Here is a 288,358-nt window from a genome sequence, read left to right as displayed (position 1 = left end):
TTTAATAATGCTATAAAATTAAAAATTTTATTATACTGTGGGTATTGTTATTTTAACCAGAATATTCTACAGTATAATCTTTTAAATTTTATATCTGAAGATTTTCAAGTTATAATTCACTATAATATATATACATACCTAAATGTATTTTTTACTTTTTTGCTATATTGCCCTATTTGCGATTTTTACAGAAGAGTTTGGACTGTATAATGGAATTTTTTACACTTATGCATTATTTATGATTTCTGCTCAAAAGTTAAGAAAAGAGTAATACTGTGGGAAAAAAATACCAACCGCCTTAAAATTTACCATTAGCTGAAATTTGAAAAGTCCTCCATATACAGACAACAGAGTTCACAGGTTATAAATTCATAAAATTGCAAAATTTTTATGTTTAAAACTTTCATTTTTCAAGTCTGCCTTAATAACTCTATGATAAGTTACTGGATTGCATTCATTTTTTATTCAAATAGAATGTAATGCAGATGAACATTTTGGATATAGAGATTAAAAGGTTAAAGCTAAAACAATGTTCTTTTTGCTGAGAGACGGTGTAAAATGAACAAGTTTTTCAGGAAGATGATACTATGCATTGGGTTAGAAATCTGGACATATTTAAATATCATATAATTGGCAAAAAAGAGCTAAAGATTCTGATAATGATGATCTAGAGAATAATAAAAGACGTGTTATGAAGGAAGATATTTAAAATATTTAGAAAAATAAAGTTCAGGGCTAAAAATAATTTTATCAGGAAGTAATGATTGTATATAATTTGTTCAGAGGAAGATGTGACTCAAACTAAAATCTTAAAGTTTTAAAACATTACAAAACAGACTTGAAAAATACAGAAACTAATTTTTAAGTGCCTCTTTATATGCTTTTGTGTTTGTTTTGCTTTCTGAAAACACAAAAAGAAATTAATTGCTTTCATGTGTTTTCCACTATTTGATTTTACTTATTTTCAGTCTATAAAATTTTCTCATATTCTGAATTTAAAAATCAAATACAAAATTTTGAAATCTACACAACCCCTAGTTTTTAGTTGTCTGCTACAACATTTATTATATTTTGTGTACTTTTTTAATAGACCCAACAGATGGCAGCACTAATAAATGTTTAAACTGATTTTAAACTGAAAATAATCAATAGCATGAATTATTATTCTTGTCATGACATAAGACATGGCCTATGTCTTACCTAAACATCTAATGTAAACCTATACACAATGAAAAATTATTCACTAAGTAAATCATTTTGACTCAACCTCCTCCAACTCCTTCCAAATTATTAGGACTGTGGTTAAACTTCTAGCTAAACCTAGTCATGCCTGACAATGACTGAATTTCTAAATGTTGAACAATGTGTAATCAATGGTATTTTTTCTGTTATTGCTATTTAAAAATTTTATGCTTATCACAATAAAACATATTTGTATTAAAAATGATACCACTTTAATTATATTATATCCATACTGTTTAAATAATTAAAAAAGTAACACTTGCACATAATCAGGATATTTAACTTATTACCTTTATAAGGACATTCAGTTTATAAACACTAGACGGTCAAATCTTTACATATTTCAATTAAAAAATAAATAAAAAAAAAAAAAAAAAATGATAGTCCAAAAAATATCTCTCTGCAATTTGAATCATTTTTAGATCATATTTGTGGGAAAATAATATGAAGGAAACAGTGAATTGTACCCAAATATTATAACTTTATAGGAAAATTAGGTACTCTTCTGTTATAGGGACCGGATTCAGAAATGTATTTACGAATATATGTGTTCAAGTATGCATGTATATATCTAGGTACATATGTATAATGTACAATAAATGTATACACACACATATACATACAAATAAACATAAACACATGCGTATGTACATACATTTCTGAATCCAATCTTGATAACAGAAGAGTACCGAAAATGATTAAATACATTGTGCTTAAAATGTCAAATGATCAGGAATTCAAAGCATTGTGTAATTTACACATACAAACCTGAATAACTTGCAAATCAAACACAAAAAGAAACAAATTTGAATTCTTAACTTTATAGATTAAGTAATGTTATTTGATGTAGTAAAGCATACTTGGATTATCTGATAATAGGATTGATTAATTCCTTCTGTGAGGCACTTCTAGACTTTGTAGGAAAACTGGTAAATATTTTGGGAACACATGATGAAAACCACAGAAGTATCATGTAGTCATGAGCTGAACTGTTGCAAATGAACTATGACTGTTTTGCAGCTTTAACCACTGGCTGCTCCAGGCATTTATTATAATTTATCTTTCATTACAACTCATTATGTTTTGTGCTTATTTCCTTAAAAATATGTTTCATTAAAAAATATAAAAGTAGGTAGTACTTTTTTCCCTTTTTCTCTGCATGTGTGTGTGCAAAGAGAAGTACATTAATGATATTTATTTAAATCATCGGGCAAATTTTTAAATATTGGAAACAGCTAGCATTTGTTGCAGATGATATAATATTTAAAATAAAAGATATTTGCAGCAAATGCAACACTGTAGAGAACATTAATTCTCTTTACTTTAAGATATATATGCTTTGTTGCATGTTCAAGAATATTAAAATTACAGCAACCAAACACTGAGCTATATTAAAAAATGTATTATTGAATTAATTTTCCTTCCCCTCCATAATTGTTTTACTTTTCAATGCTATCAAAAGAGTAAAAATACAGAAGTGACTCACATAGTCTAAAACTAAATTCATATGGTGGTCTACCCCACCAAGTTCAGAAACTGAAAGATAGTAATATTTTACTGGATTCTTTTCAGAAGTATATTTAGGAGGTAACCAGCGCAGCACAGCTTCAGATGTAATTGGATACCAATCAGCAGTAAAGTTTCGAGGAAAACCAGGTGCTAAAAGAAAAAAATACTTTTCAATCTTTTTGTAATATATATTTATTAAATTTGAAAAACTGCATTAAAAATGGATACATTCGATGGAAATTCTATGAAATCACAATTGTATTTTCAAAAAAATATGAAAAAGCATAATTACTACACCACTTTCTCTAAAGAATTACATGAATTTTCATGTCAAAAATAAAATTTTAGCAAAAGGAAACTAATCACTGAAGTGAAATAATTTTGCAACAAAATCACCTAGTATTTTAATGTAAAAACGTAACTAGATGAAAATGTTCTGTTTTTAAATATATACTAAGTTACATCAATAAATCTTATTATGATCTTATTTGATTTAGATTGGTTTATTTTATTATGGCAAGGAATGTGAGGGGTATCTGCTTAAGGGCAGGAATGCCTTTGTGGTGGATTTTCTAAGGGAAACTGGCTTTATCCATGTTATGTGCAGAGAAAACCATGAAAGTGTCGATGCAGTCAACCCGTTTCACCTGCATTTGAACCAGATCAAATTATCAGTGTTCAGTAACTTTGTTACTCAAGCCACTAGTGAGCCAAAATCTGATTCTGAAGTTCATATCTTCTTATAATAAAATTATTTCCTAGATAATAATAAGATAATGTATTGCCTACATAAAAGAAAGATTTTTAACAGTTGTAGAAAAGGCATAATGATGATTTATGTTTACATCCTTTGCTATTTATTTCATGGAGCACTTTCTAACTGTTGAAAACTTCCTTAAAAACTGATATCCAGCTACAGCTTGCTAAAAGGAAAGAAAAGAGGGGCAAAAGAGAAAAACCTCATTTTTTCTGTTTTATATTCTTCAAAACAGTAAAGAAAATTTATAGGCTTCATAATTAATAATTGAAAGAAATCATCTCCTAAAACTTCTGAAATTGAAAACAATAAATGGTAATGAGCTATCATTATCTTTTATATTTGTTGACACTTGGTAACAACTAAGTTATTAAACTTTTAGCCATAGTCATAATGAGTTTGGCTGAAAATTATTGTATTCTGTGACTTTTAAATATTGGACTGAAGCCTTGCCAACCTCAACCCAGTCCGAGGTAGGTAGCTTTTCAACAAACTGTGCAGAGTTTGGAGATATATGAACTCATTTTGAAGGTGATGGGCCCATCATTCTACCCACATGAAGGGACTAAGATAGGAAATTGGTTTGTGCATGTTGTGCCCACAGAATGAAGACTGTCAGATGATAATAAGTAATTCAGTAAGAGGTTCTAACAACTTAAAAATCTTTTGTCCTTATCTGCTAAACCTAAATACCTACAGCTGCAGAATGAATTAAAATGTAGTGCAAAATCACTATAATAAGCACTGATAGATATTTAAAAATAATATGATCCAAGAGAAATACCTATTAAATTGTAGCGTGCGTATGAGTTCGAAATAGATTGAATGCACACTGGTTACATGTGTCTTATTTTATCAAAAGAAATATTTTAGAGCTCTGGAATTTTCCCAAGAAATACTCCTACAGGTGTTCACAGAGTACAATCAGTAGTTACACTTGAAACCACTAAGCAAGTTATACACTATGCAGCTAAAGAACGAAGCTTACTCCGAACTCATGCTGAACTAACAGCTAACAATAACAACTGAGAGCAGAGGCTCTCTCTGACCTTATGTAGTTTTCACCCGGCAACCAAAATTTTCTGGCACTTTATGCTTCTTGAAATTACTGGAAGACAATATGAGGGTAGAATTATGGTTACAGCTAGTGATCAATTAATTACATTTATTCAGTTACAATACCTATTACGGTAATATAGGTACCCAAATGGTCGGGAAAACTGTTGCCAGTTTTGACAACTATTTGGTGACATTCTGGTCATCAAAACTGTTGTCAGGTTTGACGATATCTCGCATAATTACCAAGATACCCAGTTACTCAATGTTAAACAGACTTTCTCTATATTCTTACTTTTCCTGCATAGCTTGTCTCTCTAGATTTTTCATGTTACATTACACAGAATAATACAACTATTTCACATAAAACTGCTCTAAAAACATCTATTTATGTACAAAATTTGTAACAATGTTAAATGATTTCTCTATCCTAAGCTAATGCATTTTCTCAAAATCATTACTAAAAAATTATATACTAAATTGTGAATTTATACACTGGAAATCATGATATGAAATTGAATTATGATGATAGGTAGTCAAAAAATATAAATATGAAATATTCAGCATTACAAATATGATCTTCATTAGTAGAAACCATTATGGATTTCCATGCCTTATATTTTGTCTCTTTCAAATTAGATGTTAAGTAACTTCATACATATTTGAATTTTAATCCATTTTTCAAACAAATAACTTTGGATATCAAATCAATCAACACCAAGTCTTCAGTATACTTAAAATTTAAAATGTGCAACTGATTATTCATAAGAAATATATGTATTCATCCCACAAAATAACACAGAACAACATTTATAAAATTTGTACTGAAACATACAACTTTAGTAATATGCAGCGAAAAATATTAAAAGACTTTTTTCAGATTTAAAGCCCTAATCATCAGAATTTAATTAATTTGCATATTACACATTAAGTCACTTAATTACATTCAATGATGGTGTTGAAAGATGTTTTATTACTATTTTAAATTATTTAACAAAAAATTTTAATTCTACATTGAGCATTTTACTTCCAATTTAATTTAACCTAAAATTGAAAAAATTTGCCATTTGGCTGTGTAATATTTAACTGGAAATAAAGATACAACTTTCCTTTCCTCTAAAGAAATACTTTAACCAAACTCCTCTAACTTATCATAGCTTATAAAAGTTAATCATTGTTAAAACAGTAGTAATGAAAGGGAAAATTATTGATTTTCTGCAGTTCTTGGTACAAATCTTTAAGAAAGAACTTTTGACTCTTAAATAATAAAGGTTTAAAATCTTAAACACAAAAATTTAAATGTTATTATAAGTGGATTATAATGACTAAGAAGTTCAGTTTATTAAACTGATATGATAAATACTAATTTAATCAGCTAATGATAAGATAGGAAAAATGGACTTTAATAAGTATTATATTTTACCACAAAGGCTGAAGTTCCCTTCAGTCAGCTTAAGGCATGATGGTGTAGCAAACCACCTCTCATTTTTCGCAGCTCCTCGCATGCCACTCATTTCCAATCCAGTTACTACAAGTGTATAGTTTGTCTCAAATAGCAAACTAACCAAATCTGCAGTCAAGTTATCTTTAGGCTGAAATTTCAATAATAATAATAATAATAAAAGTAGCGGTCAAAAGATCATACATGTAAATATTCAAAAGGGAGAAAAAAAATTAATGTATTATATTACCAAGTATATTGTTTTTTTATCATAATCTTCATGATTATTTGAAGGTAACAAATGCAGTCTGTATACACAAGGCAATTCTGCAATACAAAAGAAAGTATTAGAAAATTAAAATAATTGAAAATATTTTCTAGTAAAATGCAGATAGTAGGAACCTATTGGCTAACCTTTAGATGGTTTCCATTCCACAAAAGCATTAACACGTTTATCTACCAGAGAAAACCTAGATATATGTACATTTACAGGTGCACTTATGGTGGATCCTATAGCTGGGAAGGGGGGAGAAAATAAACTTAATAAAATAATCAACTACAAGAGATACATAGAATAACGTAAATAAATTAGAATTAGAAGAAAATAAAGTTAATAAAGCAAACCAACTACAAGTGTTACATGAAAATTTAAATACATTTCTGAGAGAATTTGAACTAATTTTGTGTATATAACTATTTGCAGGTTTTCTAAGAAATAGTTTTAAACCTTAAAAATAAATAAATTTTTAAAGTTCTTGAACATTAAAGTATTGAGTATTAAAGCCTATATTTGATTTTCTGCAGTAAGGAGAGCATTTATCTTTCTGATTCCAAAGAATAGCAATATTTCAGTATTAAGATATACACTCGTTTTTGTGCAAATAAGCTTAAAATATTAATCCCATTTATTTATTTATTTTTTTTTTTTAATTTACATTATGTTTAAAGCAATATATTTGAAATTGACTTTACTGAAATTGAATTTTTCAGTCTTCCTTTATATGTTAAAAGACATTTATTTTTATCGAAACAAAATGTATACTCATTTCTGAATTTTGCAAAAACATTTTCAAAAAATCATTTAAAATATTATTTCAAATGAAGAACAATTATTAAAATTTATGAAAAGAGAATAAACAACTGAAATATTACATTATACAATTTTTTGAAACAAACCATTTTAAAGTGCAATTAAAATATAATGCTTTTTCAAAAATGGCATGAAAAAAGTAAGGATTATTAACAAAAATGTTTGATTTGAGAAGCAAAAATATCAGAATAAGGGAACATAGAAAATATTTTCAGAACCTTCTCTTGCTCCATTTAAGGATGAGAATCATCAAATATATTTTATAAGCAGATGGATAATTGATTACGATAAAACATATGAGTTATCTACCTATCTGTTGTTGCATTTCACTAACTTATTTATTAGCTGCAGCTTTTGTTACATTTCAATAATTAACTGTAGCTTTATTTTCTAAATTAATTATAACAGTTAAAAATAAAAATTACATAGGGTACTTAAATATACACATTTTTTAATGGGTAAATAATTATACATTTTCATTTGCATAACATCAGTTATTGGCTTTAATACATCTGTATCTAAAAAAAGCAGTCAAAATGACTTATTTTTTTAAAAAGTTTACAATTAAAAAGAAAGAAAGAATATTTTTAATATTTTAATTTCATTTATGAATTTACAATAGAACCATTTAATAAATACCTAATTTTACAAAATGTAATATTTTGACAGGTTGATACTACTAATGTTAAATAAGACCTCAAAATACTTAAGCTTTCTTAAAATAAAATTGTGATTATGATTAGAGCAAGAATTTCAGCTAGTATAAATGTGTAATTATCTTACAAAGGTGGAGGTGGCTGATTATTACATCAAAGTAAAATGGAGTTCTTATACCAAAAAGTAAACAAAAGGGATAAATTCACAGCTTTCTTTACAAATATTCTTGAATTTTTATGCTGCACAACAACGTGATTTTAAAAGGATTCCATTGATAAACTTGATTTAAATTTATATTGCTAAAGGCTGTTAAATTAACTATAATTTTGATCTAAAATGTGTTATTTTGATATTTAGTTCATTATTCTAAGCCTCATTTTATGTTTTTGACTAAATGAATTTGATATTTAAATTTTCTTATAAATTTATATTGCATAAAAACTTAAGCAGGGGAAAAAAGCTTTTATTTATCAAAGATCTTTTAAATGCAATGAAAATGAACTTAGTAGTTCATTTTGATTGTGTTCTAAGGTACTATGAAGTACCTTACCTTAGGTTAAGTACTTCATAGTACCTAACCTAAGGTACTTTATAGGACCATCATAGTACTTCATAGTATCTAAGAATACAATCAAAATGTAGGTACTTCATAGTACCTAAGAAGAATATGTTCAATTCATAAATTCTCAAAGAAGAATATGTTCATTCTTAGGTACTTCTTAGTACCTAAGAAACATTAGTTACCCCTTCTTAAAATATACTGGCAGTTTCTATAATGGGTAAACATTGTTTAGATCAAATAAAAATCAGAAAAAATATGCTGAAAAATCACTTGGGAAAGAATAAATTTGTGCAATATACATTTCACTAGAAATGACAATGATACTGCTTGAACTATTTTTTAAAAATCTAAAGCTCGGATATTTTAAAGCATTTCTTTTTGCTTCAAAACTTAGTAATCAACACCTTCTTTATAGAATTTTTTTAAAAAAGATTAATTGATTAAGACAAATCAAAACCATAATATCTGGCGATTTTCTGAAAGATCTGGAGATGTGCTAAAATACTGGGTGTCTCCCAGCTTAACTGGGTGAGTTGGAAATCCAATTATGCAATGTGAATAAAATTCTGATCATTTGTTTTAGCCTTAGAGCTTAAATTGCAACTTTGTAATAATGAAGATCTGAAGCTAAGTTCTAGACATTGCATCAAAATTAAATACAAATTATATTTTGATAATGGAATCTAAACAAAGGGAAATATTTTAAGATCTGGCATTAGATTTTGATTGTGTGCAACATAGAATTCAAAGAATGATTTAGTACAAAAAGAGGTAAATTTAATTTAATTTATTAAAGGAATATAATAATAAGTTGTTTATCTATCACCTGCATTTCATAGAGAAAAAAAGTAGAATACCAGGTATTGTAAACCATTCTGACTTTACAGGTTGTAATATGAAATCACTGAACATAAGGGGAGTCACTTGAAATTGGTATTTTTCTCCAAGAGTGAGGTTTCTTATCTCTGCTACTGTTTCATTGGCCTAAAAAAAAAAGATAAAATTAGATTGATTTCCCAAATAATGAGATTGAGCTATTAAATAAGCAAAAAATATACCATTCCAATCAAATGCCAGTTGTCATCATTTGTATGCCTTGACTCTACTGCAAAAATTGGAGATGTTTCCGTCACTTTAAGCACAGACCAAGCGAGCACTATGTGTCCAGTCACAGTCCTTTGTCTCCTTTCCAGAGTCTGACAGATCAAATGAGGCTTTGTAATTTGAAAGATATTTTCATCTGGAATTAAGATAATAAAATTTCAGATTATGTATTGGAAAACATTTGTGTAAAATCTTATGTTTTTCCAATAAAAGTGCTTTTAAAACAATTAAAATAAATAATCTAAATTAATACCATAAATAAGAAATAAATAATTATGGTACTTGCATATTAACACAACCACAGCTGCAGATTTGGCGGATTTTAAGATCTGCTAATCTGCACTTAACATTTTTGCAACAAATCATAAATTAAAACCCTTTATTTAAAATCAAAGTAGTCAATCAGATTTCGGTGAAAAATGGGCTGATATAGAGTTTAACATAGAAACAAAACAGTCTCTATTTTCTTTGATCTGATGATGTCACCATATGAACTCTGCTAAATAAGATTCTAAATGATGTCTCGCTGTCTCCCTATGTCTCTTGTTCCTCCATTTAGCACTGTCACACATTCTCTCAACTGTTTGTGTATGAACTCCTGTATCAAAATCAATAAAATTGTATTTATGATTAACTTTAGCATGCAAGAATTCTTCTTTTTCTATTCTATTTGTTTGGTAACCTTTCCAACTGTCAGAATAAATTGTGCTACCATCTGTAATATTTTCAATAATTTTATTAAGAAGAGCTATTTCTATTAGGAAGAGTGACAACAAACAAATCTTTTGTCTCTCTACATACACCACTAAACACTCACTGTTCAGGTAATACTCAACCATAATTATTTTATGCTTAGTAAACAAACTTTCCACAATGCAATCTTGCCCACCTACCTTCTTGTTTGGTTTATTCGCCATATCCAAGACACATAATTCACACATGTAATTGTTCCAATCTAAAGCAGTTTTATCCGATTAATCAAGTTGCTTTTCACAAAATTTAATTGACATCAACTCCTTGCACCAGCAGTATATGAATCTCAAAGCTGAACGAAATGGAATTCTGCTTCCTTCAAACCAGTTGTCTTTTCTAAGTCCAACTTGCTGATCACACTGTCTTAAATTACATTTCCAAAGCGTACGTTTACCAAAATAAAGTTTCATATCATGCAAATTGGTACATTTTCATTTTTTTGGTAAAATATTTCACTCCTGAAAAAATAAAATTGCATCTTCTGTGTTTGGCAAATTCCAAAGACACATTTTCTTAGCACTAACAAAATGACATTAAAAATCAGCAAACAACAAAGCAAAAAGGAATTCAAAAGATAACTGTGTGCGAACAACAGGATTGCTCTTTATTGGCGCATTAGCGCAACTTCTGCTGAGGTGGCATTAATACGTAAGTACCATAATATCCGAGGTATTTATCTACATGTCTCATATCTCTGATATTTCTGGGCTAATTTAACAGTGGAAAATACAGCTTGCAAAATGTGAATGAACAATGTCCTGACAGCTTAAATTAGAAAAACTAGATGCAGCATAAGTTTACCCATGTTTTTACAATAGAACATCAACAGATCTTGGGTGGTTTGTTAACTTTTTCATAAAATATCAGCTTAAATTTTGTACACAAATTTTAAAAAATACATATTTCAATAATATAAATAATTACTGTTCAGTTTCTTCAATTAGAAAAGATGCTTTTAAAATAATTTTCATAAAAAAATTATATTCCCCCCCTTTTTTTAGGTCTCATAAGGAAGTTTACTAAGTGTTATTTGCCCCTATACATTCTTATAGTTTTGGAGATATGCTGCATACATTGGGGGAAAAAATTAAACACTGTCTAGCACATTTGTCTTGTCATTAATTTCAAAAATTTAGTGCTAAACACAAGATTAAAATTATACCTAAACTACAGTACGAGAAGCTAAACTGTTGCTTTACTTGACAAGCTAATAGTTGCTGAAGTAGCTGTAACATCGTTACATTATAAACAGTCTATTAGGCATTGCCTCAAGAAATGTTTCTAGTGATAAAGACTTCTTCCCCCCGATAAGCCAGAATCAAAACACCTGTAGGGTGAGAAATTAAGAGTTCAACACTATTACTACAACTGCCAGCTTTGAAAGATGGAAGGTTCTCAAATAAAAAAGAGGAAATTTTGAAAGGTTTCTAAACTGTGCAGTGATCCTGTATCCAGTTTCAAAAGAACTGAAATGCAACTTAAATCTCTTTTATAATGCATGTTTCAGGCTTAATGTAATTTTGATGCAAAATATATGAATATTTAATTATATATTCTAAATTTTTATATTTTTTGGCTAATTTTATTTTGTAATTTTTTTAACACTTTCATACCGAGAAAATTCTGAGTAAGAAAGTTTCTAGTATTCTTTACTTTAAAAGTACTTTTAATAAAATGAAAATAAAGTTAATAATTAATGTAAATGCTATTGTGTGGATAAACTTAGTAATAAATACAAAGGTAAAATAACACTGAACTCAAGTATTAATTCATTAAACATGGGTTGAATCTTCATAAAAAAAGTATTACAAATATCTACAGCACATTAAAACAGTACAGATCAAATAAAATTTAATAGAAAAAATTATGCTGAAAATTGCTATGGAAGGGAGAATGGAATTTGCATAATTTAAGTTTCATTTTTTGTGGCAAAGCATTTTCTTTAGTAAAAGCCAAAAATTAAAATCTGAAAGATTCAGTGATCTGTCAAGAAATGCAGAAATGTCAGGAATATCCCAACAAAGCCAAGAGGGATGGTAAGCTGTATATTACCCAATGGACTAATATGCAGACAAACTGCAATATCACTATTTGAATGCAATAAATACTGATGTTGTTTACTAAAAAGAAATGCTGTCAATGATTAAAAGTAGCCATTAAATTATATTTGTAAGCAAGCTTTGGTGAATGTGTTGAAATAATTTTACAAAAACAAAGAAAAAATTTACATGTACGTATGTATATACATATACTGCATTACGTTTCTTACGTACAGACGTCATGAAAAAATATGTTCTAAATCCAATTTGAATCCATTTTGGGAAAAAAAGTCAGCTAATCTTTAGAATATGGCAACAGGTAGTTTGGCAACATTTTGGTAAGGTGATAAAGGTTACTAGCTAGGACTTTAGCAATAATCTGAGAAGTACACAGTTTGAATCTCAGATTATTTTGTCTCAGAGAAATGAGAGATTATAAGACATGTAATGTTACATTTTCCGGAAAATTATGATTGTGATTTTAGCTAGTAAGCACTTAGAAACAATTTTGCTACTAAAGTGCAGAATCGCCCACTTATTTGTTTGGCGTGTTTTACAAGAGTAAGAAGAATTGGATTTTTGTCAATTTTTTTTTTGGCTTTTTAAGTGAAAATAGGTCGATCTGTACATAGATAAAGTCAAGAGTGCACAATGCCATTTTTGTGCAACTTTGGGATGTTTTTTTAAGTGAAAATTGGTCGAAGTGTACATGGATACCGTGTATGTGCAATTCTTAAAAACATGGCAAGCAGCTTGCGATTCTGCACTTTCTCCCAATTTCGCACCTAATCTTCGTCATGATTAAGCATTTTTGTTCCATAAAAGTTCTAGTATAAGCGTAATTCGGTTAGCAGATTGTTGGAAAAAATGTTGAGTAAAAAAAAAAAAAAAAAAAAAATGCCTTTACTTCGTGAAAACAAAATGGCATCCAAAACAAAATTAGCAGGTTGCTGTAGCAGGGTTGGTCCCCAAATTTTCGCCAAAAAATCGCCAAGTTACAATAATGTAATTCACGAAAAAGTCCTTTATTCTGTCTGTACATGATTTTATTAATACAGTCCAAAGTACTTGCTGAAAGAACATCAAGATACTAGGTATTTTTCCTACGTTTCTTGAAGTTTCGTTTAGTATTTTGAATAAATGAGGATTCAAATGAATTACACTGTCTTAAGCAAAAATTAAACTGCTAAAAATTTATACATTCTTGTTCAGATTAAATCATTTTTAAGGAACTCTTTTCTTTTATCATCACAAAAGCTATTCAGAAAACATATATGCATACTGGCTTTAAAAGAGATTTCTATTTTCAGAATGAAAAAAACTGGTATTTAAGTCCATGATATTATTTCAAAAATTTTATGGATTTCAGATTTATAAGCATAGGGAATGGGAGAAATAAGGAGGAAAAATCAAAATAATATTTTTATTTTTTTATCCTAATGTACTAATGCAAAGGAATGCTCTTTTCTTTCCTCAGTTTCATTCTTATTCAAAACTTATGCTTAAAACATTCATCTTAATATCCCAACTTCTCTAATTCATAAGGGTTTTTTTAAAAAATTTAATTTCAGTTAAAAAAATATTGCAAATCACAATTAAAAAAATATCAAATGTAAGTTTTAAAAAAGTATTTTTCATTGAAAGCATATAAAAAATATTTATTAAAAATAGAGTAATATTAAACTCACATGTATCTGTGTTATTTTTACTCATTTTTTTACCTGAACCTTCACAACATTTAGATCCAGGATCTTCCTGAAATTAAATATAAATACACAAAATAATTAGGAAACTATTTCAGAAATATATATATAAGACCAACATATTAAGTAACTGAAATTATTTGAAGCGTGGTAGATATGCAGAGTGATAGTTAATCAATCAAAGGCATAGCTTAGACACATCTTACAAGATATGCAAACTTATTACAGAAATTCAATAGTAAGACAGAATTTCTTTTTAGAGGAATTTAAGAGTATGCTCAAAAACATCATAAAAATTAATACTTTTATTAAAGAAATTAAAATAAAGTCTCAGAATTCTTTTAATATAATACTAAGTTTAAACTCTTACAATTCATCAATATGCTATCATAATTAGTTATTAGTTAAAACAAATATTCCTTTTTTACATTTTACTGTATGTGATCTAGTATTTTAATGTGCCTGGTTTTATGTAAGCAGGGAAACTTTTTTAATGTTTTACTTAGCATATATTTATAGTTATGTAATTTTTTTTACATTTATGAGAAACTATTATGAGCACATTCAATTTTACTAAATTATTATTAAAAAAGGAAAAAGATTAAAATTCAGCCTACAAAGTCTGTTATATACGAAAACTGTGAAGAAGAAAGTACACATAATTTTCACATAATAAAGAAAATAAATTATAATTGAAATTCACGGGTTTTAACAGAACAGTAAGTGACCGAATTTTATACCTTTAATGATCAATATTTGAGCAATTTCATTCATAAAGTGTTTTGAAAGTTTCCATAGTGTGCAATTAGACAAATAAGATAAAAATCTAATTGTACACTTTCGACTTTCAAACTTAGTATTATATTAAAAGAATTCTGAGACTTTATTTTCATTTAACAAATAATTGATTATAGAATGCATAGAAATTATTATACTGACTTATAATGAAGGCTCAAATAATAAAAAAATTTTAATATTTTAAAACTGAACCAGCTATTTAACATAAATCTATTTCATTACAAATTAAACAAAAGTTGAGATAATTTTAAATGGATATTTTCTATTAAGTAACTGTTATATAAACATAATGTTAAGCAAAGAATAAATATGTGAATGATCATTCTTTTACATACTTTTCTATATCTACAAATGAATAAATTACATTCTAGCATCGCAAAAAAGTCTGTATATTCATATGGCTGTTGACAACAGTAGGGCGTTGCGTAACAAATAGGGCATATGATGAGTAACAAATGAACTAAACTCATTTTCTGTCTGAATTCAAACATCGTCTAAAGAAGAAAGAAAAAAAAAATTAGCATGTAAATAGAATAAAAACTTAATATGGTAACTAGCATATAATATTAACAGCTGTAAGCAAGCAGAACCATGAAGGTTTCCAACCCCTAAAATAATTTATTTTCGTAGGCCGCAAAAATGTGTATGTGAATTTTAAATAATTAAGTAATGCTTTTATTTTTATTAGTGGTTATTGTCATCTAAAATTATGAGAATAAATCAATTTTTATGGTGTAAAATTTTAACAAGATAATATATTGTTAATGCTTTTTTAACAATAACCTTTCAGAGGATGGCAGGGGTGACATAAATAGATGATTAAATTGATAAATTGAAATAAAAAATATTATTGAATATCTAAGATGACAGAATAGTTTGATGCATCCCCATGGTCATCAAAATTATCAAACCAGTGTTGGTGTAAGGAATGTATTGTTTTCTGTGCTAATTGGAATTTAAGACAATTTTTTTTTTCGTATATCACGTTTAACCGATTAATTTTAGTATATTAATACTAATTTTTATTTCTGTTATAAATGCTTATGCTTAATAAATTCTTTTCTGGGCTAATTTGAATTTAAAACAAATTTATTTTCATATATCACGTTTAACCGGTTAGTTTTACATCTACATGCTTATTATCTGCGAATTTTTACTACCCATATGCTTAATATATATATTGTTTTGTCTGCTAACTTGAATTTACATACACTAAAAATCACGTTTACGGCTCGGCTCGAGCTTGGCGAGTAAAAATGCAACGGCGCCAACGGGTTCTCTGCGAATGAAAACCCAAACGCAGTCGTAAATATGCATAATTTTCTTAATGAACTCAGAATTTTTGTTCTTACTTCGCTAGAAGATCTGCATCAAAGGCAGCCGACAGTATCCATTCTAACCTCTCCTTATTTAAGCGAAAATTCAACCAAAGAGCTTACCTTGATTCTCAATTGCTTTTATTCAACTATTCAAACAGCGCGCCAGCAACGAAAAAAAAAAAAAAAAAAAAAAAGGCGCCTATATGAGCCAAATGGAAGACTGTTGAAGCCGAGTGTTTACTAATGAATAAAATTCCATTATAAAGTTATGAAAGCTCTGCTTCCGCGGCTAGCAAATTACGACGGTAAACGTGCGATTGGAGGCGCAACTATCGCTTTCTGTATAACCGATAAAATAGCATTTTCTCACGCAAATACAGAAACTGGTCACTTATTTGGAAAAAAAAGAGGGGATTATTTGGAACGGCAGTGTGGCGACTTGCCTACTAACTCAACGCTGCCAGTCTGGTAACTCATAGCAACGAAAAACAAAATAATGTTTATTGTTAATATTATTAGCGATCTGTTTTTGTTATCATAGTTGCTTGTCCAGCTATTCTTTATTTATTATTGTTCAACGCGGCTAAATTACACAAATTAAATTATTTTATTAAAAGCAGCGTGTATTTGTGTACCTGTCTCAGAAATTGTACTACCATACCATAGGCAGCATAAATACTATAACATTTGTCATAGACGTGAAAACCTTTTGTGGTTTTGGCGACAAATTTCGGGAAGAACAACGCATGGTATAAGTAAAATATTCTTGATTAAAAATAGTAAAATAATTTAAATAGTAAATAATCAATGAAATTAATACAAAATAATAAAAATTAGATTTAAAAATGAAGCTAAAAATAAGTGTAGGTAAAGTTATTCAAAATGTGATGTACAATTCGTACAATAGTTTATGACAGGAGTTCCCAGCTGGGTATTTATTGCCCCTCCCGGGAGTAGATGAAATTTTAAGGAAGGTCAATTATGATTAGGGGGTCGACTGAGAGTCTCTAATCAAATATGCACCAGCAGTTGATTGGCATAATGAGTATGTCACTAATTACAAAAAAAACTATTAATATTATTAAACTTATAATTATATATTATATATACTGATATATTAAACATTATACAATAATAGTATAATTATATATTATACATTGCTATAAAGCTATGTCATATAGAAAGGAAGAAATCATATAAAATAAATAAGAGAAATATAAACAAAAAAATTCAAAAAGTATTTAATATACTTATTAATATAAGTATATTAAATACTTTTTGAATCAATAATATTTTTAATAATATATCATTTTTTATGGAAAAAGTGTAATATAAAAAAAGTCAAAATCAGAAGCGCAAAAAACACAATCAGAAAATTACGAAGAACATAAAACTTTCTCAGAAGATATGTTGTTATATATGAATCACCTTGTAAAATTTAAAAGACAAAGCACTGAATATTTCAATGCACCAGCATGGCTAACTGAATACTGAACTCCGCTTCGGTACTTAATCTTGATGTCATCATGCAAGAAGAGTTGATTACATTGAAGGAAGCTGATTATGTACAAGTCTTAGTTGAAATAAAATAAAAGTTTTTACAAAGCCAATTATTGACTTTCCGGTCTTCTTACCTAATAGAAAAAAGTCAATAATTCATTACGGAAAACAAGAAAAAAGCTCAATATTTGTGAACGATGTAATTTAAAATTAAGCAGTATTATGCAAAATATTTTTTAAAAATGTATTAATGCATTAAATTAATTAAAATAGAACTTTTATGAAATTAGAATCTGTAATTTTATTTCTGAGAATTTGTTTATATTTGTAAAATTATAAAATAATAATAATGCAAAATATAATTAAACATAAATTAACTCATTTTTCAAAACTTTTGTTCATATTTTTAATCTACCTGTTATCTTTATACAGTCAAAAGTCGTTAATCCGGACTCGTCGGGACTTCGGCGATTCCGGATTATAGATCATCAGTTTAAATCTCGTAAGATGGCATGCAGAAATTAAAAAATTAAAAATATGAAACCGTAATTTATGAAATAAAGAACAATTATGATATAAAAGACATCAAAATTTACAAAAAAAAAAAAAAAAAAAAAACTTAATATTTATTTGTTTACTTTATTAAACATTTCTTTCAATGTAAGTTGTTTAAGTTGCTTCGTTTTATGTGATAATACTTTCTCTTTAATTCTATAAACAGACATAATTTCTTGTTCAGTTACAAAGTTCCGCTGTTCAAATCCCGTAATTGCTGTGCCGAGAATACCGACTAACTTGTCAATCGAAATTTTTTCGTTTTCACTAACCTCTCTGTCACCTTCTTCATGTCTTTATCCATTTTTTGCAGCAATTCCACTTTTTGTTAGACGGACATCGAAACATACTTTTGTTTTCCCAAAGGATCTCCTTTGGGAGCTCCAGCATCAGAAATTCTATTTGACATAATTGAAAGTTCAAGTTTACTTTTATAAAATTGCTCTTACAGTCTGCAAAAAATAATAAGCCGCATCCAATTCGAAGATCAAGAAACAACGCAATCATCAACATTAACTGAAATAGATAATTAGATAATTTTAGCTTATACAGTCCGTTATACATTAAACGCGCACGCGAAAACGTATTCTGCGCTTGCGCACACGCAAATGCGCAGTCGTAAAGGTCTTACGCGCACGCGCAAACGCCTATGCGCATGTGTCAAAGCGGCGCATACGCAGAAAGTTTTTAGCTTTGAGGTCCGGATTATAGATCATTCCGGATTATGGGTGTCCGAATTAACGACTTTTGACTGTATTATTTATAAGCAAGCAATTGTATTATAATTATGTTATAGGCTGTATATTATAGAGAAAAATGTAAGTTAGGTCTATGATGAAAACCATTCTTTTAAAAGGGGTGGATACAAAAAAAGGGGGCTGGGAATCCTTACTTTATAATATAATGCTTGTGATAACATTTTAAAGACTTTGTACTTAATATAAGTTAAGATATTTAGTACTCAGAATTATAACATTTCAGAGAGAATTTCAAAATTTTCATCTGTCATTTTTGAAACCTTTAAAGATTTGTAAATCCAAGGTTCCCAACTATCAAAAAAGTCCATTTGGTAGAAGAATCAAAAACTGGTGTCAAGGTTTAATCCAAACAGAGAAGCCAAATAAAATATAACTTTGCAAAAAAAAAAAAAAAAAAAAAAAAAAATCGTGAACATGAAATAGAACACTTGGATACGATTTGTTAGCTGTTTCTCTCATCTGGAACCAGACTTAATTTCTTCATATGTTTGAATCTCCAAGTAACAGAACAGATAAGATAAAATTTTAGGTTACTTAAACCGTTAGTTACGAAGCACACGTGCACTTATGGCAAAGAATATGTATTGTTGTATATATATGTATTGAATATGTATCCAAACCTATGGATTTCGATGAGAATCCTACTAACCATGCCAGTTTCTATTGCCAGTCGCCCAAGAAATGTTTCCAAATTAAAATCGATCAAAACGTTTTTAACGTCAACTGTAGGTAGAATAAAGTAATTTTATCACAGTTTCCACTATATTAATAAAAAAAGAAGTAGTTGTAGTAGAGATTTTTCAAAATGCTTGAAAAATCAGCAGGGGCGTAGCTAGAAGGGGGGGCAAGAGGGGCATCTGTCCCCGGGCGTAGAATCCAAGGGGCGCCAAAGTGATGTTACGACATTTTAGAATTAAATGTTTTCCATCCTTCGCAAGCAGTAGGGGGCGCGAAATCTTCAGTTGTCCCTGGGCGGTGAAAACCCTAGCTACAACTCTGAAAATCAGCATGTGAGAAAGCAAGATGAGTACACATCTCTTAAATTAAGGTTGCATTTCGATTGAATAGTGGCAAATGTAATTCATTGAAATATAATGTTTCCTAATGCGTAAACCAATGTGAAATAAAGCAGTATTGTGATCAGATTGTCTTCATATCCCAGTCAAATGTAAAAAAATTAAAACAAAAAGTTATATATGTGCAAATATATTCTTTACAATTTTTTTTGCACGAAATCGCTTGTGACATGAAACAACAGTGTGCTTGTGTGCCATCTACCATTTTTACCCACATATGATTTTTTAACCTTCTGCTGCATTTTAAACATCATTACATTACATCATTACAAACAAACATCGTATAAAAATGCTTGTGTACGTTGATTTTGAACCTATTGAGGGTTACGCATATTTACCAATATATGATATATACAAGGGTGGGCGACGAAATAATTTCGCACAAGTAAACGAATACTCTAAAGCTAGCCCTGATTTCTAATCGAAACTGCCTAATATTCTTCTCACACGGATATTTGCAAAAAATCTTTAAAATTTTGATACAGCTAGCCAGTTTGCCGCGATTCAAACCCATGGACCGGATTATTTGTGTTTGGTTGTCTTTTCATTCGATGACTGGCGGGTGTATTCCGCTCCAATTGAATTTCTTAATCTAAAGTCTTTTGTACCTCCTTTCCTGGCTCGGATTCTGATTACGCCTATGGTTAAATTCGTAAATTAAAAGTACCAGAAAAATACACATGGTTAAAAGAAATAAATTTGTAATAATTAAAAAGAATAAATAAAAAACATTTATAAATTAACATAAAGTATTAATAATATGAAGAATAAATTAAATTATACTAATGAGCTTTAAAAATGAAATTAAAATTAGTTTGGTTCACTGCAGTCTGCATTCAAAATAGAAACGTCGGAATTCTTGTGTCAGTCTAGATTCAGTAGCAAAGATTCGGGCATTTTTATGCCAACCCACCATTTTTCATCAAGGTATGGACATCATTATACTTTTTTTTCATAAGGTACCGAAGATTTACTTCATATCCTACTATTAATCAGTAATGCAAACGAAAATCGGACCCAACATAAGGGTGATCTCACCCTTATGAAGCTTTATTTATGTTAAAAACTGATTTTGGTCCTTACGGAAAGTCCCGTCGACCACCAGAGACAGCGCCAATCGCTCAAAATAATAATTAAAAAGAATTACTAAATACAATAAAAAAGTTATTTTTCTTTCAAATTAATTATATTGTCATTTATTTATATCTAATTTTTCATTAAAAATTTCCATTACTTTTTATTAAGGATGTATACTGTAAAAGCAATCATTTTTCACTAGGCGCCATTTCGTGGCCATTAACACATTTTCTTTTTAGGCCCGAAAGATTCCATAACTTATTCAACAGCATGCTCTTCTGTAGTAGGCAGGTCCCAAATTTTAATTGTTTTTTCCCCGAAAATACGTGATAGAGGGAAAAAAAAAAGAGTCTTTACTCAAGAATAATAACTAACACGTGTAATCAAGGCTACACCAAACCCAGCTCGTTTGAAAACGTTTCCATTTTTGGCGAAAAATCGCGTACTTTGCCGTCTTTTCTTTAATAGGCAAAAATGGTCGACGGAATTTTTCGTAAGTACCCTGATTTTCATATGGAAGCACTCACCCTTATGAAGATTTTTGTCTTTTTTGAATAGCATTCGAACTGCTTAAGAGTGCGGCGTGCGGCCACTCTTATGAAGACGTTCTTAAAAATCGAGCATATCGCATAGAAACTCTACATGAGGGAATGGCCAATTCGTCGCTCTCAAAATACCTGTAATCGAGCTGATGGCGTGCGTTTCAGAGGATCTCGAGTTATATACAATATTTAGATTATTTAAGTTGTACTTTTCCTACTCACTGATAGATTGTAACGTGGTTTTTAGGAAAACAACTAGAGCTCTCTCACATAAAGGCTAGGCAACTCACTTAAATTAGGAAGCAGTTTTACTCTATATACACTAAATACAACACGCAAATAAATTTGAATTCCAGCTTTACTTGAAAGAAATCTTGAAATTACCTGGGATCAGCATATCTGGTGCAGAAACTATGAAAAGAAAAATTTCGTATCTTTCCACTTATCAGATGAGTTAAGAAGCCACAAATATACACAGATTACTCTAAAGACGAGTAAATAGCAAGTGACATATCTTGTATTTATTAGAGCAGTTTATCTGTCACACCGGGAGAGGCAGACTTAGGAAGCATAACTCAGTATTCTGGTCTGAACCTTTCATCAAGCACTTCCTGCAAAATCTACAGGAAAGAGTTGCATTGCTGACAATGAACAAAGCCTTGAAGATCTTAGGAGAAATAATAACGAACTGTTCCTTGGTGATCCTTCCTTTTCCCACTATTGCCGTGTGTAGCTTGCTGATAGCAAGCTGTATACCGGCTGTCATGAATTAAAAAGTACATTGCAGGTATAGCAAATGCATGAGTGTGTCCGGAGGACAGGATGCAAAATGAAAGAAGGTGTGACTACTTTGTCACGTGAGGCTATAGCGGTGTCTGGTAGGCTGGAGAGATGCTGGTCCAAGTTTCAGGTACAGTGTGCATTTTTACAAATATTCAGTGCATAAACTCATCAAAGTGCATTTTTCTCACAACTAGAAAGACTATATACAAAAGTAAAATTCCGCAGGGAGTCCAGCAGAAGCAGTCAAAGATATCTCTTAGTAGAGGTCTTTTGATTGGCTGTTGAGATGTGTATGCGAAAATCATGAGAATTTGCTATTTACAAAATATTCAATTGCAGAGACATAAAAACATACTTTCCAGTAAACTAAAAGTTAAATTAAATAAAATAAAAGAAATTTGAAACCAATAGGAGCAGTGAGAGATCTACAGTAAGCAGTAGAAGACTTTACTTCGTAGTCCCGTGGGAGGTCACCCTCCCGTGCCTTGACCCCGATAGTGGCTGCTTAACTTTAAGCATTTCAGTTTTCCAAGTAAACACAGGGTAAAAACTTAGGTTGGGAAGTTCTGATTTTCATTGAGAATAAATGCAGTAAATGGTCTAAGGTGCCTGTCTTCGTGCAATATTTCATATTCAAAGAGGTTAACTTGACACATATGATTGCAGTCCTGGGCTTCTCTGAAGAAATTCCGATTTTGCTTTGCGATGAACTTATCTAAGGGGTCGATCTTGAGGTCATCTTGTAGACACTTATTTGTCACGAAATAATGAGCATTCGTAATAATCCTGAGATAGCGGTTCTGCACAACACATAATTTATTGAGGTCAGTTTTGGTCAGGGCGGCCCACGCTGGGGAGGCGTAAGTCATGATCGGTCTGATCGCAGACGTGTAGATGAGCCGCTTTTTTCCCAGGTCGAGAGTGGAGTATTTACCAATAATTGGGAAGAGACATTTGATAATTTGTAAGGCCTTATCCCTGACGTAATTTATATGGTTAGTCCACGTTAAGCGATCATTTATAATCACTCCGAGGTACTTGGCATGGGGAACAATTGGAACAATTTCGTTAAATAGATAAAGTCCTCTTTTGACAGGTGTGTTCCTTTTATTTCTGCGTATGAGGAGAAGTTGAGATTTGGCTGCGTTTATTTGGACTTTCCATTGCGCGCACCATCGTTCAATGCTAGGAATGACATCTTGTAGTTTTTTGATGGCGTGATTCATATTAACAGACTTTACTGCCAGGGCAGTGTCGTCTGCATAACAGGCCAAAATAGCGTTATTTTGAGATGCTTGAGGAAAGTCAGCAGCATAAAATAGATACGTATAAGGTCCTAGAACTGACCCTTGCGGAATACCGCTATGGATATTTCTAGACGAGGAGATAGCACCGTTCACACAAACACAAAAAGTCCGGTTTGTAATGAAGGATTGAATTGTCAAGATCTTTTCTCGGTCCACGTTAGCAGTAATTAATTTGGATATGAGCCCCTCATGCCAGGCGCGGTCGAAGGCTTTCGCCACGTCCAACATGAGGAGAGCAACACTTTGTTTGTTAATTCCTTGGTGAGTGTATTAGGTAAAGTTTTATAAGCGGGGGATAGCTAGTTACGGTTGTCGCGGGGGGGGGCTAGTACAGCTCACTGCGGGAGCCTATTGTGGGTATCGTGGGAAATGAACTCGCAGAAACCTCTTTCTAATTAATGGCTTCCCACACAGGGCTTTCAGTCGAAAGTAAAACCGCTTTCCTTTCAGATGTCTTCACATGCAGTGTCTCACAAAAGTGATGGGACAATTGTGCTTTGCAAAAGGAAAGTGTAGTAAAATAAATTTAAAAAACGTGTAAAAATTTTTTTGTGGGTGTGTTTCATACTTAAATTTAGTAACAATTATTACATAACATACATTTTCTCAAAATATAAAAATATTAATTTAATAAAAATACAATTGTTTAGAACGGAGCAAAAAATGGCTCATATAAGTGATGGGACACTTACTTTTTCATCAAATATTTATCCAAAAATTTTACTTTTTTAAAAGGTTTTAATATTTTGTTGGATATCCTTTTACTTTTAAAATATGATTTAATCTTCTTGGGATGGATTCGACTCATTTTTTTTGTGATTTCTGGAGTGATTTTACCCCATTCTTCTTGAATCACCGATTTTAATTGTTGTTTTGAAGAAATGGTGTGTTTGCGAATTCTTGATTCCAATTCTTTCCAAATATTCTCTATGGTATTTAAGTCTGGAGATTGTGGTGGTGTTTTTATTATTTCAGGATAGTCATACAACAGCCAGAGTCTAACGTTCAAAACAGTGTGCTTGGGGTCATTGTCCTGGTAGAATTTAAAATCGTTATGAAGGTACAATTTTCGTGCTGAAGATTTCAAATTTTGATTTAAAATTTCAATATACTTGTACTGAACGATTATACTGTCAATAAAAACAAGATTACCAATTCCAGCGGACGACATACACCCCCATACCATAAATCCTCCTCCATCATGTTTTACTGTTGGCACCAAGTTCTGTTTGCGAAATTCTTCCCTGGGTTTTCTCCACACCAAGATTCTACCGTCAAAACCAAATACATTAAATTTACTCTCATCAGCAAATATAACTTCATTCCAGTAATCAGAATTCTTATTTATGTTGGATTTTGCGAAAGCCAGTCTGAGTTTTCTATTCTTTTCACTTACGAAGAATATTTTCCTGGCTGTTCTACCGTGATATCCAGCAGATCGAATTACTCTTCTTATAGTCTCAGGATTAACAATTACTCCATATAATGCTTGTAAATCAGCAGCAACTTTAGGAGCACTAATTCTTGGATTTTTTTTAATATTTCGAACGATAATTCGCTTTATTCCATTGGATAGCTTTGATGGTCGGCCAGGTCTTCTTTTATCCTGAATCATATGATTCTTTTTATATCGTTTAATGATATCGAAAACTGTTGAATGACTCAAGTTAATTGTTTCAGCAGTTTCTCTAATCGATTTTCCACGTTCAATATGCAAATTAATAACTAATTTTCGAATTTCAGGCAAAGTTTCTTTTCGTTTAGCATTCCTGGCTGCACAGAGGTAAAAACACAAAATTTCCAAAACAAACTGGATAGAAATATTGAAGACGATTTTATAAATTATTGCCAATTGCTTTTGAGTAAAAATAAAAACCCAAAAAAATATTTTTATTGTAGTACGTAGTAGTATCTAATGGTGTCCCATCACTTATGTGAGCGAGTTTTTGCTCCGTTCTAAACAATTGTATTTTTATTAAATTAATATTTTGAGAAAATGTGTGTAGTGTAATTATTGTTACTAAATTTAAGTATGAAACACGCCCAAAAAAATTTTTACATGTTTTTTTAATTTATTTTATTACAGTTTCCTTTTGTAAAGCACAAGTATCCCATCACTTTTGTGAGACAGTGTAGAGATGGTTTCCTTACTTCTACCGGCTAATGTACTTTTGTGAATCCGACTGCAGCCTTCAGGCATTTTGGAACAGAATACAGATCCTTTCATTGTTTACTAACACTTTGGTCCGCCGCACGGCCAATTTAAGTAATCATCTTGTGTTATGTACATTTCTTTGAATGAAATCATAGTTCTGCGTTACCGTATGTAAATAATTTTCACCCTCTGAATATCTTTCCTTATGTATTGGTGTCTATGCTTTTAATTTAAATATTATTAATTATGTATATTGTGAATTTCCACTGAAGTGGTTCTTCTTGCTCTTGCGTATTTATATATCTGCGTTCTTAAATTGTGTTTATTTGGACCCATTTTATAATTAGTAACAATAATCGGTTTCGATGGTGTTTGAACTCCAAATCCGAGACCTTCGGTGGTGCGCCATTTTACTTAGTATCTACTCCTCCAAAAAGAGAAGTTTGCACTTGTGATCTAATTGGAGAAGTTTCTCGCACTGGACGTGCACGAGTAGTATGATCGCTTCTGTTACATTCGGGAACGGCAATGCTCTGCTCTTACAATTCATTACACTTCCATCAGATAAAAGTTTCGGCCTTCTCCAGGGAAAAAGTTTTGATTCCAAGAAGGCATACATTAAGAAGTTGGAATCAATTTTTAAACTTTACTTATAATTAAAATAAAATATTGGGGATTCAAAGAATGTTCTGAAACTGCGATTCATTTACATTTAAGAAGAGCCGGAGCCCTCTTATTTAAGGCTCCGCTGCGCTCCGGCTAAAATTACAATTTACGACAAAAAGTGAGAAGTACCGAAGCCGAACTCCGTTGGGCTTCGGCGCAATTTAAGCTCTTTTGGGATTACTACAGAAGTGTCATCAGCCTCTTAGTGGAATGATGCACTACCGGAGTTATCAGATACGGAGTCCAACCTCCACTGAAACCGACTGATTCTGTTTTACTAAGACAGAAAATACAAATAATTGCGCATAGAAAATATTTTAAAAGGAGGGGGACTCGAAAATTTAAAAAATTAAAAAAATTACTTAAGTAACGAATAAATTTAGTTACGCGACACTATTTATACCAAAAGCTGATACACATTATTTTCTTCTTAATTCATCTTTCGGGGGAATATAGAGTCAAGAAAGTTGGATGATGATTGATGGTAGAAGGTTTAGGACTAAATTCTCTAAAAGATTTCCCACTCAAAGAGATTGTTACTGAATCTAAAACATGTTGTATAGTCAAATATTTTCACGTATGTTTCTTCTTTTAATGGAAAACTAAACAGCAGTACTTCAGCCCACTGTCCTGAGGTTAAATAATCTAATACTCAAACAAAAATATACTCAAAACAAATGGAATTTTCAAACGTTTTATTTAAATTTTAAGCTATATGCAATGCGTCTGAATGAAGCGAAATCAGATAACACCAGAATTCTCAGCAAAAGAAAGAATAACGTGTAATTATGACATGCAAATTATGCGCCTTTCTTAGCATAAATAAACAAGCAAGCAGAATAAACAATAGGCACGCAAATTAAACATAAATTTAACAATGGGTTCGCGAGAGTCGCATACACTGGGCTTGTGTAGATTAAATTTCGGAAATTTGACAAGCAGTCGTCAAAAAATTTTCCTAATGGAAAGCAAACATGCAAAGTAATTCACCCCTGTTATATAAAATATGTAAAAAAAGATGACTGCGAACTTTATTCCCTTAAATTTTGATCTTTCAGACACAAAGATTTTTTTAAATGGAGAAGTTCATCCCCATTAAAAAAAAAAGTTTCAATACTCTAAGATGTTAGATATTTACAAAACTGTAACTTTTTGTGTGGTTCTCTTACAATGAAATATTTTAATTAGCAAAATATTCATTGTATTTTAATGAGTTTAAAGGTTCTGTACGTTTATGTGAAAAATTAGTAATGGTATTCGGTATGTGTTTACCTACTCATTATATTTCCATTCCTATCACCGACAAATTTTAATACTACAACACCTGTACCATATATAATATGATCCAAGACATACTGCGAATAGCAGCGGAGTATTAATATCACACATATGTATGTAATTTTAACTGATATGTTAACGCGTAGCGAACAATTTAAAATAATTATCAAATGTCCTCTTGCTGCTTAAGTACTGAAAGTATACTTTCGGTTCTCTCTCATCAGAATGAATGAAAAGAATTTTGACTTTTTAGCCTAATCTGAAGAACGGACAGAGGAATGAAAAAAATACTGATGGAATGAATTATTTGTTGATTACGGTAAAGTATGCGAAAACTGTTTGCTTGAGGTAGAACTCCTTTTGGAAGACTTAACGAAAAGAAAGTGTTCACGTACTCACGTACACCGGGGAAAACTACGAAAATTTCATTGCCTAACCAGTGAACCAGAGTGACCAAGATTGCTGAATACTGGTTGTGTAACCTGCATTGAAATCCAGGCGAAAGGAGATGATTTTGTATGAGCATTTTCGTGATTTTTCGCATATGCAACATAATTCGCGCTACTTTTCTTCAGGAAGCTCTAACAAAGCCCTACCTATACTTAGGCCGATAGCTGTGTATGTTGCCTTATCCAAATAAGCAAATAAACGAAACTCCCATGCAATCAACCGGTTCATCAGGATCCAAGCCGAACTACTAACATTCAGCGGCCTTATCTGCTTGTCTACCGGTAACCCCCCCCCAATTACCGATTGCTAAAGTCTCGTAACAAAGTACTCTTTTAAATAAAAAAAGTAATTGTAAGATATATAAAAATATCTTGATTAAAAGAAACAGGTAGATTGTTTGGTTTGGTTTAGTTGATTACGGCGAAGTCTTGAGAGCTATCTGCCTAAAGGGAGGGATGCCTTTAGGAGGACTTTCTAAGGGAAACTGGCTCGTATGCACGTTACACATGGGGAAAAACCATGTAAACGCCCATGCAGCCAGCCCGTTCGCGGGATTCGAGCCTCGGATCGAATTAACAATGTTCAGCGACTTTACCGCTCAGCCGCTGGTGAACCAAACAGGTAGATAGAGAACAGCAGATTAAATTGGTTATTTCCCTTTATTATACTCAATGGATATTTTCGATTAATCATGTAATACATAAGTTTGTAAGAAATTTGTAAATAGAAATTTACTTTATGGGATAGTTTGAAAACGATACTTTTTAACTATCAGTTTAACATATATATTAAATATGAATTTTAGATGGTGTGTTACACAATAATTACTCATTTGCGCAATATATTTAATTTTGTTCGTTATTAAGTTAAAAAACAAACAAAAAGAAAACTCTTTTATTTGTTTGGCTCTGTTTGTCTTTGGAAAAGAGCTTAGAAAACCTTTAACACCTTTTCATCCAAACGTTAAAAGGACAGAGATTTTTTCATTTCAAAAAACAGGGTCTTTTCTACCCACTCAAAAGCATGTTCAGTTTCCCAAGAAAAATATCAAATCAGGCAAAGATTGATATAACCATTTCATTTCTGAAATCATTGGGCAGCTAAAGAACGTGAACCAAAGTCCTCCATTCACGTTCTTTGTCTCCACTACAATAGAAGATTGAGCTTTTGCTATTTCCGTCACTAATTATAAAAGATAAGGTAAAAACCAGTATCAGCTTATCTTGTTATCTCGAGAAATGTTTCAGTGAAAAAGAGCGGAAAGGTTAATTGGGAAAAGGAAATTGCATCTAATTTAATTAGTAGAAATCCGGGAAATATCCAAATTCAACAATTCAAAGTCATAAATATTTATTAAGTGTGGGAACGGAGTACTTTGCTTGTTGATATTTTGTAAACAAAGATTAGTAAGCCATTTTTATGAGAACATAGCAAAAGGTGGTGTCTTTTAACATACGATTCTGGAGAAATACATTATAACTGCGTTTCATTCAGGAGTACACACGAAAATAATTTGTAATGAGATTGTAATTAATAAGAAGGGAATTTAATAGACAGATTTAACAAGCAATTATAATTTTAGCAAGATATTATAATTCATAAGTAACTTAAGTATCAGTATTAAAATATGATACTGCTTTCCTAGCCAGCTCTTTCAATATTATATTTAATTTTCTTTAATTATTGATTTATTTTATTTTCATTCAGTGCATAAAATCCTTCTTAAACTGTAGGTTTATTTCTTTATATTTTGATTGCATTCGGGGGGGGGAAAGAAAATATGAAAGGTTTCAGATTTTAAATTATGTCCAAAGAGGCGTTTTTTTTTTTTAACATTTTGTGTGTTACCTTTATTTATTAAATATCAAGTTCTTCGCACTGAAAACCATAAAATTCAGTTCAACAGCGATATCGCAAAACAATTTTAAACTGAGTTGGAATTTCCGATACGCAGTCTCACGCATTGGAGATAAAAATGTTTTTTCCTGTACAATGTTGCCATCGCTCGCTTTGAAATCCTTGAGTTTGTTAATCAAAATTTTTTTTTTAAGTTTATCGATAATAAAACAAATTCCAAATTTCAAATTTGGGCTTTCAGATGCCCATATTCGCAGTAGGATTACGTCATTCAAAATTGGATGGCTCTAGATACCATTGTTTTATCACAATGCGAGAAACATACTTGTATGCAGATTCTTCATTATTCAATTTCTTCAAGTATAATACAGGGCGATAGTATTTGGTGGCAACGATTTGAAAAGTGACTTTTAAAGTTTTCAGCACAAAATCGCACCCTTTCCCTGTCGTATACATCTTCGAGTCTTTTTGAGAAGTCGCAGCTCCAACTTTTAAGTACAGATCTAGTTACATTGCATATTAGCAAAGAAGAATAGATCCCACAATTCTTGAACTGACCTCGTTACTGAGATCTCTTAGCAACGTCTAGAAGACTTAATACTTTCTTGTAGAACGAATGAAAGTTAAGTAAAATGTTAAATTTTTGACTTCCATATATCCATTCAAACAAAAACCCGGTGATTTAGAATGTTATACTACTTGATACAAATACAAATGTTTTAAATTTAGATAGTAAAACATCAGTTCATTAATTTGCTCCAAAATTTTAATAATTGGCTGACAAAGAGAATGTTGCGGAGTGAGCTGTGTAATGAGGTAGTTAGCCACTGTTTAAATTACAGATATTTTACAACCCTTTTTTTACGATTGAAGGAAAAAATGGCGATAATAAAACACAGTTTTAAACAGATATATTGAAAAAAAAAATTAATAAATGCCTAATGAAAAAAGCCAGATCTGCTAGGAAAATAGATAATTTTTTTTTTTTTTTTTTTTTTTTAACTTCGTACCATTCTTGCTTTTTGCACGATTTAAACTACTGAAATTTGTAATATGCCTTGCAAATAAATTTTGCCATTATTTTTCTAAAAATATCCTTCATTTGTAATGAAAATTTCTTCTATTTAAAAAATTATTTTTGGTAGCCCAACATTCATATCCTTTCGCTTCTTCTCCACAAGAGTCAACTGCGATAAAATAATAAAATAAGAGATGGCTAGTAATATAATTCACCAATAAGCAAAACTAATAAAAAATGAAGCATAGCTAATCCAATAATAAGCATTCTTCAATCAAAAGGTACTACCTCTTTTAAGCATTCGCAATAACTGCTTTTATCATTTCGAAAATTTTATGCTAAGCATTTCTTTCCATAAAGTCTCCACCACTGTCCGGTGATGTGATTCATGCCCACATGGGCAGTTACGCATAAGTGACATTTGCGCACGTCACCCCTGCCAAAGAATCTCTTTAGAGATTCTTTGGCAGGGGTATTCATTATTCATTCCGCAGGGCAGGGGCATTCATTTCCGCAGGGGCAAAGAATCTCCTTAGAGATTCTTTGCCCCTGCGGAAACATGAAATTTTCTAACAGGTATAACCAACTTAGGACAACAATTTGACACTTCCGCACAACCTGTCAGAATTAATTAACTAGCCTTATGATTTATTGATATAATTTTTCCTGTTCTGAGTGTTTCTAGTATATTATTAGTTTTTTTTTTTTTTTTTTTTTTTTTTACGAATTATTCATTGTAGGGCATTTAATTTACGTAAAATGAACTTCACACCTGTATTGAAACATTGAAACATCTACAGACAAACCATCACAATATATTACCAATACCGCTATGTGTGCAATATTGTTTAAATATATAATTTTATATATTTGCCAATTTTAATTTATAGGTACGATGTTTATTTCTTTGTTAAGAAAATAACATGCATTTATATGATTTGAAGGTAATTATATCTTTAAGATTTCTCATAACTATAATTCTCTTGCTTCCGTGCCAGTTTCTCCGAAACCATTGGCCAGAATTTAAAAAAAAAAAAAAAAAAAAAAAAAAAAAATACTAACTGTATAAACCCTAAGTGAGCTTAAAATGAATAACTACTGTCTCTCGCCTAAAAAACTTAACAAATTATCTTTAATCACGATAAAAAATAATTGATTTCAGAGTTTCGAAAATAATTAAAAAAAGTTATTTTTTAGAAAAATATAATTTTGTTATTTTAAAGGTTCGGTTAGGTTTATTTAGCTGTTGCAGAGCCTTCAAGGGCTACCTACCTAAGAAAAGTGATGCCTTCGTGGAGAACATGCTAAGAAAAACTGGCTCGTACACACATTACACAGGGGGAAATCTACGAAAATGTTCATGCAGCCAACCAGTTCGCAGAAACTCGAACCGCGAACCGAACTACCACTGTTCAGCGATTTTACCGCTCGGCCGCTAGTGGTTTGTATTATTTTTAAAGTAGGTCATTTTAACTGTACTGTATTTTTCTACATTGGGGGAAAAAAAAAAAAAAAAAAAAAAAAAAGAAGTTTGTTTTTATAATGATGTGTGCAATACATATTACTATATTGATGGTAAAAAATATATTTAAAAAAATAATATTTCGAATATAAATAAAGGCAGCAAATACATTAAAGATATCGAAATAAATATACAAAATTTCAAGCTCATTAATCAGTTATAAAAAATAAAAATGTGTTATATTTTGGGAATATTTTTAAAGGTAATTGACTCCTTAAGGTATTTATCATTCTTTACACGTTAACACACACATAATACAATAAAATCCCTTGAAGCGGCAACCGCACCTTTTTTTTTTTTTTTTTTACTTATTACATGCTTCGTTTTTAGGCACTACACGGAAAGGGACAGATGCCCCGTTCTTTTTAAAGGAAACTGGTTCGTATCTACGTTACAAATGGGGAAAATCACGAAATCGCCATGCAGCCAGCCTGTTTGCCAGGACTCGAATCCTGGACCGAACTACCAGTGTTTAGTGGCTTTTACCGCTCGGCATAACCACACCATTGAAATCTAAATTTAAATCCAAAATTTAGTCCTATGAGTTAAAGCGAAATGTATAACGGGCTAAAAATCTAGATTTTAATGTAGAAAACAAATGTAACAAGCTTTATCCAGCCAATGGATCAAGTAATTATCTGGAATATAAAAATGAATTATTGATTCCTTTTTTGTGCGTCCATGGGTAAACTTTGAAGGTAGAGTTCATGATAATTTTCAAAAACAATATACATTGAAAGACGTCATATTTACCATATTTACTTTCTGTCTTGCTTGGTAAGATACACAGAATACCGTATTCTCGCGTATACAAGCCACACTCTTGATTTTTACCTCTGATGTTAAAAACAAAAATCTCGAATATAAGCCGAGAATAGTCCTTTCGTAGTATTTTTCAGGAAATGTTCATCTATGTCAGTAGATGATGTTGTGAAACTTTATTGTACACAGAGTGACCTTTTAAAAGTACAGCGAGAATTTTCAAGCAGACAAACATTCAAAGTTATATGTCATTTCATACTAAGAATTTAGCACTTTTTATGTGTTAATAAATATAGTGATGTTTTCAAAATTAGTTTTTTTTTTTTTTTTTTTTCGAAATATAAGATCGTATGTAAGTGTTTTAATTTTAAATAGTCTGTACGATTTTAAACCTTAGTTATTTAATTGAGGTAGACAGATCAAAAGCGATGACCGAAGCGCTGTGCAATATCTACGGATAGCATAGCAAAACATAAACAAAATATAGAAATATACGTTTGTTTATTCGGAAAAAATTTCTTATGTGGAATCATCGAGGTCCCGTAGCTGCTGCTTAAAGAGGCTTCAACTACATAAACATTTAGTTAAAATCTGTATTTGTCAGAGCCATATTTAGACTTGATAAGGCCCTAAGCTATGTGAGATATGGGAACAAATCTGTTCTACTATATTTTGGGGCCTTAAACTATAGCTTGTGTAGCTTATACGAAATCCGGCACTGATATTAATGCAGTCCAGTGCAAGCAAATTAATAATCCAAGTCGCTGTTCAAAATTATCGAAAGATCATCTTGAAAATGTGTTTTTGTGCGGAACTGCTGCTAAATAGATTTCGCTATTTTTCTGCATCCTGTTACTCACTTTTCATTCAGGCGATTCTGTTATTTCCAAAAAATTACTTCTTCGCAACTGATGTAAAATTTTCACTCGTATATTGAAATCGTAAACAATATATATACTCAGCAAATTTTTTTCAACATGAGAACCTTTAAATATTTTTATGTCAGGAATCTTAAAAAAAGCTCGTTTAATCCTTCCAATATTAAACTAGAGTATTTGACAGATAGTTATACTGTTGTTTAAAAAATAAAGTTACATAAAACATAATTTAAATGTATGTGATATTTAAAAATTTCTTCACTTGAAGTCAGTATATAAAATTCAAAGAAATAATTTTTCATCTCGTCTGGGAACCAGATCTGAGGCTATTATATAAATATCTAAGCTCTACTAGATAAAATAATTCTTAAATATAAAACATCAAAGTAATATAACTGAATAAAGCACTTACCGGAATTACTAATAACCTTAATTAGGCCCATTATATAGAAATTGTACTATATTATTTCTGCGTTAACTGGTAAAGAATGATAAATACCTTAAACTATTAATAAATGATTTTTCAATCATGTGCGATCTGGAAATGTAGATATAAAATACTGAAAAAGTCTCTGAATATAAAAATAAAATTTTTATTTTTCAAGTAAAATGTTCAAAAATATACATATATTAAACATGTGTTCAAACTGTGCACATCAAATATGCAGTTATCTTTGCAAGAGTATTTTTAAAAGGTGAACAAAACAGAACCGACAACCTGAAAACTATCACTCAGATTTTTATGATATAATGTTATTTTCATTGCTCAAACTGCAGTTTAAAATGTGTGTGAAATGGAAATGAATCAGTCTTGAAAAAACAATCTTTTAAAATTGAATACAAAGAAATCAACTCTTCAAATGATAATTTTATAACTCCTGAAATAGAAATGAAAGCAACAAAATTTTTCTCTTTCTTAACATTGTTCAATAGGAATTCAATAACATTCTAATGTTATTTTAATCAGATGACTGTGCTCTAAAAATTTGAATTAATCAAAAATATCACTCATTGAGGTCTTTAATAATCTTAGACTACTGGCAGTGTGTATGGGTCAGGGCAGAATTATCATTTTAGAAGATGGCATCACCTTTTGAAAACAGCATTTATACTGTAGTATGAATATAATCACCGGAATGCTGACAGAGTCACAAACAGTGACTGTTTGAAACGGAATATTATATTTAATCTGCATTTAATAAAGTATATTTAATACGTATTAATTTAAGATTATTTAATGAATAGTAGCATATTGTTATCCCAATCCATTATTATCACGATTTTTAAACGCACTAAGATACTTACCACCGTCTTTAAGTACAAGAATAATACGATCTACATGAAATACTTCTTTTATCTTCGCTAGACATAAAACTAAGTTAACGTGGCAAGAAATGTTAAAACATTTTTCCATAGTCACTGTTTCTTAATAGATTCTCTATTTCACACATCATTCTGCCACCCCTTTGTTTTAATTATCAACTGTGATGAATAACTTCGCAAAGACAACTCACTTATTTAGAGTTATCAGATTTGATTTATTAGAGTTATCAGATTTGAGCAATTTATGTCTTTCAGTTCAGCAAAAACATGACTCAGTAAAAGAGTATAAGCTCTCCAGTTAATTTTGTCATTGTGATTTTATGAAAACTGGGTACAGTTTTTCATTACCCATGCCCATCAGCGGGCGAGCGTAAAGTCGCTAAACACTGGTAGTTCGGTCCGGTGTTCGAATTCCGGCGAATATGCTGGCTGCATGGGGGCCTTCGAGGTTTTCTCCATGTATAAAGTATATACGAGTTCGTTTGTCCTAGAAAGCCGTTCACGAAGGCATCCCTCCTCTTAGGCAGATAGCCCTTGTGTGCTTTGCCATATTCAAATCAGCCTAAAGTAATATAAAATAAAGCACGTTACATTTATAGCTTCAGTGCTTTCAAAAGTTTTGAAGTATTTTTTTAATCTCCTGTAAATACGAGTATTTTAACACTTTGACTGCAGCGTTTCCCATATTCGGGTGACATTTCTTTGAGTACTTGCGAGGTAAAGGACGTATTTGAAAATATAATTGTTGATTGTTAAAAGAAAGAAACGAAAACAATTGCTGTCGACAGCTAAATTCATTCTATTCACTAAACTGAATTATGTTTCTTTCTTCCTAAACAATCAATTCTTGTGAAAAACGATCAGTAGTATGTACACCATATTTATTATCACTGTATTTATCAATATTCGAATCAGAATCTGAGGATGTAATTTTGTTTAGAATTATCTTCCTGAAAAATCTCGACCGTTCCTGATTGCTATCATTTGAATTTTTGTAAGCTTCGCAACAAGTTTCTTCTTCACTGCTATCTGATCCACTTAAAAATTATTTTCTTTTAGCCATTGCAAAAAGTTGGAGCAAACATTTTAGCACAAAGAATTTCAATCATTTGTCGCTACAGAAAAAATAACTTTCGAATCTCACACCCTTTCTTAGCTTCTCATCACCTTTTCTTCGATTTCCTTCGTTCTTGAGGAAAGATTTTAAACTGAATGCATGCCCCAAATGTTTCGTTCTAGCCATTCCAAACTCTCACGATTGGAAACAATTGACGCATAGCATAGCAGCGCTCGTGGCCTAAAGGAGATTTTATACAAACTCGCGTGGCAATCAACGTGTTAATAATAAATTCATTTATAATTTTTAAAAGAAAACTAAAAACAAATACTTGGCCCCCCCCAAAAAAAAACAATCGGAACTTGTGCTTTGTCATTAATTCTGCATTCAATTTGTTTTCAATACTAAAATGGCAGAATTTATTGAAAACTAGAATACCATGACCAACATTGTTACAATTACACACTCTTCAGTTTATTATACAATTCTTATAGAAGAATTTGCAAATATACTAGAATACTAGACAACATACTAGAATTTGCAAAAATTACAATGTTCAAAGTCATCAGAAGTAAATGAATACATTAATAAAATCAGCATGCAACTTTTCGTTTTCGCTGAAATTATTTATACGTAATTTAAACTTAATCACTTATGATACATAATTAAACCAGTCTTGTATCACAATATATTTTTGAACTAAATGATAATAAATAAACAATATTTAGCTCTAACAAATAAATAAATTCCTATTTTTTAAAAGTGTTTTGAAGCCATTTGACCACTACCATTATTATTGCAGTTTTAAACTTTCAAACAATTAAATGCTCATTGGAAGAAACCTCTTTGTCTCATATATATTAAATAACTAGTTTTACCCATTAAATAGCAATGCTATCCACTTCTTCCTAAACAGCCGCGATGGTTTTATTTCCAGTTCAGTCCGAACAGGAAATATATTTTGACATTCTCATTTTCAGCTTTCGTTTTGCAATCCCTTTTGTATAAACCAGAGCGAGTTTATGACTTTTTATCCTCCGTTGGTTGTCAGAATATCAGGTGATTCTTCATCTTGAAGACAACTTTCACTAATAATTTTACTGTAGCACTATATCAAAGACCGTGCTCTTTGACAAAGCATGTCCTTTGTCTATACAGCATTAGTTCCGTCAGGACTTCTTTTGAGAAACTATTGCAAGAGCTATGGAGTATACTGAAACTCAGAAGAGTGAAAAAGGTTTACTTTATTATGATGGCAGGTCTTTCAAATTAAACCATATCTATGAATGTGGGTATTAGCAACATATTTGCCAATCTCAGTGTTGCAATGGAAATGTTCTTACTTTATTTATACTTATAAATGGAAAATAGGAAAGTGACATATCCAGAAGGGTTTCAAATGGCCATATACACCCACCCGAGATTTTTTTTTCTTATATTAAAAAATTGGTAAAATAGATGGCATTATTTTGTTAATGTTCTTATTGCCATTTTGATTTGCCTTATCCACTAATTTCGTAAACTCTGCGACTAAATTCTGTCATCCAGTTCCTTCCTAAATTTTAAAAATATTTGCCTTTCCTAAATCCTGCATGATCGCACCGGTTGCACCCGCTCTAATGCCGGCCCAACGCGCTATATTGTGTTTATATTAGGTTTCCTCTACAGAAGTAGTACTTACTTGAAATCTTAATGAATTCCACTATGGCCATAGTGAGGAGAGGTGCATAATGGCACTAAAAAGAGTGCTGGCTGCAGATGTTTGTTAATGCTTATTCGTATTATTCAATAAACAATTAAATGAACATGTATTGTAGTAGTCCAACTAATGAATGCTTGAAGGTAGTCGAATGTGGGTAAAGAAGTTTATTGCTATGTAAACCTCTTTACTGTTACGTAAACTTCTTATTGGGGCACGTTATGTTAAAAACGTGCTCCAGTAAGTTATGGAATGTAAATGTCAATCAAACGATCCAAATTTAAAAGAACATAGAAAAGTCGTGGAGAGTCAAGTGTCCTATTTCTAATCTCCGAGTCGAGTTCCAGGCTCCAAATGAGATCGCATTTGCTGAAATAGCTCTTTAAAACCAAAAGATTGAAAACGATCCGTTGGCTTTCTTCAGGACTCCAGGCCCCCATTGTTTCAACAGTGCTTCCATTTCTCTTTTTCCCTATGTTATTGATGAGATTTTCTTACTCTGCTATCCTCAGTTAAACGGTATTAACTATTACTTTAGCTTTATTTCTTGCCATTCATTTTACAGCATTCTGAATATCAAGAGGGATTTGTTGAAACGAGCGCATTCCTTTAAACTACTTACTCGAAATATTCTTAATTTGTAGCGGTAGTGAAGAATAAAATGATTCTAAAATATTGCTAATTATAAATTTTATATGATCAGACAACTCAAACAGATTGGCAACAATTAGAAAATCTGTGTTGATCCGCTAATTTCAAAACATGTAAACACTCACTCTACTTATCCCCCCTTTAATTTATTTGTCTTTTTAGCTTTATCATTAAGCTTCGGTTTCTTTGCACTTGCGCCATATATAGTTCAACAGCAAAATCACAAACATTTTGAAAGTAGCATAGCAGCATTTGTTTAAATTTCGATGCAGTATTTCAATTTGTTTAAATTTCGATGCTGGCATATATTTTCCCATTTTTTTCAGTATTTTTTGATTTTTTTGTTCGGTTTTTTCTCAGTTCATCATATCAATGTTCAGTTTTCTTAGTAACGTGGCTTACAAAACATTTTTTTTATGTTTTTATAATTAACATTTTGTGTGTTAACTTTATTTTTTAAATATCACGTTCTTCGCAGTTGCGCCATATAAAATTCAGTTCAACAACAGAATCACGAAATATTTATAAACAAGCATATCGTGAGAATATCTGATACACAGTATCGCGCGCTAGAGATATAAATGTTTTATTCCGTACAGTGCTGCCAGTGTAAGAACTGCATCTATTCCTTTCAAATAGTTTAGTTTTTATCTACAACAGACAGATTCAGTTTGGAAAGATAAATATCTAACATTTTGGTGAATGGCAACAGGCTCGAATGAAAAGGGAAAGGACACATTTTTAGTCATTCGACACAGAATTCGATTTCGACAATAACAGCCCCTTTTGGACTAAAAAAATTAACATTAATATATGATTTGGTATGAATTAAAAATTGCTTTTGAGGAAATATTTTTGATCTTTTCAATAATATAGGTATTTTTGTATTACTGACTGGTACGTTATAAAAACTTCATCATTAATAAGATAATAATACAAATAAATTAATGCTACATAGTGTACTTAAATAACATATATAATTGCAGAAAAATGATTTTGCGAATAAATTCACTTTTTAAATGGTGAAATTCTGTATAGAAAATTGCGCAAAGGTAGTTTTGACAGTAAGATGATTATTGCACCCTCTAAAATTAAATTCTCGATACGCCACTGATAAAGAATGTCTTAAAATAAAATGAAATAATAAAATATTTTCCAGTCGGCTTGAATTGAAAATAAAGTTACTCACATTTTCCCTCTAGAGGCCCGTTTACACAGCGGAACTTTGAATCCAAGATAAGTGTGAGAACTTAAAAGCTCTGCTAAAGGGGTAGGGTAAAACTTTTTTTTTTTTAGGCAAAATTGAGTATCTATGCAATTATTGCCTTTAAAAAAAGCAAAGCGATAATATTATTTAAAATTTCAAAAGTGAAACATTTCTTTAGTCCTTTAAACTAGTTCTATTAAAAAGACGTTAAGTTTACGCGCTTTCCTTGGGCTCAAAGTTCCGTTAGTATAAACGGGTTTTAAGACTGAAATGGGAACACAACTATTATAGTTTTGGTTTAGTTGATTATATGGCAAAGCACACTAGGGCTATCTGCCTAAGGGAAGCAATGTCTTCGTGGAGGACTTTTATGGGAAACTGGCTCGTATACATGTTGCACACGAGGAAAATCACGAAAACGTTCATGTAACCAGCCAGTTCGCCCTCGAACCCACGTTGGTAAATCGAACCCAGGCTGGAACTAGCAGTGTTCAGAGCTTTTACCGGGTGGCTACTGGTAGGCCTCAAAAACAGTCATGTTTGAATTGGGGACGGATTGAATCTGCACTAAGCCTCTGACAGGTGTCTTTTAGAAAACATAAATAATTTTTTAGAAGTAAACGAAATGCTGCCATCAGGATGGCCAAGATGGAGCCAAAAAATTGATATCCAAGTTGTGCTGTCTAGCCCAAGGAAGCAGGAATCGTCTTTCGACTATCGTAGGCAAATGAGAAATCGGTGCCACACCTTTGTTCGACGTGAAGCTTGCATCTACTCCATTCTGGCACAGAACTGAAGATGAATTCTCCCAATATAAACTTGGTTTAGAAACATTTAAACTCCTCCTGAAAAGAAATATATAAATGAGGCTAAAACTAAAATAAGAAACGATATTTACATAATGAACGACATGTAGAGAAGAATATCAGACCTTAAAGAACTCTGATTGGTGCTGTTATTGAAATATTTTCAACACTACTTTTAATATTGTTAACATGTTTGCAAATTAGATAAGATTTAGTATAAGCAGAAATAAAATATGTAGTCAGTCAACCTAAAAATAAGATACTTTTCAAATCTTTTTCTGTATTTCTGTATAAAGCATTATTCCAATGTAATTCCATTTGATTAACCCGAAAAGATGTGAATCAATCAGCATAGTAAATATAATTTAAATAATATGATATTTCTGTTATAAAGGGAAAACTGTGTCCATATTTAAAGCGCAGTTTTCTAAACATAATACGCTATGATTCTACGTTTAATCGTACTAAATAAATTTTGTATTAAACAGCATATTTCTTTAGAAGAAACTGTAAAGTAAGCTTCAGATATAACACACAATTCATTAGTTGCTGCATGCAAGTTTATGATTTTAACTTGAATACAATCTGAAGCAGTATTTTGCATGGAAAATTGGTCGGAAGATTTAACTGTATATAAATGACTTTTAATTTGACATACCAAACTTTTGAATCCTTGTTTGTTTCAGTATCAGGTTTTTACTTGTTTATTTACTCTTAAAAGCTTTTCCTTTCCCTAACCCTTTACGCGAAGGCGAAAATAGCCATCAGTACGCCCCGTACGCTGTCTTGAATTTGATTGGTTCGCACTTTATACGTTAACATCATCAGTTTCTTGAAATACTTATCAGTACATCATTATATTTAATTGTCTTTTCCTCCGATATGTTTATACATTATTTATTATCACCACAAACTTCCGAAATATTCTCGTTTTCCAGTTGCCGTACTTTCATATTTCTTATACTTTATCTTAAAGAAAACAAAGCTAAACTACGCAGTAATATTTGAAACGGTTAGGTAGAATTAAAGATCTTCAGCACGTAACAAACTTGGTTCAGTTATTTTTCTGCATTTAAGTGATGTTGCTCAATACTTCCTAATCTTTAAACTATAATACTCCGCAGAAAGTTTAAACACAAATACACTTTCCTCGAATCAAATTGTAATTAAACACGTGGCGTCTAATTCACGTAACGTTACTGCAAATGTGACGCATTTAGTGGACTTTGAAAGTAACCGACTGTAGCCAGGTAAGAATGTGTTTGCATAACTGCTTTTATGTTATAAGGTATTTCTCCCCCCTTCGTAGTGTAGTGGTCAGCACGCTCGACGCGTATTCGAGAGGTCCGTGGTTCGAGTCCCGGCGAGGGCATTGCTCATTTTTCCTATCTCCTATTTCAAAAATACCTAATGTCTCTACACTGGCGCCCGAACTAAAACGTGGTGAATGATGATTCTTCACCCCAGGATTTGGCGATTGGGTCCCTTAATTCCCAGTCGCCCTTTAAAAGGGGGAGTATATAAAGTATTTCTCTCGCCTTCTTAGCATGCCTTCGTGATGTAATGGTCAGCACGCTCGACGCGTAATTGAGAGGTCCGTGGTTCGAGTCGCGGCGAGGGCATTGCTTCAAAAAAACCTAATGTCACTATAATGTAAATAACGGTAGTTATAAAAGGGTTAATTCTAGACTTCGCTCTGTGGGTTTTTTATTTTTATTTTTATTTATTATTTTTTTTAATTATTTTTATGTGGTTACTTTTTATGTGGTTCTGTGCTTCTATCTTCTTACATTACCTTTTTCCTTTTCTTACCAAAACTAATTAAAAGGAGTATTACTGCTGCTTTACTTGTATTTCATGTACCAGTTAACAGTTCATCTTCATGTGAGGGACTAACAATTACTTCTAAGACTCATTTCGGCAATAATCGCATTATCTCCAGAAAGAAAAATCTGAGGTAATGTTCATCCAGCTTGTTTTAATTCTTTCCCTTTATTTAATTTCATGAGTCTAATGTAATTGTCACTCTGTCAGAAAAAAAAAAAAAAAAAAATTAAGTATCTCACCGGAAAAAATCAACGTGACCCAAACAAACGAGCAGAAAAATTAAGCTAAATAAAGCGTGTAAAAATTATTCATCAGCATGGATTCTGCATGACTTACTGAATTGTTTTCTTTTTTTACGACTACAAATTAAAATTCCAGAATTTGTCAATAATAGAAATTTCTGCTACTAACTTGCAAATCTGAGGATCCGGTAATCCATATACATTCAACGATTTACATCCAGCATCTTCTAGAACTTTTAATGCAAACCACAGGGCAGATATCTCTCTTCCCCTAAAATAAAACTTTATTAAAATAATAAACATAGTTCGAAAGGAACAACGAATTTATCTAGATAGAAATAAAAAAGCAGATTTAAAGTAAGCAGATATCTTTCACGTGCGTAACTGCTGAAACAGATAGAACATTTTAACGCAAGTCGAAAAGATGTCATTTTCGACTTTCGAGCTGAAAGTGGAATATATCTCTCTTTACAGAAATTAGGAATGATAGTACTTTATAACGCTATCCAGAAAAAAAAAAAAATCCTTGATCATGGAAGAAGCTTTTACAGAGATTGTTTTCACACTTTTCAGACGATTTTGCTTTGTTGCAAAATAAAAATCTTCTACTTAAACTTTTTTTTTTTTTTTATTTAGTCCGAAGGGGCTTGTCCCTGAAGGATGATTGTTTTCGTTTTCCGATTTTGCGTTGAAACCTTTAAAAGTCTGTATCACTTTTCAAATCGTTGCCACAAAATACTATTGCCCTGTGTTGTATCTGAAGAAATTAAATAATGAAGAATCTGCATTAATGTATGTAAGTTTATCGCATTGTGATAAAACAACGGTACCTATTTTAGAGCCATCCAGTTTTAAATGTCGTAATCCTTCTGCTAATATGGGCATCTGAAAGCCGAAATTTGGAATTTGTTTTATTATTGATTTCATATTTTGTAAAACTTTAACGAATTTTTGATTAACAAACTCAACGATTTAAAAGCGAGCTATGGCAGCATTCTACTGGGTAAAAAAAAAAAAAAAAAAAAAAAAAAAAAACTTTTTATCTCCAGCACGCGGAACTGTGTATCGGAAATTCTAAAGATACGCTCATTTTAACATTTTTTTGCGACATTGCTGTTGAACTGAATTTTATGGTTTAAGTGCAAAGAGCATGATATTTAGTAAATAAAGGTAACACACAATGATTTAAAAAAGAAAAGAAAAAGAAAAAAAAGAAAAAGAAAAAAAAAAAAAAAAAAAACGCCCCTTTGGACGTAATTTAAAATCTGAATTTAACCTTTCAGATTTTATTTTTATTTTTATTTTATTTATTTATTTATTTTTTTACTGGATTCTATGTTTTTGAAAGTATAATTTATCGTTTGTTACTCGATAGTTTAGTTTTCATGCTAAATATCGCTTTTAACGAAGCAATATTTAAGCGCTTTTAAGGAAAAACTTATGTTTGTGTCCTTTCCGAAAAAAATTAATCTATCTAGTTGTTAAAAAACGATGTGAAAGGCGCGGTTTTTCGATATCTAAAGGTATTTATTGTATTTGCACGCATTCGATATCTATTGTTATTTGTACGTAAAAATGGTGACCAATGAATATCGTGCAAGTCGTGGCTAAAAGTTTTTCATCTACCGTCAAAGCTTTGCCTAACTAGGCCTCAGTTAGGTTGACGCCTAAACAGCTTACCGAGCCTTTTGTAATTTAAATCTAACTGAAAGTGAACTATCAGCTTAGCGTCTAAAACACAGAAACCTTTTAAGTGAGTATCGCCCTTTAGAAAATAAAAATTAAAACAGTGAAATAAGAACTATTTAAATGCCAGTACAAAACACAAGTCAAATTAAAATCCAAATAAAATTTATTAAGCTATCTGCCGATTTAAAACTGAAAATTACAACACATATTAAAACGATAGCTTGTTATATATAACTATCACAAAGATGATCTTGCTTAATCTACAGCTAAAAGTTCAAATCAGTCGAAAACAGAGTTTTAATTCATAGCTAAACACGTGGGCAATTTACGCTACAGCGAACCTTATTCCTAATTTCTGGCTTTCCGCAGATTCAGGATGAACTAGTTCTCATCGGCAATGCGACGAACGCACCAATAGGCCAGAGTTAAATTCCTGCCTTTAAAGTGTGCCGCAGGTTTTTTAATTTGCATAATTTTCCAGTCTTAGCAAAAACTGTGACGTAAGCTGAGAAAGATATGACAAACTCAATCTAAATATTTAGAAAAACATAAGAATAACTATCTCAAACTAACGGCCAGAACACGATGGATAACGCATCAGATTCCGCTAGATTCTTATACTTTTTCTTTTTCATCCTTTAATCAGATAACTAAATTATTTCAAACTTCCAAAATGAGACTTCTTCACAAAGACTGTCCTTCAGGCATTGAGAGGAAGAATGTCCTTTTGTACCGTGCATCCGGGAAAACCCTGCACATCTGCATTATCACAACAAGCGGTTTATTTCATCTGACCAGTCTCAGCTGAATTAGCAAACAATTAACGAGACATTAGCAAACAATCAACGAGACTGACATGTTCCAAATAATAAAGTTGGACCACAAAAAGAAGTATAATACATATATCTGTGAGACAGTCTCGCAATTGTCGATTTGAAGACAAGAACCGTCATGCAGGAAAAAAAAATGGAATTCTTCTTATGTGTTCAAACCGTCATATCAAAGCCAAATGTTGCGTTTCCACATGAGATGAACCAACTCTCAAGCGCACAAACGGATCATTTAAGCTACGAGAGTTCACATCACATCATATTGAAGTGCGATGGTTTTTGGCCTGTACATAACTAATTTAACTAGTGTGAAATAAGTTTTAGAAATTTTATTCTGATTTCAAACATAGACTGATTATTGTTCAGAAAAACTGCTGAATATTTTCTCCCTAAGAAATTAAAATAATTCTGGAATCCATATTCTTTTTTTTTTCCGTAACCCATTTCGAACACGTTAGACATTTCTTAAAAACACCAAATAAAGTGACTATTACGAAATTTCGCTGCCAAGCTAAAGAACCAGATCCACCAGCGGCTGAACGGCAGCAGAATACTGAAGGTTCGGATCGGGCTTTCAACGGAGTTCCGAGTTTCGATGACCAAGCTGGCTGCATAAGCGTTTTCGTGTTTTCGCCCCCGTGCGTAACGTGAATACAAGCCGGTTTCTCTTCAAAAGTCCTCCACGGAGCATGCCTCCCTTTCCGCGTAGTGCCTAATGGCGGAGCACGTAACAAATAAAAAAAATCTTATGTGGGCACCATATGACTTCCTTGTATGGCATATTAAATTATGCACATTCTTTGCTGTATAAACTTATTTCATCAAAGACATATTTCTCATTCAATTAAAAAATATTTCTGACAAAAATACATAAAAACTCAACATCTTCATTGAAAATTGTAAAATAGAGAAAAATAAACACAGTTAAAGAAAAGAATTTTTACTGTTAAAATTAGAGTTTGAAGGTAAAAAATAAGCAATTTGACCATCGGCCAAGAAGACAGATTTTTTTTCGGTGCACAAAACTGAAAGTTTGAACTGAAGGTGGTGCAGAAACTGCCTTTATTCACTATTCTACTAAGAGTTTCAGTATAAACAAATTGCAGCTTCTTCAAGCTTAGTAGCACTTAAACAACTTTTAAATTGTTGATAATTCTACAACTATTACATGCAGATTAAATAAAAGCATAAGCATAAGAACAACATAATTCAATCATTTCTAAAGCAAAAAAAATGCATAATTTGCCAACATATAAGAATAAAAAAACTGAGCTCACTGAGCCGGGTAAAAGAGTGGATATATATATGTACGCTTTGAGCGGCTGATTGCAACTGAAAGGGAAGGTGCACGACTACATGTTATAGCAATCCCATATACAAAATTTCAGCATTCTGAGGCTACTCGTTTTTGAGTTATGCGAGATACATACATACCTACGTACAGATGTCACGAAAAAAAAAAAAAAAAAGAAACCTTTCTTCTGAACCCATTTTAAGTCATTATAGAATCCCCTTTTTTTTATTATTATTTTTTTTTAAGTCCTTTGCTCTGTCTGTACATACCGATGTCATGCAAAAATCTCGCAGATTCGGAGAGGAGTCAAAATTGGTATTTTCGTTGAAATATGATACCCGAAATTTTTTGCGATTACAATACTTCCTTTACATCGTACAAGGAAGTAAAAAAAGCTGAAGCCGACTTTGAATATAGTACATTCTCTCATACTTTATTTCTGGAAGCAGTACCTGTAGTATCTTAAAAATGAATGGAACGATACTTTTCTGCATTCGATTTATAATTAAACTGTTTGCTAGCACTAGAACAAAAACAAATCATTCAAATCTCTATATAAATATATATAGAGATTTGAATATGTACGTATTATTTTAGCTTTCAGAATTAGGAAAATTGCTTATAAATTTGAATTTTACTTTTCATGCAGCCATGAAGCTTTATTTGAAAAAACTTCTTTCGATGAAGATGGACACCTTTCTGACCATAAGAAAATAACACAGTCTAATGTATATATATATATTTATCTGACTTCAATCTGATGATTAGATTAAAAATAATTTTGATATTTTTTATTAAATATTCAAAAGGGAATGTTAAATAGTTAAATTAATAAGCAGTTGGGAATTCAAAGTTATATGCTTAATATTATTATTTTTTTAAAACAATACCTTTTTTAGGCTTCTTAAAAGAAAATGCCTTTTAATATAACGTCAGGACCCGCCCTAGGCATTTTGCAGCCTGGTGCAATCTCTGCGAGTCCTAATTTCTCCTGCGCAGTTTTTTCTAATTTCCTGATTTCTGCTGCGCAGTTTAAATTCCGAAAATACTTCTATAAATTCTCCTGCTTATTGCGTCCATTAAATTCTAAGAAATCTCGCCATTCCTAAATTTTATTGCTGAGTGCTTCTCTAACGTCTAAAAATGTTGTTGCCTTAAATCTAAAATTGTTGTTGCCTTGAATTCTGCTGCACCGGTTCTGGCACCTGCCCTGTATAAAGTTAATATTTACAAGGTATTTCTCTTGCTTTCCTAGCGTGCCTTCGTGGTGTAGTGATTCTGTACGCTGGGCCAGTATTCTAGAGGTTCGTGGTTCGATTCCCGGCGAAGGCAGTTGCTAATTTTTCCTCTCTCCGGCTTCCAAAATTAACCTAACGTCTCTACATATTAATAAATGTAAATAACAGTTTTACTTTATCTATTAATGATATATGATAAATTTTCAATAACTAAAATGCATTGGAATGAAGTTTTTTTTTTTTTTTTGCTTAGTCTTGGTTACAAGTTACAGGAATTAAAAAGGAGTATCGAATAATAATTATTGATAAAAAAACCTATCTAGTCATTTCACCTATATCATAAACTCTTGTAACTTTGTAAAAAGAATAGAATGAAGGCCTCTTGGTCATTTACAGCGCTATAATTATGAAAAACAGTTAAGAGGCAGGTGTAAAACTAAGTCGCGTTTATATATTCAACTGATCCCTTTAACAAAGATCAACGGGCTAAATCAATGGCTGAGCGGTCAAAACCACTGAACACTGAAAGCTCAACCCAGGTTTGATCCCTGGGAACGGATTGTATGCATGAGCTTTTCTTGCAGTTTTTCCCTTGCACAACGTGAATGCGAATTAGTTTTGCATAGGAAATCCTCCATAAAGGCATCCTCTCATAATAATAATGTATCTCTGTTGTGATTTTCTTACCTACTATGAATAAGCAATTGGTAGCTCGCATCGAATAGAATAATCTCAAATTCGGTAAAGAACTCATCCGAACCTGTTTTCTGTTTCGCTCATTTTTCATCTAGTCTTAGGCCCGTAAGTGCTGACTGGATAAGAATGCTAAACACTGATTATTCCATCACAGCACGAAAATGGTTGCGTGCTTCGCATTACTCATGAGAAATGTATTTATTTATATTACTTCTCTCAAGATATTACTATTAGTTTATTATCGTACTATCATCAACATACCAAGCTCACATACGTAAGGTTTTCTAATGTGTAGGTCCAATATATCTTGAAGCTAGCAGCTAGCTTTATTCCAATATATCTTAAAGCTAGCAGAATTGTCTTATATTTTGAAAAATATTATAATTAGTTTTTACATAAACCAATATATTTTTTAGACATTGTTGACAAATTTTAATGATGACATAGTTGCAGGTTTCTGCTGTATCCGTAAGCTTACTTCAGTGTTCTGAAGATCCCACTAGAATGGAAGGCGAGTTATCGCTTTGATCTTTGCGCAAATGACAAAGTTGTATAAAGGTTAAAATAGCCTTTATATTTAACTCTTAAATGAAAAGAAGTCACTACTTGTGCTACAGATGAATCTCTGCTACTTGCTGGTATTTAACATGACATAAAAGGAAGTTAATTTCAATGTACAGGTAACACAATCTGAAACCACACATAAAATAAGCTACTTAAGCTAGCTGCCAATAGAAACGTAACTATAATGCAAGGCTGCCAAAAGCTCTTTCTAAAGCATTCAGACCCCCGGCTTAAGTAAACAACTAATCTGCATTCTAGTGAGGGCTATGGAAAGTTAAAATCATAATAAATGGGTTACAAAATACTGCATGATATTTTATAAAATGGGGGGGGGGAGAAAAGAAAAAAGTTCAAACAAGGCAAAATTACAATTTTTAATAATAGGCAAAGAAGCCTAAATTTATATTTGGAAAAGATATATGCATATAGAGGGTTGTGTATTATGCTCTTGAAACTCAATAAATTTCATTCAAACTCTACACCTATCTAAGGTTGCTTTTTACCGTAATTTTAATATTAATTTTAGTGGATATAGTATTAAATTGCTTTAAAATAACCTAACGCCTGAATAATAAATAACATTAAGAATAAGATTTGAAGCATATAAACAGAAAAATCAGATTTGTAAATAAACTGCAGAAAGATATTCCTGAAAAACACTATTTTTCAGTCATAGTGTAGTTAAATTATCTAATATTTAGTGTAACCCTAAGATTACACATCCTTAGGTATTAGAGCTGTGATGCAGTGTATTGTTGTCGGAATGCTGTATATAAATTTACAGAAACTGATACTTACCCCACGGTGCGATTCTTTTGAAACAGAGAATCCCTAACTTGCCGTTCAGCGGAACGACTCAGCCACAGGAAGTGAGAATCGTGCTTCCGAACCAGTGGTTCTAACCTTGGCCCATGAAGGTGACTAATGTCACCTGTTCTTCTGTCGAACAAGAACCAAAATTCAGAAGCAAAGGGTCCAGCAGCAAGTTTCAGAGGTCTTTTCAGAAACGGATAAAATCTAAAAAATATGTGAAAATTACGGACAGAAGTTAGTAAATTAAAATTTAACGTAACAAAATTCATTGTTAGATTAGTTTTAGTTTTATAGAGATGTCCAATACGTTCCGAAAAAGTATGACTTTTCTATACTTCAACAAGCATATTCCTTTTCAACCAAAGAAAGGTCTCTCTCGATATGTGTCACGTATTTCTCTAAAATGAAAGCCGATCTAAAATTGACTTTTGATAAATAAGTGAGCTTCATTTAGTGGGCTTTATTTTGATAAGTTAGTGGGCTTATTATTATTATGCTGTTATATATTTACAACTGATTTAAATAATGAATAATGTAAAATTTTGCAAGTATGGAGGTATAACGTTGTGTCATCAATCAACAACTTCTGTTACTGTAACCGATTTTAAAAAATACACAAAATGGTTTTTAAGTCTTCGAAATATTTATAAAGCTAACTCATGAATGTAAAAAGAAATCATTTTTACGTAAAAACATGCAGCAGCAAACGATACCTTCACGTCTTCTAGGACTTACTTGCCACTTGCAAACGTCTTCTTGCAAATGTCTTGAACTGCAGACGTCTTTTAGGACTTTTTGCCAGAAATTGCGATGGGCTGCATGACCCAGTATTATTCGAGGCTTTGATGCTGCGGAAGCAGGATTATTATTAATTTTGAAATATACACTTCGCTTATGGGCCAGCGAATGGGAAAAAGCGAGCTGTGATGCGACTGCCCCCTCAAGTTGTACTCTTCAACAATTCCCAGACAGATGCGCGCTCCATCGTCAAAAGTTGCGAAGGTGTGCTACGAATTGTAAGAAGCTGGAACATATTTGAGCATTTTCTGTGCAGTTTTAAATGTATGTATGCCTAACAAATATTTTGCATTACCTTACTTGTATTTTATTTTTCCAACTAGCACATTGTTGTACTTCTAAGCACATTGCTGTGGCGCTAGAACGTATATGTTCTTATATAAATATGTTTTATTTTTTGTATTCCTGACCCAATTTCGTTTAAGACCTTTTGAATCACTTTGTGTTTTTTGTCACAAGAGAAAAAATCAAACAAAATTAATGAATACTGAAATTTATACGGTTACAAGTTCTGGCACAACTGCTACAGTCAAAAGTCGTTAATTCGGACACCCATAATTCGGAATGATCTATAATCCGGACATCAAAACTAAAAACTTTCTGCGCATGCTCCACGTTGACACATGCGCAGAGGCGTTCACGCGTGCGCGTAAGACCTTTTACGACTGCGCATATGAGTGTGCGCAAGTGCAGAATACGTTTTCGCGTGCGCATTTTATGTATAATGGACGTATAAGCTAAAATTATCTAATTATCTATTTCAGTTAATGTTGATGATTGCGTTGTTCCTTAATTTTCGAATTGCATCCAGCTTATTATTTTTTGCAGACTGTAAGAGCAATTTTATAAAAGTAAGCTTAAACTTTCGATTATATCAAATAGAATTTCCGATATATATTTGTTAATATGTAAAGGATCTAAAGCGAAAGTATGTTTTGAAATCCAAAATCTGTTTATCAATTTCACGCTGCTCGGCGGCGGGCGCCTAATGAATTGGAAGTTGATTTGTCAGCACTATCCTTATCTTCAGCGCAGATGTTTTTATTTTATTTGGCTTATAATTCCTTACCAAATGTAGTATTTCATCTCGATATGCTCCGTCTTTGATATGATTTAAAACAAGTTCCTCGTCATTATAATTCGCTTTCGATAGCGAAGAAAAGTGACAGAGGTTATTGAAAACAAAAAAATTTCGATTGACAAATTAGTCGGTGTTCTTGACACAGCAATTATACGACTTGAACGGCGGAACTTTGTAACTGAACAAGAAATTATGTCTGTTTAATAGAATTAAAGAGAAAGTATTATCACATGAAACGAAGCAAAACTTAAACAACTTACATTGAAAGAAATGTTTAATAAAGTTAACAAATAAATATTAAGCTTTTTCTTTTTGCAAATTTTGATACCCTTTAGATCATAATTGTTCTTTATTTCATAAATTACGGTTTCATATTTTTAATTTTAGAATTTCTGCATGCCATCTTACGAGATTTAAACTGATGATCTATAATCCGGAAAAATCGATAATCCGGAATCGCCGAAGTCCCGACGAGTCCGGATTAACGACTTTCGACTGTATACAGCTACATTGGTACAGCCGAAAACATCGCGGAGAAAACAACGCAAGGCGAAAACGTCGTGCTGAAAAACATCGTGGGAGAAAACATCGCAAAGAGAAAACATTGCAGTTCTAAGACATCGTGGTACAAAATATGGTCGTCGAAAATAAAGCGGTTCAAAAACTTTGCAATTTAAAAACACCGTCGTCGAAAATATTGTGATAAAAAATAAAGTATCTACAAATCATCGCATGACGATAATTTCGCAGACATGCTTTTTTCAGGCTTTAGTAACTGTAAATAGATATTCCCATAATGATTTGTGAGCGCAAGATGGAAAGAAGGATAATTTTTACTTTCACATTTTTTTATTAACTAATAAATTTTTGCTGAAAAAGTAGGAAGGAAACTTAAGAATAGAAAATTAAATGCAACTTATAGATTATACTTTTCATGAAAAATTACCGGTTAAAAACTTTATAAAAATTATTTATTAATGGCCTTTGTTAGTGAACTATGTCGGTTTAAAATTCTATTAAGTGCTATAAGTTGCAATAATTTTCTATGCTTAAGTTTTCTTCTTATTTTATCAGCAGAAATTTATTAGTTAATAAAAAAATGTGAAAGTAAAAATTATCCTTCTTTCCTTCTTGCGCTCACAAATCATTATGGGGATATCCATTTACAGTTACTAAAGCCTGAAAAAAGCATGTCTGTGATGCTATCGTCATGCGATGGTTTATAGATACTTTATTTTTCACCACGATATTTTCGACGACGATGTTTTTAAATTGCGAAGTTTTTGAACTGCGTTATTTTCGACGACGACGTTTTGTACCACGATGTTTTCTCCCACGATGTTTTGTAGCGCAACGTTTTCGCGTTGCGTTGTTTTCTCCGCGACGTTTTCGTCCGCGATGTTTTTGCCACGATGTTATCGGCGGACACCGCTACATTCAGGTTCCAGAAAACCATTTTACTTCTATTACTAGGAAGACAAAAAAGAATCATTCAAATTGTGAATCAGTGAATTCGAGTAATTTCATTATTATGAATAATAAATTAAAAATATTAAATTTTAAAGCTGAATAATTAATACTGTAATTTTTATTTTATTCTTGGTTACCTGAAGATTTTATTTCAATTAGCTGTTTTTAAAATTTTCCCAGAATTATGAGAGAATATGATTGCCAACTTATTTTTATAATTTAAAGACATTTTAAAATATTTAGTTTATATTTATATAGCACTTGTGATTCAAATCTGTTATTACGCATTTAATTTGTACCCACATAATATAAACTAAAACATTCATTTCACTACGCAAAAAATATGGGATTATTGAATATTGATAAATTCGCTCCATGTCAGCGAGGTCGATAATGTAATTTTTACTGTGCCGGCCAGTAGTGCCTTCATAATGACGCTTTTACTAACAAATTAATTAACATTTCATTATGAAGCAAGCACAGTAATCGTTTACTTCGCTTAAAATAACCACCTATAAATGACTTTTGAAAGTTATAGATTAAATGATATTTTATTATTTTTTAGAGTTTACCTATTGCTGAAACAACTCCCGAATGGCAAGGGGAAGGATCAGCCACGTTTCGTCTAAAAAATAAAAAAAATTATCTGCGAAATTTCTGTATGTATGGAAGGGGGAAGCATGGTATAAGACAGCGACACTAAATGATGCTATAGAACAGTGGAACCTCGGATTACGAACGCCTCACACGGCGAACAAATTACTAAAACCAAAAATATTTCGGATGACGAAAGGTGTCTCGAGTTACGAACATTCAAGTCGGCAACATGTAATTTTCAAAGGAGGTTTGAAGTGACCTGAACCATGCAATTATCACTCAGGGTCCCTGAAAGAATATTTTAATATTTCCTGTTGTTTTAACTCTTATTAACGAAGAGTGGCAGCAGGTGGCTTAAAGCTCTATGAATGCTGTCTGGAAGAAGTTATGGCAGATTGGGTTGCAGGCGGAGATCTTGAACACTTTTTTTGTTATCAATACTATTGTATCTCTTAATACAGCGATGGCTAGGATGTTAACAGCGAAGACGTGGAGAAGTAGCTAGAGGATGACAAAAATGGGTTCAGCATGAAAGAACCTTAACTTCGGAAGCAACATTAAAGAGAGATTTTGGATGAAACGACTTCAGAAAGAAAGATGATACTAGTCCTCTGGTGCGCGAAATTTGTGCAAAATGGGGTAAGATGAATGTTTTCGCGTAAAGATTTCACTCTGATAAAGCACTACAATATATGCATTTCTAACGGCAATGCAACGCCTCACTTTAGAAACATTTCAAAACATAGGCAACAACAAATTACATCAAGTGAAACGGAGGCCCAGTTAATCTCAAGTAGGATCAACTGGTGTTTAGTTAAAAGAAAATGCTTCCTAAAGATTTTTTTACGGAAAAGAATTTCGAATCCAAACAATAATATCTCCTTCATCATTTTCTACTTATTCTACTCACTCTTTTGCAGAGATACAGTAAATAAAGTTTTGTTTATTTTATCTGTTTAATATTGTGTTTACCTTTTTTATATTTATTGATTTTCATTACGTTTGGACTATTAACTTGCACACAGAGTGATGTTGTAAAGTTTACATAAGCAAACAATCTGTGACCCAGGGACGAATTAATTGATTTTACAATAATTTCTATTGGAAAAATTGTATCGGTTGATGAACGGCCCTCAGAAACGAATCAAATTCTTAAACCGACGTTCACTGTGTGTTTATCCACAACAGAAGATAATTTAGTTGCACGTAAATCCGAAATATACTTGTATAAACATTGCTTACTAAAACAAAAACAAAACAAAACAAAAAAAAAAAAAATCTGAAATGTTTCAGATTTTAAATTACGTCCAAAGGGGCTTTTTTTTAACGTTTTGAGTGTTACCTTTATTTATTAAATATCATGTTCTTTGCACTTAAACCATAAAATTCAGTTCAAGAGCAATATCGCAAAATAATGTTAAATTAAGCATATCTTTAGAATTTCCGATATACACAGTCTCGCGAGCTGGAGATAAAAGTATTTTTTTTTTTTATATATAACGTTGCCATTTCTCGCTTTTAAAGCATTGAGTTTGTAAATCAAAAATTCGTTAAAGTTTTACAAAATATAAAATCTATAATAAAACAAATTCCAAATTTGGGATTTCAGATGCCCATATTCGCAGTAGGATTTCGTCATTCAAAATTCGATGGCTCTATGTACCATTGTTTTATCACTGTGCGAGAAATAGACAATCATTTATGCAGATTTTTCATTATTTAATTTCTTCAAATATAATGCAGGACTCTAACATTTTGTGGCAACAGTTTGAAAAGTGAACCGACGTTTATGAGTCCGACGCAAAATCGCAAAACGAAAACGAACTTCAGGGACCCCTTTGGACTAAAAAAAATTCTGATAAACATTCTGGCATTGTTCAGTTCTCTTCTAAATATTATTTTCTTTAATGATATGTTTAGCATAGTTGCTTCATTTCTAACGCTATTCATTCTTCCTTAATTATAGTGTATTCCTTTTGTTTCACATTTATTCTTTTTAGTTTGATTTACCTAACCAACTGATTTTATTTTCCATAAGCTGCTTGAAAACACAGGTTACATTACAGGTCACAAGTTTAATTTAGTATTTTTTACGGGTTACTCAAGGTCCACCAGCGGCCGAGCGGTAAATTCTCTGAACACTGGTAGTTCGGTCCGAGGTTCGAATCCCGCGAACGGGCTGGCTGCATTGCTGTTTTCGTGGTTTTCCCCATGTGTAACGTGTATACAAGCCAATTTTTCCTTAGAAAGTCCTCCACGAAGGCATCCCTCCTCTTAGGCAGATAGCCCTAGTGTGCTTTGCCATAATTAAATACACACACACACAAAATTTACGGGTTACTCCTCTTTCTTGTAATTTTTAACTGACTTCGGATTAAACACGATTTTGAGTTAATTGTAGACGACGTGCCCGATATTACCCTGGTGTGTACAGAGTTCACTGTACATCTAGGTAGAGATCCGAAGAAATTTAACCGTTTCTGAAGAAAAAAGGAACACCGTTACCATTTAACAACTTAATTCATTAAAAACTGTAACCTCACCTGAAGCTATCGACAACACGTGCAGTGGTGCGTGATCCCACATGTCTCTCCATTCCTCTTGTAGGACAGAAGCCCAAGCGAAAGATGCATGCATGATTTTCGTCAATCTCCTCTCCAAAGTCAGAATCTAGCAAATAACCTAAACCATTTAGGAACAGACAATCATTAACTACGTAGGTACACTTCCTACACATCAAGTACAAAAAGACTACAGACTACACTTTAGGATGATCTCTAATATAAATACTGAGTCGGAAACATCATAATTTTACTGAATTACATTTTTTACATGAATTCTGTCTATAGAATTATATGCATAATGTCCAAAAAATAGCATATTATGAAATAAAGGAAAATTATTAAATAAAAGAACCGAAGAACTAGAAACGTATCCAACTAACGTGATAAACGCTTAGGTAATGTTGATAAAAAACTTCAACTTGTAGCATCATTGGCAAAAGATATCTGCCTGTTGCTTTTTGAAAGAAATCCAAGCACGTAATGTGATAAACTGGTTGCTGATGAAGCTGATGAGGAATGAATTTTGAATGATGAATTTGAAGATGAGAAGGGAATTTTCTATGAATGTTGATATGCAGGATGCTCTGTGAGTATTAAGATTATGGATACAGCATCAAACAAATAATTTCCAGAAATATTATTACTATGAACATTTCATAAATGAACTTTTACGTTACAATTCCAAACAATCAACTATTGATAACTTTCTCCGTAATTAAAATGCTGTGAGAGTAAGTATTTTACAGTATGTTTCTGGTTCTATTTTTATTAAATTAGTTAAACTTTATCGATATTCTGAAAGATATTTTGTACCGCTTTATGTTAACATTCGGTTAATGTTATCAAAGTAGTCATGGTCAAACGAGACCATATTTAGCAGAGCCAGTTTATTTTGACTCGGATCTTTGAAAAACAAGGTATCTTACAGCAATCTAAATTATGAACACTTTCCAAGACGGTGACTAGAGCCGAGATCTTAAGAGTTCAGAATTATTCTTTTAAATTACCTATAATATCAAACGCAAATGAGACAACGAAAAAAACAGAGAAGTTATGTAGTATTCGAGAATTAATTTTATTATTATTACTGAGGCAATTTCTACAATTATTACTGTATGTCGAGTTCGGAAAAAGAAAAATGCATTCAGTAACGTTTGGTAAATCCCAACATCTTAAAATATAAACTAAGAATTCTTCTGTACTTAACATTAGATGGATAAAGTTTTTACATAACATTATGCAAAGAAAATTTCCGGTCTACAATTAGGATACGAAATAAATTAAATTTCTTAATAAATTCAACTTCCTAAATTTACCTCCAATATAAGCCTCCATAGTCAGTGTTTACTTCTATGGCTTTTGTGGGAACATAGTATTTGTGAGTTTTTAAGTATCTTAAGTTAAACTCATAAAACATTAAAATTATCAAAGTACATACTTCCCACGGCTATTTCTAAATATATACCGTATAATACAGGATATGTATTTTTTGTATTAACGCGCACTTTTAATACAAAAAATAAGATCTAAATTTACGGGTGAGCGTCATATACCGGATATAAACGATAGATTTTAAAATTAGAAAAAAATGAGCATACAAAAAGTAGATTTCTACATGTACCCAAGTGTTGTTTATTTAAAAGAAATGAACTTCAAAATTTTCATTATCGGATAATATGAAAAGTTCGCCATATCCGTCTCCCGTTGCATCTTCAGGCACATCATCGAATTCTGTTTCATCTTCACTATCACTGTTATTCTGATCTACAAATAATCATCATACGTTCCACCTAAGTTATTAGAGATACAAAATTTTTTTAAACGACTTTTAGATCGCGTCGGGTTTAATTTCATTCCATGCTTTTATTGTCCACTCAGACACTATTTCTAGATTGGCATTTGGCTCCCTTTGTAAATGTTTTTCTAACGTTTACGTATTCCACTGCAGTGTTAAACGTTGTTTGAACATTTTATTGATACGCACATCTAAATGAACTAATGCCTGGAATAACATCCATGTCTATATTACTCTGTTTCAGCAATTTCTTCATATTATCCCTTAGATGGGATTTGAACATGTTCCAAACTAAAGACTCAGGGTTCTTTAAGGCTACAGGCGCTTTTGCCAAACATGTCCTATCCACAATTTCGCTTAGTTTTCGTCCATCCATTTTTCTCGTGAACGTGAATGAAAACACCATTTGGGAAATTATATATCTCCATCGTCTTTCTTTTAAAAGTAACCATGGGCTTCAATTTTGCATTGGCCGCTAAGCGGAAAAGCACTACGGTGAGGTGAGATTTTTCATGACCTGTTGTTTTATGTTAACCGTTCTCGTGCCTTTCACATCAATCACACACGTATTTTTCCCTTATCGCTTATCAGTTCAGTATACCTTTGTTCGAAAGCCTGGGGGAAATCTTCGAATGAATGACTTGAAAAAATAAGAATATCTCACCTTTATTTATCTTTTCGTGTTTCTTTGTGTAAAGTTGCACGTTATACGGAGAATACACTTAAAATTTTTAAACATGTAATTTGAAATCATAGGTGCGCGTTATGTGTTGGAATATACGGTACTATACTATTAACATACCATCAAACTTTTATTATATCATCTATACTATCAACATACTTAACTGAAAAAATATCATTAAAACAGTTTATAAAGTATTTTCTCCCTCCTTCCACCATGCCTTCGTGGAGTGGTGGTAGCACACTACGAGCATCCAGGTTCGAATCCTGGCGAAGCATTGTTCCCTTTTTCATGTCTCCTGCTTCAAAATCTAATGACTCTACAGTGGCGCCCGAATTAAAATATATATATATATATATATATATATATATATATATTTTTTTTTTTAAAGGTGGCGGACGATAATTCGTCACCACCAGGATTTGACCATTGGGTACCCTCATCCCCAGTCGCCTTTTAAAGGGGTTAGTATACAGTAAAACCTCGCTTAAAGCTGTTTCGGTTTAGCGCTCTTTTATTTCAACCCGAGGATTCCCCGAACTTGTGCGCAGCGCTAGTTTCCAAATAACATATCCGAAACAGTGTACTTGTGTTTCTTGTTTGGTGCGGTGCTGTAAGGACGCATTTTTATCATCTGAAACATTTGTTGACATTATTGTAAGTATAAATTCATATAATACTATAACGATTAATACAGTGACAAATATTATGATCTTTAGTTTTTATCATGGGTGATAATAATAATAATAATAATAATAATAATAATAATAATAATAATAAAGCAACCAGAAAAGGCATTTCACTGGAAACTAAAATGCAAGTGATTAGAAGATTAGATTCTAGTGAGTGTCAATCTCAGATTAGTGCTGCATTGAATTTGGCAACTTCAACAATAAGGACAATTCTTAAGAATAAAGAAAAAATACTGTCATCGGCAACTGCAACTACGTCAAGCTCTGCAACTGGAATTACCCGTTCTAGAAATAACATTATAGAGGAAATGGAAAAACGACTGTCTATATGGATTGACGACGAAATTGAACGCAATATGCCATTAAGACAATCTATCATAATGCCTTCTCGACAAAAAGGCAGAAAATTGGAAACAGAATAGACTGAATGATCTGACTGAGAAATTTATTTGTTTTATGAGTATATTCGTTTATATTGTTTTTATTTTTGTAAGAAATAAATGTTTGGTTTTATTTTTATTAAAAAAAAACATTATTAAATTTAATACCTAACCAATTGTCTATCCATCTTCCCCTAACCCCATTATTTACATGTTAAGATAGCCTCGTTTAGCGTTGTTTCGCATTGCGCTCTACTTGATGGAGCGTATCCCCCGCGTTAAGCGGGGTCTTACTGTATAAAGTATTTTCTCCCTCCTTCCAGCACGTCTTCGTTGTGCAACGGGCCCACCAGCGGCCGAGCGGTAAAGTAGCTGAACACTGGTAGTTCGGTCTGAGGTTCGAATCCCGTGAACGGGTTGGTTGCATGGGCGTTTTCGTGGTTTTCCCCATGTGTAACGTGTATACGAGGCAGTTTCCCTTAGAAAGTCCTCCACGAAGGCATCCCTTTCCTTAGGCAAATAGCCCTCGTGTCCTTTGCCATAATTAAATACACCACCATCGTTGTGTAACGGCAGCACACTCGGCGCGTATTCGAAAGATCCGTATTCGAGTTTGGGCGAGAGCACTGCTCATTTTTCGTCTCCTGCTTCAGAATAACCTGATGATTTCAGAACGTTAACCTAAGCAGATATCTATTTCCGTATGTTTATTAAACGGGTAAAATTTTCATGCCACTGCACTTATAATAAAAACAACGTTAACAACATATCAGTATTTACGCCATGAATAGGAGTATCGGTATATGTATATAGCATAATGAATATATTCATTCATAAGGAAATAAACAAAAGAATAACGGAAAAGCTATATTATCTGATGGCATATTAATGACCTCACACCAAAAAAATTTCTTCCCATCAAAAATCACTAATGACCTAATTGCACTCAGAGCAAAGTAATGATAGCGAATATGCAGTAAGCAATTGTGAATGCTTCGATGACAGCTACGAAATGATGTAACTACATCTATTTCGTCGACGTATTCGAAGTGTTATGCAATTAGTTGCGATTAGTAAATGACTGAAAAAGAAAAAAATGGAAGTAGAAACATTTTGCTCACATCGTAAGAAATAAAAAGTGGTGATCATATATCGACAAAGTGTTCAAATTAAATGTCATTTTTTATATTATTCGAATGACCATTGAAGGAAGTTTCTCTCGATTCTCTTAAAGTGATTTTTTGAGCGCAAAAACAAATATGAAATATAACTTCACTTTTTATTATTTTGAAAAGCTTAGAATGATTATCAAAGATTACTAAAGTATATTATTCGTGAATTCAGTTATCGTTCAAGAAAATTTTAAATGGGTTGTTTTAAAAAACTGCAATTTTTTTAAAACTAGTTAAGAATTTTACTTCAAGTATAGCCTTTGTATTAAGAAATTATTTAATTAATTTTTAAATATTTTTTTATATTTAACGTTATAATTTTATTATATATATATTACTTTTTGATCTGCCCTCGTATGTTATTGGCCTACGAAGACAGAAACGTTATTTACTGTCACCTATTGGAAACACGGATGAAATGCCAGTAATGTTTGCTTTGATAGAAAATAAGACAATTGAAGTGAAAGGAACAAAAATGATTCACATAGAACAACAGGTCATGGAAAACCTCATTTCACCACTGTGCTTTCCTACTAGTGGACGGTAAAAAATAAAAACCTACGGTCATTTTTAAAAGAAAGACGATAACTTTCCACATAGTGTTTTAATTCATGTTCACGGATTCATGGACGAAAATGGTGTGAGACTGTGAATAAGAAATGTTTGGCAAAAGCGTTCTGTTGCTCTTAAAGAATTCACTAACTATTTTACTTAAAGTGTGTCATTTTTTTTAAAATAAACAGCACCTAGTACACTTAGAAATCTAATTTTTATATGCTCATCATTTCCTTCTTTTGAAATATATCATTTTTATAACCGGGGTATAACTTGCCCTCTTAAATTTAGATCCTGTTTTTTGGATTAAATTTGTGCGTTATGCGCTAGAATATATAGTAAATAATTTTTTATGAAATGAAGCACTGTGATAAAGACTTAAAATTCATGCAATTTTATGCTTCTCCTGGTCGTTTATGTTTATCCTTAAGTCGACATTTTATTTTTAAAAAAAATTAATGGAATTTAAGGATGATAAAACTTTTGATTTTCCTCTAAATATTCGTTTAAAATCTTTCTATTTTTTTATTTTTTTGACGACATCAAAATACATCTGAAGTTTTAAACAATCATCGTAACTTATTATAATGAAAATCAATTTAAGTGTTCAAGAAAATAATGTTCCTTATCAGTAAAAAACTTCATCTTTCGCATGCTTATTTGCCTTCACAACACAAGTCTGAAAAATATTCATGTTGAAATACATAGTAATGCATTGCAAAACTGTCTTGTCTTCCTCCATTGGAGTAGCCTTCAGATAGTTCTTTATCGTATACCTGTAAAATTTTACAAGAAAAATTGAACAGAACAACTGTAATAGGCGTTTATTAAAGCGTAATTGTCTCATGTTGTAGTGGAATACGAATATGCAATACAGGTCCTTCTCTTTGCGCCACACAAACTTGAATAAATGAAAATCTAAATACTGACAATTTTTAGGTCGCCATGTGACAAACTGCACGAAACAATGCGTAATAAACTATAGGCAAGCACACAGAAGTAAGCGTAAATAATATAAATCGAAAAGTAGGCAAATTTAATAATATAATATTAAACGTCATTAATAAGTAACTTACCACACTCTTGGTATATTAGTAGGAGAGCTGACTGTCAGTCTTAGGCTTCGAATCTCGAAGAAAGCATGGATATATTTAAAAATCAGTCCAACCGAAAGTTTTCTCAAGAGGTTAGTAATAGCAAAAGAGGGGTGTGAAACCCTCGGATTTGTACCCCAGGAAATTCTCTATAAAATTGAGATTTGTGGATCTGTTCTGGATGTAAGCTCAAATCAGGAGGATTAGAAAAATAACAATTACTAAGTAAATAATACTAAATGTTATATAATGTCATCATATTACTACGAATTGAAACTGTACATCATGCACAAGGTAAATGGACGTAACAAATTAAAAACAACATTATCAAAATTTACTATCCAAGTGTAATGACTTATTTCAGATGTAGAATAGAAGCGTGTGTAAGTTTGTAATGTAGTAACAAGTATCACGACCCAAATATAGTTGACTGTGCGGACAATAAGTGTAAGATGATAGAGCAGATCGCTGGGAAAAAAATACGTGAAGAATATGGTGTAATATATTGCATGTAATAAGTACCAAATAAAGATTTTGTATTAAATAAGAATGAACCTACCTATGGGAAGTTTTCAGGGCAGGGTTAAATAGGTATAAATAACCACCAAATCATATCATATGTAAAGCACATTTGAAAGCATTAAACTATATGTAGCATGAGAAGAGAAGAGCCAAGAGGCCCCAAAATTTGGTGTATTTAAAAAAACAGTAACCAGAAATTACTATAAAATAAAATCAGAATAGGGAATAAAGCATGTATAAATTTCCAAATTGCCAAATGCTCAGACACCTTGACGGAGGGTCGCTTAAGGCGCGACGGCTTTGTTTTCTCGGGATAGAAAGATGCAGGACAATCAGCGTGCCATTGATGACACTCAGTTTACATTTGCATTAATGCTTTCTCCTAAAGAGGTGAAAAGTAGGGATGATACCTGCTTACTAACTGTGTATATCAGGTGTCTTTCATTCTTTTTACCAATTATGTCCCAGTCCTGCTCAAATGAAGTTTTCAGGTGACGCGATACCACAATTTAGGAAATATTCTGCTAATTGTTCAGTAGAAGTTAGGCCCGAAATTTTAATGATTGTTCAACAAGCAAGAGGAAAATAAAAGTTTTAATGTAAACGTTGCTTTAAATGCTGCGTAACAGAAAGAAAAAGTTGCTTACTTTTAGGGTAACCAATATTTAAACTCTTCGCCGTCCGTAACGCGTCTAGCGCGTTCAAGTGAAACTTCCGCAGGGCGGCCGTAACGTGCCTGTTCTTCTACATTTTAAAACTTTTAAACGGTTAAAACGCTTTCTAAATGTTTACTTGCTTGAGTTCTCATTTTTATTTGTTCTAATACCTCCTAGAAGGTAGCACTAATCAGGCATTCTATTTCTAATTGAATTTGCCCCGGGTTTTATGAATATTCGCGCCATTTTACATAAGATACAAGACAGTGAGAGATGGCTTCAACGTCTACTCAGCAGAAAAAGAGAAAAAATGAGGTTGTGAATTGGAAAGACAAGAAGGATATACGTTTGATGAGTACAGTCCATAATAACTTGATGATTGATGTTGGAACATGGAAATGAACTGTAAAAAAACCTATAATTGTAAAAGATTACAACAAAATGGGAGGAGTGGACCGCCTGGATCAGATGTTATCAAATTATCCTGCTGTTAGAAATAAGCAGAGATATTATTTTTTTCCATTATGCTTTATTTCCTTATAATTCTATTTAATATTCATTGACATTCGTCCACTACGAAAGTCATGTATGGAAAGTTATGATGTACAGAGAAAACAACATTACACGCTACGAAAAACAGACGGCCGCTGGGGAGGGGGGAATTTTCGCGGACAGGAGAAGACGGCGAAAGGGTTGAAATACTTCCGTGGGAGTCACGCAATCTCCAATCAGTCCAATGTTTGAAGCAAACCTACAAATATGTGCCCTAACTTTCCTAGGTGATGATATAATAACAAAGTGACCATTTTTTTCTATATATTCATATATCGCAGTAAGACATTTTACTTTTGTTCACAGCTTGCAAATAATTAAATAGCTCTAAATGTTAAGATAATTAAGATAATGCACTATTTTCACAACTAACATACGATGCTTTTAACGTCATATGCTACATACTTCGATACAAAATAATTCTTTGATACATGTTGTCCTATAACGGAAAACAGTCCGAATTTTTCATTATTTTTATTATTGCCAGCTTACACAGATTTTGATTCGCCACTGAAATTAAATATAGTTTATTGCTCAAATTAATAAGTTTATGTTTAATTCTTTATTCCTTCATGCTGTACTGGCGACAAACATTATGCGCATACGTAATTCAAGAGAAATCATAATGTTGAATAAGTTATAAAATATTAAAATGCAAGCAAGAACTTGCACTGAAAAGAACAAGCAACGCTAGTAAATTCATTTTACATCCTGTGCCTAAGACTTTCGACCAAACCGTTCTCTTCCCTTTGTGAAATCAAGTACTGTACTCAAATATTTATTACCTACTGTGCTCATAAATCTGGCACCGTATCTTCTATCCACTGCATTCCTTGAGTATAAAATCCTCTTCGGAGATTCTTTGGCTCCGTCTTACTAACAATATAAAGAAACTAAAGTTCATTTTGGCCGGTAAATCGATAAATTAAATCCTACAGGCCTAGTCTGCCACACGTACAAAGGCCACTGATGGCCAAGTAAAACTTGGGCCACTTGGGCAAGTGATGACCACTGATGCCATGTAAGACTTGGGCCACTTGGACAAGTGATGGCCACTGATGGCCATGTAAGACTTGGGCCACTTGGGAAAGTGATGGCCACTGATGGCCACGTAAGACTTGGGCCACTTCGACAAGTGATGGCCCCTGATGGCCATGTAAGACTTGGGTCACTTGGACAAGTGATGGCCACTGATGGCCACGTAAGACTTGGGCCATTTGGACAAGTGATGGCCACTGATGGCCATGTAAGACTTGGGTTCGAATCTCGGAGAACGGGCTGAGTACATGAGGATTATTTTAGTCTTCCCTATGCGTAACATGAATAGAAGTCTGTCTACTTAAAAAAAAAATACCTTCTAAAAATATTCTCTCCTTTGTGCAGATGACCCTCATGTGCTTTGGTGTAATCCAGTAATCAACCAACCTAAGTTGTAAAAGATAAATAACATGCTGTATTGTAGAATTTTTCTTTACTTTTCTTATACTGCAACATAATTAATAGTTAATTTTTAATAACATTAATAAAATGCACTGTCAGGCAGAGTTTTCAAACTAATATGCAATCGAATTCTGGAACATTGATGAAGGATTGCAAAGATTATTATTATTGCTGTTTTTACTTTAACAGAAATGACATTTTATTCTTTGTTTTTGATTTTATTAAACGTTAGATTGTATCAAGTCTTGTTGAAGTCTTACCTGACATACCAACGAGAGCACAAGACTTGCAACGAAAAGGGAACTCCACTATTTCACCATCCAAACCAATATAATCTCCATATTTAAAAGATCGTACTTCATCTAAAATTGAAAAAAATAAAAAAACATTAAAATATTAAACATAAACAAATGCAAAAATAAAGTTTTTAGATACTAGTAAGCTTCTTGGAGCAGGATAACTAACTAACTAAATTTCTACCTGCCTCGCTAACTCAATAGCACTACAGGGACTGAAATATCAGTCAGAAACCACCCTAAAGATGGCTAGAACACTCCTGCTGGGCCCGGGGTCCCACATCCCCCAGACACCAACACTTTTAGCTTCCTCTGCTGAACGCTCAACGTTCAGCCGACCCACCGATAAACACGGACCAGTCAAGACCACCATCTCGGCCGGACCGAGACCACGGTGGAGTGGGCGATGACAACTTGGAGCGATGACCGGCCGTTGATTGAGGCTACCTGCCAGCACTACACGGGATGTCCCTCTCCTTAGGCTTTACATGGAATTCCAAGGACAGCAGTGACCAGACTCTCAATGTTCCAGTTTGCTATTTGGCTACCAATACCCTGGTGGAAAGGACTTACACCTCCCGGCCCATGAAGAGTAAGTATAAACTTACCCCATGGACCATCGGGAACCGCCAAGTTCATAAATTTTATACCCCCGTGGCCGAGACTGTCTAGGTACAAATCCTAGCCAGTACTGCGCAGAGACTCTACGTCGACCCCCGGGGGGATGGAGCAGGATAAGGGAAATCAGCTGCCTTCTCGTCAGAATTCATATCACGGATCTTTCAATTGCTAGTTAAGTATACTTAACACTTACGCTATGAGTGCACTCACAGAGGAATGTGATAATTCCATATATTCTATAACGGGGACTGAAGAAAAGCATGAAACTGGTGTCTAAATCCAGACGGTGAAGAAAAGACGAATTATCGTCTAAGATATTTTAGTTCAAATGCCACTGCACAGACATAAGAGTTTTCAGAACAAAAATCTGATATTTCGATGAGAACGAGCGACCTTTTCTCTCGGAACTGGGACGTTACGATTCTGGACATAGTTATTAGCGGATTTCTTCGGTCTCCGAAGAAGCTTTTTATATTCTTTCGTGATGCGAGTTTTGCGGTAAAATTCGCGTTTCTTCGGTGAGGCCATGTGATCCAACTTACGGTGAACACATAATGGCTTCTCTTCTTTAGGAAGAGTACACGTGTAGGTCAGGTGACCATCACTGCACTTCAGGCATATGGGCGGGTTATTAAAAAGGATGTGGTCGTATCAAATCTCTGGCATCAAAAGCAAATCATGCATTTTTTACCTTCTGTAGCGTCTAATTTTGGCATACAGATCCAAAATCGTCTTTTGCTGGTCTTTGCTTTTTTCGTACTTTGCTGAATGTTTGCTGTTCCCCTTTTAAAAAAAAAAACATAATGAAGTAGTGTGAAATTTGCATAATCTACCTGGATTGGGCAAATTTCCTAGTACGTACGTGAAAGCAGCGCCAAAATCTCTCCTATCAGTGATTTTTGATACTGTTTTTTTATTTCGTTTATGTAATTAATTCCCTATGCTATATATGAAATTTGTTTTTATTCCGGTCATTAGTTTTAGCTTTAAATGCCTTCAGACAGAGAAAGTTATTTTTATAACCACCCTGCATATAGGCATTAAATATACAATGATACACAGTGGGAGTGCAATGGCTTCCCCCCTCCCAGAATCTTTTCTTGTATCAAAAATTGGTAAACTTTAATTGTGGCATCATTTTACTAATTTTCTTATTGAAGGAGATCTTTCTGGTTTTCCTTAGACTATAGTTTCTTTGTTACTTGTTATTTGAAGATATCACATATGCCTGAGGACGTTAATTTAGAAGTCGCAGAAATTGCACAGGGCGTGAAAATTCTAAACATTTGTCGCCCTGCTCCACCATACTGGTTGCACCGACTCTAGTGCTGGTGCTGCATATGCCTATTTTGTTAATGCTTATCCGTATTATTCATTACACACTAAATGAACATACACTGTAGAGTACAACTAATGAATGTTGAAAGATGATCAAATGTGGGCAAAGTTAATACTCAGTGCAATTTATAAAGAATCGGCCACAGTTTTGAAGGAAATAAATAAAGAACAATTTAAATTTCTCTTCCGGGATTGGCAAGCAAAAAAGCATGTCGCTTTAATATTAAAATTGAGTCCATCGAATTTTATTTTCGAATATAAATTTTTAATCAGTTCTTGGAGGTGGGAACTTAAAATATTTTTTCAAGCGTAAAGAAATATTTAATTTTTTCAATATTTTAATTCCCTAAAATAATAAATTCCTCTTTGAATCTGAAAATTAAAGAAAACTCGATGCACTTTTAAATACAGAGTGCTTAATTAATTACTCGAAAGGGGCTCTGGGAAAAGTGTGATAAAAATCTTACAACAAGAGGAAATGAAACCAAATTTATACATGATATGCGTTTATGTTCGAGAAATGAAAGTACATCACAAGAGGCGCTGGAAGTGACCTTCCTCCATCTGTATACACAGTTCAACACGGCGCTCCATTTTTGTGTTTGTTGCTACCAGAGTACACGAGGTACAGTGACGAAGCTGCGTTCCACATTTCAGGATACGTGAACTAACAAAACATATATTTATGAAGTAGGGACAACAAGCATGCTATCGTCTAGAAACTCCTTCATTCAGAACATCCGCTGTGAAATCCAGACAGTCATGCCCAAAACTCTGGCAGCAACATACGCGCAAACATGCAGTGCTATCTTGGACTGTGTGTGTACAAGGTGAGAGAAGATCACTTCCAGTACCTCTTGTAATGTACTTTCATTTCTCAAACACAAAGGCATGTCATGTAAAAATTTAGTTTCATTTCCTCTTGTTATAAGATTTTTATGACACTTTCCCATGGGCCTCTTTTGAGTATCACATTCAGGATATAGTCTTCTGAAAGGTCGAATTGTAATATTAGAAATTTAAATGCTGAATAACAGTTTTAAAAAAGAAAACTGAATCGGCAGCAAAATAATTCATTTACAACAGAGTCTATAGAAACTTACAATAAAGAGAATTTTCATAATATTAACAAAGTTTTAAAAAATCTTGATAACATTTAAAAGTCTTTAAATGGATTATGTTTGTGTAGTACATGTAAAGATATACCTTAAAAGAAAAAAAAATTACACATTAAAGAGGGGGCAGTTCAGAATGTACATTAATATACGATTTGGCATAAATTAAAAACTTTCTTTAGGAAAATATCTCATCTGATTAAGTAATGTAAGTATTTTTGTTTTCCAGATCATGTTTTATAAAGCTTTCATTAGATGAAAATAATAATACAGTAAACGTACATGTGGGCTGGTAATGGATTGAATGCACGCAGAACCGATGAAACTTATTTGACGCCAAACACTTTACAGTTCTGGAACTTTTAATGAAAACGCATTTGTATACCTCTTCTCAATACGACAGAGCGTGTTGTTCGACAGGAGAAACTCTTTCTTCGATTTCTTCAACTTTATTCTCAATTGTGTCTATTCTGTCTTCCATAGCCTCGACTTTGTATTTCTGTTACGGCAGTAATTTCTCTTTTCATTTCCTCTTGACCTGCTTCAATCTTTTTTGAACCTACTCATGCTGACTTCTATCTCTTCTTGGCCCGCATGCATCTTTTCTTGAACTGCTTTCCTCTGCCCTTTAACAAACTTGACGACACTTTCCATCTTCTCTTAGCCTACATTCATCCCTTCTTTAATGGCCCTCTTTTCATGGAATGCAGCATAGGCCGTCACCAGCTGCCTTAGTTGCCCTTTCATCTCTCTTGTTACCAGCATTCAATCCCACTTCTGATACCAAAAATTGCTAAATTGCTACATTGCATATGGGTTCGTAATGAATTGAATTGGCGCAGAGTAGATGAAAGCTTAATTAAATTTATTCCCCCCAAACATTTTGTGTGAAAAGTTCTGAAACTTTTCACACAAAAGTAGTCGTACAACTCTCATCGGTGTAACAGAGCACGGTCAGTAATTACTCCCTTCAAACTACCAAAACCGTTGGACACAATGAAATGGAAAGCGCATCAAAAAGCAAAATCTCTCAGTACTCTGAGCTACCAAAACCGTTGGACACAATGAAATGGAAAGCGCATCAAAAAGCAAAATCTCTCAGTACTCTGAGCTCCCAATACTCTGAGCTAAACTAAAGGCGAGTTTACATTACTCCGAGGGACTTGCAGCGAGCTCCTCCCTACTAAAACTGGATACTGGATACATATTTATTGCCAGAACTATCGCGCAACCAACAACAAAAGCGCAACCTTGCTAGCTCGTTGAAAAGTAAGCCCTCGGGCATACGATGAAACTCTCTCCGATTTTATATTGTATTCCTTCATTTGCCAAGAAACTTCCAGTATCTTCAATTTCTCGAAGTTGTTCGAAGGCATACACTGACATAGGGTAAAATTACAGTTACATTATGCCGGATACAGTTAGAATTACATATAAATCTGACCATTTAAAGTTACACAATGCTCAGACTAAAATATCGCCATGGTTGGCGACTTTTAGCAATTTCCCGCCAAATTTGGGGACAAAAAATCTGTTTCCAAAAGCATTGGAAGCTCGGCGCTATTTCGGCGAAGAATTGACAAGATAACCATAATCTCAATGTTAAATGGCCTTACCCCTGTAATCCTTTTTTTCCGGCAACGCGTCGATTCTGAGGTCTTTCATGTAATATTTATACAAGAGATATTACAATTTATATGTGATTTCTTTAAAATTATTTTTATGTGTACAAAATTCATAACAATACAAATGCAGACGAATGAAGATTTTCTATTTTGCTTAAATAACCTAACATAATTGCAGATGAAGGATTTTTAGATTAAATTCAATTTGTAAATGGGAAAACTAAATATAAAAAATTGCGCAAGGTAGTTTTGACATTAAGATGGATATTGCACCCCCTAAAATGAAATTCTAGGTGCGTCACTGATGATACTGTAGATGTTTACAAAAGTATAAAAACGTGAAGTAGAGCAATATAAAGTAATTTATTATCAGAATAATCAGGGCATGAACGAATGTCACCATTGATTATTATATTCAATTCAAATAATTTTAATTTGATTAATTACCGCGTATTCAAGAAATACCAGTAACTGAAAAAAGCGGGTTGAAAGAGCAGATTATTGAAAAGCCTCGAAATTTTATATTAAATTTATGCAATGACAGCAAAATATATTTTACACTGAACTAATTCTGAATTTTACACTGAATACTGAAACAGTAGATTGAGCAATTAAAACTAAATAAAAATAATGATTAATTTATTTATGCTCTCTTACCTGAGGATTTATCTGAACTATAGAGATTTACTTCAGATGTTATTAAGAGAAAACGCAACATTAAGAAAACCAAAAGAAGCGCCACTCCAAACATCCAGCTGTTTACCTAAAGAAAATAAAAAGTTTTCAATAGAATATATATATATATATTTCGAAAAAAGCCGCATAATTCTTTAGTTATTTAATTTCGGATTTACACCGACAAATTCGATATTCAAAGAACCACAAAATTTTTAGCTGTCATACATTTATAAATATTTTTAATGGTAGGTGTCTGAAGCATTTGTAGGTAAATGTAGGAGCCATAAAAAATTATACTGCTAGAACATAGAACACTGTTTTAATTATCATTAGATTAGAAAACTATTCCTGACATAAAATATTTAGGAATGATATGATAAATATTTAATAATTAGCCATAAATTTTTATTGCAAAAACGTATAGTGTTAACTATTATCTGTTTATTTAAAAAGCACTAGAATAAAACTCCAACCCATAAATGCACAACGCCCAATATACAACATCAATCCATAAATAGTCATCGTGGGTTCTTGTAGCAAATACTCGTAGAAAACATGTTGGAAATTTTCCTAAACAGCTTCGGGTATTAATCAACATTTTCTAGTTTGTAAGCAGTAGCATATCCTTAAGATTATAGATATCAAGTTTGTAAATGCTTTTAGTTTGTGTCTTTCATTACTGCAGATAATTTTTGGTACGAAACTCTTTCGTCATTAAAAATATAAAGGATGTGTGAATGATTTTTGTCACCAAGCAACTGCGAGGTAGTTTTCATAATTCTTTATCATTCATTTCGAGAAAATGTTTCTAAGCACGGCCTTAAATTTTAATTCTTCATATACACGATTTCCTTAGAGAACATTAAAGAATTTGCAAACATCGGACTGCATATAATTGCCATATAAAATATGACCTAGGACAGGGAGGGGCATTACGGGTAGCGGACCTACTTCGGCCAGAATTTTAATTGGCCGGTCCTAGGCAAATTAAAAGAAATACACATTTATATATTATATATTCATCTCCCTTTCTACTTTGTTCAAATATTGCTTTTTTTCCTTCCTTTTTTTCAAAGGATTTCTACAAAACATAAATCGATGGAAATAGCAAGCACAGACAGCTTTTAATCGGTGAAGTGTTAAAAGCGGAAGTTCTATCTTAGTTATAGCTATAGATTGATGCCAACAAGCGTTATCTCTTTCTCAGGGAGCAGACATATGAGAATCCAATATAAGGTGAATTAGACCTCACATGCGGCAGACTGCGCATTTTTTAAGCTCCAGTCAGCGGCTTTTCGTTCTGGCGCGAGTTCTAATATTATTGATTGCCTATGGAAACATTGCGGACATATAGCATCATTGTGAAATTATTAAAAGTATAGCGTAGCTAGTGCTTGTTTGGGTTATTCGTAAAATATTCAACTCCAAAATGGTTAAAAAACGTAAAGTTGATTTAGAATGCAGTGCTTTTAATGATGAATGGACCTGGAAATATTTTTTTACAGTTGAAAAGATAAACCAGTGTGTCTCATCAGCAATGAAGCTGTAGCAGTCTTCAAACATTCAAAATAACATTTCCCGTCATTTCACATCTAAGCATAAGAATTCCAATTACGAAGCAATGTCCGAATATATTTTTAAAAAAATGCAGAAAGTCTTTGTAAAAAAATTATCAGGCCAACAAAATTTTTTCAAGAAGGTAAACAGTATCCAAGAAGCAGCTACACATGCAGGTTACATTGTAACATACAATATTGCTAAAAATAATAAAGCTCTCAATGATGGGGAGTTCGTTAAACAATGCACGCTCCAAGTTTGTGATGTTTTATGTCCAGACAAGAAAAAATAATTTTGAGACTGTAAACGTATCTCGAAAAACGGTAACTTCAAGAATCGAAGATATCGATAAAATTTTGACATTACAATTAGAGTCAAAGATTGGCCATTTTAAATTTTGCTCCATACCTACAGAGGAAAACACTAATCTAAATGATACTGCTCAATTAGTTGATGAGAACGTTGAAATTACAGAGGAACTGGCATGCATGCGTTCTTTACAGGGAACTGCAACGGGATGTGATATTCTTTTAGAATTTCAGGAAGGGTTTTTAACTTTGCCTATGGCAAATATATGTAATATTACGATCGATGGAGCACCAAATATGACAAGAAAAAAAAATCTGGATTTCTTGGACTCTAATCAGAACTATCCGGGGAACAATGTTGTTTTTCTACATTGCGTTATATATCAAGATGCTCTGCGCAAATCTGCATTGAATATGAAATCCGTGCTTGATGCAGTCGTGAAGCTTGTAAATATTATTCGATTTCGTTGGATTACTCCCAGGCAATTTCGAAATTTTCTTCAGTCCGTGCAATCTGAATACTCTGATGTACTGCATTATCCGAAAGAAAGGTCGCTTAGAGCAGGATGTGTTTTCGACAACATTGTGTCGTTCTTCTATGAGAAACAGTGTCTGCGGAGTGCGAAATGTTAGAAGATACAGAATGGCCTTCGGAGTTTGCATTTTTCACAGATTTTCTTTGTCATATGAGCAACTTGAATGTCAAGATGCAAGAGAAAAATCAATTTATCGATGATATCTGGGCCCATCTCAAAGCTTTTAAGCTAAAACTTAATCTGTTTGCTGGGCAGAACGATTTGCCTTATTTCCCAAGGTTAAATTCAATACATTTGTAGAGTCATTAGGATTTTTTTGGGGGGCAGAAAAAATGAAAAACAGCAAACGCCTTCACCGGGAATCGAACCACGGACCTCTGGAATACCGGCCCAGTGTGCAGAACCACTAAACCACGAAGGAACGCTAGGAAAGTGGAAGATATACCTTATATACTCTCCTTTTTAAAGGGCGACTAAAGTTTTAGGGGACCTAGTCGCGAAATCCTGGGTGTGGAGAGTCATCATCCACAACCCTTTTAGTTCAGGCGCCACTTTAGAGTCATTAGGTTAATTGGAAGCAGAAAAGGTGAAAAATATGCAACCGCCTTCGCCGGGAATCGAACCACGGACCTCTGAAATACCGGCTCAGTGTGCAGAACCACTATACCACGAAGGCACGCAAGGAAAGTGGGAGATATACCTTATACATTCAGTAAATGAAGAGAAGTTTAAGAATTATAAAGATGGCTTGAAAAAACTGCATTTTGAGTTCGAATGCAAATTTCAAGATTCAGTGCCATTCAAACAGAACTGGATATTTTTACCACACCTTTCAACGTAAATTGTGAAGCAGTGAAGTCAGATGTGCAGCTTGAATTAATTGAGTGGCAATCTAACAATCACTTTAAGCAGTTGTTTCTAAATATGCCAAAGTTAGAGTTTTACAAATCATTATCGAAAGTAGGTTTCCCAAATTTAATATCTCACGCCCAGATAATCAGTCCTATGTTTGCTTCATGTTATATATGTGAACAACTGTCTTCAACTATGAACCTTAGAAAGAATTACTTCAGAAGTAGACTGACAAATGAGCATTTAGCCTCGTTCTTTAGAATCAGTACATACATCTCACTTCGAACTCAATATAAGGAACTTTTAAAAATCAAATCGCAATTTCATTCATCTCATTAACATATTGAAATTGTAATACTTGTATATTGTTCTTAAAATTTTAGAAAAAATCTTGACCCATTAAACTTTTTTTTATTTTTGGCGCGCGACCGAAAAAGTTTGCCCATTCCTGATCTAGGACATACAGAGGCTTTTCGCACATTTTTAGACGGTTTTGATAAGCGGTAATAAAAAATCGTTTGCTGCAAAAGATTGCGTGTGTTGGTGTGTATTGAGAATACGACAAAGCAAACTAGCGCTATCTGCCTAAGGGAAAGGATGTCTTCGTGGAGGACTTTTTAAGAGAAACTGGCTCGTATACACGTTACACATGGGGAAAACCACGAAAACACCCATGCAGTCAGCCCGTTCGCGGGATTCAAACCTCGGACCGAACTACCAGTATTCAGCGATTTTACCGCTCGGCCGCTGGTGGGCCCTGCTGCAAAAGAAGTAACTGCAGTTGCACTATGTTTTTAAAAGTCAAAATTTTCGTCTATGGCTTGAAAGTTTTGTTTTCATTCAAAATGGCGAATTTAACAAAGCAGTGGTTCGAAGGCTACATTTACGCTCTTTCCGAAGAGAAATATGCATACTCCTTTATCAAAAAACGATGTGAGAGTCATGGTTTTGTGATATCTAAAGCGTCGATAGGTAATATTATCAACAAGAAAGGAAAAAAAAAAAAAAAAAAAAAACGTCAAATTGGAGCCTCAAGTGGGACAAAAATTCCAAACAAGTATCCAAGGAAAAAACGGACATCTTGGACTATTGCAAAGGTACGTTGTTGAATGTTAAACGAAAATCCCCCAAGTCAAAGGACAGTTGCAAAATCATTAAAATACTCGGTGTCCACTGTAAACAAAATGATAAACGTTGATTTAAATCTTAAGAAAGCGAAAAAACGCAATGTGCATCGTCTTCTTTCAAAGCATATCGCTCAACGCAGGACACGCTGCAGAATTCTATATGAGAAACACTTATCCAAAGAAAAATGGAAAACAATTGTCACAATAGATGAAGCATGGGTGTATTTAAATGATTGCAACAAAAAAAGAGCCATTTATTATCATAAAAGGGGAGAAAAAAAATTAAGTACATGGTTCAAAGAATCGAAAGAAAGTTTTTCTAAGGGATTCATGATTGTTGTTGGTTTTTCTTATAATGGCAAGTTAAAAATAAAGAGAGTGCAAAAAAATGTCAAGATTAACTCCAAATACTATCAGGAACATATTTTATCACCAATTTTTCTGAATGAAATACCATCGCTTCCACAGTGCCATCAATCTGTGAGACTCCATCAGGACAAAGCTAGCAGTCACACATCAAAATCCACTGTAAATTTCCTAAAAGAAATGGAACAAAAAACTGGTATCAAGGCCATACCCTTCACTGATAGCCCTACTAAATCTCCTGATGTGTCACCTATGGATTTTTGTGCTTTCGGACTTTTAAAAACTGCATTATCCAAACGTTGTCCCAAAACCCTAACAGGACTCTGGAAAGCTGTTCGGGAGGAATGGGATAGAATACCTCTTCTGCCACTTCAAAAGGCATTATTATACTGGAAATTGCGGTGTCGAAAGATAGTTTAGAATAAGGGATGTCAAATAGAACATTTAAAACACAAGAATTTTATGTAATTTAGTTTTGTGAATACAATATACATCGTCTAAAAAATGTGTGAACAGCCTCTATATAATGCATGTCAAGTCTAATGAGAATAATAAAATTTAGTACGTACCGCATATTGGCTCAATTATAAGAAGACGGTTTCATATATAAGACGTTAGTGCAATTTTAAAATTTGTTTTACAATACTAATTTAGGATATTCGTATTACGTATATGAAGAGTTATCAGCTTACGGGAAGGGGTACCACTGTGGAAGGCTTTTTAAAGTTAACTAACTCGTATTCACATTAAACGTAGGGTAAAAAAGGGTTTTGGATTTATTAGATTACGACAAAGCAAACTGCAGTTGTTTGAAATAAAAAAGAAGAGAGCCTTCATACAGGACTCCCTAGGGCCGGCCGCATATAAGCATTCTGTACCGCGCCTCGCGCATAGGAAAAAATCCGTACTTGTGATTGGACATTCTTTCCGATGACATCATTTTCTCTCGTGTAAATGACGTTTAGACATATTCTTACTGTTTTGTTTTCAATGAATGACACGGAAGCGTGAAAATTATCGTTTGTTTTCTTTGAATCGAAAAAAAATTAGCTGCAGTCTTCTGAAGGAACCATAAAATCTTAAGCGTTTATTTATCGCTCAAATATTATATATTATTATTAAAAGTATATATATATATATATATTCTAATGGCAGATTGTGAACAGTTACAGTGTAAGCCAGTCCATTAATCTATACAAGGCCAGATGTGGTAGTCTCTTTATTATGGAGGCACCTAATAGATGGGCCACCATCGCCTCCTATGAAAGGACGGACAGTTACAACCATGCCTTCTCCGGGATTCGAACCCAGACCCTTCGGTATCTCAGTCAGGCTTCCCTAACCACTATAACTTCTGGGCGGCTTAAAAGTATATTTATTATTGCAATTTTGTTACATTTTCTTCCTTTTACATTTTCTTCCTTTCACATTACAGAAAATATTTCCTTTGCAAATGTTATTTGTACGTTAATGTCTATGTCATTTCTAATATTCTGTTGCCTTAAATGAATGAAAAAAGGGCATTCAGTATCGTCGATGAATTTAATACACTTGTACAAGAAAAGAAACTTCCTTCTCTGACAAAACACTATTTTTGTGCAAAGGTACTATAAAAGGTGTTACACATTAAAAAATCGGCGATATTCATAAAGTAATATTCAATTCAAAATACGTATTTCTATTTCTCTTTTCCAAATTTATATTAGTCTGACTTCAAAAATAAATTTTGTGAATTTACTCTGTACTATATGTTAGCTCCCAATGTCATTTTTTCTATTTCCAAAAAGTGACTTGTCTTATGCTTTTGAAGATTGCATCTGCAGAGAATGGATATGTAATGAACATAAAATAATGAATTAATAATCACAACGCTTTTAAGATGAGGCGTTTTTAATTAATACATTAATTAAAAATCTCTGCACTTAATACACATGCACGGAGTTAGCACAAGAAAAAATAATACTTTTTCTCTCTAGGGAAAAAGCACTGCATTTTTTATATTAAATTCAAGTGTAATCTCATAGCAATATAGCAAATTATAAGCGTAATCTCATAGCAATAAAAATACAACGCACGTAATAATCTTTTCTGTACTGCTATCAAAATGTAAACAAACGAATCCCAAAGAAGGTATGGATGTAAAATTGTCTGTCCCTTCATAGGAGGTAACGGTGGCCGCCTATTAGCTGCCTCCACTTAGTATTGGCCAATGCCGTTACAGGCAAGTGGCCGCCTATTAGGTGCCTCCACTTAGTAGTGGTCAATGCCGTTAAAGGCAAGTAAGTGCCCGCCATTTAGAAAAAAAAAAAAAAAAAAAGGGACCGGCGGCTGAGCGGTAAAGTCGTTGAACACTGGTAGTTTCGTCCGAGGCACCTTCCTACATTAGAAACAACACAATTTATGAAGAACTTTGTATTTAAACTCAGAGCCTTTCATTATCACCTTGCCAACAAAATTTCACTGTAAAATGAGAACTCTCAGCAACACTGAGCTGAGAATTTATAATTATGACTAGAAACATGTACAACACAAATTTTCAGCTTAGTCTTCAAGTGAAAAAACACTGTATTAAATTACATTTGATTTTTATTCCAAAAGGGTTATTAGTTTCGAAACGAGACTTTTCGTCGCCCACTGTAAATGCATTATTCCACTTTTCATTCGAAACTGTTGCCATGCAGCAAAATGTAACATAGTTATTTTTCAAATTTAATCTATTACTGATTAACAAATTAAGCTATTTACAAGCAATAAACAAGGTACCTGAGAATATTATTTTTTTTAAACTTTTAAAATCTGATTGATTCACGGTACATCTAATTAAAAACATTAAATATTTTTATAGAATTATTTTTTTCACTTTTCAACTATACAGAAGATATATAACGTTCCTATGTTAATCATCTAGAATCTTATAAAATGTTTTACTATTCCACCAGAACCATCTGTATTAATAATTTCTACTGCTAAACCATATTAAACTTTAAAAGATCATTTTTAGACGACCGTTAAAATCTAAAACTCTTTCAGATTTTTCTGTTGTTTTCTTATTTCTCACACAAAAATGCATTAAAAAAATCATTTCAATTATCATAACAATATGATGCCGCTTTTTTAATTTCAGACGACTATGCTTACATTTATTATACTTTCCGTAATTTTTATATTAAGAATATCGATTAATCATTATTTTTAAGCAGTGATATAATTTTTTTATCAAAATGAAGTATACAACAGATAGAAAACTATATACCGCAAATATAAATACGTATTATCATACTTACTTTATGTCGTATCGCTCCCATTTTCACTATCAAACTGGAACTAGAAAACGAAAATGTTGACAGACGATGTAAACGTTGCGTCATTCTTTGGCGAACGAAATACGTCGCCAATTCATATTTACGAAAAACTGACCTGTAGTTATTTCGTACAGATTTAACGCCAAAACTGGATGAATTGTTTTGCAGAAGTCCGAGGTCAACGAAGCGGAAAAAGCGAAAGAAAATTCGGTGTTTACTGTTTACTTTCTTTTGATTAGAAAAGCACTTTTCGAATTACCACACATATGTCAGAGAAGAAAAATGAGAATTCTTTAGTTTGATTTAGTATAAGTTATTATCCGAAATGAAATTTCTAAACACTAATTTGAATTCAACGTCCATTTTATTTTCCTTTGAGGTGAGATTAAAAAGCTAAGGATAACAAATAAGTTGATATATACAGTGTTTCACAAAAGTAATGGGACACTTGTGCTTTACAAAAGGAAACTGTAGTAAAATAAATTAAAAAAACGTGTAAAAATTTTTTGTGGGTGTGTTTCATACTTAAATTTAGTAACAATTATTACATAACATACATTTTTTCAAAATATTAAAATATTAATTTAATAAAAATACAATTGTTTAGAACAGAGCAAAAAATGGCTCACATACGTGATGAGACACTTACTTTTCCATCAAATATTTATTCAAAAATTTTACTTTTTAAAAGATTTTAGGATTTCCTTTTACTTTTAAAATATGATTTAATCTTCTTGGGATGGATTCGACTGATTTTTTTGTGATTTCTGGAATGATTTTACCCCCATTCTTTTTGAAGCACCGATTTTAATTGTTGTTTTGAAGAAATGGTGTGTTTGCGAATTCTTGATTCCAATTCTTTCCAAATATTCTCTATGGGATTTAAGTCTGGAGATTGAGGTGGTGTTTTTATTATTTCAAGGCAGTTATACAGCAGCCAGAGTCTAACGTTCAAAGCAGTGTGCTTGGGGTCATTGCCCTGGTAGAATTCAAAATCTTTATGAAGGTTCAATTTTCGTGCAGAAGATTTCAAATTTTGATTTAAAATGTTAATATACTTGTACTGATCCATTATACTGTGAATAAAAACAAGATTACCAACTCCAACGGACGACATGCACCCCCAAACCATAACTTCTCCTCCACCATGTTTTAGTGTTGGCATCAAGTTCTGTTTGCGAAATTCTTCCCTGGGTTTTCTCCACACCAAGATTCTACCGTTAGAACCAAATATATTAAATTTACTCTCATCAGCAAATATAACTTCATTCCAGTAATCAGAATTCTTATTTATGTTGGATTTTGCGAAAGCCAGTCTGAGTTTTCTATTCTTTTCACTTACGAAGAATTTTTTCCTGGCTGCTCTACCGTGATATCCAGCAGATCGAATTACTCTTCTAATAGTCTCAGGATTAACAAATAAAATGCTTGTAAATCAGCAGTAACTTTAGGAGCATTAATTCTTGGATTTTTTTTAATATTTCGAACGATAATTCGCTTTATTCCATTGAATAGCTTTGATGGTCGGCAAGATCTTCTTTTATCCTGAATCATATGATTCTTTTTATATCGTTTAATGATACTGAAAACTGTTGAATGACTCAAGTTAACTGTTTCAGCAGTTTCTCTAATAGATTTTCCACGTTCAATATGCAAATTAATAACTAATTTTCGAATTTCAGGCAAAGCTTTTTTTCGTTTAGCATTCATGGCTGCACAGAGCTAAAAAAACAAAAATTCCAAAACAAACTGGAGAGAATTACAGCAGACGATTTTATAAATTATTGCCAATTGCTTTTGAGTAAAAATAAAAAAACTTCAAAAATATTTTTATTGTAGTATGAAGTAGTATCTAAAGGTGTTCCATCACTTATGTGAGCCATTTTTTGCTCCGTTCTAAACAACTGTATTTTTTTAAATTAATATTTTAATATTTTGAGAAAATGTATGTTATGTAATAATTGTTACTAAATTTAAGTATGAAACACACGCACAAAAAATTTTTATATGTTTTTTTAATTACTTTTATTACAGTTTCCTTTTGTAAAGCACAAGTGTCCCATCAATTTTGTGAGACACTGTATATACAGTGTCTATATACAGTGTCTACGAATTGCTTGCTGGACTGCCTCGAATTTCATGGCGTACACTAGAGCGCTTTTCAAATCTTTAACATCCGCCATTCGCAGATCTTTCTGTATTTCAGGATCCTGGATGCTGTCGATGAGGTAGTGCAGCGACAGGATTTCCCTTGTTTCTGTCGGGCACTCCGAGAAGGCGAGGTGAGATAGCCTTTCAACATCCGGTGGTGAGCTCCTGGTGTGCTTCGGATAACTTCTGTTATCCGAAGCACACCAGGAGCTGTTGAAAGGATTTTAATTGAGGTATGATACAGTCTTTTAATTGAGAAGTGATACAGCTTTTTAAAGGTTTCAACGCAAAATGCCAAAACAAAATTAATAGTCCTTCAGGGCAGATTGCTCTTTTGGACTAAAAAAAATTATTAAAAAAAATAACGAAAAAATAAAAGAAAAAATAATCTGAAAGGTTTCAGATTTTAAATTAAAGGCGTTCAATGGGGCTTTTTTTTTTTAACATTTTGTGTGTTACCTTTATTTATTAAATATCATCTTCTACGTACTCAAACCATAAAATTCAGTTCAACAGCAATACCGCAAAATAATTTTAAAATGAGCCTATCTTTAAAATTTCCGATTCACAGTCTCGCGCGCTAGAAATATTTTTTTTCCCCTCCGTACAGTGTTGCCATTGCTCGTTTTGAAATCGTGAAATCTGTTAATAAAAAATTCCTTAAAAATATGAAATCGATAATAAAACAAATTTCAAATTCAAACTAGGGCTTCCGCATGCCCATATTCTATGGAAGATTACGTTATTCAAATTTTGATGGCTCTAGGTACTGTTGTTTTATCACAATGCGAGTAACATACATACATTAATGCAGATTCTTCATTATTTAATTTCTTTAAATATAATACAGGGCTCAAATATTTGGTGTCAACAATTTGAAAAGTGATTCGCCGCTTATAGTTTTCAACGTAAAATGCCAAAACGAAAATAATAGTCCCTTAAGTCAAATTGCTCCTTTAGACTAAAAAATCATTAAAAAAGACAAAAATTCTGAAAGCTTTCAGATTTTCCATTACGCCCAAAGGGATGTTTTTTTAACATTTTATGTGTTACCTTTATTTATTAAATATCATGTTCTTCGCACTTAAACGTAAAATTTAATTCAACTGCAGTATCAGAAAATAATTTTTAAATGAACATATCTTTAGAATTTCTGATACACAGTCTAGCGCCTTGGAGATAATATTTTTTCCCCCGTACAGTGTTGCCATTGATCACTTTGAAATCGTTGAGTTTGTTAATCAAAAATTCGTTAAAATGTTACCAAAATATGAAATCGATAATAAAACAAATTCCAAATTAGGGCTTCCAGATGCCAATATTCGATGGAACATTGCGTTATTCAAAATTTGATGGCTCTAGGTGCCGTTGTTTTACCACAATGTGAAAAACATACATATAGTATTTATGCAGATTCTTCATTATTTAATTTCTTTAAATATAACACCGGGCGATAGTATTTGGTGGCAACGAACTGAAAAGTGGACGGACATTTAAAGTTTTCAACGCAAAATTCCAAAACGAAATTAATAGCCCATCTGGGGTAACGACCTTTAGACTAAAAAAAATCGGAGAACTCATTGACACATATCGATAGCAAAAAGAAAATATTTTTGTGTGTCTAAAAGATTTCCAGAATCTGCCTTTCAAAACGCCTGTGAGGGTCTTAGTGTAATTTTGTAGAGCATCAAAAATGTTTAAATCTTCTGTTCGCAAAGGGAGCATCCATCAGCGATTAAGCGGTAAAGTCACTGAACACTGGTAGTTCCAATATGGGTTCTATTCTAGGTGAATGGGCTGGCTGCGTGCACGTGTTCATGGTTTTTCGATTGAGTACCGAGCCAGTTTCTTTCCATAATAAAATAAATCAAATCAAATCAAATTAAGAAGTGAACAAGCTTTTAGAAAATATTTTTGTTTTTTTTTTTACTTCCTTGTACGAAGTAAAAAGGAAGTATTGTAATCGCGAAAAGTTTCAGGCAGCATATTTAAAAAAAAATATCCATTTTGACCGCTATCGAATGCAACTTAACGATCTTTTTGCGTGATATCTGTACGTAAGGACAGAATAAAACACTCCTTTCCTTCAAAAAAATTATAAAACTGCTTTAAAATTAATTCTGAAGAGAATTTTTCGTGGCGTCTGTACGAACGTATGTACGTACGTACGTACGTACATATCTCGCATAACTCAAAAACGAGTAGCCTCAGAACGTTGAAATTTTGTATATAGTACTGTTATAACATGTAGATGTGCACCTCGTATTTTGGTTGCAATCGACCGCACAAAACGTATATAAATATATTTATATATATCCACTCTGTTACCCGGCTCAGTGATCTCAGTTTCTTTACTCTTATACGTTTGTAAATTGTACATTTTTTGCTTTAAAAGTTATTGAATTATGTTGTTCTTATCTTCCGGTTAAGGTTTTTATGCCTTTAGTAAATCTGTATGCAATATTTTTAGAATTATCAACAATCTAAAAGCTGTTTAACTGCGGTTAAGTTTTAAATAACATGGCGGATATATTTGTTTACATTTGAAACTGCATAATAGTAGATTTATTGCCAATCTAGAGAGGTTAAGCTTTGCAACAACAAAGATAACGCCTTCATTTATTATTTAAATCATGCTTAATCCTTTCTGGAATTTTTTCGAGGAAATAAGCGTTTAAGATTTACTTCGTAATTTTTACTACAGATATTTTGAGTTTTTATGTATTTTTGCCTTGTCGCGAAGGGAGAACTGAATTAATTGAATGAGAAATATTCAATCGTCTGTGAAAATCTGTTTCTTTTTTGTTTTGTTTGCTTAATTTCTTTTATACATCGTTCTAGCTTTATTATAGTATTTGAATAGAACATGTGGCAACGATTAGATAATTCTTTAAATGATATAAATTTTGTGTGTATTTCCGTGATATATGTACGTAAGGACAGAATAAAACACTCTTTTCCTCCAAAAAAATTATAAAACTGCTTTAAAATGAATTCTGAAGAGAATTTTTCGTGGCGTCTGTACGAACGTATGTACGTATATACGTACGTACGCACGTACGTATAACTCAAAAACGAGTAGCCTCAGAACGTTGAAATTTTGTATATAGGACTGCTATAACACGTAGATGTGCACCTCGTATTTTGGTTGCAATCGGCCGCACAAAACGTATATAAATATATTTCTATATATATCCACTCTGTTACCCGGCTCAGTGATCTCAGTTTCTTTACTCTTATATGTTTGTAAATTGTACATTTTTTGCTTTAAAAATGATTGTATTATGTTGTTTTTATCTTCCGGTTAAGGTTTTTATGCCTTTAGTAAATCGTTAGTAAATCTGTATGCAATATTTTTAGAATTATCAACAATTTTAAAGTTGCTTAAGTGCCGCTAAGCCTTTTTTTTTATAGCGGCAATTGATTGTTTACATTTGAAACAGGAGACTAGTGGATTTATTGCTAATCTAGAGAAACTTACCTTCGCAACAAGAAAGATAACGCATTCATTTATTATTGCCAATTAAATCATGCTTAATTCTTTCTGGAATTTTTTCGAGGAAATAAGCGTTTGACATTTACTTCGTAATTTTTAATATAGATATTTTGAGTTTTTATGTATTTTTGCCTTCTCGCGAAGTGAGAACTGAATTAATGGAATGAGAAATACTCAATCGTCTGTGAAAAACTGTTTCTTTTTTTTTTGTTTTGTTTGCTTAATTTCTTTTATACATAGTTCTAGCTTTATTATAGTATTTGAATAGAACATGTGGCAACGATCAGATAATACTTTAAATGATATACATTTTGTGCATTCTGAGTTAGAATATGAATGAAATATAATACTGTTAAGTAAACCTAGCGCCAGAGTGTCGCTATGGTAAACAACGTGAATTTTAAAGAATGCATTTACTTATTGTGGTTTATGCGGTGTCGGCGAAGTAGATTTAATTCAATCTAATAAGTTTAAATAAAATGCAAGAAAAAATCCGTATAATTTAATATTCCGTACAAGGAAGTCATGTGGTGTACACATCAAATTTTGTTTACATTAATTATGGCATTTGTAGAGAAAATTTTCTGTACTGAGCATATGTGACATACGAAATGCGACGGAAAACGAAAATTTGTAATCATTTTAGTATTTGTCAAGGACACAAATTTCATAGCTAAGGAAATGGTTTGACTATTAACCAAAACTACAGCTAAGTACATAAAAAAATTGTCTTGATCCTAAATTACAAATATTTTCTCTTGAGAAAAATGTAGCTAGGGTCTTTTTAATTAGTCATGAAACATTCAGTTTAGTATTTACAATTTCACTAGAAATGCACTAAAAATTTCTTTGCGCTATCAAAATACTCTTTATACTAACGCAGATAGAGAAAAAGGTGACTTTTTTAAAATATTCATGTGGCTATAAAAAATTAAAACATTACTTTTATCTCTCATTACAGTGCAAAGTAATTATATAGCTACCATATATTCCTGCGTATAACGTGCACCTATATTTTCAAGCTATATTTAAAAATTTTTAGATATATCCGCCATATAACGAGCACCCTTTAAGTAGAAACCAGATGCCCTTATCTTTTAAAGTCTTTCATTCGAAGATTTTTCCCAGACTTTGGAATAATCGTATACTGAATTGACAAGCGATAAGTGCAACAATATGTGTTTGTGTGTGGGATGCTTGATGGAGTAAATATATAGATATATAGATATATTTGTGTATAGATATATTTGTGTGTATGTGTGTGTATGTATGTATATAATTACAAAACATTTCTTTTAAAAACAAATATAAACATTAAGCACATTAAATATCGCACATTAAGCTGCAGAAAAATTATCATAAAAGACATAAAGTAAGAAATTTAGAACTAATATTTTACAAAGACCAAAAATTGAAATTCATAATTAATAAATTTCAAATCATTTCAAAAAAGAATTTAAAAATGTTAAAACCAAAAAATTTCAAACAATCAAAACCCCATTGCAAAAAATTAATGAAATTTTAAGAAATGAACAAAAACAGAAGAGGAATTCAATCAACTTCAATGATGCTTGAAGTACGCTTAAAATGCTTCAATGATGCTTAAAATTGGTAGAATAATGCTGCCGTTAGAATATACCATTATACCCAAGCAGATGCATATAAAGGTGTGAAATGTATATTTTACAAGTTCCATACTGTCCAAGCATGACTCAAACTCCTTTCTGGCTTTCATTTCAAAGATATCGGTCATTTTCTACACAAAGTAAACTATGCGTTTTGGAAAGATCGAGAAGTAACAATCTGTCCTATCAATAAAATTTCTGTTCTGTCATGCACGTGGGTGTGAATTTGATTTCTATTGGCGCCTCTCTTAATAAATAAACCTTGAAATCCATTAATGAAAGAAGTTATTGTCATCGTAATTAAACATATGATCACGTATGATCAATTATATAGTTAATTACTTAGAAAATATAATCCTATATTCAATACAATCAAATATTCAATTAAGAATTATAAAGAAAAATATTTCCGGAGCATATAAGATTATGTCATCCTCCTCAAATCCGCATCATGAAAAATCGTCATTGCCAGTAACAAAAACGAAACTTTGAAAAATATGCTGCGTAATTCAATACAGGAAATGTGCCTTTTTCCCATGGTCACGTAATTCTAGAAAGCTCCAGTGACGTCATAGGTCATACCCCTTTTCTGTTAAGTCTCTTCCGCCGCACGAGTTTCTCAGCTTACTACTGACGTTGACATTTATATACGCAATTTTATTTCCAAATTTTTTGTGCTCATTATATTTCGTATGCTGGGGTAAGCTACGTTTTAGTTGGGCACCCGATTACAACAATCATGCATCATATTTCAACGAAAATATCCATTTTGACCGCTGTCGAATGCAATTTAACGATGTTTTTGCGTGATATCTGTACGTAAGGACAGAATAAAATACTCTTTTCCTTCAAAAAAATTATAAAACTGCTTTAAAATTAATTCTGAAGAGAATTTTTCGTGGCGTCTCTACGAACGTATGTACGTACGTATCTCGCATAACTCAAAAAAGAGTAGCCTCAGAACGTTGAAATTTTGTATATAAGACTGCTATAACACGTAGATGTGCACCTCGTATTTTGGTTGCAATCGGCCGCACCAAACGTATATAAATATATTTCTATATATATCCACTCTGTTACCCGGCTCGGTGATCTCAGTTTCTTTACTCTTATATGTTTGTAAATTGTACATTTTTTGCTTTAGAAATGATTGTATTATGTTGTTTTTATCTTCCGGTTAAGGTTTTTATGCCTTTAGTAAATCTGTATGCAATATTTTTGGAATTATCAACAATTTTAAAGTTGTCTAAGTGCCGCTAAGCCTTTTTTTAATGACGGCCATTGATGTTTACATTTGAAACAGGAGACTAGTGGATTTGTTGCCAATCTAGAGAAACTTAGCTTCCCTACAACAAAGAAAACGCATTCATTTATTATTGCCAATTAAATCATGCTTAATTCTTTCTGGAATTTTTTCGAGGAAATAAGTGTTTGAGATTTACTTCGTAATTTTTAATATAGATATTTTGAGTTATTATATGTTTTTGCCTTCTCGCAAAGTGAGAACTGAATTAATTAAATGAGAAATACACAATCGTCTTTGAAAAACTGTTTCTTTTTTGTTTTGTTTGCTTAATTTCTTTTATACATCTTTCCAGCTTTATTATAGTATTTGAATAGAATATGTGGCAACGATTAGATAATTCTATTCTTTAAATGATATAAATCTTGTGCATTATGGGTTATAATATTAACGAAATATATAAGTTAACTGTTATATAATTATTGGATTATATAACAGTTAACTTAGTTTCCGTTATGTAATTATTATATAAGTTAACTGCTATATAATTATTAATACTGTTAAGTGAATCTAGCGCCAGAGTGTCGCTATGGTAAACAAATACTAGAGTGAATTTTAAAGAATGCATTTAGTCTATTGTGGTTTATGCGCTGTCTACAAAGTAGATTTAATTCAATCCAATAAGTTTAAATGAAATGCAAGAAAAAATGCGTATAATTTAATATTCCGTACAAGGAAGTCATGTGGTGTACACATCAGATTTTTTTTTTAAAAACTAAATTAAAAATCATAGAATTTCTTTGAGATGAATAAGTTGTTAACAGTTATCTCTCATAGAATTTGATAATTCTGAAATTGCTTAATAATTATTATTTAAATGGTTTTCCTTGTAGATAATTTTCTACGTTTCTAAAAGTTCAAGAAATTTTATGCTATCTTATAAGCATTTATTTGCATTCTTTATCTTTTCATAGCTTTTGAAAACAAGTTTGCGAAGCAAATGCAATGTATTGTAAATCTACTTGTAAATCAATCTACTTGTAAATATCCATTGGATGGATTTAATCTAAAGGTCAATGCATAACCATGATTGTACTATTAACCGGGTTGATTTTTGTGAATAATCATGTAGTTTAGTAGCAGTGATTTTCCAAGGGGAAGGCGGGGACGGGAGGAGCCCTGATCACTGTAAAACCTAAAGTAAAGTTCTTAAGTACGCATGTGTAGATTTGTGTAGGAACATAAAAATGGACGATGTTAAGAGACGGGTTGCATTGAAAATGTTTAAATTTATTGGGGAAACGGACTTCCAAGAATCAGTCCTCAATTTGCATTTACCACTAAAGACTTTTTGATTGTGTGCGTTTCATGTCCTTCTTGGGAGAGAAACATTTCAAAGCTTAACTTAATTAAACATCTATCTTCGATCAACAGTGAGCCGTGTAAGACTTAACGGTTTGGCAATTCTTTCCAGTAAAAATGCAGTAGCTGAAAACATTAATTTTGGTGAGAGCATAAAAAAAAAAAAAAAAAAAATTCAGATGCCAAAGGTTGCAAGTAAATAGTTTAAGCTTTTTACATTGACAGAAGGCGTAAGGAAACTTCTTTAAATATAAAAAATTGCAGATTAATAAGGTTTTTGAAATATATGTATTTTCCTTTGCTAGATGAAAGATGCTTTCTACTTCCTTGTATGAAATAAAGGAAGTACTGTAATCCTGAAAAATTTCGGGTATAATATTCCAACGAAAATATCCACTTTGACCGCTCTCGAATCCATTTGAACGATGTTTTCGCATGACATCTATCCATACATCTCTACGTATGGACAGAATAAATGACTCCCCCCCCCGAAACGGACAATAAAATGATTTGAAAGGCATTCAGAAGAGATTTTTCTTGACATCTGTGCGTATGTATGTATCTTGCATAACTCAAAAATGAATATCCGTATAACGTTGAAATTTTGGTTGTTTGCGACATGTAGTTATGCAGCCCCTTTTTCGTCGCTATCGTCCGCACCAAACGTATACATATCTTGGCACTTTGTTACCCGACTTAGTGTTTTAATTCTTATATGTTAATATGCCCATTTTTTGCTGTGAAAGTGATTCAATTATGTTTTTCTTATGTTCCGATTAAGGTTTTTATATCTTGTGATGCTTTGATGCTTAGTCGGTATACTGGCCTGCAGCAGGTAATAGTGATCCCTACGCTTGCCAGTTATTGAAAGAATCCCATTAGGGCTTGACTTGTGATACAACCGTAAAGAATATTCTCCAAAAGAGATAAGTACCTGACGGTATGCCTTCTGTTAATCGTCATGCAATATTTATAGAGTTATCAACAATTTAAAATTTCAAGTGGACTTAAGCCTAACGAGGCCGCCATTTGTTTGCATTTGAAACTCCGAGTAAAATAGTGAATTAAGTCTGTTGGTGCACCAATTTCAATGACTCTTTGCCCAGTGTGACCAAAAGTTAACTTACTTAATTTAGCGCATCGAAATTTTCCTTCTTCTCCGCTAGCCGAATTGCTTGTTTTTGCGTAGGAACTTTAATTTTAACTGTAAATACTTTTTGAAATGTTTTTATCTGTATCTGATGTTTTAGTTTTTTTGTATTTTATAATTTTTAATGAAGCTAAAGTTTTTATGCATTTTCGCCTTGCTGCGAAGGGAGAATTGAATGGATAGAATTAAAAATATATCTCTAATGAAATTCGGGGAAATATGTTTAAATGAAGTGCAGTAAAAACATGTTTAATTTAATAGGCCGTACAAGGAAGTCATCTCTTGTTCACATCAGATATATTCTTCAGTCTTCCGAATCATTTTAACTGTTTAATTAAATAAATGTTAATTGCATATTGTGTTGTCACTTTGTATGCAGACAATAAATAGGACCCCAGAGAGATATCCGCCCGTGTCCTTGATAGCTGTACGCCCGTGGTTTGCAGCTAGTTTACTCAGAATAATATTGCCACCAGTGGGGAGTAAATAAGACCCACTGAACGTTTTGTTAGCTCGTCTGTATTCATTTCCCGCCGAAAGCGCAACCGTTCCAAAGAATAGGTATTAGTTGCTTGGTTGATTTCCTATATTTTCCTATGTGTGGCATGAGTACGACCTAGATTCCATTAGAAATTATTCCAGAGGACCGTTCTAGCTGACACAGACAGCCCTTATATGTTTTACCGTATTCCGTTAAACATAACAACTATTGTTAGATAATCATCTATTTAATTAGATAGTAGCATAATAAAGAGTATTTCTTTTATTAATCTATTATTATCATTTTACTTTCACAGAGCGAATAATAAGCGAATTTCGAAAACCACTTAAAATCTAATTTTAATACAACAGCGCAACGTTGCAGCAAGCTTTTTGCAATTATTTAGCTTCCCTCATATCACACATTTTTAAAACGTCCGTTGCAGTAAAAATCGGTTTATAGCTCAGCCAAAACCGAAATAACATATCAAAAGGGCGAATCGTTGAGATTAGTAAATAGTTTGTGACGTCGCCAAGGAGAATGGGCAGTTGTGTCAACATTAAGAACGGAGATAATTTTTAAGGTTCGAGAACGATTCAAACTGCAAAGATGTCTTGCGAAAAGAGCTCTGTTATATTAGATGAAAAGACTCCTTTTCATAATGAATACCCGAAAAAGAAAGGTAAATTTACCTACTTTTATATGCTTGAAAATTTTTAAAGAATATTTATCAGTTTGAAATTATCAGATTTATTTTATGAACAAAATATTTTTTCTTCCTGAAGAAAAGGGATTTACATCAGATTCCCTCGAAATGCTTTCCAAAGTTAAGGCGGCGTGCTTCTCTGCCTTTATTGAAATAATTACTGTTCTCGAGTAAAAATCATTATGAATTTGAAAGAAAAATCAATATAAATCTGTTAATATTTACTAACTTTTCAAATTCAACAGTAATATATATATACATAATATTCACTTGACAGTAATATACATATAATATTCAGTTAACAGTTATATAAACATTGAGTAATTTAAAAATGATTATTCTGATTTTCCTTCTATGACTTTTAAATTCTAATTTAATTACTGATGATGGTTTAGTTAAACTTAATTTATTCTTAAATGTCATTTCTATTATCGATTATTTAATGATCAGATAAAATAAAAACTCAAATTAAAAATTTCAGAGAAATATTCTCTAACTATCCCGAAATTATGTATTAGATGAAAAAAAAAAAATCTTTCACTACAATGTAAAACATCACAGAAAATATCTGTTATCTACGCATTTTAAAAGTGGATGTAGAAATATGTAAGAAATTAATTTCTATTGAAAATCTAAAAAATCTGATGTGTACACCACATGACTTCCTTGTACGGAATATTAAATTATATGCATTTTTTTCTTGCATTTCATTTAAACTTATTGGATTGAATTAAATCTACTTCGCTGACAGCGCATAAACCACAATAGAATAAATGCATTCTTTAAAATTCACTCTAGTATTTGTTTACCATAGTGCTAGATTCTGACGCTAGATTTACTCTAGCGCTAGATTCACTTAACAGTATTATATTTCGTTCATATTATAACTCATAATGTACAAAATTTATATCATTTAAAGAATAGAATTTTCTAATCGTTGCCACATGTTCTATTCAAATATTATAATAAAGCCAGAATGATGTATAAAAGAAATTAAGCAAACAAAACAAAAAAGAAACAGTTTTTCACAGACGATAGAGTATTTCTCATTCAATTAATTCAGTTCTCACTTCGCGACAAGGCAAAAATACATAAAAACTCAAAATATCTATACTAAAAATTACGAAGTAAATCTTAAACACTTATTTCCTCGAAAAAATTCCAGAAAGGATTAAGCATGATTTAATTGGCAATAATAAATGAAGGCAACAATAATCATTGTTATTGCGAAGCTAAGTTTCTCTACATTGGCAACAAATCCACTAGTCTGCTGTTTCAAATGTAAACAATCAATGGCCGCCATAAAAAAAAGGCTTAGCGGCACTTTAAAAATTTTTTAAATTGGTGATAATTCTAAAAATATTGCATACAGATTTACTAAAGGCATAAAAACCGTAACCGGAAGATAAAAACAACATAATTCAATCATTTTTAAAGCAAAAAATGTACAATTTACAAACATATACGAGTAAAGAAACTGAGATTACTGAGCCGGTAACAGAGTGGATATATATATAAATATATTTATATACGTTTGGTGCGGCCGATTGCAACCAAAATACGAGGTGCACATCTACGTGTTATAGCAGTCCTATGTACAAAATTTCAACGTTCTGAGGCTACTCTTTTTTGAGTTATGCGAGATACGTACGTACATACGTTCATAGAGACGCCACGAAAAATTCTCTTCAGAATTAATTTTAAAGCAGTTTTATAATTTTTTTGAAGGAAAAGAGTATTTTATTCTGTCCTTACGTACAGATATCACGCAAAAACATCGTTAAATTGCATTCGATAGCGGTCAAAATGGATATTTTCGTTGAAATATGCTGCCTGAAACTTTTCGCGATTACAATACTTCCTTTTTACTTCGTACAAGGAAGTAAAAAGAAGCTGACTCAAAGAGTGTTGAATTGATAAAATACCATAATCAGTTATTTTATTATTATTCTGTTCCATTCTGTTATTTTTTCGTAATTAGTTTATGAGACTGGAGATTTAATAATTGTGTGATTTTAAAGATAGATAATTAATTTTCATCAATGTAAATTTTGAGAAGTCTATTTAAATTTATATCTAATTGCGTTTATGAGAAAATGTAAAATGATTGTAAGTGTATAAGTTATTTCTGACACATTCAAATCACGAATTCCACTGCGTTTTTTCCAATTTATCTTGAAAAACATTCAAGCAATTTAATTTGCAACCGTAAGAGACATCGGAATGAAAGAAGTAAAGTATTTTGATGTAAATTTCAATCATACTTATGATTATGCCTTGAATATGGTAATTTGACTTATTTATATGGAAACGATTAAGAGGTATAATTCTATGGGTTTTAACAGCAAATTACTACCCTATACTCAGATTTCTTTTTAGAATACCCTTTAAAAATTTACTTTGATTTAATAATCCAAAGAGGCTTTGTCCCCAAGGAACTATTGTCTTCGTTTTGCAATTTTACGACGAATCACTCTGAATGTCCGTTTCACTTTTCAAACTGTTGCCACCAAATGTTGTCCCCCTGTATTATGTTTGAAGAAATTAAATAATGAAGAATCTGCATAAATGTAGGTATGTTCCTTGCACTGTGATAAAACTACGGTACTTAGCGCCATCAAATTTTGAATGATGAATGACGTAATCCTCCTGTGAATATGGGCGTTTGGAAGCCCAAATTTGAAATTTATTTTATTACCGATTTCATATTTTGTAAAACTTTAACAAATTTTTAATTAACAAACTCAAGGATTTCAAAGCGAGCAATGGCAACGTTGTACAGAAAAAACATTTTTATCTCCAGCGCGTGAGATTGTGTATCGGAAATTCTAAAGATATGCTCACTTTAAAATTATTTTGCGGTATTGCTGTTGAACTGAATTTTATGGTTTAAGTGCTAAGAACAAGATATTTAATAAATAAAGGTAACACACAAAATGTTTAAAAAAAAAAAGCTCCTTTGGACGTAGTTTAAAATCTGAAACCTTTCAGATTTAAAATTCGAAACTCTAACTTGTTACCTTATATCATGAGCAAGGCCTAATTTTTACCCAAATCTGAAGGCTAGGGAGAGGGTTTCAAGTAAGTGGGTAATTCCAAAATAATCCTGTAAGTTCTCGTAGGCTTCTCTCTTATGAAAACAAGTAAAGCGAGCACTGTGAAAATGGGAACAAAATGCTTTGATGCTTAAATCTTTAGATAGTATATTTAATTTTTTAGATATTAATAGGGCTTTATATTAATCTATTATTTATAATTATTATCTTTAGATAGTCTTAATAGGGTCTTAATAGGGAGCATAAGAATATTCTCTTCAATCGGCAGAAATCATCATATTATAAAGCGAACAAGAAACAACTCCTTCCCCCGGACAAAAAAAAAAAAAAAAAAAAAAAAAAAAACCCTTCAGTGATTCTTAAATTACACCTGAGTCTGGCACTATAGTTAGCATAATATTAATAACATCCTTCTGCGAATAATAACGCTTCATGCGCAATCTAGCAGATAATTTGTCACAATAACATGGCTTTCTTTTCAATTCCATCTGTCAATAAAATTCCATCTGTTGTCAACACGAATTTCCACTAGTACGTTTGAATTTTCTTTATTTTCACAAACAGTATGTCATAACCACAGACAGAAGCTGAAATCAGTCGTTACAAGCTCACATTACAGGATATTTCAAAATATTGCTGGACTAAATACATGTTGAATGACTGGTCATAAGACTGAAAGAAATTCATCAAATATGATGGTTTTTCATGCAGACGATGGGATGTATGAAATGATACACTGACTACCAATAAGTATTTGGACACCTGTGATAGAAAAGAAAAACTAACTTGATTCAAAATCAATAGTTGATAGAGCCTCCACGAGAGGTAATTACAGCGTGGACCCTCCGGGGCATACTATCCACAAGTGTTTGTATGACAGCTAGTGGTATTTTCTTCCACTCGGCGTGAAGAAGACATAGAAGTTCCTTCACTGATTTTGCACGGGTAGTGCACTCCTGAATTCGGTGATGCCACTCGTCCCAGAGGTTCTCGATAGGGTTCAGGTCTGGACTCTGGGCAGACCAGTCCATTCGATGAACTCCATTGGCACCATACCAAGCCTTGGTTAACGTCGAAACAAGACAACTGGCATTGTCGTTACTGAGTCCAACCTGTAAAACTGCCACAATGTAGGAAGCATATTGTCATCCAAAATAGTGCAGTAGGCATCAGAGTTGAGCTTACCATGAATGGGGACCAAGGATCCCAGCCCATACCAGGAGCAACACCCCCAGATCATAATTCCACCTCCGTCGAACTTGACTGTTGGCACAATGCATTCTGGCAGGAGACGTTCTCCAGGTAGACGCCAGACCCAGACCCTGCCATTCGAACGGTAAAGGGTGAACCTTGATTCGTCATTCCAAAGAACCCGTTTCCACTGATCTACGGTCCAATTTCGATGTGCTTTGCACCACATTAACCGAGCAGCGCGGTTGGACTTTGTGATCAAAGGCTTATGGGCAACAGCACGACCATGAAAACCAAGCAGATGTGCTTCCTTATGGATGGTATTCATTGAAACAATACTCCTGGATGCCTGTTGAAACTCCTCGCGGATGAGGGCCATCGGTTGGGTGCGGTTCTTTCGAATTTCTCTGGACAGCAGTCGTCGGTCTCTATCTCCCAGTTTCGTTGGTCTGCCGACTCGGGGTACTTTCCGACAATCACCCCTCATCTTCCACTTCTTAATCACATAGGCCACTGTCGATTTTGGGTACTTCAGATCGCTAGATATGTCCCTTAAGGATCGGCCACATTTGTGCTACCCGATAATTATACTTTTCTCGAAATCAGAGAGCTCCAAACTGCGAGGCATCTTGCATGAGACTAAAGCCGATGCTGTTTCCTACACGATATATACCGGCGGAGTCCGTGACGTACCTTAGGACCGCAGATATTGTCACTTGCATAGGTGTCCAAATACTTATTGGTAGTCAGTGTAGAACCTATGTAGTCGGAAAACCTCTAACGCATTTTATTTCTTAAGAATTGAATCAAATAAGATATATTTCAGTCTACTACAATTTGGGTCACATGATACGTTTTAGTAAAATATGAAATTAAAATTTTGTAAAATCCCTTGAAAGAAGGAAAATATTTTTTAAAAAATGGTGTTTCGTAATTAATTTTCCCAAATTACCGGAGATACAAATTTTGATTTTTAATAGATAACTAGTAGTCATTTTCTTATGTTGCAAGATAAAACAAGTAAACGTAGAGTTTCGAATGCAAATTCACAGAGGTTAAAGACGTTGAGAAAGTAAAGTACGACGTTCCAGTTCCCATATGCAGATATTTTATTTCCGTAAAACGATTTTTAGTATGATATGTCGAAACTTATTAGAGTTTTGTTTTAGACGACTCGTACAAAAAAATTAAATTTTGTATATTCTTATTAAGCGCTGTTAGAGGACAATAATTTCTTAAAAGAATATCCTTCATATTCACTGATTTCATTAATTAGATCTAAATATCTGACAAATCTTTGAAATATCGTACAAACAACTGCAGGAAGGATGTTATTCATAAATTTAAAATAAAGAAGAGATGATCTTGATAATTTAATAACACATTTACGAGTCAGATTTGTATAAAGATGTTGACTCATTCTCCATTAAAAATTTTAAGAAGCGAATATTTACTTCACGCATCAAAGTATCTGAATAGGAAATGATGTGTAAAATCAACTTAAAACAAATCGGCGAAAACATCGCAATTGAAATCATCCCAGATAAAAAGCGGAAAAATAACTCTCAAAAAATAAAGTGGCAGCTTAATTTCCCAGTTTCGAAGCATCAAAATTTTTAAAAAATTATAGCAAAAGAAATTGTATTATTTTTTAATGTTTCTCAATAGTTTAGGAGTATAGAATAAGAATGCATATTTCTGCTACGTTTTATTACTTATGTTTTCCTATAATATTTTGTAAGAGACTAGTTTAAACTCGCTGAGTTTCTTTACGGCTCATTTTTGGCCACGTATCTTTTGTGCAGCGATGTTTCAATATTGCGAAGCTTTATTCCTCTTTCTACCCTTAAGTCACATCCATTAATACATGTGATAATATTTTCCGCGATATTTTTAAGTCTCGTAATTATATGTGTGAAAGTTCCCTGTTAAAATTTTTAAAAATCAGAAAATGAAGATACTAGAATACATCGCAGCGCAGGCTTGATATACAAACATACACTTCCAAAATCTATACAGTTTAGGCATGTATATCACGTTGAAGCCATGCTGAATCAAGTTTTATATTTACCAAAAATATATATACAGCAAACAATCTAGTAAGACTAATGAAGTCTGAAAATAGCATGCTTGGGATAATAACATATATTTTTTTTAGAGCAATATAATGAGTAAATCAGCGGGTTGACATAAGTTAAAGAGATAGGTAATATTAATTATGTCTTTATTGCGTAGAAAGAAATAGGTAATATTAGCTGTCCGGCTCTATTAAGAGAATCTATGGAAGCTTATCTCACAAGGAGATTTTCCCTACAACAAAAGTATCAAATAGCTCAGGCAGCTGCTCGCATATACCCTTGTATCCTGATTATTACTCATCTGAGAGAATCTTTGCAAAGGCGATCTATATAGCCATTAAATGTATAAAAAAGGAAAAAAAAAACGAGAAAGCATATCAATCTTATCATACGTGATTAGATGAAGACCAGAAACTGGCCATTTTCAGAGCCTAATGTCTATCATCTGACTTTTCTACAAGAACTTTACTTCTAGGCTCTGAAGAAGATTCAGTGCCGACAGGGATGTTCGTAGGCAGTTGATATACGTGTAACAAATACAGGATTAACCATAAAACGCCCCACAGAAAACACACTATTATAGACCTTTCTATAGCTTTAGGAATTATGTATCTAAAGATACGGTTTATCGTAGTTTGTGCAAGCCTCTCTTGTATGAATGAGTGTCCGTCTGTTGCTTCACTTAAGTAGCATATATGTAATCCTCTAACATAGGAAAAAATAGAAAAATACTATTCAAAATAATAGGTGGTGTATGTTTCATGAGGTTAGCATTTTTAGGGGGAAAAATGAAAATATTTGCGTCTGTTTTATGCTGTGACTAAAGGCAAAAAGAACTTTATTTGTGATTGAAAGTGTAGATTTAAGGCAATTTAAGTTTTCATATTGGCTACAAAAACTGTATGGGAGAAAAAAAGAGTCAATTAAAGCAATTAAGCGTGCCATCTTATTTAAAGCCAGACCAAAGGCAATGATAAATTTTTCGAATTGAAGCAGTAAAAGATCATAATCCTTTCTCTTTCTTTCGAGCCTCCATTCGAGTTTTTCTGATGTAAACGATCTACAGTATAAGAGCTGAAAAGAGATGTTTTATAAGTATTTGAATCTACGAAAAAAGAAAGATGGTCATTCATAAAATTATTTTAGTTGAAAGAGATTTTAATGTCAATGTTGTATTGCTAGAGTATCTGAGGTGGAAAATATCTAAATCTCCCTCATAGTAGAAATATTATATTGAAAGACTGCTCCTGGAATAAGTGTCATTTTGGTAACCACTGAATAAATTTGCATAAAGCAGTAATTTAACTTTCGGTACCATAAAAGCATGGGATCATAGGGATTCATAAAAGAGGTCAAGTTATGTTTCAACAATGCGTTTATAAAACGATAATTATTCTGTATAGACATTAAAATGTAGTCAGACAACAGCAGTAGGTGAATAAGAATTTTGGCGCATGGACTTACACAGAATTCTCGATAAACATCGCCATGTGCCATGTAGAAAGGCTAAATTCTGACGCCTTAGATAGTAATATCCTTAAGGAAAAGTAATAAAAATATATTAGGGCAAAGTCAGTGATATGTATGATATATATATATATAAAAGTTATCCGCTTCTTTTGCTGATCATGTACGTTAATTATGAATTATTCTTACCCATTAACTCCATATTAAGTAACATATATGAGATATATATAACTACATATTAATTAAGAGATATAGGTATATATTTAGAGATATATAATTAAGATATTATGAGATAGTCATTATTAGAAGGTAGATAATACTTTGAAATTAATACTCTAATAGCAATAATTTTACTGCCAAAGAACCATGTTTACTTTTCTTAATACACTATGTCTGAAAGCGTGGATCCTTAATTGCATCTTTGAACTGAATTTCTGGCAGCTGGAAGCCTAAATTTGGAATTCGGTCTTTTTTTATTATCTATTTCATATATTGTAAAACTTTAACGAATTTTTGATTGACAAACTCTACGATTTCAAAGCGAGCAATGGCAACACTGTACGAAAAAAAATCTCTCCAGTGCGCGAGACTGTATATTGAAAATTCTAAAGATATGCACTTTTTAAATATTTAGTGATATTGCTGTTTAATTGAATTTTATGATTTAAGTGCGAAGAACATGATATTTAATAAAAAAAGTAACACACAAAACTTTTAAAAAAAAAAAAAAAAAAAAAAAAAAAAAAAAAAAAAAAACGAGTTTACAGATTTTTTTATTAATTTTTTAAGAAATTTTGTCATTTACTGATTTGTCGTTGGGCGTTTCATCATCGTACAGTGTGACATTTTTTTATTATTCACCGTTCTGTTACCATGAATGTTCTTTCATAATATTACAATTAATCCTCAGAAGCAAAATGATTCATTATTTGCTTTACATTCATTTAATTTTTTATATACTCTAAGAGCGCATGAGTTAATAACATGCCATTTGAAGGATGGTGACAAATTTTGGTGGGAATGAATTGCTTGGACCACCCCCCTTTTATTATACTCCTATCGGTTATTAGGGTATATGTCGAATACACGTTTTTCATAAATAGGGTAGTGTAAACGTATTGGTTAAATATCTTCAGTTGAATTTTTTTAATGCCATTTTTATTATTCACGTTTTTAAAGGAAAACTATAATGCTTTCTGTAGCAGATGCTCAGAATACTTTCATCTTTCGGAATTTGAATGGTTTTTATTGGTTTTCAAGTACATAGATTGTTGGAAAAGCTTTTACCAATCTATGAACTTCGGCGGCTGATCTGCGATTGAAAATAAGCACCATTTAAACAGCTGTCTTGTGAAATCCCAAAGTTGAATCACGCAATATTCAATTTTCTTTCGGTGTTATTAAGTGTGCAAGTAGGAAATGCTTATAAGCAGGTGAATTCACATGGAGGGACTGAGCGCGAATTGTTATGATTACATAAAGAAACACCAAACATTATGAGTTTAAATCTATAGAAAACAATCACTGTGTTTATCTGTGTCACACTTCCATGGAATTTGAGTCAGTATTTTGAGTCTGTTCCATGGAATCAGTATTTTGAGTCTGTTTAGAAGAATGAAAAGTATAGAAAATTAATTTCTTTTTCCAAATATATTAATAGAGATGGAAAACTTGTAGAATTTTTGAAAGAAAAAATGGCGTAATGATATTTCTTCTCTACGTACGTCATTATGAAAAAAATCATAAATCTATTACACAGTTTAATAGAAAATTTGGGAATTTCTATCCATATCTAAACACATAGTGAACATTAAGTAACCAGATTAGCACTAACTACAATGGATACAATATTTATCGCATCATAATTAGTTCAAATATGTTAAAGTCTGATTGTTTTTTGCATGATCATTTACTATTAAAATCTTTGATTTTAAATCAAAATGCTGTAAAGTTCCACAGCATTTGAATAAACCGTGTTATAAACGCAGAATATGGATGAACTTTATCCTATCTGAGTAGCAACCAAGATTAGAAGTGAGAAATCATTTACTCTGAGAAGTCCTATTTTATGCATTTTAAACGAAACACAATGTAGCAAAATGGACGCGCTAAAGAACTTTCGGTACTTTTCCGTTTCACCGGCGCAAATCTCGCCAAGCAGACTTTATTAGCGACAACATGCAGTATACACATTAAAAATGTTAACAAATGTTATTTCTAATCATTTTTTATTTTGAAGGCATAAACATTTTAATATCGTTTAAAATTTTGTAAAAAGCCAATAAATAAAGACAATAAATTTGCAAAAAGACATTAATTTAAGAATTTACCATGCTTTCATGGTTCAACATCCTGATTCGCCGGTTCATATCACGTGACCCCAAGAGATCTCATCTCACGTAACCTACATTACAAAAATCTAATTCTCTCAGTAATTAGCTACATTAATTTCAAGTTAAATCTTAATTTGGAATGAAATTTAAATGAAGTTTAAATGCAAGAATTATTTCAATTCGTATGAATAGCTTACTCAGAAATTATGCGAAACCGCCGTGCTTTACTTCGTTTCATTAGAATTGATTAATTTAACCCTTGACTTTGCCTTTTCTATATTTTCGCCTTTGGGTGAGCGGTGTGATTGCATCTTAATTGACTTAATTACCGCGAATGGGCTTAGGGCATAAAATTGAACTATCTGGTAAAATTTCTATGTAATTGTATGCCAGTATTGAAAGAAACAATCAATCTGATAAGAAAGGGCTGCGTAAAAGGTTGCCAGCAAGGATATCCTGTTTAGCATCAGTTGTACCATTACTGGCGACCTTATCGCCTGCGCCGGCAAAACGGAAAAGTACCGAACTTTCTTTAACTTAAAAAGACTCCAATTCTAAATATGAGCACTTGGAGTATATACAATATTCTTCGGCAGTATAGTTAAATATTCTGAAAATTGGTCAAACAAGAAATTCCTTCAGATTTCATGAAAGCATGAGACTTAATGCTCTGAAGAGCAAATAATAATAATAATAATAATATATCGTAAATTCACCAATGGTCATCAATGCTGGCCAAAAAATTCCCTTTCTTTCCTTCTCTGCAGCCAAATTATTTAAAACATTTCTTCGGTGGGTGAATTTCACATTCATAAAAATCTTTTGGTTCTTGTTAATCCTTCTTCACTATCACCTTTTCAAAAATTAGTTTTAGTTGCTTTCCTTTCACTTTTCAGTTAAAACATGGCACCAAAAACCTTCTTTTCATATCATTTAGCTAGAATTTTCTCTAATTTTTATATGTTACTCTCGTGAATGCACGTGTTTCTTTTCCATCATTTCAATTCCACATCTACGAACACTTTGCGAAGGGTAATGTGAGGGAAACTGACTCATGTAACGAGCAAAAAAAAAAAAAAAAAAAAAAAAAAAAAAAAAAAAAGCACGAAAACCAATCATGCAGTTTTCCCGTTCGCCTGAGTTCGAACCCAAACCAGATCGAAATTTGTGTGTAACGAATATTTTTTTTTTTATATTTAGCTTATTAAAACATAAAGAACATTTTTTTACTAATTGGGGCTTTTGCGCTGACTCGCGAGCTGCACAACATTGGGTGTATTTTGAACCGCTTGAAAAAATAAAATGCTATTAGTCACATATAAAACTTAATATATAAATGGGACGCTCAGGCGGTATACTGTTAGTGACCGAAATGCCGTCGCATGGACCTCAATCAGAGTTATGTCCATGCGACGGAAAAGAATCCACCATCCACCGCCGGCGGCATTCATTGAATCAATGATAGTAATATTACAATGTTAAATTGACAATGTCACCTTTACAATAATTGTTACATAAATAATCCGTATGAAAAATAAATATACAATCAATTAATCATTACATTGTCATGGATAGGATCTATACTGTGGAGAGTGAAACTTATATATTAACCAGTCTCTAAACCTATGTCTACTTCAATAAGTTCATGTTCTTATGTGTGTCCGTACTATTGTTTCAATTATCCACAGAGTCAGAGTAGGCCAGTCACATCAGTTCAGACAGTTGATAGTTCCATAGCCCAAAGTTTATGATGTTGTGTAGACTATTCTATGTTCATATAAACTGGATTCTAAGTTAACTTTTGATAAATTCGAAGTACACTTTTGTTAAGTTCATTGTTCTCGTAAACACTTGTCCACTTCGATATGGCATAACTTCGTATCCTTAACAGTTTGCACACCTCATTGTGTGTGTCCATAGCAATTTGCACCCTGTGTCGCAGTTATCCACAAAGCAATCAAGAAATTGCAGTTGGGAAGTTCATAGTAATATGTACACTATTTTACTATTAGCCACAGAAGCAAATGTTTCGTAAATAATCACTTGGCTCCCAGATGATTAAAAAAAAGGGGGGGGTGAGGAAAGGAAACTAATTCTTAAATTTTTTCAATACAATTCTAAATTGTGCAAAACGACAGATTTGCTGTACGATTCCAATCTAAAACTCATTAGTATTCCAACAATACAAAGCACATATTCTAAAAAATGCTATTATTTATTCCATTACATGTATCTAATTGTGTTTATAAAAAGGCTACAATAATACACAATTTCTTCAAGTAGTTAAAAACGTCTACTGTAAAACAGAAACTAATTCCCAATTATAATAGACATAAAATACATTATTATTCAGTACATATTATTTACCAATCGATCATACCATAAAAATACACACGTTTTAAATGCTGCAACTAATTTTTCATTGCAGTTAGAATATTTACCAAGCAATCATACTACAAATGTACATGTTAAAAAAAAACTGCAACTAATTTTTTATTACAGTTAAGGTAATAAATTTTTACTATACAATTCTAAATAGTACAATTAAACAATTCCAATCTATGCAAATTGACAGGTATTCCTACAATATAAGAGCACATATTCAAATATAGCTATAATAGTGTCCAATTTCTTCAAATAATTAAAAACATCTACGGAAGAATAGCAATCAATTTCCAATTGTAACAAACATGAAATACAAAAATTATTCAGTACATATTATATACCAATCAATTATACCATATAAACGCATATGTTTCAAATGCTGCAACTAATTTTTCATTACAGTTAGTATAGCTACCAATTCATCATACTATATAAATGCACGTTTCAAATACGGCAACCAAGTTTTCATTACAGTTAGTATATTCCAATTTGCCAGCTAATAAAATGAATCAGCTCTAAGTTGAATTGGCTGTAATAGTTCACAATGCTTAAAATAGTTAAGAACATCTACTGGAAAACAGGAACTTATACCCAAGTGTGATGAACATGATATACAGAAGTTATTCTGTACATGGCTGTTATAATTCCAGATCCTATAAAAGGCTAAAACATCCTCAGATGTTTATTCTTATGTGCAAATACGAAACACTAAACTCTCCATCAAATATAGAAAAGACATTTACCAATTCTATCAAAACTCAATAGACCTAAATATTTCATACATTTAATTATAACTTTAATAACAAGGAAGCATTATAACCGACAAAATAATTAGATACAGTTCTAAATTCCTGTTCTTATTTAAAATGCACATATTCCAAGAACTGTAATGAACTTTTTATCACAGTCAGAATACTCCAGTTCACCAGCAAACATTAATTGTAATTATAATAATGCAAAAATAATAATAAAAAGAACAACATAATAATTATAAAATACCAAAAATATTCATAATTAAAAGCTATAATATTAACATACAAAGAGACAATTCTCAAGTGCCTCAATAAGTTATAAATACCCACAGAACTTATTTCCATGTGGAATTGCAGAGCATATCCAGTACTTAATAGTCCTAAATATTTCTATGAAGTTAAACACACAATTATAATTACAATATGTCAAATAGAAAAAAAAATTTTTAAAGGAGTAGTTCATGCTACCCATAGTGCAAATAGTATTATGCGAAGGTTGTTGGAAATGTATACATTTCATTGCAAATATTAAAAATTTGAGTTAATCTGTGCTGAAGAGTTTGTCGTTTTAATAGTGTTTTAGTCTATTTAGTCTAGTATAAGTCTGATGGTCTTTGCAAATGAAATTCAACGGTGAGTGGGCAAGAAGGAGCAAAATGGTCTGGAGACCAAATACTTCCACACTGACATTTGTCATCTTCCTTCAGATGAAATCGGAATAAAAACGAGGGAAAGAGGCCTTGTCCCGTGAGATGGTTGACTGCGCTGTAGGATGAAACCAAAAATGTTTCCGAGACCTTTGGCAAAAATTTAAAAGTTAGTTCTTCTGCCCGTTGTAGAGTGTTCCCCCCTTTTTTTTGCCACGAGGAAAAAAAAAAAAAAAAAAAAAAAAAAAAAAAAACGGACGTTGTAAAGGACAGGCGGATTTCTTTACGAGAGTTATAAAGAACGTTAGATTTCAGATAATTTGCTCATCTACAATGTCGAAATAGTTTTCAAGAAATTCTCTACCTAGTTTTAAGAAATTTTTAACCGTAAGGCAGATTTAAGATCAATTTTTAAAGAAATAAATTCTAGTAGCCACTTTTTTAAACATCATATAAATAATTCACTACGCAAGAATTTATTTTTTAAGAGTAAAAAATTATGAAACAATTGCTTAAGCTCTACGAAGTTAAATTGCTATTAAATTTAAATAGCAATGCTTTCCCTTCTAAATGGCAAGTCCAGAAATCATTTATCTTGTTATTTAAGTTATATAGCTTTATAGATAAATGCTTAATATATTTTTCGAAGGCTTATTTCTAAAACATGGATTAATGCTTTTTTATTGACATAAATTGATATGCAGTTTGTTCCAAGTCGGTTGTCAGCTGGCTCCTGGCTGCTTTCTTGGTGGCTCTTATCGTCGTCTTGACCGTCCAGTTTTTGTACCCTGCTGTCGAAAAGAGAGTTCAGTCTGAAATTCAGAACTTCAATGTTTATGAAGATAACCCAATTGAAGTCAATCTTATGTCTCAAAGTTATCCTTCTTCTAAAGAAACATCGTCGGAAAAAAAAGGAGCGAAGGTAAGAAGTGGAACTAAATATGATCATTTACAAAAGTAACAGAATGATGACAACTTACATGCATATTTAAATTTTTAATTTTATGGATTTTGTAACATATCTGATCAGTTCTTCATATTGTGTAGTAAATATAGTAAATACAGAGTGTGAATTACAGTGCGCAGAGAGACAAATGTATGCTGTACATATTAAAAAGAATTCATCACTATCTCACTGCTAGAACAGTGTCTGTTGCATAAACTAAAATTTTGTTTCGTTTTGCTTTGCTTTTTGCTTGCTGTTTTTATTTCGGCAAGTATTAAAACTATTTCTCTTAAAAAATAGGCATTTTCAGAAGTTTAATTTCATATCCTGTAACATTATCTGTGGAGTTTTATTATGTTATCTATAATAATAGAAGAATTTATCTCACAAAAGCTCTTGTTAAGTTAAAAAAAGGATTTCTAATATTAATTTTTATTAAAAAAATTAAATTTATAATTGAGTTTTATATTTATTATATGCTAATAAAATAAAACAATAATACTTCTTTGCTTATCAAATGAAATACCCATAAAGCATACAAGAGCCTGAGGTGAGGAGAACTTTCAAGGCTAATTTAGTTCAAAGTAAGGAAAGTATCAAAACACTCACACCGCCAAATTCCATTCGCTAAGATTCGAATCTCGGATGAGCTACTACAATTTTTACCCGTGTAGAATATTAAGGGAATTTGCAAGTTATGTCTGTTTTATGACAAGTATTGAGCTAAAAGTATAATTATGCGAAGAATAATACAAATGTTGAGAGTCGAATACGTAAGCGTACACGTCCGTCTCTGCGAAGCAGTGATTGTAGAGGGGATAGAAGCGCTCCGGGGGTGGGATCGGGGATTTGTGTTTTCGTACTCCTTCATGATGTTCGCCATATTTCTGGCAAGAGTTAGGTAAATTTGATAAAGTCTCAGGTAAAATGAGTAGCCTCAAACGTGTGGATAACAGAATGAGATGGAAACTCGTGTGGTAGATTGGAGGGAGGCCAATCACAAGCGCAGATGGCTACAGTACTCAATGTAACGTCCAGTTTCGCCTGAAATTTATGGAAACAGTTTCAGGACACTGGATCCATGACGAGAAGACCTGGGCAAGGTTGACCAAGATCCACAACGAGGACTGCTACAACTTCATAACTCGGGCTGTATGCTGCCACTGGAACCCAAGTTTCACGATCTACAGTTGCCCGAAGGTTTCATGAGATAGAACTGTACGCCAGAAGACCGGCTGTTTGCGTCCTGCTCTCTACAGAACGCAATAGAGCGCATTTATTATGGTGCAAACAACGTGACCCTTGGATAAAACTTCAGTGGAGCATTGTGATTGCAGCACATAAGACAAGCACGCAACAGAGAGCGTCTAGCATGACGAACTACATACGCCTTGGAGTAGAGTGCAATGGAGCATCGTACGCTTTACAGATGAGTCAAGATTCAGCCTGAACACTGTTTCTCGGTATACCTGTATCTCAAGAGAGCCTGAAACATGATATCATCCCTCCTTCATGGAGGAAAGAGATTATTATGTGAGGGTGAAGGTGTAATGGTTTGAACAAGCACTAGGTTGGAGGGCCGTACATCCCTGCATGTGCTTGACAAAAGTTTCCTAACTGCTATGAGATGTAGAGAGGAGAACTTATAGCCCTATGCTTGACTTTTCAGGGGCACAGTTGGTCCTGGCTTCCTGTTAATGGACGACAACGCTCGTCCATATAGGACTCAGCTGGTCGACAATTACCTCGTAAGTGAAGATATTCGCCGTCTGGATTGGTCAACCACATCTTCTAACCTCAACCCTATACATATATTATCTGGGACATTCTTGGGAGAGTAGTTAATTTCATCGCGCCATCTTCCTCCGAGAATTATCCAGGAGCTGAGAAGTGCCTTGCTGCAGAAGTAGGCACGAGTACCACAGGGACACTGCCTCCTGCACAGTATGCCGTCACGTTACGAACCTTTCTGATTGTGAGAGGGGACCATACCCCATATTAAACTCATTTTCAATTCGATATCACAACGTGGATTTCAGACATCGCCGCACTATAATTTTTAATGATAAACATGCATACATAAAACACAAAATGACTTTTGAATAATGCATCTCTTTCTCTATTATAAATGTACATTCATATCAAATTTAGATCAAATCTGTCAACAGTTTTCCAGAAACTCCACATAATGGGCAAATTCTGTTAATTTTGCACATGAGTGTAGTTCAAGGTTCGGTTTAATTCAGGTTTCAAAGTTACAGGGGTCCACTCGGCCAGTGCTTGAATATATATAACGGTGTTTGAAAACTGATAATGATAAAACTGAAAATTTTAACTAATGCTAGGAGAAGGAGAGACCTTTCTTTGGGAACAAATTTAGTCAAAAGTGATGAAGATAAATAAGAAAAAATAACATTAGGTAGCTTTTAAAATTATTATGGATTTTCAGTGAAAACAGATTATGAAATTTTAAGGGAAAGAATTCAATGAAATAAAGAAAGAAAATAAATATTTAAAAAATTTAAAAGAAGTATTTACTTCATATGAAAAAACTTTTTAATTCAAAGCAATTAGTAAATCTTCTGTTTTATAAATATCTCCGACTATTGTTTAAAACTAACGATTAGTGTCTATTTTAAATAACATCTGTCAGTTATTGATTAATATAAGGAATTTATTAATTACAAGTTATTTCGAAGTTAAACTTATGGCTCAGAATCTCATATCTTCAAAAGAATAGATGTATAAAACAATGCGTACGTAATGAATAAGTGTGTGTTTACCTTAAAAGAATGAGTACATGAAGAATGTGTGAATAGAAAACGCATATATGCAGTACAGCGAACAGATGATACTTATTTATGTATAAAAACAGGCCCATGTATATTTCCAAAGAATATGCATAGTGAAACTTTTAAAACATTTAACATATTTGTAAGAAACATTTCATAGTTTTAGATGTTATTATATTGTTATAATACAATTTTTATAGCAAAATTTTAAATTTACTTAATTTTAGAAAACTGATGAGGAAGATAAACCCATGCCCTGGCGCCGAAACTTTCTAATTAATCCAGTTGATTTGTGCATTACTCGAAATCATCCGAAATCCGAAGAATACCTGAAGGATCCGGAGGTAAAGCTCCTCATGTTAGTATCATCTGCTACTGGCCATTTTGCACAAAGACGGGCCATACGGAATACTTGGGGATCCATAGCAAATTCGTGAGTATTTATTTCTCTCTATTACAGCTGGAAATCATAAACGGCATGTTTGGTATAATTATCTAACTATGGAGGACTACTATTCTTGCTATGGAGGAATCTCTTTTTTTCTACCTCCGTGTTTCTTAAGCTCTATTTCTCGACCTCTGGGAAAGAGTTGTATGTCTTAGTTAAAAATATATATTTATATAACATATTCCAATCTTTCCTTTATTGTTTGCAGAAGTTTTAAACTTAATATTTTTAAAATTAAAACTTTGTACTGTCATCCAATTTCTTTCCAGAAACTCATTCAATATTAGTCATTCTTTTTTTTTTTTTTTTTTTTTCTTTTTTCCCAAATTTATAAAAGAATATAAAATTAAAAAAAAAAAAAAAAAATCAGTTCTAAATATTTAATTTATATAACTGGTTGGTATAGCAGAGCTACACGACCTAATTACCGCTTAGGGCCAAAAGTTCCAGACTGGAACCTTGGAATTTAGAAGGCTAAATAATAATCTTTTAGTTTCTGTCAAACCTGTTTTCACTCAATAAATTAAGGAAAGAGACTGTTGAGGCTGAGACAAGCTTCTGCCTGAGATCTTAAACTGTTTACGTTTTGTGCTCAGAGATTTCTATTTTTTAAAATTTTCTTTTTCTTTCTTTTTTTTAGGGGGGGTGGATGGGATAAAAAGAATTAGTAAATTAATATTAGAATAAGTAAACTATTATTCATGTTGTGCGTGTATGCATGCCTTTAAAAGATGAACTGATTTTGAAAGCTTTTTGAATAAATGTCATTTTATCTTAACAGACCTCAGAATAAGCCTAAATAAAGACAAGTTTTTCAAGATTCTTTGAAGTTATAAATAAGACTTGGGAGAAAAAGTTTTGATGCCACACATAAGCGTACACTTTAACAAATTAATTTTAAAATGTAAATGTGAGTTTTCAAAATAATAAATACTACATCAGTTCGAAGATAATTTTCTAAAAAAATAAGAAAGTTTTTTCGGTTTTGAAACAGTGGCAACATTGTAGTTAATTCTACTACAAGTTATAGAAAGAAGAGTGACTGTTAACATTATAGCAAGCAAGCTTTGTAGCATTGTAGCTTAAGTAGCAACATCTACATAAGTAGCCCTAAAGGGTTCAGAAATTTTGTTCTAAACTGTACACGATATGCTGCTCAACTTGCTTACAAATATGCTTCAGAAAACTTTTACATCTGTGTCGACTTTCTTAGCTTATAATGAGATCAGAAATATTAGATCAGAAATTTAGAGATATAGCTTATGAATCTATCCAGTTAAATGCTCAACTTCCAAAAAAGCTATTCACCTGGTTAGCTTTATGCAGGCAGAAGATATCAATAAAAAGGAATTGAGAGACGATTTTAGCCCTGAAAAGGGAAATACTAGGTTCTAAGATCTCTTTCTTATACTCCACAGCAGTCACAAAGCCTCTGTCAAAGATAGAAAGATCCAAAATGATACCTACCCATACCATCAAACCTCCTTTTTCATATTGGTTTCTTTTTTTTTTCCCAGATGATGGAGAAGAGAAGAGACTTCCTAGTTCTATTCAACTGAAATTAAGTCGCGAACCACTAACTGGATTAATCGATACTTTCAATGAACAGATCAAATTCTTACTAAACATCGTTCCGAAGTCAATGTTCTCTACATCATTTAAACGGGTTTTCTTATGAACAGAAGTGAATGGAACATATACAGAAGGTTATGAACTAACAAATCTCTCTCTCCCTTATGTTAGCTAACAAATCTCTCTTGTTTGTCTTCTGGATGTACATCTTCAAAACTCAACTTCTTGCAGAGGCCACGAGAGAGCTAAAGAGATGTCCTACACTTGTTACGTCTTGCTGAAAATATCTTCACTGAATGTCATGACTCTTATACACCTTTGATCAAACTTTCTCTCTGTGGACCGGGATACTTAAACTGTTTTCATAAATTGCACATGACGCTGGGCATTACATTCAATTCTTTACCAATCTGCATTCGAGACTGCCCTGCTTCCAACCTCCCGGCGATTCTCTACCCCATTCCAACACCCAAACTTCAGTGATTATTTACTTTAGTTATGATCTTTTGAACTTCACCAAATGTTTGCAGAATAGCTACACGAAAGTAGCCGAGGACTATAAGCGAAAGAAGCATGGAAAATACCCCATGAGTTTTCAATCACTTTTTTCTCTAAATACTCCGCCCACACTCACGAGTATGCTTGCTTATTCGAAAAACAATTCGCAGGGTTTTTTTTTTGGGGGGGGGTGGAAGCAAGATTTGTGTCTTTCGTTCGGTCCATTTCAAGAAATTCTCTAAAATGTGCCAACTCTTTTAATTTTGAGCCCAAAAGAAGACACTATTTTCAATTTTATAGTTACGTTATGTACAATATACCAAAGATTTCAGTATTTTTATTATATTATTGTTAATACTCAGTAAGACAATTATATACATGTGTATATCTATATTTTTGCTAGATTATTTGGCCCCATGCGCTTAGGATTTGTCCTAGGTACTACATCCAACACTACAGAAGAACAGTTAATTCAGCAAGAAAGTGAGCGCTACAAGGACATCATCCAAGCAGATTTCGAGGATACGTATCGAAACTTAACTACTAAAAGTATCGTCATGCTTAAGTGGGTGGCAAAGTACTGCCCGCATTCCCAGTTTTTCTTAAAAGCGGATGATGATACGTTCATAAATGTAGGCATCATCGCAAGAATCTTGGGTAAAGAACCTTTCGCTTCTAAAGACAAATTCATTGGGGGATATGTTCACAGTGGTGCCCAGCCTTCAAGAGACCCCAACGAGGTAAGTCTATTATGAATTTGATTTTATGATAAATTTATCAAATCTGCTTCAAAGAAAATTGGTGTCATCATTCTGTGCATTGTTTTTACAAATTATTATTATTCGTAGATTTCGTGGAAAAACAAGCAAGATTCATTACTTTCTTGACTCTTTATGTAAATTTTTAATTTGTATTTCTAACCCCAAGTTCCTTTGCTAATGCTTATAGCTAAAGAAAAGAGTGCTTGCATCATATCTTTAAGTTCATGTTTCAACGTTTTTAGATCATGTTCAGGAAAGAAACAATGCTACGAAAAAGGAAATAACAGCATTTTATAAAGCTGCTTAGTTTTCAGATAATACGGGAAAAATGTCTCATAAATAATTTACATATAATTTTTGGCTACCATGAGTGGATTCTCGATTTTGCGAATAATTTTGGCACTCCACCCTTATTCCGGAAAAAAAAAAAGAGGAAAAGTCTTTTAGATATTTTGTATTAGAACATGAAGATGAAAAAAAATTGTGAGTTATTCGAAGGAACTTGCTATTTTGATGTAATGAATCTTACTGCTAAAGGTTGGAGTGAAACTTAACGCTTATACATGAAATACCCAATCCCGTATATTATAAAGGACTAAGGCTGTGTTTAGGGAGATAGTTGAGAGTTTTGTGTCTTTTAAAAATAATTTCTGGTATTCAAGGCTTTCATAATGTAAGAGAAGAAAATGTTTGGAAGAACAATTCACTTTCTATACATTCCTTTTATCTCTTTGCATTAGCTTCAGTTCTAGTTATACATTTTCTTGCCTCATCTTGTTACTACATTTTATCTTTACAGCTAGACAACATATAATCTTAAAGCCTTTTATCAGACAAATATATTTTGCATGCAGTGATTCAAATGAACCCAGTAGGACAGTGCAAGGAAAAAAGTAAAGGGGAAATTGAAAGAATAAAAGATGACACGCATGAATAGCCTATATGCAAAACGCATCCATTGCTTGTAAAAAAATTTTTTTTCAAACGGAAAAGTGTCTTTCACTTTGGACAGATGTTTGTTTTATGCAGAATAGTTAATTCTTCAGTATACCTAAGTTCCAAAGCCGTATGTAATATATTCTTCCTACAAAATTTTGCTATCTGAAGATGTAGACAAATAGGTACATATATGTACTATTGTCTACATTGACAATGAAACCTCATAACCATAATACTACATCCCTGTAACGGCGCAAATATGTTCAAATTTGAGGACGTTGTTGTTGTTGTCTTGTCCATATTACATGCACAGGTAGCCAGAGCCTACTCCGAAGAGAGGTTGGACTTCTATTTTCCACCCCCAATTTTGAGGAAGAGCAGCCCGGAAGTGGATCCGGGAGTCTCCCAACCCTCCCCTCACCCATCAATCAACACGAGAGGACTTTCGGCTCGCTGCATATTTAGAGTGCCACCATGCAGCACCGACACTATACATTTACAAACATCCATGTCTTACACTGGATTCGAACCCGGCCCTTCGGTACCGTAGTAGTACGCAGTACCTTTGGTACCCCTATCCAGTATACCGTTTGGGCGACATCTGTGGATGTATAACTCGAAAATTCATATCTCTGTTAAACTTCATTCTGACTTTCAACAGAATATTTTTCATAGCTTTGCAAATTACAGAGTAGACCAGATGGCGTTTGTTTCTACTTCCTAGTTTCTTACAAAATTCTTAATTTTTAGAACAGTTACGCATCGGACTCGACATTCTTTCAGATGATAAATCTCGAGCAAAATTTATTGAATCTCAGATGCTGAGTATAAATGTTGTTATTTGATATTTTAGTCCAAAAACTTACAGTATTTTTCTCATAAATTGTTTTAAAGAATCAAATTGTTTCGAGCTGTCTCTCACTTATATCTGTGCTTGTTTACTTGCAGAGACCGGCAAGAAAAATTAACCTTTATGTTTAAGAAATCTCAATTCCTCCAATGAACAGAAACACTTTCTTTCAGATTTTCAGTTTTTTAAATTCTTAGCTTTTTCAAGAAATTTGTTTGAGAATCGAAATTCCCAAAATGTGAAGAACAACTATTCTGCGAGAAGGTTTTTCTTGTTTCTGTCTAGTACATTTCTTATTCTTGCTATTCCTCCACCTTTCTTATTCCAAATTCCCCCCTCCCCCCACTCTGACACGATGTTTTGATCTAGATACAGAAACAAACACATGCGCACGCACATACACACCAAAAAAGATAGCCACAATCTGAATTTTTTATGTTATGTATAACACTTCGAAGTATTCACCATTAAAATTTCAAAAATTGAGAAATATGTTCTATAAAAATTAAAAATAATAAAAAGAAAAAAAGAAAGAAATTTAAAAGAAACTTCAATCTGATCTTGCATGGCAGGTGTTAGTTTAACATCTCAAAAAACATTTTAAGTAGCTGTAATAACTATATTAGTTTGAGAATTATCGCCCAGGAACTAAAGATATAGGGCATATTATCTAATATTTAAAATCAGCTGTTCAAAATGGCGAAGCCATATGTGGTAGGAGAGCATATTTGCTGTGGTATTATTTCATCAGAACATAATGCAATTTGGTGACTTGGGCACTTGTTTAATAAAGAAAAGACATTATTATTCAAGTTAATTAATAGTTCACCCTATTTTATGAAACCAGAATTATCATTTCTACATTAAGAAACTGTCGACATATAAACAAAATATATGTAAGTCTCTAATAAATCAGACTGGATCGAATGTAAAGTAATAATCAGAGCGTTATTTCACACAAGGTTTATTGACTAACACCAAAGGCGAACTGATGCATATACATAATTATGATATCACAGGTTTCTTTTTACAAATACACACTACTGCCACCTATTGGCGATCGGAGGATACATAGTCATAAACGTATATTTATAAAAGAGTTTTCCTTCTAAGTGTTAAAACAATTAATACACTCTCCTGATTGTGAGTGTATTAATTTTTTATTCAGTCATGTACACCCAAAAGAATTAGCTATTAATTTAAAGAAAAGTTAACAGTTTTCTATTAAAAAATTAAAGTAGTGAATAATTATAAAATAGCTATACATGATGTTTAATATTTTTCTGCAGTTTTTCATTTACTGAGGGAAAATTATTCTCTGTTTCTGAAATACTTTAATGATAATGTATATACAATATAAAGTTTTATTTTTTTTATATTTATTTTTAATTTAATTTAATTTAATTTAATTTTATTTTATTTTATTTTATTTACTTATTTATTTATTTTATTTATTTTTTAATATACATTATATTATTAATATTGCAAGTAAATATTTAATTAATTAGACATCAGTTTCTTAATATTTCCTGCAAAATAAAAACGAAGGATAACATAACGAATCAAAAACTAAATTACACGTTATTGTTTATTAACTCCAAAACTTTTCCCTCTTAGAATTTTATGTATAAAATGCTGTTCGTAAGTTGTTATGGGTAACGTTGGATTCAAATCTACTAGAATTAAAATAATCTGGAAATGGTAATCCTTCATGGCTTTTCTAACCTAGAATCAAAATTTCCTGTTATCTTCTATTTTATATTAGCACGGAAACAATATAACACACTGCTTGCAAGACTGTCATCTTCGAAAGGTATTGCGAGTCTATATGTCCTAAAATCTTATTTATATTTAACGCCTATATCAGTGTAATAATTTTTGAAATTTAAGAAATTTGAAAACAACACAAGTATGTATTATTTTAATAACTATATTATAATATAGTTAATAACTATATTATTTATAATATTTATAATATTATAACTAACTATTATTATTTTAATAACTTTTATTTATGTATATTTTTAATGAGATATGTAATACGTAAGCTTTATAAACATGTTCACAATTATGGAAAGACTTTTTTAATGCCTTTTGTTATGCAGTTTGGCCATAGCGTATTATGTGACGTCAGATAACTGGGTATGCTATCATAAACTTGAAGTCTTAAGGAATACGCTTTTAAAAGCTGGGTTAAAATACCTGTTTTTCTGGCTATTTAATGCTAATTTTCGGATGAGTAGTTCGTAAAGTTAATTGAATATTATCACATGCCTTCAAATTCACAAATTTAAAATGACGCAGTTTATTTTTTGCTATTAGATCATAATTTCTAATCTTATCTAAATTTTTATCACATAACAACTTTTATCTCGAAGAAATCTTAGGTTTGCTCAACGAATTACTTAATAATGCATGAAACAGCAAACATGGTGTCTGAAAACAAATATTTGCGCAAATTTTATTCATTTATAATTTGCAATTTTTTAATAAAAATTACATAATTTTTACATGCAAGAGATGATAAATTTTTAGATTACATATTTCGCCACAGTTTTTTTTCTGGATGTTCTCTGTCATCAGTAGAATTCTTTTTCAAAATAATATCTCTAAGATCGCATGTGTTATTTTTATTAACTTTCATTTTTTCGTCTTCTGTTCCTTGTTATATTTCGCCCACTAATAGCTGAGTGGTTAAGCCCGCTGAACAATAATAGCAATAATAAGAAACAAATAATCCTTCCTGAACTTGGCTGCCGGCAAAAGGGCTGGTTGCATAGAAGTTTCCTCGTTTTCCACACATATAATCGTAAATACCAGCAGTTTCTCTCAGAAAATCAGCCAAGGTAGCCTTTATATTGAGACAGTACTCGTATGTTTTTCTTAAATCAATTAACCCCCCCCCCCAAAAAAAAAAAAAATGTTTTCGACGCTTAACTTGGAATCCACATACTGGAATCGCCAGAATGTGGATCACTTCGGCGCATTTATGCATAAACACCCATGTAATTTCAAATGTATGAAGAATTAGAAGTGTGGCAATTTTATCACATTAAAAGAACTTTTTAGTATTTTGGATTGGGTGTAATCCTTTGAAGAAAATCTGTAACCAAATGAAGACTCGACTAAATGCAACACATTTTCAGATTGATCAAAAGCAGCATTTATAAGTGCACGCCGAATCACAACTGAAGTAAGGATTTCTGGAACATATAGAACTAACAAACGTCTAACATCCTCCCCCCCTTTTTTTTTAGTCCAAAGGGATTTGAATCCCGAAGGACTATTAGTTTCGTTTTGGCATTTTGCGTCGGACTCATAAATGTCGGTTCACTTTTCAAACTGTTGCCACAAAATGTTAGAGTCCTGCATTATATTTGAAGAAATTAAATAATGAAAAATCTGCATAAATGTATGTATATTTCTCGTATTGTGATAAAACAACGGTACATAGAGTCATCGAATTTTGAATAACGTAATCCTCCAACGAATATGAGCATGTGGAAGACCAAATTTGAAATTTGAAATTTGTTTTATGATCGATTTCCTATTTTTTAAAACTTTGACGAATTTTTGATTAACAAACTCAAGGATTTCAAAGCGAGCCATGGCAACGTTGTACAGAAAAAACATTTTTATCTCAAGCGCCCGAGTCTTTGTATCGGAAACTCTAAGTCCTCATTTTAAAACTAGTATTTTGTGATATTGCTGTTGAATTCGATTTTATGGTTTAAGTGCGAGGAACATGATATTTAATAAAGAAAGGTAATACACAAAATGTTAAAAAACGCCCCTTTGGACGTAATTTAAAATCTGAAACATTTCAGATTTTTTTTTTTTTTTTTTGGATCATGTAATCCTGCAAATAACTCAGTCATTTGCAGGATTACATGGATGAGTTTATTTACCTTTAATCTCATAACTGAGATGAGATTAAAGGTAGTATTTTTTTTTTCAAATTGTTCAACAGAGAATAAGATATAGCATAAATTTTTTAATTAAATCTGATTTACCTGCTTTTTTAATGCCAGAAAGTGCTTTATAATCTAACATTTTCATCATTTTAGATTCAAAGATATTTTAATTGGAACTTTCTTTTCTTCTTGTTCTGATTTACGGGAAAATATAGGATATTATTAGTTTTAGTGTTTAATTTAATGCTTACATCTTTAAGATATTTAAATTTGGTTTCACTTCTTGCTGAAAATTTCTTGAAGCCCTTGAGTTATAAATTATTCTTCCTCCTCACAAAAAAAAAAAAAAAAAGGGGGGGGGGACAGTTGCATCGAAAAGAAGACAAATGCAAAGCATCAAAGTCATATGACCAAGTACCGCGTACAAGTTTGGTTGCCAGATCTGATCTTATGCGGTTTATATGGATGATTGAAAATATATCCGTGATATTCTGGACATCCGTTGAGGAAAACATTTTGAAAGCCATTTAGTCTGACGAATAGCTTGTTTGAATGCTGTACTAGAATAGCAAATAGACTGGATTATCAATTAACGAGTGGCTGAAAATAGACTTGCTCAAAATTGTGTATTATAAAAAATCAAGCTATGGTAAGATGGTACAAAAATGTGAGAGTACTTCAGGTAATCTAATAATTTCGTTTTGTATCACACGACTGTCAAGATATAATGCTAATAGAAAATTTATCATTTCTTATCTTCTTTACCGGGAGATGATATTTCAGATATTTTCAAGCCACACAATGTTCGTTCCAACACTAATTAGCTTCTCCAAAATCAGGTTCATTTGCTGAAACTAGTCTCATAATCTCTTGATTTCAGCCTTGTTGAGGATCTTTCAAAAAAAAAAAAAAAAAAAAAAAAATTTCCCGTACAGTGTTGCCATTGCTCGCTTTGAAATCATCGAGTTTGTTAATAAAAAACTCATAAATGCTTTACAAAATAGGAAATAGACAGTAAAACAGATTCCAAATTCCAAATTTGGGGTTCCAAATGCCCATATTCGGGTGGAGATGTACGTGATTCACAACTAGATAGCTGTAGGTAGCGCTGTTTTATTTCAATGAGAGAAACATACATACATTCAAGCGGATTCTTCACTATTTAATCTCTTTAAATATAATACAGGATTCTAGCATTTAGTGGCAACAATTTAAAAAGTGATCTGCTGTTTATAGTGAATTGACGCAAAATGTCAAAACGAAATTAATAGCCCTTCTGAGCTAAAGCTCCTTTGGGTTAAAAAAAGAAAGTATAAAAATTGGAAACAAATGGTGTAAGAAAAATGGAGAAGTCGACAAAAAGTAAAGGATTCCTTCAAGTGATCTGTAGTCAGAAAAATATGGCAATCGCTAAAACATAATCTGTGTAACAATTTTCCCTTCATAGCTATCTTTATACGTATATTATTGCTCTTTTGGAACACTAAATCCTTTATTTTTGGCTAATGAGATAAAAACGATAAAAATATTTCCCTGAAAATTGAACTCCGTTACAGTTTTTAAAGGAGGCACTGTAATATTAAATTTTCTTATTAAATTCAGTAATTACTAAACGTGTATTTGTTCTAGAAGTATTACGTCTCCGAAGATGACTACTCTAAAGAAGAGTATCCTCCTTATGCTTCTGGACATGCCTACATCACTTTAGGTAGCACGGCAGCTGAGTTATTTGACGCTGCGCAACTAGTTCAGCCCCTCTTACCCATGGAAGATGTCTTCATCACAGGACTTTGTGCTCAAGAAATTGAGGCCGAACTTATTCACGAACCTCGCTTCAGATATGAAGAACCTCCGAGACCTCCCACATGGAGTGCTTACAGGTATATAACTCTATACAAACTTATCTATAATGTTTATGTGTTTATTAGGAAATGTGTGCAATTATTCCGTCCCAGTTTTTTAGCAATTTTAATGAACATGGATGATTTTGAAATAATATTTTGTATTTTATTCAAAAACTGACTTGTAGTGTTTATAAGCATAATTTACTTTTTCTAATAATCGCTAAAATTTCTTTTACTGCAGCAACTTGGCATCAGCCCATAGTGTCACCCCTGATGAACTTGAAATTATATGGGAAGATATGGCCAAAACACTACTAGATCATCTTTATCAGATAGACAAAATGCTCAACGAAACTATTGCCGTGCGAAAATAAATTGTATTGCTTGCACTGTGTACAGCTTGGGTACTGACAACGTATTTGTAGTCGAAAATAAATCCTGCAAACAATAATCTTTTAAATCTTACACGCTTAGATTATTTACGATACGCATCGCATTTTATAATCTAAACTTCTCTTTTCGTGCTTGTATAAGTAAATTCAAATGTAATATATTTTGTGTGGATTAATAAAAGTACGAAAATAAACGTCCTTATTGCTCAGTTACTTATGTTACATACAATTTTCGAAGATTTTACCCAATAATTTCTTAATAACATAGTTTATAATAGAGAGAAGTATAATTTAAAGAGCATAAATAAAATTATACGATAAGCGAGTTATTTGTTTTATTACTATTATTATTATTATTATTACTCATGTTAAATAGTATCTACAAGAATGCCATTTATCATTCGAAGTTTCAATACAATCTCTGTCAGATGAAAACCCGATTATATCACATAATCTTTTAAGTGGAGATAGAAGCTCTGTAGCTGGTCATAATTTATCACTAAGAAAAAGGCGCCGGCGTTGTTGATTAATCTCGCTTGTCTAATAGTACTATCTTATTAAATAGTGTGAAATATTGTTATGATTGGAGATGTCTGCCGGTAGATGGAACCACCAGAGAAGAACAATGCTCACTGCTGCGTTGCTAGTGTGAGGCACTCTTGCTATTATGGCATCGAACGATCAAACTGAAAGCAACTTTCGAGCGTAAATGCCGAAACATCCATCTCTTCACAGCATGCAAAGTCTTTGCAGAATACTGGTGGCACCTTTTATGGATGCTGGATATAGATTTGGATCATTTTATGTTTCTGTCAAGAAACTATAACCACGCATACATTACGAGTACGCATAATTTTTTTACTACAGCCTTTTTCGCAGAAACTGATTTTGCATTGCGATGGTATCTCTTGCTTGTTATTGTTTCGGATATGCGTTAATTTTTTATTTTGAAGTCGCCCTCAACCAAGAGATTTCTAAACACGCTTAACTACATGGGGGAAATTAAAAAATCATACCAGACCAATATCCTTCGCATCTAAACAAGGCCAACATTTAACAGAACTAATATTCAAGCACCGAATATTAAAGGATATTCTAGTAACCATACCATAAATTGGTATAATAAATAATATACAAAAAGCAGTTGTTCACTTACATTGTAATTTTACTATTACGTTATTAAATTCTATTGCACCCTATAAGACATTTTGTAAGAAATATACAATTGGCTTTACGGCTTTTTTTATTAAATTTAAAAGCTTTATGCCCATCCAAAAAAAAAAAAAAAAGAGGGCTAGATATTTGATAACATTTGATATGAAATATACATTTAGCTTTAAGATTTTTCTCTTCACTATTAGCAGTACAGGTTACGATTGTCTCCAAACAATAAATATTAAATCAGTGACATAGAACTTCCAGAAAAGTGGCTTTCTTTCCCTCTTCTCCTGAAAGATATCAGATCAAAAGGCGCAGAATATTCACTACGATTTTAATTGCGTCATTTAGTAGTGATTATATTGCAAATATTATTTCTTTTATATTTTTAATTTTCACTCAGTTGGGGGTTTATAAAATAATAGCATTCTTAGATCTTTCGAAAGTGTGTATTCTTCTTTAAGTGTAATTTTTAAATAAATGAAATATATCTTCATAGAATGCATGGAAGATCTGGCTTACGAGTAACAAATCATTGCAAAATCACATATATATTTGATTAACAGTCAGTTTCTCGAGATTGGAGATAAAAGTACTTGAAGAGTGAGATATCTTTCAATATTGATTTGAATTATAGTAAGTACTAAAATATTTAAAATCGTTCGTGATACTACACACTCAGATCACAGTATCAAAAAGCAAAATAAGGAAAAACGTTCGTTATGTAACAAAAGTAGAAAAAAACTACATTATAAATTTCAGTTTTAACACAACATATATTTTAAAATCATCTGGAGCAAAATAAGGAATAAACTGATTATCAAATGTAGGATAAAGGAAAAATAAAAGGAGGTTGTCTTTAATTTTAGACGATCCATAACAAAAGAAAAAAAAAAAAAAAAAAAGCAATTCTTAGGATCTTAGCATAATGTTGACAAAAAGTTTCTTGTGGGTTTCAAACATATCAACAACATGAGTTTTATCAGAATCCTTGTTGTTCTATTGCGAAACTTAAGTAACAATGATGAAGAGATTGATTCCATTCCCAAATGCTCTGTTTAACAACTAGGCAGTCTTCAATATCAGGATGGTTAGTAGCGTTGGTAGACCAATACAAGAACCTCGCACATAATGCAGGAATCTAGGTCAAATGGCAGACTTCTCACGATAAATTCTTTGTTGAAATACCCAGAGTCGAACACTAAGGCGCCCCAAATTCGAAGAAAAGAGAAGCATTGGTACTTCTAATCTCTCCCACTTTAGGTCGTATAGTTTAATGATGTCATTTTTCAATGCCGCGATAAGTAGGAAATGCAGATTTTCTTCATTAAAAAACTGTAATCTGAAAATTGCCCTTTGTTTAACGTCTAGAATTTTTAAAAATTTGAAACATATTAAAATAAGATTAAAAGAAATTGCACTCAACTCTTCATTTTAATATACAGATTTCAGTTTAATGCCTGAAACAGTTTTAAGCCAAACAGTTACAATAAGAATATTAGTTTAAGAATTGGTCCCCCAGAAATAAAAGAGCTATTCAAAATGTATACAGTTAATATAGTACAGGAGAGCTTTGCTCTAATATCATTTCCACGCAATTTAGCGCCATGTAGCGACTTGCACACTTATTTATAGTAACGAAAAGAAGATTTAATTATTTAAGATGTCGCTGTGTATTTATTTCACTAGACGGTTTGCTTACCAAACTTGCTATAGTTATTTCGCTCTAATGAGAATACTTTCTATTTTGCCGAGATGACAAATTCTCTGTCAAAAAACTAAAAAACCCGAAGGAGAATTTTTTTTAACCTAACATGTTTGTGCTATTAGTTTCTTCTCTCTTTTCTTATCTTGATTTGGTGTATTTTTCAATTTTCCACATAAACGTTTTATTGCTTACTTTATCATTGCCTTGTACTACAGTCTATTACTTTAAAATAAGAACTTCAAGGTTATTTTTCGTTATTTCCCTGGTTTAACTTGTAGCTACGGAAACAACAGCTGTGGAAAGAAGTTAGACTAGCTTGATCTCATTTCCTTTTAACGTGGTTCCCTCATGTAAAACACGCAAATGAAGGATGAGTTGGACAACAAACTCAAACGACGAAGAGAAAATAAATGTTTTGCGATGATTGACGACGTGGCTTACGCTCCCAAATGGAGAGAGATAGCAAAGGCCTTTAAGTTTCTATTTCAAATTAATAGCCTATATATGTTGCAATTTTCAGAATTTTCGATCTTCGGCCTTCATACTTCTAAAATTTTATGAATTTACCAACAGTAAATTATTTCTAATTATATCTTGCATTATTTATTATTTATTCATAAGACACACACATACATATATAATTCATAATAATTTATTATAGGAAAACTTTCCGCAAGTCATGGGCTTTTTAATTTACTTTTAATTACTTTATTTTGAATTTATATATATAAAGTCTCGATCCTCACTCTTTTGTCCATATAACTTGCCAAATGTGTTGCCACTCGGCAAAGCGTAAAATATTTGTGGTTTAATAAAACAACTTAGCCATTTAAAAGAAATGTGTTGCCACTTCCCGATGTAAAATACTTTTATTTTCCAAGCCCCAGTTTGCTGCTATTTAACGAAACTTAAAATATATAAAAAAAAAATATTGATTAACAAATTAAGCAATTCGAAAACAATAAATGCAGTTCTTTATCTCTAATTTAAATTATTAGCTGAAACCGTGAAATTACATTAGTTGGAATTTTTAAACGTATTAAGCATATTTTCTTTTTTTTCTGATATCTATTTTGGGCGGCTCACAGCTTTAGCGAATAGTTATTTGAAAAGTGAAATGGACAACAAAAGCCATTCGTCACAAAAGTGAGGTTCGAGACTGATGTTGCTTCGAGGCTAAAAAATGTATGGGAAAACTAGCAAGTGTCGGTTTTTCTAAAGATATGCTGTTTTAAAAGACTTTGCTATTGTATTTTACGTGGAGCGAAGAATAATGTTTAACAATAAAGTTAAAAAGTTAAAAAATGGTGTGTCAGCAGGAGTGACTCCAAAAGCAGATTGGTTAACTGACAGCAAAGCGAGAACATAAAGAACTTGAATAAACCTCTGGTGTGACATTAAATCTGAATCGTTTAGTTTCTGTAAGCATCTGAATCTTGCAGAAGCTCACGTGAGTAAATAAAATTCATTGGAAGTAATCAGGACCAGGAACAAAAAAGATAAAAATATGTAAAAACATTTTTATAACAAGTCTAGTAAAAAGTATAAAATTACAATGTACTTTTTTAATGAACTTTTTTAATTATGCACATTCTTTGGGATCAGCAGCTCTAGAAGCTTCCAAGAATTGACGCCCTAGTACTTGTTCATACGAATCGCTCAAGGGCGTGATTTTCAGACCGGTTGCCGAGTCTTTGAAAAGAAGATCTGGTAGCTGGCCTCGGTTAAAAAGTCTATACAAAGTAGAATCCTCTGTAAAGTATCGAGAGGAATCTGCAAGCAAACGAGCTAGATGTAGACGGCGTGTTTCCGAAAGTCCGCCTTGAGTCACTACCTAAAACAAAAAAAAACACATCCAAACGAATCATATTTATGTGGTATATGTGGAAATGCAATTTATTTACATTACATAATCGTTTTGTGACTAAAAATTCAATATATACATGGCATAATAATTTAATATTAAAAAGCGTTTAATATCAGAAGATTACCAGTTTTACGGCCGAAAATTCTTACATATATGATGAAATTTTATAATTTTAATCAATAACAATAAAATGAAATCTTTTAAATAAACAGTAATGTGTAAGCGATATTGCGACACCCGAAGGAATATGTAAGAAAACTAAAAGGCTAAAATCAGAAAGAGTTCTGAATTAAGTCCAAATGACTTCGTAGGAATTGCTAAGTGTCCTTCGTTAAGTGTAACTGACCTGCATTTAAGTTATAAATGAAAAAAACCGCGAAACCCTCACCCAGTAACCCTTTTAAACGAGGGATGGATCGCTGATAAATTACCAATATTTCGCATTTATATTTTCAAAATTACTTTGCATGAAAATATGCAGGTTTTTTTAAAGCAAGAATTTTTCAGATATTCTTGCTTCTGGCAGATTAAAATAGGTTCTTTTAAGTTTAAATTAATATATATAAAGAGCTTTAATAGAAAATTAAGCTATTCTCCTAGGAAAAAGAAACTCCATTTATTTGTTTAAATGGTTGATTCTTTTTTTCAAGTAAGTATCTAAAATACTGCATAGTCTTTGTTCCCCAAGACTAAATACTAACTGAACTGTAAATGGGGAAGGTTAAGGACTGATGGCCATGAAATCGAGTTCTACCCTTAAAAAAAGGATACTAAGGATAAAAGGAATTATCTTTAGAAAAAGGATAAAGGAAAGAATCAGTAATTTTGGGAAGATGATTCTTGCTTTAAAGAAAGAATACAAAAACTGAGAAGATTAAGGGTTGAACTATAATGTTAATGTTCTAATTCTAGTTTATTTTTATTGGTTTCGTTTAATCAGGTTTTCTTCTACGATGTTGTAATGTAACACACACATTGGTTGAAAAAAAAAACGGGAAGAAGGAAGACGCTTTAACAATCATGAATCGAAATTTGTTAAAAAATAATTTACTGCAGATATCATTACAAGCTAGAGGTTTGAAATTACTTAGATAAGGAATGAAAGAGTATACAAAGATGGGGAATTCTTCTATTCTCGTCCTTATATTTAGCACATGGGGCGAAGATTAGAAGGATAGTGGAACTTGTAGAAAGAACACTTCTCTGCAGGTGACAAGGGAGAAGGAAAATTGAGCGAAAGGATTTTTGGGTGACTAGAAACATTAAATTCTTTAAGACGTCCTTTTTCAAAATTAGTTTTCCAACAAATTTTACCGAAACAGTAAATATTTTGACGAAATCACTGAGCAGGTGAATTTCAAATCATTAAGTACAAAAAAATTTATTTATGAATTATTCGTACTTCAACTATTTTTTAAATGCTGTCTTTTTAAACTCTACATCAGGCTTTCTTAAACTGTGGGTCGAGGGACCTGCAACAGGTGGTCGCCAAAAATTTTAGAAGTTTTGATATTTCTTTAACTTAATTACCAAATATTTTTACACAAAGTATCTAAAAATAGATGAAGATAAAACAATACAGGAAAAAAAAAAAAAAAAAAAAAAAAAAGAAAACGTTTCGACGCATTCTTTTTATAATATAAACGTTCATTTTCCTTGCTTTGCACGTGACGCTGTCATTCGTCTGTTATTTATTTAAAATTTTCACATTGTTCTATGTCTTAAAATTAGAAATTAAGTTAATGACCTAAAACTGCAATAGTATATTACAGTACCAAGTGAACAAATTGAGAGTTTCACTCACTGTGTCGGATACTTATGGGGTCCCACAAAATGTTTGTAAATATCCTGGGTGGTCCTGGGGGTCGCGACAAAATCTCAGTGATAAAAAGGGGTCGAGACTGAAAAAAAGTTTAAGAAATCCTGCTCTACATAAACAATAATATTCAAAATAATCGAAATTAATGTCTCTGTTTATCAAAGATGAAAATAGATGGCAGCACTAACCAAAAAATGACTGATTAAACGTTAAGCCCTTGGATATACACTCGTAGTTCTTCCTTGAGAAATTTCCTTCTTCGTATTTTTCCTCTTATTTAATATTTATGTTACCCTTTATTAAATCAATTACAATCTATTATACTAAATCATTCTCTTTCTGAATTCTAATTATTTGATTTTTGCAAATGCATTTTTATGATTTAGAATTATAAACGTAATAATGCATTTGAAAACATAAAAAAAAAAAAATTATGAATGCAGCACATGCATTTTTATGTTTAGGATTATAAATTTCCTTTAAAAAACCTGCTTTGTTTTTAAAAGAAAAGTTCAAGCTAGTCACGGTAAAAATTACTTTTTTCATTTGTTTCATATTGAATTAACTTTTTTAGAAAATGATTGATAATATAATTTCAAATGCGGTGAAGTTAAACGTACGCTATACTTTTTATGATGTAGTCGCTTATTCCCCTTTCAGCAATATGGTTCTTTCTTTAGTAATACTGTCAAAAAAAGATAATTGGAAAAGTACAATATGAATTAGTAAGTTAAAAAATAAAACAATAAATGACACCATCATTAAAAGAAGATATGACTTACATGGTGAGATGGAACTTTTCCCAAATTGCACTGCAAATAGTTCTGCACGGGGGCAGTACCACCATGGTCACAAAGCAACATGAAATCAGAGGATAGCAGATCACGAGTCCATTGGGCATCGCTGTGTCCATCTGTATAGTCCAATACTGTTGTATGTTTAATAAATGACACGTCACCTCGACCTTCAGCAAGACATCTCAGGGCACCAGCATAGCCGCTGTAACGCTCTCGAGAATCACGTGCACATCTGTAAAATAAGCAATAATAATGAGTGAAAATATGCAAAATAATCTTTTCTGTCGTGAAAAATTGCTAGAGATTTGAAATTTCAGTTTTTGTCCCTGCATCTGAGAAAGATAATGCTAGTAAAGATATATATATATATATAACGGAAATGAAAGAAAATATTTCACATTATTAGAGCTGAGCATATTTTGCAAGGTCCAAAGGTGGCAATCAAATAATGACAAAATATTTTTTTTTTTTTTTTTTTTTAATTTTAAAGCTGCAGAAGTTATTTAGCATATTGTTTGAAGATCAACTCTTATATGTTATGCAAATGTTACGTTAATGCAAAACATTGGCACTATCATGTAATATCATGTAATAAAAAGGCAGTAGTAGAGATTTGTTAACAGTATGGCTCTCGACGAGTGGATGTGACAGTCCTTTTGAAATCTTCGATGTCAGAAAAAAACTTTCTTTTGTAAAGAAGTTTTAGATTAGTAAGCAGATAACAGGATAGTTAGAGAGGGGCGAACAAATCTGAAGAAAAGATGAATGTTCGAATACAGACGGGGGCAATCCTTTTTATTTCAGATGTAGTTGTGCGCCTATTGACAGTCTAAAAATGATTTATCATGCTGTGTAATGCGTTTGGAACAACAACTTTCGTCTGAATGGTGTAAAATCTCAAACTAAAAATATTTTATTCCATCGAATGAATAACAACTTTTCGAAATGCTGTGTAGTTTCAATTGTGAGTTTATACACATTTTTAAAAAAAATAATATATGTTAATCATTCAGACTCCACACTTTCAAAATTCCTTAGAAATTCATTACAGTATTTTCTAGTCCACGTAAAAAAGAAGTGTGCAGGAGAAACATAAAATATAAAAAAATCCCAAGATTTCTTGAATAAAATTAGACAATATCATTGCTTTAAAATCTGACGATTGAAATGGCGAAGAAAACTCGGAGCTCAAAATACACGGATAAGATATTTGTCAAAATTGACAAATTTTTCGTTTACAAATGCAACTTTCTGGTTATGAGATTTAATATGCCTTATTAATTTACAACTGGTTATCAAAAATGCTTCCAATAGCCAATTAGTAATCTTAAACAAAAATAGTTTTTGCGTGATTTAATAAAACTGTTACATCTTTTGGACTACATTTTTACCTCTTGTTGCAATCAAAAATTATATAAACTTTTATCTACCTCTTCTTGCTGTTGATGGTGTGCTGTTTAAGTCTCGGAATGAATGAACCTGTCCTACCTGATCAATAGTTTTGTCCCAGAGCCGGATGGCGGTAATTTGACCGGCGCGGCCAACGTACATAAAGGTGACGGTATCTTTTGGAAAGTTATCAATTGTCATCGCCAAAACACAAAGGTATTCCGACACTAAGACACAAAGATGCCTGAACCCTTATGAAGTTCATGAAGAATAACCGTCATCAAGATGCCGGGACGTCCGTGTAAAGGTCTTTATTTTAGCGGATAGACCCCGACGTGCAAAACGATGCCAGCACCCTTATGGAATTCGGTTTATAACATGAGGAAAACGTATACAAAAGCATAAATGACGCCAATGTGCCAGCCCATATATCCCATGTAAGGTTTTCCGCTTGCAAAATTCTTATAATAAAAGCTCTGCACCCTTATATTAGTCGGCCACTGTTTGCCAAGAACTCCCTGGCATAAATGTGTATGCACCCTTGTGAAGTTCAGTGTATATAAACTTGGAAAAAGCAACTTTCGTCAAATTGTAGAGAATTGTCAAATTGGTCGTCAGACTTTATGACAGAATCTTTATTATGGTTTTGTCTTGAAAATTCACAAGGAGAGGTATTGTTCACATTTAATTCTTTGTAAAGGAAGTGTTGTAATTTCGATTGTCATATTTCAACGAAAATACTTATTTTGACCGCTCTTGAATTTATTTAGACGCATTTTTTGCGTGACATGTATAAGTAAGGACAGATAAGTAAGGGCAGGAGATACATTAGTCTAAATGAAAAATTTGGACTAGTGTATCTATTAAACTCGAAAAATAACTCAGTTTTTTTTTAATCAATGCTTTATTTTACTGTGGTACAAAGGCAAATTCAAGGGGATATCATGCCAAACCAGTTTCTTTTTAAACGATTGACAAATTAAAATTGAAGAATTGATAAAGGAAATTCCATACCGGTACCAATGAAGAACTTAAATAGTGACAAATAACTGGGGCAAAACTAGTAAAAAATTGATAACATTTATTGATTTTTTAAAAATAAATACAATAGCACGGGTTTTGTAGTAAACGCTTATGAGATATTTTATGATACTATGTATTTCATAATCATTTGCAAGTGAAATAATACGTTTGTTTTATCAACAAAATTAATTAATAAAATCTTAATGCATATTTAATTACAGTTAAAGAGAAAGTTTTGAATGTTTCTCAAAATTAAATATTCTAACAAGAAAACATTTTTGACTTCATGAGTTTTATGTTTTTTCCCAAGGATCAAATGCTAATTGTTAATATTCGTTAATAATAAGGGTTAACCTAGAAGAATCAGTTTAATGTTCACAAACCAAAACATCAACAGCTGTCTGTCTAACGGCAGGGATGTCTAGAGTAATTTTTTTATAGAGGATTAAGGAAAACTGCATTTGTTTTGACTTTACACAGGAGAAAATCCGTGCAACGGCCGTTATGGCTAGGTTTCAAATCTTTAGGAAAGCATCCTTCTCTTTTGTCAGATAGTCCTCGTATACTTAGCTTATTCTATTAAACAATTTAAATAAACTTAATTGAACGACCACAAATTAAGTGGAGACAATTAAGATAAGGCATATACGCAAAATCGCATTCCGTAAGTTCGCGGTACACAGATTCTTACTGCCATTCGGTAGTATTTGAAATACATCACCAACACAGCGCATTACCAATGTATTTGCTTTTCTGGTGTCCCAATAACCATTAACTTAAAATTATTATTGTCAAGTCAGCAAAATACAACAGAATTATTTGTCTTTCGTTTATTACATTAAAGATAATGTCATGGTATCATTTTTGCATGCATAATGCAATTTAAAATTTAAATTACTAATTTTTTTAAAAGGCGTATCTTACTTATTTCTATATCAAATTATAAAAGCTCTGTTTATTTCAATTGTCTAAACAGGCTCATGAGACTCCGGAGTCAAATTTTGGTCATGCATAGTCGAAATTATTGCATCTGTAATTGTTTCATAAAGGATATTAATTTTCAACAGTAACTCAAATAAATTATGATCCATACAGCAAGCATGGGAAATATATTACAAGAATGCACACTTACTTGTGAAGTCCTTCTTCATCACCAACACAGTGTCGGCAAAGATCTTCACTTCGAACTCTTCCAGGGTTGTATTTTGTGTCGTTAGCTCCAGGTACGCAACTTCCAGCAGAAAAGAAATCAGCTACCGCTGCAGCACGATTGCAGCCACCCTCCGATGGCAAAAGTCCCTTGGAAATCAAAGATCCCACTGGCATTACCCAACCTGCCGTACGGCCCATACCGGTGTGGCAAGAGCGAAGATCTGCAAAATATTAATATATATAGAAGAGCCAATAACAAGAAAAGTAATTATATATTAAAAAAAGTATTAAACACACTTTCAGCGTACATTAAATGATAAATATTTATTCGTATTACTTACTGGTACTGCTGCTAATTTATTGCATTCGAGTAGTACTTATTAGTAAGAATAAAAGTGAATACAATTCCATTTAATAATATGAATGGGCATAAACCTAGTAAAATTTTATTACACATCCCAAAGATTTTAAGCTGAATTTAATTCACACAGTATACGCTGCCCTCAACTTTTGGACATTTCGCACATTTTAAAAATCTAATGTGTACACCACATGACTTCCTTGTACGGAATATTAAATTATACGCATTTTTTCTTGCATTTCATTTAAACTTATTCGATTGAATTAAATCTACTTCGTCGATAGCACATAAACCACAATAGAATAAATGCACTCTTTAAAAATTCACACTATTTGTTTACTATAGCGACACTCTGGCGCTAGGTTTACATATTCCGTTCATATTATAACTCAGAATGCACAAAATTTATATCATTTGAAGAATTATCTAATCGTTGCCACATGTTCTATTCAAACTCTATAATAAATCTAGAACGATGTATAAAAGAAATTAAGTAAACAAAACAAAAAAGAAACAGTTTTTCACAGACGATTCAGTGTTTCTCATTCAATTAATTCAGCTCTCACTTCGCGACAAGGCAAAAATACATAAAAACTCAAAATATCTGTACTACAAATTTTGAAGTAAATCTTAAATACTTATTTCCTCGAAAAATTCCAGAAAGGATTAAGCATGATTTAATTCGCAATAATAAATGAAGGCGTTATCATTGTTATTGCGAAGCTTAGTCTCTCTAGATTGGCAATTGGCAACAAATCTACTATTCTGCTGTTTCAAATGTAAACAAATATGTCCGTTATGATGTTTAAAAATTAGGCTTAACGCACTTAAACAACTTTTAAATTGTTGATAATTCTACAAATATTGCTTGCAGATTTCCTAAAGACATAAAAATCTTAACCGGAAGGTAAGAACAACATAATTAAATCATTTTTAAAGCAAAAAATGCACAATTTACAAACATATCAGAGTAAAGAAACTGAGATCACTGAGCCGGGTAACAGAGTGTATATATATATAAATATATTTATATACGTTTGGTGCAGCCGATTGCAACCAAAATACGAGGTGCACATCTACATGTTATAGCAGTCCTATATACAAAATTTCAACGTTCTGAGGCTACTTGTTTTTGAGTTATGCGAGATACATTCGTACGTACGTACAGACACCACGAAACATTCTCTTCAGAATGCATTTTAAAGCAGTTTTATAATTTTTTGGAGGAAAGGAGTCTTTTATTCTGTCCTTACGTACAGAGGTCACGCAAAAACATTGTTAAATTGCATTCGATGGCGGTCAAAATGGATATTTTAGTTGAAATATGCTGCCTGAAACTTTTCGCGATTACAATACTTCATTTTTACTTCGTACAAGGAAGTAAAAATTAGAATTTTTTAAGGATTTCTGTCAGTATTACAAAAATTCGTTCGGTTCCATGCAGTCGCACTCATTCGCACCTTACCTCCTAAAGTAGCGGACTTCTCGGAATCGTTGAGAGGTCAATAGGGTTCTGACACGGACCTGATAAGAAACATAACGGATTTCATAAGGTTCCGAGACGCGGTGGCAGGGGCCGAATGTCATTAGGGCATGTATCGATGTGTTGCATGCTTTGCCAATATATTTGCTCGTGTTTAAATACGAATTATAAATTAAACATTTAATTATAAATTTATAAACACGAATGAGAAACGGAGAAATTGCAGTGTTGATACGAACAAAAATAAACTAAGGATTCATAAACTTCGCACAATCTTGACAAAGATGGTAGATTAATCTTATAATAATTAGACCCCTTGAAACTGGTGAATCTTTTGAAACCGGTGAATCAATCGGCCGTTCCTAAGAGGTGAACAGGTGTACGATATGTTCAGTTTTGAAAATCAAAAATGAAATTCAGGAATATCTTCAAAATTATAGAAATATAAATTGTTTGATATTGTGTTTTCAAAAGACATAATAATGAATGAAATGGAATGATCTTTGTCATCATGGATTGATAATCAATATCAAAACGGTTACTCACCTTTCAGTTGTGACAATTTCGTGACATCAGACTCCGATCTCAGAACAGCAACTGCATAGTAAGTAGCATCTGATCCGTTATATAACTCAGCAGCTATAGGCTGGAGTCCGTAGTACCTAAAAAAAATGTTTTTTTAAAGAGAGAAATAAAATACGAAAGCATTTTATTACATAAGAATGCTACTTTTTCCTAAACATTTTCTTAATGTTCTCAGTCTGGATTTTCACACCTGAGAACAAGGACATATATTTTTTGAAGGAGTTGGAATATATTAAATTTGTGGCTGCGTAGCTGAATTCGTCGAAATCGTTAAAATTGAATCTTTCTTGAATTTAAGTCAAATTTCTAATGCGATTCGAAACTCATTAGCAAAAGTTAGATTTCTGTATGGATATTTTCATTACTTACGTTAACAATTGTAAATTTAAAACATATGATTTTTCATTAAAAGATCCTCCACGAAGGTCTTCCTCGTCTTAAAAAGGTAGACTTTGCAATTTTAGCCTTGTGTAATGTGTTTGAATTTAAATCTTTCCAGAATCGCTATCTTGTACAGTTCAACTAATTTTTTTTTAATTCCATGCCACCAGAGAAAGTAATGATAATGTTGAGATCTGTTATAATTGCATGAATTACGCATGAAGTAAATTTAAAATATGCAATAATTTCTCAGATTCAGCTTCAAGGCGAACGTAGGAAACTTACAAATGAAGCTTTTTAAATCTTACTCTAATGGTATATTATGACTAAAATAAATTAAGATGAAGCGACAACGATAACAAAAATAAAATAGTTATAGCCTTACTAGTTTAATGGACTACTTCCAAACACACTATTAAACGAATATCTATACACTGCAATTTTATCTCTTATCTCTTACTGCAACGAAGTTCTACCATGATACACTCATGTCCATAAATAAAGGATAATTAAAAATCACATGGAAATCGAACTCTAAAGTAAAAATTTCACCTGTAGAGTTATCGTACACATCTTCAAGAATAATATGCAAATTACAGGAAACCATCAGATGATTTTAGTTCTTTCAAAAGCCGAACACACAGATCCATAAATGATTATAAAAACTTATGATTTATCTCTTTTGGTGATATTGTGGTTTTTAAGCAGTTCACTGGCGATCTTGTTGTTTTTATAATGAGCTCTTGCTTTTAATAAGTCTGCCCGTTTAGGAAATTCCTAACTAGATGCGCTGCAGTAAGTTCATAAAAAGGTTCTGCTTTATTTATATAAAAAAATTATATAAAGATTGTGTTTCTTTAAAATGACTTTTTAATATTTTTTTATCATTTACAGTTGTAAAGTCATTAAGTTATATAGATGCAAGAAATACGAAAAATGTGCAGTGCACTCGCAGGATTCGAACCCCGGACGTGCATCCAGTCACACCATGTAGGCACGCACGCGGAAAAAAGGGAGAAAATACCTCATATACTCTGCGTTTTAAAGTGCAAGTGGGAAGTAGGGGACAGAGTCACCAAATGCTGGTGAGAAGTATCGTCCACCATCTTTTAGTTCGGGTGCCACTTGTAGAGATTTTTTTTAAAGGAATTTTTTTAAGCCTGAAAACGAAAGAAATCCGCAGTGCCTTCACGGTGATTCAAATTCCAGACCCCCTATTGCGGGTCGGATGTGCTTCCACTAACTCCCCGAAGGCACGTTTTCCACGTGCCTTATACAGTTAAGAAATAGGAAAGAGGGAGAAAATACCTTATACAGTTAAGAAAGTAAAGGAAACACGGCTAAAATAAAGTTAAAAACTTTGCTATTAATCAGCATGGCCTTTGTATTTTAAATTAAAAAAACATTCAAGGTCGATTAGATCTCTTCTGTTTGAAGACAGCTTAAAAACAAAAACAAAGTGAATAAATGAATACAATTTACCGTCCTCCTTTGTAAACATCACCCCCATCTAGAACCAGCAAATCGCAATGGCCTTCTTTCAAATTTTCCATGCATGCCACTTTAGAAGCAGCTTTCAAACACTGGACATCTGGCCATAAGCCTCTGGCTTTCACTGCTTTGGCGTAATCTTCACATTTAGCAACCTCTTCGTCCGATGTCAAACAAAATGAAGCTTGATTTTCAGTTTCACCTTCACATCCTGGACGGGGTTTCCGAATAGTATGAATGAATTCACCTACAGAAAATGTGAAAAGATCTCAGAATCACTTAAACTAAGAGCAACTTAAATGAGAAGTGAATTACGGTTTTAACAGAAAGAGCAAATCTTGTTCCTTCTTACGGGAACAAAATGTTGTTGAGTAATGCAAAAGCCTAATACCATAATACCATAAAGCCAAATTTTCTGTTTTTATTTAAAATTGCAATTAAAGAATAAGAAATTAATTAGATAATTAAATGGTTAAAAATCAGTTAATTAGTGGATTTCACTTAAGACCTTGCATTTAAAATCATTAATGCATTTTGATAAAATGTCAGGTCATTTGAATATGTCCCAAGTGCTATCAGCGTAGAAGCAGAGATGTCTCCGTGGACGACTTGCTGAGGGAAACTAGCTCGCATTTCCGTTAACCACGGGAAAACCCTCGAAAACCAAACATGCAGCCAGCCCTTCCGCCTGAGAATGATCCCATTTCAGATCGAACTATTGGTATTCAGCAGTCTTGACCCTTTTACCCTTAGCCGGCTATTTTTTATTAAAGAATTTGCATTATATCTTAGTCCGAGTTTTTAAAACAGCAGCATATAAAATTTTTATATTCTATTTAAACAACCTACATAAATTTTAATCTATATCTATCTACCCTAATAGGTAATTAAATCTGATAAAAATTTCACATCTGCTCTATTTTTCTTAGAAACATCATTATCAAAGAAAAGGAATTTAACAATCAGATCATACTTTTTACTCATGAGAGGTGTTAAAATTGATGATGAACTGAAGAATGTATGTTGTATGCTGTAGTTTTAACTCATTTATTTAGTATAGCCATAGCCTACTATATGAAAAGTATTAATTTACTTCTGATAGTCAAAACTAGAAAGACTATCAAAAAGAAAATAATTGGTAATGAATAAATATATAGATTTCTAACTATGTGTACTCTATGGAATGTTTGAAAAGTTTAAGCTAATCAATGGGTATATTGCTCCACCCCCACGAAGCACAGGCAGTTCGTCCTGGATTTTATTAACACCGACTGAAGGAGTTGATTTCATGAGGCTCTAGAATGACTGTTCATAGATCTCTCATTCCAATTAAGCAGCTAAGGGAACCAATGGAATACAAGAAGACAGGCATATAACATGGGATAAGTTCGGTCATGAGATAAATTTAGCAAAAATTATTCGAAATCTAAACATTTTTATGGCTTGTAGAAAATATATCAATGAAAGCTTGTTCTCTTAAACGATTGCAAGTTAAGCAGTATTCTCATATATGTTTTCGACTTCAAATCATCTTCTGGACGATCTTTTATTTCATGAAGCAGTATTATTCTTTTTATTTTAAAGAGAAGGCCTGTGGCCCCTAGGCAGAGCTTAAAAAGAAGACGTACAATGTGAAAAAAAAAAAAAAAAAGACAGTTCTATAACTCCCGTTCTACTAGGCCGATTGACGAAATTCAAATTGCGGTTTTCATGTCTAGAAAGGACGACTTAGGACATGTATTAGATTTATATATAGCATTGTTCTATTAAAGATATTTTGGCACAAAATCGGACTTTCTCTGAAATAACACACCAATTTTTTCCATATTTCGATTCTACGACTCAAATTACGTCAAACTGCCAATATTTGTAAAAATCGCACGAGTAGTTTTTAAAAAATTAGCTCTGAAAATTTTAGCTCCTCAGTGTTAATTGAGTTTGGTATATATTTATTAATCTCTTTTTTTTTATTAAACTTATTTGATTATCCCTTTCACATTTCGAAATTCAGGTTCATTCCAAATAAAATTCATCCATTTTTTATGATTTATTTCTGAAATACGTAATTTTAAATAATTTTTATAAATTTCTCAAAAACATTTTTGAATAATAATATATAAAATTTTTACCATCAAGTAGACGTATTTCTAAGCATAGTTGAAAAAATTATAGTTTTTTATTGAAAATTCTCGAAGATATACGTGAATTTATATATTGGCGCGTTTGAAATTTGGCATATTTGTTGAAAGGGATAAAACATCAAATGTGGTTTAGACACTCTGCTAAAATTATTTGAAAGTAGAAACGATTTGACTTTTTTCCCGGTCATGCACAATTAACTTTTTTCCCCGGTCATGCACAATTGACTTTTTTCCCGGTCATGCACAATTGACTTTTTTCCCGGTCATGCACAATGAAAAAAAGGTAGGAACGATATGCCTTTTTTTTCGCTCCGGCATAATGGAAGGAAACGGAAAATGGGTTGCCATATATTAAGAAGTTCGCCAAGTGAATTATTCTTGGCGCAAACCGAAAAAATTGTGCCAAGATAAAGTTTTGAATTTTTCGGTAAATTTTGCACAAAATTTTACAAAATCTACTATCTAGGCATGATTTTAGTCGTAGAATAGAAAAATGGAAAAAATTGGTATGTCATTTCAGAAAAAGTCCGATTTTGTATCAAAATACCTATGTTAGAACAATGCTATGTATAAATCTAATAAACATCCTAAGTCGCGTTTTAGAGACATGAAAAACGCAATTTGAATTTTGCCAATATCGGCCCAGTAGAACGGGAGATATAGAACTCCCCCCTTTTTTTTCGTACTTTACAAGCAAAATTGAAATACAGTACAAAAACCAACAAAAAATACATAACCTCAAAACTTCGATTAGCGATCCTGTGCTTATACAGAATAAAGAGAGATTCAGACACGATAATATGTGCCCTACAGAGAAAGAACAATGGCTATAAACAATTCCGTATCGAAAGAGATGGACTGAAGAGCAGTTATGCCCGCTGGTCAAACAAAGATCAGCAACTGTCGTAACTCTGTAATATTCTGATACGTATACTGTTGAACTCAGAAGCCCATTACTTGCGCTCAATGCTTTCTCATGCAGATATTTTATAGCTATTCAGAATTTTTTTAAAAATACGAGTATGGGAATACAGGTCATAAAAATGATAAAATTCGAATTCCCTCCTTTTTTTATCTAATGAAATTCGCCTTTTACACGATCCCTGAAACCACCACCATCAGAAGAAATCACCATTCATCACGAGAAATTGGTTTCAAAAACATAACTTTGAGTACTTCGCGTTTTTAGAGCTTAAATGGGGCGGGGGGGGGAAAAGAAAGAATAATATAATGTCCTCTTTTTCTAAAAAAAGGGAGTGAGCACGATATGGAATAACTTAATAATTGCAACTTAATAAAAAAGTACAAGTAAAAATTTTAATTTTGCATGTTTTTACTGAAATAGAGTATAAGATTAAAACTGCAACAATCAAAACGGCAAAATCTTTTTTTTTTTTTTTTTTTGTACAGTCAAAAGTCGTTAATTCGGACTCGTCGGAACTTCAGCGATTCCGGATTATCAATTTTTCCGGATTATAGATCATCAGTTTAAATCTCGTAAGATGGCATGCAGAAATTCTAAAATTAAAAATATGAAACCATAATTTATGAAATAAAGAACAATTATGATCTAAAGGGTATCAAAATTTACAAAAAAAAAAAAGCTTAATATTTATTTGTTTACTTTATTAAACATTTTTTTCAATGTAAGTTGTTTCGTTTTATGTGATAATACATTCTCTTTAATTCTATAAACAGACATAATTTCTTGTTCAGTTACAAAGTTCCGCTGTTCAAGTCCCGTAATTGCTGTGCCGAGAATACCGACTAACTTGTCAATCGAAATTTTTTCGTTTTCACTAACCTCTCTGTCACCTTCTTCATGTCTTTATCCATTTTTTGCAGCAATTCCACTTTTTGTTTGACGGACATCGAAACATACTATCGTTTTGTAGATCCTTTGGGAGCTGCAGCATCGGAAATTCTATTTGACATAATCGAAAGTTCAAGTTTACTTTTATAAAATTGCTCTAATCTATAGGAGTGTTTTTCTGTTGTAGTCTGCAAAAAATAATAAGCCGCATCCAATTCGAAGGTTAAGGAGTAACGCAATCATCAACATTAACTGAAATAGATAATTAGATAATTTTAGCTTATACCGTCCGTTATACATTAAACGCGCACGCGAAAACGTATTCTGCGCTTGCGCACACGCCTATGCGCAGTCGTAAAGGTCTTACGCGCACGCGTAAACGCCTATGCGCATGTGTCAACGCGGCGCATGAGCAGAAAGTTTTTAGCTTTGAGGTCCGGATTATAGATCATTCCGGATTATGGGTGTCCGAATTAACGACTTATGACTGTATTCATTTCTCAAATTAGAATTATTGGTTCTAGTTTAAGATTCTCTAGACTTCAAGAGCTATTTAATACCACAGTCTTTTTTAAACATAGTATGCAAACGTATTTTCGTATACACAAATTGATTCACAACATAACAAACAAAATGAAAAAGTAAAATTTTGCAAAAATACCTAAATAACTTATATATGTGTTCTTCTTTTCATCAGTTCGTTTTAGCCCACTCACTTTAGGATGAGAGAGGAAAGTCTTATGGTACCACTCTGGAGTTGGAACTTGAGGAACTGCATAGCGGGTTTGAGTATCCAACAATGCAGATATAAATCTTTCAGTTTCCTCTTCATTTCCTATGAGAAAAAAAAATTGTTTTCTTTTGATAAGTCTGAAAACATGAAAAACACTCCTATAGATTAGAAAGACACATCGAACCTCTTCCGTAAAGATATGTCCTCTGATACTATGAGTCCTATCCAGTCTCCAAAGTATATAACGTACAGCTGTATGTTATATACATACATACGTATGTCGCATGTTATGCATGCTAATTGCAATTAACATGCATTTGTATGTTCGACGAATATACTTGGTATGATCAAAACGTTTTGGGACTGAATTTTTACTTTAATGAAAACGCATTTACACAATGTTCAATGCTTGCCATCTTCAAAACACAATCCACTACTGAAGCACTACCAAGCAGTACTGAAGGCTGCCATTTTCTTTTCCCTCTACCAAAACGGATAAGCATATTTTAGAACAGATAAAAGTACTTGTGATTTTCTAATAATTTCTTCTGTTATGTGAAATTTTTACCTTCATCAAGTTCCTCCCCCCCCCGATATTGAAAAGTAGTATGTTTTGTACCTGTATTTTGTATTTTCATACTTAGTATGTAAAACTGATTATAGAAAGCTATATGATCGTATAAACTAATTCAATCTTGGAAAAAACTTCTATTAAAAAACGTTTTTCTTTTAACAATAGTTTCAAAGCACTAAATTTGAAATAAAATATTAATCCAGAAATAAACAACATGCAGCCCAACCTCCTTTAACGTACAGTTCCCTTTAGTGTAAACTTCATGAATTCCCTAACCACTTAAGAAAGCAGAACAATGCACTCTCATTTAGCGGACATTCCCTGGAAACGGATAAAAGTCGTAGTCTGTGTCATGAAAGGTTCAGTATTATGCAGGACATGTAATGTACAGTCTGTCTATCATAAGAAAAGCTCTCACCAATTAGTCTGCAGCTGTCTATTGCCATAGATACGAGCCTTGACTCATTTTTCATAAGGGAGTCTTGAAGATTTACTTTTCACTTTGCCATCTTGGCGCATTTAAAGATGAATTGGCAACCCTTGTTTCGCCCCCATTTGAAATGTACTAGCCCTGTTGCTATAGCGACCCACAGCCGCCAGACACTGTGGCGAGCCTGTTCTTCTCGTAGACAGACAGTATTCTCTCTTTACACGATAGATACATTCTGAGCAATACTGCATCAAAAAATATGATATTGTACTAAATTTTGATCGAGAAGATGCCGCACTGTCTTATAGAAACGTCAGTCTTTTTAGTGGTTCTTACTGTGGCTTTATTGAACCTGACTTCCTAGAAACAGATGTTGGTCCTAGTCCGTTTTTAAAATAATCTAATTTTTTTTCTTAACCTCAACGAAACTGTCTTTCTGTTTCCTAGTTTTGGCGTTACCAGAGTTAATTTATGTAACAGATATAAAAAAACAAGCCACACGCACACAGATCACGCTAGACGTCTACTATGTCCAACGGAATCAGCACAATTGATTAAACTATATCGCGGAGTTTCTAACGATTTTCGCCCCTCCCACACACTTCTCTGCGTATGTTGAGTATTAAATAACTCAACATACGCAGTTTTCCATTACTTTCCTTTCACTGAAGTATTTTAAAAATCACAAACAATTATTACTATGAGAAACAATTTATTGAATAATAAAAAACTGACTTAAATGCAGTGATTGAAATGAAATTTATACCTGTATCTATCAAAGCACTTATAGTTTAATGTTATACTGAAGAACAAGCTTTATCTGTCTGACTAAAATGTCAAGAACACATAAAGAAAAACATATGAGTAAAAAACACATGCTCATTAAAAATTAATAAATTATATTACCAAGGGTTATTATCAACGTCTGCTGAGTTCAAACACCCAAAGGAGAAATGAAAAATGCACGGTAGTGCCATTACTGATGGGACACCCATGGAATGTAGCTTAACTGAAACTAGTATAATGCCAGTATAATACATGTCCATCATTAGTTTTCATCACAGCATAATTAATTTCTAAATTAATTTCTAAAATTATTTCTAAAATTAGAAGTGCCGAAGCCTTAATAGATAATAATTTTTATTGTGAATAAAAATTGAAAAGCTGAGACAAAAATATAATAGTAATACGTTAAAATGTACTACATTATGGTGCACAATTTCAAAGTTAGTTTTTTAAATATGGTTTTAAATAATATTTATAATATCCAGATTAAATAAATGAAAAAAAATGCATGCTTTGTTTCCTCAGCTTTAAGAGGCGGTGACAGTTACCATGGAATAAATTCGCTGAAAATTTGGAAGGTAATTTTCTTTACCTGAGCGCCCAATAAAAACATTGGTTGGGCGATAACCCCAAATACAGGGTTCAGTGTCAGTCACACTCCTTCGTCCACCTTCGAAACATAAAATCTCTGCCTGGTCTGCGAATTCGGGGACTTTCTGCAAGTATTCTCTAAAAGTTAAAAAAAAAAAAAAAGTATATGAGAAGAATTAGAAAAGAAAACTTATTTCATTTTTACTAAACATTTTTCATAATGCATGCATGAAAAAAGATCATTTAAATTCTTCTAATTAACGAGTCACTACAATTCATGAATAGATAACTGTTAACAAAAAGAATATCAGCGATCCAGCAAAGAAACGAGCAATTTCGGATTGGAATAATAATAATAATAATAAAAGAGATGGCATATTCTCAGGTTATATGATTTCAACAGGATAATGTATGCTTTATGTATCATGCAGAAATAAGTACTATTTGTTACCAAGTTATTTCTGTATTTGTATTAAAATACTAGAGATAAAAACATAAAAATGGAAAAAAAAAAGGGGGGGGGAAGTACTAATTACAGATACATTCGATAGCTAATGTTATTTTATTTTTACAAGCTTTTCTGTTTTTCCGGGGGTGAGAAATGAAGAATTGAAAGAAAGGGTTTAAAACAGAAAATTACGTATGTCAAATTATCTTAAATATCTACCATACAGAAATGCAGTAATAGAGTTTTATTTTTATTCATAATATAAAAGGCTAATTATTGCGGTGTTTTATAGATTGTAAATGTCTGTCCATCACATGAATGTGTATAAAAACTGAAGTATCACATTGATTAATCTAAAGACCCGATTGAAAAAAAAAAAATCATGCAGTATCTAAAGCAGAAGAGAGGTGCTGGTGCATCATTTTTTAACTATGTGCTAAAATCACATAGTTAAAAAAAGTTCATTAGTAAAAATAGTTCACATAGTAAAAATCACATAGTTAAATCACTAAAATCAATAAGCTGGAGAGATAGTGAATAGTTAATCCACGTAGTGAAATTCTTCTGCAATGTGTTAATCGTGAAAATTAATACGAACCAGAGCTATGTGCTTTCGCCCAGTCAGCCTTTATCTCGCGATAAATTCTCATCGCTTACCATAGATGTGACTTTTACAATCTCAGGAAAGCAAGAACTTTATTGTCGTGTTGAAATATCACTGCTTTTTATGAATAGCGATAATCGTTGCAAGACAACCTCAAGCAAAAGTAGCGATCACAATATACGTAGATTTTTTATCCTGAAGGCAAAAGGAATGCCATCATGTGGGATGCTCAAAAATAAAGTGAAATACAGCTGAAAAATTAAACTTTGTTGATAAAAAGCCTATTTATCAACACAGCTCAGACTTAGGTAGCAAGATTTTACGGTCCTCATATCACCCCGTAACTACTCAAAAATCCTACTTTTCGTAATGAAAATGAACCATATGAGTGTTAATTAAAATATTATGTTGAAAAATAAATGTTGGAGATATTAAAGCAATAAGAAAAGGTGTGGGTTTCAATAATTTGCAGTTAAAACACTAAAAATCGGCATAAGTTGCAATAATTGACTGCTAGATAAACAAGAATCAGCTAATTGGCAATTATTTTCGGTTAAAACAACAGCAATCAGAGTAAGCTGCAATAGTTTGCAGCAATAATACTGCACATTATTGCAACTTAAGGTGATTTCATTGCTTTAATATCTCCAACAAAACATGCGAGTATTAGAAGTCCCTAACAAAATGTTGTGTCATGGGCTCTAAGCTGCCTTAATCGGCCCTACTTTTACAACACACGAACAATGATGAAAAGTGATGGTGTAATCTGTTATCCTCCATACAGTTAATATAAGATTTATTGACGATGAAAATGTTCAATTAAAAGCAGCCTTTTTACAATGCCAAATTTAAACTATATTTCATTTTCTTTCAATATTTACAGTCCTTGTTTCATTTCCGAAATAAAGCACGTGTTAAGGCAATGTCATTACAAAATACAAAAAGAAAATATTTAAAAACCTTTGCGAAGAACTATATTTTACTTTTATTTAACCATTTATTGGAATAAATGGAGAATCTAAGACTTCTTGCAAAATTACCTTAATGCAGGAATCTTTGTAAAAGCTACTTCTCCACTGCCTTCAGCCAAACACCTCATAACACCTTCGTATCCGGCATAAGAATCATCTTCTGCACAAGTTGATGGATCCTTGCATCTGCTGCATAAACTGCTGTACTTAGCCTCTGAAAGGGAAAAAAAAGCTGTTGTTAAAATTTATCCTTTCGATATTAAATTTCTTTTAGTCATGCGTATTTGCATTTCGTTTGGAATTTTTATTCATTGTACGAGTTATAGAGCCAATTCAAAGAAATATCCTGGGCACAGGATAAATATTTCAGGTTTATTGAACCGTTTTGTAATATCAAATCTTCTCAGTAAATAGTGATTAACACTTCAGTAGAGATTATTATGGGAAGAAACAACATATCATTGATATTACCATTAATTTTAGTCACGTAAGGCCCAAGAAAAATTACAGAAGTGATCTTCCTTACTGCATATGAATTTGCTTTAGTGATTTAGAGAATGAAAAATTTGATACCATTCTCAACATAACTAAAGGAAATTTCAACTAAGGAGATATTAGAATAATAAAAATGAGCTGCAGAAGTGGCACAATATAATGTAAATAATACGCCAAGCTTTATGTTAAACACGGAATGCATAACAACGAAATCTTGTATCATAACGAATGAAAGTTCTTAGAGTTTTGTACTACAAATAAGCTTGTCCAATACAAAATTTCAAACAAGCTTACTGCTGCCTCAGAACGAATTCAATAAGAACATCAATACAGCTTCATATGCGCAAGTATAATCTTTTCTGAAAAAGGAGCAATAATGTGTAAACGTTACAGACTCATTTATAAGCTTACCAGTCTTTCGTTGTTTTCGATTTTCACTGATTTCGCAGTCAGTTCTTACATTTTCGAACCTAGACAATTTAATTTTGTGGATAGATTTATAGCAATACGTACAGATATAGTATTTGCAGATAATTGCAAAATAATTATCTTTGTAATATTTGTAGTTCTGAAGGAAATGCACGACATTTCATTGAAGACTGCATATTTTTGCGACATATTAGGGAAAAACGTGGCAAAATATTGCCACAGGATTTGATGAACTCTATAAATGGCAACAGAAGAACATTGGGAATTTTGATTTGACGTTTTTAATAGTAGTTTCATTTTAATATTTGTTATTAATTAATGTTTTCTTTTTCTTCCTTTCTTTTTTTTTTAAATCTGGACCGATCATTATCAGCCAAGTGGGTTGCAGCATACTCGTATATTACATTACATGCAAATGCAGTTTCGCTGTTATATTATATTTTACTCATATCAAAATCATTTAAGGTTTCGAAAGGGTTGTGTTCAATTCTGAGATCAAATTAATGTTCAACAGAAGTTTTGCTGATACAATTAGAAATGCTTTCTCGCTTAAAGATGAATAATGGAATAATCTGTTCCACCAATTTCGTAATTAAGTTTTCATTTGTTTAATTTAACAGAAATTAATAAATTTTGTTGCGTTAAGATAAATACGCAGATTCGAAATGCTAACGTCAAATTATCATTGATTTTTCCCCCCAGATTTCTCTTTCAGATGTTTTTCATATTCAACAAATAAGTAATACGTTTTATATCTACGAGTGGAAAACATATATTTCAGTGTAACAGGTGCCATATCATGTAACTACAGTAAGATAGATATGAAATCATAAGAACAGCAAGTAATAATGAAAAAAGTGTCTAGATTTTAGCTTCAAATATTTGCTGTATTTTTAAAACTCGCTATGCCAAATATTGACAAATGAAAGCTTAAAAGCTATTGCAATTCTTAGAAAAGGAATCATATCTACTCAATCAATATATTCTGAAATATTTTCTTAAAGAAAACATTTAGTCTAGCCTACATGTGATAGACTTACCCAGTGTTTTCCCCATAGAGCTAGAAAGCGTTAAAGTAAGATTAGTGTTAAATTCCACATAATTTTTGCAACTGCTATAAGCATTTACTTGACTGCTCAACATTCGAAAGAAAATCCTCCCAGTACAAGTTTGAATGTGAAACAATATTTTTTTTTTCTTTTTTGCAATACCATAATTAAAACGCTAGCTGTCTTATATGTACAGATGGAGGACAAAATAATGCTAACATCTGTGAAAAAGTATGATGTATTTTACACCTGCACTACAGCAGCGCCACATGCGACAGAAGTCTGCCACCTAGTGAGCGTGAAGAGGAAAGTATCAGGCTCTCAACAGCAGTCACCTGCGTTGCATGCTTCGATCGAACTGTCTGTGAGAAGTTGAAATGTCAGACCTGTCAGAGTTCCAAAGAGAAATGATACTTGGAGCGCGTATAAGTGAAGTATCGGTTACGGAAACAGCAAACCTTGCGGATGTGCAAGGAGTATGGTATCAGCCGTTATGACAGCGTACACGAAAGAGGGTAAGACGACGTCTTCAAAGCACAACAGTGGCCGAAAGTCAAAGTTGGCTGGTAGGGATAGACGGGTCTTGAAGCGCATAGTAGCCCGAAAACACAAGCAATTGTTATCCGAGATAGCATCCGAAATGAACAGTCATCTCCAGGACCCCATTTCAAGAAAAACTATCAAAAGGGAACTTCATGCTGCGAACATTTATGGCAGAGTGGCAATGAGTAAACCCTTGATGACAGCAACTAATGCTTTCAAGCGACGCCAATGGTGCAGAGATCACAAAGGCTGCCCCCCACAGCAGTGGTAACAAGTAATATGGTCAGATGAATCGTCATTCTTCCCATTTCAGATGACCGGACGCGTTTATGTCTGGAGAACGCCCAAAGAAACATTTTATCCTGACTGCCTCATGCCGACTGTAAGGCATGGGGGTGGTGCCATTATGGTATGGGGTGCGATATCTTGGCGCGGTCTTGGGCCACTTGTTATTCTGCACGGGAGGATCACATCCAATCACTATCTAAGCATTCCAGGGGATCATGTCCATCCTTTTGTCCAGACTGTATACCCTGGAGAGCGACCGCTTTTTCAAGACGACAACTATCCACACTGCTAGGTGTATGCAAGAATGGTTCGAAGAGCATGACTATGCAATTGAACATCTCGCTTGGCCCCCTCAGTCTCCGGACTTGAATATTATTGAAGATTTATGGGCATATTTGGAATCCAAACTGCATTCCCGATTTCCACCTTCATCCGGACTTTCGGAATCCGGACTTTCGGAAGACCGCTCTGCAGGAGGAATGGCTTAATATTCCTTTAAATATTGTCCATGACCTTTATGCATCTATCCCACGTCGCATTCAATCTGTACTTCAGTCAAAGGGCGGTCCAACCGACTATTAATAAAGATTTTCCATTATTTCACAGGTGTTCCTATTATTTTGTCCTCCATCTGTATGTGCGGCTAAACATTTTTAACATGTACAGAGATAATCTGCTTATTTCTTAACGTTTATATTAAAAATGACATTTACTGTTTAATTCTTCAAAATATGATATTTAGATTTACTTAGTTTTGCTTTTAAATGCGTTGTTTATACCGTTAGACCATTATCATTGTTTTTAACATGAGGGGATTTAATGTTGCTTGACACAAATAGAGACTATTAGGTTAAACACGTAGAGGTAATAAGGTTTTTTTTTTAGGAAAAAAAAAAAAAAAAAATCTGAAATGTTTCAGATTTTAAATTACGTCCAAAGGGGCGTTTTTTAACATTTTGTGTGTTACCTTTCTTTATTAAATATCATGTTCCTCGCACTTAAACCATAAAATCGAATTCAACAGCAATATCACAAAATACTAGTTTTAAAATGAGGACTTAGAGTTTCCGATACAAAGACTCGGGCGCTTGAGATAAAAATGTTTTTTCTGTACAACGTTGCCATGGCTCGCTTTGAAATCCTTGAGTTTGTTAATCAAAAATTCGTCAAAGTTTTAAAAAATAGGAAATCGATCATAAAACAAATTTCAAATTTCAAATTTGGTCTTCCACATGCTCATATTCGTTGGAGGATTACGTTATTCAAAATTCGATGACTCTATGTACCGTTATTTTATGACAATGTGAGAAATATACATACATTTACGCAGATTTTCATTATTTAATTTCTTCAAATATAATGCAGGACTCTAACATTTTATGGCAACAGTTTGAAAAGTGAACCGACATTTATCCGTCCGACGCAAAATGCCAAAACGAAACTAATAGTCCTTCGGGATTCAAATCCCTTTGGACTAAAAAAAAAAAAAAAAAAAAAAACATGAGAATCACTGTGCTTTCGTCAGGATTCGAAATCCAGATTTTCCGGTTGTTGGCTGGATGTGCTAAACACTTGCTCCACGAGGGCCAATTCACACACGCCTTAAACAGAAAGTAATTATTACTATAAAGATACTTTTTTTCGTTTTAAAAACTTTGACACTATATATTTTTTTTTTACTCCGGCTTGTAAGATTTTAAATTTTTCATATGCAATTATTATTTTACGCATTGGATTACCTGTAGTTTGCATGCTTTGTTTTTTAAACTCGGTCGGCTCAATAATTATTAGCTTGTTTTCGGCTTTAACACTATAATTTTATAAATTTTTGCTGTATTTAATACGGCTTATAGGGGTTGGACTGATGAAGACACAGATTATTTCGATTGATTTTCTGACACTAATTTTATCTTTGTTGGTTTCAGAAACAAGTTAATTTATTTCATTCCACCAACCACCTAATGACGATGCAACGAAAGACGTAAATTTGTTTTTTCGTTTTTAGTTTTGGCATTTTTTTGCCCCTTTCATGCAGTTTGCCACTGCACTTCTGGTTATCTTTTTTTTTTTTCCCTCATATGGGTTTTTTCCGAATTGGATATGGGATAAATTTTGAGCGTATTATTTATTTTAATTTATTTTCCATTATTACTACCACTTGTTTCTGCTTTCAGCACACATTTGGGTTAATTTTTGAACTACTTTGTATTCATTCATTAAAAAATATATATACCTTGTCCTGGCAAGATTTTAGTTAAAACTAATGATTATAATTTCACAGTGGCATATTAATATCTCTACATATAATAATATACCATTGTACTTGTAGATTGTTCTGAAATAAAAGTGACTATTTACTTCTGTCGTTTTTTCAAGATGATATCCCTTCCCTCAACACGCAACAATCCAGAATTTTAACTGTGTTTTCATAGTTCAGAATTTAAAAAACATCTTAGTGGTTTTTATTTTTTAGTTTCATTTTAGCAGCTTCAGCAATGCTACTTTATCCTTTACGTTTTTAAAAAATCTGATGTGTGCACCACATGACTTCCTTGTGATATTAAATTATACGCATTTTCTTCCTGCATTTCATTTAAGCTTATTTAATCGAATTTCATTAGAGATATTATTTTCAATTAATTCAGTTCTCCCTTCACGACAAAGGCAAAAATACAGTTTCGTGATTACTATACTTCCTTTACATCGTGCAAGGAAATAAAAAGGCGCTCTGATATTAAATATAATCGAAAAAAGTTTATTTTATTTCTCGGGGAGTTCATCCACGTTTTTATTGTCTTCAAAAACTGAACATTGAGGCAATACAGAATTTTATTATACTAAGACCCAAGCGAATGTAATTCCATATTGACCGCAAGTGAAGGGAAATAAACGACCGCTTATAATCTCTTTATTACATGCTTACAAATTAAAATCTGCGATATCAGAATTTTTTTCTTGTACTTTCGACATTTTATGATTAGCTATGTGAATAAATTTAATTCTCTTAAAGTTTATTTTTATTGACGGACTAGCTTTGTTTCGTTTTTCGAGGATTGCTTCGTTTTTTAATTATTTTGTTAAGAAAAACATCGTAGGCAAATATTTACAGTGAAGCAAAATACAATTTAATTGTGAGCTTCGGTTGCAAGTAATTGCTCAACTCAGGTTAGATTTCTTTTTTTTTTTTTTTTTTCTCCCTGTCTCAATCGTAGAAAGGCCCTCTTGATGGGAGACAAAACATCTCCCACCAAGATGGCCTTGATCGTAGGAGGCGATCATTTGGCGAGATTCGTTGGCTTACAAATGCGCCAATACTATGCATTCATTGTTGTAATAACTATTACCAATCAGTTTCTTGTTAATTATTGTATTCTTCGTTATTAATTATTACATTCTTTGTTCGTTTTTACTAGGCAGTGAGATTTATATTTACCACTGAAAACTGCAGTTACTAATCACAGGTGTTAAAAACCTATCAAGTGGACCTCTAACTATATTAATAAATATTAAACTTACTTAAACTTGAATCTAGGATAGGATCAGTTGACCATTTGCCAGGCAAGCAGCTTCCATTAAAGAATTTTTGAACTGCACCTAGTTCCCCTTCTTCGCAATCAGGTCGCATGACATTTTTCGATAAGAGCTTTCCGACAGGTATCTGCCAACCGACTGTCCGTCGAAGACCAGTGTGACAAGACGGTCTACCTTGTAAATCTCTAGCAGACTGAATATCCGAGTTTTTGGATACCAAAGCTATTCCTTGGTACCTGAAAGGTTCTGAAAAACAAGATACGGGTTTTAATTCATTAAAATAATTTAAATTCCGTGAAAATAAAACAAAAATATTCTTCTTTAGAATAAATAGAAAGGCACCGTCGCTGTTGATTTCTTTGGCTCATTGATGTAACTCAAAAACGTATGTACTATGAGCTGTTTGGTATAGGAAAGTTCAATGGTTATAAAAAAAAAGAGTTTGGATAAATATATTCTGAACAATTGAAGTATACTATAAAAGCAGTTAAAATATATTTTTGCAACATAATTGACATGATGGTTAGTGGAAACAGTTCTTAATTAGAATAGGAATAGTTAGAGGAACCATAGTAAAAGAGAGATTGTGTTGACGTTTAACAGTTGTCTTCTCCGACTATTACGGATATATTACTCACGTAACATGCAAGCCAGGTAACATTCTCAATGCCGAGACTGCGAAGTGTTAAAATCGCCCTGACGAATGCCCAACAGGCAGATATTAAACCTTTGGATTAAAACGTGGAAAGTATATATACTGTTGACGAAATGTACAGGCGCGGTGAGATAGCTTCCCCGCAAAGCAGTTTTAGGGTTGCCATAAAATGGCAAAGGAAGGCAGAATTTCCACATTTGGCGAGAAATCGCCCATTTGGCGACAATATTGGCGATGTACCATGGACGGATGGAGAACTTTCTGGAACGCATTTTTACCGATTTAAGCCAGAATGTTCTCGAACACAAGCCGAAAGCTATATAAACCCTGCTGGTCCGCAGTCAGTGAGTGTGTGTGTGTCTCTCATCGAGTGTGTGTGTGTCTCTCATCGAGTGTGTGTGTCTCGTCGAGAGGGCGAGTGAGAGTGTTTCGTCTAGAGTGCGAGAGAGTTAGTCAGTCCTTGAGGAGTCGATCGAGGTCACAGCTGGGCAGCGAGTGCCGAATGGGTCGTTGAGTGCATCGAAAGAGACTTTTAGTGTATCGCGGTTAGTGCATTGTCGAGAGAGCGAGTTGAGCCCCGGGAACGACTGAACCGAAGAGTCAGGAGCTGTGCTCTGTGTGTCTTCGAGTGCATCGCGTGTTGTAGCGTGGATAATCTCGAGAGTACGTGGAGTTCCGAGAACGACCGAGCAGAGTCGGGAGCTGTACTTTGGTGCGTTGCAGTGAAGCTGTCTGCTTCTTATTGCCTGGCAGTGTGAAGGCTGTGTCGCTGATTGTTCCAGCGTTTTCATGGGAGATCTTCGACGACTGTAAAACGTTATTTTTGAGCTGTCCTGATTATCATTGGCTAAATAAAGTGTGTTTTCATCAAGTATCGTCATTATTCACTCCAAATCCTCAAACGCCGTAAGAACGTGAAGGAAGAAAATAACGTAACAACTGGTGTCAGAATAAAAAACTCAACAATACGTTTCTATATTGTCGTATAGCTATTTCTGTATTATCCTATGGATAAAAGTCTTGAATGCTTTTAATCAAAGATATTGTTATAACAGTTTACAAAATATCGCTATTGAATTCTAAGAATTACCTTATCAAGCAATCAGACTGTGCTTTCTTAGCGGAACAAAGTACTTCTACTGTGTTATGTCGGCTTATTAAAACTGCAAGTGCTTTAATGTGCGTCGTTTTAAGCTGATGTAATGTTGGGTCTTAATAGAATGTTGAAACTGAATCCAAAGAATTTCCCTACTGAATGAGAATCTAAGCAAGAATCGTATTTATCTGAAAACTGTTGCCAGTCTTTGCAGGAAAAGACATTAGTTCATCTTTCAGTATTATAGTGCAAATAATTTTAGCTGAACACTAGACTGAGTATTTTGGGGGAAAAAAAAAAGTGTAAGGATCTTAAGTTTGATTAACGTTTATTTTGTTTTAAAACTTTACTATCATTTCTTATTTTCCACTTCCGGCCAGAATAAACTCGTTAACTTGTTTATGAAAATTGTACTTGCTAACGCTTAAGTATTTAACTTGTGGCTTTTTGCCAAGAGCAGAGTTAGATGGGGAGAGTATGAGCCTGCTAACGCTTAAGTATTTAACTTGTGGCTTTTTGCCAAGAGCAGAGTTAGATGGGGAGAGTGTGAGCCTTCTTGTGACTATACTTCACGCGAGCTTCAATCCGTTGCTGTCTGCCTTTTAAGGCCAGAAGTTTTATTCCTCTTGAAAGCTAAAGACGTATTGTAGTTTTCCGCAGTTTGCGTAGTACATACGTAGTAATTTAAAAGGCAAGTTTTAGTGTTAGCCATTTGTGTAAGGCACTCAAAGTTAACTCTTATTTTTAGTTAGTTAGTAGTTTTATATTTTTACGTTCAGACCACAAGTGGCTGATCTTTGTATCCCGAAGTGCGGGAGCGCCTGTAACATCGTGGAAAATAAAGGGTAATTTAACCCTTCTCATCTTGTCATCCTTGCTACACTCCATAGGACATAGTTTGTAGTTAAACTCACTATCTAATCAGGACACTTCATGTTCGCCAAACAGATTAAAAGAAATACAAGTCCCTACAGTGGCGCCCGAACTGACAGGGTGTTGGATGATGATTCTCCTTACCCAGGATTTAGTGATTGGGTCCCCTAAAACCTCCAGTAGCCCTTAAAAAGGAGGAGTATATAAGGTATTTCTCCCACCTTCTTGGCGTGCCCTCGTGGTGTGGTGGTCTGCACGCTGTGTCGGTATTCCAGAGGTCCGCGGTGAAGGCGTTTGCTCATTTTTTATCTCTCCAGCTTCCAAAAAATCCTAATGTCTCTACAGAAGTACAACTTAAATAACTTTTTATCCTTTAATTTTTAATAGTGTACCTGATCGATATAATTTGTAATGCATTTAACTGATACATTTTACAAATATTTGTTTAATTTTTTTTGTTAAATAAACTAAATAAACAATAACCCAACTGAATGTAACTTACTACCATTGTGTCATACGACAGTATAAATAAAATATAGTAATGATGCACTTACGTCCATCTACGAGTTCTGTTGTCAGCGGTCGAAGGTTGAAGAACTTTCCTCCTAAGTAAAGGGCCGATGGATCAGCATTTGTGATATCAGCCTCTCCGTCTCGTATCTTCTTCACACAGTTTAACCTATAGCAAAACATAACTTTAATGTCATAAAAAGAACATGTTCTTTTTACATTTTCTTTTTAAGATTCAAACTTTCCTATGATATGTAGGTAAAAATAGTTGGTTGCATATTGTTGTGAAATGCCTAGCTGCGGTGAGATAGCTTCTCCGCAAAGCGAGGTTAGGGTTGCCAGAAAGTGGCAGAGAAAGGCAGAGTTGCCCTATTTGGGGTCAAATCATCCATTTGGAGACAAAATCGTCGATTTGAAATAGACGGAACCAGAACATTCTAGAACTCATTCTTACCGGGTTTTTCCTCGGGAATGTTCTCAAAGGTAGGTTAAAGCTATAAATATACCTTGCCTGTAAGCGGAAAAGTATGCAGAGTTCAGTAGTAGTGTTTTTAATCCAAAGATTAGCTTGGCCGAACCGGGTCGGGAGCTGTACTTTAGTGCTTTTCCGTGAAGTTGTCTTCACCGTTGTAGCCTGAATGCTGTGTTTCTGATTGTTTCAGCGTGTTTATCGCAGTTTTTCGACGGCTGTAAACGTGTTTTCGGAACTCTTCTGTGTAAGACTAACGAATAAATTGTGTTTTTATTCTTCATCAAGTGTTATCGTCAATTACTCCAAATCTACGAATCGGTAGAACGCAACAATATATTATACAAGCATTATAATAATTATCATTGTAAGAATTAAGTCCTCAAAAACACACATGGATTCGTAAATTATTAATAGCTGATGTTATAAGGATTGCGTCTGTTGTTGTTAGACTATTGATTAATTTTATGTAAAGAATAGTTTTAAAGGTCAAGAATTAGTTCTTTATATTGTAGGGTTTATATTTATTTTAACTAACATTTATTTTAAGTTTAAACTATCTTTCCTGTCAAGCCTTACTTTCCCCTGGAACTGCCAATGCCAGAATATGTAAATTTGAGTAGAACGCGCAAGCATTCAAATTATCAGCGGAAGTATTATGATTTAAATAGAAGGAAACAAGTTCGGTGTGTGATATTCTTACTTAGCGAGCGCGGAGGTAGTTAGCGAGAATTTGAAGGACCCCGCGTTTCGGCCTATGTGCTTGGCGGGAAGTAGTGTTAATCGTTCCAGTGAGCTTCAAGTCTGCTGAATTAGCAGCGGTATTGTAAAACGCGGTGAGTTAGTTATTTTAGAGAGCCTCGTAGTTAGAATCTTGTCTTTAGTTTCTTTTCAAGTTATTATTTTTATTTGACTGCCGAGTTGGCACCGTCTGTAAGCGTCAAGAGGAAGCAATTGTAATTTATTACGTTGAATAAAAAGGGACTTAAACCCTTTACAAGACTCTGTGTTTTATACAGCTTTCACAGTCACCTCTTGGTTGCGTGCAAGTTGGAGGCGCGCAACGTTATAATATCATTGCGTTCCCAAAACGTAGGCCGCAAGAGAATTTTAGATGATCAGTGAAATATTTTAAACTACTCTTTTTCATATTTTATAATAATTGCTAATTAGTTATATACGTTTATTCATTATTATTTCATTATTACATTCAAAGAATTTGTTACGCAGAATAACTATACGCATGTGGATAGTGTTGAGTAACAATTACATATGGATCGCGAGGCAAAAATGGCTGGGAAATAGTGTATTAAATACTGTAGAATGCACACGTGCTAACCAAAATATAAAGGTATGCAGTTTGTTCTAAAACTACAGTGCTGAAAATAAAATCCTTCGCTCTAAATATTAATACGCAGTCTGACATTAAAGTTATAAAGGAATTTATTTTAACTGTGCGAATTTATTTAATTTGCTTAACAGTTAGTTTTATTTTTGAAGCAACCTTTTCCATCGCTCTTAATTTCAACCCATGCTTTCTTGCCAGAATGTTATTTCAGTTTCCCGCGTTATGCTAAGTAGGATATAGCGCGTTATGCTAAGCTGGTGTCTGATTTATGATAGACAGAGCGTGTTCTGTCTTTCGGCCACTTGTTTGCTAATATTTAAGCTTGTTATTTTATAGCCGTGCGTATTAATTGCTGTTCCGTCTACGTCGGCGGTATGGCCAAGAGCCAACTCGCGTTAATTATTTTTGTGCAGATTCGGCTGATTATTTAACTTAAGCTTGGTTTTTTAATTCTACATTTGTATTTTGAGTTACAGCCAAAAGTATTGGCTCAGATTGTAAACACAAGAAACGTCGACTATAAATCCTTTTCTTGAGTTGAATAAAAGGGTCTTTTTACTCTTTCCACGTGTTGTTATTGATACACTTTGAACGTAGCGAATAGTCGCTTGATAGTTCAAGTAAAATTCTAGCCAACAAAGTAACTTCAGTTTAGCTGGAATCTTACATACTTAACTATTACACTAAAAGAAAATGCATTTGTTTTATGTTACATCAAGCTATGAGATTTAAATAATTTAATTAACTTTCTTATCGAACATCGTCAACGTGTCAACTCTTTCTCTCTCTCTCTCTCTCTCACACACACACATATATATTAATATATCAACTTCTGCATTTAATTTTTATTTTAACTTGGAAAACGCCTTCAGTAATTCACGATTGTTTTATGCATGAGGCCATCTTCAATACGGGATGATACACAAAGTAGCTAGGCGGAAGCAATTTTCATGCGGAAGCACCTTTACCATCCGCAAGTCATATCAGATATTCACAATCGTCTGCTAATTTTATCTGCTAACTTCGAATGACTCGAATAGTCTGTCGCTTTATATTTTGCATTTGTTTTTCTAGATGAAAATATTTGTTTCATTATGTCTGCATGTTTTTCTGTAACAAATTTTTGGCCATTACTGCATTATGTCTGCATGTTTGTCTGCATTAAGATGATTTTTAGTTTAATTCAAGTTTTTTAGATAAGTTATGACATGTAACTGATGCCAAAAGGGTGAGCTGATTTTTAAGAAAAAGGTACTTAACAGCTAGAATAATTCTTTTCATTTGATCGATAATTTAGCTGAGTTGTACATTCCATTAAAAAATATATTACTGAGTTCATAACTCCAGTTTTTGACGTTAAAAAATTTTATATATAAATCTATTCAAAATTTGGGATCATTACGTTATACTGCTTTATATAAGGCATTTACAATCCAGGCGGCTTGGAGTATAGCTAATTCTCAGACTATGCATTATTCGATGTTGCCATTAGATTTGTAAGGTTTCTTTATTTATTTATTTATTTATTTTTTTTTTATCTTTACCGTCACTTCTTTTTTCCGTTTTCCCGCCAAAATGAAAATATAGTTCGCGTGTATTTAAGGCGAGGTTTTAGAATGTAACAGAGAGCGTGTCCTGCCTCTCGAAGCCATGTTACTAGGTTGCTAGATAAGGTAAGGTTTGCCGTCTTCGGCCTTGCGTTATAACTGCCGATAGTTGATATCCACGCCGATTAAGTTTTGTGTCAACTTTGCTTTAAATTGATTTGTGTAGCTTTCTGTTCCTAGCTCATTTCAAATCAAATTTTACAATTGACTTACCGTTACTTTAAGTTATTTCGTAACAAGTGGTTGGCTGAATTGTAAGGACAAAGAGTGCCTCATGTTCTTATTTAGTTTTAAATAAAAGGTCTCTTACACCCTAAGTTTCAAATGCTACTTAGAGTCAATTCGCTTAAACTCTACCAAGAATATGGATACTATGAATGATTGCAAAGAACACTTAACTTTGCATATTGTATTCTCTAAATAAACTAAACAACCTAAAGGAAATAAATGTATTCCTTAAAAACTTACAGCTCTATTTTACCTTTTAGTCATAATGATTATCGTAACAAAAGCACCGAATTTAAAATGAACAAGAAAATGCTTTATTTTTGGGAGATGCAAAATATTTTTACGTAATAGGTAAATGTTCCGATTTAAGAATGAAAAATAATCTCTGGTATATGTCCTCCACGACTTGCTCCACAAACTGCACTTTTTCGATAAAATTCGTAATCACTTTATCACATATCTGCTTATTAAAGTGGCTAATAACAAACTGAATTTCCTCTATGAGTTCTTTTGTCGTGAGTCTTTCTAGATTCTAACTTAAAATTTTTTGGCACTTTCTAAAACACTGTCAAGCATAATAGCGATGTTGTCAAGAGACCTACTGGAACGAGAGTATGTGATTTAACGTCTGCTGTAGAACATGAATCCTCAAATTTCTTTATCAATCTGCGAACTGTTGTTTCATTAGCTGCAAGTTCACATCCAAATACTGCACGATGCTTCCTACAGCCTGTTTATAACACTTGTAGAATCATTAGGTTTATTTTTCTATGCAGGAGATGTGAAAAATGTGCAGTTCCCTCTTCTGGACTCGAAAACTGGACCTCCCGATTACTCATCGAATGTGCTTCCACGAAGACCTGCGGAAAAGAGGAAGACAAAATTTTATACATGCCCCCCTTACATATCTTGTAATGAGTTTTCACAATCAAAACCTGTTGTTCGTTTGCGTAACGCTCTAAGTGGCAATACAGCTGCGAAATGAACTGACAGTGATAAAACGCGAGTGTTGCGAAGTGAAATCAAACGACATTCTTAAATCGAAACATTTAGCTGTTTTAAGCATGCAAAAATATTTTTCGTTTTCCAAAAAATAAAGCATTTTGGAAGCATATTAAATCCGGCACTTTGCTGGACATTTTATATACCCAATCAATATATTTTATTATTTAAATAGCATTTTATCATATAATCGACTAATAATTTTTGTGAGCATTTGCTTTGCTAGTTTAATTCATAAAAGCTGAATTTTATGTTACATGTGATGTACGATATAAAATAATCCTTTTTAAAAACCTCAAAAGGTGTTATTCTTTCAGTTTGTGATAAAATCCTGCCCGTTATAAATGAAGATCTGCTACATAAGAAGACGTTATTGCCAGTTGGCGATGCATAACATCTTTCATTAATCTTCCATAAAAGTGTTTTGCTCATCACAGTAACAAAATGAATTATTCATGTGGAATTTTAACAACATTAGCAAAGACCGTTATTTTATATTATGATTCTCATAAAAAATATAGATTTTACACGCCGTATTATTAAAATTTTTAATTGTATTTCATGTCTCTACTATCGGTCTGCATCCAGATTACACACAACGGCTGTGTTAAATCTTTTTTTAACAGTCTACAAATTGAAGTTCTTTCTCATATAAATACTTTTAATTCAAGCAGTAATGTATTTTTTAACATTATAATATTTTTCTGTTTGGAACACACTGTATATACGAAGGAAAGAAATAAATTAACTTCACATCTACATTTGTTCATTTAAAAGACTCCTATTTACAATGAAGCCTATTTAAAGATTATTATTATTATTATCTTTTATTTCTGTCTACCGTCACGAAAATTTTCAATAAAACAATAACAGCAAATGAGGAAAATGTTACTTTTTTGCATTTCATGTAAGCAATTTTATCTATTGCTATTAAAGAAGACGGAAGATAACGAAGAAAATAGCAGAAAATTGGTATTTCCTATACCTGTGACAAGCTACATTCCACATGAATATTTGAGGAATAGAATAATTGAAGCTCATCTCAAATTCACCTCAACCTCTTTCAAACGTGTGTGTCATTAGAATCAAGAAAAGAAGTTTCAGTCACCTTATTTAAAACATGGTAAACATATTTAAAAATATTCTAAAAATTCAATTAAGTGAATAAATGTTATTTTCAAAATAATCATAGCATGTGTACAGCTTCCACAGAATTTAATAGAAATGTCTGAAGAACATTACTATTTATTTTAAACTTATCAGTTTATTTTGCAAATTAAGAATCAAACGTAAGTAAAATACAAATGTTTTAAACAATAATTTCTAATACAGCGAATTTTTTTATTATATTGCCAATATCACTGAAAAATGCTCAAGTGTAATACTGTCCCATTTGAGTATTACTAAATACAATTAATGGGGCGAATATACGGATTTTTAAAGATATTCAATGAAATAAATGAATCCGCTTAAATGATGACTAGCTTGAAGGTAACAAAGTGAAGAAACACGTAGCTACAATAAAGAAGAGATCTGATTTGATTAGGTTTTCGATGTACTACTATTTAGGCCAAGGATATCCAAGACTTTAATTATTGATTCCAAACAGCGTGAAAGTTTTTGTATGTCATATAAATCCTCACAGTAGTTTTTAAATAAAGCAACGATGAATCCTTTCACAATGATCAAAAACTTCTTGCTAACTATTTTTTTGGGTCTACTTACTTAAACACATTAACATTAAGCTAATAAAAATCTAATCTCGATTCTACATTCAGCAATACAAGAAGAATAACTAATTTATTAATAATTTCATTATATATATATGCAAGATAAAAAATATGAAAGCAAAATTCGAAATTTAATTCACTGTAGCCTATTTTATTTTTTATTTCATTTGGAAACTTCATCTCTCTGTCCTAAAAATAGCGCTGTAAGTCTAAACTGCGTCCTTCAAATTAATCCTGCGATCTTACGTAACCCTTAATGCAGATGCCTCTTGACCAATCACCAAATTGTAAACCAAAACTAAAAACTGAATCTTCTGATTCCCTCCCTTCTTTCTATGAACTGATGCGTCACTTTTGCTTGTGCTTTAGTCTTGGACAGACGCCTTTCAGCAATCATATATGTACTGCTATATTTGTATCTATGGCAATAATAATCAAAATTGTAAATGTTCTTTAATAGGCACGATTAGAGTGCCAAGTGAATTGTGGCCACAAAATGGGAATTTAAATAAATAAAAGAAATTTAATCTGGCACGACTGCTGCTTCTTCAAAAATGGATGGACGCTCTAAGCATCAAGTATCTACGCCATCAGTATTTTTGCGCATTTACGTCTCGGTGTTCTTATTTCAGTGCTTCCAATATTGTACTGTCATTACATTCTTCGGCCAGTTGTAATTATGAAATCTACACGGGTTTGTTAAGCTAGCTTCACGTGAATCATGGGAAAAGTCCTGTTTCACCGAAAATTTTAATGCAAGTTTGTACCGCATTCACGATCAACTCATTCATGTCATGTCATCGTACCACAGTTTCATTACATGTATATATGAAACTACTGATATATATGAACATCTTAATAATACGTAAAGAATTAGTGTCTATTATATGTTCGCACATTAATAAGGTCCAAGATACATTAATGGGCAAAATTTATGAAAGAAAAATTTTATTTTTAATCTCAATTGAAAATATTCTTGCATTGTGTTCTAGTAGTGAAAAGTGAGTGGGTTAAGAAAGTAAGGTCAACGCCAGAGCCGATGTAACTTTCGCAACCGCACCGGGCAGCAAAAGTTTTAAAATTTATGAAGGAATCGGGCGGCAAAAAACCTAGCATCGGTCCTACAAATAGGTTATTCGGAAATCTCGAATTCGACTCCAGACGAAAGCATAGTTTGTGTAACTTCATTTTATCTATATAAACTAATCAAGAGCATTTCAATTCTTCAAGTGCAGTTCTGAGTATCTAACACTTTTCCCGCTTTCATTTCTGCTTCATGGCATTTTTTCCTGAAATATGTGAAGAACAGAACAAGAAGAGGAGCAGATCTTAGTTGACTAACGCTATTTTTTGCTACATGTGTGACTGGCGTAGGGATTTCGGAAGAGCTACTATTAAAAGGCTTTCAATTTAGGTGGGAGAGAGGAATTTGCCTATTTATTAAGATCAGCTCCATTTGATTTAATTATTTCGTAGAGTTTGTGTGAAATATGTTACGTTAGTTACGCATGCTATGTTAGTTAATTTCTTCCTCCAGAGCAAAAGCTATATCTGCATAAAAACCACACAATGAAGCATTTACCTCTCATGCAAGAAGGGAATGATGATGTTGTTTCTTAACAGTGCTACATAATTCTCGACTGTGAGGAAAATAGCTCAAAGCGTATCTCTGTTGACTTCGTCAAAAGAAAAAGGGGCCTAAAGATAATGACGGCGTAAATTCACACTACTCTGTCATACTTGGCAGATGCAGAGGTGTTTCCTTAATCGCCTGTTGGACTTTCCTCTCACCTAGATGCAACAGTTACAAGCATTTACAATTTAATTCAGCGAAAAAGGCACTTCCTTAGTCCGTAGGACATTTGACAATCGGTTGGCATTGCTTCCAATCAGTTAAAAATTATAATAGCCATTAAAAAGTCCAATTTAGAAATTCATGCCGTCTGTCAAAATCAGTTGATATCAGTCATTGTGGGTCGGATTTGGGAAGGATATAGCTTGAGGATGAGCTTGTAGAGACATTAGGTATTTTTTGGAAGCAGGCAAGATGAAAAATGAGCAACGCCTTCGCCGGGAATCGAACCGTGGACCTCTGGAATACCCGCCCAGCGTGCAGAAACACTACACCACGAAGGCAAGCTAGGAAGGCGGGAGAAATAGCTTATAAGCCTAAGTGACGTCACACAATGTTTTACAAAATGCCTCTACAAAGCCACTTGAAGAAGAACATTATAGCTATTCTGACACGTACACGCACACAAATTCTTTATTAGAAAGCATCCTATAACCTTCTGTACATTTCTGTGAAAACCGCAAGGTGCTACAGGTCTCTACGTTTTGAATTATCGAATTTTTACTTTTGGTGTTGGTGTTGGTGTTGGTGTATTTAATTATGGCAAAGCACACTAGGGCTAAGGGGAGGGATGCCCCTGAAAGCAACCAGTTTTGTATTCCCACACTGCCTAATGGGAGGGATGCCTTCGTGGAGGACTTTCTAAGGGAAACTGGCTCGTATACATGTTACACATGGGGAAAACCACGAAAACACCCATGCAGCCTGCCCGTTCGTGAGATTCGAACCTTGGACCGAACTACCATTATTCAGCGACTTTTACTTTTAGACTATACGGAGTGTGTATATGCCGAGCATAAATATAAGTATATTGTTAACAGTTTCTATAGTTTGCCGCCAGATCGCGTTATGGCCATTCAAAAGCAACTGGAATAGTGTAAACGAAATATATAAGAATGTGAAAAATATAAAAGTAATATTCGAAAATTACGCGCATGTTCTGAGTCGGTTTAAATCTGCTTCAGAAACTTTTGGTCAAGAAATATAAAGTGTTAATCAGCTATGACTACATCTGCATCTTTGAGACTCTCGAATTTGTCCCCAGGATGTTCTGCATCCAAACTGGGGCGGTGTGCATTTGGTAAGGATAAACTATACACATACAATATTGGTGAAATTTTTTGGTACCGCCTAATTCTTCCTATCCTGCCATAATTTTACGCGCAATCTCTGTCATCCTATAACCTATGTCCTCCTCATCCAAATTTTATTATTATTATTATACATACATATAGCAATAAATAAATACACTACAAATGAAGAAGTTCTAAACCAATATCAAAATATGCGCTGTGAGCTACAATAACTGGTCGTAATATGGTAAAATTAAAAATTTAAATACAATATATGTACTGGATATGTATTTGATTTAAGTGTTTTTAATTTTTACAGTATATATACACATATATATAATGAACTTTTTCTAAGGGCGAGTACCCATAATTCCCTATAATTACCGACTTCTGTAGAATTGGTCTTCTTACGAAGGGGCTGTTCGACATCTGTGTTTATTTATACCTTAGAAAAACTGGTTACTTTCAGGGGCAGACGTCTTAGAGTGTTGGCTGCACTCTTTCTCATTCTTTCCATATATCTATATATTTTTAAAATATATATTTTTAAATCTATATATTTTTAAAATAAAAATCAACCAAATTTTAAACAACCGTTTAGCTTTTAGTTTTTATCACCGTAGATTCAACATGCAGATAAAATATCTTCCTTCTTTGTGCAAGAAATTTAGTAGAACCTGCGTGCAAAATTAAATGAATTGAAACTCAACAGTAATATAATATATTCAGAAATATTAATAACAACGTGTAAGTCTCGATTTGCTTTCAGAATCATCCAACGAGTAAGCAGACTATAATGTTTACGGCGTTTCTTGTTTAAACGATCATTCATCTTTCTCCTATTAACTTTTAAAGGTGCCCGTCTGACATAAACAAACCGGTTGGCATTTTCTTAGTAATTTCTTGAATGGAAATGAATCCACCTTCATTGCCTTATAAGGAGAGATGTCTACTCACATGTCTGGCGCAATAACACAAGCGAAGGTCTCTGGAAGATCCCGGGCCATCAGGGCGCAGGGGCCTGCTAGGGAATCCGGTACACATACTCGGACAGCTGAAAGTAAAAACGATAAAAGAAAGTCAGAAGTTATTTTTTTGTAACGCGCACAATAAATTTTCAAAATAATAACAAAACGAGTGAGGCAATTTTCTATTTTAAGCATTCTAACCATTATTTCATTTCTACAGCACGGTATTGTATTTTATCCTCTATATCGTACTATTGTATTCTGTATTATTATACTTTTATTCCCACATTTTAAATTCCAATAGAAACGTAAAGTAGTTCAGTATTTCTTACGTGATATCAGATCACGATTACAAGCATAATAATCGTGATCTGATGCTACGAAGTGGAAATTTTTATCCAGTGCTCTACATTTCTATTGAAAGCCATTAACTTCAACAAGAAAAAGAAATTTTCATTTTCTGATTTCTCATACTGTATTAAAATATAATTTTTTAAAATAAACGCTTGTTTTCTTTCTTTTCTTAAAACATAAATTTGTTAACCTTTTCAAAAATAAATTTTAAGTTTTTTTTATCTGATATGACATTGATCCCATAACTCTTGAGTTCGATTCCAGGTGCAGGCGTCATGAAATTTATGCTAATTTCCCCTCCAAGAAGTCTACATGATATAACATTATAAAGTGTAAGAATATCAAAGCCGAAGCTATTGCCCTTTTCAAAAAGGTAAGCTAATATTTTATTTTGAAGAAATTTATGCAAAAAGGAAATGAGCACTGAAAATATTACATAAAATACCAATGTAAAGAAAGCGCCTTAATCTATACTCATTCCCCTCCATATCCAGAAAGCTTGTGGTCAAAAGTTCTTAGATAGAGATAAAAAGGAAGACATTAAAGCAAAAATGAAATCAGTATAGAATGCAAACCATTAAATAGGAACAAAAGGACAAAAAGTTATTAAGTTCGTCAAGCAGCTCTTTTCCAGGAATAAAGAATGATGCCAGACAAGGCACTACACGAAACAATATGAAGGCTATAAGGCTATTCATACAAAGGAATTGTAGAAAAAACTCATTGGAAGGTCGCCCACCACCGGCCGAGCGGAGAAGTCGCTGAATGCTGGTTGTTCGACCCGGATTCAAACCCAGACGAACTGGTTAGCCACAAGAGCGCTTAAAAACAACAAATTAAATTCTCTGAAATGTAGTTTTTGCGATACATTACAACTTTATACTAATCTCAATATTTTTCTTATTTAAAATTATTGTGTTTTTATATTCGAAACGATTTAGGAAAAAATTAGATCCGGAAAACACCAATATTATTAAAGTTTAATTTTAAATCTTAAAAGCATTACTGAGTAAAGTCAAAGTAGTAGAAGAGGTTCTGTGGAGGCTGCTCATGCAGAGAACTTCCTGGAGAAACTTCTTGGAAGTTCTTTGTTTCATAGTTGCGTCCCCACAAAAAGGACATGATGGTTTAGAGATAAATTCAAATCGAAATATTTTTCGATTTTTCATTAATTTATGATATATCTATGTTTGTTTCATTTTTTTTCTTTGAGGAAGAATTTTTTTTTTAAAAAAAAATCCTTCTATAAGAAAAAAAATGTTTTCCTAACACTTAGAAGAAAGTACGTATATGTACATTATTGAATAAATTACATCAAACTACACTTTCTGTTGACCTAAGATAATCAATCGACAAGCATGACCGCACATTATCTGTAGCTTATCCTTTCTGTTCTATTTACTTGATACACGCAGATCAGAACTGTTTACTTAGCATTATTTTTAATTTTTAAGCCGAACACAAATTCTAAAAACAAATTTCAATGATATTTGTGGTCTTTCTTGTTTGTAACTTCAGTTACTGCTTGAAAGTGTTGGGAAGTGAGGGAACTCTCCTACAATGAAAAGAATAAATTTCATAGATTTTATTCTTACTCCTGTTACTTCTTTTACATGAAGAAACAATTTCAATAAAATTTGACTTTAAATTTCAGTTTATAATTTACAAAAATTCCAGAAATGTAACTGCTTTTCTAATGTAATTTTGCTAGAACGCCTTTCATTTGCTTAGCCCACTTACTGCCTTACTTGCTATAAGAATTGCAATGTATTTTCATTACTAATTTATGAAATTATGATAACATTTAGCACTTTGCTATTATCGATAATACACTATTTCTATTAATTTTTAGCCCAGCAGAGCTATTAGTATCCAACGGCATGAATCACTAAAAGCGTTGTATCACTTTTGAAATTGTTGCCACCAAATATTATCACCCTGTATTACATTTAAAGTTAAATAATGAAGAATCTGCATGAATGTAGGTATGTTTCTCGCACTCTGCCTACAGCCATCAAATGTTGAATAAAGTGATCCTCTACCCGAATATGAGCACCTGGAATTTCTAATTCGTTTTAATATCTGATTCATATTATGTAAAACTTTAACGTATTTTTTATTCACAAACTGAACAATTTCGAAGCGAGAAATGGCAACACTATACGAAAAAAAAACAAAAAAAAAACAACATTTTTATCTTCAATGCGCGAGACTGTCTATTGGTGCTATGCTGTTTTTAAATATTTTTAGCCCAAAGAGACATTAGCCCAAATGCTTTCGAAACGTGTACGTGTGCGTAAATTTAAAAAAAAAAAAAAAAAAAAAAAAGCCCCTTTGGGCATAATACAAAATCTAAAAGCGCAGATTTTTTTTTTTTTTTTTTTTTCCTGTAAGAAGTTTGGAGTACATGATCAATATTAAACACTAACCATTACTGGATAACTGCAAGTTCACTATCCTGCACAAACTCCTGCAGTGGCAAAATAAAACAGAAATGCGTAATCGAAGCAAAAGACACCATTCCTCTTTTTAAGAATTTAAACTAAAATCAAATAACTCAGCTAAACATCTAATTTTACAACTATCATTGAACACTGTATCCCAAAATAAATCAGTTGTTGACTTATGTATACAAATACGAATTGTCTAATAAAACTTTACGAACTTTCTATGCATACATAATTAAACATATTTCGAATACGAAAATAAAATGTTTTTTAAAGGATTTCTTTCTTTGGTAAAAATTTTATAATTTTTTCCAAACTTAAACTATTATCCGCATAATTCTGCTCACATTGTAGAGACATTAGGTATTTATTTATATATTTATTTATTTATTTTTTTTGGAAGCAGGCAAGATGAAAAATTAGCCACCGCATTTGCCGGGAATCGAACCACGGACTTCTGGAATACCGGCCCAGCGTGCATAACCACTACACCACGAAGGCACGCTAGGAAGGCGGGAGAAATACCTTACAACATAAATGCCCAAATAATTTTACAAGTCGAACAAATACTATTTGCGTAGAAGTTGTTTATTAGTATAATTAACAACGAGAGAGCGGATTAAAAAGCAAATTTATGGATTCCTGTTATACGTAGAAAGAAACGAAAGAGCAGGCATAACAATCAAATAGCAAAAGGATACTTCTATATTAAAAAAAAAAAAAAAAAAAACTGTTGTGTTGAAAATTACAGATAAGATTTTTTTTAATTATACACAGAATTCCATATTAATTTAAATGTAATTTTAAACAGAAAATTGGGACTGCGTCTGCTTTCGAAGGTTGCAGTTAAACATTTCTTAATAAATAACAAGAATTTGAAAAAATCCAAAATAAAATTGCATTTAAAATAAATGAAAAGACGGGAAAGATGTTAGGTAAAAACGTATTCTGAATACTACAATGGAATAGATAAGGAAGTGCTTAAAAAAAAAAAAAAAAAAAAAAAAAAATTAAGCTGTATAGCGCTACGCAGTTAGAGACAAAACTTACGATTAGGAAGTAAATGAAAACATAAAAACAATATATAAAGATGTCGTAAAGGAATATATGTGAAAAGAAAAAAAAAAAAAAAAATAGAAGAAATTATCAAACTGCTTAAATGGATTAGAAATCCGCGACTGGAGAGGGATAACATAAGTAAAAAAAAAAAAAAAAAAAAAAAAGCACGCATACATGCAAGTGTTTTTTCAAAGCGAAAGATTTTACAAATAAATCAAAAGACTTATTTGGGAGAAAATGAGCTTTTGAAGAAAGAATAAAAAAACAAAAAAAAATTTAAAAAAAGTCTGAAAGTTTTTCAGATTTTATATTGCGCCCAAAAGAGCGGTTTTATTTAACGTTTTGTGTGTTACCTCTATTATTAAACTTCATGTTCTTCTCATTCAAACCATAAAATTAAATCCAACAGTAATATCACAAAATATTTAAAAAGAGCCTATCTGTAGAATTCCGATACGACGAGTCTCGCACGTTGGAGATGAAAATGTTTTTCTTTCGCATACTGTTGCCATTGTTCGCTTTGAAATTGTTGAGTTTGTTAGTCAAAAATTCGTTAAAGTTTTACAAAATATGTAATAGAGAATGAAACGAATTCCAAATTTCAAATTTTGTTTTTCACATGCTCATATGCGAGTAGAGGATTAAATTCTTTAAAATTTGATATCTCTAGGTGCCGTTGTTTTTTCACAACGCGAGAAACATACATGCATTCACGGAGATTCTTCATTCTTTAATTTCTTTAATGCAGGACGATAATATTTGGTAGCAACAATCTGAAAAGTGACATGCACTTTTATAATGGATGGCATAAAAATGGCAAAAAGAAATTAATAGTCCTTCTGAGAAAATTGCCCGTTTGGGCCAAAAAAATTCTTTTTAAACATCAAATTACGAATGAAAGTTACTGCACTATAGAAAAAAATATTTTAACATTACTAATAGAAGAAAAATTAATTACTACTTATATCTTTAACGTATAATATTTTAACATCGAAAAAAATGCTTGGCTTAATAATTCTAATACCAATTATTTGGATGCAGCGATATTAAAATATTTTTATGACGGCGAAAATTAAACTACTCCTGAAGCAAGTAAATATAATCTAAACAGCTCTTACTCCTTTAAATAAATAAATCTAAATCCTTCAAAACTATATCTAAATAACTTTTACTCACGTGATGAATGCACGATTGAAATGACTCCAAACAATAACAGAAACATCTTGAGATCTGTACTTCATCTAAACGCTCCAGCAAGTTTGTCTTAAATAACCTCTCATGGGCGCTTCCTATTGGACAAAGTTTGTTTGACGTCATGAACAGGAAAACCAAGATTCCGAGTATTCGAACAGCTTCCGATTTGCAGTGAAAGATTTCAGAAGCTAAAATAAAAGTTCCTTTGGGATAAAAATAAATTTGAATGTGCAAATTTCACTTTAACCTTTAGCCTAAGACTCAAGTTACACATATAAAAATCACTTCAAATTTCGCATTAATTTGCTTGAATTAGTTGTAAATTATTTTTTTTTAAATCGCAGTCATTGAAGAAGTTCACAAAATTATTTTTTGTTGCTTAATTTTTTACATGGGGTTATTTAGCTTGGTTTCTCTGCCTATTTGGCTTGAATCTTGATAATTAATGTCTGACCCCCTATAATTAGAATGATTTTCTTGAAATTTTGCCTGTCGTATTTACTATGAGAATAAAATATTCTATGCATTTCCTCCACTTTTCTTTTCAAAATTTGGTAAAGAAATTTTTTTAATGTCGAAATTTTCTTAAATATCCTTGTTTGGAGATTAAACTAATCAACGCAAATCTTCGACTTTTGTATTATCAACGCGAGACCAAAAAAATAATCTTTTAAATGAAACTTTTCCGGAACATTCGATCTAATTTAATGAATTGTAGCATTTTTTCAACAACTGGTCGAATTTATTAAATTTTTCACCGTAAGCCTTATAAGATATTTCTTCCGCCGTCTTAGCATGCCCTCGTGGGATAATGGCCAGCACACTCGGCGCGTATTCGAGAGGTTCGAGGTTCGAGTCCCGGCGAGAGCATTGCTCATTTTTCACATCTTCCTGCTTCGAAATAACCTAATATGTCTCTACAGCGTCTGCAATCATAAGTTTTTAAACTGAAGTTTTAATCTGTAACTGTTATCAGGTCATACTACTTTTAATAATGACGAGATAGTATTTTTATATTAAACAAAAATGTAAATGAATTGAATTCATTTTTACACCATTGGATAAATAGAAAACCATGAAAAAGAGAAGATAAAGTTACATACTTCGTTTCTATTTTAATTAAGGAGAATAATTTTCCTACATCCAGAGGCAGTGATTTTCACACTTTATTCTTATTTCGCCTCCTTTGAACTAAAAATATATAATGAAATAGATATTAAAAATATTAAGTTACATTTCTTGAAATCAAAGAACTGAAACGTGCAAAGTATAGCTATCTCAGCTTTCTGATCGTATATGACTGAAGGTGAAATCATCAGATGGCCGCAAATGGAATCTACTGGGCAATAACAGAATATTAAGAAAAAATAGAAATCACAGTACAGAAAAATAAAAATGATACATTCATTTTATTTAAATTTTTCTTTGATAATTTTCATTTAATATATATTCATTGATAGCAAGGCAGGATTTTATTTTTAGCCACCAAGCACGCTGTAATAACTTAACCGTGATTTTTAGCTCAAAAGAAGCAATTAAACTCGAACGTCGTTTCACTTTTCATTTCAGTCTATTGCCATTCTGCAAAACGTAAAATATTTATTTTTAGACCAAAGGAGCTTTGTCCCTGAGGGACTATTGTTTTCCTTTTGCGATTTTAGGTTGAAACACTATAAATGGCTGTATCACTTTCAGACTGTTGCCACCAAATATTATCGCACTGTATTATATTTGAAGAAATTAAATAATGAAGAATCTGCATAAATGTATTCACGTTTCTTACATTGTGATAACACAACGGTACCTAGTCATCAAATTTTGAATGATTAATGACGTAATCCTACTGCGAAGATGGGCATCTGAAAGCCCAGATTTGAAATTTGGAATTTGTATTATTATCGATTTCATATTTTGTAAATCTTTAACGAATTTTTGATTAATAAACTCAAGGATTTCAAAGCGAGAAATGGCAACGTTGTACAGAAAAAAACTTTTATCTCCAACGCGGGAAACTGCGTATCGTAAATTCTAAAGATATGCTCAATTTAAAATTTTTTTTCGATGTTGATGTTGAACTGAATTTTATGGTTTAAATGCGAAGATCTTGATATTTAATAAATAAAGATAACACACAAAATGTTTAAAAAAACGCTCCTTTAGGCGTAATTGAAAATCTGAAACCTTTCAGATTTTTGTTTTCAAATTTAATCTGTCTCTTCGTATTAAGAAATTATGTTATTTGGAAACAAAAGATTTCTTAAGAATATTCGTTTCTTACTTTTGAATGGGATTGATTTAAATAATAAAAATGCATTTAATTCATGATCTATCTAATTAAAGATATTCAGTATTTTCATAGAATTACGGTATGATTTTTTATTATTTATTTCATATTTTATAAAACTGAAATGAATTTTTCATTAGAAACTCAAGGATTTAACAGCGAGCAGTTTTAAGACTGTACGGAATAAAACATTTTTATCTCCAGCTCGCTAGACTGACTATCGGAAATTCTAAAGATTTGCTATTTTTAAATATTTTGCGAATTTGTTGCTGAATTGAATTTTATGTGGTGTAAGTGCGAAGAATGTGATATTTAATAAACAAAGTTAATACACAAAACGTTAATAATAAAAAAAAATCTGATGTGTACATCACATGACTTCCTTGTACGGAATATTAAATTATACGTAATTTTCTTGCATTTTATTTAAACATATTGAACTAACAGTTAACGAATTTTGAATTAAATCTACTTCGTCGATAGCGCATAAAACACAATAGAATAAATGCACTCTTTAAAGTTATACTTATTTACCATAGCCCACACTTCGGCGCTACGTTGACTTAGCAGCATTAGCATTCGTTTCATAACTCAGAGTGCACAAAAATTATATCATCTGAAGAATTACAAGTTCTATTAAAACACTATAACAAATCTAAAACTATGTATAAAAGAAATTAAGCAAATAAATAAAAATAAAAATAAAAGAAAATCTGAAATGTTTCAGATTTTAAATACGTCCAAAGGCGCGTTTTTTTAACATTTTGTGTGTTACTTTTATTTATTAAATATCACGTTCTTCTCACTTAAACCATAAAATTCAGTTCAACAGCAATATCGCAAAATAGCTTTAAAATGAGCATATCTCTAGAATTTCCGATACAGAGATTCACGCGGAGATAAAAATGTTCTTTCCTGTACAACGTTGCCATTGCTCGCTTTGAAATCCTTGAGTTTGTTAATCAAAAATTCTTTAAAATTTTACAAAATAGGAAATCGATAATAAAACAAATTCCAAATTTCAAATTTGGTCTTCCACATGCCCATATTCGTAGGAGGATTACGTCATTCAAATTTCGATGGCTGCTCTATGTACCGTTGTTTTATCAGAATGCGAGAAATATACATACATTTATACAGATTTTTCATTCATAGTACTGAATTACATTCAGAGTAACATTTGACAATTGCAGTCTAGTGATTAGATTTATGAATGTGCATCACAAATAAATTTATTAGGTATAGAATGTTATGAACTACATGAAGGCTTTCAAACGAGGACATGTAGAAAAATTTATTCATTTCATAGCCCAAAGGGGCGGTAGCCCAGAAGGTTTATTAGTTTCGAAACGGCATTTGCTCATTTTATTCATGTCCGTTTCACTTTCAAATCGTTGCCACCAATTATTATCGCCCTGTATTATATTTAAAGAAATTAAATAATGAAGAATGTGTAAATATGCATTGTGGAAAAACAACGGTACCTAGAGCCATCAGATTTTGAATAACATAATCCTCCACAAGAATATGCACACCTAGACGTTCGAATTTCGAATTTGTTTTATTATCTATTTCAAACTTTGTAAAATGTTAACGAATTTTGGACTAATAAACTCTACGATTTCAAACCGAGCAATGGCAACAGTATACGGAAAATAACATTTTCATCTCCAGCGCGCGAGACTGTGTATCATCCTGTTTTTAAATATTTTGTGATATTGTTGTTAAATTGAATTTTATGTAGTTTAAGTGCGAAGAACATGATATTTAATAAAGAAAGGTAACACACAAAGCGTCGAAAAAAAGGTCCCTTTGGGGGGCGTTTAAAGCTTTCAGGTTTTATTTTATTTTTTCTTTCTTTATATATTATATTAACTGTTATAGTAACTGAAATGTATGCCAGACATAACCAAGTTATGGCTGTCTAGGCTCTTATGTGCAGAACGCGAGCTGCATGCGCCTAAATATGATTTTTTGCAATAAAGAGTAGCTTTATTTTTAAAATGCAATTAAATTTTAAAATTGTTTAAAGACGGTCTTCTTTTGCAGTCAGTAATGTAATTTCTCAAATTATAATATACATGTAGTAATTTAATGGATTTCAAACTGCGTCCATACGCTAACCAACACAGTAACACAAAAAGTGATAAATAATTTTGTTTATATACATTACTATTATTGTCATGATGCTTGGAACAGGTAAAGGCCATTGGGATAGCGCAAAAGACAATACGAAAACCATTAAAAATAATGTATTATATTTTTAATAAAAACTTAAGGTTTATTTTATTTTAGGTAGCTTCTCCTTACAATTTTTCCGTACGCAAAGCAATAAAGCCATTGAACACTGGTACTTCAACCTAGGTTCAAATCTCTGCAAAGGGGCTGGTCGCATGGGAGTTTTCAAGGTTCCCCCTATGTCTAATACGAATTTGCGAAAGTTTTCCTTAAAATATTTTCCACTCTTTTCTATTCCGCAGAGAGTTCTTACGTCTTTTGCCATAATCGAAGTAATCCTACCCTGCTATATATACCTAAACTTTTAAATAGCAGCTATCCAGTATTCCGGAAGATTTGCTATTCTTCGTAGGATTTTATTCAGCACTCTGGAGGCTTGGGTAACGGCGAAACGCTTTCAGGAGAAAAGAAAACCGTTTCCACGCATGGGTTTTTTTAGTCTGGGTAAGAATATAAAGCCTCGTGGGCTTATGTGTAGATAAAACTCCATGAAATTTATAGAGCGTAAAAGAAAACTTCCCATTCGTATTTAGCCAGCAGATATGTCAAACCTTCCAATACACATGCGCGCTTAGTATTGAAATTTAACTGTCCATCTATAAGCGAGAATCGCCCAACCGGTATACTGGTTAGCGTCACTGACTACCTTCAGTCGAACGGCCCGGGTTCGAATCCCGTAGAAGGCACGGATGTTTGTAAGTGTATAATGTCGGTGCGGTATGGCGGCACTTTAAATATGCGGCGAGCCGAAAGTTCTTTCGTGTGGTTTGATGAAAGGGGAGAGAGGTGGGAGACGCTAGGACTCGTCCTTCCAGGGGTGCTGTCCATCAAAATTGGGGGTGGAATTGAGCTAAATCGCACTGTCACCTGAATGGGGCTCCAGACTGTTGCCAACGGCAGGCAGCGCTCCTTGCCACAAGGAATTTCGTAGGCTTGGGATGACAACGTCAGACAAGTCAGCATAAGCAACAATACAACAACAACTTAAGCGAATTGAATAATATTCCCAACCACTAACAGTAATATGTTCTAATAATTTTTTCCCTTCGAGGAACCGAGCGGTAAAGTCGCTGAACACTGGTAGTTCGGTCCGAGGTTCGAATCCCGTGAACGGGCTAGCTGCATGGGTGTTTTCTTGGTTTTCCCCATGTGTAACGTATATACGAGCCAGTTTCCCTTAGAAAGTCCTCCACGAAGGCATCCCTTCTCTTAGGCAGATAGCCCTAGTGTGCTTTGCCATAATTAAATACACCAACCCTTCGTGGAACTCTTAGCTTCCGTGGTAATTCCTTTGTAAGACTCAGGACTTGGTCTTTTGTATCCAGAATCTGAAGACGGACGTGTGTCCTTTTTGGTAAGATTTTACACATGTGACGATGTCGATCAGCTGTCAACAATTTCAAGTACACAAATCTAATGTGTTATAACTTCATAAAAAAATCTTATATGTGCATAGAGCTAATCAATGACCAAGTAGCTAACACTGCTGAATACAGATAGTTAGAAAGCGAGCACTACTAATTCCTGTGTAAGAGATATAAGAACGTTTTAAGTATTCCTAATGGAAATTGGGAAATTGGCTCATATTTACGATACAAATGGGACATGAATACGAGCCAGTTTTTCTTACATAGCCTTCGCGCACTTTGCCAGAATGGATTAAACATATAATTTAATATCTGAAGTTTGAGCGTTTCTTTAACTGATTATTCAAGCATCTTAAAGACGAAGAAGCTTCTTCATTAGCATTGATTAAAGTTCTTATTAGAAAAAAAATCTCTTTTGCTACTTTAAAGGACTATTATAAAAAAATTCGAAATACTTTGAAAGATGAGTTATGCATCAAAAATTGGTTTTCTAAGTACTTAAAAATTTTGGCTATAAATAGGTAAATCCTTTCACATAGAATTCTTTAAGAGATTAAAATTTTTTCTTACGTGTGTAAATAATAACGATTTTGAGAAACATATTGTGTCTTATATTCGGCTTCATAACATCAAAACTGCTTTTAGTCAGAATTACTTAAACGTGATTATTTAATCTTTATGTGTGATAGAATATCTGAATGCGAACGCAAGCTTTAAGAAATAATTTAAACTTTAATGTAGACACAATCATTCACATTTTACAGTCATTCAGACTTCATTTACATTGGAACTGATTTCTTAAATGGTGTACTTTTTCTAAATCCATAGTACCGAAAAATTACCGAATTCTATGTACCGAAAAATTATGACCTGAATCTATCTCATTTTGCATTTCATATTTTTAGTTTTTTTTAATTGGCTTTAAAAATAAATAGAAAAGAAGACGTTTTGCAAGCAACAAAACGCAACAGACCAGTTAGTATGACGAAACTTAACAAATGGTAATTAAAACGTAGAATTTATTATGTTACAAAAAGGTAAGCTTCGCATGAGAAACTAAATAAAGTTAAGTACAGAAAAAAGAAGAAAGACTGCCTGGTTAAATTGAAACCTTATGGGCAAATTTTAAGATCTTTTCCTTAACAGCACGATAATGCAAGATATTTCATTAAAATAGTTATATGAACTGAAACATTTCAAATCCAAGACAAGGGGGGAAAATTGCTTTACTATGCAAGCACTAAGTATTAATGAACGGTCTAGTTCTCTAAAAGATGAAGATTCTGAGACAAAAGATCTTAGATCTGTAAATCCTTCCTATTAGATTTTTGAACTGCTGCGAACTCTCAGCCTACGAATCTAAGAAGTTCTGCAAGAATATATCTACTAAGTAAAGCAATAAATGAATGCTTTTCAGTGATCAAATGTCTCCTCTAACCTAAACTTGAACTGATCTTCTACCGAGCATTCGAGGTGATGTACATATTTCTTCTTAATTTCAGTACATTCGTAAGAGATCTCTCTTATTTCATTTTTAACTGAAGATACTTCATGTTTAGATTATGACCGTATTTTCAAGTCTCGTGTATTCAGTTTTTACTGAACCTCACTTGATCATCCAGGCTTTGATTCAGAACCAAATCTTTATCTTATTGTTTACTGATAAACATTTTACTACTAAACGATCTAAAAACAAAAATTTATCTTTAACATTTCCGAATTTTTAAGGAATCTGACAACTCAAGCCTTTTATAATATTTATAATATGTACACGTTCGTCTAAAAAACTTTCAGACATATTCCAGACCAGTGGTTCTTAACGTGGGATATACGACATAAGTTTTAATACTAAGACGTGAGAACTTAACTTTTGTTAGCTATTAGTAAACAAAGTCGTTACTTTATGAGCTGTTTATGTCAGTTTTTGTGTTTATCGTTTACAGAAGGCACCACTTATTGTGATCGCGGTTAATGTTATCATACGGATATCGTTATCGAACTGGCAAAGTTCCGTCCGTTTGTAAACAAAAGCATGAGAAATCCATCGTTTATTGTGATCAACAAGTCAGTTAATGCTATCAAAATACTATTATTAAAGTAATGTCGCCAAATAAGAGAGAAAATCGACAAGTAATGTCAAAACAGAGTACAGAAATTGCCAAATAAATAGAGACATTAAGTCGCCAAGTACGTCCTGAAGTTGCTAAGTGTCTTGATTATGATTTAAGGCAACATGGAACCGCATTTCAGAAAAGAGAAAAAAAGAGTCGTTTTAAGCATGCCAACTTTTTAATAAATGATGAAATAAAAGAAGCTGAAGAATTAAAGACTTCTGCTAACAAGAATTGTGGACGCTTAAGTCTTTCTGAAACAAATCCAAGTACTATATCATGAGATAAAACATTCTAAAGAAGATGGTGGAACGGGTGAATTTCCTACAAATGGCTAAGATGAGGAATGTCCTATGAGTATTAAAAATAGGGATACAGTATCGAACAAATAATCTACAGAAACATTATGAACATGAAGAGTTCACAAATGAGCTTTTGCGTAACATTTCTAGACAATAAATTTTTTTTCCCTAATTAAAATATAGTTAAATATCTGTGTTTCTAGTTATATTTGTATAGATATTTGAAAACTGCATCGATATTTGAAAACTGTCTTTCACTTTGCTAAAACCGAAGTTATCATTCATTTAATGTTATCAAAATAGCCACGGACAAACGTGATCATATTAAGCGGCCCCTACTGTATGTAATTTATGACTACAAAATTTAGTGTTATTCTTTGTGTAGCTATTTATGGAGTACAACAGCTGCTTACATATTTCCAGAATGTACTGTTTTGGACCATATTAAATATTAAAAGAGGATCTCAATTCTCGTTTTCGAAAAACTCTTTTCCCTGCATGTCTTTGAAACACATCTTACAAAAACCAGACCATGAATTTTTAATTCTAAACCGCAGGTAAGTATTCTGTCATGCAATAATGGAAATAATGTTCAGTTTTTGATTTGCTGCTTTTCTTAGGGTACAAATGCCTTTCCATAAAGTATCAAATTTAAATAAATATAGCAATTAAAGGTTAGGATAAAAGACGTCACATTTTATATCAATTTTAGCTAATATACATTATTTTTTTTATTAATTCGAATATGATTTTCATGCTATTATTCTCGTCAGTACTTTTCATAATTCGCTTTTATTTCTAATACGTCATTATCTCTGTCAAAATTACTGCACTGCAAGATTTGTTTTTCGATGACGTCACTGACTCATAGTCTGCTCAAAAGCAACTATTCCATACTCCATTTGCGTTCTTTGTTTTTTCTACTTTTTTGTACATCAAGTGAGGTCATTGAACTCGAGCTTTAGAATGATCCTAATATTGTTTGTCTGCTGACTTGGTCGCTTCGTAGCTTGTTCTCACGTAGTGTTAAATGTTTGGTATTTTCTCCGGCGATCTCTCCCCCCCCCAACCTTCATTTCTTCAATATTCTTTACCAATGATTTGAATTTTTCTACATATCCCATCTGTTGAGTATCACATTCAGCATTTCATTATTATCACTGACAACATCACACTAGTATCGGTGCATTTATCATAATAATACATTTCGTTGATATATTTTTATCAATTACATAACATTTATGGTTGTCTTTACACTTTTTCGCCATTTTCTTTTAAATTTAAAAAGGAAGGAAGGAAAATATCTTGCTTTTGTTACCGTATGTAATGTTTAGCATTTATAATGAATGAGCTTACTTTCATACGTGTACTAGCATAAGATGAGGGTTTGAGGAATATTTCTTGAAATTATTTATTAGCTCAAAATCTAATTTTTAAAGATAATTGAATTTTACACCTATACAAGAAAACTGTTCTTCACATCACAGAATTATAAAACAAACTTATTAAAAAAATAATTAAAATATAAATATTATTTAAACACTAATTCTTTTCACTGTAATTTTTTACATAGTTTGTACTCAGGAGGCATTAATTTTAACCGTCACTAGTAATTAAACTCTAATAGTGACATAATACGTGACTGGAATACTGTCGAAAATGAGTTATTTGTAATGAATTATTTTCAGGATCTTAGTCAGAATTGGTAAATTGTTATCATTGCCGCTAGTAGTAATAAAGTTTCTACATCATTATAGTATTCAATAATACCAGATTTTTTTTTTCTTTTATGTAGAGTCGTTAGGTTCTTTGGCGCAGGGAAAGCAAAGAATCAGTTATATCCCCACCGGGATTTGAATCCTAGATCTTAAGACTGCAAGCCAGATGTGCTACCAGTTATACCATTAACAAACGTACAAAAGAAGGAGATAAATTCTTGTACATTACTAATCTTTTCAATTTTAAAATTTAGATAAGATATGCAGTGAACGAACTGAACCTAACAACAAAAAAGGCTCACATAACACAAAGATGGCTTTCAGAATTTTAAATTTTTAATCACATTTGTTGAAGTTAACTCAGGAACACATGAGCTGTAAATTTTCGAGTTGTTAATTTTCTATACTAAGCAAGTTTTTTTTCTTTTTTTTAATTTCACGTACACTGATATAATATTTAATTTCTCTTGCTAAAACTTTCTCCCTCTCTTTCTCTTTGTTTTTCTTTTTTCTTTCTTTATTATTTTTTGTTTTTTAAGGCTCTATTTAAACTGAATGGGACCATACGCACAGCGTCGTTTCACTATCCCTCTTTACTCACTTCTTTTCTTTTCATAAAAAAGATAAAGAGAAAAAATTGTGAAGGGCTGGATCCCTAGGTGCAGACTTTGGGGGCCCAAAGGTTAATCAGACGCTTGCTGCAAGTTGTAGCACAAGCCGTGATTCAAGAGATCGAGGAAATACTAGTGTTGCCATGTCATTCATTACCCCAGAGTACAAATGATTAACAAATATTTTATCAAGTTCTTGTTAAAGTACTTCAACCAACAATTTGAAGGAATGAAAATTTTTCAGTTTTAATACATATTCGAAAATTTGTGCGAACATTTTTGTGAAAATTCATATTTAAGAAATATTTGAAATTCTGAAAATATTTTCTTTCGAAGAAAACTCACAGGCAACAAACAAAGCACTGTTTGTTATGAAAAAGTTTTCTTATAAAGATTTTGGTTTAGAAAAGTCTTGAAGAACTCCTAGTTTTCTTCTTTATTTATTTCTTTCAAATATATTATGTAAATTATTTTGAAAAGTGTTGAAAACCAGTAACGAGAACTCACGGAAAGTAAATAAATTCGGCTGTATGCTTTTCGAAAATCTCGCTATCCAGTCAAAACTCGTACTGGCAGTTTTAGCTTAAATTACTAATTCTAATCGCTAATTTTTATTTATTTTCCGAGTTAAATTCATTTAGTGCATACGTTTCCAAAATCTAATGAAACTTTCTAAACGTGTTACTTCTGCAATAAGAATTGGAAAAATTCTATGGGAAATAATAAGCGTGTGTAGTGCAATTAGCCTGCAGTATCCCGTTTAGCCAAAAGCAGAACAAACCCATTAAAAATACACTATAATAGTTATTTATCCATGAAAATAGGCTTTAAAATTATTAAATACTATATTCCATTTTCTCACCTTTTTGCATTCACATTTAAATAATTTTTCTGCTTTTAGAAACATGATGTTTAATTTAAAAGCATTTTCACTATAAATCCTCAAAATCAAACATTAAAGATAAATCCATACAATTATATATACTATTACATTATTTTATTTACATTATTATTTATATATATTACATTTATATTAAAATTCTTAATTATAACTAATTAGTCCCTTTAAATCTTTTTATTTAGAAGATATTTTGATTATCATTTGTTCCTTTTTAGTCCAAAGGGGCTTTGTCCCTAAAGGACTATTGCTTTCGTTTTGCGATTCTGCGTCGATTCACTACAAATGGAGACTCATTTTTGAAACTGTTGCCACAAAGTATTATCGCCCTGTGTTATATTTAAAGCAATTAAATAATGAAGAATCTGCATAAATGTATGTATATTTCTCGCATTGTGATAAAACAACGGTACATAGAGCCATCGAATTTTGAATGACGTAATCCTCCTACGAAATTGGGCATGTGGAAGACCAAATGTGAAATTTGAAATTTGTTTTATGATCGACTTCCTATTTTGTAAAACTTTAACGAATTTTTGATTAACAAACTCAAGGATTTCAAAGCGAGCAATAGTAACGCTGTACAGAAGCTGAATTTTATGGTTTAAGTGCGAAGAACGCCATATTTAATAAATAAATGTAACACACAAAATGATAAAAAATACTCCATCGGACGTAATTTAAAATCTGATACAATTCAGATTTTTTTAAATTTGTATTTTTTATTTATATTTTATTTATTAGTCCAAAGGGGCTTTGTCTCTGAGGGACTATTGTTTTCCTTTTGCGATTTTGCTTCGAATTACTCTGACTGTTCATTTCACTTTTCAAACTGTTGCCACCAAATGTTGTAGCCCTGTATTATGTTTGAGGAAATTAAATAATGAAGAATCTGCATAAATGTAGGTATGTTCCTTCCATTGTGATAAAACAACGGTACCTAGAGCCATCCAATTTTGAATGACGTAATCCTACTGAGAATATGGGCATCTGAAAGCCCAAATTTGAAATTTGAAATTTGTTTTATTAACGATTTCATAGTTTGAAAAACTTTAATAACGAATTTTTGATTAACAAACTCAAGGATTTCAAAGCGAGCGATGACAACGTTGTACAGGGGAAAATATATATATATATATATATATATATATATATCCAGCGCGTGAGACTGCTTATCGGAAATTCTAAAGATATTCTCAATTTAAAATTATGTTGCGATATTACTGTTGAACTTAATTTTATTTTTTAAGTGCGAAGAACTTGATATTTAATAAATAAAGATAACACCCAAAATGTTAAAAATACGCCCCTTTGGAAGTAATTTTAAATCTGAAACCTTTCAGACATTTTTTCTTTTTAGTCCAAAGGGATTTCAGTCCCGAAGGACTATTGCTTTCGTTTTGGCATTTTGCGTCGGACTCATAAACGTCGGTTCACTTTTCAAACTGTTGCCACAAAATGTTAGAGTCCTGCATTATATTTGAAGAAATTAAATAATGAAAAATCTGCATAAATGATTGTCTATTTCTCGCATTGTGATAAAACAATGGTACATAGAGCCATCGAATTTTGAATGACGAAATCCTACTGCGAATATGGGCATCTGAAATCCCAAATTTGGAATTTGTTTTATTATAGATTTTATATTTTGTAAAACTTTAACGAATTTTTGATTTACAAACTCAATGCTTTAAAAGCGAGAAATGGCAACGTTATATAGAAAAAAAATACTTTTATCTCCAGCTCGCGAGACTGTGTATATCGGAAATTCTAAAGATATGCTTAATTTAACATTATTTTGCGATATTGCTCTTGAACTGAATTTTATGGTTTAAGTGCAAAGAACATGATATTTAATAAATAAAGGTAACACTCAGAACGTTAAAAAAACGCCCCTTTGGACGTAATTTAAAATCTGAAAAATTTCAGATTTTTTTTCTTTCTTTCTTTTTTTTTTTTTATTATTCTTATTTTTATTTACATTTTTATTTTAAGATGCTCAATTCTCATTGTGTTTTTATTTTGATTGTCTGCGAAAATATATGTTTACTCCACGAGTGAGTGATTTTATCAATATAAAGGGATGGATTGAATCAAAGCATTATGACGATGAATAGAAATTATTTCTATGAATTATTCGCTACAATTTTATATACATGCAAACCTGCAGCGCGAATCAAGACAAGAAGAAATGCAATACATTCGTTATCTACGACAAAGGTCTAATCACTTTGTAGTTAATTTTTTTATCGGATATCTTAACAAAAGTTTTTTTTTTTAAAAAAAAAAGCTTAAAAGCTTCTACCCGACTTATTATAGTAATGATGAGCATATTCAAAAAGTATGATTGAATCAGTAATGGCTATTATGTATGTTTTTATGACTTACTGAAAAGAGTTTGTTCTCTCATTCGATTTGTTTATGAATTAGCTTTTGCTAACGAGAAAACAAAAGAAAGGAAAGCTCAAGAACGTGAGCATTTAACCGATTACAAGAAAACCCTTGAGAAAGGTCCCTGCTCTTTTTGAAACTGGTGATTAAAACAACAATAATAAAACTATATGCATCAAATGCTATAAATCAAAAACTATATCATCATGTTTATGCATCAAATATATCACTTTTAATAAGCACTTCACAAAATCGTTTGAGTTGAGCTCATTGATATATACTCAACAAATGACTGCAGAAGGCGAAAGTGAAAGAGTTGAGAATGAAAGTAGCAACAAAATTAGCACAGCAGGAGCTAGTTTCCTTGTCCTCCGCCCCACCAGACTGAATGGTTTTCTCAGAATATCGCTTTCGCTCTCCCACCTCCTGAGATGGAGATGTTGTCACACCCTTCATGTGTGACAAGATCTTTTTTTCTCCTATCTTCAATGTACCTAAACATACTATATAAAAGCATTGCACCACAACTATTTGACACGTGCTGCAGCGAGTGGCGCGTAGGTGCTTGCTCAATTTGGCCATGGCCATGACATCCTGATATCCAGCAATGAACGGAAGAATTTATTTTGCAATTACATTTCCAAGCAATTTTAGTTGCTTTATCGTCAGACAATAGGCGTCTGTTAACGATAAACTAACATGTGCTTTACAGAAAGAGAAGGAAGTGGAGAATGTTTACACTGGTTTTGACATTAGGTTATTTATGCAACGGATATCAAGTGCAAAGTAGTATATGGATTTCTTGTTCTTAATATCACATGTTTAAATCCTAGAATTCACACAGGCTTTTATGAAATAAATCTTACATGGCTTAAAATACTTTTTAAAAAACCACTTTGCCAGTCTTGTATTACACACAGTTTACTTTGCGCGTTTTATATTTTGTGCTAATTATCAGAGAATAATTTTTTTTTTTAAAAATCTGGATTCTTTGTAATTAAAATAAATCGATGCAGATTTATTATTATTATGGTAAAAAACTATGAAATATAATTTTCTTTACATTACTTACATTTTAATTATACCTTTAATCATAAAAAATATAGGAAAAGGTTGCTTTTTACCATTTCATATAACAGGTGACAGCTGAGAGCAGGGTTCGAACACTGACTATTTCACTGACTATTCAGGTATAGTCCGGATCCAGCAACTGTCCAGAAGAACTACATTACTAAACAGGGGCTGACGGTGGAAGACAGACGTATTGCGGATTCTTACAATACCAATGCTTATTGTACATAATACATGGCAATATAAAGATATCTTACATCGAAAAGTGGTGTTACTCCTAGTACTTGTACATTTTACATTTTCAAGCACCTTGGACATTTAAAACAGCATTTAACATTAACTGCAAGAAAGTGGTTGCTATGTTGAATTAAGACAATAGTAATAGATCGTTATACATAATACATTAATAGCACACTCGATATATTAATACATACAACAATGAAAGTTCCTACACTCTATAGACACATCGCAGAGAAGTACAAGTGCACATTATGCAATTTATAACTTAAAGGTACGTTGCATCGAAAAGCGGTGCTTATTAATAATACATATCACTTATCAAGTCAACATACCTTATACATGCTTATTAATTATACATATTGCGATTTCAAGTTCGTTGAGCATTTAAACCAAACTATTAGTAATACTTCGCTTTACATCATACATTATTAGTACATACAATACCTTAATATTACCTTCCCAAACTCTACTGACATGTTACAGAGTAGTACAGTGCACTTAGATGTAACAGTAAAGAAACTTTCATTTTTATTAAATTCGTTTATAATCGAACAGTTAAATGAAAATAAGATTCTATTCGTATTATAATAGCTAGGCTGTATGAATACTGCTAAATTAAGGGCTATCTGCGTCATTATGAGTGCATTGTGATTCATAAAATATCTTTATTACAAAATAGGTAAGTAAAGATTTCAGCGTATATATAGCTTTTATCATCATTATTTCATCTAATGCTGTCTTCTTTAATTTCACTTTATTTAATTAAATTATCTTAAATGTTCTTTAACAATAAATACAAATTAACAATAAATAAAAGTTTTCAAAAAAAGCTGCAAAAAAAAAAAATATTTTTAAGTGTAAATCATGATATTTACGAAGTTATTCATTAGTATACACTACCTTCCGAAAGCAACGAACTCTCATATATTATAAGTGGATTTTTATTGCTTGAAGCTTACGATGCCATCGACGAAGGTACGCAAATTTCAACTGAAGTGTCTTGTAGCTTCCTCAAAATATATGTAAATCGGACGTAAAATGAAAACCACTCGTGCGTCAAAGATTTTTGTAAGAAACACTATGAAAAACAGTGAATATGATTTAAGAAAATCCCAATAGTAAGATCACAAGACGCCAACCCATAAATGATGATACTGCTTTGTTCTAAAAGTGAAACTACTGCAAGTACTCCAAAAACCAATATTAGCCCAAGGACTAAAATATACTGCACGCTTGACGGCTCGCAGTTACGCAACCTTTCCTAGGAAAATTATGGTTGGGAGTATGAGATTATAAGTAGAGATTATTGTAAAACTTGCTGGAAGTTGCAAACAACATATTAGACCAACCTGACTTAGTCTACTATAACTGCTTCGTTCAAGTGGGATATGATTGTGAATCTTGATCACGCAACTTTTTGTCACTGGCTGTTACACTTCTATAGTTACTGCAAAATAATATTTGTCATTAACTTGATGCATATTAATACGATTTTTTTTTTATCCAAGATGAAACTTGCTGAAGTTTACTTATTGAATTAATCTGGACTTAGCCTCTGCGACTCACGTGGCAATTCGAGCATTGTAAAGCTTTGCAAGTTGCCCATTAAATCTCATGTTTTATTGAGCTTCTTTTCGAAGATTTGTTTTTAGTATTTCCCAGTATCATATTCCTACTGTGGATTTTTTCAAGCTTACTGAAATGCCCTACAAATACATAACGGTATTCCTGTGCAATTACTGGAACAGAGAGTTCTCGGGAAAAGTTTCAGTGTTCAGAAAAAAGTTTCCTAAATGTGTTCATTATGGGTTAAATAATTAACTTAGTCATGATACAAAGTACAGAAGCCTTTTATAGTATGTGACTATGAAAGCCATTGAAACATTTGTAACAGACGCATTAAAATTTAACATAGAAATGAAAAATCGATGAATATATCTCTTAAAAAAATCACAGTTTTCTGTAAAATTCAGTTATTACATGATAAATACGTATGTGCCTAATCATGATTGTCTCAAGGGTCTTCAGTAAATCATATCTATTTTCCAAGTGAAAATCTTTTCTTATCTTGTGAAAATAAGTCTAAAGTTAAATCTTCGGAACGATAAAATACTTTGATCTTCATCTCTTAAAGGAAATATGTATGCTTTCATAAGGCAAAAATGAGGATTTCAGTGAAATTTCTCTTTAGTTTAAAAGAGCAGGTTTAGAAAATGAAGGAAAATTCCTAAACAAACTTTCCTAAGACTTCATAAGTAATACTATTTTTTACTTTACTCTGCTAGTAGGAAATGATTTCTTACTCAAGTTTTATAATAATGCATTGCAAGATATTATTTCATCGAAAAAATAGGGAAGGTCTTATTATTCTTAGAATGAATGGGATTTTCTAGAGAATGAGCTTATATAGGATATTTTGTTACATTCTTCCCAGTACTGTTTGGGATTATCTTAATAATATGTAGTATACATCTAATTAATGTATAAAAATCCCACTTTAAAGTTAGTTGAAATTACTTGAACCAGTATTAAATGCACCTAAATTCTGACAAATTACTTGAAATTCGGTAAAATTTGTATCCTCACTTCGAACAGTTTATGTTCTAATATTCTACAGCGAAACATGATTATTTTGCATTTATTGGATAGTCTTTACTAAGTCAGCATGCAATTCAGGAAAACCTGAGCAAATCAGAAAGTCTTTGGCATTTTCGTCTTGGAAAAGGGAAATATTTTACATTATTGATTAAATTACAATCCTCGAAGGATCTATAGAAGATCCCTGTGATGTAAACTTACATCTGTATTTAGGGAAAAAATCACTTTTCGTGCAGAATTTTGTGTTAAAAATATATTATGCCTCATCAAAGGAGTATTATTAAAGGATATTAATTGATATAATGAGGATTTCAAAAAGAAAATGCCAAATAACGATCCTCATTTGTCGTTGTGAATCTTGGTCGACCTTCTCCAAATCTTCTCGATATGGATCCAGCGTACAAAGTTGTTTCCACAAACTGTAGTTAACACTGGGCGTTACATTCAGCTTTGTGGCCACTTGCGTTTTAGACTGGCCTGCCTCCAGTCTACCAATAATTCTCCGACTCATTCCGTCATCAGTAAATTTGTGGCACTCATTTTAACTTTTGTTTTATAAAATCCACCTTACTCCCAGGACCGGATTTACGTATAAGCTACACAAGCTATAACTTAGGGCCCACTCTTTCTTGGGGGCCTCCTCCAAAAATTAACATATAGTATAAATAGTATTAAAATATATTATAACAGATTTATAAGGGGCCTCATATATCAAATAGCTTAGGGCCTTATCAAGTCTAAATCTTGCTCTGCTTACTCCAGCAAGAAGCACTGCAAATGTCGTGAAGGAGTAGGAACATACAAATCGCCGAAAACCCCTCTGGCGCTTTCCTCCACACTCGACTGCTCCGCAGACACTCACGTGATATAGATATTCGATTATAAAATATGTGTCCAATCATGATTGTCTACATAATATAAATATATATTTACATATTTTTCAACGCCATAATTAGTACCATTGGTTCAATAATTTCCGTATAAACAGACCTAATTTGCAAAATTTCTTAATTTTGCACACGAGAGTATATCTCTTCTAAGTAGTATATTTTCTCTCAAGTATATTTCCTAATGACTTCAAAATATTTGTAAATGAAACATTAAAAGTCAGAAATCCCGAAAGATGTTTACGAACGAGCAACGCGTGGTAGCTCCTTCTTATCACAAACAAATTATGCTTCATAGCATGTTTCGGTTCATCGGTTTTTATTATGAAGCGATTGCTATAATTACATATTCGCTTTTTTCATTTATAAAAATCGTAGTATGTAAGATTATGAAATAAAATGCAAGTGAGAGACATTGAAATCAGTTAAGGAATTCGTCTGGTTTCAATTAAGTTCGAATAAAAGAGTTAAAATTATATGTGAGAGCTAAAAGTAAAAACAATTAAAAAGAGTAAAGCATTAAAAATAAATGTAATGTGTTAAAAACAGTCTAAAGAGATCACTGATGATCAACTGGGTAAAACCTTAGAAATATGGTTCGATAATGAAAAGATGCTGTTATGAATTCCTTTGTACATGCGACGTAAATAGCTAATAGTTTCCCTTGGAAGTTGTCCATGAAAGTTGACACAGTCGTAGCTAACGCAGGAAAGTATAATAAGCGAAAAATAACATAAGCAGCGCACCTAAAAGGTAAAAATAGTGGTAGAAGAAGCGACAAACTAAAATATCGAATTAATTAATAAGCAATACTAAATAATGAATAACGATCAAACGCAACGGGAAACATTGTGGTATGAGTGGAAGAAGCAGCGAATAAATTCTAAAATTGTAAATGAAATTGCGAATTCATTCTAAAATCTAAAAACACAGAATATATCATGTTCGTTGAAAAGCAATCGGGTTTAAAACTAAGTTAGATGTTAGAAAACACCGAAGTCCTTAAAAATATATGATAAATAAATATTCATATTAAACTTTCCGTTAAAATTGTAAAAAGAAATTGGTGCACAAAATTAAATAAAATAAAATCAAGTGGATGATTAATTGCACTCAGAAAATCTAACTGGTAAATAAAAAATTATAAGGAAATTATTGAAAATGCTAGTGAACTAAAATATGTGAATAGTGCCTAAGATGAAGTAAAATTCTAGACTCAGTACCAGTAAGGTTGTATGAATTATTATAGAGTCATTCGGTTATTTGGAAGTAGGAAACATGAAAAATGTGCAATATCTTCATCGGTACTCGAATCTGGACCGCTGGAATACGCGCAGAATGTGCTACCGTTACACTACGAAAGCATGTTGGAAGGAGGGACAAAATGCCTTATATACTCTCCCTTTTAAAGGGCGACTAGGAGTTAGGGAACACAACTGCCGAATCCTGGTGGTGACGAGTTACTGTCCACCACCTTTTAGTTCGGGAGCCACAGTAGAGTCATTAGATTTTTTTTGAAGCAGGTAAGGTGAAAAACTGAACAATGCCCTCGCCGGGACTCGGACTTGGACCTCTCGCACAAGCGCCGAGTGTGCTACCGTTACACCACGAAGACATGCGGAAAGGAGGGAGAAAACTCCTTATTCAATTATAAAATGAAACCTGTAACGTAAGTTTATTACAGAATGAAAACTGCACCGCAAACTGATTAAAAGAAAACTATCAAACATGGACTAAGTAAGGATTATTCAATGGATAGCGTAAGAAAAGTAAAAGGAATGTTTAATTTAAAAAATATTGGAGACCGTAAGGAATTTAAAACTTTAAATATACGGAAGAAATCAAAAACTCTATATAAAATTGCATAGAGCAAAATTAGTAACGTTAAATATTAACATTACGGAAGAGAAATCTGGTATTATGAACAGAAAATATAATAAATCAGCTAAATTTATGAGCACATAAGAAATTAGAAAAGTTAAATATGTGAAACTAAAATTGCACTTAAAATTAAATAATGTAATAAATAAAATTCTTGTATATAAGCAATTAGGATCGGAAAATAAAAGACAAAATTTCAAATTCAGAATACCAAGGAAATTAAACCGTTAAAATTTGCGGAGGAAATTAAAAATTGCGACTAAAATTAAACAATATAAGGGAAGGGTCATTATGCGTTCGGAAAATATAAGAAATATTTTCCGAACGCATTTTCCGTTCGGAAAATATAAGTTAAAATTTAGAGTATGTTAAAAATTACACAGGTTAAAAATATGAAAAATTAATACAAACAATGATTAAAATTAAATACTATTATAAATAAACAGCGTGTATATGAAAAATAACGCTCATAAAATGTATAAAGTCAGTTAAATTTGGAGTATGCTGGAAATAACAAGTTATATGAATGTGAAATAATATAAAAGAAATTAAAAAATTGTAACTATATAGTTAAATACAGGACATATAATGAATCACTAAAATTGGAAACAAAAACATGAATAAAATTGTTAAACAAGGTGCAGATATAAATGCGAATTCACAATTATAATATAAAATATTCGAAACACGAATTAAAAACACACAGGGTAAAATCCTATAAATTCAGTGATAATCATTTTCAAAATCTGCGTCAAAAATGATGAAACGGTTTTTCTAACGTCTAATCTCTTATCAAACTGCGAAGTAAGCTCATCAACTAAATTCAATAATTTGGAAGAAAGTCCCTCTTATCAGTCAGCTGCCACCACACTCTATTTGCCTACGGGCTTGTTCCCTGCTCCGCCTTCTGGCCCTGAACCTTCCGTTTCATATTACTCAGTTAAATGTCGCTGCATTCAGAATGATAAAATCTACATCTGTTATTCCATACTAAATATTTTTTATAAGAAATAAACGCTTATAAAAATATGTGGCCACAAATTCAATTACACACACACAAAAAGAAAATCTGAAATGTTTCAGATTTTAAATTACGTCCAAAGAGGCGTTTTTTTTTTAACATCTTGTGTGTTACTTTTTTTATTAAATATCATGTTCTTCACACTTAAACCATAAAATTCAGTTCAACAGCAATATCGCAAAATAATTTTAAATTGAGCATATGTTTAGAGTTTCCGATACACAGTCTCTGTAGCAATCTTGCTTAAGCAAGAAGAAAGGAGATGAGGACTTTGGATACACAGTCTCAGGCGCTAGAGATAAAATTACTTTTTCTGTACAACGTTGCCATTGCTCGCTTTGAAATCCTTGAGTTTGTTAATCAAAAATTCGTTAAAGTTTTACAAAATATGAAATCGATAATAAAACAAATTGGAAATTTCAAATTTGGTCTTCCACATGCCCATATTCGCAGGAGGATTACGTCATTCAAAATTGGATGGCTCTAGGTACCGTTGTTTTATCACAATGCGAGAAACATACATACATTTATGCAGATTCTTCATTATTTAATTTCTTCAAATATAATACAGGGCGATAATATTTGGTGGCAACAGTTTGAAAATTGAAACGGACATTCAGAGTGATTCGACGAAAAATCTCAAAAGAACAAAGCGTCTTTGGAGTAAAATGCAGCTTCCTAAAGTGCGACAAATTAATAAAGGAAAATAATTTAAAATATTATAACAGTATTCAAAAAGAGCAGTGTAATTAAATGGATTGTTTATAGAAATTTACAACTGAAACAGAACTATTTGGCTGTAACCAAACTATCTAGTAGCGACGAGAACAACTTAAATCGGTCGACCTTCAATTGCTACGAGAGTAAGTTCTCCATTATTATTCGGTGAGTATTGTCTCAAACTATACCGGTTTGAGCTAATAAATATTATTGTAAGCCTATTTATAAAGGTTTCCTGTTCTTATGTTTATCTGTCTATCTATGTATATGTGATATACATTCAATACGTGGAAAAAGATGAATCAGTCATTTAAAATGCATTTATAGTGTGCTAAAAGGACTATAATATGAGAGTATCGTTTTACACTGACACACATGAATTCTAGAATTTCTAGTATTCTGGTCTAATTTTTTAATGATAAAATTTCACCTGATTTCCTTCATCTTTTCATTTCAAATTGCGTATTGGCAGCCAAAATATCTTTCGCTTTTTGACTGGTAGATTACCGTAAGGTATTTGTAAGGTTTGAGGCATTCTGTTGTTAACACAGATTCCTTACCTATCATAAAATTGCACGTAATATACATGTATATTTGTCTATGTGCCTACCATACATAAACTCACCAACGACGAAGCGATAAAATTGCTGAACACCGCCAGTTCTGCCCGGTTTCAAATCCTGGCAAACGTGCTGGTTGGATGGGAGTTTTCATGGATATCAGCCAGTTTTCCTCAAATGTCGTCCTCGGAAGCATCCTTACCCTTAGACATATAGCCATCAAATTGAAAAGCATTTTTTCCTTCCTTGCGCATGTCTTCGTAACTGGAAGCACGTTCTGCTAGCATTCGCTAAGTCCGAAGTTCGAATTCTAGTGAGAGCAATGCTGACCTTTTATGTTTCACTCCCAGAAATAAGCCTAATGTTTACAAAGTGTTTTGCTGTAATCCAAAAAAAACCCAGTCCAATCCTGTGAATAAACAATGACGGTACTGGATTCGCAGATATAACGGTCACGCATGTCACGGGAAATAAGCCTAATGTTTACAAAGTGTTTTGCTGTAATCCAAAAAAACCCAGTCCAATCCTGTGAATAAACAATGACGGTACTGGATTCGCAGATATAACGGTCACGCATGTCACGGGAAATAAAACTTACGTTTTTGAATGGTAGAGGCATTTTGGGCGTTGAAAGCAATATCTGCTATATTTAAAATTAGGATGCTTTTTTGCTCCACTTCTTTTAATGCAAATAGTGAACTACGAGACTGATGTTAAACGCCTCACATCACTAATGTTTATACCATAATATGAGAATTACAAACCATTTAGATATTCGTAGAACATACATAATGATCTACAACATTACTATTATTGTTAGCAATAAAACATGCACGTGCTCTGTTTTACACTACTCAAATAAAAGTCACCGCCATACGAAAGTATGCCATCTGCCGAGAATGCGGATTTTCACAGAACGATCTTTTAAGTCTCAGGCACATTATGTTTCACACAGGCACATTTGTACCCCAGAATGGTAATTCTGGGGTACAAATACTGCAGGCTAGGGTAGAATGAAAAAGGCAATTTTTTTTTTCAAATTTTTATTATTTGCTGACCAACAAATGGTTCTGTTCGATGAAAAAAACACCGTACAAAAATTGCAGCTCAATCGCTCGTCATCTTCATGTTCCACATGAGGTAAACAAAACAAAAAAAAAAAAAAAAAAAAAAAAATCAATTCTGATGTTAATAAAAACATCAAACTAGTTCTTAAAAGTATTTTTTAATGATTTTTTTACAACAATTTTGTTTCCTGACTCAACATATGGTTGTATTTGGTAAAAAAATGCTAATAAAAATTTTCAGCTTAATTACTCGTCATCTTCAAGTTCCACAAGAGAACGGAAAAAATTCATCTTAGTGTACAATTTCTCGATTACGTATGAATCCATCCCTGGCTTCTGCACTACATGTTGCCAATAATGCTTCTGTCACCAATCTCATATGCCTTTCTACTATTTGAGAATGGCAAAGGAGCTTCACTATTTCAAAAACCGACACTATCAATCACACGCTTAGACATATTGCCCTCAAACTGAAAATCTTGTCTTCGTCGCTGAGGCTTAAGGTAGCCGGTAATTCCAAGGGACTATTCCAACGAATCTTCTCAAAATATTCGCATGCTTTAAAATTCAGTTTGGGAAGCACAAATTGTCGTATTTTCCCTTTTCAAAGACAGTTTTTCTTGCTTTCAATATTCTTCTCAGGCCAAGTTCACGAATATGTGCTCGTTCATCTTCCAGCATCGCAAACAAGATGTTTCCGAAGTGCGCAAAATAACAGTTTCTCTGAATAGCTTTATGAACGATTGCCTTAAAATTTTCCGGTAAGCATGAATTTTTCTTGATCACTCCGTGAACAAGACGTGCTCCATGTGTTGCTGTCGGGATTCTCTTTAGTTCAAGCCAGGATGACACATAAACTTTTATAACATATTCGGCTTCCAGTCGTCTGTTGTTTCGGCGCTTGATAAATAAAGGCAAAGAATTCTGTTGGCTGTAGTGAGCCATCTTGAGTGGGCCACCTTCTCGAGACTCCTGTTCGCTAGGTCTGAAAGGCAGTTCTCTGAAGATACTGCCTTAGAAATATCAGTGAGGTATTTTTGATCAGTACAAAGGTCTTTTTTGTCTATTTCGGATAGATCAACTGGAATAGGAACATAACCTGTCACGGTATGGATTTGCATGCTTTTAGGGATTAACCTATTTACATGCTTTTAGGGATTTAGCTATCGTACAAAAAAATTGTTGTGGCCCAGATGTATTTCCATCAGTCTTCTGGAAAAGATGACGAAGAGGTAATTCATTGGTGTGCAACAAGCATACAGACCAATGCAGTTTATGACCAATAAAGATCTCAAAACATCTAATTATACAATTTTCCTTCCTAGTGTTGACGCTCGTTCCATCGCACTCAACTGTAACTAATTTTGAAAGTTCAATCCCTTTCCGTGTAACAGTGTTGGTGATGCTTTGTGTAATATCTACACTGGACTCAGAATCCAGAATTACATGTCCTATGTAAACAAAACCAGATTCTGACAAGAGAACAATATACTTTTCCTTAGCTGTAGTCTTGTAGAAATAATTTCGATTCTTTTTATACATTACAGTTTTGTCCTTCCTCCCATCAAAATATATGCCATATAAAAACTGTATTATTGGTGTAGCGGTTAATTGTAGCTGGGGCAGTACCTTACGACGTTCTCCGCGTAGCTTTACTTCTGTCAATAATTTTAGCTGGAGTATCTTTAGGTACAATTCACAGGTCTTCTCTGTCAGGTACAGAGGATGCAATGACAGCACCTGATCTATCCTATACTCCCGCTCTATCCCAAGCAACAGCTAAATTTGGCAGAGGTATTCGTATTTGGCCTGTCTTGGAGGTTGAGGAAATTGTAGAATCAGTTGCTTTCAGACGTTTGGCTTCTTGACTAATGTAATTGTCGTCGTCATCTACAGCGATGTCTCCTGAATCAAGACAATAAGACAGCATTCGTTTCTAAGTCTGTAATCGTCACAGACAAATACGCATTACTTTTACATTCCGCTTACCTTTACTCTTCAGTGCAGGTGTGCTTACCACTTTATACGGTCTGTTCTGAGAGGTAAAGGTGATTGCGAAACGCCACAACTTCGCACCTGTTTATTAATATGCTTGGTCATTCCGAAAGTTTCATAGCGATTTCTTCAGGAAGTTCGACAGTTTTCCTTGTTAGTATTTTTGCCTTAAACACGGACTTTCTTTTTATTTCCAAAAGAAGACAATTTCTCTTTATTTTATTTGTCATAAACAAATTCCAAAGCCAGTTTTTTGCTAATCAGGGCACATTTCTTAGACAGCTAATGTTTTCTCACGGATGTTTCTCACGCTACAGTTGTTGTCAGAACTATGTTGGAAGAAAATCAGAAAATTTTTATACTTTTATACAAGAGGTAATAAATATATATGGGTTATTATATTAAAGAGCCCCAAAAGAAAAAAAAATCGATTCACCAAAAACATTTTTCAAAACGAAATATTTAATTAAATTAAAAAATGAATCACTGGCATAAATTTTCAAGTAGATTCCTCTTTTAAATACACTTCTTTGACTTTTAAAATCACTGATATTTGTTCCCATTCTCCATTATTTTCAGTCCAAACACACTCATAGCAAGCATTACATTACGATAAGTAATTACTTGTTCTAAAATTACCGAATGTTGATTTTTTTAACCTGTAGTATGCTAATATTCAGATAAAGTTCAAGAAATATTATTAACTTTCATGTAGCTTCTTACCCAAATACTTCATTTTGTACTTAAATTCTGGAAGACAAGCCTTTTCGAAAGGAATAAAGAAGTTGAAGAGGAAAAAAGGAAGTTTGCTTGTTTGATGTATTTTTAATGACTTTTTACAAATTTTGTAACTTTAACCGAGTGAATCCATGACATTGATTTATAGCGGTGTCAGTCTTCTATAACAACTTCCAGTATTTTGATGGAAAAAGTACCTGACACAAATTAAAATATATCTACAAGCCAGACTGAGTTGTGGATGAAAACAATTCTGAGAATTAAAATCAAAGGTCAGTGGTAGCCAATCGCAAGGAAACCGGTCGAGACAAGCCGAAAATTATGCTATAAATTCCCACCGAAGTCACTGACTTTGAATAAATTTGCATTTCTCTTTGGTGAGAGTTTACTGACCTCTTATATTCAAAATAAAACACAAATCCGCGTGCTTTATGACTGCAAGCATACTATTAACTTACAGGTAAGAAAAGAAAGATTTATCTTGAGCTTCCAAGAGATTAAAGTTACTAAAACATCGCAAATTAGAAATAGATTACTATTGACATTTTTAACGTCTCAACCATTAAAAGCTAACTTAGTGCTTCTGAAATTAATCTCATTTGTCAGAAAACTGGCAAACGATTGTTCAGCACTTAGAGATCTCACTGCAAAACGTGGTTTTTCTCATGTGAAGTGTAAATAAAAACGGTTTTACTTAGCAAGTCCTTTACAGTGACATCCTCTCCTTAAGCAGCCCTCTAACGTCCTGTCATAATCCAAAAGGTGCTATCAAATCCTCATTCTAAAATGGCGACTTAAACGAGTGGGTAAGGCAAAGGTGAGAAAGTCTGGACATACCGGCATTTATTGCCCTTCTTTTATTACAAGATCTAGTTTTACATTCTTCTACATGCTTTCTATCTTTGATAAACATATATTTAATAGTAACAGAGAAGGAAAAATACATGGTCATAATTCTTCATTTCATTTTCTAAATGTTAATATAATTCTAAAGGGAAGAACTGCATTAAGTCATTTCACATCTTTTTGTTGCAAGAGATACAGCAAAAATAAAATATTGTACCCTAAAGGCTATATCCTTGAAGAAAATTATTTTGTTTCTTATTGAAAAAGCACATATTGTATGTATTGCACAAAACTGATCTTCCTTTACTGACGCTCTAATGCTTTTTTCTAAAAAGCCTCTCTATCGCCAAGCCTTTTTCCCTTGAAGAGAGCGATATGTGAGATATAAAACATGAAAGAAAACTACTAACTTTAATTTAGCAACAGTCCCCCTTTAATTTTCCATTTTTAATTTGGCTATGTCATCTTCATGGAACCTAATGAGCGTTATCTGAAAATTAATCAATGTTGTGCCATTATGTAAGAATAGCATTGCGGATTTTATTTTATCCAATCACCGTTCAAAATTTAAACAAGAAAATCAATTCTATAAATACCTCTTTGCTAAAAATGTGCACCCACGTTTCCTGTCCTCCCACAGCTCTGCTTGAGAGTGTCATCCTGCTCTCTATGTCATCTATTGTGTCGAGATCTGATCAGTTATATAAAATTTTATTATTATTATTAAACAGATGCTAGGCCATTGACCATCAGGTCATTAGGCGAAGAGCTCTTCAATACTTTTTAATAATGCAATCAAAATCATCAGTTGTATAAAATTGTGTGGTACATATCGCATCCATAACAATAACGTATAAAGAATATGTGTTTTAAAAATTATTCATCAAGAAAAAAAATTATATGATGAATCTACGGTTACATTTGTCTCCAAGTTCTGTCCTTCTACTACGCATTCTGTCTGTATGCCGGCAACACCTGTAAACATCTAAGCAAATTTTTAAGGGCGTTTACAAATTTCTAAAAAGATTTCGAAGCCGTTGAATTAATGTTTTAAATGTAAAGAATATTTTTTTTAAATGTTCGACCTAACAAACTTTTTAAGTCTGCATCGCGATTTCCATTATAGAAGGGCTTTCGTAAAATTTTCAGGGTATTGAATTCCATTCCTTTTCTAATACTTTTCGGAGTCCATCATTCGTGGTGCTTTGCGTTTAAGGCACAGTGGTCCATAGGCGAAACGTCAGAGGGACTTTGCAGGAATACGTTGAAAATATATATAATCAGTTCCTGTATCAGTCTTCCTTTTTTCAAGGAATGAAGTGATATTTTTTCGAAGCATGACTTGATGCTTTCTCTTGATGAAGTTTCATTCTTTGAAAGTCACTAGGATAAAGAAATGGAATTTCTTCTTTAAATATCGGACGTAAAACTTCCTCTGGGTAGTATGTTGAGTTGCTTTGAACATTTTTTTCTCATTTTCGATTTCCCATTTTAAGAGAATCCAGCAACAATCATAAATCCCTTAGCGAAATTTTCTTTGCATAAATGGTCTTCACATTTTCTTCTCTTCGTTTTCGATAATAAATAGACACTTTTATTGTTGCAGTCATTTAGGTAGCTCCATGCTTCATCAAATGTCACAACGTATTTTCATTTTATCCCTATTAAATAGTTTTCATACAGGGTTTTACAAATTGCTCTGCGTTGAGCCAAATGCCTCGGCAAAAGCTGCTGAACATTTTGTTTTTTAGCTTTTTAAGTTGTAAATCTTCGTTTATTATTTTATTTATTGTTGCTATAGATATATTTAAAGACTTTGCAATTGATTTCTCCCTCAGCGGGTTTTCTTTAGAAACTTTAGAAACATTAGAAATGCTTTAGCTTTAGAAACATTAGAAACAGTAAGTGCCTTTATTGGGTATTCGTTTGGAGTCTTGTTTCAGCGTAGAAGTAATCATTTACGGTTTTTCCCTTTCCGATAATAATATTGCTTATTTTGCGTTTAAAAAATTTTAATACCTTGCATTTCATAATGTTGTGGAATAAGGATATTTCTCTTCGGAAAGCGCAAAAACATATCCTTCATTTCACAGCTCGTTTACGTGAGGCATTTTGAAAGACGAATACATTTAAAAGTAGCAGACGATATTTCTCATTTCAAATACTAAGCTATTACCAGAAATTATATTCTAAAACGTTTACTTTTTTCTAAAATTTTTTATCGAAATCATTCTAAAAATATATAACCACCCTCTGCATATAGTTCGCACCCTATAATCCCACTTTTTGTGTTGTTTATTTATCTTCTTGTCTTCAAGCTCAAACATTGTACAGAATAACTTAAAGGCAAATGTGTTATTTTGCATTAAATACTCGAAGGGAATATTTATCTTATAGGAGTACAACTTTCTGCATTGGCAAACTGCCCCTACATCGTTCGACCTGGCTATTTAATGCTTAATGTAAGTACAACTGCACTGCGCAGCAAGGAATGAAAATGCTTAAGTTATTATTAGTTTTTTATAATACTATATTCTTTTCAAGTTATAATGGAAGTTCTAAAACTGATGTTGATTCTTTTAGAAACTGGATGGTCAGTAATGTACTGGGTCTTTCCTGCTTTTTGATTATTTTTCGCTCAGTGCTTTAATTGAGGAATAGAACATCGTAATTTTTTTAAACTCACATGAATACATTGAAATCTCAATTCACAAATTTAGTTCTGTTATAAAATGTACAGACGCGGTAAAATGGCTTCCCCGCAAAGCAGTTTTAGGGTTGCCATAAAATAGCAAGGAGGGCAGGGTTGTCATATTTGGCGAGAAATCGGCCCTTTGGCGATATTTGGCGACAAAATTGGCGATATACCATGGACGGTTGGAGAAACTTTTGGAAAGAATTCTTACCGGTTTAGCCCAGAATGTTCTCGAACACCAGCCAAAAGCTATATAAACCCTGCTGGTACGCGGAGAGTTAGTTAGTATCGAGTGTGTGCCTCGTTTAGCGAGCTGATAGTCATAGTCAGTCATTGCGCGAGTGTCTCGAAGTCTAGCACCGAGTTGGTCGTCGAGTGCATCGAAAGAGTCTTTTAGTGTATCGCGAATTAGTGCATCGTCGAATTTTGTCTTAGACTGTGCTGAGTCGAGAGCTATACTCTTAGCTATACTTAGTCGAGAGTTAGTCGAGTGCATCGCGAGTTGCAGCATGGAGAGTCTCGAGAGTCCGTGGAGTTCCGAGAACGACCGAGCAAAGTCGGGAGCTGTACTCTGGTGCTTTGCAGTAAAGCTGTCTCCACCGTTATAGCCCATAACCTGAAGGCTGTGCGCTGATTGTTCCAGCCTGTTTATTGTAGATCTTTGACGACTGTAAAAGTGTTTTGGAGCTGTCCTGATTAATATTGGTAAATAATATAAAGTGTGTTTTAATACTTCTTCAAGTGTCATCGTTATTCACTCCAAATCCGAACCCCGTACGAACTGGTGTCAGAAAAGAAAAACGCAACAGTTCGTTCCTGAAGGCCGTTCTTCATCTGAAATGATCATTAACCGAAACAAGTTTCCCATAGGAGTTAATGTATAATGAATACATTCGTTTCTGTATGAAAGATGATCGTTCATGCACTTTGTGTCCAAGTCCGTAACCCGAAATAAATGCAAATCATTAAACATAAAGCAGTAAGAAAGATAAACACAACATTAAATAGGTAAAATAGACGAAAAATTAATTTTATTGTACCTATACAAAGGAGAGTGAATGGCACAAGTGGAAAATTAGTCTAAAAAAGTGTTCGTGTTTGGATGCCAAATTCTCTTTCATTAAAACCTCGGGTAACTGTCTGTAGAAGAAATCTTAATCTATTTTTTTTCTCTCTCTAAGCGTCCCTCAGCTCTGCTTGAGACTAGCGTGGTCTCTGTGATTCTTTCAAAAATTTATCCAGGGTGACCTGTTGTTACAAAATGAGACGTACCATTGTCCTTGAAAATGCTTATGCTTGATAAAGCTTGCTGCTGCTTTATCAAGGCGTAATAGCCGAGCGGCTTTATCAAGTTGCTCATACCGGTAGTTCGGCCTGGGTTCGATTACAGTTGAAGAGGCTGACTATATGGGCGTTTTCCTAGTTTTCGCTATCCGAATACGAGCTAGGAAACTCAATATTACTTTCAATACAAACTACAACAGATTTACTAACCTTTATGCAATTCCCAAATTCCATAAAACACCATTAAAATTCAGATTTATAGCTAATGGAATTAATAATTACGAGAAAAATGTAGACTATTATTTTTCAATTCAACTTAATAAAATCTGTAAATTTATTTTCAGCGATTGTAATACTAATCATAACTATTGCTGGATCACCCATAATAACACTCCTGTCATTAATACCATTCAAACAATTAACATCCAAAACATTAACTACTATGACTTTGAAAACTTAGATACCTCACTTCCTCTAGAAGAAATCTATACCAGTCTACTTGATCTGCCTAAACTCTTCCCTGATATGCTCAAAATTATGACTCTTAACAAATGGAAAACCTACCTAAAATGCACACTTTTTCATAACTACATCAAGTTTCAAAATCAACTTTTTAAACAAGTCAGAGGTTTGCCAATGGGCTTACACTCCAGCATCTCGATCTGTAATATCTTTTTATTTATCAAAGAATTTAACTTCCAAAAAAATCTACAACCACAAGAGTTAAATTACTACAAGCACACCTACAGATATATTGATGACCTTATTACAATTAATAATTTTGGTAAAATTGAACACTCCGAGATTTATCCAAATTGTCTTACACTTAATAAAACTAATAATTCACAAAATAGCATAGACTTTCTAGATCTTCAAATCATTAACTACAAAAAAATTTTACTTTTTGACAAAACAAGAAACTTCAATTTCAATACTAACAAATTAATAAACTGGAACTCCAACATATCCAAAAAAGTAATTAACAATACAATAATTAATCAAATGCAACGAATTAAAATTATATGTACAGATACAATAGATTTACAACGCGAAATTTTGCTCCTTATTAAAATTCTCAAAAATAATCTAATACCCATTCAATTTATTAACCATTGCCTTAAAAGAGCAGGCGTTAAATACTCACTCTAAATCATTTAACTGATAGGGATATGATAATTTGTTCCTAAACCTGAGAAGGCGGTATAAGTTGGATGACTATCAGTTGAAGGATTTGTATATAGTGTAATTACTCAGTTGTATATATTGTAAAAAGCTAATTGTCTTCAGACTTATGCTGTTACTAAAAAATTGGACCTATTTCATAATCTTTAGTCTGTCTAATAGCTCTTGGACAGTGAAAATTCCTTTTTTCCTTTCTTAAATTCTTAATCATTGCGACACGACAATTAGTCAGAATTAATTAATTAATTTAAATTAATTAATTTCCATTCACTAGTATTTTCAAAAAAAATCTTAACAGACAGTTTCACTCAAATAAGAACTCCACATAATATATCCCTCAAGAATTCCGAGTCCCACCCACTACCATAAATTACTTCACCCAAGTCTTACCGACTGATATTATTCAAAGCCCCCACTGCCGCTAAGAATTTTTCGGCTCAGGCAAACTCGATGAGTTATCGCAAAGTGGGTGCCCGCGTGACAACGCTATCCCGGGATAATATGTGCGACTTTCGATTCAGTGAGACTTCGAACAATTGGCATGTAGATCCGAACACAATGAAAGTTCATACACGAACCGATGACAGAGTCCAGAAGAAACGACCAGTGAAACTGATAAGCCTTTTGACGAAGGTAAGTGGCAATGGCATGAAAAGAAATTCCCTATTGATAGTCCGAACAAGCGTCCGTGTGACCACTCATTTTTCATAATAACACACGTAAATACAATATAAACCATAGATACTTAAATAATACATAGTAGAAAAACATATATAAAATATAAAATAGGAAATCTGTACATTATTTACAAGAATATAGAGCCAGGCAGCAGTACAAAACTATTCATAAGATCGAAAGAAAAAACAAAAAAGCAAAAAACAAAAAAGCAAAACTGAAGTAGGGGAGGGTGTTTACATAATTGGTTACCAGAAAGAGGGGTTAGTTTAAATGTCTGAGAATCGCAAGCGGGCGCTTGCTATTAGCAGCAAGTGTATGGTTATATTGAGGTGCAGTAATAGTATTGTTGTTTACCTTAGGAATATTTCCATAAAATTTTTCAGCGAGAAGTGCAAAATAAGTTGGGATTGTTGGAATTTCCAACTCCTCATGGATTGCCGTGTTTCTGATGAACCATCGGCTTCTGGAAATTTGCCTAAGGGTGACATTCTGCAAAACTTGCAGTTTGTTGATGTTAGTGTTGCTGGTATATCCCCAAACAGGGCAGGCATAAGAAAGTATGGGACGCAAAAGGGTCTTGTAAATGAGCAACTTATTATCAATAGAGAGAACGGAGTTCCGGCTAATTAAGGGGGTAAGTGTTCGTTTACGAGCACGGAACTTGGCAATAAGTTGTGTAATGTGTGGGGTCCATGTGAGCCGCCTATCTAAAGTGATGCCTAGGTATCGGGCTTGCCTAGTCCACTGAATAGGGGTATTATACATGAGGATGTCCTCCAAGTCGATATGTACTTTTTTTGTAAACCAGATCGCCTCCGACTTGTCTACGTTGATTTTAAATTTCCAGGCAGTAAGCCAGGACTCGAGTGTGTGGATGTGAGATTGAAGTGCTTGTATAACTGGACCAGTAGATGCATTTTTTGAGAGTATTGCCGTATCATCAGCATACATAGCCAGGGTGGTGTGTGGTGTTTGTGGGATATCGTTCGTGTAAATATTGTAGTAAATGGGCCCAAGGAGGCTCCCTTGTGGGACCCCAGCCCTGATAGCCCGTGTGGTTGAGTATGTGTTGTTTACACGAACGACAAAGTGTCTATCCTTAAGATAGGAGTAGGTGATGGCTGTGATGTAGTCTGGGAAACCCAGAGTGATGATTTTGTGCATGAGGCCCTCCAGCCAAACACGATCGAAGGCCTTAGCTACATCAAGGAAGATGGCACCTGTGGTCTGCCGCTCCTGCAGTCCTTTGGAGATGTAGTCTGTCACCCGGTACAGCTGATGGACAGAGGAATGATTCTTCCTGAAGCCATGTTGCTGAGGGATAATTAGATTTTTAAGATCCATGTAGGCTTGGATTCTCGTCAGTATGATATGCTCTGCCACCTTGCTGAGCGAGGACAGAAGACTGATTGGTCTGTAGGAGGCTGGTTCTGTAGGAGTCTTCCCAGGCTTAAGGATGGGTACTATAATAGCAATCTTCCATGGCATTGGGTAGTGTCCAAGTCTTAGGATGGCATTGATGATAGAAGTAAGCTTCAGTATCATGAGTGATTTTTCGGACACCCTACGCTTCTGAGTCAGACACGAAAGAGAACACTTTGCCGACTCCCCACTAGAAAGAATGAAAGTTACTTAAAACTTTTTCTGGCCTTTATATCTTCATGTACATTCACTGTTCTTATTATTAGTCCAAAGGGATTTCAGTCCCGAAGGACTATTGCTTTCGTTTTGGCATTTTGCGTCGGACTCATAAACGTCGGTTCACTTTTCAAACTGTTGCCACAAAATGTTAGAGTCCTGCATTATATTTGAAGAAATTAAATAATGAAAAATCTGCATAAATGATTGTCTATTTCTCGCATTGTGATAAAACAATGGTACATAGAGCCATCGAATTTTGAATGACGAAATCCTACTGCGAATATGGGCATCTGAAATCCCAAATTTGGAATTTGTTTTATTATAGATTTTATATTTTGTAAAACGTTAACGAATTTTTGATTTACAAACTCAATGCTTTAAAAGCGAGAAATGGCAACGTTATATATAAAAAAAAATACTTTTATCTCCAGCTCGCGAGACTGTGTATATCGGAAATTCTAAAGATATGCTTAATTTAACATTATTTTGCGATATTGCTCTTGAACTGAATTTTATGGTTTAAGTGCAAAGAACATGATATTTAATAAATAAAGGTAACACTCAAAACGTTAAAAAAACGCCCCTTTGGACGTAATTTAAAATCTGAAAAATTTCAGATTTTTTTTAATTTTATTTTTTATTTTTATATTATTTTTATATTATTTTTGATTTGTTTTTACAAAGTTTGCATTATTTATCTTATTCTGTAATCTATGTTTATTTCAACTTTACTTTGAATTCTATTTCATAATGACAATTTCCAACGTTTAATTTTTACAAATAATATAGAACTCAAATGCATAAACACGAGGGTGTCGGGGACGGTTACTCGAGTTTTTTTCGGATTTCTCTACAGAAATTGCTTTTCACTCCAAATTGAATTGGCTAAAATGCTTCATAAGAATAAGTTCCTTGAGTATCAGCATTGGTTTATACTCCCTTCTATTCGCGGAAATATTTGGCCTGACTAGAATTGCCGGCTTGGCTTAACCTTATAACTCTAGTAAAGACGAAACACCTTCGTATTTACGTATACATTTATTAATTATTGTTCACTGAACGGGAGTTGGTTTGTTCCCCTTGAAAAGTCAAGTATTTCCGATCAATGACAATGATTACATGTTTTTAATTTAATTTTTTCTTTTACAATTGAAATTTTGTTCTTCATGATGATTTAATTCCAGTCCCCGTTAAAACATTATTAACATTTTACTTTCGAGTTACTTCAAAACATCTTTCAAAATATAACTTACCAGTATGAATTCACTCTTTTAAAATAGTTCTACTTTAATTAAACTTAGGAGATAATATTGTTGTGTGCATACGGGTTCGTTACGAAATGAATGCACAAGTCCGATGAAAAATGAACAAAAATTTATTATTATCACAACAAAAATGCTTATATTTTCTCAAATTATCATGCAGTATTACAATATCTCACAGTAGTTATCTTTTAACTAATCAAATGTCCAATAGCACGTAAATCAAAACAGCTAAAGAAAGCTAATCCGCTAATTCGCTACAATCAACAAGAGCAGTATTCTAAAGAACAACAAACTAAGCAACTACAACGAACTGAGATGTTTTCCTCCTTTTATAAGATTTTAAAATCACGCGCTAGAATTTTCTAGTACTTTCTCGAAATCAAAAAGAGATATTTATTTATTTAATGCAAGCGCTCTTGTACTTTCAATTTTCCGGCTTAGCTTTCTTTTAATATTCGTCACGCGCTGCACTGCGCGAGAAATAAAACCATTTAATTTATAATTGAACTAACATTAGCTTTTTAAATACCAAATTCGTAACACTGCCCCCTTCCCAAGGACTGCACGTCCCGGGCAGTACAATCCCTGGACAGGAAGCCAAACTTACAAATGTGGCATAAATGCATTAATAAGCATAACATTACAATAATAAACAACATGAACAATAAATGCAATAAATAAAACAAATCAAATACTAAATGCAAATCAAATACTAAATACAAATCAAATCAAATACACATTTAAAAACAAAAAGGACCATGGTCTTTACTATTTACAATTATTTACATTACGTACTATGGCCATAGTAATGTCGTAATAAACAACTTTAGGTTTAGAGTTCGAAGACTTACGGATCCGAACCACGACGTCATTCAGCCTGTTTAGGACTGTGTACGGGCCATCCCAAGGTGACTGTAATTTCGGACAAAGTCCTTTCCGTCGATTCGGATTCCACAACCACACCTTGTCTCCTTCGTGGAATTGATGTTCAGTAGCTCTTGTGTCATATCGGGTCTTCATCTTCTCCGTCGCCAAGTTGACTCGCTCTCGTGCAAAGTTGTGCATCACTTAAAACCGGGCCTGGAGATCTTGAATATATTCCTCAGACGATGAAGGAGCATCTGGAGGGCGACCAAACAATAGATCACAAGGCAGACGAAGGTCACGACCGATGAGCATCTGTGATAGGGAATAGCCGGTAGTCTCGTGGACAGCACTGCGGTACGCCAGTAAAAACAGTGGTAATTTCTTGTCCCAATCCTGTTGGTTTCTGGAAACTACTAATGAGAGGTTATTAAGGATGGTTCGATTGAACCTCTCTACCATGCCGTCCGACTGGGGGTGTAATGGCGTCGTTTGGGTTTTGTCAATGCCGAGTAGTTTACATAGTTCTTTGATTACTGCCGAGGTAAAATTCCTTCCCTGATCTGAATGTAACTGAAGAGGCACTCCGAACCTGGAAATCCAGTGCTGTATCATCACCTCAGCTACTGTGACAGTCTCTTGATCAGGAAAAGAATACGCTTCAGGCCACTTGGTGAAGTAATCAATGACAACGAATATGTATTTGTTGCCATCATCAGTTCGTGGCAGAGGTTCTAAGATGTCAAAAGCGATACGTTCAAAAGGCGCACCTACGTTGTAACGTTGCATCTTGCCTCGGCTACGTTTTCTCGGTCCTTTTCTACCTGCACAGGCATCGCAAGATCGGCCCACTTTTGCACGTCATCCTTTGCATTATTCCAGTAAAAGCGCTCACGAACTCTCTGTAAGGTCTTCATAATTCCAAAGTGACCTCCTGTAGGGCTGTTATGTAGTTCTTTAAGGACATCAGGAATCCGGGATCTTGGAAGTATCAGTTGCCATCGGAACGTCTTCCCATCATCCGATTCGAATTTCCGGTATAAGACGCCGTTTCGAATGTGAAGTGAATCCCCGAGTGCCCAGTATTGTTTTATTGTACGACTACAGATAGAAATGTCATGCCAAGTAGGTTTTCTGTTTGATGACTCCATTAAATCAATTATGGGTTTAATGTCGCGGTCTTCCAGCTGGTCTTTCCTGACTTCATCATCACTCCACGGGTCTCGATCAGCCGATGTTGATGTTGTAATTTGTCTTGCGACCGGAGTCAGCAGCTCGTATTTCGCTTCCACCCTGGAACAATATCGGCAGCTTTCTAGGCAAGGTCGTCTAGACAGGGTGTCGGCGTTCCCGTGTGATGATCCCTTACGATGATGGATAGTGATGTCATATTCTTGGAGTCTCTGTATCCACCTGGCTATTTGCCCTCAGGATTCTTGAAATTTAAAAGCCAGACCAATGAGGCATGGTCCGTGCGGAGGAGGAATTTTCTGCCGTATAGATAATGATGGAAATGTTCTACAGCTTTGACTATGGCGAGCAACTCTTTCCTGGTGACACAATAATTCCTCTCCGGTTTAGACAGGCACTTGCTCCAGTACGCCACTACACGTTCTTGGCCGTCTATTTCTTGGGACAAAACCGCACCGACACTTTCATTGCTCGCGTCCATGTCGAGAATAAATGGTCTGTCGGGATGAGGATACGTCAGGATTGGAGCAGATGTTAAAGCTTTCTTTATGTTGTTAAATGCATCCTCGCATTCTTTTGTCCACAAGACCGTTTGCTTGCTCTCTGTCAGCTTCTGAAGGGGTCTTGCGATGGAAGAAAAGTCCGTCACGAATCTCCTATAGTAGATGCAAAGCCCTAGGAAGCTTCTCAACTGATGGACATTTTCGGGACGTTTCCAGGATTTAACGGTTGACACCTTTTCAAGATCCGTGCACACACCTTCTGCAGAGATGACATGTCCCAGGTAAGTCACTTTCTTTCGGAACAATTTGCATTTAGAGGGACTCAGCTTCAGATTGGCTTGTTTCAGTTTCTGAAGCACCTATCTAAGATTCTCTAGATGTTCTTCAAAACTCTTTCCGACGATGATGATGTCGTCCAGGTATATCAGACAGGCTTCGTAGGAAAGACCTTTCAAAACAGTCTCCATGAGGCGTTCGAATGTTGCCGGCGCATTACACAGTCCAAACGGCATCACCTTGAATTGCCAAAGCCCTTGTCCCGTAGTAAATGCCGTCTTTTCTCGGTCATCAGGATGTATTTCTACCTGCCAATACCCACTCTTTAAATCAAGTGTTGAGAACCACTTGCTTTCAGAAAGAGTGTTTAGAATGTCGTCAATTCTAGGTAGAGGGTAACTGTCTTTTTTCATATCCTCATTCAACCGGCGTGATGTTAACGTTTACTTTTCCATCGATGTCGATCTTCTCACCGGACACAGTCTGGAGGGTAACGCAGGGCGGCGTCCAGATAAGTTTGCTTCCCAGTTGTTGAGACAAATCTTTTCGGATGATGGTAACGTTGGCTCCTGTATCTATCGTCATATTGCAGGGCACTCCTTTAATATGTCCTATTACGAAAAGCCCATTACTGCCGCCTCTCACTGCAGAAATTTGAAGCGCTTTAAACTGGGGCTTTTCATTATCTGGCAACCTCCGCCCCCGAGATGGCCACTAATTAGTTTCCCTGCTGCTTGCTAGGAGCGGTCTTAACATCCGAGGCCTGCGGTGTTTTGCAGTTCCGCCGTATGTGTCCTTCAACTCCACAGTTCCAACACTTTAAGGTCGGTTTCATTTCCCTGATATTTCTTCTTAAGTCATTGAGTTGTCTGGTTATATCGTCTACACGAACAGTAACTTGATCCCTTGGTTCCTGGACATGAGCGGCTGTGATTGGGTGGCGGTCTCTACGAGTGGCTTGCTGGGCTGCCTCAAATTTCATGGCGTACACTAAAGCGCTTTTCAGATCTTTAACATCCTCCATTCGCAGTGCTTTCTGTATTTCAGGGTCCCGGATGCCATCGATGAAATATTGCAGGGACAGTATTTCCCTTGTTTCTATCGGGCACTCCGAAAAGGCGTGATGTGACAGCCTTTCAACATCCGTGGCGAGCTCCTGAAGTGTTTCGGTGGGCTTCTGCTGACGGGATTTTAGTTGAAGCCTGCTATAGTCTTTTAAACATTTCTCGCCGAAGCGCAGCTCCAAAGCGCCGGACAGAGCTTCGAAATCTAGCCTTTGATTTTCGGGAAGAGTCTGCAGGATATCCTCTGCGTCTGCTCTTAAAGAAAAGGCGAGATGACAGGCGTTAGCTTGGGAATCCCATCCATTCGCATCCGCCACGATAGAAAACTGGGTCTTATACACTTGCCAGGATGTCTTCCCATCATATGTGGATAGCTTCAGAGATGCACGAGCAGGCATCGGTAAGAATTTAAAATCATCACTCTTGCTCCCTGCCGTCACTATGAATTTTTTTAGAGTTTCCATTTCTTTGGCAACTGCAGAAACTCTCTCTTCAATTTGTTGTTGGACGGCCGAAACTCTTCCTTCGACTCGTTGCTCCACAGCCGACACTCTATCTTCTATTTCATCTTTGACAGAAGAAACCTTTTCTTCAATTTGCGCGACTATATTTTCGACAGCTCCTATTCTGTCTTCCATAGCCTCAAATTTACTTTCTATTACGCAGGTTATTTCTCTTTTCATTTCGTCTTGATCTGCTTCAATCTTTTTTTGTACAGCTTCATATCTTCCTTAAAAGTTACTTGACCAACTTCCAACTTTTCGTGAACGGCTTCCATTCCCTTTTTAACGGATTCTTCCATCTTTTTCTGACCAGATTTCATCTCATCTTTCATTTCTTCTTGTCCCGCTTTCATTTCTTGCTGGCCCGTTTTCATTTCCTCTTTAAATGCAGCAAAGGCTGATATCAGCTGTCTTAACTGCTCTTCCATCGCTCTTGTGATTGGCATTCAAATCCCACTTCTGACACCAAAAATTGTTGCGTGCGTACGGGTTCGTTACGAAATGAATGCACAAGTCCGATGAAAAATGAACAAAAATTTATTATTATCACAACAAAAATGCTTAAATTTTCTCAAATTATCATGCAGTATTACAATATCTCACAGTAGTTATCTTTTAACTACTCAAATGTCCAATAGAACGTAATTCAAAACAGCTAAAGAAAGCTAATCCGCGAATTCGCTACAATCAACAAGAGCAGTTTTCTAAACAACAACAAACTAAGCAACTACAACGAACTGAAATCGAAATCGAAATCGAGTGAATGGTTAGGCGGCATTTAGTAGCCTTTCCTTCTTTAACCGTCTCTGTTGGAGATATGCCCTAAGGTGTTGGGAAGAATTAAAAATTAAGGTGATTTACACCGCACCGACAAAGGTGAAGCAGGAACATGTGCTAATGCACGTGAGTTAGTCAAGTAGACTTTGGAGAAGGAAGGTTCAAGCATCTGGCCGCCGTACAAGCTGTGATGTATCTTCACTAGTTGAAGAAAGATGATACGTCAAGGCCAGTCACGTGGGTGGTCACCCACCCAAGTACTGACCCCGAGCTCTGCTGCTGTAAACAGGGGAACCTGTGTGTTGAAAAAGTGAAAAGAAATCGTAAACATAGCGAAATTCCCTCAAATGCTTCTAAGCTGGTGATTACTCTTCACTTTCAGCAAATCTCATCAGTGTCATGGCTGCTTTGAACCCGGCAGTAAACTTCTCAGCCATGGTTTTTGCAGCGCGGATCTTCTCAACGTGCTCAACCATACTGTTCAGAAATTTTTTGATTTTAGGATCTTGGTTCCAGTTTATGATATCCTTGTACTCTGTGGGTGGGTTTTCCAATTTTTTCTTCACTCTATCACTGTAGAGAGGTTTCATCTGGGTTTTACTGCTGTCTACCTCTGTTTCGAAGAATTTCGGAAAAATCTGCCGGCATAGGGATCTTAGCTGCTGGCTTCGCCTACTGTTTCTTTGCTTCATATCGCTTCTTGTACACGGGGCAACCCCTGTATGAACTTACATGCGGTAGTGAGCAGAAGATGCACTTAGGTTTTTCTTCTGGCTTTAGAGGGCATTCTTTACTTCTATGGTGCTGTCCATACTTGCAGCATCGCTCAGGATTTGAGCAAAGATGTTGCGAATGTCCATATTTTTGACATCTATAGCATTGAATTACGCGTTTTTTCGGGGCAAACTTCTCGATCTTGACATTAACACTTAACATATTGTTGGGTCCATGAATTGCACGTCCTTCCTTCGTTTTCTTCAGCTCCAACAGAAAAATCGGAAGTTTCTCGATAGCGTCTCCTCTTCGTCTGGAAAACTGCTTGACTTTACTTACTGGAAATTTCCTTCTCTCCAGATCTGCCTGGATTATTTCTTCCTTCATCGTCGATGGGAGGCTCTTAAGAACAACCTTAATAGGTTTTTCGCTGAGTAACTGGAAAGTGTGAAATGGTATATTTCTTTTCTGCAAAACCAGAGTTGCTTTTCTGTAATCGTCTACTGACTTTAAATTAACATATAGTAGTTTCATTTTCATATTGGCTTCGAATTCTTCATTGCAGGTATTGATAAGGATTTCATGAATTTTAGGCCAATCCACTTCGCTTTGCTGGAAAACTATTGGGGGTGGAGTTTCCTCTTTTTCGGCTCCTCTTTCTTCTTCCATACCTTCTACTTCACTTAGCTGCTCAAATCGATTTTCGGTCGTAACTTCAATTGGAGCTTTGTTTTCTGATACTTTCGCGGTTTTCTTAGGAGAAATCCATTCTTGTTCCCTGCTGTCTGTTCCTCTTTCAGTTATCTGCCCTGGATAAAATTTTTTCGTGAATGTCTCTACATCCATCTCACCCTTAGTTCTTTTATGAAAGTAATTGCAAATTACGTCAAATCCAAATTTCGCAATCTGGTCCCGGATTTCTTCTTCAGAACATGACTTAAATTTTGGGATGTCCTCATCATTTCCCATTGATAAATCTTCTGGTGTCTGTTCATCAGTAGCTTCTCCATTCGGTGTTTGAATGTCTCTTTTTTCCTTACCAGGTTTAACATCTTTCTTCTTACTTGGTTGTTCGCTTTCCGTATCTGACATAGTTTTCGCCTTTTTCGCTTTACTTTTCTTTTCTTTGGCCATAAGGATGAAATCCTCTTTCTTCAATGGATAGGTCTTGTTGGTTTTGGACGAACGCTCGCTTCGGTAGTCCTCTTCATCAGAACTATTGAGTGGTGTCCTATAAAAGGACATTTTTGTTTTTGGGTTTCGCAAATCAATGACTTATTTATAGACACACAAATTTTTGACAACAGCGTACGTTTAGAAGTCCCAGTAGACTATCATTTGTACAACGAACTGAGATGTTTTCTTCCTTTTATAAGATTTTAAAATCACGCGCTAGAATTTTCTAGTACTTTCTCGAAATCAAAAAGAGATATTTATTTATTTAATGCACGCGCTCTTGTATTTTCAATTTTTCGGCTTAGCTTTCTTTTAATATTCGTCACGCGCTGTACTGCGCGAGAAATAAAACCATTTAATTTATAATTGAACTAACATTAGCTTTTCAAATACCAAATTCGTAACACTATAATCAATTAATCAATATTGTTTAGGAAATAAATTATTATTAACTAACTTTGCAGCAATTGCGCAAGTAGTAGTAACTTGTTTTCGAACTAAATGAATTTAAGATCATACATTATATATATATATAAAGTTAGTATAGTATAGTGTACATATATAGTTATACAGTCAAAAGTCGTTAATCCGGACTCGTCGGGACTTCGGCAATTCCGGATTATAGATCATCAGTTTAAATCTGGTAAGATGGCATGCAGAAATTATAAAATTAAAAATATGAAACCGTAATTTATTAAATAAAGAACAATTATGATCTAAAGGGTATCAAAAAAAAAAAAAGGCTTAATATTTATTTGTTTACTTTATTAAACATTTCTTTCAATGTAAGTTGTTTAAGTTGCTTTGTTTTATGTGCTAATACTTTCTGTTTAATTCTATATAAACAGACATAATTTCTTGTTCAGTTATAAAGTTCCGCTGTTCAAGTCCTGTAATTACTGTGCTGAGAATAGCGACTAACTTGTCAATCGAAATTTTTTTGTTTTCACTAACCTCTCTGTCACTTTCTTCATGCCTTTATCCATTTTTTGCAGCAATTCCACTTTTTGTTTGATGGACATCGAAACATACTTTCGCTTTGCAGATCCTTTGGGAGCTCCAGCATTGGAAATTCTATTTGACATAATTGAAAGTTCAAGCTTACTTTTATAAAATTGCTCTAACAGTCTGCAAAAAATAATAAGCCGGATCCAATTCGAAGATTAAGGAACAACGCAATCTGCAACATTAACTGAAATAGATAATTAGATAAATTTAGCTTATTACACCGTCCGTTATACATTAAACGCGCATGCGTAAACGTATTACGCGCTTGCGCACAAGCATATGCGCAGCCGTAAAGGTCTTATGCGCATGCGTCAACGCGACGCATGCGCAGAAAGTTTCTAGCTTTGAAGTCTGGATTATAGATCGTTCCGGATTATGGGTGTCCGAATTAACGACTTTTGACTGTATAGGATATATTGTTGCGTGTGCAAGCGTTCCTAATAGATTACATGCACATAGGTCCGATGATAGGTTAATAAAATTTATTTAATCAGAACTTCGGCTGGCCAACTTCTCTATATATATACATAGAGGAAAAGTTATTATAGTATATAATATTGTTGCGTGCGTACGGATTCGTAATAGATTGAATGCACATAGGTCTGATGATAGGTTAATAAAACTTATTTAATCAAAAGAAACACTCTGAAATTTTCCACAGAAATTTTCGGACAAGTGTTCACAGAGTACAATCAGTAGCTATACTTCAAACTACTAAGGATGTTAAACACTACGCAATTCAAAGCGCATCTAAACAGAAAGCCAACCCGGAGATATCTCAGTTCATGCTGAACTAACAACTCGCAACAACAATAACTAACAACTGAAAGCGAATGCTCTCTCCAGCCTTATATAGTTTTCAACCGGCTGCCCAGATATTTCTAATACTTCCTGCTTCTCGAAATTATAGGAAAGCAATATGAGGGTCGGTTTACGATTACAGTTAATACAACGACCAATTACATTTATTCAATTACAATATTTATTACGGTAATACACGGATCGGGCAAAAATGTCGCCAAGTTTGACGACAAAACTGTTGTCAGCTTGGCGATATCTTGCCAATTATCAAGACACCCTTTCACTCAATGTTTAATGGGCTTGCCCTTGTATTCTTACTTTTCCGCCATAGTTTCTTTCTTAAGACTTCTCGCGTTACATTACACAGAAAAATAGAACAACTGCACTAAAATCACCTACCTATATACAAAATTCGTAACACTCCCCCTTTGCAAGGACTGCACATCCCGGTCAGTACAATCCCTGGAAACATAAAACAAATCAAATACTAAATAAATAAGTACACAAATTTACAAATATAGAATTAAATAGGACTATGGCCTTAGTATCTATTTACATTATATACAATATGGGAACTACGTTCTGTGGGGAAAGCAAGGGGCTAACCTGTCGTAACGGACGACTTTAGATTTCGGTGACTACGGGTCCGAACAACGACGTCGTTCAGCCTCTTTAGGACCATCGCAAGGAGACTGTAGTTTAGGAGAGAGCCCTTTTCATATAATCGGATTCCACAACCACTTCTCACCTTCGTTGTCCCCCCCCCCGGGGGTTGACTCAGGAGAATTCCTGGAAAGTACTGCTTAGGATCTGTACCTAGGCAGTCTCAACTCAAGGTATATAATTTGACTTCACAGGACTAGAACCCGAGTATCGTACTCAGGTTGGTTCAGGCTTGGCAGGGACCGTACTGAAACTGTAGTGTCTGTTCCTTCGATTGAGATGGAACTAGATTGGAGATCGTCGACCAAGTCTCCGGGGGTTTGACCCGATTTAGTTCTTGTTACGGGGACTGACAGAGTGGTCAGAGCGCACTTTACGACGTACATTTAGCCGATGGAGTGGTGCCCGGAGGCAAAATGACTTAGTATCTATTTACATTATAGTCTTTTTCATATCTAAGATTTGTTCTGCCCAGTGCTTTGCATAAAGCTGGGCGGGGACTGCGGGGGTTGCGCCCGCAAGGACGAGATCCCCTGGACCATAGATATCCAAACTCCGCATAGGTCCGCAAGTCGAACCTGGGTCGGGGATCTATGTTTGTTTGCTGCGTCTGTCACCTTCGTTGAATCGATGTCCTCTAGTTTTCATGTCATATCGAGTGTTCATTTTCTCCATCGCCAACTTAACTCATGCAAAATTGTGCACCACTTTAAAACTTAAGTGGAGATTTTGGAAGTACACTGTGAAAAAAAAAAAGACAGTTCTATATCTCCCGTTCTGCCGGACCGATTGACAAAATTCAAATTGCGTTTTTCATGTCTCGAAAGCGCGACTTAAGATATATATTGTATTTATACATAGCACTATTCTAACATAGGCATTTTGACACAAAATCGGACTTTTTCTGAAATAACATACCAATTTTTTTTACATATTTCGATTCTACCACTCAAATTATGCCTAAATATTAAATTTTGTAAAATTTAGAGCGAAATTTACGGAGAAATTCAAGAATTTATATTGGAGACTTTTTTCCAGTTGCGCCAAGAACAGTTCACTTGGCGAACTTCTTAATATATGGCAACCTATTTTCATTTTCCTTTTTACATTGTGAGTGAAAGGAACAAAATGGACAACATTATTTCTTTCAAATAATATTCTTTATATTATATTTTTATGTTATTTTAAATATTTTTTTTTTTCTTTTTCGAATTTCATTTTAAAGTTGCATGGTTTCTTTCAACCATGCAACTTTAAAATGAAAGTTGTATAGTTTCTTTCAACTAAATGTTTTAAAAATTTCTATTTACTCATTCGAACTGCGTAGTTCAAATAAAAGATGCATCGTTTATTATTTTTTTTTCAAATAGTTTTCTTTATACTATATTTTTTAGTCATAGTTAATATTTTAGTTAACTTTTGAATTTTTAGACTTTTATTTTAATTTTTTGTATTGCATTGTCTCTTCAGATAATTGTTTTAAAATATTCTATTCGTTCATTCGAACTGCGCATTTTAAATATATTTATTAATATAAATTTTCTAGAATTTAACTTTATTTATTTGAATTGCTTTTCTTTCGGAAGAATACTTTGTGACCTAGACTACGACGCGTTTGAAAACTGCATATATTAAAAGAGAAAATACAGTAAAGCATAGTTGACACGCCTTTCAGTGTTCCGTTCAGAAAAGATATATAAATAAGACAAATATATATTCGACATTTTAATTTAGGATGACTTGCATACATTGCTCTAAACACTTTTATCAATGTGCCTATTGCTTTACACATTGTGCCCATTGCTTTATCATCCTATGTTTAATTTCTTAAAATATTATTCATATTTTAGTCAAGTATTTTATTTTTGAAATCGCAAGAATCAAATATCATAAAATTAAAAAAAAATTAAATTAAAAAAATACTAAATTTTATGCAAAAATTTATTTTTTCTTCTTAAGGGCTTGCTATTTTTTTTTTTTTTTTCAGACATTCTGCAAGTAGGTAGGTAGGTAGGTTACGGAGGACTGGAAGGCCTGGTGTCTAACAGAGGTAAACAGGCATGTGTTCCAAACCCTCCTCTAACTACGGCAAAAGCTTCCTGGAACCACACGAGGCTGCACCAGGAGATTATTGAGGTTGTCAAAGGGAAGTACATGGCCTTACAAGGGCATTAGTAGGATTGTATTACAGTTTGAAGAGGAAAGCTGTGGTGTTACAGATAGTAGGTAGTTAAACTAAAAATACTTGGATAATAAGACGCATTAAAATTTAAAAAAAAAAAAAAAATAATAAATAAAAAAAAAAAAAAAAATAAAAATAAAAATGCATAGGCAACAATACACAAAGCACAATGCGTAAAATGCATAAACAGAGAGCACAAAAAACAGGTACATACACATAGTCACTTAAGGCACAAAAAGATAAATGGAGTACATGAAGTCACATGAAAGCTGGAGCACAATGTTAGTGTAAGGCAGTTCTGTTGGATATAAATACAAGTACATCTTGAATGATGAATGATGAGTTCATGAATACTCATGTGTGCAGAAGAAGAGTGCGGTTAGATTGCTAAGGCGTTGATTATTGTAGCATCGCTAAGAACATAGATAAAAACACTGATAAAAGGCACGAGGATGTTGTAGCACTAATTATTGGGCAGTGCCCCAGCAATGTGTGCACCGTGAGGCACACAAGCTTTCACTAACACTGCGTAAGATGTTGTTCACATTCTGTTGAAGGGATTACACACGTATCATTATGGAGGCATAACACATCTCTCTAAGGAGATGCCACATATTTGCGAATTGTTAGTATTGCCACTTTAGATTGTGGGCAGGGGAGCTTAAACACACAGTTGTGGTGAAGCCCAGATATTGTAAAATTCACTGGACTAGTCTTAGAGCTTATCGTCAGTACACCATAGCGTTATTTTAGCACGGTAGGCAAAGGTCTGTGCCCAATGCCGCGATGGTACATTCTGCAAGTATATAAAAAGCATCCAACTTTTCGAAACAACTTGGTATTTCTGACATTAATTTTAAATAAATTTATCGCCTTCCATTTCAAAAGGGCCCACAAACGGCCTACCGGTAAAATCGCTGAATAATAGTAGTTCGCTCCGGGTTTCGAATCCCGGCGAACGGGCTGGTTGCATGGGCATTTTCGTGGTTTTTCTCATGTGTAACATGAATACGAGTTGGTTTCGCTTAGAAAGTTCTTCTCGAAGGCATCCTCTCCTTTAAGGCAGATATTCCGGCTTTGCCGTTACTTAATAATCCGAATCAATCAATTTCATCAGTATTTGGTTAGAGCCTTTATCAGTCTTTACAGGCTAAGGATTTTGAAGGCGTGAGATGAAAGGAAAGATGGAAAACGTCTTTAGCTGATATATATACATTACAGAATAAATTCCGGCATCTTTAAATAATTCGACAGAGAAATCATGGGATGCTCCGTTTATGATACGATATGATGTTCTATGAAATAGTTTAAATTTATACAACCATATAGTCGAAAACCAGTCGTTCTTCACTTTAATCTGCAATGATATCGTTTTTGTCTTTTCCGCTAGCACAAACTCAGTTGCTGTTATTTGCTGATGTACACGTCCAAGTGTTTTCTCTTTGAACACCCAACTTTCTTGAAGTAGATTCCTCTTTAAATTGTTGCTTCCTTCCAATTTCCTTCTACATTTGTTTTCAGTGCTGATACAAGAAAATTAAGATTTTTAGATTGTTACACTTCCATAAATTTTGCATTCTTGTAAATTTTTTTAAAACGTCAGTTACATTAAATGCGTTTCAGCTGAAGACAGCGTCTGGACATTTTAACTATAGATAAAGTTTAAAACCAAGTCTAAAAGATAAATATTTGAATTAAAAGAATTTTGTTAAATAAGAAAGAAATATACCATTCCATCAGTGCTTATCCTGTATCCCCGAGTGACCCGATTCTTATATCGGGGACAAAAAATCTTAATCATATTATTTTTAAGCCTAAAAATTTCTATATTAAAGTAGATGCTTTTTATATAATCTACAACAGGAGAGAAAATTACTGCTTAAAACATTCCTTCTAAGAGGATTAATGTAAAAATTTATGTTTTGTATATATGTTTTTTATAGCTGAGACATGATCCAAAGTGTCAACGTCGTCTTTGCTAAAAAACATTGTCAAAATACGCATCAAATGAACTTTTTTTCAGTTTTAGATAATTAAATTTAAATAAAGTTAAAGTAAATTAGCAGTCGATAACACGGCAAAGGTAAAAATTTACTCTTACAAATATTTAAAATAAAAAGAGGGAAAAAGAAATTAAAAAAAAAAAAAAAAGTTAAAAATTTGAATACCATCTATAATTTTAAAAAAATAGCTGTTCATATAGTATTAATAAATATTTATTACGCATCATTGAGGGGAAAAATTCATATAATTAATTCTCCTTAAAAATTCATTTGAAAATTGAGGTTAAAAATAGTAACTGTGGCAATTCATTGTAACAAAATAAATAAACCACATTTGGCGTTATTATCTCTCACAAAAAGATGCCAAATTTCAAACCGCACAAATATGTAAATTCGTGTATATCTTAAAAAATTTCGAATAAAAAAGTCTAATTTTTTGCAGGTATGCTTAGAAATACACCTACTTTAAGATGATGGTAAAAATTTTATAAATTATAATTCAAATTTTTCTCCGAAAATTATATAAAAATTATTTAAAAATACAAGTTTTTAAAATAAATCATAATGAATGGGTGAACTTTATTTGGAATGAACCTAAATTTCGAAATGTGAAAGGAGGAATAAAAAAAGTTTAAAAAAATGAGATATTATTAAATCAATTAACACTGAGGAGCCAAAAATTTGAGAGCTAATTTTTTAAAAACTACTCGTGCGATTTTTACAAAACTTGGTAGTCTGGCATAATTTGAGTCATAGAATCGAAATATGGAAAAAAATGGCATGTCATTTCAGAGAAAGTCCGATTTTGTGTGAAAATATCTAACTTAGAATTATGGTAAACATAAATTTAATATATATCCTAAGTCGCGCTTTCGAGACATGAAAAACGCAATTTGAATTTCGCTAATCGGCCCAATAGAATGAAACATATAGAACTGTCCCCCCTTTTTTTTTCCGCAGTGTATACCTCAGGCGATGAACGCGCATCCTGGGGCGACCAAATCATGACCACAAGCCAAACGAAAGTCACGACCGAAAAGCATACGCGAAATACCCGATAATCTCGTGAACAGCACTGCGATAGACAAGTAAAAACAGAGGTAACTTTTTTCCCTAATCCTGCAGATTTCTGGAAAAGACCAACGAGAGGTTATTAAGTATGGTTCAATTAAATCTCTCTACCACGCCGTCAGACTGGGGATTAAAATGTGTCGTTTGTATTTTGTCGATGCTCAATAACAATTTGCGCAATTCTTTAATTACAGCCGATGCAAAATTTCTTCCTTGATCGGAATGTAACTGAAGTGGCACTCCGAACTTAGAAATCCAATACTGTAACCTCTGCTACCTGACAGCTTCTTGATATTGGAATAGGACAGGGGTCGGCAACCTGCGGCTCTTTTGATGTAATCTTGCGGCTCTCCAGTTCCATGCGGAAAAACTAATAAATTATTATCAAAACACTTAAAAAATAAGAAAATATATTTTTCAGTACCGAATTTCTCAATAGCTTCTATTTTCATAATCGTTAATTACGCTTAACATGACCGTGATGAGATAAATTTGATTCATTGTTACTGTACTGTTAATTTAAACTAGCTCCGCCGTCAGTATGGCAGCTGGTAAAAAAAGAGAACTGAAGAAGAAAACCGAGAATTCAATCAGGATTAGGCGGATTCGTTTGCATTCATATGCAACACAGATGGCCTTCCGAGTTCTCTCATTTGCCACCAAAAACTCGCACACAATAAGAAGTCGGATTTGGGGAGACACTTTACTACAAAATATACCCAGTTTGCTGGTAAATATCCAACTGGGAGCACACGAAAAAAGCTCTTGAAGAGCTAAAAAAAAAGTTACGTTCTAAGTAACTGGGTAGAATCTTCCAATAATGTAGATCTGCCAAGCTCTGCAGTATCATTAGAAATTGCAAAAAGAGTAAAACCATTCACGTCAAATACGTCAAAGATTGTTTTATATGTGCATCTGAATAACTGTTTCGAGATATTAAAATCAAAGCAGAAATCAGGAAAAAAATCAAAGATTTGCCATTATCTGCAAAAGCAGTACAAGATAGAACTGCTAAGATGTTTTCAAATGTAACAAATATGCAAGTGGAAGACATTCAGCCGGCTTCTGCCTTATCACTTGCTATAGATGAGTCTTCTGACATAAAAGACACGACACAAGTTACCCTTTTCGTAGGGTATATGCCCTCCCAAGGTCCAAACGGAGAACTGTAGGATTGCTATCGCTCTCAGGACAAATTCTCGTGGACAAAATATAGCAAATGCTTGTGCAAAAATGGCTAGAAGACAATGGAATCGATATAAATAAAATCGTTTCGATAGCAACTGATAGAGCCAGCCAGAAGTATGACAGGAATACATAGAGGGGTAACATCAATTCTTCAAAAAAAAGTAAACCATTAAATTCTAACGTTTCACTGTGTAATTCCCCGAGAAGCGCTTTGTGCCCAAACATTTCCGGCCGAAATATTTGAGATCATGAAGTTGGTAATTAAGCTTATTAACAACATTTTGCAAAAGTACTCTACCATCAGCAGCTCAAAGATTTCCTTGACAGATAACCAGTTTTCTGACCAACTTCTGCACAAAAAGTGTGATGGCATTCCAGAGGTAACTTATTGCAACGTTTTGCTTTGTGCTTGAGTGAAATAAAAACATTCCTCAATGAAAAAAGCATTAACCATCCCGAATGGGAAAAAGACAAACGGCTGCAGAACTTCTACTTCATGGTAGATACCACAATGAAACTAAATTTAAAACTGCAAGAAAGGGACAACCCAACCTGCTTGAAGTAATTTGTTTTCGAAACAAATTTATTTTTGTTTAAGACATAGAGAGCGGCAAATTAATTCATTTTAAAAATCTGAAGTATATCGCAATGAGACCAATGCGACTATTGACACGAATTACTTCAACATAGCTTTAAATAACATGAAGGATGGACTCACTGAGAGATTCGAGCAATTCAAAACAAATAAAAGTACTCTTGCGTTCGCAGTAAATCCTCTCAACGCAAATACAAATGATATCAGCAATGAGACATTTGGAACTGATGCTGGATCGCTTCAAATGCAACCGATGTATTTGAAAACCAAAGACTTGTGGAGTAGCAAGTTCATAGAACTCAAGAGCCAGTTGGAAGAGTTGGAGGTCCAAATGCATGCACATCAAGCAGCATAAGCTCTAAAAAAATTCCGCTAGTTGAAGCCCTCATATTCAGGGCATGGAATAGTCTTCCAGAATGGTACAGTGAGGTGAAGAAGTTGGCATATGGAGTACTGACGATCTTCGGGTCGACATATTCGTGCAAGCAAGCGTTCTCTTGCATGAATATAATAAAAATGGAACATTTGAAATCAACTAAGAAATAAAAATTTAGATTTGTGCTTGAAACTTAAAACAACAAGCCAGATTTAGTCAATCATTCAAAAGGCATGCAAAGCCAATGCTCCAATTGATGTAACTATCTATATTTTATATATATTATTCCCTATTTAAAGCCGTTAATTTCTCTGTGTTGCATTCATATAAGTCAAAAATCAAATATACATGAGCAAAGCTATAATACTGAAACGAAACTTTTTAGTGGCTTTTTAAAAACGGGGAAATTTTGTAAATTGTAACTTTTAGCTCTTCCGTTTCAATAGGTTGCAGACCCCTGGAATAGGATATGCTTCAAGCCACTTGATAAAGTAATCAATGACGACGATAATGGAATTTGTTGCCAGTATGTCAAAGCTGATACGTTCAAAAGACGCACCAACACTGTAGCTTCCTTCGGCTGTGTTTCTTCCGTCCTTTCCGATTCACACAGGCATCGCAAGATTGGCATCACTTTTCCATGTTATCCCTCGCATTAGTCCAAGAGAAACACTTTTGAACGCTACGCAACTTCATTATTCCGGAGTGGCCTCCTATAGAATCTTTAAGGACGTCCGGGACCTTCAAAACATCAGATGCCATCAGAATGTCTTTCCATCATCCTATTCGAACTTCCGGTACAAGACGCCGTTTCGAATATGGAGCGAGTCCCATAGAGTCCAATATTATTTTGTCGTAGGACTATCGATCGAAACATCCTGCCAGGTTGGTTTTCTGTTTGAGGACTCCATAAAGTCCATTATGGGTTTAATGCCGCAGTTTTCCAGCTGGTCTTTCCTGACTTCATCATCACTCCACAGGTCTCGATCAGCTGATGTTGAAGTTGTAACTTGTCGGACGACCAGATTAAGCAGCTTGTGTTTCTCTTCGACCCTGTTTCGATATCGGCAGCTGTCTGAGCAGGGGTCTTCCAGAACAAGGCGTCGGCGTTTCCACGGGAGGATCCCTTCTGATGATGAATAGTTATGTCCTCAAATGCTGAAAGCAATTGTAGAAATCCGAAGCGCTTTAAAACGAAGCTTCTCATTACCTTTCTAACTTCGCTCTGCATGATGGCCACTAATTTGTTTCCCGCGTCATTGCTGGGGAGTGGTCGTATTTTCCGTGCTATGAGCTGTTCTGCAACTCGTAAGTGGACTTCAGCACCATAATTCCGACAGTTTAGAGTCGGCTTGTTGCCACTCCTGTTCAGTGTCAAGGCATTGACTTGCGTGGTTCAATCGTCTACACGAGCAGTCACTTGATCCATTTGCTCCTGGACTTGACCAGCCTGATTGGGTGGCCCTTTCTACAAGTTGACTATTTCTAATTTCTTTCTTTCCACGTAGGCAATTTCTAATTTCATTTCCACTTGTCCTGCTTTAATCTTTCTTGAACTGCTTCCATCTCTTCTTGACATCCTTTCTTCAAGATGTTTCATCTCTTTCTTAGACTAGCTTCCATATTTTCTTGAACAGTTTCATCTCTTTTTCAACGGAATCTTGAACCACAGTCTTGAAATGTTGTGCGATTATCTGTCTGTCCATATGCGTTTTCATTAAAATTTTCTTTTGCTATTTTGATTTCTAATTTTAATGAAAGGAAACTGCTTTTATAATTTTAACAACTCCAAAATCATTACTTTATATATACGTATACTCATATATGCGTATGTGTGCAACGCATGATTTATTAATTATTTACTTGTTATTCTACCCCCAAATAAATAATCTTGGATTGTATACAGGAGCGCGCATTTACTGCTTTGCCTCAGGTGAAAAAGCATATAAGCACGACTCTGATTGGAACATAAAAAAGCATCTATACTGAAACCCCTGTCTACCACCTCCACTATTCAAAACGGCCTGGAGGAGGAAGTGATCCTTAGAGAGGTTTCACTGAAACATTATCTTTTCAATGAAATTGAAAGAATAAATAAATACAAAACTACTTAATATTTTCCCTCCCATTAAAAACATAACGTTTTTTGGGGGGGAGGGGAAGGAAGAATTTCCGAAAGAGAATCTAGAATCTCTAGAAGTAAACTACTGATTATTAATTCAAAAGTTCTCTACTCATAATGAAAAATATATATATATATTTAGGAAAACATATTCATTGAACAAATCAATATAATGTGTAAAACATATTCCCAAACTTCCATGGTTTTAATACAAAATCATAAATGTTTGATAAAATTTTCTGTTTATACGCTGCAACCCATCATTTGACAGTTTTTTGCATCCTTTATGCAAGTTCTTTTTTTGCAGAGCTTAATTTATCAAGATTTTAGCACTTGTGTCTATCGAAATCAAAGTATCATTCTGGACAAATACAGATGCACGGGGTAATACGAAATAACCTATCATTTAGTAAAATTCCATTGCAGTTTTCAAATCTTAAAAAAGTCAATTCAACTTGAATTTTGCCTCATTAGAATTTTTAGTCACCCAGACAAGATATATTTAGAGATGTCAAGAAATGGACTTATTAAAACGTTTACATGCTGTAAATGTTACACTGGTTTACACAAACGCATTTTTAACAGAAAATTTGTTTAGAGATTTTTACACACTTTATAATGCTGATTACACATACTAATCAGTCTTCTCACTGAGCTCTACACTTTATAACAGAACCTTCCATAACATAATCATTTTAAAGGTTATTTTAGCTATCTTTTTAAACCCAAATATTCATTGGAAACAATCAGTCCGGCTTAAATGAGCTAGCTCCCAACATAATTTTATCAAAAATGCAAATATGAACATTAAAAAATATATTTTCTAGACATCCCTTGCATTGTAAAAAAAACCCTTTCCCAATCTTTCGTCAGTGGTTCTTAATATTTTAAGAAATAATAAAATTATTTAAAAAAAAAGAAATTAATAAAATTCTCCTTCAAACTTATATATTCTCAAACTTTAACTTCATTTTCTCCCTCCTTTTCACAAGCCTTCAAAGTGTAACTGGAAGCATAGTCGATGGGTATTTGAATCCCAGCAAGGGGATTGTAAATTTTTTTCACATCTCTAGCATTAAACAAAAACAACAAAAACAACCCCCCCCCCCAAAAAAAAAAAAAAAAAAAAAAAAAAAAAGAGAGAGAGAGAGAGAGAGAGAAAGAAAATGATGATCCTGCAAGTAGCATTCAAACTAAAAGGTGGTGGACTACAATTCGTCATCACAGGATTTGGTAATTAGATCCCCTAATCACAGTCGCCCTTTAAAAAGAGGAGTATGTAAGGTATTTTCCCTCTCCTTTCCGCATGCCTTCATCATGTAACAGGAAGCATACTCGAGAGGTCCAAGATTAGAGTCCCGGTGAATGCCCTGCACATTTCTCACACATCCTGCTAAATATACTAGATATGTATGTATAACGACTCTTCAAACTAAAGCATACTATGATATACAATTACATCATTATTTATTAAAAAATATCACCATCCCACTTGAAAAATTTTTTAATAAAATAGCTGTTACTTGATATTACTGTCAAGATACTAAACATGCTGAATATTATATCAAGATACAAAACAAGCTGAATAGTATAGCAGAAGCAAAATTATTTGTTTATTGACTCTATACAAGTAATATAAATACACTATTTTACAGAGACATTTCTGAATTTTGTCAGAAATAACAACTCTATGGCATTAGAAACTGTAGTGGACAAGAGTAGTGAATATATATAATCACAGAACATGTATTTTGAAAAATTTCAACCAAACATATAACACGAATTAAAAAGAATACTACAGAAAATATATTTAGATTCTCAGTATATCACATTTTAAATTCATTATTAGTTTTTGCTGCCAAACTTGTTTAAAAAAGGGTTTTAAAATTTTAATCAATGAAAAACATATAATGTCATAAAAACAAATACAAGCACATATATTCACAGAAATGATGATTGTACATAAACGTTTGTGCAGTGTCCTCATACAAACAATTATTAATACTTTAAACAATGATAAAAGTAATTCACATTCTAACTAAAATTATTATAATTATCTACAATTTTAGTCTGAGATTACAATGTTTACTTTGCTTCACATTTTCAATTTAAATGAAGATGTAATATGGAATAATGAAAATACACAGTAATTTATTATATTAAAATATATTTTAGTTGAAATGTCAAAGTTTTTAAGTATGATGCACAAATCAATGGAAAAACAACTTTGTTCATAAGGCTCAAACATAAAATTACATTTAGAGCAATTTTTAGATCAATAAATGGCCTGAAAATATTCAGAAATTTTCAAAAGTTTAGCTTAGAAGAGCGATCATTGCTGTATTAACATATAAGAAAACGTATTAGCTTAATTTCTAAAATGGCCTAAAGTCACTAAGAAATGGTCAATAACAGATCGACAACATCAACATTAGACCTTTTGAAATTGCAAAAGTAATAATTCAATATTTAATGTATAATTTTTTTCATTTAAAAACTATACTAATAGAAACAATGTAACTGATATAAACCACATTTACTCATTGTATCTCAACATTAATAACTCATAATATCAGATTGAAGATACATATTTGTAACACATACTTTGAAAGTTAACTCTAAAATATAATTTTTGATTATAAGTAATGGGATTAAACATACATATGAAATATCAATGGCCCCCAAATATCTGTTTATATTATTAAAGAACACTTTAATTTTAAAGAAAAAAAAGACTAAGAAACCCAAAAAGAAAATGAGCAGCCACAGTTAAAAGATAAATTGGAATGCTTGAATGGAACTTAAATCTAAAAATTTTAAAACAGTTTATGATATATGAATACTTTCAAAAGTACTGGAAATAAATAAAGTTTCTTCAAATATCTAATGACTTCATAAACGAATCTACTAAAAAATACAAGTTAAATTTTAAAACAGAAATACATACACAAAAACTTTTCTATTAATTGAAATTTTACTGGGTGACTCAGCTTAACTATGTGGTTTATAAACCTTATCCATATTTCATATCTCTGACAATTTTAAAACCATTACAAATTATGAAACATGTAACAATACAGTACATTCAAAAATTCTCCTAAATCACTTCAAATATTCACAAACTGCAATCAAATCAGGTACATGAAACAAATTGGCCCATTCTAAATGGCAGAATATAAAATAACACAATTTATCTTCTTTGTGCTCATTCAGACTACATAACATGCAGAAACTTATGCAAATAACAACATTAATTCCCATAATGTAATTTAATGCATTACAATGTAATAATCCCATAATGCAATTTACTATACACTTTAAAATACTTGTAAATAAAAACTTTAATACTTAATTTATTATTTTTAATTTAAAACCAATAAATTGAATCCAAAATTATTAAAATAACCTGTTAAATTTCCGTGTGCTTCATACTAATCATAACCATATGCAATTCTTTTTTATTTTCATAAAAATTAATTTTAAATGAATGAAAACATTACATTTATAAAATAATTACATATATGTAAAGAAAGATTTTATATCTTAGGGGTATATGCAAATCAGCCTTCAAAATATAAAACAGATGGCTAGAAAGTTAATAAATTATATGATAAGTAGCTGAAATACAGAAATTTCCCTTCCAAAATTTTTTTAAATTAATTTACCCATTTTTATGATAGCAATATATACTTTATTATGTGATAAAAAGCAGAAAATTTACAGCTAATATTTATATTGTCATTTTATTTCATAACTGTCAGTTTACATACAACTTAGAATAAAAGAAAAACCCTTTCAGTACTAATTCAGAAGTCAAACAACAAAAATCAGCGTTATACCTACAAAATTTTCACAGGACTAGTTTCGATGGTTTTACCGAACCATCATCTTCAGCTGCAAAACCGCAAATGAACAAGATAGGAAATAATGATTAGATAAGATAAGAAAGCCTGGACAAGTATAAGCAAGTGGCGCCATCTGTTGGCGAAACCAAAACTAAAACATAATTTCTCTAAAAGCCGAAGGCAAATTTGGATTGGAATTAGGATCGTTAACTAGGACAGAAACATTTTTTTGAATGTGAAATGCCTCTAGAAAATCCAGTTCTCCAATGGAAGATGTTTCAGTACTATGTATTTAAAAATATGCTTCAAACTGTTTGCCAGATGCTTGAATCGAAATTTAAAAATAATCAATTCAAATTTTATGCTAAATAACACTACTAGATGAGAAATTTGTGAACCAAAATAATATAATTATATAATTCAAAAACTTCAATATGCAGTTCCTATATTTTTTGCAATTATAATAATTATAACTTTTTTTTAACTCAGAGCTTCATTTTTTAAAATTAATGCTTATTTTAAGTGACTAAAATCATAAGAGCAAAACAGTAAAATATTAACATATTTATATGCTTTAAAACAATGATAAGGAAATCTTGTTTAAAACAGGATTCCTTATTCTTTGAATCTAATAAAAAAAAATCACATTATAGCTTGCAAAAAATATATTAAAATATGTCAGTGATGCAACAATAAATATTTATCAACATGTTCCTAAGTATTCCTTCTTCTTATAAAATAACATGCATATTATACTGAACTGCTGCAATATAATCAGTACTTCACAAATGACTAGGACTTCGTACATGAAAGTAAAAGGGCACTTACTTGGAAACAATATATTTGGCAATATACTGTTTACAAGTATAATACATGCTTTGTTTGTTAGAAGACTAGTCACTAAACAGGGAGAAACATCCACAGAAAAAGTGGTCTAACCCTTATTTATTGAACAACTCACACAGATGAAAGTAAATTAAAATGACTAGTACCACATACAAGGAATTACAAAAATTATTGCTTACCGATTCATAGAAATATGCTCACTTGTAACAAGTCTACTTACAAAACATATTACACATAAATACTTTAAAATTCATAGACACGGTATTGAAGAAAGTTGAATATGGAATACCAACAGGAGGTACAAATTATATTATGGAAAGGCACAATTCTTACACAATCTAATTTAGCAAGTTAGTTATACATTTGGTAAATACACTTAACCTAATACATGGAAATTTAATAAACCTATTATGGGAAAGGTGGTTATTTCACAGGATGCAACAGTAACATTTATACCTCTAATGATTAATGATAATAATAATTATGCCATCAAAAATAGAACATCAAAACAATGTGCAAGATTTTAGAGAAATTCTGAAACAATACTGAAAAGAAAATGATCTACAATGAGATTTTTCATATTACAAGACAGCTGGTTATAAGGCATTATTTCAAAAGAAACTCCCGATCAAAATTATTTTTTCATATAAATGCTAATTTGTGACCCTTTTCCCACTCCTAATAACCAGATATGTTCATAACTATGAATGACCTTGTTACTTTATTTTAAATCTCATTTATATAAGTATAGAAGTGAATAAAATAATAAACAAAAGCAAATGCAATACTAAGTAGACATAACAGTAAAATAACAGCTGTAGAAAAATAAATTACATTCCAATTTTTCTTTTATAATCACATATATTACTATCCTTTATTCTGCTTTAGCTTTACATTAACTATTTTATCACAAAAGTTATTCCACTGTTTTAATTTTTTTTATCATAATACATATTTTGCTTGTTTCAAATTTTATTTCATTTTTCATCATAAAATTTATTTCATGCACATAATTTTAAAAGGGGGGAACCACATATAATAATAATAACTTTTACATAAATTGATTTACATCATATAGTTACTAAACCATAAATTACTTAGTAATGTGATTAAAAATATTCAAAAACTCAATATTTGTAGTTCTAAATAGTCAAAATAATAAGATGAAATAAATAATAGGTCTCTTTAACCCTTTGGCTACATTTGACGTATCAGTACGTCATGCATTTGTTTGGACAACGATGCACATGATGTTGTATTTGTTTGGACAAAGACGCACATAACATTCTAATATGTCAAAACGAAATTAGGAAGAATACTACCTGGTAGTGCAAAGAATGCAAAGTACCACTGCATTTACCAACCTGTGTGATAATTTGCTATTTATTACAACCAGAATTTATTTGTTTAAAAGTACTTTATAATACCAGCTGCCTCAAGTTATTTAAACATTATGTAGAAGTATATATAATGAATAATAGGAAATAAATTAATTCTTGCATAAAATGTACTGTTCTATGCACAACAACAAAAAAGAAAAAAAAGAACCCAAAGGGTTAAATAATTGCATTCAAAAACATTTAAATAAAAGCACAAAAGCACATGAACTCAAGGCCCTTATAATGAAAGCTTTGCTTAATTTGTTCTTTAAATTATCATCAATAAAATATAAAAAGAAATTAAATATTTTTTCATCTTAAACTTATTTCATACAATTTTATTATTGTTAAGGGCAAAGCTCATCCTCAAGCTAGTTGTTAGTTCAATTCTGTAAAGAAATATAATGAAGTAGAAACTTCGTAAATAAGTATAAGTGATAATTTATAAGAATTTCACTAAACCGTTGAAAAAATTGTACTTTAAGAAATACCATCACCTTGCCAATGTTAAAAAAAAAAAAAAAAAAAAAAAAAAAAAAAAAAAAAAAATTCCAGCTTTGTTTTTAATTCAGCTTAAATACATGAATCAAATTCATATTTTTGAATGTGTAACTAATTTCTAAAAAAGGCAGGAAATTTAGATTATTTCAATATTTCATAACTACTGAATGTTAATAAGATCTCTTTCCACATTTAAAGTTTTACATAACAATAAATGTTAAAAACGCATGGCATTATTTCCTACACAGAAAAAAGAGGTATTTTTATATAAGAATCTCAAGCATTAACTATATTTACGTAATTACAAAAATGACAAATATTTTCCAAAACTTTTAATGATAAATCTAAACAATTTTAATGTTTTGGAAAAATTTTTTTAAATATATTGCATACAATTGCAATCTAAAAAAAGGAAAATTATGAAACAAAAATACTGGCACTACTCCAAACACCTTAATCAGAGAATGAGAAGAAAGGTGAAAATGTGAAATTTTCTATACTTTATAAAAAAATATTATACTGCTTTTATTTGCTTTATTACTATTAATCATGTGTGTTTATATGCTTTGTGCAGTGCCATAATATAATTTATAAAATTATGACAGGTCTCAATAAATTTACACTTAAAAATTAAAAAAAAAAAAAAAAAAAAAAGAGAAAGAAAGAAAGAAAACCGTAATAAATAATACCTCAGTAAAGTTCATAATATTACATCAATGGAATTTTGCATCAGCAGAACTAGTAAAATCTAAGTATTGCATACAGATGATAAAATTGTTAGAAATCTTAATTCACATTTTACTGTTTAACATTAAGTTTACAAAAAAATAAATAAAATAAAACTGGCACAAAAAATTCCCCCATAATAAAGCAGAATTCATCATAATTAATAAACCAAAACTTGTGCTCATATCTTTTCCCATCTTTACTTACAGCAAAGATTTATATTTTGCTTTGAAAAATTTTACTGAAATTCTATACACACACTGGTGCAAAAATAACTAAGTGCATGGCTTTAACACTTTTCTTTCAAATCCTGCAAATGCTTTTTACGCTGATTATGAAAATTAACAGTGGAACAACAACAATGGATAAAGTTTAAAATTTGCTAAAGTGAAAAAGCTAATTTTTTAATGGTCCATTCATGCCTTTGTTCTTTCGCTTTGTAACCTTTGTATGATGCTGATTATTTGGTTTCACAACTCCATCCTCATGCACAGTTGTTGTCTGGGTACATTTAGTTGTGTCAACTATCTTCTACAAAAGAAAACAATCATTTAGATAATTTAACTAATATAATATAGAAATATAACTGAAATTCCATCAAATGTGAGTATATATATGTATGTATATATATTTTCTATTCACAAGCAAATTAAAAAATTAAAATATCTGACTCCTTAAATAACTGATGATAAAGCCTAGTGTGAAAAAATACAAAGGGTAAAATAGTCATATATTTCATTTTTTCATAAAACAACCAGCCACTTATGTGACCAGTCTAGTCATTATTAAAAAAAACACACAAACAATTATTTTTATATTAAATCAGAAGCACTGCTTTTTCCTTGCTCTAATTTAATAAGTCATTCCCATTCACTGATTCTAGACTTTAGGAACAAAAGGAAAATATACAATAAGCTTTAGTGAATACTATAGCTCATTGCATAATTTCTTCTAATGTCACAACTACTTTTAATTATGCACTATAAAGGAATTTAATGAAAAAAAAAAAGTTTTACAGCAATTTTTCTTGTTTAAAAATTAAATATGAGAATAAAATGTGGTCAGTTTATTTCTTCTTCAGATCCCAATTACATTTTATTACTTTTAGAATGCTCCTATATTTCAGTATAAATTAGCAGTATTAATTTTAGCTAAAAATTTAAAATATTTTACATTGTTTTACTGATGAATCTGATGATAAAGGACACTATTATTCTGTTACGATCATAGATATTATATTTGCAGTAAAATTCCTTTCTACTTTCTAGCTACACAGTGATGCCTCACAAATCTTTTTGAAAGAACATGAATAAAAATGAAGCAGCTAAATGCAATATTATCACAGGATAAAAGATAAATTATATATAAAATACACATAATGAATGCTGAATGAATTCTGCAAGCATTTTTAGTACAAGTCCAGCCGGATAAGACATGCATCTAAAATCATCAAATTACAATTAACAAATCGAAGAATGATTCCTTACTATAAAAAAACACAAAAGACCATAAATTTTTTTAAAAAAGAATTCTGAATGAATTACAAACCATATAGCTTTAATAACACTTTTTACAAATTACAACCTTTCCCCCACACAAACCTTACACATTTGATGAAAATAATCAGATATAAGTGTAGATAAGGTGAAAAGTTCTCAGCCTGCCAATGAAAGACAGTGACTTTCAGTTAAAAAATTATTTTGTTTTTCTACATAATCTCCTTTGACTTCAATACACTTGGTCCAGCATTTCTCCATGAAAGTGACAGACTGGAAGGTGTTGAAAATATCCATCTATGACCCTCTCAACTTCTTATTGGATGCAAAGCACTTCCCAGAAACAAATTTTTTAAAGTTTGGGAACAGATGGAAGTCTGAGGGTGTCAAATCAGGAGAATAGGGGGGATGGCTAAGTAAATTGTACCCTGAATCCTGCAGTTTTCCTGCCATTAACGCTCCCTTGAGCACAGGCACATTGGTTTTGGTGAAAAATGATTCTTTTCTTCTTCAAGACAGGACTCTTGCAAATTTTGGTATCCCACTGGTCAAAAAAGTTGCAGTAATATTCACCTGTAATTGTTCTGCACTCTGCAAGGTAAATAATTAATAGGATCCCTTTCTCATCCCCAAAACACACTGGCCTTGACCTTTCTGTTGATACGATTAACTTTGCTTTCTTTGGTGCTAAACCACTGGCTTCCACCTAACTGCTTGGACCTGGTGTTTCATTTCTGGCATGTAGTGGTGGATCCATGTCTCATCCATAGTGACAAATCGCTGCACAAAATCGGTTGGATCCTTGCTGAATCTGTCCATGTGCATTTGCTTTTGCTCGGCATTCAGCAAATGTGGCACACATCTTGCGGAGAGCTTTTGCAAACCTAATTCTTTGAGGAAGATGTTTTGCAGCCTTCTCTCTATATTTCCATACTTCAGTTATCTCCTTCCCCTTCACTCACCTATAGCGCAACACGATATCATGCACTTTTTCAATGGTTTCCAGTGTGGTTGTGGTTTTTGGCCATCCTTCACGCGAGTCATCTTTGAGGGATGTGCGACCAGGTTTAAATTCAGCTGCCCACTTTTTAACGGCTGACATGAAAGGAACAAAGTCCCTGTAAATTTTTATCAACTTTGGATAAATTTTCTTAGGGGTTAATCCATGTAAAACAAAGAATTTTATGACCACACAATATTCAAGTTTACACATTTTAATGAATAACATGCAAGACATCTACTGCGAAAATTTGTGTAAACAAACTACTTGAAAGAAAATGTTGAAACTGATCATACAGCAAAAGTCTTTAATCCGGACTCGTCGGGACTTCGGCGACTCCGGATTATAGATCCTCAGTTTAAATCTGGTAAGATGGCATGCAGAAATTATAAAATTAAAAATATGAAACAGTAATTTATGAAATAAAGAGCAATTATGATCTAAAGGGTATAAAAATTTACAAAAAAAAAAAAAAAAGCTTAATATTGATTTGTTTACTTTATTAAACATTTCTTTCAACACGCGCATGCGTAAAGCATACGTTACGCATAGTCGATATCAGAAAATTGGAACCAGAAAACTAATGTGTATTCATGATATTTATAATAACAAGGAAATTGATTTAAATCATATCGGAGTACATCGAGATGAAACACTACATTTAGTAAAGAATTATAAGCCGAATAAAATAAAAACATCTGCCCTGAAGATGAGGATAGTGCTGACAGATCAAGTTCCAGTTCATTGTGCGCCGCGACGTTTTCCCTCCCCCCTGCAAGAGCAGCGTTAAATTGATAAACAGATTTTGGAATGGTTAGAGAAACAAATCACCTCTCTGTCCCTTTATGTCTTTATCCATTTTTTGCAGCAATTTCACTTTTTGTTTAATGGATATTGAAACGCTTTCGCTTTGTAGATCCTTTGGCAGCTCCAGAATCGGAAATTCTTTTCGACATAATTGAAAGTTCAAGCTTACTTTTATAAAATTGCTCTAACAGTCTGCAACAAATAAAAAGCCGGATCCAATTAGAAGATTAAGGAACAACGCAATCTGCAACATTAACTGAAATAGATAATTAGATAACTTTAGCTTAGCTTATACCGTCCGTTATACATTATACATGCGCAGAAAGTTTGTAGCTTTGAGGTCCGGATTATGGATGTCTGGATTAAAGACTTTTGACTGCACTAACTAGTGACATGTGCACCCAGGCAGGAAACATAAATTGTTGCTGACTGGAATGCCATCTCTGGGTCAAGCCAAGAACTTTTCAAATTACCCTTGTATCATGAATTGTATACACTTAAGTTGGATTAAAAAGTTAAAAAAAAAAAAAAAAAAAATCTTATTAAAGACTATTTGTTACTTTTAAATCATTAAGTCTGTCAGTAACATACAGATTAAATTTGACAGTTAAATATCTTATGGCACTGGTCTAAATATGAAATTGCACATGGGCTAAATGCACAATTTAAATGTATCTGCAATTAAAAAAAAGAAAAAAAAAAATTGTTTTTGTTACACAAAATTTGTTAACTAAATTTTTTAAAAATTACCATTTATTTGTCAAAATATATACATATAAATAAAAAAAAGAAAAGATTCATTTACACTTTGATATCTGTAAGAAATCTTAGTTGTCACAATTTGTAATTCAAATGCATGACACCTAAATATTAAAATTTTCAGATTTCATTTATTCTAAAAACTAATATATTGAAGTAACCACTAAATAACTTACTTTAAATAAAACCTAAAAAGAAATGTACAAAAACTTTACAAGAGGGACAAAAACGCAGAATAAATAATGACAACTTATTCTTTTATTTATTAATTTTTTTTGACACATACAGAAAAAGTAATATTTGTATATAAATTTTTTTATTTCATCCTGCACTTTTCAGTTACAACACCTCACGTGTTTTGCGTTTGTAAAACTGGAGAAAAGTTACCAGAGACTATCCTTACCATTGATTGTAGATCAGAGGCATAGCTAAGGTTTTCAGCGTCCGAGGACACCTAAAGATTTGTGCTCCTTTCTGTATTCCACGAATGGAAAACATTTCATTCTGAAATGTGTATCATCAATTTGGCCCGCCCTGGATGCTGCACCCAGGGACTGATGTCCCCCTTTGCCCCACCCTAGCTACGCCACTGTTGTAGATGTTCAGCAGCCAGTTTGGTCTTTATTTAGACTTGTTAACTTTCAACTATGTAAAAATACTGCTCGCATATAAATGCATTCCCAAACAAAGCCATTATCTTATTGCCAAAATTTGTAGCTAAGGATATTTTATCATTTGACATATACTAGTAAAAGTTAATAAAATTTATATCTTCAAGTCTTCGAATAAGATTTATACCATAGTGTAAATCGATCGGAGGTGTACTCTCGATCATCCAGGCTAATGCTAAAAAGCAAATCACAGATAATCCAAACGATTAATTTTCATGCATTATCTATGTGTTTATTTCTAAAAAAAATCTGCAATTTTACTTTGTTATTGAAAATTGTTAAATATTTGTAGAATTTCACTGCTTATTTTTTTTAAGTGCTATATTATCATTGCATTTAAACCCCCTTGGTCAATAAAACCCAAAAGAATACCAACAGCAGTCATTGCTATCTTGGGACTCATGAAATTGTCAGTACCTTCTTCAATTGCATTTTCATTATCATTCCTCTTCCCGCCTTTTTTTGTTCTTTCGACATTTGAAATGATATCTGCATCACTTGAGCATTCACAGCTTTGCTCAGTTGAGTCGCCCATCAAACTATTCCTCGATATTTTCCCTATCAACATTTTCAAAGAATTTCACATTAAAAAATTTTGGCATTAACTTCAGGTTTTTCTTCCTCACAACTAAACAAAGCTCTGATTTGCATGTTAGGAAAGTACGAAATAACCACTGAAACTAAACCTAAAGGTGCAATTCAGCACTTTATACAGCATGCTCGAACTTGTGGTGCTTTTTGCACACTTTTGCATGTAGTATTGAGTGTGCATGCACTGGCACTGCCACTCACAGATAATCAAGAGTACACTATAGCTCAATTTCTAAATTTTCAGAATTGCTGATTTTTTACTAATGAAAATGATGTAAAATTGGATTCTACACCATTAAAATCTTAAGCATTTTCTTCAAATTCTTGTCATGTTACTTCTAATTAATTTATGGGAAATACATTTGCGGGAGACATAAAATTGCTTCGGGGGCAGCTAGTTTGAGATCACAATCTTATTCTTTATCAAACAGTAACACACTGGTAGACAGAAGATAAAAGTATTTTACTTTGGGCAGTGGCAACATGTTGCTTTTAAATAGCTGCAGGTTTTGAGAGAGACACAGATGTTTAAAATGCTTAAAATTTCAAGCAGTTGCAACATGTTTCTTTTAAATCACTGAATCCATCAAGCGAAAATTCATTAAATTCACACAAAGCAAGAAAAAGTATTAAAAATCCAGACATCAAGAAGTATTCAGGTACAAGTCTGTTTATTCGAAATTTGGTGGTTCTAGGTGGCATCACCTTTCCACTGTATGATGATCCACTGTATGATTATACAGATTAATTATTTTTCAATAACAGACATTACAGTATAAAACACAGGAAATAATTTATTGGTAAGTGGCATTTTAAAAACATGGCATTTATTAGTATTATTTAATGATTATTAATATTACTTATTGCCACTTATTAAAACTTAATACCATTAAAAAACAGTGATAACAAAGCAATAAAACTCCCAAATTTATAACAGCCTTGAGCAATACGTCAAATGGAATTGTCTGTTGCCTTGGGAAGATTGTGTTTCTGCTAATCCTTCTTTATTTTTTATTTGTATGCTTTAAATTTTATTATCATGGAAAATGCAATAACCAATTAATTCTCTACAACCTGCTGCATTTTCTTTGCTCAATAGCATTTATTTAAAATGAAAAAAAGCTACAGTGCAAAAAAACTATTAAAAAGTGCCACATATTGTCATTTTTGCAAACTGTACTGCCCGGAACATCACCAGTGACAGAAATATAAAACAAAATGTAAAGACTTCAAAACAAAAATTCTATTTCATTTGTTTAAATTTCATAAAAGCCCAAATTTACAACAGTTTTAAAGACTTACACAGGCATATTTCTTGGAACTGGTAGAAAGAATTAACAGAACACAGATAAAATTTCTAATAACCCAAATTTAAAACAGAAACATTTTTACTAAGAACAGATTAAGATATTATAATAATGTACAGATCCTCATTTCTTGCTACATGTTACTGTTACTATGCTACCTACCACTAAATACACAACATGCAAACTAAAAATAAAATACAGTATATCACCACACAAATGCTCAATATTTTTATGCCAAAAAATAGTCAATTTTATGAAAAAAAATTAATTTTAGATCATGCAATAACAAGCTGCATCGAAATGCAGCCAGGCTTGGAATATCTAAAATACGGTCGTGCCGACGGGACACTTAACTGACACCAGTTAGCCGACAAGGACACTTAGCCAACAGGACGTTTAACCGACACGGACAGTTAGCCGACAGGATCTTTAGCCAACACGGAGAGTTAGCCGTCAGGACATTAAGCTACGGGACAGTTAACTGTTAAGACATTTAGTCAACACTAAGCCGACAGTGAAGTTTAACTGACATGTACCCAAAAATTATTTAAATTTACAATCAATTACAAAATTTCTTGACTTCCCCATAAGTTCAATATTTAAGTTATTTTTTCACCTATCAGTAAAATTCAGTTTTCGATTCTTGAAGATCTGATACATGCTTTTAATTATTGTGTTAATTTAGCATTGTTCGATAACGTATCATGCTGTTTGGTGTATATTGGCCAAATCGGAAAAGCGCTGAAATTTCTCGTCAGGGAATATGAATTAAATTTCAAAAGGAAAAAGGAATTTTTTTAGCTAAGTACGGTGGTTACTTAATTACATTGTAATATGGGATCTTCAAAAATTATCCATAAAGCTTTTTCATTTAATCAACTTTCACATCATTAATAATTTTTCTTGTTTGCTTAATGATATTAATTTTCCAATCTCGCTCTTCCAAATGCTTTCAAATTTCTAATATCTTTACGTTACATTACTATTTTGCTCATCACATCGTGTTACATTCCTTCCCTTAAAAAATCGTTTGGCTCCTCCCACTAATGAAATTTCCTTTCCCTGTCATGAAAAATCTGAATAACGCAATAAAATTATTGTTATACTTGAATTATACTTTTTTATAGAAACATATGGCAGTGAGGGTAGTTTAGCAAATATATTTTATTTTGTTATTAAAAACAATTAAAAAAGTGAATTTTTAAGACCAGCAAAGGTATAAATTATTTGTGACCTCTATAATTTGCAGTTCATGCCACCATCCTTGAGATAAAAATTCTGTAACATTTTATTGACCACGCTTCTCGCTTAAAATACTTACTTAGGTTAATGTTTATAGCCCTAAACTAGTTGAATTTAGAAGTAAAATATTTTTTAAGGTTTTGTTTTATTCATAACTGAAGCTGCAGAAGGAGGGGCCACAAAGTAGGGTGGAGCAAAGCAACACATCGTGAAAAGTCACCGTAATATAGTGCCATCTAACGATGCTAGATCTAACTATATCTGTGATGTAATATGGTAATGTTATGTACTATGTTTTGAAAGTTGCGATATGTAATTTGCAATATAATGTTATATTAATTTTTTTATAAAATATAACTTTTCTCAATAATGTTAAAAATGTATAAATTTTCATTTCTCATTAATTTAATATTTTTTCCCTCTTTCATTCCTTCTCTTTCTCTTCCTCATTTTTTCATTCCTTCTCTTTCTCCTTTCTTACTTCTGTTAGCGGCCACCTAACAGAAGTAAGTTTGGTTTATGTAATTACGGTAAAGCCAGAGGGCTATTTGCCTAAGAGAAGGGGTGCCTTTGTGGAGGAACTTTCTAAGGAAAACTGACTCGTATACATGTCACACAAGGGAAAAAAAGCGAGAAAACAACCTGTCTGTTTGCAAGATTCAAATTTGGACCGAACTGCCAGTGTTCAATGACTTTACCGCTCAGCAGCTGCTGAGTCTAAATGAAAATTTATAGATTTTTTAACAGATATTGAGAAAAGTTACATATTAAAAGAAAAACATTAATATTACATTGTAATATGGGATTTATTATGGTACTTTTCCGTTTCGCTGGCGCAACCAATAAAGTTGCCAATAATGGTACAACTGATGCAAACGAAATATCCTCGCTGGTAACATTTTACGCTTCATTTTCAAAACAAGTCGCAGCCATTTCTCACCAGATTGATTGTTTCTTTTATTACTGGTTTACGAATACATAGAATTTTTATCAGATAGTACAATTTTATGCCCTAAGGCCATTTGCGGTAATTAAGTCAATTAGAATGTAATCACACCAATCACCCGAAGGCGAAAACATAGAAAAGGCAAAGTCAAGGGTTAAATTCATCAATTCTAGTTGAGAATGCACTAGCGAAGTAAAGCACTGCGGTTGTACATAATTTCTGAATAAGCTGTTCATACGAATTGAAGTAATTCTTGCATTTAAACAAATTAAGAGTTAACTTGAAATTAAGGTAGATAATTAGATATAATTATATTTTTATAGCATAGATTGCATGAGATGAGATCACTTGGGGTCACGTGATACGAACTGGCGAATCAGGATGTTGAACCATGAAAGCATAGTAAATTCTTAAATTAATGTCTTTCTACAAATTTATTGTCTTTATTTATTGGCTTTTTAGAAAATTTTAAAGGATATTAAAATGTTTATGCCTTCAAAATAAAAAATTATAAATTTGCTAACATTTTTTATGTGTATGTTGTCACCAATAAAGTCTATTTGGCGAGATTTGTGCCGAAAATTACACATTGCGACTTTCAAAACATAGTACATAATATTATCTATTTACATGACTGATCTAGTTAAATGTAGCATTGATAGATGGCACCTCATTACGGTGACTTTTCCCGGTCTGACGCTTTCGTCCACCCTACTTGGTTTGTGGCCGCCTCCTTCTGCAGCTTCAGTTATGAATAAAACAAAACCTTAAAAAATATTTACTTCTAAATTCAACATTATGCACTAGTTTGGGCTATAAACATTAACCTAAATAAGTATTTTAAGCGAGAAGCGTGGTCAATAAAATGTTACAGAATTTTTATCTCGAGGATGGTGGCATGAACTGCAAATTATAGAGGTCACAAATAATTTATACCTTTGCTGGTCTTAAAAATTCACTTTTTTAATTGTTTTTAATAACAAAATAAAATATCTGCCATATGTTTCTATAAGAAAGTATAATTCATGTATAACAATAAATTTTATCGCGTTATTCAGATTTTTCATGACAGGGAAAGGAAATTTCATTAGTGGGAGGAGCCAAACGAGTTTTTAAGGGAAGGAATGTAACACAATGTGATGAGCAAAACAGTAATGTAACGTAAAGATATTAGAAATTTGAAAGCATTTGGAAGAGCGAGATTGGAAAATTAATATCATTAAGTAAACAAGAAAAATTATTAATGATGTGAAAGTTGATTAAATGAAAATGCTTTACAGATAATTTTTGAAGATCCCATATTACGATGTATTTAAGTAACCGCTGTAATTAGCTAAAAAAATTCCTTTTTCCTTTCGAAATTTAATTCATATTCCCTGACAAGAAATTTCAGCACTTTTTCAATTTGGCCAATATACACCAAACAGCACGATACATATCAAACAATGCTAAATTAACACAATAATTAAAAGCATGTATGAGATCTTCAAGAATCGAAAACTGAATTTTACTGATAAGTGGAAAAAATAACTTAAATATTGAACTTATGGGGATGTCGAGAAATTTTGTAATTGATTGTAAATTTAACTAATTATTGGGTACGTGTCAGCTAAACTTCACTGTCGGCTTAGTGTCCTGTTGACTAAATGTCTTAATAGTTAACTGTCCCGTAGCTAAATGCCCTGACGACGAATTCTGCCTGTCGGCTAAGTGTCCTTGTTGGCTAAATGATCTGTGGGCTATTGTCCGTATCTGCTAACTGGTGTCTGTTAAGTGTCCTGTCGGCTAAGTGTCATGGACCCTCTAAAATATTAGGTTCTGTGTTTACATGGCTCTTCAGAGGAACCAGAAAACTACGATCAAATCACAAAAAATAAGACCATGCTATAATGCTCCCCAACCAATTTTAACCTAAGGAAAAATACATAAATTTCATTCATCTGACAATTTTCACACCTAAAATTAGTTGTCAGATTGCCAGACTTTTAGTGTACTGGATTTGCTGCTTCATATAACGTTAATACCATTGCTCCAGGTACATCTGGTTTTACAGCATGCTTAGTGATACTGGTAGTAGCAGCACAAATATATGACTTATGTAGAGCAGCTCTCCCATTAAAACCCACTTGTTGCAGCTCTTAACAAACTGCTATTGCATTGATTTTACATGAAATGTTTTTTCGTTGATTCCATAACAGTTTTATTTCACTACTCCATGAAGCATTCTACAGTTTCTGTCTGTTAAATATGCTTTCAACTTGACTTGGTTGAAGAGATATATATCTTAGTTTTCCACTTTACAAGTCATCTGCAATTCAGTGTTCTGCATTAAACATTGCTGAAAGTTCACAGGCTTTCCACAAAGTAAGCAACTGATTACTTCTTCTCTTTGAAGTTCTTTCAGCTGATGTTTCTCATTCAATTCAATTCCATGATTTGCTAAAATGTCTGCAAATCCATGATTTTACATAAACTTTCAGGGTGCATTGTTATGTCACTGATCAAATCAATTTCCAAGGAGTACCATAATAGTTTTGATGATTATATATATATAATTTAAGTCCTTCTGCTATTTAAACATTGATTATAACATGGCACACAAATTAACATTATCAGCATTATACTGCCAAAAGTTATGCAATTTTACAAAATGTGAAATTTTTATAAATTATCACATATTCAAGAGTAACATGACAAATTAATTAACATGCCAAATAAAGCAAACAATTGGCAAAATATCTTGTTCTGATTTATTCACACCTATGTTTTGTGCATTTAACAGTAATTAAAGTCACACAAACTGGCTTTTAGTTGAGATGCAACAAACACTTGTATTGTTATTAATGTCAAGCAAAGGCAGAATTTTGCCATTAACTTACTTATAAAAGATTCAAGATACATTTGTGTAAGTTTTGACTGCATGATATGTGAATAATAAACAACACAGCAATGAAAAAAGAATCTTTGAAAACTTTTTCATTCTTATTTTACACACTATATGCAGTCTACGTAAAGATAAAATATCTGAACTGTTAAAAAAAAACCACTCTAAAAAAGGAAATACAATGCAAGCCACAAAAATACCATTTAAAGACTTATAAATATGGTTTATATGATTACGAATAAATCATATTTTATCACATGAGAGATGAAGTACTTAACCCTCTAAAGTGTACAACAACAATAGCTTTGCAGCAGCAGCAGCTTAGCTGCTAGATTTCCACTAATCAAATATGCCATGAACTGAAAGGGATACATTCCATTATCATTACTTTCATATCACCTAGCAACAATATAAATTCTTCTGGTAGCTAGAGACTTTATATTTGGTATTTGACAGGTTAATTCGAGTGCCTAAATACTAAAATGATCAATGAGTACACATCTCAAACAGATTTGAAAAAATTAAAAAGAAACTCATTAAGGGCATGATAAATTTAAAGCTATTTAAATTGGACTTAAGGGGCAAAATATCCTAGAATTCGAAGAGTTAAAAATACACAAACTAAAAAAATTAATAAAATAATTTTAAATCCTTCAGATTTTACATTATGCCCAAAGAGGAGTTTTTCCATTCACACACACATACACATTTTGAGAGCATCTGAGCTAAAAATATTTAAAAAGAGTATATCTTTAGAATTTCCATTACCTGCACTAGAGAGAAAAATGTTTTATTCTATAGAGTGTTGCCGCTGCTCACTTTCAAATCGGAGTTTTTTTAATCGAAAATTTGTTAAAGTTTTACAAAATATGAAATAGATAACAAAACAAATTCAAAATTCAAGTTTCCAGGTGCCCATATTCGGGTGAAGGATTATTTTACTCAAATCTGATGGCTCCAAGTAATGCTGTTTTTGTTGTTTTTTCATAATGTGAGAAACATATATGCAGATTCTTTATTATTTAACTTTTTGAATCTAATGCAGAGTGATGATAATTCGTGGCAACAATTTGAAAAGTGATTCAATGCTTTTAGTGATTTGATGCAAAATGCCATTTTGAGACTAATGGCCTTTCAGTGCTAATAAAAAAAATATAAAAATTAAATGCTTCTTTGAGCTAATAAAAATACTATTTTGAAATTTCTTATTAAGTGCATGAAACAATGCAAAATATTAATTCACTAGTTACATAAATGCATTTGTAAGAAAGGTAGAATTCGAAATAGCTTATGACCTTTTCAATGGTATGTACATTCAATTATTTTTATAAAAATTATAGCTATTAACAAAATATAAGCTATTTATTTATGATGTACTTACAGACTGATTTCTTTTTGCAAAAAGGACACATATATACAGACAAATGAATGTCATCACAAGCTGAAAAAAAAAAAAAAAAAAAAAGGTAAAATATACATAAAATATAATATAATACAAAATATTAATAAGATAACATAAAATCATCCATCTTACCTGAATAAGTAACCAAAGTAATATATTTTCCACCTGTGTTCTGGCAACAAGTTCTAAGCCAAATTTAGCACAGATTATAGCTTCTGTCAATGTTATTGCTCTGAAAGAGAAATTTAATACTGGTAAAATGTAAAATAGGACAAAAAATATTTTGTTAAAAGTTTAGAATTGTGATTGGCTTCTAATTTTATACATTAAAGAAAGAATTTTAACCCTTCAATGCATGATTTTTATATTTTTACCAAACATTTCTTTTCTTCATGGCCATGGCTTAAATAAGTATGGAAAAATATTTTAAAAATTAAAACACTTTTTATTGGTTATTTTTTTTAATTTTTAGGTTTGATGCATATATGCATCATCATGCATTTAGCACTAAAATGTAAACCACATGCAAAAATCATTTAGAATTTATATAATTAATAAATATTGGCATAAAATACTTAATTATTTATTGTTTTTAGAAAATACTAAATTTAAAATTGTTTTGAAACTTAATTCTAATTAATCAAGTTCAGACTTTATAAAAATTAAAATTGTGATGAAAATTCAAATAAAATGCAAGTATGAAATATTTTGCACATGTATATTTATTGTGTGATTTATGCTGTATGGAAAATTTTGAAACAATTTCTATCCTTATTTAGACATAATGCTACAGTATATTTTTCACATCCAATAAATGTTTGGAATTTTACAACATTTTCTTTCTATATGGGGAACATGTTGAATTTTATCCTGTCTGATGCAGGTTGAGGGAATGTTTGATGCAGAGCCTCTCTGTCTGTTCATATTGTAATCATTTTGTAAAAGACTGCTCGGTCTTCCACGCTTAGGAACTGAACCTTCACCCATTTTGCACAGTCCAACAGATAGCGCAACCTGAAAGGTGGCCAGGTTTAGCAAATCTGTAGGGTTGGCTCCATTCTGGAGAGATTTTTTTTGTACAGCAACCATGCATTTATGACCACAAGGTCTAAGAAGTAGTAAAAAAGTCTCATATACCACTTTCTTGATCTAAGAATTATTTGACATCTTTCTGTATGGTTATCCAGCAGATCTACTCCTCCCATATGTTTGTTGTATCATTTCACAACATTTGGAACAGTCCACAGTAACTTTTTCTTCCTCTTAAATCTATATATCTGTTTGATGGGGTGTTTCCCAGCAAACATAGACACAGGAGCACATTCTTATTGTCTTTCCACACTAAAATATATATTTCATTTCCACGACAGTTTACAATGTACCCAAAGCTTTTTACCCTCGACTCTTTCTTCAGTTGCTTATCTGTAGGGAACTTGCAACCTGGAATTCTGTTCCTACGTATAGTTCCCAAACAAAGAAATGCCCTCATCAGCTAAATGCTTCATTATGTCAATTGAAGTATAAAAATGTTGAAATACATTTTGAAATTTTCTCTACAAAATCTCTCTACAAAATTTAACCACAATATTTTTACTGACGCCCAGTTCTGCCTCTCTCTTCTCAATTGTGAAGTAGATTTTCTTAGCCTGAGTATACCTTAAACTTGTGAGCAGATCCATCGAATCCACATAAAAAATGGTTTGAAAACAATTACCTGGTAAATGAATATAAATAAGAAAAATCATCATCATCATCAAAGGAATTTTCAAAACAAACAATGCCCATGCTACATAATTAAAGACATACAATTAATATTTTAAGACTCTAAACAACAACAATGCCTGCAAATATCAAGTGGGTATTGCTGATATAAAAATAAGCATGAAATAAAGGGTATTATGAAGTCTTATAATTAAAAATATATTCTAAATTTTAACCTGATTCATATATGCATCAAACTGCCCTCTAAGTGAAGCCTAATCATAAATGCATAGTGATGCATATATGAATCAAACAGAAAAATTGAAATATTTCATTTTAAAACAATTCTGTGGTTTAATCTTAATAAGAGAAATGCAAAGTACATACCTTTAGTTATACAGAGTAAAATTTTTAAGCCCCTGCTATTGAATTTATGAATAATACAAAGTTAGCTTGACCATTGAAAAAACAGAAATGAATTCTCTGTTCTTGGCATTAATGAAATAAAGAATATATAGTTTTATTCTGCCACTTACTTGAGAAAAGAACAGCTAAACACTGATATGGATTTATAAGATAAAAATCATCCCAAGTAAACCATCTGCTTTGCAATTTTTTTAATGCTAAATTCAGTAAAAATTGGTATGATTCATATATGCATCACCATGCATTGAAGGGTTAAGCAAAGCAACTATAGCAAATACAATACTTCATTTTATAGATAGGTTTTAAAAATATATTAGAACATTCTGTCATTTTGAGCCTTCCTACTAAAATAAACAAGTACTGCTACTAAGTAATAGCAAGTACTGGTACTAAGATATTTTTCAGATTTAACAATTAATAGAAACCAGCATAAATTATGATTCTTTAATTATTCTTACATGGAAATACTGAACAGTAATACTGTTTTTTTATAGAATTTCTTTTCACCAATTTCTACATATTTAGCAGCAAGAAGTCAGTATTTCCAAAACAGGCTTTAATTTTTCGCAACTGTAATTTCCCCCCACTCGATAAGATATTGTGAATACAACAATTAAGCTGTCTAACAACAGCATGAAGCTTTCATTTCACTTCTGTAATTTACATACTAAACATCCAGATTTTAAAGACAAAAATCTGACCTTTTTTTAAAAAAAATGTTTGCTTAAAAATAAAATAAATGTAATATAGTTATATACTTGTCTTCTGGTTGTACTAATGAAGGTGCTGTTGAAGCCTCTTATCACATCAGTACTACATTGCCAAAAATGATAAAAATTGCAGGTTTTTTTGTTTTGTTTGTTTGTTTTGTATATTTAGTAATAAGTATACTCATTAAATTATTATCAAACATGATCTACACAGTCTCTCATAGTTAGGTTAAAAAAATTACTGATGCAAAACCAGAAGTCCTTATACTGCACTGAAATTAGGTTTTATTAATTCTTACTTTATTGAAACTTTATAAATATATATAAACATGAATTCATGAACATAACATTATGCTAAGATATAATTATGCATAAAATTCAACAAACAAAATGAAATGTAAAAGCAGATAAAATCATAAAAACATCATCTGCGTTAAAACACAATAACCCACATAACACCAAATCAAATAATAATAACCACACTCTTTTTAGATACTTTAATAAATTAAAATTAGCCTCTTTGCTTATTAAATGGATTAGAGGCAAGTCATAGGCATTCGAATATGGCCAGCATATTGCATCACCTTGAACTGCTAAAGTTCTCATCCAGGAGTAAATGTCATCTTTTTTCGATCATCAGGGATGCCGTATAGCTGTAACTACGATCAGCAGTCATTTCGATCACTTGTTCCAAATAAAAGAAAATGCCCACCTTTTGCTAATATTATGCAAAGTTACTGCTTATAATGATAAATATTGCTTGTTTAATAAGTAAATTGAGTAAATACATACAACAATAAACAAAATAAAGTGAGTAAATGTATTAATTGAAGGATAATTTAATATATCAAAGAGCTAAAAGGGGGGGAATCACTCTAGATATTTTAAAACTTTTTATCATTTAACAAAATTGCCTCAAAAATTTTCAATACGAAATAAATACATTAAAAATTACACATATTAGTAATTGCACTATTCAGCTTTGCAGTGCATACAGATTACTAATTTTTTAATTTTACCTGTACAAGTTCCACAAACATATTTTTTATAGTATTCACAAGGATTCAAAGTTGTGTTGCTTCTGCATGCATTTATTTAGCATTGCTTATGCTTACAGGAAGGGTTGATGTAAGTATCAACTCTCTTTTCGTCAGAAACAGAAAGTTTCCGAATTTTGGATGAAATGTACATCTTTCGGAGCTTCTCAACCGTATTCAAAATAAAATCATGACGGCTGATTTTCTCATATTCATCCGTTTCCTTATAAATTATCCACGCATTTATTGCGGCCAAATCAAGAATATTAAAAAAACTTGGAACTGCCCAACGTCTGGATGAGGATTTTAATGAGTAAAGCTGCATATTCACCTACTGCTTCTCCAGCTGGTCTTTTCCAAAATACGGAAATTCATTCAGCAAATATTTTCATGCACAACAGTAGCAAGCCAAAATTTATTCCGAATATGTCCGGCTTTTTAGGCATGTACTGAATAAATCGGGATCTGGTTTTCATTAGGAAACAATTGTTTATCCACTGTAATATTTTCGCCTGGTTTATAACATTTCAAGCAGTTTTCTATAAAGACATTTCAAACATCTGAAACAAGGGCAAACGGATTAGTTTGCAATCGGTATGAAGCAGATTTAACATCAGAAAAGATTTTCAGAATCTCTTCCTTCATTAGATATTTTCTGCCAACGCTTATACGTGACATATACAGGTCACAACAACAGAACTATCCAAATGAAGTAAAGTACATTTGTGTCTACTGAAAAATAACCTTTCTTACACAAGAGAAATACGCAGACACATGGCGAGCAAAAATTCTAAGCAGGTGTTTTTATTCTCCCCTCCTTCCCTGACCACTCACTTTTGTAAAATAATATGCAATCTTCCTTACCAGAAATTCACTTGTTTATCCATCAACAAACTGAAAATAGCTTACAAAAAGTCATAAAAATAATGAGAAAGATTTTCTGGATACAGTCAAAATGACAGATAGGTGTAATTTTAAGTATAAACAATAATCCTAGTGAAAATAATTATTTAAAATGAACAAAAAAGAATATCCTGTAATATTCATAAGCTTTTAGAAAGTCAAACAAATATCAAAGTTATAAATAAAGAAATAAAGAATGATATCTAATTAAAATGGGATTACAGTCAAAATGACAGTTGCCGTAATTCTAGTGTTAAATCAATTATTGCTAAAGAAAACCACTTGCTTCCAGAAAATGCCATCAATCCAAGAGAAAAGGTAGCTGCCTTTATTCATGATGTCGCTCAAAAAGCAATAGACAATGTAAAATCTATTTGAACAATTTTCCTTTCTGACCAGGCCTAAGGACTTGCTGAAGGTTCAATAGCATTGCTTTCTTGCATGTCCGTTAGAAGTTTTCCTTTCCTTCTTGACAAATAGTATACTTGGATGCTGCTTGATTGGAAGATGATCCCCAACATCAATTCTACACAAACTTGTTCAACCTATGTCAGAAGATGTGCAGAAGAAAACATCTTGAAATTTTTGAATTACACATTCTACAGCATTCCTCTCTTCACAGGTTAGTAGTGCTTTCTATAATAACTCCGATGTTAGGTGTCTGAAGACACAATCTGGAGAATTTACTGGTTCGTTTAACATAGGTCATTGTAGTACATGCTGCTACCATTTCACCCTTCCTAATCACTTTCGCCTAATCACTTATATTGTTAACTCTCACAGGCATGACAGTTCTTGATAGGTTAAGGAGGTCTAAGACCACTAGCACTCCCTTCAGGGTGCTACAGTTTTTAGGATATTCCATTATCCCATACATGAAATTTCCGTTTTTAGCTATAAATACAGGTAGTAAAAGTTCTGTTCTTGCAAGTAATATGATATCGTCATATGCTGTTATTTGGTGGACGGATTTAACTCTTTCACCTTTAACCCTCTTAACGTTAAGGCCGGAAAATTCCATACAGAAGGTTGCCTTCCACATTCATTACACGAGGCGTATTCGGAAAAACTAAGTATGGTTTTGGAAAAAAAAAAAAAATAGTAAAACAATTTTTTCGAATCCAATTTAATTTTTACATGAAAATACATGTCTTAAACTATTTTTCAACATAGTTTCCGCCAATGATCAAACACATGTCATAGCGGGTGACCAGTTTTTGTATACCATTGTCAAAGGAACTTCCCGCCAGTTTCGATAACCCCGACTCCACAGCATTTTTCGTGTCATCGTCAGATCCAAAGCACTTGCCACCAAGCTCGCGCTTCATGTGCAGGAACAAGTGATAGTCGGACGGCATCAAGTCCGGGCTGTATGGCGGGTGATCAAACTGCTCCTAATGAAACTGTCGAATTAACAATTGAGTGATACCAGCAGTATGGGGCCAAGCATTGTCATGGATCAACACAATTCCTTTACTGAGCATTCCTCTTCGTTTGTTTTGAATGGCACGCCTTAGTTTTGTTAAAGTCTCACAATATCATGTTGCATTAATGGTTTCACCTCTGAGAAGAAATTCAGTAATCAAAACGCCTTTCTTATCCCAGAAGACAGTGCATATGATTTTTTGTGATGACATTGTCACTTTGAACTTTTGTTTTTTCGGAGAATGAGTGTGTCTCCACTTCATCAATTGTTGTTTCGATTCTGGTGTGAAATGACACACCCAAGTTTCATCACCAGTCACAATTTTGTTTAAAAAGTTTTCTTCCTCATCACTGTACTGCATGAGAAATGCCAGGGCACTACCACGTCGCTTTGTTTTGTGAACATCAGTGAGCCTTTTTGGAACCCATCCGGAACACAGTTTGCGATAATTCAAGCGGTCAGACACAATTTCGAACAAAACAGTACGTGAAATTTCTGGAAATGTCTCTGAAAGAGTTGTCATTGTGAAGCGTCTGTTCTCATGAATTGCTTCATCAACTTTCCTTACCAAATCATCGGTGACAAGAGAAGGCCGACCACTCCGAGCCTCGACATGGACATTTGTTCGACCTGCATTAAACATTCTTACCTACTTTCTCACCATTCCATTACTTATCGCGTATTCACCGTAAACTTCTGTCCCTTGACGATAAATTTCAGCCGGTTTAACATTCCTCACGTTCAAAAATTTAATCACGGCATGAATCTCACAGTCAGCGGGAGAACTAATTGTCTTAAACATTTTGAATGTGCACAGCAAACTGAAAACACAACATAGAACAACTAAAATGGAGACAATTGAAAGTCAGTGAACAAGAAAGACTAGTGCGCATTCACGGGATGCCTACCACAGTGCTGCGACGACGCTAGAATGAAACGGTACTTAGTTTCCGAATACGCTACATACATGAAAATTTCTGCTAGCTTTTAATGTATCTGATTTCAGTTTGGATGTATATTGGAAGAAAAGGAATCAAGGTACAAAATGAAAGAGTCATTTTTTAATTAAAATCAAGAAAATATCACTTATTCATGACATTTTGAGGAACTTTTAAATTTCAAGGCTAAACCCGTAATGCTCAGAGTGTTAATTTTGAACAGACTTATGTTCTCAGAAGCAGAATACAGTTTCCCTTAGAAAATGTAATCCGAGTATGCAAAGATCTGCAATATTTGCCACACATGGCATGTGTTGATAAGTAGCACTTCCAAATGTGATGTTAACATTTAACTTTCCACTCATGCCGATTTTATCACAGGACACATTCTGGAGGGCATCGTCCAGATAAGGCATCGTCCAGATGAGTTTACCTTCCAGTTGTTGATGCAAATCTTTCTGAATGATAGTAACAATGGTTCCTGGATAGATGGTTATATTACAAAGAACTCAATTTGTATGTCCTATTATGAAGAGTCTATTTCTGCTACAAGTCACTGCAGAAATCTGAAGAACTTTAAAATGAAGCTTTTCAATATCTGGCAACCTCCAACTCACAAAATGGCGACTAATTTCTCTCTACTTTGTTGGAAGTAGTCTTAACACAAGTGCCTTGAGGTGTTCTGCAGTTCTTTCATATGTGGCCTTTACCACCACAGTTCTAGCACTTTAGGGTCAATTTCTTGCCACTCCTATTCAGTCTCAAGGCATTGACGTACCTGGTTAAATTGCCTAGATCAGTTGACCCATTAACTCCTGGACAAGATCAGCTTTGATTGGGTGGTGGTTTCTATGGCTCGTTTGCTAAGCTGCCTAGAGTTTCATGGTGTACAAAGCAGTTTTTAGAACCTTGACATCTGGGAGTTACAGGATGTTCTGTTTCTCAGGATCCTAAACACCATTGATGAAATACTGCACGGATAGGATATATGAGCTCTTTAAGCATTTCCATGGACTTCTTTGGTGAGATTTTAACTAAAGCCTGCTATAAACTTTTAAATATATCTTGCCAAATGTGCAGCTCCGATGCACCAAAGAGAGCTCCAAAGTCTAGCCTCTAGCTTTTGAGGCATAGTCTGGACGAAATCCGCAGCATTTGCTCTCAGAAAAGCAGCAAGATAGTAGGCCTTAGCTTGGAAATCCCATCCAGGACCAGAACTGATGCCCCACTCCAGTCTTATATAGTTTTCCCTCGACTGCCAGAAATTTTCCAGTACCTTCGATTCCTCAAAATTTCTGGAAGGCATACACAATTACAGTTACACAGGGCTACATATGAATAGTGATAGAACCAGTTACAATTACTAAAGGATTGGACCAAAATGTTGTCAAATGGCTGTTTAGCAAAAAAAAAAAAAAAAAAAAAAAAAAAAATTAGTCACCAAAACCACTGCCAGTTTGTCACTATCTCGCCAATTTGGGAAGATAATGCCTACATTGAGATAAACGGCTATGTAATTGTGCATTGTCTAGGCATACTCCGTCTCTCCTGAAAGTTTGTCAATGCTGTACTGATACACCCTGTATATAGTACACTATCTGAAATGTTTTCTATATTTATTCATGAGTGGCCTAAAAACTCTTAGAAGATTATCTTGGATTATCTACTCACAACAATTCCTTTTCAGAATCATCTAAATCCAGGCTTCAACCAGAACTGCTTGAATTCTTGGTAAGGAAAACGTCTTATTATTCTGTATAATTCCTTCATTACTAGAATCATCATCAGTGAGCTCATTGTCCCAGGAATAATATGTCAAACTGTCTGCACACAATTCTTTAGCATTACATTCTGCTCTATTATGGTCCCTTTTCAGGAATTTTCTATAAAAAAGTCATTGTAAAAGTATCACTTTGTAACCAAAAATAATCACACATAATTCGTAGACATGAGTTTTGTCATCACCCGTATTTTAACAGGGTTGCCACTCAAACAGGAGAATAAAATTCCCTGACTTTTCCAGGTGTGTTTTAAGAAAATTCCAGTCTATACACATAATGCACATTGGCTGTGCTAAGAGGTAAATTAATTATGGTATTACTTGAGAACACAAAAATTTGTCAATTACATACGACTTTATATATATATATATATATATTATATAATCCCCAAAGCATTACTATTTTAACTATATAAAAGGAATTGTTTTCTCCGCTGAAGATTAAGATTAGAATCTGCCCAATCTGGATTAAAAAATGTCTTTTTTTGAAGACATTTTGCAGCTAAACAAAAGAAATGTAATTACATTTTAAAATAAATTAAGGTATTTTATATTTATTCAGCAGCATACATACGAAAAAATATGTGCATTAAATTTCATAATAGCATGTCATCATGCTGCTAGAATTAATTTCATGATTTTGCCAGAGAAAATTTTCCTGACACTTGAATGCATTATTTACTAATAATAAATTTAGAGGGAAGAAGCAGCATTAAATGATACGGATAACAAAAATAAAGATAATTACTTAAAAACTTAATTGGAACAATCAACAATATTTTAGCGAATATAGTTATATTTAACGGTTAGCCTAGATGACTGATTACTATTTTTTTATTTTACTGCAAAATGACAAATAAGGCATTTGTTAAAAGGGAAAAAAAGGCTTAAAAGATTTTGTGGTAAAATCCTAGTATATGTTGGTAAGGCCTTGGGCAAGAATTTGAAAATTGTCGCCAACATTAAAATGACCCGTTTACTGCTCATCATAATAGCACCATATCCCGTGTGTACCGGACATGGAAGTTAGAATAGAATATGTGGAGTTTATTCTAACCAAAGAACGTCTATGTAAACAAGGAAAGGTTCCATAAACGTAATGCTATTACGCCGCTAGAAAGTGACGGGAAAACTCACCAAAGGATTTGCCAATGGAACCTGACGGCCAGAATTTCCCTCTCTGCGATATGTGCAGGAAATTCAGGAACACGAGTTAAGAAGAAATATTCTTTGACAAAATTTTTTTCTTTGATTTTTCGCAATAATTTAAACACGGATTTTCGAAGTTTTTTTTTTTTTATTCCTCAAAATAATCAATCCATTAATTAACTTACTTGAATGAAAAAATACTTTCTCTTGCTTTAAAGTTTAAAGAAATTTTAAACGAAATTCATTATATGAACTTTTGACCTTTGAACTTCGGCACCGGCTTCGAACTTTGGCAAGATATTTCGTGCATGCGCAGCTGTTTCCCTCTACGTTGGAACGGAGCAGTTTTCCTTCTTAACAATACATATTCTTTGATTCTAACTTTGCTGGTACCATATATTAGGATTAAATCGATTTTGTTTTATACAAGAACAAGTATTTTGTTTAGTTCAACATGCACTTCATATGCTCATGCTATTCTCTTGATTCTCAAGGTTACTGGAAACTTGCTTTGCATTTCTAAAAGACAATCTAATCAGAGCTGCAAAAATTGGCTTTACGCCAGCTGCCCGAATGATGCTCCGCGACACACAATTCGCCAAGAAAGTGATTGCTTCCAACGTCGAAGCAAACTCACTTTTGAGGGGTGGGTGTCATCCCCATATGAATTTCTCCTACTTTTCCATATTTAGACCAAAATATTTAAATTCCTTGACTTTTCCCTGAATTTTTTGGTCAATTTTTAAATTCCCTTTTTCTGGTTTTCCAGGTAGCATGGCAATCCTGTTTTAATAACTATCTGTGCAAAATGAGTTCAGTCATTTCCCATGCTTTAATAACAATATGCACAAAACGAGTTCAGTTGTTTTCAATTTACAATGCGTTAAAATTTCGTTCAGTAACTGGCTCATGATTTTTCATTAAAAATTCAACACTCAGCGAAGTACTTCTTTTATACATAAAAAATACGTACTGACTCAAATACGTATTATTTCAAAAAAGAAGTAAGAAAAAGGGGGGGGGGCTTTCACAAACATTTATTTTTTCATACACAAATGAATATTTTAATTAAATTATTTAAAGAATTAACATATTTTTGCATTAATTGCATTTTTATTTTTATGCCAGTTCAAAAATGAAAGTAAAAAATAAAATATATTAATGCAGCAATAATTAGAAAAACAAGAAGATAAAAATTTAATTTTAGTGCTTTATAGAAAAATAAATTCTAACTCACCCAAAAACCCAGCACTGTGTGCCAACTCTTTTACACCTGGGATCAGTCACATAACTGTAGTACTGTCTGTAATGAAATTTTGTTTATTAAAAACCATACACACTCCTGCTGGAACCATATTTCACAATGAAGGACAGAGCTAGCAACTTACCTTAGTGTAGGAGCCACTATTAGACCAATTAAGGCAATTCTTCCAACACTTAGAGGATGACCAGGTGGAATTTCAAATATATGTTTCAAGAAGAATGTATTCAACTCGGTAACCTTTAAAATAACTTTCAGGTAAAAATGTAATTTGAGTTGATTTCAGACAAAAAAAAAAGCATAATATCAGATAAATTAATATTTTCCTTAGTAAATTTACATATTTAATACAAAGGTATTCCCACCTTTTGACTTCTTTTTATATACAATACCAAAATCCAAGCATTAAATACATAACTGCTTTCTCAAGGTATTTTATTATTTATAACATTAAAAAAAGCTATTTTTTATTTATAGATATATGTACAGCAAAAGAAATACTTAGATACAGATTTAATGTGTGTTACTTAACTTTTGCCAGCATCTGCAAGTGCACTATTTATACTTTTTAACAGCCAAAATACACTGGTGAAATAAATTAAGAGAATTTGCATATTTTATCGAATTGCATTAAAATAACTGAAGGAAAAACCACTGCTTCTACATAAAAATGCAAATATTGTATGGTAAATACGTAAACGTAGACATGTGTGTAGGCAGAGCCTGCAGAAAAACAGGCTTTATAAGTGAGTGGAAGGTAAGACGAATTGTGTTCACTAAGCACACCTCGCCGAATTTCTTGGTGTTATCTTGCAGCAATCAGTTAAATTCACATCGGAACAGAAAAAAATGAGTATCCACCAACGTTTAGATGATGGAATGAGCTGAAGAATTGTAGGGAGGCTAGAGGCAGGCCAATCACAAGTCCAGATATGCAGAGAATTTAATTTAATGCCCAGCTACGTGTGTAACCTATGGAAACAGTTTCAGGATGCTGGATTAATAAAGAGAAAGCCTAGGCAAGGTCATCCAAGAGCCATGACGGCCAAAGAAGATCGCTATTTGTTCACTTTAGTGAGGCACAACAAAGGGGTTACAGCTTCTAAGCTCTCCCGAGACCTGTATGCAGCCACAGGAACCCGTGAAACAAGGGTGACCGTTTCCAAAAGACTGAATAAAAGAGGTTTGTTTGCGTCCTGCTCATGTCTACGGACAGGCGAGTCCGATTAGCATGGTGCAGGCAGCATAATGATTGGAGTACGAAGCAACGGGTGACTGTTCTGTTCACCGACAAGTCCCGTTTTAGCCTACACACCGATTCTCGCCGTACTTTCATACTGAGAGAGCAACGGACCCGCTACCTACCCTCCAATGTCCACGAAAGCAACAATTATCGTGCTGGCGTTGAATGGTCTCGGCAGGCATCATGTTGGACGGCCGCACAACTCTCCACATCTCTGACAGAGGCTTAGTGACTGGTGTGAGGTATAAAGATGAGGTTTTGGAGTCCTATGTTCGCCTTTACCGGGATGCAGTGGGCCCTGAGTTCATCTTACAGGATGATAACGCGAGGCCACAAAGAGCTCTTATGGTCGACGAATTTCTCGAGAGTGAGGATATTCACCGGAATGATTGGCCAGCCAGGTCTCCAGACCTCAACCCTATAGAGTATGTCTGGGACGCTCTGGGAATAGGAACTGCAACTCGCAACCCCCCTCCGAGAACCATCCAGGAACTGAAAACAGCGTTGCTGAATGAGTGGGACCAATTGCCCCAGACACTGATAAACTACCTTATTTCCATGTTACACACAAACATGTGTGTCTATTATAACTGTTGAATGTTTATTTTGTTTGTATTATATCAACCTATGTTCACACCAACTTTTATTAAAATCTATCCAGTAGTTCTGGAGATCATAGATCAAATATGAAAATTCTCTTAATTTCTTTCACCATGGGTCTAGAAGATTCCAAGCAGCCAAGTTTTGCCCTCAAACCATTGTTCCCAAAAAGGCCACAAGCAAGTGGTATTCCCCTACAAATTGTTCCTCAACTTTATAAGGTATTTTCCCCCTCCTCTCCACATGCCTTCATGGTGCAGTTGGAAGCATACTCGATAGGAATTTGAAAGATCCAGGATTCAAGTCACAATGAGGGACTAACAAAAGGAGGTGGGCAATAATTCGTCCCAACCAAGATTTGGCAACTGAGTCCCATAATAGACAGTCCGCCTTTAAAAAAAGAAGTATATAAGGTATTTTCTCCCTTCTTTCTGCATGCCTTCACAATGTAATTAAAACTATACGCATATTCAAGAGGTCCAGGGTTTGAGTCCCGGCGAGAGCTTTGCAAATATTTTACGTCTCCTGTTTCAAAATAACCTAATGACTCTACAACTTATTTTCTTCTAATATACAAAAAACGTTATCTATCTTGGTACACTGTAAGATGAACGTCTATATACTTAAAGATATCACAACTTTTTAACATATATGTATACAGCTTAGTCACTTCAAGGGTTAAAATTGACAGCTACAAGAAAAGGCAGGTATAGATTTTAATTACAGATTTTGGTAATTATGTATTATGTGATCTAGTACTTTTAGTTAGTTATTTCTTCCTTAGATACTGCCCTTAAACCACTATTTTTAAATATGAAAATAAAGACAAATAATTAACAATACATAAATGAAAATAGTTCTATTAATTTAACAGTCTGTTAAATTTTGAATTCCATTAAATTTCTTCCAATTTTATAAAATAAAATGAGTTGCCCCTAAAAGAGCCATTTTTATGAGTTGCTAGGTCATATACATTATGAATGTTAGGCAAAATGACCAAAATCTATTCATCACTTTTATTAACAGTTCTTCGCCATAGTTCTTTGAGATAACATGGAAGCATCTGTAGTGTGCTACTCTGTGTGTGATATAGAATCTTCAGTTTTAAAATCCCTCAGCATTATTCAGTTATTGAGCATGGGTACCATCTGTAGGATAGACAAAATACTAAAATTGTTAGTCTAGCTTTGGAATTTTTAACACTAATTGGAACCTTTTCTGTAGAGGTTGCCAAGGTATTTTGCTGGAATATTGCCAGAAAAGGCCAGTTTCATTAACGCTGAAATTTTGTCCTGGAGATAGCAAGCCATTATTAAAGAGTTCAATGAGTTCATCTGCAAATAGTTTAGCAGCTTCAGTATCAGCTGAAGGTTTTTCAACCTAAAATTTTTAATGCCATTATACTGCGCCAATTTCTTTAACTGATTGAACATGTGCACTCAGTTTTTAAGTTCATTTTATCATGAAATATTTTGGCTTGAGCCATTAGCACTGGACCCGTTTCCGCCCTCACTGCGTCTCTGTCTGACCGTTCAATCATCACTTTTAGCATAGCGAATAATATTTTATTATTTTCCGTTATTCATTGCGAGTGGGGGTGTCGGAATCCACAAAAAATTCATAAAGATCCTTTTTCTTTTATGTCATATGCAGTTGACTTTACAATGCCATATTCCTTGCTTAATTTTGAGAGGGATATACATTTATCCATTTTTTGTAGCAATTCCACTTTTTTTTTAATGGACAACAAAACATGCTTTCGCTTTGCAGATCCTGTTGCAGCTCCAGAATTAGAAACTATTTTTGACATAATCGAAAGTTCATACTTTAGTTTTCATAAAATTGCAGTAACTATAACACAGCCTGCAGAAAATAGTAAGCTGGATCAAATCAGAAAGTTAAGGAACAGCGTAATCTGCTATATTAACTGAATTTTTTTTGAATCAATAAAGTATAATTTTAGCCTAGCATAACAGCATCTGCTATACATTGCTGGCTATGTAGCATGAGACTGGAGATGAAAGACAAAATGATCCGTTAAATTTTGTCTTCTTTCGCGCACTGAGACAGACAATTAAACCTAATTGTATTAATTTAGTTATTTTTTATACTTACATCTACTAAGAAGTAGATAAGACACTTTTTATACTTACGTCTACTAAGAATTAGATAAGACACTTTTTATACTTACGTCTACTAAGAAGTAGAGAAGATCATGTACAAGAGCACATGATCAAGGCTTATCTGAGTCCTGAATAAATAAATTCCCACATATACTTAAGCTTACTAAGGGCAAGTGCTAGGTATTTTGCCGCCTGATGCAGTCTCTGCAAGTTTTAAATTCGGCTACCAAGGACCTCCTGAAGTACATAATTTTTTCCACTCTTAAATTTTGACTCCCATTACTTTTCCTAAATTCTACAAATTTTATCATTCCTTACTCAGTACTTCTCTAAATTCTAAAAATTTTGTCTTCCCTAAATTCTGTTGCCCAGTGCAGCCATAGGAGCTTTGGCACAGGCACTAGAATAGAAAAATTAGTTATTCTTAATTCAAAATAGCACTAAATGTAATCTTTTGGCCTATAAGTATCATTAACAAAATCTATTATTAGCAAATGGAAAGCAATTTTTGTTACATTTTACTTTGTCAACATTTAGCGCATTTAAATTAAATCTGTAATTATCGCCAAATGTAATGTCAACATAAAAGGTTTCCATACTCTTTGTTATTCAAATAGTAATATAAAAAAATTGTGTAGGCATTGCTGCACGAGTCATTACTCAAGTTGTCATGTGTAGATAAACATATGGTAATGACAGCAAAATATAATAAATAATAATTTGTCAAGTTGGCATTAGAGATATAAAATATTAGTAGTCATAAAATCAACTGTTTCTATGTAGAATGTTTCAGTTTGAGATGTATTTGGAAAAGTTTTGCTGCTATGGAGCCAAATTATTAATCACATAAATTTATGCTAAAATGATTGTTTCTTCATTAATGAGGTACTTTATTTAGTGCTGAAGTGAAATTAAGAATCGGAATTCTGCTGAAGGCAGAATACAATTAAGAATGAAGATGTTTTTAAACACCTATTTCTCCAAAAACTGTAGTTGTTTTTGTCCTCACACATGAATATTTCAAGCAATTTCCTTATCAGTGAATAAATAATGCTGCGGTATGATCATAAACAAGGTACAGATAATAAAATATTTAAACAAGAGAAATTTTAGAAATAAGAAAAAGAAAAAAAATCTGAAAGGTTTCAGATTTTAAATTACGTCCAAAGGGGTATTTTTTTAAATTTTAATAATTTAACAGGGGTTATGTGTTACCTTTATTTATTAAATATCATGTTCTTTGCACTTAAACCATAAAATTCAGTTCAACAGCAATGTGGCAAAATAATTTTTAAATGAGAATATCTTTTCCGATGCACAGTTCCGCGCACTGGAGATAAAAAGGGTTCCTCCCTTTTTCCTAATAACAATATATTTAGATTAAGAGTTTGCATTAAATAACAATCAATTCCCAATTAAGTAAGCCTTTTTAAAAAGAAAAGTTAAGCTTGTTGTCTCAGAACAATGGAAAAATACTGTCATAAACTATCAGTTAAAATAAAATAAAATGGTACATGAAAAATTACAAAAAAGAGGGGGGGGGAAAGTACATGGGAGAACAGCATTGTGAAAACAGATGTCACAGCATTAGTAAATTTAAATCATCTACAAAATAAGATCACTATTCTTAGGAGAAAAAAAAAAAAAGGTAAAGTTATAAAAGAAAATATTTGCCAAAAAATTAAATTCTAACCCACTTCTTTTTTCAAGTTTGAATTCAATGACATTATTTAAGTTATATAATAAATATTGTTCTTTAAAGCCATTTATAACTTAGTTTCTTCATTCCTAATGATGTTTCTTCCATTTCTTAAAGCAAGTTCTTTTTGTTTTGAATGATTTAAATTTTTATAATCAACTTAACTTATTCTTTACATTAAATGGCTTGAAAACATGGATGGGCTGTTAAAAGTATTCTTCTGTTAATTATTACAATATTAATTATTTTTCTTTTCTTTGATTTTTTAACTGCCCTCAAATTGACCATCAGTTAACCAAAGCCGGTTATCTACAACACTGAACAAGTTAATCGGAAGTTTACACTATGTAATTTTTTTTTTGGCATGCATCTGCAGTTTTTTCATTCTAACCACACACAAAAGGAAACAAAAGTCATTAAAAAAAAAAAAATTACCTGCCAAAACAGAACAAGTTGATAAACAGCAAAGAAACGCATATAAGTACAATTGGGATCAAGCCACCGAACATGAGTCCAACTAAAGAAAAACAATTAACATCATGCCACGTTATATGGTGAGAAGAGAAAAGAAAAAGTGATTAATATAATATTAGGTTGCATGACAATACAAAAACAAATAATCATTTAACTGTGTTGTACCTTACCTAGCAGGTGTAAACTGTAATACAGCTCTACGAATTTTTCCTTTGGTGCTTGGAATGGACCTGAAAAGAAATTCACATATATGAAATATCTATGGAATACAGAGTAAAATTTTGAATGGCTTATTTTTCAGAAAGGTAGAAGAAATATTCAAATTAAGAAATATTTTGGGAACTATTACAAATTAAAATATCTTACATATTTAATTAAAATTATATTAAAAATATATATACAATTAATGTATAGTGACTAAGGCCTCCCTAAAAAACGTTTCAGTCAAGAAGAGATGACTTGAAATGTTTGAGAAACACTACGTAAAAAATAATGCTTTACTCACTTGATACTTTCCCATTCATATGTTTCATTCTCCAATTTGCGGCATAAAACCATGCCCAAATAAATTCCAGTACCGTTGCACAACAGTATATCCAGAATTAATGCATCCCACCAACATTCCACAAAATTGGGAAGCAGATGAGCAAAAGCCACCTAGCAAGAAAATACTTACATATTAACTCCCTGACATATGAATAAAATTCAAAGCTAAAGTGCTTAAAAAGGTAAAAATATGAATGAATTTACTTTTAGACTAATTGCAGTTACATTACATAATGCTATTTTAACATTAATAATATATGATACATTCCAAATATCAGTGTAGCGAAAGGTTAAGAAAAAGAAATTTTATGCATTAATTAGATGGATACCTAGGCATCATATGCCTAATTATCCATGCCTGCTAATTAATGCATAAGTATGGATAAATAGCCAAAAATACAAAAAAAATGGCTGTATTAAAATGATCAATTCATATAAACCATGATTAAAAAAGGGGGAGAGAAAACCCGTTTAAATGAATGATGCAACTATACAACTTAAAATAAGTTTTAATTAACACTCCTAGAGTCATGGTTGTTTGGACCTACCACGGAAAAGTTGTATTCAAGCAACATTTATTAGCTAGATTTATATAATTACATATTTTACTGTTTGATTTCATAAGTTTCCATATATTAGGATAATAGTTTGATCACTAGAAAATATACCAGAAAAAATATTTTAAATACAAGTCAGTATCTTAAGTAACAGAAAATCTCATGATCAGATAAAAGCAGTCATGGTGTTCAAAAGGTTAAATAATTACAAAGGTCCTACATCCAGAATTATGAGAACTTCAATTCTGGATTTTAGATCATAATTTAAATTCAGTAAAATTACATTAAGAAACTACAAAATTAAAAATACGAAATAGCTGTTTATGAAATAATGAAGCCTTTATGACCTTAAGGGAATCAAAACTTAGAGGCGAAAAATGGGGTTCAATATTTATTTGCTTGTTTTATTAAAGACTTCTTTTCAATAAAAGCTGTTGATGCTTTTTATGTTTTGTGCTAATATTTTCTCTTTAATTTCATATATAGACACAATTTCGTGATCAGTTATAAAGTTCCATTGATCCAGCCCCAAATGCTCTGTCAAAATTTCCATCTAAATTGTCAATCTACATCTTTACATTTTCAAAAATAACTTGGTTTGGTTTGGTTTATTACATTACGGCAAAGCACTCGAGAGCTATCTGCCTTAAGGGAGGGATGCCTTCGCGGAGGACTTTTTAAGGGAAATTGGCTCATATACACATTACACAAGGGGAAAACCACGCAAACACCCATGCAAACAGCCCGTTCGCTGGATTCGAACCTCGGACCAAACTACCAGTGTTCAGCGACGTTACCGCTCGGCCGCTGGTGGGCACCAAAAACAACTTAGTCACTGTCAGTAGTGATAAGTTTACATTTAAAACCATTCTACAAATTTCACTATTTATTATAGGTCACTGTCAACACAATGAAAAACTTTTGTTATACCTTCATTTTTAATGTCACTTCAACATTTCTTCATAAATTCCATTAACTGGGAAATTCTGTCTTCTGCAGCATTCAAAATTCATGACAAAATAAGGTTGCTGTTTTTCCTATTTTTTTAAATTGCATTTTCTTAAGTTCAAATTGTACCAAGACCATTTTATCTCACCAAAGCATTACAGAAGGGAAGTACCAAATAAGCTTTCACTTTGTGGGTCCTGCTATAGCTCCAAAACTTGAAAAGCCTTTTCAACGTAACCAAAAATTCAAACCTTAATTTGGATAAGATAGCTGCAATAAACACAGCCTACAAAAATTAATGAGCTGGACCAAAATAGTTGAAGATTAGTTATTAATTAATTAGCTTAGTTAACTGAACTTAATTCCTTCCAAATCTAATTTTCCCGCTCTTTTTGCTGTTAAGCTAATGAAAGAAAACCAGTATTAGCATTATTCCACTCCAAAGAAATATGTTTAGGGGTTTCACTCATTGTTTAGGTAAAACAGAGAAATATTAACCTCTTCTACCTATACAACCACTCAATGGCTGAAAGTGAGATCACACCTAAAGTCAATCAATGTGTTGTCATTGGTCACAAGTGCTGGCTGGGGAATCATTCCCCAGCCAGCACTTGTGACGTACAGATCTCAGTCTGGAAAAAAATCACTTTTATGACACATCTGGTTTTTCTGGAATATTCTGCATTCTGAAATCTTGTTTTTTAAAAAATGTACTGATGATCATAGGTCTGGATATTAGATCGTTCTTGATACTGGATGTCTGGACTGTGTACAGTAGTACACTTTTTATCAGATGTTTAATCACTTTTTTCAATTAAAAAACTATATATAACAGACTAGTCCATAATTTTTTCAAAGTGTTATGTGGATATTTCATCAGAGAATGGTAAAAATAGAACAAAACAACATAATCTTACTTTAATACTGGTTAAATATCTCATCTGATCATTCTAGTGCCCCACTATGACCTCATTCACCACCTCCAGTATTTCTGTAGTTTTTTGCCAACTGCCACTACATTATTGTTTCAGGAATGTTTTAGTCTAATAAAATAGCGTAACATTTGTGATTTTCAGGGTTCATACACACTTCTGCACATGAAAATTAAGTTTGGCTTATGTGATTAGAGCAAAAGCTATTTGCCTAAGGGAAGGGATGCCTTCGTGGAGCTTGTACACATGTTACACATGGGAAAAACATGAAAACACCCATGCAGCCAGCCCATCCACAGGATTTGAACATCAAGTGTTGAAATTAAATGCTTTCAATGATCTATAAAGGAAATAGGAACAGAATAAATTACTATTTTTTGTAAAAAAAACAAATATGAATTTCTTTAGCATGTATGACCTCCCCTGATTGATAATAGGAACACGACAATGGAGATGTGAACCTAAGATTGGTGATGTGTAAGATGGGAGTTCTAAGCACACCATTCTAATATAAATGTCCTGAGTGTAGATGTCGTGAGGTGATTCCTCAAAATCTTATGCAGAGATGAACTTTCTCTTGTTTTTTAGGTCAAGTGCACATAATTTCATCAAGATTGGAATAAAAATGTAAATTTGTATGTGCATTATTCATACACTCTGCATTATATATACACAGATGAAGTAGACATATCTTGTTTTGAACCTCCTAAGTTTTTCTACCCGCAGGGTGACAGACAGATCAAGCTTATGTGAGAAGGAAAGGTATACAGACAACAGTTTTGTAATTCAAAAGAAGAAAAGAAAACTTTAAATTTTTTTAAATGAATTTGAAAAGCCAGATAAAAAAGATGGGAGAGAAAACAAATAAAAATATACAGATGATTTTAAAATAAAAAAAAAAAAAAAAAAGAAAGAAAAGAAAATCTGAAAGGTTTCAGATTTTAAATTACGTCCAAATTATCAATAGTAAATTTATATACTACATATTATACATTATAACAAGATAATAAGCAAGAGAAAAATACTGCACACCCATAATTTCAAACCACAATTTTTAATTTTTAAGTATATTAAGCACATAACGTGCACCCTTTTCTTTAAAAAGAAACCTGAAAGATAGATGTGTGATGTTTACCTTTTGAAGTCATTCATTGCTGGGAATATTTTTCACAGGCTTTTGATCAATGGTATACTGAACTGAGAAGCGATAATGGGATCAACATGTATAGGGGAAGAAATGCTTTGACAGAGTAAATAATTCTGCAAAGAGCAGGGATTGTATTTAATGCAGATGTGCAAAAGTATGTTATTCTAAAGTTTTGGGAAAAAGGGGTCATAATTTAGGTAAGATTGCACTTCTGACCCAAAAAACAATGGATTAGCAAGGTTGTTTGATGTTGGTGAAAGCTCGATATGGGGGGGGGAAGAAAAAAATCACAGTAATTAATAGGCCAAAAAATAAATGTGCTTTGGGTAAAGGTTTAAAAAATGGTCTAGCCTAAAAAATATTACAAAATGGGTCTTAAAAATCGTTGGATGTACAAATTGTACAAAACAAGAAGAAACAGAACACGTTTATTTAACCTTAAAATAAGCAAAAAAAAAAAAAAAAAAAAAAAAAAAAGAATGCAAATTTTAAAAAAATTTTAAAGAACTCCGAGTTGGTAAACTTGATTTATGGCATGGAGTAATTTAGTACTACGAGAAAAAGCAGATGAAATAAATTTTATAAAATTAATAACAAATGAAATAAATTTTATAAAAGTTTCTTTGCTCCCTCTCCCTTGCAATGGCAAGCACTAGCCATTATAGGCATTGGCCACTACAAAGGTGGAAGAGTGGTCACTTTATTACAGAGGCACCTAACAGGTGGGCCACTGTTGCCTCCTATGAATGGACAGACAATTTATATACATGCCTTCTCTTGGATTCAAATGCGGGCCCTTTGTTACATCAATCAGAGTCACTAATCATTTTGCAATCTGAGCAGCAAATTTATAAAAATAATGAACCATAAAATATAAGCCACTTACTTCTGTTATTTCCCAAGTAACACTTATAGTCCAACAAATACCATAATGTCTAACCAACATAGCTTTCATTGCCCATCCAAAAAAATGTCCAAATGCAAAAACGTCAACATGACTCCAAACTCTCTCTATAGTAACATCAGAACAATTTACACCATACTCCTGAAAAAAATTGTACAACATATTAATCCAAATATTCACATGTTTTACATATATACATAAAACTGAATACAGAACAAATGATTATAAAAATTACTATTAAAAATTACTAAATATATTTAGGTATTTCCTATGAAGTAAAAATAAATTTTATTCATTTTAAATGAATATATTTCACACAGAATTGCTAAAACATCATCATGTACCCTCTGAGCGTTACGACCAGCTTTATCCGGTCATCAGAAGTTCTGCTACTTGACATATATTGGCTTATAATTTAAGATATTTTCTTTATTTTCTTTAATAATGTAAATAACATCTTAATGAATGCAAGTTTATGAAAATATGGACTAAAATAAGTAATTACACAAATTCAATTAATAAATACTGTTTAAATACCGGTTTTCATGATGGATCTAAAATCCTGTGCCGCTCAGAGGGTTAAATTAGCATTAAATGGAATCTTTCTTAAATACAAGAACAGAATCCCACTGAAGGGGGCAACCTAACAGAATAGAATAAAATAACAAAAGTAAGATAAATGAAAAATATAGCTAACCTTCTCAGTATCAATTCTAAAATCAACAAGATCAGGATAAAACCAGTACATGATGCCTTTAACAGTATCATAACTCTGAAATAAGATAAAAAGGAGACCCAGCAGATATATTACACTCAAACCTGGGGAAAAAAAAGTCTACATTAGTAAAATAAATTGTCGTTATTTTTCTAATAAACAATGAAAATGTTTTTAATTACATCCATAAAAGGCATCAGCACAAAATCAGCAGATGAAATTTTTAAAATATATATATGATAGTAGTTCATTATAATAAAATCAGATTAAATATTACTTTAAAGATAAGCACTAAGTAATTTGTGGATTATTAAATTTCCATGTTTAAACAAATGACTAAGAAAAGAATGCTAATTTTATCAACTCACAGCAGGAAAATATTTCAGATTATTTCAATTACAATAACTTAATCACAAATACCTTCCAATTAAAAAATTTAATACAGAAATGAATTTGTAGTGTATAATAAGATTACAGAACAGTAAGTAACCCTGAAAAACTTTCATTCTACTGAAACTGAAAAATTATATTAACAAAAATTCATATTTATATTTCCAAAAATGAAAATTTTATAATGAACAAATATATAATTAAGTAAAATAATTAAAAAATATTCTACCAAAAACTAATCTCCATATTGCAGGATGGGGTCTGATGAATGGTCCTGAAAAGATATCAGAATCAGCAACTTGCATTTCCAGGAAAATATAAGAAAGCAAATAAAGTACTAATTGCTTGATCAGTCAGCAGTAAGCAAAAATTATATGTATATGATTAAAAGTGTTAAATTATCCCAAAACAGGTAATTTTGTGAATTTATAAATTGAAAATAAAAACAGAAATTATTGTAGAAACCAATAAAATACATAAATTTAGTGGATATAAGAAAAATAATCAATTGCCTTTGGCTGAAATTGACATCTGAATGAATACTTAAAATTTTAAATCTAAATTAAAATATACAAGAAAATTAAAAATTGATATGGTAGTTAGATATTATTTATCTAAAGAAAGTGAAATTTTCTGAAGGAATGAACATTGCTCATATTCACACCAGGCAGAGGAAAAGGGAAATTCAAAACATTACTTTAATTTCAGAGGATAAGTTTATACCGGTAAGAAAAACAGCTCATATAGATCAAGAACACAGAAATAGCTTGAAATTCTTCTTAATGCAAAGCACTTATCATACACTATAAAACTGCTTGCACAAAAAAAAATTTAAATCATTGAGAAATGTATTGTACCTAACAGCATATTACTCTAAACCAGCATTCAATTTTTAATTGACTAAACAGCACTTCTAAGCCTTCTATTTATACCTTTACCAAGGAGGAAGGCAGATGACTGGACCTTTCAAGAAAAAACTGTTTCTAAGGTCTTGAAAATACTACTTCTGAAAACTTCCAAAATGTCATCAAGTTTCCAATAAATTACCACATGTCAACTCTGGCAACAAATTTTGATACCAGAGTTGGCAGATACAAGATTTCCAGCTTAGAATTTAAGGAAGTGTTTAGTCTTAATATGAAATGGAACTTTTTGAATAGAATTTGGGTATTTACACATGCTTAATGACATTCAAAAATGACTCTTTTCTTCACTTTTTTGTTTATGCTGTGTTTCATGATTTAGATTTTGATCGTATGTATAATAAAAAAGTGTTATTTTGCTAATTTTACAGTAGTAGTTTTGGATTTTAGACAATGACAGTGAAACCCTATGAATGTACGAAAAATCAAAGTAAGAAATTTATATTCAGTTTTATTGCTTTGAACTGTATTTTGTTTCAGTTGTGAGTATGCATAAATATGGTGGTACACAAAGAATTTCATGCAACAGTAGTCAATCAATAAAATTTAAAATGCAAAAAGTCAGTACCGAAACAATCCCGTTCCGAGAAATCTTTGTTTTACACTGTTATTTCTCCCCATGTACACAATGATATATTTTTGATTTTAATAATATCAACGAATTGTTCAAACTCAGCATTGTGCAATTGCTGGAACAAAAATGTGCTATGAGCATACCTGAATATCTTTTTCACACCGTTGTTCTTCCCAGGTACACAGCAATGTATTTTTAGCTTCATAAAAATCACAGAATTAATCACACAAACTTGGCATAGTACAAATTCTGTATCACAAACTTGCTAAAATAGACATGTGCCGAGTTGCCACATAAGTACTTTTTTTTAAAATACCACATGGATTGCACATAACTACTCTGGCAACATACTGCTTTGCCAAGTCAATACTTCACGATTTTCCGATGGGAATGCAAATAATCAGAAAGTACCAAATTACGAATAGATAAATAAAAATACAAAATTACAAACAAATAAAACACTAACATTTACATGAATTGCAAAAGGAAGAGTTTTTTTTTTATTTATTTAAATACTGATTATAAATAACGCAATCTCTAATAACACAAAAATATAGGCAAAATTTTAAAATTAAGTAAATTTTACTATATCTAGATAATGTAATTTTAAAATAAAATTACTCTGATACACGAAAAGTGACACTACACTTACCATTAGGAAATGCTAATACACTAATTATCAAGAAGAAGAAACACACACATCGCACACCATCCCATAGATTGTTCTGTATATTATCATCATTTCTGAAAGAAAAAAATATACAGCTTTCTAAATCAGTGATGCTCATTCTTTTCAAAGCTGATGCCCCCCGCCCCTCCAAAGAACAAAAAAATTTTCAAGGCTTTTTCATTTCTCTTCTGAAATTCCTGCAATTTAGGTATGGGGAAAGGGAGGTTCCTGAATTATAAAAAGCAAAAATTCTAAGTAAATTTTTTTCAATAGACCTTGCACATCAAAGTTGTTTGATTTAACGATAGTTTTGCCTTAACAATCCTTTCGTTAAAATTGAAATGACCAATCTCAGAAAAAATTGAAAAAAAAAAAAAAAAAAACAGACTAAGAGAGTCAATATATTTATATGAATGAAGCAATCAAGTATGATCAGTGGGATGTGCTTAACATGTTGACTGTCATGGCACTTCTCGGATTCCGGTCCGAGAAGTCAAATTGATTTAATCATATTATTAAAAATACTAATAATGATTTGTAACAATCATTAAAAAGTTTACACGATTTTTTTTTTTTTTTTTTTTTTTTTTGTCGAAAAAAGGGTTTTACAAATTATCTCGTAGTCTGCTTTTCTTAGACAAAGCTTTTCGCAGAAGCCCACTACGAGTGTTGATTCGTACAGACATACTTTGACTTGTTGCCTCAGTACATCTAAAACAAGCATTAAGCGAGTAACTCGCAAAGACGCAAAAGTGGCAAATCAAGAAACTATGAGATGACTCGTATTGGATGTCCTGAAGAAGAGCGATAATACAAGTTATCTTGTGCTGGAATTTCCATATGTTATGTTAATGCTTCAGAGCGAAATTCTGAACATTAAGTTCAATATTTTTAGAGAGATGAAGGTGCAAGTCCTTTCTTTCCACAATTTGAAGTCAACTTTTTTTTTTTTTTTTTTTTTTTTAATTAGATCAGACACAGCACTGATTCCTCAATCAACAAGGTAGGAGGAAGGGCGGCCTCTTGTATAGAGGTGACTAATGTTATCTTGAAGCCAAAATTCTGTGAGACTATCACCATTCTGGAAGCTGGGTTTCAAAGTTTCATTAGTTGAAAATTCGACCAGTTCCTCCTGAAGCTGAACCTTTGCTGTCTCTATTCATAAAAGGGTTCGTTACCCCCTGAGGAACTTCCAGGAATATCCTCAATCCTCTCAGAAAAGTTCTTGTGCAAAGACTAAAGGGGTTGACAGTAAACATATTTCATTGCTCTTATGCAGATCAGCGAAGATTGGAAACTGGCTTCCACAAAGTGAGTTTTTTTAAGAAGGCAGAAATAACAGATTTTGCTGTGATCAAATTCAGCTCCTTGCCTTGAAGCTACAAATTATTTCCAATGAATTCTGTGAAAAATTAGTCATGTAAGCAAAATCAATCTTAAATTATAGCACTTTGTCTTTCAGAGCTGCAATTTTCTCTTCAGGGAGCTCAAGTACAGAGTTAAGATTCCAGAACCTATTGAGGCAGGCGTCTTTGGAAAGCCAGCGAACCTCAGTGTGTAGAAGCAAGCAATTGAATTCTTCAACATTGTGAACTATGAACTTCATCAAACCATAAATAGCTTTGATAGTTATAAGTAGGATATTTTGGCACTGAAGAATCAGTCTTTTGACAATCTAAGTTCTATACGCACAAGAGATGAGTTTCGTAAAGAACAGTTTTTCTACCGATTTGTATGTATTTGTTTTTGTTCCTGGAAATTTGAAGTGGCGATATAACTCTGATATACGCTCTAATTTCACCAAATGTGGCGATATGTGTTCTGTGCTGGTTTTTGGCACGATTGTGTGTTGTATGGCAATTGAAGTTTGGCAAAAGAAAATATCATTGTGGCCATCCTGTTGAGGGGCAGTGGGTATTTGGAGGAGTGAAAAGAGAGTCTGGGAGATTATTTTTAGTGGCTGTGCATGATATAAGTAGGGATTTGTGATTTTACTTATTTGTGAACCACAGTATGAATTTTCTGGATAGTGTGTCTGGCTGTCATATAAATACGATAGTGATTACGTGGCGGCATGTTAAAGGCGGTATGAAATTTGTATTCCTGCTATTCGAAAAAGCATTAATTCATGGTAAGTGCATTTTATTTTACTCTTGTTCTTATTTTGTAGAATGTCCATTGTTTTTTTAGTATGAATTTCTGTCGTTATTGTTTTTTTTAATTGTTTAAAATTTATTTTAGTTTATTTTGTTGATTAGTGCATAGTGTCTAGAATGTGCAATTCGTAGATGTTTTTTAAAGTTGAAACAGAATGCTGTGTACATGTATTCTTTGAAATTTATTGTTGTTATGTTAATTTATTAAAGCGAGGTGCGAGTAGTTCGTAGATTCGTTCGTTGCCTAAATTGTGCAATTTGTAGATTTTTTTTTTTAAAGTTTAAACAGAATGCTTTAATTTTTTATGCTATATCTTAATTACAAGAGTTGAAAGCTAAGCAGTGCAACGCGGGGCAGCATGTTCGCGCCTGCGCACCTGTAATGTAATCTGCGCATCTGTAATGATAAGCAGACGAGTTTGAGAATCGCCATCGACGGTGTAAGAGGGCTGGTCACAGCTACGAGTTAATAATGAGGGATTGTAACTAATTAAGAGAATTAATAAAGTAAGAGCCAGCGAATTTATTAGTGTGTTATTTGGGATGAGACCCAAACATATCTGTACATGGTATTCATTGAAATTTATTGTTGTTATGTTAATTTATTAAAGACAGATGTGTGTAGTTTGCAGATTTGTTTGTTGCCTAGATTGTGCCATTTGTAGATGTTTTTTTAAATTAAAACATATCGCTGTGTACATGGATTCTTGTCAAATATTTTTGGTTAGAAACTTTACGTTTTTGCTATCTAAATTTTTGTTTTTATTTTGGATTTTTAGCTTAAATTGTGTGTTCAAAACGTGGTTTTTGGAGACATTTTAGGCTTAAAGTTTGAAATGTAGACAAAAAATTTAGATAGTAATATGGCAGCGTGGAGTTTCTCGCCAAAAATGTTTGGCAAGAAATTTGGCGACTTGAGCGCGCATATCAGAGTAGTTCCAAATCGGCTTAGCTTATTAATAAAAGTGAATTTAATAAATGATAAGCACTATACAACAGTGAAATTTGAAAAACGGTGTATGAATTCATCATGATAATGCATTCCACCTACAATAATTGCAAATTTTTAGCAAGCCTAGATTATCAGTGCCAAGGATAATTCTGATGATGTGGGTTTAATTCTACAAGATACTGGGGTTAGAGAGAAGGGTACCTCTTGTATTATCAAGTTGCTGTTTTAATAAAATGTGACCAACTCCTTTTGTACTGGCAAAATAGAATTTATTGTTAGTGTTGACAAAATGTTACTTATAAGCAAATCAGCAAGGAATCTACACAGAAATAACAATTCACCTACATTAATCAGAAGATAAAAGTACCTAAATGATATAATTAAATCAATCTTATTTAATTCAATTTATTTGTGTTTAAATAAATCTGCAGTTCCATATTTTGGAAAAAGAAAATACAGGGTAAGTCAAAATGAATATAGCGGTTACAAATGGCTATAACTATTTAATAAAAAAGAATTTATCGAGAAGAGTAAAATAAAAAAGAATTTATCGATAAGAGTAACACAGAATGTAGACGTAACTACAAAATTTCTTTACATAAGGCGCAGGTGCAGTGAAACAGAAGCCTACGCAAGTTGAAACTTCGCAATGACAAGAAACCTGTTCATTGCGGGCGTCTCATAAGTAAAAACGGAGAGTCAAATGCAGAGAGCATTCTGCGTGTTAGAATTTGAAAAATGTCATTCTATTATAATAGTGCAGAGAAGATTTCGTCAGCATAACAAACAAGAACCTCCAAATGAGAACAACATACGCAGATGGCATCATATGTTTAAAGAAACAGGGGCTAGCTAATCTTTGGAATATGGTAACAGGTAGTTTGGCGATATTTTGGTAAGGCGATAAAGGTTACTTACTAGCTAGGACTTTAGCAGTGTACCATGGATAAAGTCAAGAGTGCGCACAATGGCATTTTTGTGCAATTCTGGGATTTTTTTTAAGTGAAAATAGGTCGAAGTGTACATGGATGATACCGTGAATGTGCAATTCTTAAAAACGTGGCAAGCAGTGGGCGATTCTGCACTTTCTCCTAATCTTTGTCATGATTAAGTACATTTGTTCCATAAAAGTTCTAGCATAAGCATAATTCGGCTAGCAGATTGTTGGGAAAAAATGTTGAGTAAAAAAAAAAAAAAAAAAAAAATGCCTTTACTTCGTGAAAACAAAATGGCATCCAAAAAAAAAACTAGCAGGTTGCTGTAGCAGGGTTAGTTGCCAACTTTTCGCCAAAAAATCACCAAGTTACCATAATCCGAAGATTAACCGAAACAGGATGTCTGTGCAAAGTAGTGGAAGGCTAAGTGTTTCAGCAGATAACAAAGAAAGAATTTGCTGCACGTATGAATGAAGCCCATGGAAATCAATGTACAAAGGCAGTAGTTACAAATGCCACAAAAAATGATATGGCGTGTTTTCAGAAACAGGCTGCAAACGAAACTGTACATCATTCTACTTGTGCAGCAATTGAAACAGAAAGACTATGGCAAACTTATGAATTACACTACGTTTATGCTGGAAAGCATGGAGGATGAAACAATGGGCCAATTGTCTGATTTTTAGCAATGAATCAACCTTTCACATAAGTGGAAGGTTAACCGGTATAACAGTCGAATATGGAGTATGGAGAAGCTTTCCACTGTAATTGAACATGAACATGACTCAGCAAAAGTTAATGTGTTCTGCCCGATCTCATCACGTAAATTGTGTGGTCCTTTTATTTTCAATGTGCGACATCAAATATTTAGCTAGGCATGCTGGACATATGGTTAATGCCACAGCTAGAGACTCTGATTCCACGGATTACATCTTTCAGCACAGATGGAATACCCCCACACTGGAGTACGGAGGGTCGCACATTTTTAAATCAACATCTTCCAAAGCGTTGGATCGAAGTGGAGCTGCCAACGATGTCTTCTACTCTTGGCCACCGAGATCTCCATACTTGACACCTTGCAATTTTTTTTTTTTTCTATGGGGTTATGTGAAAGATAGGGTGTTTGTGCCTCCTATGACCAAAACAAATTAAGAACTCAAAGTACGCATTTATAATGCACTTGAATGAACAAATGCTTCAGAATGCATGGTGACAGAAATGGACTGCCACCTAGATGTTGTCCGTGTGACCAAGGGAAGTCACATAAAACATCTATGACATATGTATACAACATTTTAAAGTTCCCTCTACATTATGTGTTAACCTTAAAGATAAATTCGTTTTCAATATAGTTTTAACCACTTGTAATCGCTATATTCATTTTAAGTTACCTGGTATTTTATTCATGAATAATAACCAATTGTAAAAAAGGAAATAAAGTTTATAGTACTTTTTTTCCTAAATAATATAGCTAAAAATATGAAATATACCTGGATGTAAAGATGAAGTATTTATTTCCAGTTTATATGAACAATATGTTTACATTTTCAAACAAAATACAGCTATGAATAAGCAGCATATTTATAAAAATGATCATTCAGATAGACTGACTTAGACTCTTTTACAGAAATAAGATTTGAAAATGAACCAAAATTTTGATGTTAAAGAATAAGATAAATTAGCCTTAAACATTGCTCTTATCTAAATAGCTGAATGCTGTCAACAGGCAACTATTTAGCAATAGTTTGATAAGACAACATGTTTTTTGTATTAAGTTTCTGATATTAGAACTCGTTTTAAGCAAATGATACAAAAATCATCACATCAACAAAGAACTGAAAGATTAGGATTCCTTCAATTTCTGGAAAGATGTTATCATCTTGTTTAAATGCAGAATTTAATGAGAATTATCATATTATTCATAACTCATTTAAAACTTTTATATAAACAAATTTTATGGAAACTACAAAATGTGTGCTTTGATACCTGACTTTAAAGCATGACCAGATTAAATTATTACTATAGAAATATGACTAAATGCACAAATATTTGTTTTTATCATACAGAATAAAGCAATCTTTATTTTAATATACTTTATGGGATCAAAAATTTTCTGCATATGCAGTGTTAAATTAAAGTTTACTTGAAGCTCTATTCTAAAATCAATTCTTCCACCCAGTAACAGTTAACTAGATTAAAACAGTGTGAAAAAAATAGTATTTATGTTTTAAGCTGACTATATTATTACAATGTCATAATATAATATTTATATTTTAATTTCAAACTGAATTCAACAAAAATGAACATGACCAATTAAGTTCTAATCAGAAAAAGAAGAAAAGTCAGCAATCCAAACAGATGTAATGTATGTAATATCAGAGTTTTGTATCTGGCAGTACTCAACATATATTTTCATCCTTATCCTAATTAACTTCCTGCGAAGTATTTTATTAGCAAATTGTTACCCATAAAGCAATATGAAAATAATTATCAACAATTTCAGAATATCTACAGCAATATTTTTTCCTATATGGAATCAAAAGCTCATTAGAAATTTCTACACAATACTTTATCATCAATTTCTGATGTACCATTAAAAAAAGAGCATTACTGTGTGACTGCACATTTCCATAAGTTAGATGATGTAAAAGTTACTTATATTTCGTTAGTTTCACATTGGGAGAAAACCCTGTGGAGTTTCATATTATAGGCTTCGTTCCCCTTTAAATGTAAGTCAAGTGGTCAATCGATTATCGCAAATGTTCCTGAATTCTGATTAATTTCAGCAACAAAAGTAAAATCTGCATTTTCATAAAAGTGCCGATAATTACACACCATATCTTATAACTCTAAAAGTACATTACTTCACGATATACTTCAAGCTTTAATTACTCACATATGTTAAATAATTTCAAAGAACAATTAAATAGTTCAAGGTCTGCAATCATTGATATTTCCAAGGCGATAGAACGCTCGAACAAACATATCAACACTGGAAGTCCTACTTACCGAGTGAAGACTGAATACAGCACGGCTCCCACAGCTACTGTTAAAAGAGTTATTGTATGAGGTTTATAAAAAAATTCTAGTGATATATCATCAACTGGACGTTCATTTACATAACAGAAATTGTCATAAACACTGGAAGTATCATTCCCTACTCTTACACTCTTCGCCATGCCTTCTGCTTCTTCTGAAACGGGGCGATTGCGGTTAAAGTTCTTGCGCAATATTTCTCAGAGAGGATTACAGTGCCCACCAACCAACAAATCTGGAAAAAGTTCTAAATTTTTATTCGATTTCATTCCATTCACTTTTACAGCGTTTTATAATATTACTGTTTTATTATCACGAACAAAATCAGTGTGAAATTATTAAATTAACTCAAGCTTATTGATGAAAGTGTATACTATGATATCGCTTTAAATTTATCTTTTGAAGAATGGTAAAAAAATATTATTTATATCTTGTTTCTTGGAATATTCTAGGTCTAGGGCTTAATTTCTGAAATAATTGCTATCAAGATTCAAATTAGATTGAATGAGTTATCAACAATTTTACCTTGCTACCTCAAACAGTGTTGCGTTGATTCTACCTGAATATTATTTCATTCAGTCGTTCTCGCCTTTAAATTAAATCTGACTCCATTCTATAACAGTTGAAAAGAAATATTTTAATTAAACAATTACATTTTCTTGCTTAAAAAAAGCCAAACTTTATTTTACAAAACCATGTTGCGTCCAATTCTTAGTTATGCATGTCTCGTCTGGGCATACTCGTGCAAAAGTTTGAGAAGGCAGTTACAAGCTGCCCAAAACGGGGTATTGCGTATAATATGCAATGCCCCCTGGTACATTCGAAATAGCCTAATTCGTAAAGAGTTAAGAATAGAGGATCTTTGTGATTTTTTTTGCCGCCTATCTAGGGAATTTATGATAAACAGGAACTTCTGGACAATCCTGTAGTTGTTAACTCTTGTTATGATACTAGGGACCCCAATTTCAGTAAACGCCGAAGGGCGATCCTAAATGTTAGTATTAAGTAATTTTGTATTTGTGTTATGCAAATTGTTGCTCAGATTCTTTATTGTATATTGTTCTTTTTTCCTCCTGATTGCATTTTGTTTTTACTAGTGGCACTAAGGCGTCGCACTTCGTATTTTGTTTCTCTTGTGTGTACATGTATTCTTCTGTGAAATAGTTGTTAAAAAAATAGTTAATTATGTATGGATTAGTAATTAGGTACTTAAGGAAAAAATATGTATTCAATTATGAATTTAAACTCTTACTCATTTAATTATTTAGCACATTCAGTTATATTTCTCATAATTCGAAACTTTTATCATGTTATTCGATGAGGGGTAGGGCTATAGCGCCCAGGCACTCTGGTGGTTAAGCACCGCAGTTCAATGTTCAACACTGAAGAAAATCAAAACATCTAATCTTTCTTACTGTTGCCAAACTTCAAAAACAAAATCTGTCTAAAAAGGAACACAACGGCTGTTGAATATTGTTAAAAAATATAAATCATAGAGCTCCCAACAACCAGTTTTCGTATGCGGGCGCGATGCTAATGCACCACCAACTTAATTTTAATAACAAGTGGCTATAATTGAACTACAGAAAAAAAAAATCATTAGACGTTGGTACCAGATGAAAGTGACGATTCTAATTCTATTCTAAGGATTGAGTTCTGGATACTAAATCAAGATGCGAGCAGCATTTCATATTTTCCTTTTAGCCAACTTTCATTTTTTGGAAGCCATTTGGTTTACTCCTAGAATATTGTAAACACAGGATTTGGGGACATTATGAAGAGCAGTAAACGCCACATTTACGATGAGCAGAAAAAGCCATCTTGGTTACGAAATGGAATTGTATTATTTTTGGGTCATTTCTCTATATTTTGGCGCCCGAACAGGGGATTTTTATGTAAAAGTAAGTCTTAATTTGAGCTGCGGTGTTAATTTCGTGCAAGGAAGTCATGTGAATTGTTTTAACTGTACTTGATATTTTATGTTTTTCTATATCTTTCAATTTTTACATGAAAATATTTTGAATTTTTAATGTATTTTTTGCCTGAAGTGAGAAATGAATTAATTAGTAGCGCATGCGCATTAGGTTAGCGACGCTGAATCGTCTGTGAAAAACTGTTTCTTTTTTATTTGTTTTATTTCTTTTATAACATTGGATGAGATTATTAGAAAATGGGTTCGAGATGTGTAATAATTCTAATAGCTTTGGTTATAATGTATCAGTGGCTATGTAGAGATATGGCTATTCTTAGAATGGATTCCATCAAATTCTAAAGAAAAGGCGGAAGTAGTAGTTCATTCATGAATGATGTCCTTTTAAATGAACAAAGAGAAATAATTGATATGTTACGTAAGGCGTTACGTTCGAACAATGGCTAGCTCAGAAGGGATTCGTAAGTCATCTACCCGATGAATTAACAGCTATCTTGTCATAAATGGAGTACTTCATTTAAACTTAAGCAAAAAGATTTATTTACACATAAAGACAAGTTAAAAGAATAAAAAATATTTATCTAGCTACAATATCTAACAACATCATGCAAACATCGTTCTTAGCTAACTAAACCGGAACTCTTCGTTTTTCTCTGGCGTCCCATGACGTCAGTCTCTATCTGGCTTTTTATTCGCTGGCGTAGTGATGCCATTCCCAACATCCTGCCCCCTTTGAGTTGCTGGATAGCTACTCAAAACATTCAAGTCTATCAAGTTCAGTCTAAGTGGCATCTTAATAGTTCTACCAGCTCGTGTCTTTATAGTCTTAGAACTGTCACATACATCGGAAACATCAGTGGGGTCCAGAGATCGGGGTGACCCAGAAATTTCTGAATGATGAGAGGTACTCATGTCGTCTCCACGATGAGAATCTGAAGACTTTACAGCAGATTGATGTTTTTGAGGATCACTTGGATGACATGAACCTGACAAATCATCATCTTGGATTTCTAGGGGAAACACTCGTTGTATCGGACGTACTAAATTGTTAGTTTGCGTTCTTAATCTAACTGTTCTCACTTTACCGTCCTTTCCTGGAATCAGTTCCTTAACCCTGGCTAAAGGCCAATTCAATCTCTTTTTGATATCATCTCCTATTAACACAACGTCATTCACTCGAATATTTGGAAAGTGTGAATTTTGCTGTCGTTTCTGAATAAGTAGTCCTAAATATTCCTTTCGAAAACGTACTCGGAGATCTTCCATTAATTTTGCACGAAATCTGATTCTTTCCCCGAGATGATTGGTGTCTACTGTATCTATATCAGTTACATCTAAATTGGATCTATCGGTCAAAAACATGGCAGGTGTAAGTGGAACTAAATCTTCTGTATCTTCGGATAAATATGTCAAGGGTCGCGAATTTACTATCCTTTCACATTCGCACATAACTGTTTCCAGTTCTTCGTAGGTAAGAACAGCTCTGCCCAATGTTCTCCTAAGGAGTTCTTTGACTACCCGAACAAGTCTTTCCCACCAGACAGTAGTGGGGGGGATGAATTTCCATTCGATCTTCTGTATTTCTGTTTGTCGAGTTATTTTACTCCAATCAATTTCTAACAAATTATTATAAGCTCCCCTAAAGTTTGTACCGTTGTCTGTATAAACCACTCTAGGTCTTCCTCTTCTAGCAACAAAACGTCTAAATGATAACAGAAAAGCATCATTGGAAAGCGATGTTATTAACTCTAATGAATTGCTCTATAAAGAGCACACGTGTAGAGAACCATCCATACTTTGTCCCCACGTTTTACAAATAGGGGACCTGCCAAGTCAATACCAACTACTTCGAAAGCTGCTGCATTTTCCACTCTATCAGCAGGTAAGGAAACTGGTTCAGTGATGAGAGATTTAGTTTTGTATCGTCGACATTTAATACAGTCCTTCAGAACACTACGTATCGCTCTTCTTCCTCTTGTAATCCAGTACTTTTCACGCAATATACTTAGCAATATCTGGGTTCCAGCATGACAGTTTTCTCGGTGAAAATATTCAATCAGTCTTTGAGTAAAGATACATTTATCAGGAAGAAGAATAGGTGAAATGAAGAAAGGCTTATCTATGCGTTCAGTAATTCGAGTTTTAACTCTGATAATTCCGTTCACATCTTTGAAAACACACAAGTTCCGAAAAGAGGTTTCATTAGGAAAAAATTGAGCTTGCACATTACGAATAAGCAGAATTTCAGCATTTTCAATCTCCTGCGTTAGAAGTTCTCCCCCCCGTCTAGTATCATGGCGCTATCTTACATTACTGATAAATCTCAATATCCATGCAACCATTCTAACTATTGAATGGAAATTTGAGAATTTAATGGCATACCATGGGACTCTCTCTTCCAACAAATTAATATTACATAACCTAACCTTTCTCCTTTCAAGAGTTATTTCGGGTGTTTCCGTTATCAATATTTCGATGTCTCTTGCTTGCAACAACAATGCCGGGCCTTTCCACCAGCAAGATTCTAACAATTTCTTAGGGGAACACCTTCGCGAAATCAAATCAGCGGGATTCATTTTCCCAGGCACATGTCGCCATTCATTGTTAGGAAATAAATTATTTATTTCTTTTACTCTGTTCGAGACAAAATCTGTCCAATCACCACGTTCTTTTAACCAGTATAAAGCTACCCTAGAGTCGCTCCAAAATATTGTTTTAATCTCATGGGCATTTAAAGCCTGCTTCACTGAATATGCCAACCTGGCACCAATGCAACAAGCCATTAACTCTAACCTAGGGATCCTTACTTTTTTCAAAGATGGAACTCTGGTTTTTGCTCTAAAAAAGTAAATTTTTACCCCTTGAGAGGTTCTCGTTCTCAAAAAATACAGGTAGCATATGCCTCTTTGCACGCATCTACAAAAACATGCATCTCAGTGGAATCATTTATTTCAACATAACTTGAGATTTCGATATCTCTTAATGCATCTATTTCTCTAAACCATCTTTTAAAGGACATTTGAATACTATCTGGTAAGGGAGTATCCCACTTTAGATTTAAATTCCACGTTTCCTGCAGTAAAAGCTTAGGTGGTAAGATTGCAGGACTCAACAGACCTATTGGATCAAATATTTTGTGAACTGTAGCTAAAATGATTCTCTTAGTAAAGTTCTGATCTTCACTTACAAGATTAAAGTTTAAATTACACTTAAGTGTCCTTATCAAGATCCCACAAAATTCCCAATACTTTCGTGACACCAGTACTATTAGAAACATACTTACATTTTACATTACTCTCCCAGTTTCTTAAGTTAAAGCAACCCCGTGACAAAATATCTTTTGCATTTACAATAAAATCTTCTTGCTCCTCAATATTTGCTACACCAGAAACACAATTATCTACGTAAAAGGAATGTTTCAGTTTTTGTGCTATAGCATCAAATTCAGATGGTACATTATCTAATAAATGTGTAATTGAGGCTGCTAATAAAAATGGACTCGACTTTAAGCCCAATACTACTCTGCGATGTCGGTAAACAATCTGTTCACTCTCGGACGGATAAAAAAAGCGCAAGAAATCTCTATGTTGAGGGGCTATACTTAGCATCAGAAATGCTTTCTCAATATCTGAAGATAATCCTATTGGATGAATTCGAAACCTATCAAGTATGTCTGAAATTATTTCTAGTAAGTTCGGACCCTTATACAAAAGGTCATTCAAAGAGTATTTACCACTTTCTTGGGCTGACGCGTCAAAGACAGGTCTGATTTTTGTAGTGGTACTGTCCTTAATTACTGGCCGATGAGGTAAAAAATGTCCCGTCTCAATATTATCAGTTACCTTTTCAATTATATTCAATTTTTCTCATTCCCGGAAAATCGTAGTATATTCTTCTAAAAATGCTTTATCTTGTGCTCGCTGGCACATCCTTTTATGCCGCTTCCAAGTTAAATCTTTATTTGTCGGCAAATCGGCCACATCAAATTTAAAAGGTAAACAAAGTTCATATCTACCGTCTGAAAGAACTTTCACATTATTTTTAAACTCTTCCAAAACTCTAGAATGTTCTAAATTCTTTCTATTATTTTCAATGGGATCTGAAATACCTATGGATTCTAAAGACCACAAATCTTTTATCGAATAATTACTAACATACAACGAAATTGCATTCAAAACAGTATCATCATTGCTATCTCCAAATGACTCATGCTTCCCAGTTAACACATGTCCCAAGCAAATGTCAATCAAAAATAACCCTGACTCCAACCGAACAGATTTATTAGTAAATAAACCGCCCACAATATCTGCTCCCAAAAGCAGACCGATCTCACGATCAGAAGAACCCAAATCAGACAAATTGACGCCTCTATCTTTCAGTTCATTAAGAATTTCACTAGCATTCACTTTTGGCACTGTGCCACAAATTTTGCTCTCGGAAAGTGCTTCGATTTGAAAGGAGAAAGTGTCATCTAATGCCGAAATCAACAAATTATAAACATCGTGAATCTGCGTTCGCGTTTCTCTTCCACCGAATAACGAATGCTTCAATTTAATTTGCCTTAATGGTTTTAAATTTAAATTCTCTACTAATTTTTCACTGACATACGAATGCTGAGAACCTGTATCCAGTAATGTGCGTACTTTAAGCTCAACGTTCTTAAACTTAAATTTAACTATTAGAGTCATTAAATAAACATTTTCTATTTTACAGTTATTAGTTAATGTACTGGTTTCAGTTAAGTCCCTTTTAGACTTTTCATTTGCGCCTTTTTCTTGGCGATTGGGACACATTAAAGAATGGTGATTTTTATTACAGTACATGCAAGAATTTTTTACTCGACATGTTTTAAAAGTGTGTCCAAATCTGAAACATCCAAAACAGGCCCCTTTTTTAATTAATATATTTTTCTTAGCTTCTAATGTCATATTTCTAGCAGAAAAACATTCCTTAGTTGCGTGCCGTTTTTCACAAAAGAGACAGTTAAAATTGCGCTTACCTGGGCTCTCAGAATTTGATGTACTTACTAACGCAGCTGCGGTGGCGGAATCTAAATTTTTATTTAGTGTATCCTTTTTCTTAGAAATATGGTTAGAACCAAACCCAGTGCGGGCTAACACGACCATCTCTTCTCCTTTCATTTCTTGTTTCAGAAAATTCATCAAATTTTCAAGGCATCGGACCTCAGGCTGAGGTGCTTCTTTTAAATTTCTGTTTCTCTTCCAAGCAATTAATACTTCTTCGGGCAGGCAGGATTCAACTAAAGGCGTTAAGAAATCACCATACTTCTCTTGCGTTCTTCCAAGACTTTCTAAAGCTCTAATCATGGTTTCTAAATCATCGTAGAGAGTGGGAAGATCCGTCTTCACACGTCCACTGCTTGCATTACGCATAACCATGCTTAGAAGATCTCTGACGTATATTTGTACAAGTAAGTCTTCTCTTCCAAACCTCTCTCGAAGCTGGACGATTGCTTTCGGATAATTCGACGCCGTTGCCAGAAAGCTCTCCACTACCCGTGCGGCTTTCGACTGAGGAACAACTGCTTGCAGGAGGTACTGGAATTTATCTTCACCTGGAATCGTCGGATCTTCATGGATCTTCGAAAACTGGCTTCAAAACGTCAAAAATTCTTTTGCTTCGCCGTTGAATTTCTTTAGTTCTATTTTCGGCAGTTTAAATTTGCGCTTCTCTGGTAATTCAGTAGGTAAAGGATTCTTCAACAGCTTTTCGATTTGAGAACACAGTTCAAAATATTTATCTCTATAAGGCTCAGACGAAATAAAATCTTCTTCATATAGCTTTTCAGTTTCTTTAGATTGTAGAATTAGAGACGTTACTTCCTTTTGGCAAATTTCAAGTCGATTAAACTTGTCTCTAAGCTGTTGTTCCAGAATCGAAAGTAGCTTCAAATCAGGAATATCTGATTTCAGTTCTGCATCAGTTTTGTTTGCACATGTGGTAAAGGAAGTTCTTAGACATTTTCTTTCGGTTTTAAGCTGTGTAAGCTCCATTTTCAATTTATTTTAGCAGTTATCGCGCCCCACGTCTTGGCGCCACAATGACATGTTACGTAAGGCGTTACGTTCGAATATTGGCTAGCTCAGAAGGGATTCGTAAGTCATCTACCCGATGAATTAACAGCTATCTTGTCATAAATGGAGTACTTCATTTAAACTTAAGCAAAAAGATTTATTTACACATAAAGACAAGTTAAAAGAATAAAAAATATTTATCTATTAGTTACAATATCTAACAACATCATGCAAACATCGTTCTTAGCTAACTAAACCGGAACTCTTCGTTTTTCTCTGGCGTCCCATGACGTCAGTCTCTATCTGGCTTGTTATTCGCTGGCGTAGTGATGCCATTCCCAACAATAATTATTTTTTATCTACATAGTATTTATTTTTTGTTTCTCAGTGAAATTTTTCTCTGCGGCCCAGCAGAGTTTGAGTCGGCTCGCTGGATCGGGAAGTATCCTTTGGAAGAAGGTGAGTTGTTATCTTACCTCCGAACTCATCTTTAGACTTTTCTCGCTCTGAGGGCTCAGAGAGTTTTAACCCGGTTCGATCGACTCCTAAGTTATCATGGATTCAATCTCCTCCCCCCCTCTGAGATCCGAGAGAGAAAAAGTTTCATTGAGCTCAGCCAAACTTTGGGTCTCATCTCTGAAAGGATTCGATCTTAACCAACTTCAACATCTCGTTCTTTTCTGAAGCTAAAAACCAAAGAAAGAAACAGAGCCTTGGTCCACGTCTGTTTTTCCTATTGAGGAGGAAAAGAATATGTATATTAAATACATTCTATAGACACATTTCCCAACCTTCTCATGTATTCAAACAAGCCCACCAGCGGCCGAGCGGTAAAATCGCTGAACACTGGTAGTTCGGTCCGAGGTTCGAATCCCGCGAACGGACTGGCTGCATGGGCGTTTTCGTGGTTTTCCCTATGTGTAACGTGTATACGATCCAGTTTCCCTTAGAAAGTCCTCCACGAAGACATCCTCCTCTTAGGCAGATAGCCCTCGAGGCTTTGCCATAATCACACACACACACACATGTATTCAAACAAATAATTTCGGCGGATCGACCTCGTTAGGAAAGAGTTCACAGAAAGAGTGTCAACGACAACGGGAATCTTGATTCGCCATTGATGAGAAACTGATAGGGAAAAAAACACGATTGGAAAAAAAAATGGTTGGCAATACATTGTAGAGACATTAGGTTATTCTTTGAAGCAGGGGTCATGAAAAATGAGCAATTCCCTCGCCCGAACTCGAACCGCGGACGTCTCGAATACGGCCGAGTGTGTTCACCACTACACCACAAAGACATGCTAAGAAGGCGAATACCTTGCATACGCTTCTTTTAAAGGACGACTGGGGACTAGGGGACCCAATCGCTTAATTCTGGTGGTGGATAATAATCATCCATCATTTGTTTTAGTTTGGGCGCCACTGTAGATTTATTAAGTATTTTGAAAGCAGGTAATTTGAAAGCAAGATAATTTGAATTAATTCTTCATCGGGAGTTTTACCATATAACAAATTAGCAACATAGGATTTGCGTAAATCTTCAACTTTAAGTTGGTACTTTCCGTACAATTCGGACTCAAACCTCGCTCTGTCTTTGACTACAAGAAAAGCTTTTACCAGAGCAGCTTTAAAATTTTCGAACGTATATGTGGGGCTTCCTATC

At 32.9% G+C, this 288,358-nt stretch overlaps 5 protein-coding genes and 1 long non-coding RNA gene across 18 annotated transcripts in view; 2 read left to right on the top strand and 4 right to left on the bottom strand.

The window, feature by feature from the left end:
• The window catches only part of LOC118181411 (insulin receptor-like), a 64,822-nt gene extending 42,521 nt beyond the window's left edge, over nt 1–22,301 (bottom strand). For 2 of the 10 annotated variants that reach the window (XR_015040180.1, XR_015040181.1), the window contains exons 1-9: nt 16,064–16,508; nt 15,047–15,205; nt 13,899–13,965; nt 9,373–9,554; nt 9,172–9,298; nt 6,420–6,521; nt 6,256–6,332; nt 5,988–6,156; nt 2,729–2,901 (exon numbers count right to left, since the gene is read on the bottom strand). Coding sequence is in view for 8 of the 10 variants with exons in the window: in XM_035350547.2 (XP_035206438.1) it covers nt 2,729–2,901; nt 5,988–6,156; nt 6,256–6,332; nt 6,420–6,521; nt 9,172–9,298; nt 9,373–9,554; nt 13,899–13,965; nt 15,047–15,202 (1,053 nt within the window). In the remaining 2 variants the exon portion in view is untranslated. Of the gene's footprint in view, nt 1–2,728; nt 2,902–5,987; nt 6,157–6,255; nt 6,333–6,419; nt 6,522–9,171; nt 9,299–9,372; nt 9,555–13,898; nt 13,966–15,046; nt 15,206–16,063; nt 16,509–21,922 lie in introns of those variants that run through there. The other 8 variants (XM_085812812.1, XM_085812810.1, XM_035350547.2 and 5 more) reach the window with 7 other exon arrangements.
• Nucleotides 22,302–34,791: 12,490 nt separating this feature from the next.
• On the bottom strand, nt 34,792–80,011 carry LOC118181414 (alpha-N-acetylgalactosaminide alpha-2,6-sialyltransferase 5-like). 2 transcript variants are annotated; one of them, XM_035350557.2, is made up of 7 exons: nt 79,904–80,011; nt 71,853–71,958; nt 66,461–66,562; nt 56,640–56,766; nt 50,136–50,354; nt 43,196–43,297; nt 34,792–40,996 (listed from the first exon to the last, which is right to left on the bottom strand). In XM_035350557.2, exons 1-7 carry the CDS (start codon nt 79,985–79,987, stop codon nt 40,786–40,788), a joined length of 951 nt encoding a protein of 316 aa, XP_035206448.2. In that variant the 5' UTR covers nt 79,988–80,011; the 3' UTR covers nt 34,792–40,785. The 2 variants fall into 2 exon arrangements, with proteins under 2 accessions (XP_035206448.2, XP_035206447.2); XM_035350556.2 differs by having other exon boundaries at nt 56,640–56,778; nt 79,904–80,004.
• An 11,942-nt stretch (nt 80,012–91,953) lies between these two features.
• On the top strand, nt 91,954–121,198 carry LOC118181413 (beta-1,3-galactosyltransferase 5-like). Of its 3 annotated transcripts, none has more exons than XM_035350555.2 (6): nt 91,954–92,111; nt 106,749–106,966; nt 110,010–110,215; nt 112,704–113,040; nt 120,397–120,644; nt 120,850–121,198. In XM_035350555.2, exons 1-6 carry the CDS (start codon nt 92,039–92,041, stop codon nt 120,980–120,982), a joined length of 1,215 nt encoding a protein of 404 aa, XP_035206446.1. In that variant the 5' UTR covers nt 91,954–92,038; the 3' UTR covers nt 120,983–121,198. The 3 variants fall into 3 exon arrangements, with proteins under 3 accessions (XP_035206446.1, XP_035206445.1, XP_085668934.1); XM_035350554.1 differs by having other exon boundaries at nt 91,955–92,111; nt 120,394–120,644; XM_085812808.1 differs by lacking the exon at nt 106,749–106,966 and having other exon boundaries at nt 92,091–92,111; nt 120,394–120,644.
• Nucleotides 121,199–125,372: 4,174 nt separating this feature from the next.
• On the bottom strand, nt 125,373–170,197 carry LOC118181415 (transferrin-like). Its single transcript, XM_085812807.1, has 12 exons — nt 170,088–170,197; nt 165,041–165,137; nt 154,819–154,943; nt 151,626–151,886; nt 145,375–145,519; nt 143,284–143,420; nt 140,830–141,003; nt 136,206–136,461; nt 134,304–134,419; nt 131,894–132,134; nt 128,335–128,581; nt 125,373–125,700 (listed from the first exon to the last, which is right to left on the bottom strand). Exons 1-12 carry the CDS (start codon nt 170,131–170,133, stop codon nt 125,449–125,451), a joined length of 2,097 nt encoding a protein of 698 aa, XP_085668933.1. The 5' UTR covers nt 170,134–170,197; the 3' UTR covers nt 125,373–125,448.
• On the top strand, nt 165,114–219,703 carry LOC146997973 (uncharacterized). Its single transcript, XR_015040179.1, has 3 exons — nt 165,114–165,275; nt 165,670–165,778; nt 217,922–219,703. It is a non-coding gene; the product is annotated as an uncharacterized LOC146997973 (long non-coding RNA).
• A 7,254-nt stretch (nt 219,704–226,957) lies between these two features.
• Nucleotides 226,958–278,899, bottom strand: Pss (phosphatidylserine synthase 1 homolog l(3)77CDf). The gene is made up of 13 exons (XM_085812806.1): nt 278,702–278,899; nt 271,632–271,723; nt 269,712–269,756; nt 269,075–269,196; nt 268,360–268,518; nt 263,849–264,000; nt 263,514–263,573; nt 263,305–263,386; nt 257,332–257,444; nt 257,181–257,246; nt 246,006–246,105; nt 245,853–245,912; nt 226,958–233,299 (listed from the first exon to the last, which is right to left on the bottom strand). Exons 1-13 carry the CDS (start codon nt 278,869–278,871, stop codon nt 233,165–233,167), a joined length of 1,356 nt encoding a protein of 451 aa, XP_085668932.1. The 5' UTR covers nt 278,872–278,899; the 3' UTR covers nt 226,958–233,164.
• Between the last annotated feature and the right edge of the window lie 9,459 nt (nt 278,900–288,358).

The sequence above is a fragment of the Stegodyphus dumicola genome, chromosome 3, assembly GCF_044657685.1.
Source record: "Stegodyphus dumicola isolate Sdum_Otavi_A_Nest chromosome 3, ASM4465768v1".
Lineage (NCBI taxonomy): Eukaryota > Metazoa > Arthropoda > Arachnida > Araneae > Eresidae > Stegodyphus > Stegodyphus dumicola.
This window is presented reverse-complemented; position numbering and strand designations above follow the sequence as displayed.

What these genes read in the sequence shown, in the direction of transcription:
- LOC118181414 (XM_035350556.2), bottom strand. Translation starts at nt 79,987, where the DNA reads ATGACGCAACGTTTACATCGTCTGTCAACATTTTCGTTTTCTAGTTCC. An exon ending in TGCTCTCGTTGGTATGTCAG is followed by an intron (nt 56,779 to 66,460) that starts GTAAGACTTCAA and finishes TAAATGGTTTAG; the next exon opens with GTTATTTGCTAGATTCTGAC. An exon ending in CGTGTTGTCGATAGCTTCAG is followed by an intron (nt 50,355 to 56,639) that starts GTGAGGTTACAG and finishes CATATTTTTTAG; the next exon opens with ATTTTATCCGTTTCTGAAAA.
- LOC118181413 (XM_035350554.1), top strand. Translation starts at nt 92,039, where the DNA reads ATGTCTTGCGAAAAGAGCTCTGTTATATTAGATGAAAAGACTCCTTTT. An exon ending in CGGAAAAAAAAGGAGCGAAG is followed by an intron (nt 106,967 to 110,009) that starts GTAAGAAGTGGA and finishes ACTTAATTTTAG; the next exon opens with AAAACTGATGAGGAAGATAA. An exon ending in TGGGGATCCATAGCAAATTC is followed by an intron (nt 110,216 to 112,703) that starts GTGAGTATTTAT and finishes TATTTTTGCTAG; the next exon opens with ATTATTTGGCCCCATGCGCT.
- LOC118181415 (XM_085812807.1), bottom strand. Translation starts at nt 170,133, where the DNA reads ATGTTTCTGTTATTGTTTGGAGTCATTTCAATCGTGCATTCATCAC. An exon ending in CACATATATAAGTTATTTAG is followed by an intron (nt 136,462 to 140,829) that starts GTATTTTTGCAA and finishes CATTTTCTGTAG; the next exon opens with GTGAATTCATTCATACTATT. An exon ending in GATGTTTACAAAGGAGGACG is followed by an intron (nt 134,420 to 136,205) that starts GTAAATTGTATT and finishes CATTTTTTTTAG; the next exon opens with GTACTACGGACTCCAGCCTA.
- Pss (XM_085812806.1), bottom strand. Translation starts at nt 278,871, where the DNA reads ATGGCGAAGAGTGTAAGAGTAGGGAATGATACTTCCAGTGTTTATGAC. An exon ending in TTACTTGGGAAATAACAGAA is followed by an intron (nt 264,001 to 268,359) that starts GTAAGTGGCTTA and finishes TTTTCTTGCTAG; the next exon opens with GTGGCTTTTGCTCATCTGCT. An exon ending in TTGCAAAAAGAAATCAGTCT is followed by an intron (nt 233,300 to 245,852) that starts GTAAGTACATCA and finishes TTTCTTTTGTAG; the next exon opens with AAGATAGTTGACACAACTAA.